General features: G+C 43.2%; 9 protein-coding genes and 2 pseudogenes across 41 annotated transcripts; 5 read left to right on the top strand and 6 right to left on the bottom strand.

Moving 5' to 3' along the window:
* Positions 1-9,899: 9,899 nt before the first annotated feature.
* Positions 9,900-10,844, bottom strand: LOC138916863 (olfactory receptor 5A1-like). The gene has a single exon (XM_070230466.1). The coding sequence runs from the start codon at positions 10,842-10,844 to the stop codon at positions 9,900-9,902; it is 945 nt and encodes a 314-aa protein (XP_070086567.1).
* Positions 10,845-21,665: 10,821 nt separating this feature from the next.
* On the bottom strand, positions 21,666-24,498 carry LOC138916507 (olfactory receptor 5A1-like). The gene is made up of 2 exons (XM_070229144.1): positions 24,448-24,498; positions 21,666-22,631 (listed from the first exon to the last, which is right to left on the bottom strand). The coding sequence occupies exons 1-2, from the start codon at positions 24,496-24,498 to the stop codon at positions 21,666-21,668; spliced, it is 1,017 nt and encodes a 338-aa protein (XP_070085245.1).
* Positions 24,499-53,558: 29,060 nt separating this feature from the next.
* On the bottom strand, positions 53,559-54,518 carry LOC138916506 (olfactory receptor 5A2-like). Its single transcript, XM_070229143.1, has one exon. The coding sequence runs from the start codon at positions 54,516-54,518 to the stop codon at positions 53,559-53,561; it is 960 nt and encodes a 319-aa protein (XP_070085244.1).
* Positions 54,519-74,977: 20,459 nt separating this feature from the next.
* LOC138916505 (olfactory receptor 5A1-like) lies at positions 74,978-75,934 on the top strand. The gene has a single exon (XM_070229142.1). The coding sequence runs from the start codon at positions 74,978-74,980 to the stop codon at positions 75,932-75,934; it is 957 nt and encodes a 318-aa protein (XP_070085243.1).
* A 31,782-nt stretch (positions 75,935-107,716) lies between these two features.
* LOC138916678 (olfactory receptor 4D6-like) lies at positions 107,717-108,659 on the top strand (annotated as a pseudogene).
* Positions 108,660-114,568: 5,909 nt separating this feature from the next.
* On the top strand, positions 114,569-115,504 carry LOC138916862 (olfactory receptor 4D11-like). Its single transcript, XM_070230465.1, has one exon. It carries the CDS (start codon positions 114,569-114,571, stop codon positions 115,502-115,504), a length of 936 nt encoding a protein of 311 aa, XP_070086566.1.
* Positions 115,505-135,026: 19,522 nt separating this feature from the next.
* On the top strand, positions 135,027-136,436 carry LOC138916504 (olfactory receptor 4D10-like). The gene has a single exon (XM_070229141.1). It carries the CDS (start codon positions 135,501-135,503, stop codon positions 136,434-136,436), a length of 936 nt encoding a protein of 311 aa, XP_070085242.1. The 5' UTR covers positions 135,027-135,500.
* A 7,797-nt stretch (positions 136,437-144,233) lies between these two features.
* Positions 144,234-145,169, top strand: LOC138916679 (olfactory receptor 4D11-like). Its single transcript, XM_070229818.1, has one exon. The coding sequence runs from the start codon at positions 144,234-144,236 to the stop codon at positions 145,167-145,169; it is 936 nt and encodes a 311-aa protein (XP_070085919.1).
* A 6,018-nt stretch (positions 145,170-151,187) lies between these two features.
* Positions 151,188-257,128, bottom strand: LOC138916677 (liprin-alpha-1-like). 33 transcript variants are annotated; one of them, XR_011423999.1, is made up of 30 exons: positions 253,219-253,503; positions 252,816-252,885; positions 212,218-212,319; positions 211,712-211,876; positions 210,993-211,067; positions 210,531-210,632; positions 210,082-210,306; positions 208,260-208,406; positions 206,734-206,868; positions 205,490-205,564; positions 205,027-205,110; positions 202,941-203,072; positions 201,571-201,633; positions 200,435-200,514; positions 196,305-196,440; positions 192,951-193,174; positions 190,051-190,282; positions 184,712-184,863; positions 183,552-183,724; positions 183,065-183,158; positions 176,938-177,019; positions 176,630-176,830; positions 173,754-173,908; positions 169,361-169,536; positions 169,179-169,276; positions 158,103-158,278; positions 157,068-157,136; positions 156,012-156,177; positions 153,485-153,552; positions 151,188-152,569 (listed from the first exon to the last, which is right to left on the bottom strand). XR_011423999.1 is itself a non-coding variant. In XM_070229806.1 (29 exons), exons 1-28 carry the CDS (start codon positions 253,383-253,385, stop codon positions 153,494-153,496), a joined length of 3,660 nt encoding a protein of 1,219 aa, XP_070085907.1. In that variant the 5' UTR covers positions 253,386-253,496; the 3' UTR covers positions 151,188-152,569; positions 153,485-153,493. The 33 variants fall into 33 exon arrangements, 12 of the variants coding, with proteins under 12 accessions (XP_070085907.1, XP_070085908.1, XP_070085909.1 ...); XR_011423995.1 differs by lacking the exon at positions 173,754-173,908 and adding an exon at positions 159,059-159,160 and having other exon boundaries at positions 253,219-253,500; XR_011423996.1 differs by lacking the exons at positions 153,485-153,552; positions 173,754-173,908 and adding an exon at positions 159,059-159,160 and having other exon boundaries at positions 158,103-158,885; positions 253,219-253,500.
* A 22-nt stretch (positions 257,129-257,150) lies between these two features.
* On the bottom strand, positions 257,151-263,895 carry LOC138916684 (src substrate cortactin-like). The gene is made up of 5 exons (XM_070229822.1): positions 263,622-263,895; positions 261,679-261,789; positions 260,045-260,155; positions 259,401-259,511; positions 257,151-258,510 (listed from the first exon to the last, which is right to left on the bottom strand). Exons 1-5 carry the CDS (start codon positions 263,755-263,757, stop codon positions 258,344-258,346), a joined length of 636 nt encoding a protein of 211 aa, XP_070085923.1. The 5' UTR covers positions 263,758-263,895; the 3' UTR covers positions 257,151-258,343.
* A 5,140-nt stretch (positions 263,896-269,035) lies between these two features.
* On the bottom strand, positions 269,036-270,228 carry LOC138916680 (olfactory receptor 5A1-like; annotated as a pseudogene).
* Between the last annotated feature and the right edge of the window lie 18,130 nt (positions 270,229-288,358).

The raw sequence follows: 288,358 nt of genomic DNA, 5'->3' as shown, positions 1-288,358 counted from the left end.
TCTGTCAATTATCTCTCCTTTAAGGTCAGAAGCTTGCAATTGGACAGAGCTTAATCTCAGAAGCAAGAAGAAGCAAAACGTTTCTAAACCCTGATGTTTCACAAATACTTGCAGATAGATTAATAAATGATAAGGCCACTCCTCATGTAGAGTGAAAGTAATGAACCTCCAGGACTTAAAGATATTGTGTCTGTGTGGCATTGAGTAAGCTATTGGCTCATTTTGGCATATTATCTGGGTCAAACAAGCCTTCTTTGTCCAAAGATAGTATGAATTTTGTTATAGTGTATTAGTGTGCATATTGCTGTGGGTGAAAGTGATTCTGACAAGACAAATTGTCTTGTGACCTCATAATCTGTGACCTCAGCAATACTCTAACTTAAATGCAACATCTTCAAGGCACCTTTGATTTCCTTGTTCCTCAGACTGTAAATCAAGGGATTCAACATGGGAATCACCACAGTGTAGAAGACTGATGTGAAACTGTCAAAGCTGGAGGAACCACCACAACTGGAACTCAAGTAGACAAATCTACCTGAGGTACACAAGAGGGTCACTGCTGTCAAGTGAGAAGCACAGGGGTTGAAACCTTTGAACTTGCCTTTAGCTAAAGTGATAATATAGCCATAGGATATCATAATAACTAAGACATTATCCCAAAGATCATTGTAAATATAGCAATCATGAGTTCTACAGAGAAAGTGTCAGAGCAGAACAGGACTAACAGTTGGGGCATGTCACAGAAGAAGTGGTTGATGACGTCAGGCCCACAGAAGTAGGACTGAAGCATGACACATAATTTGGATATAGAACCAGAGAGTCCAACCATATAGGACACAAGCACTATCTGAACACAGAGGGTTGGTGATATGATGGATGACTAGAGAAGTAGGTTACAAATGGCAACATATCAGTCATAAAACATGGCTGTCATGAGACAAGACTCACTCAGTCCCATGGTTGAGACAAAGTCCTAAATAATACAACCCACAAAGGTGATACCTTTCTGTTCCTGGAAGAAATTGGAGAGCATCTTGGGGACTGTGGAGGTCACATAGCAGATATCAATGAGAGAAAGATAACTGAGGAAGAAGTTCATGGATGTGTGGATGTGGGTAATCTATCCTTATTAAGATGAGGAGGCACGGGTTCCAAGTCAGAGTCATAATGTAGATCAACAGGAATACAGCAAAGAGCACTCCTATGATTCTGGAGAAATACGAGAATCTCAAGAGGATGAAATGGGTGATATCTGTAATATTTCCTCCCCAAACCATTGGCTTCGTGCTCCTAAAATCAGAAAAGAGACAAAAGAATGGATTGCAGACGCAGGCGAAACAATAGCATTACAATGCTCATAGATGCCATTTCTTTTCGTTCATTGAGCACTGAAAAAGGGAAAACACTTTCTTGTCCTGGTGGAAAGACCCCAGTTTTCTTCTCCAATTGTCAAGAAATACCTTCTCAGTGTTTCAGGTTCTCAATTACTTCATGAGGTCTCAAGAAAATTACAAGAGATCTGGGGCTGGCCTGGTGGCATAGTGGTTAAGCTTTCACTCTCCACTTCACCGGCTCGGAGTTTCCTAGGTCAGATCTCAGGCAAGGACCTGTGCACTGCTTATTAAGCAATGCTGTGGCAGGTGTTCCACAGATAAAGTAGAGGAAGATGGCCACGGATGTTAGCACAAGGCCAATCTTTCTCAAAAATAAATAAATAAATAAATAATATTTTAAAAGTTGATAGAGAACTTTTTAAAAAGCAATAGAAATTCAGTGAATTATCTATGATAGACATCATTGACTAAAATCAATTTTTAAAAGACTTTTAATAATTAAAAATATAATTGTGGCTTTATAATAGTAAAGCATAAGTGGCATCATTCCAGAATAAACTTGTAATAGCTCTTCTTTCCCAGACAGTCATCTAGATAGATTTTTAAAAATTTCTTCTTTCACCTATAAGAAAAATTATCCTGTTTATAATAACTTCTCAAACCTTTTTACAAATATGTTTAATATAATATCTTCAAAATGGCCTGGATAATTGTATCATAATTTATAATCCTGATATTTTCTTGGTGTACAGCATGTATGCTAATAAAGTTATGAAATGTCTTCTTAGGGAAGTCTTCATAGGAGCCAGTCTTAAAAGGAGGCTAGTAAAACTCACAATTACAATCAAATATTGTCTCAAATGTAGGATATTTTTCAACTTAGGAAATAGCATAGTACTGTGGTTAGGGTTCAGACTTTAGAGTTTCTGTTCTGAGTGGCATCATCAAGATGGCAAAATAGGTCATTCCTGACTTTGGTAACCCTCATAAGAACAATTACCAACTATTCACAGACAGGACATCATTGCAAAAATCCTAAAACATGAGGATGAGGCTGAAGCACCTCCACTAACCACAGAGAACAAGAAGAACCACATTAAAAGGGTAAAGGAGAAGCCGTACTCTGACTCCATTGCCCCTCACCCTGCTGGCACAGTGCCACACCAAGAATACTCTCTTGTCCTATGGTTTCTTCAGCAAGCTAAACAACCTAGAAGACATAGATAAATTACAAGAAACATACAACCTAGAAAAACTGAATCAGGAAGAAACAGAAAATCTGAACAGACAAATAACAATTAAGGAGATTGAATTATTAATCAACAGCCTCCCAACAAAGAAAAACCCAGGACCAGATGGTTTTATGGTGAGTCTGTCAAATATTTAAAGAAGAATTAAGACCAGTCTTTCTCAAACTCTTCCAAAAAACTGAAGATGAAGAACCACTTCTAAATTCACTTATAAGACCAGCACTGACACCAAAGCCAGATAAGGACACTGCAAGAAAAGAAAACTACAGGCCAATATTCCTGATGAATACAGATTTCAAAATTCTCAAAAAATACTAAATGATAAAAACTCTCAATATCTTAGGTATACAAGGAACTAAATGCAACATAATTAAGGCCCTATCAACAAGCCAACATCTAACATCATACTAAATAGTGAATGATCAAAAGCATTTTTCTAAGATCAGGAAGAAGACAAAGTTGGCCATTCTCAAGATTCCTATTCAAGATAGTACTTGGTCAGAGCCAGTGCAAGTGGGTCAAAAAATAATAATAAAAGTCATCAGAATTGGAAATAAAGAATTGAAATTGTGTCTATAAGCAGATGACATGATTTTACCTACAGAAAATCATAAAAACTTCACCGAAAACCTGTTAGATCTAATCCATCAATTTAGTAAAGTTGCAGGATACAAACTAAGCATTCTAGATATTAACACAAACTGTCTGAAAAAGAAATAAATAAGATAATCTCATTCACGACAGCATCAAAAAACAAAATACTTAGCAATAAATTTAACCAAGAAGGTTAAAGTTCTCTTCACTGAACACTATAAGACATTGACAAAAGAAATTGAAAAAGACACAAGTAATGGAAAGGTATCCCATGTTCATGGATTTGAAGAATTAATATTATTAAAATATCCATACTACCCAAAGCCATCGATATATTCAATGCAGTCTCTACCAAGATTCCAGTGACATTTTTCACAGAAATAGAACATACAATCCTAAAATTTTTGTTGAAATACAAAAGGCCCTGAACAGACAAAGCAATCCTGAGAAAGAAGAATAAAGCTGTCAAAGAGGCATTACGCTTCCTGATTTCAAACTATATTACAAAGCCATAGTAATCAAAGCAGTATGGTACTAGCATGGAAACAGACACTTAGACCAATGGAACAGAATCAAGAGCCCGGAAATAAAACTGTGGGTATATGATCAACTAACATTTGAAAAGAGAGCGTGAAATACTCAATGGAAAAAATACAGTCTCTTCAATAAACGGGTTTGGGAAAATTGGATATTCACATGCACACAATGAAACTAGACGCCAATCTTACACCACTCACAAAAATAAACTCAAAAAGAATTAAAGACTTAAATGTCAGACCAGTAACCATAAAACTTCTAGAAGAAAACATAGAGAAAATTCTTCTGATCATGTATTGGAAAAGACTTTTTTCAATATTACGCCTAAAGCACAAGCAAAAAAATTAAAAATAATCAAGAAGGATTATATCAAAATAAAAAAACATCTGCACAGCAAAAGAAACGATAAGCTAATGAAAAGGTAATCTACAGAATGGGAGAAAATATTTGTAATCACGTATCTCATAAGGGGTTAATATCCACAATGCATAAGGAACTCATACAATTCAACAGCAAATAAATAATCCAATTAAAATTTTGGTATAGGACCTGAATAGATATTTTTATGAAGAAGACATCCAAACTAACAACAGATATGTGAAAATGTGTTCAGCATCACTAATCATCAAGGAATTGAAATCAAAACCACAATAAGATATCAACTCACATCTGTTAGAGTGGCTATCATCAAAAAAGACAAGAGATAAAACTACAGGTAAGAATGTGGAGAAAAAGGAACCGTATGAACTGCTGTGAGAATGTAAACTAGTATAGTTACTGTGGAAAATAATGTGGATTTTCCTCAAAAAATTAAAAATAAACCTATCATATGATCCAGCAATTCCATCCTGGGTATATATCCAACGGAAATGAAATCACTGTCCCAAAAAGATACCTGAACTCCCATGTTCAATGCAGTATTATCTATAATAGCCAGGACGTGGATACACTCTAAGTGTCCATCAACAGATGAATGGACAAAGAAATCATATAATAAATGTAAAAATAATATAAACAACATGTGTATGTATAATTATGTATAAGTAACATAAATAATATGTATAATAAGAGAATATTATTCAGGCATAAAAAAGAAGGAAATCCTGGCATTTGCAACAATCTGGATAGACATTGAAGGAATTGTGCTGAGATTAATCAGACAGAGAAAGACAAGTACCATATGATCTATTTGAATGTGGAGTATTAAAAAAAATAACCTCATAGAAGCAAAGATAAGATTTGTGGTTGCCAGACGCAGAGGGTAGAAAGTGGGGGAATTGAGTGAATGTGGCCTAAAGGTACATATCTCCAGTTATAAGACAAATAATTTCTGACAATATAACATACAGCAAGATGACTTGGTTAACAATATTGTATTGTATATTTGAAAGTGCTAAGAGAATAGATCACAAAAGTTCTCATCACAGGGAAGAATACTGTGACTATGTGGGGTGACGGGTGTTAACTAATCTTATTGTGGTAATCATTTTACGATATTTACATATATCAAATCATTGTGTTGTACACCTTAAACTTATGCAACGTTATATATCAATTACATCTCACTAAAACTGGAAAAAAATTTAGTTCTGATACTCTCTCACTCTATGAACTGGTCCTAGTCACTTAAACACACTAGGTATGATTTACTTTTAACAAAGTGAGGACGACAAGAGCCTCTAAACTATAAGGTTAATGGGAGGCTTTTATTAGGAAATTCGTGCCAATGTTCAGCACATAATCTGGTACACATTAATTTTTCAATAGATGTTGGCTGTTATTATCATTGACTGCTTACAGATAACCATGAATGATGGCTATATCCGTGAATAGGAATGCCAGGTGCGATAGAGTTGTACGGGTTAATTTGGGGAAATTTCTGAGACATCATCAGCTCTGTAGACAATCGGACATCATTACCTCTGGTCAGGTATAGATTCAGACCTAGTGCGCAGGCAAGCTAAACCACCTGGAGCCATGCAGACACAAACCACATAAATGATTTCTATTTAGTTTGCTTTGATTCATGTACACTTGAGTCAGTTGACAACTACCATCAAGCTATGATGAGCTTTGATGTCGAGAAAGATTTTTGTTTCATTTGCGCTATGGTTTTATGAGTGTCAAAATTTTTCTGTTTACTCTTAAATAGACTGTTGCTAATATAATTTATCAGCTATTTATCCCAGATGCATTACATTCAATGAAAACATTTTGAAAGTATAAACTCTCATGCACAACATCCCTGAAACAACAACATAATTGATCAATTTGGTGAAAATAAGTCAAACTTTTGATCAAATAATTGTACTAAAATTCTTCACTTTCTTACTAACATTCTGGTAACAAAGGCAGCCATGACTAAATGTATTCTATGTAGCTCATCATTCACAGAAAACTGTGAGGAGTTGTGGATTGTTTCACTTGTTCATGAGAAAATTGATCCTAACAGTGTATGATTTTATAATTTGGTAAGCTAGAGGAAAAGAAAAAAAACATTCTGAATATACTCACTCTCTCTGGTTAATTTTTTGCGTGTGTTCACCATCTGCCAAGGCAGTTTGTAGAAGAAAAAATGATTGATGTAAATTTTGGTTGGAGATATTACTGTGGGGATACAGCTAACCAAAACTCCTTCTAAATATGATCTACTAAGGACATGACAATTTGCAATTTTGTGCAGGATATAAAATCAGGTTAAGAAAGCCAGGAATGTTGCTGAGTGATGAACAACATAGTAAAGAAGGATAAAAGAAACAGTCCCACCAACACTACCTGTTCATCTGGTGGGTCATCTCTAATATCTGGGTCACCAGTGCTAGTGTCTCCAGACCCATAGGGTCTTCAAAGATGACAATGGATGGTTATTTGGAGTATTTCAAAAGACGAATAGAATTGTACGTGAAAACTTTGTCATATCATCATGAAATGACCAGCTTGGCTTTTGCTGCTACTCAGAAATTATGAATCAAAGTTATATACTGAAATAGAAACCAAATTAATAATTATGCAAAAGCACAATCCCCAAGGGAAAATTAAATTAAAAAGATTCATGGAATAGATAAAGTTGGGAAACAGACCAATATGTTTTACCTTAGTTAAGTCCCCTGTAATTCACAATTTAATATTTTGATTGAGTGCTCAATTATTAACTTCTGTAGTGTGTAGGCTTTATAGAGATTATCTCATTGGATTCTAGATGATTCTATTGTCCCCAATTTATAAGTAGCAAACAGAAATTAACAGATTTCAAGATCATATACTTAAGAATTTGAGAACTAGAACTGAACATCCACTCCTCACCAGAGTAATACCTAATATTTTTGTTTTGAAGTTATTATTTTGATTGAGGGTCAGGGAAATTGGGTAAGGAAAAAGAGAACCTGAGAAAGGGCCCGAAGTGGAGGGTGCATAAATGAGGGAGAGGGAAGAATTGGAGAATGAAAGAGACTGAGGACCATAACCCTTGCTCCACAAATGTCCTACTGGAATTATTACACGGCTATTGAAATAGCACAGAATTCACTGTTTTCTGTAAATCTTGTCCTCTCATCTTGACATAGATCCCCCAGGAAGACAGAGTTCTTGCCAAAGGGTGAAGTCACTTATTTATTATCCATAGGAATTTTCCAGGCGGACCAGATTGCATTCAAAGATGAGTGATTTGGGCCAAGAAATTGGCTGTCCACTCAGAGCCAAAGAGATGCCCACCACTGGGGTTCCTCTCAATGTGTTGTTAGGTGAGAGATGAAAGGAGAAGACAATTATAGGGAGAAAACCCTCCAGATACCTGCTCTCTGGAGTTATGGTTATCACGGAGTTTTTTCTGTGCTAATTTCATGCCCCACTTTGCCATGTCCCTTCAGATTCAATTCAGCACTTCCCCATGGTCCTCTTATGGTCTCAAGATTGATGTAGCTTTTTTTTTTTTTTTTTTTTTAACAACCTAGGAGTCATTTGAGTAGGAAAGGACATAGTGATAACATAGTCTAATATCATCAATTTCCAGGTGAGGATTTGAAGCCAATTTATCTAAAGGATTTGTCCAAGGTGACACAACTGGCTGGCAATAGAGCCTAATAATAAGTTAGGTATGTGGACACTTCCTTGTTTACAAAACTCTTTGATTTCAGATAGATACATACATACATATTCTCAAATATTTGACCTGAATCAATCATCTTAGCAGGTCCATGAGGCAGATATGGCATGATTTCCTATGCATAGGCAAGGAAATCAAGGCAATAAGGAATATGATAAAACTAATTCATATCAGAGTCATGACTTATTGTGATTAATGCCTTGGGCACTGTTATCAGCCAATCTGGGTGGAATTCCAGGTTTCCACTTACTGGTTGAGCAAATTAACCTCTCGAAGCCACAGCATTATCACCTATTAAATGGGGCTGATCATAGTTGCTACTTCACAGAGTAGCTTTTTATAGAATCAAATTAGATAATGCTTATAAATCACTTATCAGAATGTGAAGTACACAGCATGTCTTCTATTAAGAATAGGCTTAATTTATGTGTTCTGAATTGGAATTCCTTTCAACATATTATGCTGCATTATTAAGCATTCATTAAGAATATCTATTTAAGATCATTCCCACAAACTTGTTTGTCTTTTTTTGTTTAGATGGAACTCATCTACCTTGCCGTTACTAGGGATACAGAGATGTTTTTGGAATGTCTCATTCTTTGTTTCATCTACTTCAGCTATCATTAATTCTAGAGAGAGGAGTGGGTGGGGCAATGAGTTAATTATTTAACTCTTGCTAATAGGTTAGTAGTCATATATCCCCCTGGTAAGAACTGTAATAATTTAATCTTTTAAATTGAACAGGCCCTTAAGATGGTTTTAAAAATACAACCTCAAAGTGTAGAATTTGGGTGCCATGGATAAGCAATGGAGGACATCTTTATGTCACTAAGAACCATTTGTGCTCCACACATGACACTTCATGAGATTCAAGATGGATTGTGGCTACACTGAGAAGAATGTGGCAGACCACAATATGCCCAAAGGTTCTATCTGTAAAAGGGGAATAATTCCTCATCAACCAACTGCACGTGTTAATAGAAAAGAATCACTTCTATGCAATGTAACCGTATGAAGTTGAAAGTATTGTATAAATACTAATATAATACGTATGAAGATTAGTACTTAAACTCTTTCCTGAAAAAAATATTTCTTCTTAAATTTTCTTTAAGTTCTCTTGGTTGGACTCTGAGTTTCCACGGTACCCTCAAGTCTGGTGTCTCTGCTGCTCCCTGGTCAAACTTAAGGCCTGGGAATCTCTGAGAGGCTCAGAGCACTGGGACTTAGACCCTGTCGCCCACACTCACGATGAAAGCCTTCATTTCTGAGGTCTTATATGGTCTCTGGGAAGCTACCTTGGAGTATGCTCCAGGCCACCTATGCCCAGAAGTTGATGACTTTGACTTCTTTCTAGTCTCTGAGAATCTCCCCAACTCTTGACCTGAAAAGTGCCCCTTCTATCTACCATTCCTTTCTCCAATTTTTTTTTCATAATTCACTTCACAAGGACACTCAAGGAGTAGGATAGAGGGAATAAGATTATTTGAGAATAAAGCTAGATTATCTTTCTCCTTCTTCTCTCCTCTCATCTCCTCTCTCTCTTTCTCTCTCTGACTTTTTCTCTCTTTCCATTTCTCTTTTTTCTGTGTCCCTCCCTCTCACACCCTCTGCCTTTGGGATGAAATTATAAAAGTATTCATTTAAAAATTACTCTTAATTTTCACATCTATAATTTTATACATGATTTTGTTTTGTTGTAATCAAAACATAAATAAATACCTAGTTAAAAATAAATAAAAGACATTTTAAGAATTGTAGAGGAAAGACCTATTTGAGTGGCTTCCTAGGTCTTCTCATTTATCTACATATAATATCAATCAGAACTTCTAATCTCGAAACACTGTTTTACCTGCCTAGGTCTAATCATGGAAAAAGACCTTTTAAACTGAATTCAATGTTGCTGACACTGCATTAGGCAGATCACTTGGTGGTGGCAGCTAAACATAATGGCATTAAGACATGAGAAGCCAAGTTTTCACTTCTTCTCTCTACCTAGCTTTCTTGTAACCTATAAAAGGTCACTTGCATATTTTTACCCTTGTCTTCCTTATGGAGGAAATAATATTTGCTCAAATATTATTCTTACTGAGATAAATATGTTGCCTTCTTTACTACCCTCATCAAGGCCTCTTTGATCTCCTTGTTCCTCAGACTATAGATAAGAGGGTTTAACATTGGGATGAGGATAACATAGAACACTGACAGAACCTTGTTCTGCTTTTTGGAGTGGCTAGAGCTAGGATGCAGGTACACAGAGAAGCCCATGCCATAGAAGATTGTCACAACAGCCAGGTGGGAGGCACAGGTATTGAAGGCCTTGGCACTACCTTTTATGGAGGATATTTTCAGGATGGAAGTTGCAATAAAACCATAGGATAAGAGGATGACAAGGAAGGAAGTGAATCCAACAAAAATAGATTCCAGAAAAAGAATCATTTGGCTCATAAAGGGATTGGAGCAAGACAAGGAAATAATCTGGGTTATGTCACAGAAGAAATTTGGAATGATATTGTGCCCACAAAAGTAGAGATGAAAGCAAGAAACTGCTTGAATTAAGCTACCAAGGAAACCACTCCCATAGGCTCCAGCAACCATCTTCTGACAGAGGTCAGGATCCATGATGGCTGAGTACTGCAGAGGCCTACCAATAGCAATATGTCTGTCATAGGCCATTACGGCCAACAGGCAGCACTCAGCCTGAGCCATCCAGGACCCAACAAAATACCGGGTGGCACAAGCAATGAATGAAATTGTTTTTTCATCTTTTAAGAAGTCTGAAAGCATCCTTGGGCTGATGGAAGAAGAATAGCAGATGTCTATAAATGACAGGAAACTGAGAAAAAAGTACATAGGTGTGTGCAGGTGGGAGTCCATCCTGATAAGGAGGATGAGACCAAGGTTCCAGATTATGGTCAGAAGGTAGATCCCTAGGAAGATTGGAAAGAGGATAAGTTGCAGCTCTTTTTCATCTGACAGTCCCAGGAGAACAAACATGGCCACAGAAGTATGATTTCTATCCTCTTTCATGGACCTGCTCAGTACTATCTGCTGAGAAAAAGATGAGAGAAGGAAATGTTTTCATCCTCAAAAAACAAAAGAAGACACTATTTTTTTCCAGTGATGCTACTGACTGTGTATACATCTTCAATCATGAATGTCAAGTTAATCTGTGTTTCATGTATAATCATGAAACTTAACTAAAAACTTCTCTTAGTTAAATATTGTCATTCTCTTTGGGGACAAAAGACAGTAAACAGGCACCACTAGTACATTATCTACTAAAATGTCTTGATTTCATGTTTTTCTGTTCCAGATTTTAAAAATATAGGAGGGGTCAGCCCGGTGGTGCAGCGGTTAAGTTCGCACATTCAGCTTCAGCGGCCCAGGGTTCGCTGGTTCAGATCCCAGGTGTGGACACGGCAGCGTTTGGCAAAAGCCATGCTGTGGTAGGCGTCCCACGTATAAAGTGGAGGAAGATAGGCATGGTTGTTAGCTCAGGGCCAGTCTTCCTCAGCAAAAAAAGGAGGATTGGCAGTAGTTAGCTCAGGGCTAATCTTCCTCAAAAAAAATAGGAGACTTAGACATATAGTAAACCAGAAAAACACTGTCATCTCTCTATATGGTGAAACAGAACGATTCTGCCAAGGCATGGCTCTGACATTTATTCGGTGATTGAAGAAGCCACTGAATCCTGTGAGCCTCATACGTCAAATAAGGATGATGAAATACATGCTCTTTAAAATCTCCTTGAGAACTAATGTTCAATTAATCTGTAATCAGGGAGTGTGGACATTTCTATAGCTGTCTTTCTGCACTCATACAGCCTTGAAAGATATAAGAATAATGCAATGGGATGGTGGGACGAGTCACACACCAAGAAGCAGCTTGGAAATGGATGTGACTTACTCTCATTAACGATGCTAAGAAAGATACTGAGAAATTAGGTAAGAAAGATTGAAAGAGCCATTATGCTCCTTTCCTCAGAGGCGTATTTTTTCTTTCCTCAGTATAGAAATACTTATGAGTTAAATTATCTAGGACAGTGATTTCTGATCTTCTTTGAGTCAGTGATACTTTTGAAACTCTTTTGGAAATTCTGGACCATCTACCAAGCAAACTGCAGCTACTTACCGCCTTTGCACATGGTTTTGTTAGATTCTCAGTCACCCTCCATTCTATTCATGGTTCCTAGGTTAAAGACTTCTCCTACAAAATAAACTGACTTTAACTCATGTAAAGGTTAGGATGCTTAGGCAGTGGATATGGGGATTAGGAAACTGAGGCAGGATTTCTGGAAGTTCTTCCTCCTTTTCTCTTTGGAGCCAGTCCAGGGAAAGTAAGCACTAAGTCCTCAGGCCAAATGGTAAATAACCAAAATAATGTTTTTGCCTTAGGTACTGAATGCCCTCTTCAAGATGCTGTAGTTGTCATCTCTCCAGATGGTCATAGAACAACTACCAACACAAACACATTTTTATTTAGATGAACTCAAACTAGAAAGAAAATAATAGAAAGCTGCGAAAGGTAGAAAATAGATGCCAAATACAGCCTAAGAGTTGTATATGGTTAAAAGTAGAAGTCTTGGAGATTTCCCTGGAAGTAGGCTGTGACATGAATGGAATAAACTGCGTTTGTGAACTACAAATATTTGTCAGTATTAGCTACCCAGAGTGTCTTTCTTTTCCCCAACTATTTCTCAGCCTCCTAATTCCAAAAATGAATGAAAAGAGAAAATACCCATAGAAGCATAAGACTATAGCCTGAGAAGTAAGGTGGTCAGTTTCATTCCCCAAAATCAGACTAATCATTGCTTCATAGTCCCTTGAACATGTTTTGAAAACAGTTGATTTATGCACTGTTTTGAAAATAATTCTGAAGGAATGAAGTTATTAATTAGAGAAGAAATTTAAGATTAGTAGTCAATACGGAAGGAGAAATGGTAACAGACAGATATGTGTAATTCATCCCAGACTTAGATGTCGTTATGTCCACAGTAAGACTGAATGGGGAGAGAATTTTGCGAGAACAGAGGAGACAATCACATTCTTCATTATCGTTACCATCATCATCATGACCAATAATCATGACAACAAAAAGATTTATTGAGCAACTGCAATATATACTGTTTTTCTTGCAATCACAGAGACATTCACAGCTTCCTCTAATGTTCATTCAATCAATATGGTAGCCTAAGTCTGGTGTGCTCCTACTAAACAAAGCTAATACTCTTAACATTGTCTCTATATTTCTATTAATATTTCTATTATATGCCTCTGGAACCCCAGTTAGCTGTATCTTGAATCTTCTTGCTCTACTTTCCACATCACTGAAACATCCATTGTTTGGCTTCCTCTACTGTGCTCTGTTTAATTTTTAAAGATCTCTATTCCAGTAAATTAGTTCTCTCATAAATTGTGCTTGTGGGCTGTTTAACTCATCCATTGAATTTCAAATTTCAATCATAACATTTTGTTTTCTCTCTAAAGGTTTCACATTGTTCTTTATCCACATGGTCAGCTTGGAAAGTCTCATATTGTTTTATCTTACTTTCAATAATATCCTTTATTTAAACTTTTAAAACGTACTTATTGAAATAATTATTAGCTAATAATATAAATACATAGTTTTCCAAATTGCACTCCATAGTTTGATATTGTTTCTTACTCTTGCTCAAGTGCCTCGTTTAATTGTGTGGTGAGTAATTTTTTTATCTTAAACAATGTTCTCTTAAAATTTATCTGTGGGAAACATTGATGCTTCAGTTTAAAATGCGTTCCCTCAGAAATGATTTACATTACTTCTGTCAGATACCTTAGGGACAACACCAAGCCAGAATTCCTTTAAACAAAAATTTTGACTTGATGTTTTTTGATGTTATAATATTCACATCAAATAGACTGCATATCTACATAAGTAGATAGATAAGATTAAAAATTATCAGGGAAAGGAGTGATATCAGCATCTTAGCACTGAAAAGACATTCCTCCTTTTTCTCCTGCTTTAGTAACAATGAATTAGAAGTCATCCACAAACAAAAGTACCTTTGTGGGAGTTGTAGTATCCAGCACCAAATGCCAAGAGACCAGGAGGAATCTGCCCACCTGTGAACCAGTAACAGGCAAACAGACTTCAGTATGGGCTACAAAGCCAGCAGGATCAGTGTGAGCCTGCCCCAACCCATCTTGGTCAAGGTTGAGCAAAGGCTAGAGATGATTTGAGCAGCCACCCATGAATGAGAGAGACTTTGCAGAAGGTCGCACTTCCTGAGAGAGGATTCCAGCACACAATTGGAGCTGAAGAAAAATACGAATTTGTTTACAGTGAAGACAATGAAAGGAGATTTCTCAGCACCACCTTTCCCAAGGCAACACTGCAGAAGTTAAACAATTCGTCGTGGCAAACTCTCCTGCAGGGGAAAAAGAACAGTCACTGAGTACCCAGGAGATGCATTCAGAAACCTCTTTATCCCTAGAAGTACCTAGACTATTGAACAAGTAATCCATGACTGGAGAGAGAGAGGAGATCAGGAAAGGGATCAAAAAAACATATATCGAAGGTATTAATGAAGTATAGTTCCCTATTTCAGCAGGAAGTCCACCAATGAGCCACTAAGAGTACCACAACAGAAGATCTCCTGACCAGATGCACGAGAAACCCCAGCCTCCCAGTCTTAAACCCACACCTCTCCCCACCCTGCCACTAGCTTCTTGTGCATATTCTTGAGAGCAGCAGTGAGAGCAAATCTAGTAAACTGAGTTCTCTCAGAAAGAGAGATCAGGGTCTCTGGGCGAGGGAGAAACCACAAACAGGAGCTCTAGAGCCACATGCTTGAAAACTAAATAGAGGTTTCCAATAGCCAGACTGGTTAGGTGGTAAGAACGAGAGAAAATACAATAGCTTAAGAATTCTACAACAAGAGGGAACGAGAAGAGTGGAACATGTGTACCCATACAAAGGCAGAGGAAAACTCACCTATAAAATCACAAAAGATGGCATACCCCATCTGAGGCAATTAGTAAAGATTTAAGGAGATGCCTGCTACTTCAAATACTAAAGCAGCAATACAAACCTACAAGAAACATGAATTATCAAGAAAATATGTCATCACCTAAAGAGAACAATAATTCTCAAAGTACAAAGCTGAAAGGCACAGAATTTTGCAACCTGGCTGATAAAGATTTTTAAAACAGCTGTTTAAAACAACCACAAGAAAACTCGGAAAAACAATTGAATGACATAAGGGAGGAAAAATGAACAAAATGAGATACTCACCAAAGAGATAAAAATTATAAAAAGGAACCAAACAGGAATTCAGGATCTGAGGCGTTCAATGAATGAAATGAAAAATGCAATAGAGAGCATCTGCAGTAGAGTAGAGCAGATGAAAAATGAAAAAGTGAGCTACAGGGCAAGAGTTTGAAATAACCCAGTCAGTGCTGAGCAAAGAAAAAAGAATGAGAAATAACAAAGAAAGCCTACGTAATCTATGGGATTCCATCAAAACCAAATTAGAATAATAGACGTTAAAAATTAGAAAAGACAGAGAAGGTGGCAAAAATTTTATTTAAATAAATAATCCTGAGAACTTCCAAAACCTGGGAGAGATTTAAACATCTAAGTTCAGAAAGCTAACAGATAACTCCATTATCTCATGAAAAAAGAGCTTCTCCAAGACACATTATAATAATGCTATCAAAAATCAAAGATAAAGAGAGAATCCTTAAAAAAAAGAGAGAGAGATTATAACCTAAAAATGAATCTTCACTAAGCTATCAGCAGTTTTCAAGCACACATCCTACAGGCCAGGAGAGAGTAAAATGACACAGTCAGTACTGAAAGAAAAACTGAAAGCCAAGAATACTCTATCCCACAAAGTTACACTTCAGATACGAGTATGAATAAAGACTTTCCTAGAAACACAAAAGCTGAGGCTGTTCATCACCACTAGACCTGCCTTGGAAAAAATGCTGTAAGAAGTTTTTTCAGCTGAAACAAAAAGACATTAGTCAGTGACATTAAAACATCTGAAAGTATACAACACAGTAATAAAGGGAAATACACTATCAGGCTTAAAAAGATTCTTATTCTGTACTTGGGTGGTGTGTAAACCACTTAACTATACTTTAAAATGTTAAAAGTGAAGAGTGTTAAAATAATTGTAGCTACTATGATTTGTTAAACAATACATGTGAAAAGAAATAATGGCATACACAACATAAAAGGGGAGAATAGACAGGTACGGCTTTTGTAGACTAAGTAAGTTACTATAAGCTAAAAATGGACTGCCCTCCCTGTGAGATGTTTATATAAGACTTATGATAAGCACAAAGCAAAAACTTGGAGTAGATTCACAAAACACAAAGAAAGAGAAAATAGAGCATACGACCCAAGAAAATCACCAATGTACTATGGTACACAGAAACAGAGGGGAAAAGAAACAACTAAAATAAAAACCAACCAGAAAACTATGAATAAGATTGCATTAGTAAGTCCTCAAATATCAATAATCACTCCAAATGTAATGGATTGAATTCACCAATCAACAGGCAGAGTCCTGGATGGATTAAAAAGCAAGACCCAACTATATGCTGCCTACAAGAGACTCACTACAGCTTTAAGACACACATAGGCTCACAGTGAAGGGATGGAAAAGACACTTTATGCAAGGAGAAAGCAAAATGAAGCAGAAATAGCTACATTCATATCAGACAAAAACACTTTAAGCCAAACACAGAAACAAGAGACAAAAAAGATCATTATATAACAATACAGAGGGCAAGTCATCAAGATGATAAATGTAAATATATATGCATTCAAAATCAGAGCAATAAAGTATATTAATCAAATATGAACAGACCTGAAAAGAGATTTAGACACCATACAATAATTATAGGGATTTTAATACCCATCTTTTAGCAATGGGTAGTTCATCCAGACAGAAAATCAACAAAGGAAATGTTGGACTTAAAACACACATTAGATGAAATGGACCTAAGACATTTATAGAACATTCCATCCAATAGCAGCAGAATACATTCACTCCTCAAGTTCACACAGAATATTTCCAGAATACATCATATGATAGGATACAAAACATGTCTTACAAAATTTAAGATTGAAATCATACCAAGTATCTCTTCTGACAACATTGATATGAAACTAGAAATAAAGAAGAAGAAAGCTGCAAAATGTATACATATGTGTAAACTAAACAACACACTCCTGAACAACCATTGAGTCAAATGAGAAATCAAACAGGAAATCAAAAAACATCTTGAAACTAATTGAAATGGAAACATAATACACCACAACCAATGGGATGCTACAAAAGCATTTCTGAGAGGGAATTTTATAGTAATAAATGCATATATTAAGCATATAGAAGAATCTCTAACAACAACCTAACATTATGTCTCAGGGACTAAAAAAGAACAAACTAAGCCCAAAGTGAGTAGAAGGAAGGAAATAACAAAGGTCAGAGTGGAAGTAAATAAGTTACATACCAAAAAAACAATAGAATCAATCAATGAAGTTAAGAGCTAGTTTTCCATATGACAAAAAGAATTGACAAATCTTTAGACTAAGAAATAAAGTCAAAAGTCTCAAAATCAGAAATGAAATAGGAGACATTACAAGCAATACTGCAGAAATACGTAAGATTATAAGGAACTACTATGAACAATCATATGCCAACAAATTGAATAATCTAGAAGAAATGGAGAACTTCCTAGAAATATACAAGCTATCAAGAATGAATCAGGAAGACACAGAAAATTTGAATAGAACAAAGACAAATAAGGAGATTGAATCAGTAATCAAAAACCTCCTAACACAGAAACCCACAGAAGCAGATATCTTCCCTGGCAAATTATACCAAACATTTACAGAATAATTAGTGCCAATCCTTCTCAAACACTTTCAAAAACAGGAAGGAATACTTCTAATGGAATTTTAGGAGGTCAATATCACCCTGACACCAAAGCCAGATAAGGACACCACAGGAAAAAAAAAGAAAACTATAGGCCAATATCCATCCTAAATATAGATGCAAAAATAGTCAGGAAATATTAGCAAATCAAATTCAACCACACAGGAAAAGGATTATATACTATGACCAACTGGGATTTATCCATGGGATGGAAGGATAGTTCAACATGCACAAATCAATAAATGTGACACACCACATTACTAGAATGAAAGATAGAAATCACGTGGTCATCTCATAGATGCAGAAAAAGCATAGGATAAAATACAACATCCTTTCATGATTAAAACCCAAAAAAACTGGAAATAGAAAGACAATACCTTAACATAACAAATGCCATCAAAAACAAACCCACAGCTAATGTTATACTCAATGTGAAAAACAAACTTTTTCCTCTAACATCAGGAACAAGACAAGGATGCTCACTCTCACCACTCTCATTCAACATAGTACTGACAGTCTTAACCAGAACAAAAAGGCTAGATAAAGAAATATGAGAAGAGGTTAAGAATGAGAGATAACATAAACCTCATAAAACTTATGAGGACCATAAATCTTACTCCATGTTGGTCTTACTGGAAGAATCACATGGATATTGGGATAACACGGAATCCACTGTTTTCTATAAATCTTGCCCTCTCACCTTGACCTAGATCCCTCAGGATAACAAGAGTTCTTGACAAAGTTGAAATTCCTTATTCTTTTCAAAAGAATTATTCAGGTGTGCCCTATTGCACTCCAGGATGGGCGCTTTTGGCCATGACATTGGTTGTCCACTCACAGCCAAAGAGATGCCCACAACTGGAGATCCTCTTAAATGTATTATTAAGGCAGAAGTGAAAGGAGAAAAGACAATTATAGGGAGAAAACTCTCCAGGTACCTGCCTTCTGGTGTCATGGTTGTCATCAAGATGATTTCCCTGCTAATTTCACATCCCACTTTGCCATGTCCCTTCTGACTCAATTCCCCACTTCCCCGTGGTCCTATTATGACCTCGTAATTATAGCTTTTCTTTTAATGAACTTAGATTTCTTTGAGCTGGAAGGGACCGAGAGAGCACCTAGTTTAAGACCATCATTTTCAAGGTGAGGATTGAAGCCAGAGGTGCTAAGACATTTACCAAAGATGACACAACTGGCTGACAGTACAGCTTAAAAACAATAAATTAGATATTTGGACACTTCCCTGTTCACAAATTGATTCCATTTTAAATATGCACACTTTCTCAACTCCCTGACCTGAATCAATTATCACAGCAGCCCTGGGTGGCTGACACAGCATGATTTCCTATGCATAAGTGAGGATATAGGAGCAACAAGGAATACAATGAAACTAATTCATGACAGAGTCACAGATCATTGAGGTTAATACCATGGGCACTGGTATCAGCTAATTGGGTTGAATTCCAGCTTTCCACATCCTTGCTGTGTGTTCCTGAGCAAATTAACCTCTTCAAACCTCACTATTATCACCTTAAAAATGGGGCTTATAGTATGAGCTACTTGATGGAGCAGCTCTTCATAAAATCAAATTATGCAATGCTTATGAAGCACTTATCAGAGTGTGAAGTAAACAGCATGCCTTCCCTTTAAGTAGGTGCAATTTAGGGGCTGGCATGGTGCTGCAGTGGTTAAGTTCATGTGCTCCTCTTTGGCAACCTGGGTTTGCAGACCCAGAACCTGGGTGCAGACACACACACAGTTTATCAAGCCATGCTGTGGCAGGCATCCCACATATAAAATAGAGGAAGATGGACACAGATGTTAGCTCAGGGCCAATCCTCCTCAGGGAAAAAGAGGAAGATTAGAGGAGGATGTTAGCTCAGGGCTAATCTTCACCAAAAAAAAAAAAAAAGTAGGTGAAATTTACGTGTTCTGAATTGGAGTTCTTTCCAATATATTATGCTGCATTACTAATTCTTCATTAAAAATATCTACTGGGGCTGGCCCTGTTTTGCAGCGGTTAAGTTTGCACATTCCTCTTCGGCAGCCTGGGGTTCGCCGGTTCAGATCCCGGGTGTGGACATATGCACCACTTGGCAAGCCATGCTGTGGCAGGCATCCCACGTATAAAGTAGAGGAAGATGGGCATGAATTTAGTTCAGGGCCAGTCTTCCTCGGCAAAAAAGAGGAGGATTGGCAGCAGATGTTAGCTCAGGGCTAATCTTCCTCACAAAAGAAAAAAATATCTACTTAAGATCATTCCCACGAACTTTTGGTTTTAGTGTTTTGGTTTTTGGTTTTTTAATGGAGCTCATCTACCCTGCCATTACTAGGGATACAGAGATGTTTTAGAAAGGTCCCCATTCATGTTGGATCTACTTCAGCTAATCTTACTTCTAAGGAGAAAGGGATGGATGGGATAATGAGTTAATTATTTGATTTAACTCTTACCAATTGGTTAATAGTTATGTATTCACTCTGATAAAAACTGTGTTGTGAATATTTTCAACGAACAGATTCGTAAGATAGTTTTAAATATATAACACCTAAGGTATAGAAATTGGGCACCATGGCAAAGCAATAAATGACATGTTTCTGATCAGTAAAAACCATTTATGTTCCACATCTGATACTTAGTGAGCTTCAAGACGGATTCTTGCTACCCTGGGAAGAACAAGGCAGACCACAATATACCCAAAAGTTCTATCTGTAAAATGGGGATAATTTCCCACTTGCCAAGTGCACATAATAATAGAACAAAAATCACATCTATGCAATGTAACTAGTGAAGTGTAGTATGTTGTGTATACACTACTGTAGTATGTATGAAGCTTAGTCTATAAACTCTTATCTGAAAAATATCTCTTTTTAAAATTTTCTTTAAATTCTCTTGGTTAGACTTTGAGTCTCCATGGTACCCTCATACAGACTGTCTCTACTGCTCGCTGATCATACTTAAGGACTTGGAATTCCTAGGGGGCTCACATCTCTGGGACTCAGACTGTGAGTCCCTAGACATAACATGACAGCCTTCGTTTCTGAGTCTTTCGCTGTCCCTGGGAAGCTACCATGGAGCATGCTTCAGGCCACCTGTGCCCAGAAATTGATGACTTTGACTTCTTTCTAGCCTCTGAGAATCTCCCCAACTCTTAACCTGAAAAGTGCCCCTCCTTTCTACTATTCCTTTCTCCCATCTGTTTTTCACAACTCACTTCATAAGGAGTTTCAAGGAGTAAGATGGAGGGAACAAAGTTATTTTGAAATAAAGACAGATCAATCTTTTCCCCTCTCCTCTTCTTTTGTCTCCTCTCCTCCCTTCCCCTTCTCTTCTCTCTGTTCACTTTTTCACTCTCTCTTTCTTTTCCCTCTGTGTGTGTGTCTCTCTCTCTATTTCTCTTTCTACCTATCTCTTTCTGTGTTCCTCTTTCTCACACTGACTTTCTCGCTCTGTGTTTGGAACTCAGATGATAAGGTATTCTTTTTTAAATTATTGTTAACTTATACATATGTGATTTTATAAGTAATTTTATTTCTATTTAAATATAAAAAGTGCTTAACAACCAAAAATAAATAAAGGACATTTTAAAAATTGTAGAGGGAAGAACCATGCATGACTTCCTAGGTCTTGTCATTTATCTACATATAATATCTATCAGAACCTCTGTTGTCCAAACATCAGATTTTATCTACCTGAGCCTAGTTATGTAAACAAGCCTTTTAAATGCAGTTCAATGCTGATGACACTGCCTCAGACAGATCACTTGGTGGTGGCAGCTAAACATAATGGCACCAGGAACCCAGAAGCCAGGTTGTCACATCTTCTCTCTACTTAGCTATTCTTGCGACATACAAAATGTTATTTACATATTCTTATCCCTCTTTTCCTTATAGGGAAAATAACACCTGCACAAATATTGTTCTTACTGAAGTAAATGTGTGGTCCTCTTTATCACCCTCTGGAAGGCCTCTTTGATCTCCTTGTTCCTCAGACTATAGATAAGAGGGTTTAACATGGGGATAAAGATAACATAGAACACTGACAGCACCTTGTTCTGCTTCTTGGAGTGAGTAGAACTAGGATGCATGTACACCGAGAGGCCTGTGCCATAGAAGATTGTTACTACTAACAGGTGAGAGGCACAGGTATTGAAGGCCTTGGCACTACCTTTGATAGAGGATATTTTCAGGATGGAAGCTGCAATGAAACCATAGGATAAGAGTATAACAAGGAAAGAACCAAATCCAACAAAAAAAGTTATGAGAAAAAGAATCATTTGACTGATGAAGGGATTGGAACAAGACAAGGATATGATGTGGGTTATGTCACAGAAGAAATTTGGAATGATATTGGGCCCACAGTAGTAGAGATGAAAGCAAGGGATTATTTCAGCTAAGCTACTAAGGAAACCACTCCCATAGGCCCCAGCAATCATCTTCTGACAGAGGCCAGGAGCCATGATGGCTGAGTACTGCAGAGGCCTACCAATAGCAACATATCTGTCAAAGGCCATGGCAGCCAAGAGACAGCATTCTGTCAGACACATCCAGCACCCAACAAAATACTGGGTGGCACAAGCAATGAATGAAATCATTTTTTCTTCTTTTAAGAAGTCTGAAAGCATCCTTGGGCTGGTGGAAGAAGAATAGCAGATGTCTATAAATGACAGGAAACTGAGAAAAAAGTACATAGGTGTGCGCAGGTGGGAGTCCATCCTGATTAGGATGATAAGACCCATGTTCCAGATGAGAGTCACAAGGTAGATCCCTAGGAAGATTGGAAAGAGGATAGGCTGCACACCTTTTTCATCTGAGAGTCCCAGGAGAGCAAACATGTCCACAGAGGTACGATTTCTATCCCCTTCCATGGACCTGCTCGGTGACAGCTGCTGAGAAAACGATGAGAGAAGGAAATGGTTTTATTCTCAAAAAACACAAAGAAATACTCTTCATTTCTTTCCAGTCATGCAGCTGACTAGATATACATCTTAAATCATCAATGTTGGGTTAATCTTTTTGTTCCATGTATAATCACCAAACTTAACTGAAAAATTTTCTTTCATAAGTACAGTCATTCTCTTTGGGGCAAAAGACAGTAATGAACATCATTGGTACATTATCTCCTAAAATGTCTTAATTTCATGTTTTATCATTTCAGATTTTACAAATATATGAGAAGTAGAAATAGCTTAAATTAGGAAAATACTGTCCTCCCTCTATATGGTAAAACAGAATGATTCTGATCAGTCATGCCTGTGAAATTAATTCAGTGCTTGAAAAAGCCCCTGAATCATGCTGGACCCCATAGTCACTTGAGGATAGTAAAATAGATACTCTTTAAAATCCCTTTGGGAACTAATATTCAATTAATCTGCAGTCAGAAAGGGTAGACAATTCTATAACTGCATTTCTGGTTTCATAGAGCCTGGAGAGAAATAAGAATAATGCAATGGGATGGTAGGAAGAGTCACGCACCAAGAAATAGCTTGGAGCTCGACGTGACTTAAACTTAATGGCTCTATGAAGTCTCCTAAGAAGTTAGACAAGACCAGGTTGTAAAAGCCTAGTCATTATATGCCCATCCTTGCCAGTGCAGATTTTTATTACCTCAGATCAGAGATACTTATGAGTTAAACTGTCTAGAGCAATGATTCTGGATCATCTTTGAGTCAGTGATACTTTAAAAATCTGTTGGAAACTCTGGAACCTTTACACAGCAAATTACAACCACTTAACACCTTGCATATGGTTTTGTTGGATTCTCAATCATCCTGGATTTTATTATTGATTCCTAGGTTCGAGTCTTCTCCTATGAAGTAGAGTAACTTGAACTCATGTAAGGGTTAGAACGCTTAGGCAATGGGCATGGGGACTAAGAAACAGAGGCAGGATTCTGGAAGTTCTTTCTCTTTTTCTCTTTGGAGCCAGTTCAAGGAAGGCAAGAACTAAGTCTTCAGGCCAAATGGTAAATAAGCAAAACAATATTTTTGCACTAGGCTCTGTATGCCCTCTTCAAGATGAAATAGCTGTCTTCTCTCTAGATGGTCGTTAGGACATGCCCCAATGCAAACACATTTTTTATTCAGATGAACTACACTAGAAATAAAATCATGGGGGCTGTGAAAGGTAGAAAATAGATGTTAAATGTGGCCTGGATTTTCCATATACAGGTAAAAGTAGAAGTCTTGGAGACCTCTCTGGAGAAAGGCTATGATATTAACGGAATAAGCTATGTGTATGAACTACAAATAAATACAGCATTAGCCATCCAGAATGTCTTCCTCCCTCCCAGCCATTTACCAGCCTCCTAGTTGCAAAAGTGAATGGAAAGACAAAATCACCATGGAAGCACAAGGTATAGCCTTAGAAACAATGTAAAACTGTTCATTTCCCAAAATCAGATCAATCATTGATTCTGGGGGCACCGTTTTGAGAAGAAATCTGAAGCAATGAAGACATTAATTAGAAAAGAAAGTCAAGATGTCTGCCATCAGTACAGAAGGAGAAATGGTAGCAGACAAGCTATGCATTTACCGTCTCAGACTTAGGTGTGATTCTGTCCACATGGAAACTGAACGGAAGGAGAATTTTGTGAGAACAGAGCAGAAAATTGCATTCTTCATCATCAACGTAACCAATAATCATGACAACCAAATTAATTTATTGAGCAGCTACAGCATGTACCGTTCTTCTCTTTCTACTCACAGACGTATTCACAGCTTCCTCTAATGTCCATTCATTCAACACGGTAACCATGACTCTCGTTTGCTATCTACTAAACACAGATACTCCTCTGAAAATTGCCTCTACATTTCTATTATATGTCTCTGGAACCCCAATTAGATGTACATCATTGGATCTACTTGCTCTGCCCCCTACATCACTGAAACATTCATTATTTGTATTGCTCTACTGTGTTCTGTTTAATTTTTACAAATCTCTCTTCCAGTAAATTCATTCCACCATAAGTTGTGCTGATTGGCTATTTAACTCACTCATTAATTTCAAATTTCAATCATATTTTTTTTCTCTTGAGATGTTCCATTTCGTTCTTCCCAAATGGTCAGTTTTGATAGTCTCTTATTGTTTCTTCATACTTTCCATAGCACCCTTTATTTAAATGTATTCAACATACTTATTGAAGTTATTATCTAATAATTTAAATACATATATTTGCAAATCTGATTCCATGGTTTAAGGATATTTCTGACTCTTACCAAAGGCGCCCTGTTTATTAGTAGGCTTAGTGAATTTTTTATCTTAAGTTCATATTTCTTTAAAATTTATCTGTAGGAATCATTGATGCTTGTGTTTAAAATTTGTTTCTTCAGAAATGGTTTATATCACTTCTGTCAGATTCCAGGGGTAAAATATCAACCAAGAATCCCTTTAAACAAAAATTGTGACTTGGCGTTTTTTTGACAACACAATAGTGATAATATTTAGGCTGCAATCTACATAATTAGATGGATGAGAGTAAAAATTATCAAGACAAGGGCTGATATCAGCATTACAGTGACTAAAGACGTCCCCCATTATTGTCCTGCTTTAGTAATAAAGAATTGGACATCCAACCATGAACAAAAAAGCCTGTGTGGAAGTTGTAGTAACCAGCACCAAATGCAAAGGGATCCAGGAGGAATCTCACCCACCTGTGCATCCAGTAATAAGCAGACAGACTTTGGTATGGGCTAGAGAGCCAGCAGGAGCCCACAAACCTGCCCCAAACCATCTTGGCCGTGGTCAGGTAAGCCTGGAGAGTGCACACTTGGGCAGACAACTGTGAATGAGAGAGATTTTGTGTAAGATAAGTCTTCTGGAGATGTGATTCCAGCACATTACTGAAGCAGAAAAAAGGTGTGAGTTTGGTCACAGTAAAGATAGGCAAAGGAGATTTCCCGGCACCACCACCTTCAAGGCAACACTGCAGAAGATGAACTACTCAGCAGTGGCAAACTGTCCTGCCAGAGGAAAGCAGCAGTGAGTTAGTGCCCAGGCTACTCCAGCAGGGCTGGACACAGCTGGAGAACCCGGTTCTCTCTAGAGGTATGTCGACTACAGGGGTGGATAGACCACGAGTGGAGGGAGAAGGGAGATCAGGTAAGAGGAAGATACTAATATCAAAGGGAATTAGAGGGGCACAGGAGCTCAGAATTTCAGCAGGAAGTCTACCCATGAGCCTCAAGGGGTACCTCAGCAAAGGATCTCCCCTCCAGATCCACTGGAACCCTCAACCACCCAGTGCTAAACCCATATCCCCCTCACTCTGCAACTAGCTCTTTGTGCACATTCCTGTGAGAGCAAATCTGGTAAATTGAGTCATCTCAAAAAAACAGATCTGTTTTGTGGACAAGGGAGAAACCACAAACATGAGCTGGAGTGCCACCTTCTGGAAAACAAAAAAAAGTTTCCAGTACCACCTAGTAAATGGCAACAACTAAAAACACAGTATCTTAAGAATTTGGCCACAAGAGGGAGGAAGAAGAGTGGAGCAGATGACCCCATACAAAGGCAGAGAAGACTGGAGACCCCTTACTTACACTACTCAGAAAACTTAACTTGAAATGAATTAAAGATTTAAACATCTAAAACCATAAAACACTTAGAAGAAGAAATATAGGAAAAGCTCCTTCACATCGATCTTGCAATGATTTTTTTTGGATTTGACACCAAAAGGACAAGCAACACAAGCGAAAATCACCAAGTGGGACTACATCAAAGTAAAAAGTTTCTACAAAGCAAAAGAAACAACCCAAAAACTGAAAGGCAACCTAGAGAATGGGAGAAAACAGCTGCAATCCATATATCAGATATGAGGTTATTATTTAACACATTTAGAGAACTTTTTCAACTCAGTAACAAATATCAAGCAACCTGATTAAAAAATAAGCAGTGGAACTAAATTGACATCTTTTCTAAAGAAGACGTTCAAAAGGAACATATAAAGATGCTCAATATCATTAATCATCATGGAAATACAAATCAAAACCATGATGAGATATCAACTCACACCTGTTAGAATGGCTATCATCAAGAAGACAAGAGTGAACAAGTGTAGGCAAGGATGTGGAGATAAGGGAACCATCACACATTGTTGTGGGAATGTAAATTGGTTCAGCCACTGTGGAATAAAATGTGGAGTTTTCTCAAAAAAATAGCAATAGAACTACCATATGATCCAGCAATTGCACTGCTGGGTTTATATAAATGAAATAAACAACAGGTATCCCATGTTTATTGCAGCATTATTCAGAAAAGCCAAGATATGCAAACACCCTAAGTGTCCGTCAATGCATGAATGGATAAAGAAGATGTTACACACACACACACACACACACACACACACACAATGTAATATTACTGATCCATGAGAAAGAAGGCAACCCTGCCATTTGCAGGAACATGGAAGGAACATAAAGGCATTATCCTAAGTGAGATCAGTCAGATAGAGTAAGAGAAAACTGTATGATATCACTTATGTGCGGATTTTAAAAGAGCTGAACTTGTAAAAACAGCAAATAGAATGGTGGTTACCAGATACTAGGGGTGGGGGAATTGGAGATACATTCTGTAAGGGTACAAACTTGTAACTACCAAATACATCCTAGAGATACAATGCACAGCCTAGTGATTATAGACAACAATATGCTGTCATAAACTTCACAGTTCCTAAGAGACTACATCTTTGTTCATTGAGGTAACATTGGCTTCTAACATATAATTTTCAGATGTACACCATTACATCTCAAAATCTGTATAAGCTAGACTCTTATTGTTCCCACCTCAAAAGAAGAAACGTACTTGTGTAATGTGGTAGAGGTGTTAGCTAGTGCTAGGATGGTAAGAATATTGCAATATCAAATGTAAGAAATCAATCTGTTCAACAATTTAAACTTACACAATGTTATAAGTCAATTTTATCTCAAAAAATAAATTTAAAAAAAAAGAACCAGGGAAGACGTTTTTACATTTTCTCTCTCTCTCAAACTAAAGCTGAGAAAGGTGAGCATATCACTGTCTCATTTTGTGTAGTTTTTTTCTAGTTTGCCCTTGAGAATATCACCCTTTGAGAGTCCCTATTTTAAGTGGCATTATGGAGAAGGAATGTTGTCTCTGGGCCATTCTCACACCTTGTCTTTTTCTCCTACCCTTCATACTTTGCTCATTAAAACTCAGGCCTGGGGATGCCAGCCATTAGTAGATCCCTCCTGGGAAAATACTGGTCTCAACCCACCACCCTGTGAGGTGTGTGCTTTTCTTTTCTTTTCTGTACCTTGATAAATTTATTAAGGTACTGATAAAGTACTGGCTTAGCCATGAAATAAAGTGTTTCAGATTGTATCTCGCATTATTGGTTTTCTTGAACATATCATCCACCATATTACCAGAAACACCTTTACAAATAATATTTCTATGAAAAGAATTGGTTAATCCAAATTATCACTTTTTTTCTAAAACCCCAAACTACTAGATTTGATTAATTTTTTCTTTGTTTCTAATATGATTGAATTTTCCTGAAAATCAAGGCATGATATATTTATTGAGTGTGTTCTGTGTTCCAGGTGCTATTCTGAATATACTTTTATGTTTTACCTTATTTTAATTTTCAACAAATTTATAAGACATTTATTATTCCAATTTTACAGTTGAGGACACCCTGGGTCAGAGCATTAAATAGCTCAAGGTCACACAACCCATGATGGGCAGAACTGGGATTCAAATTCAGGCAGTATAGCTCCAGAGCCACATCTTAAATATCTCCACTGAATTGCTCACCAAAATGTGTTAATTGTTACATTAATCTTATTTCTAAACAGCTATAGAGTACAGAGCAATATAGTTGGTGTTTGGATGATGTAAATGACTCAATAAGGAGCCTACGACCAGAAAGAGAGGTGAGAAAGCCCATAGAGACATAATACAAAACAAGATATGATGTATGGCGTGAGAAAGACAGAGATAAATTCTTGTGGGTGACCACCAGCTGGATGTCGGCAAGAAGTTTCAGAGTGGGAAAGACCCCTTAATATGCTTTGCAAGAAGTTCTCACAAAAGATCTCTAGAATGGCAGAGACCACTTAAGACACATTATTGTACAGGTGGACATAGTAATGACAATGTAATTGAAGATGCTGTCGATAACATGATCACCACATCTTTCCACATAGATTCTCTTTCAGGAAATGAACAGAAAGGCTGTAATGCTGACTGCTTGCCAAATAAGTGAGACAAATAGGAGGAGAATTTATCTTCTTTCAAGAGGAAGAAATAAGGAGAAATGAAGATGTTTTGCAATACATGCTGATGTAACTGAGGGAAAGGGAAATCGTAGCCTTTAGATGGTGACCGCTGCAAAGCTTTTGCCCACAGATGCCTGAGAGACAAAATTACCACAGCAAACTCTACTGTACACAGAGACTTTGTTAAATTTGTGATGCTGTTGTTAGTCCCAGAGCACCTTTTAATTGCCACCTTGTTTCCCTCAAGCACCCCAGATCCTATCATTTCTAATCAACCTTATTTTCAGTTGTCTCTTCCGTATCAAGGACTCCTAAGCTTTCTTCTCTTGTTTTGTATAAAGTTTATCTTGGGATAAAGTTTATCTTGGCTCTCTTCCTTCAGTATTTTTTGCATTATTCTTGGCATCAGATATTCCCCTATCCCCTGCTAACCTCCATTTGACCCTGCTTAGCAAATGGAAAAAAGAAGAAAAATGAAAGAGAACATGAAAAAGTTGCCCTTTTGGGTGCTGGGGTAGTGGTTAAGTATACATGCTCCAGTTTGGCAGGTTCACAGGTTCCAGTCATCAGCATGGACCTACACACCACTCATCAGGTCATGCTGTGGCAGTGTCCCATATACAAAGTAGAGGAAGATTGGCACAGATGTTAGCTCAGGGCCAATCTTCCTTACACACACACCAAAAGAGTGCCCCTTGACAAGCCTCTCTTCTTTAAGATATTTCATCAATCATCATTCCTAATAATTATTTACTTGCCGTTGGATAAATTCAACATATTTGAAAGGTAGGAAACAAAATCTGAAGAGCTTTGTTTATCAGGAACAGTGTGGACAGGATTATTCTCAGAAGACCAAGTATTACTTTTATGTTTTCACCTCCTCAAGACCCAACATGTTCATCAAAGATGCTTTGGATACACTCAATTTGGGAGTCTTCTGTAGACTGGTCAAATTTCACTTTTTAAATGGGACAAATCAGGTAGTATAAGCCCCTCAAAAATTACCCACAATTTTTCCTCTGGGTCTGTGTTTTCTGCTTTTAAACACTAATCAAAGGTCTCGGAGGTTTTCCAGCTCCTCATTTTATGCCAAAGTATATTGACACAGCCTATATATTTAGCTGATCCTTCCATAGATTTGCTTTTCAGGATACATCAGCTGCCATGGATAAGGACCCTTATAACTTAGACTTCAAGTACAATGATATTGAGCTATCTATAAATCTTTGAAATTCTTCCTGGGTCTTAGGCCTTCACATTCCCTAGAGCAGAGCTCCTAACGACTCACCCAAGAGTTCTATAAAGCTTTAGTCCCCTGTGTTCCAACTCTTTTTTCTTCGTGGTGTACCCAGGTATTCAGCAATAGCCAACAAATATTTCAACTTCCAGATTTTGAGATTATCCCACTCCATCAGTGCTCTGAGACGAACTCATGGTCTTTTGTTAGTAATGTTTGGCTCACTCAGCCTGCCTTAAAAATGATCCAGCTGTGGGAGAAGAGGAGCTTAAAAGCTTATGAGCCTTCTCTCATAAATAAGAAAGGTCTTCAGAGCACAACTCCCCACAAAGAGGGAACAATTAAAATAGTGCAAGAGGTGAATAACTTCTCTCCTGGGTGATGGAAGGGAGACTAACTCTGTTAATTGGTCCCTTGTTTGGGGTGTTCATCTTTTGAGACACTTTTACATCAACAACCCTACATTCAGCCTGGAAAAATCATGGGGCCGATTTAACAAACAATTTCAACCTTTTTCTCTATAAAATAAATTATGTCACCAAAGCAGAGGAATAATCATCATGACCTCTGTCTGGGAAACACACCAGGAAGTAGTGAGCATTCAACAATGCTGAGTCAGACTCTTGACAGTAGAGGGAATCTTGACTCTCTAACTTCTTATTTTTGACTTTTTTTTTTTTTTTTTGCTTTTATGTGGGACTCCATGGATTGTTCATATTTGGAAAGACTTTCCAGACATTTGGAGCAGGGAAGAAGAAACAGGAATAGATCTCTTCTTCTCTCTCATGGTTCCAGCTGCTTTGTTTCAAGGAAAAGATTAGTAGAGGAGGGAGAAAAAGAGAAGGATAAAATGATTGCATGAAGAAGGGCAGAGATGGGAATAAAAAGGGGGAAGACTGAGCAAGGTGTGTAATAAAATTTGAAAAGATAAATAATATTCAGAATTCTCAAAACACACACCAAGAAGGAATCCTTCCGCCTCCCTCCACCCCACTTTGATTTCTTCTCTCTCCAAATGTACAGGAGAAGCAATTCTTCATCTTTTTGGTGTTTTCTTAAAATTTACTTTACTGAGGTCACACTGTTTATAATGTTATATAAATTTCACGTGTACATCATTGCATTTCAACTTCTGTATAGGCTGCATCGAGTTTACCACCAGAAATCTAGCTCACTATACATATGTGCTCCTTCACCTCTTTTGCCCTTTCCTTCTGTTAACTACCAATCTGTTATATGCATCTATGTGTTTGTTTATGAGTAAGGTTATACAGTAATTTTCTTTCTCCATCTGACCTATTTTGCTTAGCATAATACCCTCAAGGTCGATCCTCGTTGTTGCAGGAAATGATTTCATCTTTTTATGGCTGAGTAGTATTTCATTGTATATATGTGTGCTACATCTTCTTTATCTTCTTATCCATTGAAAGAATCCATTCTTATATTGCATCCCAAGACACTAAGTCCTTGTCCTTTGGTCCATAAGGTCTGGTTTTCTTTCTCTAGACACTCCATGGAAAGGACATCTTAGAGAGAATAGAAGAGATCAGGCTATGGAGAAAGCTAAACAGTAAATTGCCATATATTAAAAAATGATGTCTGCTCATGCTTCTAAAACATCTTTATTATCTTCTTTTAGCCCCAACCAAAATTCCATTTAAATTTTTGACTTAGCAGTGTGGAACAACTTATGGATAATATTTTTGAAATATTATCTAGCTTTTTACCTAATATTTATGTCTCCACATCTCTGACCGTTCCCTTCTTTCAGGCAGGTAAGCTGTTAGGTTTTCAAGCCTCAGAGAAGGGATGTGATAGCTAAAAGAAGTTGAAGCAGAGGTGATGTGGCCAAAAACATGAGTGAGCCTTCAGAATGACTTACAGACAGCACAACTATCAACTAAGTTTAGAGATACCAAGAACAGAGGGGCCCTAACCAAAAGATGGATAGGGCCTGAGTTTGCAAGCAGAAACTTAAGAAACTGTCGTCATAGGGGTCCAGGTAGACAGCCACTGGACACTGAGGGCTTGAGCTCTACAGAATTTCCTGCGCCCTATTGAGGATGAGAACAACAGAACAATCCACATTTAAGCAAGATTGGCTATAAGAAGTCTACAGAGAACTTACCTGACACGTGCATTATTCATTTTAATTTTTGTTAAACACTTTCAGGAAATTTACTGTAGGTAAGTTCCTAACTTACAGTGCTGAAAAATAATTTTGACTTAGTAAGAACCAAAATATTAAGATTTGTATTAAATGCTAATGTTCATTCATTTGGCAAATATTGATTAAGTGCTTACAGTGTGCCAGACAATATTCACATACTGGAACACTGAGAGTCCCATTAATGTAAGTGACAGAAGCCAAGATAACTGAGAGTGTGGTGTGAAACAATCTTCCCTCTTTCTTCAGAATCAAAGATGAACAGTAGATAATGTAACCAAAAGTTTTTCTGAACTGATACTCCTCCTCATCCTACTCTGAACCCTGCTATCAACTCCTATTAGAGGCAAATTACCCTTTGAGGGTGGAGAAAAGATACTGTCAAACAGCTTTACGGAAACATGCTGAAGACATCCAAATGGCCAGCAGACACCTGAAAAGATGTTCAACATGACTAGTCATTTGGGAAATGCAAAGCAAAAGCAGGATCCCAGTCCTGAGATCTTGTCAAGATGGTGGTGTAAGCAGACTCTGAACTCATCTCCTCCCACAAACACAAACATGTTAAAACTATTTTTGGGAAAATCACCCTGGATAGAAAACTGAAAACTGGATAAAAAGAACCCTCACAACAAGGGACAGTCCTGAATAAGGCAGAAGAGCCAGAAATTCCTGATGGAGAGGAAAAGAGCCACCTTTGGGAGCAGCAGAGCTTCTTAGCTGGCCAGGCGGGAGACATCATAAGGTACACAGCCCTTGCTGGAGGAATGAGGTCTGGAGCAAGGCCAATACTGGAGCATCCTTCAGACTCAGCACAACTGAGATGAGCGTCTTACGGTCTGGCTTCGCTGGCTATTAACTGCAATGAAGATACCCCTAGAAAAGCTATCAGCTGAAAGCCGAAAAGACCCGGGTCTTAAAGGGCTTATGCACAAACTCGCTCATTGCAGCAACCTAAAATCACCAGAGAGAAGGCTGACAGTCCTTTGGTGAAACAAGACTCTAGTGTTGGACTCTTGGGGCATCTTGGTGAGAGGAGGGACCTCACTGGAGACTGAGACATTGGTGGGGGCCATTGTTCTGACCTGGTCCAGGCATGCTGACACAGACCTTGGTGGGAGCCATTGAGGTTCTTCCCTTGGCCTGTTAGCCCAGGGGTCTGCCATGCCCACTAGCGTACAGATTTAATTCAGTTCAGCCAGGGCAGGTAGCCTGCCCTAGGGACTGGCCCCACCCCACAGCAAGCCCCCAGGCTACTTTTAAGCATTCACTGGGTGCCTGGATCCTCTACAGGCACGCAAGTGTGTCTACCTCTGTGCGGCAGGGCCTGTGTGAGGACCAGATGAACTGTGGGGGGCATTGGTGGAGAGGTGGGGACCTCTGCAGTGTGGCATTTGGGTACACTCCAGGGGGTTGGGAAATGTGCATGGACCAGGACTGTGTTGATGGTGTTTGTGGTCCTGTGAAGGGTGAGGCTTATCAGTGGCAGAAGACCTGTGTTTCACAAATAGCCATAAAAAGGATCAGCCCCACCTTCCAAGGTCTGAAACAATTGGGTGCTCCCATGCCTAGGGTCAGCCCCACTCAGCTGCACTCCTAAGAGAACTGACAACAGCTTTGCAGGCCTGAAGCCTATGGCAACTGTATGTCCCTGAGCCTAGCAACCAGCTACACTGGGTACCAACCCAATTAAGAGGAAAACTGCAATAGGAGTGTACTGATAGACTATGTAGCCAATGATGCTGAGGCTCCCCAAACCGGATTTACAAACAGCTGGCCAGGGAAGGAAAGACTAGACTCCCTGGGTACCTGCAGTAAGAGCAACTCTGCCACAGTAGAAAGACACAAGTAGCCCACAAAGGGGTCACTCCTGGATCATTTGGACTGCTGATGAGAGGGAAGCACAGTGCTGGGCTTCATAAGGCATCTCATATATAAGGCCACTTTTCCAAGATCAGGAGACATAGTGGACTCACCTAATACATAGAAATAAGCACAGAGAAAGAGGCATAATGAGGAGACAAAGGAACGCTTTCTGAGCAAGGGAACAGGACAAAACCCCAGAAAAAGGACTAAATGAAACAGAAACAAGTGACCTACTTGACAAAGAGTTCAAACAAAATCTCATAATGATGCTCACAGATGTTGGGAGAAGACTGGATGAACACAGTGAGCTCATCAGCAAAGAACTGGAAACTATAAAAAAGAACCAATCAGAAATGAAGAATACAATACTGGAAATGAAAAATTCACTAGAGGGACTCAGTAGCAGAATAGAGGATGCAGAAGAATGGATCAGAGAGCTAGGTGGAAGACTAGAGGAAATCACCCAAGCTAAACAGAAAAAAGAAAAAAGAATTAGACAGAATGAGAACAGTCTAAGGGAACTCTGGGACAATATCAAGCATGCCAACATTCGGATTATAGGTGTCCCAGAAGGAGAAGAGAGAGACAAAGGGGCAGAAATTTTATTTGAAGAAATAATAGAGGAAAATTTTCCTAACCTAAGGAAGGAAACAGACATCCAAGTACAGGAAGCACAGAGAGATCCAAACAAGAGAAGCCCAAAGAGGTCCACACCAAGACATATTATAATTAAAATGTCCAAAATTAAAGAGAAGATCCTAAAAGCAGCAAGAGAAAGGCCACAAGTGACATACAAAGGAAAGCCCATAAGGCTGTCAGGGGACTTCTCAGCCACAACCCTACAGGCAAGAAGAGAATGGCACAACGTATTTATAACGTGCTAGAAGGAAAAAACCTATAGCCAAGAATACTCTATCCATCAAGGTTTTCATTCAGAATGAAAGGAGAGATGAAGAGCTTCCCAGAAAAGCAAAAATTAAAAGAGTTTATCACCAAGAAACCAGTTCTAGAAGAAATGCTGAAGGGGCTTATTTAAGTGGGAAAGCGATGACCACAAATAGAGATACTCCTCTGAAAATTGCCTCTATATTTCTATTATACGCCTCTGGAACCCCAATTAGAATTAGGCATATGTTGAATCTTCTTGTTTTACCTTCTACACCACTGAAGCATTAATTATTTCTTTCTCTCTACTGTGTTCTGTTTAACTTTTACAGATCTCTCTCCCAGTAAATTCATTCTACCATGTTGTGCTAATTCGCTGTTTAACTCATCCATTAATTTCAAATTTCAATCATAATATTTTGTTTTCTCTCTTTAAGTTTCACTTGGTTTTTTGATCAAATGGTCAGCTTTGACAGTCTCTTATTGTTTCATCATATTTTCAATAGTATCCTTATTTAACATATTAAACATACTTACTGAAATTACTGCTATCTAATAATTTCAATACACGGTTTGTAAGTCTGATTTCATAGTTTAATGATATGGCTGACTCTTATTCAAAGTGCCCTCTTTATTTATGTGCTTAGGTTTTTTTTAATCTTAAGTTCATGTTTCTTTAAAATTTGTGGAAATCATTGATGCTTGTATTTAAAATTTGTTTCTTCAAGGTATTCTGTCAGATATCTTGTGGATAACACCAAACCAGAATCTCTTTTAAAAAAATATATGACTTGCTGTGTTTTGGTGTCACAATAGTGATAATATTTAGGCTGCATATCCACATAAGTAGATGGATGAGACTAAAACTTATAGGAGGAAGGAGTGACATCAGCATCATAATGCGAAAAGGCGTTCTCCTTTTTCTTCCACTTTCGTAACAATGAAGTGACATCCATGAACATAAGAGCCTTTGTGGGAGTTGCAGTATACAGCACTAACTTCCAAGGGACCCAGGAGGAATCTCACCCACCTGTGCATCCAGTAATAGGCAGACAGACTTTTGGTATGGGCTGCAGAACCAACAGGAGCTAAGTACTTGCCTCAATCTATCTCGGCCATGGTCAGGTAAAGCCTGGAGAGTGCTAACTAGAGCAGAAAATAGTGAATGAGACAGACTTTGTGGAAGCCCAGGTTCCTGAGAGTTGATTCCAGTGCACAACTGAAGCAGAAAAAAAGGTGTGATTTGGTTGCAGTGGAAACAGTGAAAGGAGCTTCCCCATTACCACCCATTTGAAGACAACACTGCACAGGTGGAACCACTCAGTAGTGGCTAACCCTCCTGTGAAGGAAAAAGAGCAGTGAGCAAGCTCCCAGCTACCGCAGCAGTGCTGGACTCAGTTGGGGAGCTCCTTTCTCTAAAGAGATATGTAGACTACTGAGGTGAATAGATTGCAAGTGGAGGGTGAAGGGAAATCAAGTAAAAGACAGACAGGAATATCAAGGGGAGTTAAAGGAGGACAGGGGCTCGGGATTTCACAGGAAGTCCACCTGTGAGGCTCTAGGAGTACCTCATCAGAGGATCTCCCCTCAAGATCCACAGGAAATCTCAACCTCCCAGTGCTAAACCCACACTTCTCCTCACTCTGCAATTGGCTCTTTGTGCACATTCCTGAGTGTAGCAGTGAGAGCAACTCCAGTAAACGGACTGCTCTCAGAAAAACAGGACCAGTCTGTGGACACGGGAGAAACCACAAACCACACTGGAATGTCACCTTCTGGAAAACAAAAAAGAGATTTCCAGTAGCCAGCCTGGTGAGAGGTAACAACTAGAGAAGAAACAGTAGCTTAAGAATTCAGCCAGAAGAGGGAGTAATAAGAGGGGAGCAGGTGGCTGAGTAGTATTCCATTGCATATATATATATATATATATATTTATACCCTATCTTCTTTATGCAATTATCAGGTGATGGGCACTTAGGTTGCTTCCATGTCTTGGCTATTGTAAATAATGCTGCAATGAACATAGGGGTGCATGGGACTTTTGGAATTGCTGACTTCAAAATCTTTGGAGAGATTCCCAACAGTGGGATGTCTGGGTCATATGGTATCTCTATTTTTAATTTTTTGAGAAATCTCCATACTGTTTTCCATAGTGGCTGTACCAGTTTGCATTCCCACCAGCAGTGTATGAGGGTTTCTTTTTCTCCACAACCTCTCCAACATTTTTTACTGTTTGTTTTAGTTATTTTTGCCATTCTAATGGATGTAAGGTGATATCTCAGTGTAGTTTTGATTTGCACTTCCCTGATGATCAGTGATGATGAGCATCATTTTTTGTGCCTATTGGCCATCTGTATATCTTCTTTGGAGAAATGTCTGGATCTTCAGGGAATTATGTTAAGTGAAATAAGCCAGATAGACAAAGAGAATCTCTGTATGACTCCACTTACATGTGGAAGTTAAACATGTAGACAAAGAGAACAGATTAGCGGCTATCAGGGCAAAGGGGGCGGTGGGGGTGGGCACAAAGGGTGAAGTGGTCACCTACAACATGACTGACAAACAATAATGTACAACTGAAATTTCACAAGGTTGTAAACTATCATAATCTCAATAAATTTTTTTTTAAAAAAAAGCACCGAAAAAAAAGTGGAGCAGGTGTACCGACAAAAGCAAAGAAAACTCCAGATCCCTTACTTACACTACTCACAAAACTTAACTTGAAATGACTTAAAGATTTAAACATCAGACCTAAAACTGTGGAACTCTTAGAAGAAAATTATAGGAAAAGCTCCTTGACTTTGATCTTGGGAATGATTTTTTTGGACATGACACCAAAAGCACAAGCAGGATGAGCAAAACTCAACAAGTGAGACTACATCAAACTAAAAAGCCTCTACACAGCAAAAGAAATGATCAAAAGAATGAAAGGCAACCTGCAGAATGAAAAAAATATTTGTCATCTGTATATCGGATGAGGGGTTATTATCCAATATAGTTAAAGAACTCATACAACTCATACAATGATGAATATAAAACTATCTGATTTAAAAATGAGCAATGGGGTGCTGGCCCCGTGGCCGAGTGGTTAAGTTCGAGTGCTCTGCTGCAGGTGGCCCAGTGTTTTGTTGGTTCGAATCCTGGGCGCGGACATGGCACTGCTCATCAAACCACGCTGAGGCAGTGTCCCACATACCACAACTAGAAGAACCCACAACGAAGAATATATAACTATGTACTGGGGGGCTTTGGGGAGAAAAAGGAAAAAAATAAAATCTTTAAAAATGAGCAATGGAACTAAATAGACATTTTCCAAAGAAGGCATTCAATGGCCAACAGGTACATAAAAAGATGCTCAATAGCACTAATCATTAGGGGAATGAAAATCAAAACCACAATGAGGTATCATCTCACACCTGTTAGAATTGCTGTCATCAAGAAGACATAAGACAACAAGTGGTTGGAGAGGATGTAGAGATAAGGGAATCCTCATACATTGTCATGGGAATGTAAACTGGTTTAGCTACTGTGGAAAAAAGTATGGAGTTTCCTGAAAAAAATTAGGAATAGAACTACCATATGATCTAGCAATTCCATCTCTGGGTATATATCCAAATGAAATGAAAAAAGGATATCAAAAAGAAATCTGTACTCCCATGTTTATTGCAGCATTATTCACAATAACCAAGATATGGAAATAACCTAAGTGTCCATCAATGCATGAATGGATAAAGAAGGTGGTATACATATTTATACACACACACACACGCGCGTGCACACACACACAGCAGAGTATTAGTCAAGAGAAAGAAGGAAATCCTGCCATTTGCAGCAACATGGATGGACGTTGAGGGAATTACACTACGTGGGATAAATCAGACACAGTAAGACAAAACTGTGTTACATCACTTATATGTGGATTCTAAAGAAGCCAAATGTAAAAACAGCAAACAGAATGGTAGTTACCAGATGCTGCAGGGTGGGGGAATTGAAAATATGTTGTTAAAAGGTACAAACTTGTAACTACCAGATAAATCCTAGACATCTAATGTGCAGCATAGTGATTATAGACAACAATGCTGCATTATAAACTTCAAAGTTCCTAAGAGACTAGATCTTTTAATTTTTTTATTGAGGTAACATTGGTTTATAACATTATATAAATTTCAGATGTACACCATTATATTTCAAATTCTATATAAGCTAGATCTCAATCTTTCCCACCACAAAAAAAGAAATCTGCTTATGTGACATGATAGAGGTGTTAGCTAATGCTAGGACAGTAAGCGTATTGCAATATGTAAATGTATCAAATCAACACATCAAACACCTTAAACTTACACAGTGTTATATGTTAATTTTACCTCAATAAAATTAAACTTCAGAAAAAGTGTTATCAGGGAAGGCATTTTTGCTTTCTCTCTTTCTCTCAAACTAAAACTCAGAGAGGTGTGCATATCACTGTCTCATTTTGTGAAGAAGGTTTTTTTCTAGTTTGTCTTCTAAGAATGTCACTCCTTGAGAGTCACCATTTTCAGTGGCATTGGGCGGAAGGGGTGTTATCTGTAAGGCAATCTCACACATTGTCTTTTTCTCCTGCCCCTCATACATTTGCCCACTAAAACCCAGGGTGAGGCTACCAGAGATTAGTAGATCCTCCTGGGAAAATGCTGGCCGCAGCCCACTACCCTCTGAGGTTTGTGCTTTTTCTTGTCATTTCTGAACCTTGATAAACTTATTTGCTTTCTCACTGGCTCAGCCATGAAAAAAATGTGTTTTAGGTTTTATCTAGCATTCTTGGTTTCTTGGTATATAACAGCCACCATAGTACTATAAACACCTTTATAAATAATATTTCCATGAAGGTCTTGGTTACTCCAGCTTATCGCTGGCCATTTTTTCTCTAAAATGCCTAGCTACTGGATCTGCTTATTTATTTATTTTTGCTTCTAATATGACTAAATTTTCCTGAAAACTCAAGGCATGGTATTAAGTAGCTAATATTTATTGAGTGTGTGCTATGTTCCAGGTGCTATTCTGAGTACTTTTATGTTTTACCTTATTTTCATTTTCAGCAGTTTTATGAGATATGTACTCTTATTATGCCTATTTTACAAATGAGGAGACTGTGTGTCAGAGCAGTAAACAGCTCAAGGTTGCACAAGTAGGTCAGAAGGACCTACTGATATTTGAATCCAGGTAGTCTAGTTCCAGAGTCACATCTTAAATATCTGAATTGAATCGTTCACTAAAATATGTTAATTTCTGCATTAGTCTTGTTTCTGAACACTATAGAGTGCAAAGCATTATACCTGGTGTTTGGATGATGTAAATGATCCAATAAAGGCCTATAGCTCAGAAAGGGAGATGAATAATGTGCCCATAGAGACATAATACAAAGCAAGAGATGATGTGTGGCATGGGAAAGAGAGATAAATTCTAGTGGGTGATCACCAGCTGGATGTGAGCAAGAAGTTAGAGATTGGGGAAGGCCTCTGCATATTCTTTGCAAGAATTTCTCATAGAAGATCTCTAGAATGGCAGAGATCATCTCAATGCATTATTGTACAACTGAAAAGGGCAATGACAGCATAATTGAAGATGCTGTCAATAACATGATCACCACATCTTTTCACATAGATGCTCTTTCAGGAAATGAACAGAAAAGCTGTAATGCTGACTGCTTGCTAAGTAAGTGAGACTAACTCGCGGAGAATTTATCTTCTTTCAGGAGTAAGAAACAAGGATATATTAAAATGTTTTGCAATACATGCTGATGTAACTCAGGGAAAGGGAAATCTCAGCCTTTAGATGGGAACCACTGCAAAGCTTTTACCCATAGGTGCCTAAGAGACAAAATTAACCCTAATGCACAGCAAACCCTACTGTACACAGAGAACTGTTAGGCCACTGATGTTATTCTTAATCCCAGAGCACTGTCTAATTCCCACGTTATTTTTCTCCCCCGCCCAGATTCTATCATTTCTAATTCAACTTTATTTTTACTTGACTCTTATTTATCAAGGACTCCTAAGCTTTATTTTTTTCTTTTGGATAAAGTTTATCTTGAAATAAGGTTTATATGGGCTCCCTGCCTTCAGTTTCTCTCACACCATTCTTGGCATCAGATATTCCCCATCCCCATACTTACCTCCATTTGACCCTGCTTAGCAAATGAAAAAAAGAAGGAAATGGAAAGAGAACATGAAAAAGCGGCCCCTTGGACACGCCTCTTTTTTAAAAGATATTTTATCAATTATCCTTCCTAATGTTTACTTAGTTGACCTTGGAAAAGTTCAGCATATTTGTAGGGCAGGAAACAAAATCTGAAGAGCTTTGTTTATCAGAAACAATGTGGACAGGATCACTCTCAGAAGATCAGGTGTTACCTTTATTCTCAACTAGTGGTCCCTCACTTCCTCGAGAACTGTCATGTTCATCAAAGTTGCATTATATCCACTCCATTTTGGAGTCTTCCATAGAATGCTGACATTTGACTTTTTAAACACAACAAATCAAGTAGTATAGGCTCCTCAAAATTCACTCACAACTTTTCCTCTGGGCCTGTGTTTTCTCCTTTTTAACACTAATCAAAGGTCTCAGAGGTTTTCCAGATCCCCATTTTATGCCAAAGTGTATTGACACAGCCTATATATTTAGATCATCCCTCTACAGATTTGTTTTTCACACTAAATGAGCTGCCATGGAAGATGACCCTCTATAAAACTTAGACCTCAAGTACAATGATATTGAGCTATTTTCAAATCTTTAAAATTCTTCCTGGGTCCTAGGCCCTTATATTCCTTAGAGCAGAGCTCCTAAGGATTCACCCAAGAGTTTTGTAAAGCTTTACTCTGCTATGCTCTAACTCTTTTTTCTTCATGGTGTACCCAGGTATTCAATGATAGCCAACAGATATTTCAATTTCCAGCTTCTGAGAGTATCCTACTCCATCAGCACTCTGAGATGAGCTCATGGTCTTTTGTTAGTAATGTTTGGTTCACTCAGCCTCCCTCAGAAATGATCCACCTGTGGGAGAAAAGGACCTTGAAAGCTTATGAGCCTTCTCTCACATCTAGAGAGAACTTGGGAGCACAACTCCCAACAAAGAAGGAGCAATTAAAACACTGCAAAATGTAAATAACCTCCCTCCTGGGTCATAGAAGGGAGACCAACTCTGTTAATTGGTCCTTTGTTTAGACTCCCGATTCTCCCTTCAGGGTGTTCATCTTTTGAGATATTTTTATATGAAGGTCCTTTCATTCACCCTGGAAGAATCATGGGGCTGATTTAGAGATCACTTCCATCATTATTATCCAAAAAATAAATTATGGCACAAAAGCATAGCAACAATCATCAGAGATCTCCATCTGGGAAACACACCAGGAAATAGTGAACCTCCAGCAATGCTGAGTCAGGTTCTCTGTGGTATAGGGAATCTCAACTCTCTATCTTCTTATTTTTGTCTAGTTTTTTGTTTTTGTTTTTGTTTTTTTGCTTTTATATCGGACTGAATGGATGGGTCATGTTCATAAAGACCTTATAGAGATTTGAAGTCGAGAAGAAGAAACATAAATAGCTCTCTGCTTATGCCCCATGGCTCCAGCTTCTTGGATTAAAGGAAAAAATAGGTAGAAGAGAAAGAATGAGAGTAGGAGAGAAGAACTGTTTGAAGAAGGGCAGAGACAGGGAGGAAAAGAGGGACAACTGGGCACAGTGTGTAAGAAACTTTGAAAAGATAAATAATGTTCAGTCTTCCCAAAACATACACCAAGATGGAACCCTTTCCCCTCCCTCCACTCCAGTTTGCTATCCTCTCTCTCCAAGTGTACAAAAAGAGAAGCAATTCTTTGTTTTTAAATTTATTTTGTTGAGATCACTTTGGTTTATAACATTATATAAATTTCAAGTATACATCACTGCATTTCAACTTCTGTATAGACTGCATCACATTCACCACCAGAAGTCTAGCTCACCAGACATATGTGCCTTTTTTCCACTTTCGATCTTCCCCTCTGGTAACCGCCAATCTATCCTCCATATCTGTGTGTGTGTTTGTTTGTTCATCTTCCACATATGAGTGAAGTCAATCAGTAATTGTCTTTCTCCATTTTGCTGAGCGTAATTCCCTCAAGGTCCATCCATGTTGTTGCATATGACACAATTTTGTCTTTTTTATGGTTGAGTAGTATTGTATTATATATATGTGTGTGTGTGTGTATCACTTCTTCTTTATCCATTCATATGTTGATAGAAGCAATTCTTGTTTTGCAGTCCCAGACACTAAGTCCTTGTGTTTGGTCCTCAAGGTCTGGCTTTTCTTTCTCTAAACACTACATGAGAAGGACATCTTAGACGGGAAAGAAGAGGCCAGGTTATGCAGAAGGCCAAACAGACAGTTACCATATATTAGAAAGTAAAGTCTGCTCATTCTTCTAACATGTCTTTAATGTCTTCTTTTATCCCCATCCAACCCTCCTTTTAAATTTTTCACTTAGCTGTATGGAACAGCTAATAGAAAATATTTCAAAATGTTATCCAGCCTTTTACATAATATTTCCTTCCTCTCATCTCTGACCATTCTCTTCTTTCAAGCAGGTAAGTTGCTAGGTTCTCAAGCCTCAAAGAAGGGATATAACAGCTAAAAGAAGTTGAAACAGAGGTGATGTGGCCAAAAACATAAGTGAGTCTTCAGAATGTCTCAGAGACAGCACAACTATCAAATAAGTTTAGAGACACCAAGAACAGAGGGGCCCTAACCAAAAGATAGTTAGGGCCTGGATTGGTAGGCAGAAACTTAAGAAAACGTGGTCATAGGGGTCCAGGGAGACAGCCACTGGGCACTGAAAGCTTGAGCTCTAGAGAATTTCCTGTGCCGTAGTCGAGTTTGAGAGCAACAGACCAATTCCCATTTAACCAAGAATGGCTGTCAATAGCAGAGTCATCAGACCTAGCAGGTCTTGAGCATGGGGATAAATGAAATTCAGCAGCAATTCATTTGCCATCTGACAGATGGGGATCTGTTGAGGCAATAGATATTTCAGGAGATGCTGCTATAGAGAGAGGACAAGCACCAGATGCCCCCATTGTCATGGCATTATTCAGCCCTCTAGAACTTAGACACAAACCTAGGGAAAAGAGGAAAGGACTCTTGAATTGACTAAGTATTTTCCTCAGTGGAGAAATAAGGAGAGTACAAAGTAGAAACAGCATTATGGAAAGATAGTGAAAATTGTGTTTCTTGAATACCTGAATTTGTAGATTGATTGTCAAAACCTCATGTGTGCATTATAAGTACTATTTTCCTTCAAGTGTATTATAATAGACCAATTGGCTACATCTTAATGTGTTTAACCATTTTCTCCATGTAGCATATAGGTTGTTTCCAAATTTTTGATGAATGTTTTGAATATATTTACTCTGAAGCATTTTTTACATTTGAGTGTGATAGGCAGCCTCCAAGATGGTCTCTAATGACCCTGGCTTCCTGGTATCCATGGGCTTGTGTAGAACTCTCCTATGTTTAATATGGCTAACCCATGTAACCAAGGATATTGGCCTCCTGCTCTCAGCCAGCACCACCGTGACAGCTGCATGAGAGATCTATTTTGGAAGTGGACCCTTTAGTCTTGGTCTAGCTTCAGAGGACTCAAGCATTGACCAACTACTTGAGTGCAACCTCATGAGAACCCCCTGAGCCAGAACCACGCAGCCAAGTTACTCCTGAATAACTGACCCACAGAAGCTGTACAAGGTAATAAATGTCTATTTTTGTTTGAAGCCACAAAGTTTTGTAGTAATTTCTTGCTCAACAATAGCTAATTAATATACTATGAATAGATACCACTTACTCAAGAAGAGTCAAATTTTTGTGATTCTTGGTATATATTACAAAATTATTTTCAGAATTAGGGATCTTTCATCTTTAATGACAGAAGAAAAGAACTGAAACTGGCTGAAACAATCAAGTGAATTTACTAGCTCATAAAACTGAAGTAGTCAGAGAAAATTTGATCCAGTGGCTCAAATAATGTTATAAATGTCTAGTTTCTTCCACAATATCTTCTTTAACTGAGGGTATTAATTTTGGAAGTTTGGGTTTTTATTTATTTTACATATTCTAATGCTTCCTGCCTTATCTTTTTATCACCTTATTGTTGTCTTTTCTTTTTCCTCTTTGTTTATTTTAGAGCCTCTGTCTGGTGATTTTTGGCTGTCTTTTCCTTTTGCAAAGTGAGGCACTGAAAAGCAAGATTTGAAGCTTGGTGTTTATGGCCAGATATTGTCTCCTTGTGGGCTTTCTGCTAGGTCATCTGGGGAGGACTTCACAGTTGTTCTGATGAACCCTTTCTGAAAGCATCAGAAGGTGTTTTCTCTTGAGCAGGTTTTTCTCCACACAGGAATTCTCCAGTCTCCTGCCCAGGAGATGCCAACCCAGCTGGGAGTGTTCTGAGAGTTGAATGAATGAATGGAGTAGGTGTGTGGTGGAGGGAGAATCTCCCTTTTCACTATGTTGATATTATCTTAATTCCTCTATGTTTAGCATTTCCCCTTAGATATGTCTGATGAGACTGAGCCGATACTTCTTGGGCCAGTTCTCCAGAGAATAAACCTCCAGTCTTCTATTAGAGTGAGGAAGGGATAATGGGGGAAGAGGAGGAGTTTCCACGATGCTAGAGGAGGGGAGGGGCTGGTCTAGGAGTCCAGTTGTTCTTAATATATTTTTCAACAAAATCTAAAGTTTTAAGCCCACCCACTATACAAGTGCCTTGTGCCTTCAATTCTGATCCTTTTTGGGGTCTTGCAATGGGAATCAACTTGCTTTCTCTTGGTTTTTCTTCATCGCTTTACTCAGGACCCATAACTTCCTGATTTCTTGAGTCTGTTGATTATTCTTCAAACCTCTGCTGTCCAGGGTGCAACTATTGTTGTCATTTCTTTTGTTATCCATATCTTGGTGATTTTATAATTTGTTTGGTTTTTTTTTAAATTGTTATTGTCATTTTAGTTGGGCTTCAGGAAGGAATAAAGACAAATGTGTGGATTCAGCCCATGATGTCTAACAAAATATCATAACTATATTTTCAAATTCCTTAAACCGTTTTATATCTTCACCAGAAATAAGCAATTATATAACATTGTTCATTGTATTTTCCCCAACATTGAGAAAATATAATTTTTTTTGAGGAAGATTAGCCCTAAGCTAACTACTACCAGTCCTCCTCTTTTTGCTGAGGACGCCTGGTCCTGAGCTAACATCATGCCCATCTTCCTCTACTTTATATGTGGGACGCCTACCACAGCATGGGGTGCCAAGAGGTGCCATGTCCGCACCCGGGATCTGAACTGGCGAGCCCCCGGCCGCCAAGAAGCGGAACGTGCGAACTTAACTGCTGCATCACCAGGCCGGCCCATGAAAATATAATGTTTTAATTATTTTAACTTTTTAAGTTTTTGGTAAGGAAGATTGCCCTGAGCTAATATCTGTGCCAATCTTCCTCTACTTTTTGTATGTGGGATGCTGCCACAGCATGGCTTAATAAGTGATGTGTGGGTCTGTTCCAGGGATCCAAACCCACAAACCCTGGGCCACTGAAGCACAGCACACAGACTTAATCATTACACTACCCGGCTGGCCCATCATTTCTTTTTTTACTGATATTTCCTTAGGTAGAGAAATTGTTTGAATTTTCCTTTATTACCGTTCAAATGAAATGTTTTGTTTGTATGTTTATATATTTTCAATCAATTTCATCCAAATGTTTCACCTCTACTCATAAAAATGTAATTAGCTTACACTGTTATCTTACTAATATCTATAACCTACTGATTACTCACAACCACATTTTTTAATGTTCCCAAAGTCTTATATCTGAGTAACAAATACATACACATACATAAATGTACATATAGTTAAGACAGAATAAAACCACATTTTTCTTTTGTTCCAAAACTATAATTAGCCTATAGTTTAAAAATTTAAATTGCAGTATATCGGAGTTGACTGAAAAGCTGAGAAATTCTGTATCCCATGAACAAAATCCAAAATAATTTTAATTATACATTTTAATTGATCTGAAAAACAATTTTGTTGAAACACAATTTGATTAATTTTACCCTAAAAGGCCAATTCTTTTTAAAACAAAAAAAGTAATGTATATTATTACAACGTAATAGAGCCCAGAAGTTAAATATTCATGATGACCATATTTACCTCAGAAGAACTCTACTGAGAACTTACCTGTCCCATGAATTATATAATTTTTTGTTAAACACTTTCAGGAACTTTCCTGAAGCTAAGTTCCTGAATTACAGTGCTGAATAATAATTTTTTTAGTGGTTTTTTTTTTTGAGGAAGATTAGCCCTGAGCTAACTGCTGTCAATCCTCCTCTTTTTGCTGAGGAAGGCTGGCCCTGAGCTAACATCCATGCCCATCTTCCTCTACTTTATATGTGCAACATCAACCACAGCATGGCTTGACAAGTGGTGCCATGTCCGCACCCGGGATCCAAACCAGTGAACCCCAGGCTGCCGAAGTAGAACGTGCACACTTAACTGCTGCACCACTTGGCTGGCCCCATGAATAATAATTTTGACTTAGTAAGAACCAAATATGAAGATTTTTACTAAAATACAAAAGTTAATTCATTCCACAAATATTGATTAAGCACATACAATGTGCCAGGCGTTATTCAGATAGTAGATCATTGAAGGTCCTGTTAACGTAAGTGATAGAAATCAAGATAACTAAGAGTATGCTGTAAAACAATCTTCCCCTCTCTCTGTGGAACCCAAAATAGACAGGCAGATAATGTCACAGAAAGATTTACTGAATTGAGACTCCTCCCCATCCTACTCTGAATCCTGCTAAAACTCTTATAAGAGGCAGGTTACCCTCTGAGGGTGGAGGAAAGATACTATCAAACTCAGCTTTATGGAAACAGGCTGAAGACATCCAACTGGTCAACAGGTACATGAAGAGATGTTAAACATCACTAATCATCAGAGAAATGCAAATCAAAACCACAATGAGATATCACCACACCTATTAGAATGGCTATCATCAAGACAAGAAGAGATAACAAGTGTTGGCATGGATGTGGAGAAAAAGGTATCCTTACATACTGTTGATGGGATTGTAAATTGGTTCAGCCACTAAGGAAAACAATATGGAGGTTCCTCAAAAATTAAAAATAGATCTACAATATGATCCACCAATCCCAATTCTGGGTATACACTAAAAGGAAATTCAAGCAGGACATCAAAGAGATATCTGCATACCCATGTTCACTGCAGCATTATTCACAATAGCCAAGATATAGAAACAATCTAAGTGTTCATCAATGCATGAATGAATAAAGAAGAAGTGGTATATATATATACACAATGGATATATATATGTATATACATATGTATGTATACGATGGAATATTATTCTGCCATGAGAAAGAGGGAAATCATGCTATTTGAGACAACATGAGTGAATCTTGAGGGCATTCTGATAAGTGAGATAAGACAGGTAGAGAAAGGCAAATACTGTATAATATCAATTATATGTGGAATCTGAAAAACCCAAACTCATAAAAACAGAGAGTAAAATGATGATTGCCACAGCATGAGGGTGGAGGAATAAGGGAGATGTTTAAGGGTACAAACTTGCAACTAGAAGTAAATAAGTCCTAGAGATCTAAAGTAAATTATAATGACTGTAGACAACGATATTATATTATAATATTCAAACTTGCTGAAAGATAGATCTTAATTATTCCCACCACAAATAAGAAATGATAATTATGTGATGTGATAGAGGTGTTAACTATTGCTAAAAAGGCAATCATGTCACAATATATAAAGGTATCAAATCAATATGTTGTACACATTAACACAATGTTATACATCAAACATATTTCACTTAAAAATATTTTCAAATTTTTTTAAAGGACACATGCTGAACACCAAAAGGAAAAAAAACAATGAGAAATTAATGATGAATTACACCTAATTATAATTTTAAAGTAAAAGTAAATCAAATTAATAAAGGAGGCTAGAGCCTTCATTAAAGGTGTTTAACTTGTTAAAACAGGAACATCTCATGCATGGTCTTCCATTGAAAAGCTACCCCCAGGGATGACATGTGTGATGAAAAGTAATTCCAGAGCCTTCAGAGATCTGAAAGCCACAGATACCAAAATTGTTAGAGAAGGTATACCTGCTTGCCTTTTGGTAAAAATAGGGACCTCAAGAGAAAAAGGGACATCTAGAAACTAATACAGACAATACAGCAAATTGTAAATAGCATCTGGATAGTCAGGATACTGGACTGGTAGGTGTGTTGAGATGCAGGACTTCTCAGAACCCACTACTTCCTCTTTAGGCTCAAGGACACCTCCCCTCTGTATCTCAGCCCCAGATAGAGTCTTATTTCCAATTGTGTCCTAGACTGAGGCTCAAGTTGAGGGGTGAGACAATCCATGCTAGGCTACTTCCTTAGCTTATAGCTGCTAGAAAATGAACTGTGAGCTTCAGTGTATGTCTTATATAGGGACTTCCTCCATCTGATCCATGTGGATCAATTTTGCTCCTTAAGGATTTCTTAAGATGAAAACAACCCCGTCTCTCTTTGCATAAGCAAGAGGTTTTATTAGAACAACAAGAATATAACATACAAAATCAACATGATACTTTACTCATGCTAGTTTTTCTATTTATGTTGACATTTAAGTCCAATTTGATATCATAGTTCTGTTTCAGAAGAACTTTGTTTTGAGAAAGACATGAAATTGCTCTTCTTCTATGAGATCTACTTGGGTCCCAGTTGCCTATTTATTTATAGTCTTGTCCCACCAAAGTGTGTGATTGTCAGTCTTGCAACTATATGGTGCCAGCCATCTAGTCTGGCAACACTAAAGGGAGTTGCTACCATATCCAGTTTATAACAGTTCCAAGCCATGACTGCAACAGCCTGCTATGGCCATCTCTTTACTTGTAGGAGAGAGAGGAACCTTATCCCTGACCAGATCCATGGTCAGCATTGCACCTAGGAGGGCTTGACCAGCATTAGAAGAGGAAAGGAAAACATGAGAAGAGTGAGGATGGAATAAAAGCCACAAAGGCAAGATATAAGCAGTTGGTTTATGTTCCCCAGTTGTTTAAGAGATGTTATAGACAATGAGACACACAAGAATTCAGGGAAGGTAGTCATGGATCAAGCTTATGGGAGAATGCTGGTATACATGGTGTATCTGCTTATTTGCAAGTCAGTCAGGCTCTCCCCACTCAACTGTAGGTCAGCAAGATCCAGGTCAGTTGTCTGGACACAGGGAAGTGTAATGCAAGTGTTTCCTTATTTGTGTGGATGTTCACAGAATAGGCAATCTCTAGGTTTGTCTGGGTTTAAGACTAGAAACATGAGATGATTAATCTTTAGAAAAAAGTTTAAAATCTCATCAGAGCCCACTTAATACATCAGTCACTAATTTATGAGTATTTGAGTGAATGAGTGAGTGTGTGTGTTTCTAATCATACATATCTAGCAAAAAAATTAGGGGAATGTATGTATTAGATATGGCCAATAACCAGGTTTCTGAAAACTCTAAAAATTAAACAACAAAATCAGATCATAATAAACAAATATGTAAAAAAGGCATTTCAGGGACAAAATATTTCTTAGACCAAAAGAAGTAAGACCTGTTAATTAATCAATCTGTAAATAATATATTGATTAGAAATGAAGATAGTCACTTAGAAGAGAAAAAAATGAATGGTTGGGGAGAAACATTGGTAGCACCTCAGCCAGTCAGGACCCTATAGCTGGACACATCAGGCACTGATACACATTATCCACTTTGCTTTGATTCCTTTCTCTCCAAATAGACTTTTGATTGTAATTTGTTCTTCCATGTGGTTTCCTCAAAAGCACAGAGAATTGTGCTATGGGCACAAGTACAAGCATGGCTGCTTTTTTCTTCACTGAAAACTAAAAATAGTATTGGGGCTTATGCAGAATTGTGAGTTTGATTAACTTCAATCCACTTGGAAAAGATTTTTGGAGGTTGCAAAGATGAGTGCCACACCCTGGATTGTGGTAATTTTACTAAACTGATTTCATCTGCAGCTGGCTAGCTCCCTTGGAGACAGATGTACCTTGTCCTGCTTCAAACAGTTATAAAATGCTGGATTCTTTCAGTGCCAAATATATTCTGTTTAATGTATGTCTGTTTGTAGTCACATAATAAATGCTCTTATTTGGGAAGTATTATTTAACATGCAGCTTATTGTAAAATGCAGATAATTTTTGGTTTATTCAAGCCTTGTGACCAATCCCCATCTTATGCACTGGATTTAATAATTATTAATGAATGAGCATTACTTTCTCCTTGGTAGTTGGACAAACTGCAAAAGTACTTTATATCTTCTCAATGCAAATAAAAAGTTTCCATTACTGGCGAACATATATGTGGCCAAACAAGAAAGATTTTTATAATACCTTAATATCCAGAGTCTTTGTTCAGCAAAAGAAAATTAGATACAACAGATCAGTGACAGCTCCATGTAAATCCAAAGCATGAGGTATTTTTTCCTTTGTTTATTTATTTACTTATTTATTGTTCCACTGAATTTGGTATTAGGAGAATTTAAGCTTAGCTACCAAAGGCAAATTGAGGGATAGGAGCTCAGTGAAGTGGAATACAGATAAACGTAGATGAAAAACTGGTCATAAGGATAAGAGCAGGGTGCCCAGGAAGCTGAGAGAGTCGGTACAATGGTAACATTTCCATATGTCATCACCTATATGAACTTGAGTTCTTTCTACTTCCCTAAGGACTGCTTCCTATATGCAAAAGAGGTACCAGAGGTGAGAGGTATGGGCTTGCCTTTTACTGAGACAATTATGTCCCAATTTGAGTAGACATTTCAAAGCTACTTAATTAGTCTCTTTTTAGCACATTAACCTGGATTTCTCCTGATTTATATAAAATTGACTAATTAACTAGTACTATGAGCTAACAGTTATGAAGTATTGCCATATATCAAACAATAGGCTAAGCCCTTTCATGCATATTCTCATTTAATTGTTATATCTGCTCTATGTGGTAGATGCAATTATTCTTCTCATTTTACAGATGAAGAAGATAGGGTTTGTAAGTAACTTGCATAAGGCCACATATCTGCAAAATGGCAGAGATGAGATTAATAATCACAGGTTTGATGATTTAAGAATACTTAACAAACACCCTTTAGTCTCTGTAGACCCACTTTCTAACACATCAAAGCCATTACAAAGATCACATTTCCTACCAAACTAAGGAAACATCTTCTACTTCTTTAGCTCAGATGGTGATAAATCATTATAGTATAATAGTAATAACAATATCACTTCATGAGCATTTTCTATACACCAGGCACTATTCTAAGTGTTTGCATATACTGATCCATCTAATTCCTCACAATAAGCCTATGAGATAATTACTATTAATATTCCTATTTTACAGATGAAGAACTAAGGCACACACGGCCCAAGTATCTTATCCAAGGATATACAGGTAGATACTCATTTACTCACTTATTTATGGCCTGACCAAGAGAGGCCACAGCTGAATAAATTTATTCTAGTTTTTACGGCTGGTTAAAGGACACTTAACAAGTTCTTAGAAAATGTGGAGGAGAAAAATCACTCTCTTCAATTCCTTGGCTAAATTCTTCACAAATTTATCACAAAATTGATGAAAACAGAGAACCTTTCTCACCAAATGAAAGTGTGCTCCTCTTCTGTAGATTCCTAAGAAACTTTGAGTGTTGCTTAGAAAGGTGTTACTTTAGACTGAAGTGACAATTCCCTGGTTTTCTTCAAATCATTTCAGTGACCAATTTTTGTATCATTGATTGAATTAGCCATGAGGTCAGCCCATTTGTTCAGTCATTAAGGCCCTAAACAAAAGTTTTCAATCTCTTTCCTGCCTTACTACATCTAAAGAGTCAGGACTATACCCCCACCAGTCACAGTGGCTCACGATAGTCATGATTCTCAATAGGGAAGGGTGTCTGACTTGCAGTGCTCATCTGCCCTAAAGGAAACATGTTAGAACCTCGTAAGATGGAAAGGCAATTGTTTTTAGAAAAAATGTCCCTGTCCTCAGGTTATTATGCTATATATTCCTATCCTACCTTTAGAATCGTCACCCTGAATGCTGGACTAACATTTTTTTAGTTTTCCTCCTACAGACAACAACTCTATTTTGATGTTTCAGATTGCTCAGTCTTTGTCATGGTGAAGCTTTTTCCTAAATTGAGCGTTTATAAGCTGAATCTACATAAATCCTGGTAAACAAAAATCATTGTGTCAATCATCTAGTCCAGAACTACATGAAAGTCAGCACAATTGACCCAACTCACAGCTTTATTGTAAACATTACCTCGGGGTCAGAAAAATGAGTGCTCATGAGAAAGAACATGTTTCCTTTCCATAGATTTCCTTACAGCACTTTTAATCTCCTTATTTCTAAGACTGTAGATGATGGGATTCACCATAGGGATCACCAGAGCATAGAACACTGACACCACCTTGTCCCGGTTTAAGGAGTAGCTGGAACTAGGTCTCATGTACATGAAGAGACCAGAACCATAGAAGAGGGTCACAGCAGTCAGGTGAGAGCCACAGGTGCTGAAGGCCTTGGTCCTACCTCTTGCTGAACTGATCTTCACGACAGCAGTAACGATGTAACCATAAGAGATGAGGATCACAAGGACAGATACCATTCCAACAACAACACCCACAATGAAGTTCACCACTTGGCTGGTGAAGGTATCAGAGCATGACAGAACCAGGACTGGAGGAAGGTCACAAAAGAAGTGGTTGATTAGGTTGGGCCCACAGAAATCATGCTGATAGACAGAGTATGTTTCAATCAAAGAACTAAGGAATCCACCCACATAGGCCCCAGCCACCATCTTTAAACAAAGTGTATGGGATATGACAGCTGTGTAGAGCAACGGGTTGCAGATTGCAGCATACCGATCATATGCCATGGCTGCCGAAAGAAAGCATTCAGTCAGCCCCATTCCACAGAAGACAAAGTACTGCGTGGCACACCCAATGAAAGAAATGGTTTTCTTCTCTGTGATGATGCCAGAGAGCATCTTGGGAGTTGTGGAGGATACATAGCAGATATCTAAGAAGGACAGGTTACTGAGAAAGAAGTACATGGGTGTGTGCAGGTGGGAGTCCATCCTGATAAGGATGATGAGGCTCATGTTCCAGGCTAGGGTCAGGAGGTAAATCCCCAGGAACAACACAAAATAGAAAATTTTCATTTGAGGATGGTCTGAAAATCCCAGGAGGATGAATTTTGTCACAATTGTGTTGTTCCTTCCTACAGCCATAGAACTGCATCCTTCATAAAGGAAAGAAGCAATCTTGTGATCAGTTAGATTTTGTTTGTCATTATTTGAATGGATGTTTTCTAGAAGGTCATATAAACAGTTAATACCAATAACGTCCTAGCCACCTGCTGGGCAAAGTCTTCTCGGAGGAAGTCAGCCTATGGTAATCTCTTGGCACTATTTAAAATCTGTATGTTATATACTTCGTTGACCAGAAAAGAATCCATCTAATAGAGCAGAGAGCAACTGGGAGTCAGTAATTTGAGTTTTGTCTGGAGCTCCATTCCTAACTCCTTGGAAACTGTGGAAAATTCACTTCCTCTCTGCAGATCCTCATTGTCTCAACTGAAAATGGGAAGATTGAATCTAATGAGTCTCAATGTTCCTCTGGACTTGGGTTTCATATGGCTTTTTAGAATTCTGACTTCAAAATATAAACCCAAATTAACAATAAAGTTAGGAATTTCTTATATTTTATAAATCTTTAGTATAAGAGTCCCAAAAGGCACTAAACACAACAGGCTATAAGATTTCACATATTCCATTTTGAGGGAAGCAATTCAACCCATAACAAAACATTCTATTCTTTTAAAGTAAAACTAAGAGAAATGTGTGTATATATATATATATACACATATACATGCATGTTTAGAACTAGAATTTTTTTCTAATTATATAATTTTTTTATACAAGTCACTCAATAAAATGCATGAAAAGATCAAAAGTTGGACTAACTCATCAGTACCATTATGAGATAGAAGTGCTATGGACATATCTCCATGGGGGGAGAGGGGAAGCAACACCAAAGTTGACTGAAATTGGGTGAGCCATGTGGTCAAAAACAAGCAAAAACCAGTATCTCCTGAAGAAGAAAAGCTGAACATGGTTCATTAGATATTTAAGGATAATAATTTCAGTATAAGCAAAGGACAACTTTGATGTCATCAGGCCAACCAGATTATCATTCTGAAGACATGAAGTAAGCCCATGAACATTTTGCATTAAGAAAGACAGGTCATTGCATTAATAAAGACCTCACTAGTGTAAGATCAAATGAGGAAATATAAATGGGTGTAAAAAGGTAGAAGTGCCCTAGAGAAGACCCGATGGTAAAATTAAAGTTGCTGATATTTTATCATTTTATAGAATTTGATTACACAGCACATTTACATCAAATTGCAATTATCTGATTGTGTTATTCATTCATCATATTAAACACTGTTCTACATGAAGAGGTGTTCAACATCACTAATCATCAGGGGAATGCTAATCAAAACCACAATGAGATACCACCTCACATCCTTTAGAATGGCTGTTAAAAAGACAAAAGATAGCAAGTGTTGGCAAGGATGTAGAGAAAATGGAGCGCTTGCATGTTGGTGGGATTGCAAATTGGTACAGGCGCTATGGAAAACAGTATGGAGGTTCTTCAGAAAATTAAAAATAGAACTACCATATCATCCAGCAACTCCACTCCTGGGTATATATCCAAAGGAAATGAAATCAGTATCTCAAAGAGCTATCTGCACTTCCATGTTCATTGCAACATTATTCACAATAGCCAAGATATGGAAACAACCTAAATGTCCATCGATGGGTAAATGGATAAACAAAATATGAGATACATAGATGATGATACATGATAGGTAGATAGATAGATAGATAATGAAATATTGTTCCACCCTAAAAAATAAGACTGTCTTGTCATTTACAACAATGTAGATAAACCTGGAGGACATCATTCTAGTAAAATGTGCCAGACACAGAAAGACAAATTCTCCACGATCTAAAAAAAATCAAAATTCATAAAAGTAGAGAGTAGAATGGTAGTTTCCAGGGGAAGAGATCAGTAGGGGCAGGTGTGGGGAGAAGACAATGAGGAGATGTTGGTCAAAGAATACAAAGTTCCAGTTATTCAAGATAATTAAGTTCTGGGGATCTAATGAACAGCATAGTGACAATAGTTAACATTACTGCATTGTATACTTGAAGTTTCCTAAGAGGACAGATCTTAAATTAAATTTTATCACCACACACACAAGGGTAACTATCTAGAGGTGATGGGTAAGTCATTTAGCTTGACTGCAGTGATCTTTTCACAATGTGTGCATATATACAAAATCATCAAGTTATACACCTTAAATATAAACAATTTCTATATGTTAAAGGGATCTCAATAAAACTGTTAAAATAAATAAATAGTGCTTCTAGCTTTGTGTTTTCTAAAATTTTAAATCTTCTCATAATCAGTCACTGATTGAGCACCCAAAACCAAGACCACTCTTCACTATGACATCAATCTGGTAATCCTACGGAAGAGGAAATGATGAGTTTGGTGTTTCTTATCTTAATAAAATCTTCCCTACCAGAATGTAAGCTACTCAAAGACAGGCAGAGAATTTTCTCTGTTGTATCTATCCTGAGTCCCTAGAACAGTGTATAGGACCCAGGTACAAAAAATATTTATATAAAAAAATGAATTTTTTTCACTGCTTATCCTGAGAGCTTAGCAGAGTGGCTTATAGTGAGTACTCAATTATAATAATATAATATAATTATATTATATATATAAGGCTTATTGAGTACCAAGTACTTATTGAGGGCTTATTGAGTACCAAGTACTGTTCTAGGGACTTGATTTATATTAACTCATTTATTCATTTCTGAAGGTGGGTAGAGTTACTCTGCCCTTTTACAGATAAAATGTGGAATAGGCTGTAAATTTATAACTGTCATGTGTTGGATGAATGAGATAGGAGGGAAGGAGCTGGACTTACTGAATTACTTTAGGAAGAAGTGTCCTGAGATCTCATGCTACAAGAGAAGAATTATTGATTGCTTTGATCCAATAACATCTTTTGCAAACTTCAGTTCATCTGCATTTCCACTGCTCTATGCGTGGTTTCTGATTCAGTCATTTTTTTATACTTTGACTTCATTCAAGTAGTAATATCTGTTTCTTGAATTCCTGCTCCTTTATTATGAAGTCTTCAACATGGCCTTTGGGAGCTCATTATTTTAATGGGCAGGTGTAGCCACACTCTTTCACCATGTGGCTGCCTGTCATTCACTCCTGCAGCATCCAAAGTAAAAGCCCAGTGATCATTAGAGCTAAACATTTCTGGTTGATAATTGTTCTCTGAGGTGACAAGGAAAGAGGCCAACCACCCATCACCAGAGTCTTATTTACAGTCCCCTGTCTTATTCTCCTCTGAGCTTTCCCTGATCTGGGTCCGGGAAGATTTCCTTTTGCTTTGATGGACAGCTTACCCTTCATTGGAAGTAAACTGCACACAAATAGATCAAGCCTTGTACTGACGTATAGTGTTTAAAAACACAAATTTCCAACTGAAAGGGTTGAGTTCAAATTCTAGCTTTGTCCTTTTATCTACATAAACATGTATGAAGTTTTAAAATCTCTCAAATGTCAATTTCTTCACCTGAAAAACTGAGCAGAGAGCTTGTTCAAAGAAATAATATCTGAGAACTTCCCAAATCTGGGTAAGAAACTGGAATTACAAATAAATGAATCCTATAGAACCCCTAATTTCATCAATTCAAAAAGACCTTTTCCAAGGCATATAATATTAAAACTGGAAAAAGTCAATAACAAAGAAAAAATATTAAGAGCAGCAAGGCAGAGGAAAATAACCTACAAAGGAATCCCTATCAGGCTTTCAGCAGATTTCTCAACAGAAACATTGCAGGCTAGGAGAGAATAGAATGATATATTCAAAACACTGAAAGACAAAAATTTTCAGGCAAGAATACTCTATCCAGTGAAACTATCCCTCAGATACAATGGAGAAATAAAAGCTTTCCTAAATAAACAAAAGCTAAGGGAGTTCATTGCCACTAGGCCTTCCTTACAAGAAATGTTGAAAGGAGACCTCTCATCTAAAACTAAAAAGCAAAGGTTTACAAAATGTTGAGCAAGGAGAAAAATAGACAAGTAGAATCAGAAAACTGCAGCTCAATATCAAGATAGGTTAGTAAAAACTTAATTAAAACATAAAAGATAAAGGTAAGGAAAGCATCAAAAATATCTATAAACACTTCAATTTAGTCACAAATCCACAGCACAAAAAAGAATAATTTGTGACAACAATGACCAGAGGGGAAGAGGAAAGGGATGTAACCTACTTAGGCTAATGGAAACAAAAGGCTATCAGAAAATAGACTATCACATCTATGAGATCTTTAATCCTCATGGTAACCCCTAAACAAAAATCAGAGCAGACCCACATCATAAATAAAGTGAAAACCTTCACAGGAAACCATAAAACTGAAATGGCAGTCAGAAATACAAGGAAAAAGAAACAATGGAAATATAGAACAACCAGAAAACAAGCATCAAAATGGCAAAATTAAGCCCTCATATATCGATAATCACTCTAAGAGTAAATGGATTGAGTTCACCATTCAAAAGACACAAAGTGGCTGGATGGATTAAAATAGAAGACCCAACATTACACTGCCTCCAGGAAACACATCTCAGCTCTAAAGACAAACACAGCCTCAGAGAGAAGGGATGGAATATGATACTCCAAGCAAATGGCAAACAAAAGAAAGTAGATGTTGCCATACTTATATCAGACAAATCAAACTTCAAGATAAAAAAGACAGTGAGAGACAAAGAGGAGCAGTATATAATGATAAAAGAAACATTCCATCAAGAGGACATAACACTTATGAATATGTATGCACTTAACACAGGAGCACCAAAGTAAATAAAGCTACTATTAATAGACATAAAGGGAGAAATGGGCTATAACACAATAATAGTAGGGGACCTCAAACCTCACTTACGTGAATGGATAAATCATCAAGGCAGAAAGTCAACAATGAAACAGTGGCCTTAAATGAGACACTAGACCAGATGGCCTTAATAGATATATAAAGAAAATGACATTGAAAAACAGCAGAATACATATTCTTCTCAAGTGCACATGGAATATTCTCAAGGATAGACCATATGTTGGGAAACAGGGGAAACTTCAATAAATTTAAGAATATTGAAATCATAGCATGCTGATCACAATGCTATGAAATGAGAAATCAAGTACAAGAAACAGACTGGGAAATTCACATTATGTGGAGTCTAAGCAACATGCTACTGAACAACCATTGCATCAACGAAGAAATCGAAGGACAAATTTTTTAAAAAGTACCTGGAAAATGAAAACACAACATACAAGCTCTTATGAGATGCAGTAAAAGGGGTCCTAAGAGCATCCTAGGAGATAGCAATACAAGCCTATCCCAACAAATGAGAAAAATCTCAAACAAGTAATCTTAAACTACATCTAACAGAACTTGGAAAACAAGAACATACAAAGCCAAAAGTCAGCAGAATGATGGCAATAATAAAAATTAGACTAGAAATAAATGAAATAAAGACTAAAAGAAAAAAGATCAACGAAACTAAGAGTGGATCTTTGAGTAGATAAATAAAATTGACAAACTCTTAGCCAGACTCACTAAGAAAAAGAGAGAAGTCTTAAATAAATAAAATTAAAATTGAATGAGGAGATATTTTAGTGAAAACCACAGAAATACAAAGGACTATAAAAGAACACTATAAAAAAACTATATGCCAAAAGATTGGAAAACCTAGAAGTAATGGATGCATACTTAGACTCATACAACCTCCCAAAACTGAATCAAAAATAAATAGAGAATCTGAATAGACCAATCACAAGGAAAAACATCAAAATAGGAATCAAACACTTCTTAAAAAACTAAGGCCATGATCAGATGGCATCTCTGAAGAATTCTACCAAACATTCAAAGAAGATTTAATACATATCCTTCTCAAACTATTCCAAAAAACTGAAGAAGATGCAGCACTTTCTGATTCATTCTATGAGGCTAACATTACCCTGATACCAAAAACCAGATAAGGACAACACAAAGAAGGAAAATTACAGGCCAATATCACCGATGAACGCACATGTAACATTCCTCAACAAAATATTGGAAATAAAATAGAGCAATATATTAAAAGGAGCATACACCATGATCAAGTGGGATTTATACCAGGGATGCAAGGATGGTTCAACATCTGCAAATCAATCAATGTGATATACCACATTAATAAAATGGGGAAGAAAAATCACATGATCATCTACATAGATGCTGAGAAAGCATTTGGTAAGATCCAACATCCATTTGCCATAAAAACTCAGTAAAATGGGTTTAAAAAGAAACTCCCTCAACATAATAAAGGCCATATAGGACAAACCCACAGCCAACATCAAACTTAATGGTGAAAAACTGAAAGCCATTCCTCTGAGAACAGGAACAAGACACGGGTGCCCACTCTTACCACTCCTATTCAACATAGTACTGGAGGTTTTTGCCAGAGCAATTAGGCAAGAAAAATAAATAAAATGGAGTAAAATTAAAAAGGAAGAAGCCAAATTCTAGGTGTTTGTGATCAATGTGATTCTATATATAGAAAACCCTAAAAAATCTACCAGAAAGGTATTAGACATAATCCAAAGCTACAGCAAAGTTGCAGGTACAAAATCAACTTATAAAAATCAGTTGCATGGGGGCTGGCCCCATGGCCGAGTGGTTAAGTTCGCGCGCTCCACTGCAGGCGGCCCAGTGTTTCATTGGTTCGAATCCTGGGTGCAGACGTGGCACTGCTCATCAAACCACGCTGAGGCAGCGTCCCACATGCCACAACTAGAAGGACCCACAACGAAGAATATACAACTATGTACCGGGGGGCTTTGGGGAGAAAAAGGAAAAAATAAAATCTTAAAAAAAAAAAATCAGTTGCATGTCTATACACTAATAGTGAACTAGCAGAAATAGAACTCAAGAATACAATCACATTTACAATTGCACCAGAAGAATAAAACCTCTAAGAATAAATTTACTCAAGGAGATGAAAGACCTATAAGCTGAAAACTATAAGACATTAGTGAAAGAAACTGGAGAGAGATAAAGAAATGGAAAGATATTCCATGCTCATGGATTGGAAGAATAAACATAGTTAAAATGTCCATATTACCTAAAGCAATCTACACATTCAATGAAATCCCAATCAGAATCTCAATGACACACTTCATGAAAGTAGAACAAAGAATCCTAAAATTTATATGGAACAACAAAAGACCACAAACAACCATAGCAATTCTGAGAAAAAAGAATCAAACTGAAGGCATCACAATCCCTGACTTCAAAATATACTACAGAGCTATAGTACTCAAAACAGCATGGTACTGATACAGAAACACACACACACACACAGATGAATGGAACTGAATTGAGAGCACAGAAATAAAACCACACATCAACAGACAGCAAATCTTCAGCAAAGGAAGCAAGAACATACAATGGAGAAAGGAATGTATCTTCAAAAAATGGTGTTGGGGAAACTGGACAGCCACTTTCAAAAGTATGAAACTAAACCATTATCTTACACCATCCACAAAAATTAACTTTACATGGACTAAAAATTCTAATGTAACACTTGAAACCATAAAACTCCTAGAAGAAAATGTAGGTAGTACACTCTTCGACATTGGTCTTAGCAGCATGTTTTCAAATATCATGTCTACTCAGGCAAGGGAAACAAAAGGAAAAATAAACAAACGTCATTATATCAGACTAAAAAGCTTCTGCAAGGCAAAGGAAACCATTAATGAAATGAAAAGACAACCCACCAACTGGAAGAAAATATTTGCAAATCATATATCTGACAACGGGTTAATTCCCAAAATATATAAAGAACTGATACAACTCAACAACAAAAACACAAACAACCTGATCAAGAAATGGGCAGAAGATTTTTTTTTTTTGAGGCAGATTAGCCCTGAGTTAATTACTACCAGTCCTCCTCTTTTTTGCTGAGGAAGCCTGGCCCTGAGCTAACATCGTGCCCATCTTCCTCTACTTTATATGTGGGACACCTACCACAGCATGGGGTGCCAAGCGGTGCCATGTCTGCACCCGGGATCCAAACCAGGGAACCCCGGGCCACCGAGAAGCAGAAGGTGCGAACCTAACCGCTGCGCCACTGGGCCGGCCCAAGAAATGGGCAGAAGATATGAACAGATATTTTTCCAAAGAAGATATACAGATGGGCAGCAGGCACATGATAATATATTCAACATCACTAGTTAATAGGGAAATACAAATAAAAATTACAGTGAGATATCACCTTATACCAATCACAATGGCTATAATTACCAAGACAAAAAATAACAAAGTTTGGAGAGGATGTAGGGAAAAGTGAACCCTCATATACTGCTATTGGGAATGCAAACTCCTGCAGGCACTATGGAAAACAGTAAGGAGATTTCTCAAAAAATTAAAAATAGAAATACCATGTGATCAAGTTGTCCCACTACTGGGTATTTATCCAAATAATATGAAATAAACAGTCCAAAGAGATTTATGCACCCCTATGTTCATTGCAGCATTATTCACAATAGCCAAGATTTAGAAGCAACCCAAGTGCCCATTGACTTATGAATGAATAAAGAACATGTGATGTATACATCACATTGAATACTACTCAGCCATAAAAAAGATAAAATTGTCCCATTTTCAAGAACAAGTATGGATCTTGAGGCTATTATGTTAAGCAAAATAAACCAGACAGAGTGAGACAAATACTGTATGATTTCACTCATATATGGAAGATAAACAAACACATGGATGAAGAGAACAGGTTAGTGGTTACACAGAGGGGAAGGGGGTCGGAGGTGGGTGAAAGGGGTAGAGGGGCACATATGTGGTGAAGTAAAAACTAGACTATTGGTGGTGAGCATGATGCAGTCTATACAGAAATTTATATAAAATAATGTACTTCTGAAATTATACAATGTAATAAACCAGTATGACGTCAACAGAATGAAAAAAATAAATAAATGAAAAATAACAGTAATAACTGGGAAGCAGTTAAGAGGAGAAGTGGGAGAAAGTACTAATTCATTTTTTATTTCAAAGAGTCAATTCCGGCTGATTAAATTGAAATACGTAGTTTTTCAATAATTACTCCAAGTACTCAAAGTGAAAGATAAGATCGTCAGACTAGTTAAAAACAACAAACCCAACTATACGTTACTAATGGAACATGATTTAAATATAAGAACACAGAAAGATTGAAAACAAAAGGACAGAGGTATCACACAATTAACCCAAAAAATCTGCTGTAGCTTTCCCAATGTTACAGAGCAAACTTTAAGATAAGAAACATTACTAGAAATAAAAAGGTTATCTCAAACAGGAAGCTATAATCTCAAATTTGTATGCACTCAATAGCAGAGTTTCGAAATACAAGCAAAACTGTTAAAAAAGAATAATTAGGAAATTATAAGTACTGATTCCTAAATAAAATGAAAATATCCTTAACCATTGATATAGTGAAAATTGCAGGAAATTTTTCAAATAATTGTTTATGCAAAAAAAGCACAAAATTTTCCCTGCTTATCAAGGTATTTGAAGATACATATGAATCAACACCATCTTGAGTATGAATTTTCCAAGAAGCCTTTGAATGTTGCTCTGACTACATGTCCATTCATCTGAATGTCTCTTGGGAACTCTCAAAGGGAGAATCTCAAAGGAAAAGAATCAAATTGTACTCGTCTGGTTTCAGAACAATGATGCCGTCTCAGAAGAGAGAGGTGATTCTGGAAAGAGCCATTTTTCTATCACTCAAATCATCCTTCAGCCCAGCCCAAAATTCATTCCTGAGTTCTGGCACAAGAGGCCTCGAAAAAGAATAGTGGAAAGAAAAAGAAATGGAAAAAGAGTGTTGACTAATACTTAATGGGGCATTGAAAGTGAAAGTAGTTTGGGTGGCATCAGGTGATGATCCTCTCAGAGCAGATATCTGTGTCTTCAACGCCAGCATTTCAGCTTTGACGCTAATGTTGGTTTACATCATAGTTAGTGGTGTGGCAGGTATCCGCAGGAAACACCACCATGATACAGACCAGGAAGGAAAGAAAATAGTAGGTAACACAATGATAGATTGTTGTACAAACGCATGTGAGACTCTCTGCTGAAGAGTCACAGGCATAGGAATGTGAATGAATCTAGATGAGAAGAAACTCTGGAAAATTTGTTTGTTCATTGTTTTCTGATCATGTTTTAATCCCCCAGCTGATTTTAGCAGGAGCACTGGTTTTGTATAGCATTATTGATTTAAACTCTGAGAGAAGTGGAAATGGCATAAACAAAATGTGTAGAGGGTGAAAAACAGAGGACCAGTGAGAGTGTGGGGAAGGAAAAATCCTTGAAGAAAACAATTACCTTGTCATTCTTTGCGTTCATTCTGTTCCCCCAACACACACAAACACACACACACACACACACGAGTGTGCATGGGCAAATCAAAACCACACTAAGATATCACTTCACATCTCTAAGGATGGCTATTACTAAAAAGACAAAAGATGAAAAGCGTTGGCGAGAATGTAGAAAAAAGAGACCCCTGTGTACTGTTGCTGTGAATGTAAATTAGTGCAGCCAACATGGAAAACATTATGGAGGTTTCTCAAAAATTAAAAATAGAACTTCCGTATGATCTAGCAATCTCACTTCTTGTTATATATCCAAGGAAAATGAAATCAGTGTGTTCAAGAGGTATCTGTACTTCCAAGTTCATTTCAGCATTGTTCACAATAGCCAAGATGTGAAAACAACCTAAACATCCATTGACAGATGGACAGATAAGAAAATATGGTATATAGAGATATAAAGAAATATTATTCAGTCTTAAAAAGAAAAAAATCTTTTCATTTGCAAGAACGTAGATGAACCTGGAGGAGGTTATGCTAAGTGAAATAAGTCAGACACAGAAAGACAAATATTCCATGGCCTCATTCAAATGTGGAATCCAAGATAGTCAGATTCATGGAAGTTGAGAGTAGAATGGTGGTTACTAGATGCGAGGTGGAGTGAAAATGGGGAGATACCAGTCAAAGGGTAGAAAGTTTCAGTCACACAAGATGAATAAGTTCTAAAGATCTAATGCACAACATAGTGACTACAGTTAACAATACTGTATTGTATACTTGACATTTGGTAGGAGGGTAGCCCTTAAGCATTCTTATAACAAAGAAGAAAGGAAGAGAGGAAGGAGGAAAGGAAGGAAAGAAGGAAGGAAACTAACTATGTGAGGTAATGGATATGTTAATTAGCTTGATTGTGATCATTTCACAATGTATATCAAAATATTGCATTGTATACCTTAAATATGTAAAATTTCTATTTGTCCATTATACCTCAATAAAGTTGAAAAAAGAATAAGTTAAGCAATGCCACAAAACAAAAGATTAATATCTAAAAAGTAAATGTATTTCTGCATACTCATAACGAACAATTGGTAATTGAAACTTTTAAATGTATCATTTACATTCTCACCAAAAAACGACATGAAATACTTAGGTATAAATCTAACAAAATCTGTACAAAAAAGACTACAAAACACTCATGAAAGAAATCAAATATCTAAGTATATTGAGGCATATATCATGTTTATTTATTAGAATACTCAATGTAGGAAGATATTAATTCCCGCAAATTGGTCTCTAGACTCAATGCATTTCAAACCAAAATCTCAGCAGCATTTTCTGTAGACATTTTCAAGCTGATTCCAAAATTTACATGGAAAGACAAAGGAACTAGAAGAGCCAAAATAATGTTTATACAGAAGAGCAAAGTTGGATGACTCACATTAGCTGTTTTTAAGATTTATTCTAAAGCAAAGGCAATCGAGAAAGTATTGTATTGGAGAAAGGATAAATATAGTATAGATCAATGGGACAGAATAGAGAGTACAGAAATAGACTCACATGTTTATGATCAATTGGTTTCCAACAAAGATGCAAAAAACAATTCAATATAGAAAAGATATTCTTTTCCACAATGCTGGACAGTTGGATATCCATGTGTCAAAATGTGAAACACAATCCATTTCTCACACCATAACTCAAAACGGATCTTACAACTAAATGTAAAATCTAAACTACAAATTTCCAGAAGAAACACAGGAGAAAGTCTTTATGACTTTGGGTTAGGCAAAAATTTCCAAGATACAATACCAAAAGCACAATCCCATCAAAGAAAAAAGTGACAAATCAGCTATCAAAAGTAATTTCTTCTGCTCTTGAACGGCATTATTAAAAGAAAGAAAGACAAGCTATGGACTGTAAGAAAATATTTGTAAATCATATATTTGGTAAAGTACTTGTCCAGAAAAAAGAATCCTCAAAACTCAATATTTCCTTTAAAAAATAACCAAATAAAAAATGGACAAAACATTTGAACATGTAGTTCAGCAAAACACATGTGTAAATGAACATATGATACTCAACATCACGATTTGTCAGGAAAATGCAAGTTAAAACTGAAATGAGGGGCTGGCCCCGTGGCCGAGTGGTTAAGTTCGCGCCCTCCGCTGCAGGCGGCCCAGTGCTTCGTTGGTTCGAATCCTGGGCGCGGACATGGCACTGCTCGTCAGACCACGCTGAAGCAGCGTCCCACATGTCACAACTAGAGGAACCCACAGCGAAGAATACACAACTATGTACCGGGGGGCTTTGGGGAGAAAAAGGAAAAAATAAAATCTTTAAAAAAAAAAAAAAAAACTGAAATGAAATCCCACATAGACCTAGTAGAACAGCAAAATAAAAAACAAAAAATTCTGGGTCTGGCCCGGTGGCACAGCCAGTGGCACAGCAGTTAAGTGCGCCCATTCCACTTCGGCAGCCGGGGGTTCGCCGGTTCGGATCCCGGGTGTGGACATGGCACCACTTGGCAAGTCATGCTGTGGTAGGCGTCCCACATATAAAGTAGAGGAAGATGGGCATGCATGATAGCTCAGGTCCAGTCTTCCTCACATAAGAGGAGGATTGCCAGTAGATGTTAGCTCAAGGCTAATCTTCCTCAAAGATAAATAATAAATAAATAAATAAATAAATAATTCTGACAATGCTGAAAGGTGGAAAGGATACAGAACAACTGATTCTCTCATGCATTTCTAATAAAAATGAAAAATGAGGCATCCACTTTGGAAAACATTTTGGTAGTTTCTCATCAAATTAAGCATGAAGTTACTATATGACCCAGCAATTTCACTTCTAGATATATACCCAAGTGAAATGAAAACCTGTGTTCCCAAGAAAATCTGTATCAAAATGTTAATAGCAGCTTTATTCACCATGGCCCATAAGTGAAAACCATCCAAATGTCCTTCCACTGCAGAATAATTAAACAAATTGTCTTACATTCGCACAATGGAATGCTACTTAGCAATAAAAAGGAATGGGATACTGATACACACAACAATACGAGTGAATCACGAATGCAAGATGCTAGATGAAAAAAGCCAGACTCAGACTGTATAAGTCCTGCTGCCCAATATATTAACTTTGTCCACCTTGTCTCTGGAGGTTCAGCACCACCATTTGCTTGTACAAAAAAATCAAGACATCTTCTCAATGACAGCATCGTTCACTGTCATTCTACATGCTAATTTTCACAGATGCTGGTTCTCCCCCTTCTGTTGCTCCTCCATGCCTGAATGACGGGACTTCCCTCTCAACCCTCTAGATAGACGTGGTTGGGGAGGGATTAGCATGTAGATCACACGTGATAAACCTACTTTAAAATTTCTATCTCCCTAAAACATTGGATTCTTTCCTTTGTACTGAGCCACAGTCCAGAGTATGTGAATACATTTTACCCAACCTAATGCTATAGTCTGTCTTTCTTGCTAACATATTTAGAATCCATTCTACATAAGTTCCCCCAGGATTTTTCCAAAATAACTCAATACCTTTCAAGCTTGGGAAAAATAATCTCTTCTCAAAAGTCATACTTTTTACTTGTCCTCCTGGAGCATGCTGATATTTGAATCTAATTATGATCTGGCAGCAATGAAGGCTGGTTTGGTGGGGCTTAATGTGGACAGGCATCCCCTTGCAAGGCAATGCTTCACACGAGGCTAATAAATACTTATTGCAAAAAGGAAGGATAGTCTCTTCAGACAGATTAAAAGGGACTATTCTCATGGCTAGAAAGGCTCGGGATAATTTAGGAGTTCAAGATTATCAACTTCCTTAGAGCCTACTGAAGTATCCCCAATCCAAATTTCAGGGTCTTCCTCTTTTTCAAACATGTCATAACTTTAATTTAAGAGGCTTTGCGATCTGCACAATTAAGTTTGCATCTGATTTTAAGTCTTATCGACCTTGAATCTACAAGAAATAAAATATTTATTTTAGAGCCTTTATAGAGGCTTTCTGGTTGTCTTGGAGGTGAGCTGAGAGTTTAAAACCCCAAGCTTGTCACTTTCTTTATGAAAACTCTTCAGTGGAGTCAGAAACATCATCCCATCTAGCCATCATATTAGTCGTTATGAAAAACATAATGGTCAAGGCAGCAGTAGCTTGGTTTTCCAAAGCTTGCCTTCAGTGACAACTTCATCGTAAGTAGCTCCATTATTATGTAAGCACCATACAGGCAAAATTCTTATCTCATCTTCCATTCTGTGTGTCTCTGATGAGTTACACAGGGTCTGGCACAGAAGAGGCATTAATAAAGACTTATAAAATGGACGAATAAATAATATCTCTCTTATCCATGTTTTCACTGGAATTCTATTCCTTAGTCTCTCCTGGATGTCTCCCCCTGTATTTCTTTCTTTGTCTGGTTAGAAAAACTTTCTCTCTCTTAGTTGGCCATGAGCTGGAATCAATTTTCCACTATTTATTCTCGTTATTTTTAAAAGATGACAGTTCAATATTCTCAGATTAAGAAACAAGTGAATCAAACCTTTTATTTTTCTCCCCTCATCTTCAAATACATGAATTAAAGCCTTGATTTTTATTGAATGCCTGGACCCAAATTATTTTTTGTTGTATGTAGCCCTCCATAGAATAAAAATCCTACATCTTTATACTCTATCATGCTAAGTCAGAGGAAGTTTCTAAAAATTTTAGAGGAAAACTTCTGTATCTAATGTCTTTCTCCTGGAGGAAGGTAGTAGGTTTCTGTGAAAAGAGAAAGGATTATGAGTTGAGAGATACGATTGACCATATATACACATTTATGTGCAATTGAGTTCCAAAATAAATGCATGTACCATACATGCAAATGCAGGATTTCTTGTCACATAGTCCTTGGTTCAAATAGTGGCTCAATCCCTTATTAGCTGTAAAATTTTGAACAGCTTACTCTTTCTCAGAATTTCAGTTTCCTCCTTGCAAGGGAGGGTTTGGAGGATTTAGTGAGTTATCACACATAAGACACCTAGTACAGTGTTTAGCACATAGTAGAAGCTCAATAAGTTTGAATTCCCATCCGCTTAAAATACTTCACGCCAAAAAGGTTCTATGAAGGAGTGGAAAAGAGTTTGTTTGTTTGTGTGTTTGTTTGTTTGTTTACAATCTTTCTTTCTTCTGCAGAATAGGCGTCTATCTTGCCCTATGTGTCCCAATGTTATCTTGAGCTTGTTCTTTATGTACTACCAGAAGAGATCTTGAGAATCCTCGGAGGATGAGAAAGCCATTGGGATGGAGTTTAATAAGCATCTTCTTCAGAGCACTTATATGAGCATACCACCCCAGAGATCAATTAACTACAAATCTGTGAAGTTTGGATAATACATTTCTTTCTTTTTCAAAAAGACTCTCAAGGGAAAATGTAATGAAACACCTCCAAGGAGAGAGAAAAAAAAACCTCTCTCAAATTCCCCTGCAGCCCCAGCTTTGAAACACTTCAAAAATGACCCCAAATGCAGATGTTAGCAGACAGCAGAAGAATTTCTTAAGATTACATCTTTCCTCTTCTGTGTATCTTTTCCCTCCACTTTTCTGCCCACACATTCTATTCACCAAGTGGATATTTTGACCTCTGCTAAATAAATCAGCCTCAAGCTTGCTCTCCAACTCATTAGCACTTTGGGGATTGGAAGCAGTTACCAAAGCCTGATTAGACTCCTTCCAAAGCAGAACTCAAGACCAGTATCAGCTAAGGGTCAGACAGAACAAGAGGGAGAAGGTGGGTGCAGCCATTCATATTTTACTTTTTGTCTTCATGCTCATATTAATCTCACTTATAAAGCACCCTAGATCTACAAGCCCATATAGATGGCTAAGAAGTTCTTTGGATTTTAGTTTACCTCCATATACCTTTCAATTCTATCTGTCTTTCCTCAAATTCAGCCCAAATCTTACCTTTCTGCTCCTTTGATGGTCCTCCTGGACCATGTTTGAGCACTTGCAGCTAGAAAGAGATTTAAGAGGGAATGAAGTTTTGGAAGGGATTGCTATGTCCTTTAACACAGCCCCAATTATTAGTAAGTAGTCTGAAAAGTAATTTGGAAGGGGTGTGATTGGGACAGACTTGACATAGCAGATTTTCCAAACACTGAAGAGATCTCTAATCTCTAAAACCCGGTTTCTCTTTTCTGACTGATGGCTTGAATTTTACCATCTGAATCTTAATTCTTGAATTAATCTCTTGGTGCCTTTTTAATTCTCACCTCACATTGAGAGAGTCTCTTTCAGTTACATCAACCATTTGTGCATTTAGATGATAGACAGAGCTAGAAGAGCAAGACATTGTGGACACCAGGTTCCTGGAGGAGTGAGAGGAGGAGGCATCATGAAGTGAAGGACACAGCCCAGATCATGAATGATGGAGAAACCATAGAAAACCCACATCACCTCCACAGTTTAGCTCAGGTTCTCTGCGTCATTATTCCATTTTCCTCTTCCATCACCAACTGCACCTGTTAAGATCCGATTAGGAAGATTTGGCTATAAAACTTAACACTTTCTTGCCATTTTTGTCAAAAGATGACCTGAGTTGTAAATCCACCCTACCAGTTCTCATCAATCTCTAAGTGTCTTCTATGTGCAAGGTACTGTGCTAGATGCTTAATTTTGCTGTATTATTTTATCTTCACTATGGTCTTGAAGGCTAGTGTTATTCACAAACATTCACCTCCAGCATCTATGAATCCAATTAGGTCCTGAGCCTCTCAAACTATCCTTCTTCAGCTCTGTAAAAGAGGCCTGGTGTTGATTATAACTGTATTATAGGATCAAAGGGAGTCCAGACTCAGACCAAACTGAGCCTCCCTGAGTTTGCAGTAAGAGTGAAGGAGATTTCCTTTCTCAAGGGAAGAAGCACTACTTCATGAGTAGAGTTTGGTGACATAAAGTGCTCCATACAACTCTTAATATACCTTTCACTTAATGTTTTAGAGTAAGATTCAGAGAATCTATATGTGGGAATAAAACCTGGGATATTCTTTTCTTTTTGTTTCAATTTGTCCAGCTTCACTTTCTGTTCCTTTCAAATGTGGAAGTTCTCTGCCCTAATGGCAACACTCTAAACAGACTTTCAGTTGACCCATCAAGTCCAGATGATTAAATTCTTCAATCTCACTCCTAAACACTTTTTACAAAGCTACATGGTCTATCAGTGAACTCATTATGTCTGTAAGATAAGCACACTTCAACCTGCCACATGAGAAGGAAGCGTTTCCAAAATAAGGCTAATTTCCATAAATAATTCTTTATGGAATATTCACTGCTGATAGCAATAACATTCCCAATTTATTAAGCAAACGTCCTATCTCAAGACCCATGAGGCTTTCACATATTATCTTAAACAACCCTCAAACAACTCTTAAGTAGCCACTGTTATCCCCATTTTACAAATGGAGAAATAGAAGATCAGAAAGACTAAATGAGTTGCCCAACATCCCACGGCTGGCAAGTGGTAGAAACAGGATTAGAACCAGGCTTATCCTGAAGCCTACCCAGAATCATCACCACCAACTCATCCCCCTTCCCTTTGTGCTAACCTGAGTAGGTGCCCAAATGACCTTTAATAACATCACAGACCTCAGGTCTCTACCTTGCTAAATGGCAGACCCTACACAGAATGGGTGAGGGTTCCGGTAGAGCTGTTTTTGTTTAGCTCCCAATTTCTCTGTGTGGCACTACATCTGCACTGGGTTATGTCAAACTTTGCTGGAGGCCCTTTTATTTTCTTCAAAAGGAAAGAATCCCCTCCTGATCCTGGAAATTCTACACACCTTTCACAAACAGTTGCAGAGCCTCTAAACATAATACAAATCTTAAAGCCATATTTGACAAGATTGAGATTAGTGTAAGAGATCTCTGAAACTCTGCACAAATGATGGCATGGTGATGGCTAAAAGGAGCTTCACATTCTCTCATTACCCAAATTTTAAGGTTTAGAACTGGAAAATCTGTAACAGGAGCTATTGAGTGCAAGAAGAGAGGGAGTCTATACCAAGGGCATATCTCTGTGCAATTTCCAAGAGGAAAGTAAAGATCAATGATAGCTTGACTGACTGGCAATAGGTAGATGTAGATTGACTTATGAAAAATTGGAGATAATAAAATGGCATGGCTTTCCTAAACTGAGCCAGAAAAATTTATAGCAAATAGAGAAAGCATTACTTCCCAAAGTGTGAAGTTATTGACTTGGAATAATTTCTATAATATATGTAAATTGTAGAGGGTCTTTGATACAAACAGCCATATGCATATACATATACTTGAACATGAAAGGCATACACCTAAATGTTAAGAGCTCTAATTTCAGGAGATAGATTGTCATAATTTCCAGTTTTAAGAGGAATTTTTTTGCATTGATCGGGAAGTACCCATGATTTTTAGGTTTATTATTTCACCGTTGTTTATTGATCTAATTATCTTCCAGTTCTCACATATTGCTTTAAAATTCATAAAATAACATTTCCATTTTGAAAAACAAAAGGAAATTTGTGAGATTCATCATATTTAAAGAGATAGGTAGAACAGAATGAAAATATTGTTTAAAAGATAGGTAATTTTGATGATTTCTAAATTGTTTGGGTTAAAACCTGAAGAAGGATCAAGATATATCCCACACCTATAAGGGTCATTCACCATGAGCCACCAGGCCCTCTGACCACACTTTTCCTAGTGCCTTCTGCTGAGTTAGGAACTCAGGTTCAAAGACCCGCTGATGGTAAGTGTTCTTTTCTGATTTATGTGGATTGAGACTTAGTGTGGATGTGGAGGGGGTGATGGAAATTCTTATAGATGTGGATTGGGTGGAATCAAGTCCCTGATCTTGAAAGATACTTCATATACTGAAAGTTATAAGAATTTGATTGAGATTACATTATAATTTAGATTTTAAAATAACAATAGCAATAAAAAACTCTTGTAGAGCACTTACTATGGGCCATGCATGTCTTAAAAGAGATTTAAGAAGAGAAGGAAGGAAAGAAAGAAAGAGAGAGAGAGAAGGAATTCTAATAACAAAGTACTATTATTATCCCTAATTTTACAGAGTCATAGAGAGTTCAACTAACCTGCCCAAGATCACACATATATTATATGGTAAAGCTGGGAATTAAATCCAGGCAGGCTATAGCCAGAATCCACATTCTTAACAATTAAATAGCTTAGAGAGCTCAGACTGAAGACAAATTTGAAAGTGGAACTATGTTAGTATATTCAGATCTAATATTTGACAGCTAAGAGCATTTCTATACACATCTGGCCTAATCTTTTTGATGAAATAAGCCAGATAGAGAAAGATGAACTCTGTATGACTCCACTCATAGGTGGAAGTTAAACATGTAGACAAAGAGAACTGATTGGTGGTTACCAGGGGAAAAGCGGGATGGGGGAGTGGGCACAGAGGGTGAAGTGGGGCACCTGCAACAAGACTGACAATAATGTACAACTGAAATTTCACAAGGTTGTAAACTATCATAATCTTAATAAAAGTAAAAAAAAATTTCATTTTACTTAGAGTCTACATAAAATGTCAAAATGGAACATAGCTGAGACTTTAAGTTTAAAAAAAATATTCTAAATGTCTGATTGGTTGTTTCACAGTTATGTAGCTGAACCTGGTCTCTCCCTTGGTTTCTCCATTCTAATACTGAAACTTAAATAAGTTAGATGAATAGTTATTTTCAGGGCATGAGGTAACTCATCTGGGACATACAAAAAACTGTCCAAATAATAACTTTCATCGGGGATTTACTATGTATCAGGCACTTTACAAACTTTGCCTTATTTTAATTCTTAAAATAAATGTATGACATTGATGCTGTCATCTGTCTTAAAGAAAAAGAAATTGAAGCCTAGAGATGATATACATATCACCCAAAGTAACACAGCTGCTAATTGGTAGAGGCAGGACTTGATCACAGGAAGTCTGAATCCAAAGTTTAAGCTCATATCAACCATGCTATATTAAAAAGCAAATATTTAAGACAATGACTATAATTGCCTTCTGAGAGAAAGAGAGAGAATCTTTGCATAAAGTTGTAATCCTCTGTAATACTTTGCCCTCCCTCTCACATATTTTTTAATTATTTCTTGATACCACTGTAATGCAGATTGTCATTATTATCCCAGATCTGCATCTTGTCATTGTGGTCCATGGGAAACACGTCCACAACTAAGGCCTGGAACAGCTCATCAGTGACCACATTCATCTTCGTGGGATTTGCAGACCATCCAGAACTCCAGGTCCTGCTCTTTGTGACCTTCCTGGGTATCTATCTTGTGACCCTCTCCTGGAACCTGGCCCTCATCTTTCTAATCAGAAGTGACACCCGTCTGCAAACACCCATGTATTTCTTCCTCAGCAACTTGTCCTTCATTGACATCTGTTACTCCTCCACAGTGGCTCCCAAGATGCTCACTGACTTCTTCCAGGAGCAGAAGACCATATCATTCTTGGGTTGTGCTGCTCAGTTCTTTTTTTTTGATGGCATAGGTCTAACTGAGTGCTTTCTCCTGACTGCTATGGCATACGATCGATACACAGCCATCTCCAGTCCCCTGCTCTACACTGCCATCATGTCCCAGGGTCTCTGTACACGCATGGTGATTGGGGCATATTTCAGTGGCTTCCTGAGCTCCCTGATCCAGGCCTGCTCTATATTTCAGCTCCACTTCTGTGGACCCAACATCATCAACCATTTCTTCTGTGACCTCCCACCAGTCTTAGCGCTTTCTTGCTCTGACACGTTCCTCAGTCAAGTGGTGAATTTTCTTGTAGTGGTCACTATTGGGGGAACATCATTCCTCATCCTCGTCATCTCCTACAGTTACATAGTTGCTGCTGTCTTGAAGATCCATTCAGTGGAAGGCCAAAGGAAAGCCTTTAACACATGTGCCTCACACCTGATGGTGGTGACTCTGCTGTTTGGGACAGCCCTTTTCATGTACCTGCGACCCAGCTCCAGCTACTCTCTTGGCAGGGACAAGGTGGTGTCTGTGTTCTATTCACTGGTGATCCCCATGCTGAACCCTCTAATCTACAGTTTAAGGAACAAAGAGATCAAAGATGCCCTGTGGAAGTTGTTGGAGAATAAGAAAGTGTTTTCCTAGTTTATGATTGAAAACATATTTCTCCAAACTGACAGAGACTTATATGACACATGACATCTACCTCCACCTCTGGCTTAGGCAAGAGGTACATTTTGTGTGCATATTTGGAAATGGAGGCTCCTCCTGCCAAATTTTTCTCACTGTTCCCCCTGGTGTACTGTCCACTGACCCCACTATGGATAGCCAAAAAGGGGAAATGATTATTGCACAAAAATAATCTCCCTGGGATTCTCACAATTAGTATTACAGCAACCACATTTTATTGGGTACTTAACATATATGAGGCACAAAAGCTATTTAATAAAATATTCATTGCGGTGCTATGATGCAAATAGTACTATCCCTATGTTACAAATGAAGAAATGAGGTCCTAGGAAGAAAAAATGACTTGCCCAGCATTATACAGAAAGTAAGGGTCAGGAATCCCATTCAGACCTAGGTCTTCCTGACTCCAGAGCCCATACTCTGCCCAAATGCTGCCTTCCGTGTTCAACAACAAACAGCCCTGAAGTTGTACATGTGTATAACTCTTATTACTAGCATATGGTAGGATCCAAAAAGATACACTATGTATAGTTGAGGTACATTACAAAACAAGATGCCTTTTTACTCCGTTAAACATTCTCTCCAAGATATCCCTGTTGGATTCCCATTATGGCTACTGAATAATTTTCTAAACAAAATGTACTGAAGTACATTACCCTTTTCCGCCATTTCTATCTGAGCTGTGTAGGGGCCTGGAAAATTTGTGTCCCATGATATCACATCCATACTCTTCTCTTCCCAGTCTTTGTCACCTAAAGTGCCTACTAGGTCTGTATTTCCTTGATTTCAACCATGTCATTCCTTTACCAGTTCAGCACCTGACTCCACTTCACAGCTTAGTCTCCCTTTTGATCACCACACTCTGAGTTCCTCTTGCTCTCTTCTATCCAAACCCATTGCTCCCATAAAATCTTTGTTTCTTAACCTGAATGGATTAGCCCACATTCAGTACTATTTGCCACTATCTCTGGAAGGTATGTCTCAGGCCATCACCTCCAGGTCGTTAGTCCTTCTTAAAGGATATGGACAGTGGAGTTGTCCAGCACAACCATTTCTGCTGGTAAATCCCTCCATCATTCCTTTATGGCCCTGTCCTCTTCTCAACACATTCATTTTTCCATTAATAGAGGTCTATTGGATATGCAAAAAGTCTTCATTTGATTTCATTGTTCATGTAAGTGGATTAACTACTTCATATTTGGAAGAGCATAAACAACGCACAGGGGAGGTGAGATCTCTGTTCCTGGTCTCCTGGATTCTTGAGTCTCCTAAATTCATTCCCATTCAAGGTCAAGCAAACTTAAAGTGATTCATACAAATAATATCCAATGATATTACCCAATGGGTAACTTTTCCTGAAATTTTTTTATCAGTTACCTTTATGAATATTAGGACTTATATGGCACTGTATTGGAAATTCTGGGAATCACCTTTATTGATGGATGTTATACCCAGGATACTTCTAGTTTTCTGCTTCCTTAGCAGGCTGAGTACAATGTGAGGAAGTCTTTAGGATTATTTCAGATGTAAGATCTAATGAAGGGGCCAGTCAGGCCAAGCGGAGCAGATTTCGATACATGTGAATAGATGATTTCTTTGAAGTTTAGAATTGACATTCTTGAATTCTGATATATTTCCATTCAAATTAATAGCTATGATTAAGTAGAATTATTTTTTCTTCCTAAAGGAAGTGATTCAATTTATGAAAAATATGGAAAAGGTTTACCTTAAAGGAAAAGTACAAATTATTTAATATCAAATCATTTTACCTTCTTCTCCTTCTTTAAAACACACACACATTCCTCATCTGCTTTATTTTCCAACTCATCTCAGTTCATATAACATAAACCCTCCACCTGGCCTCTTGAGAGAACTTTACATATAAGCAAAATACAATGTGGCCTCTACACAGTTCACTCTGAGGAATCTGAGTGTATTGGTTTACTATCACTAATGTAACTAATTACCACAAAGTAAGTGGCTTAAAACAGCATAATGTTATTATCTCACAGTTCTGTAGGTTAGACGTTTGAGAGAGGTCTCACTGGGCTGAAATCAAATTAGTAGCAGAGCTGTGTCCCTTTCTGGAGGCTCTATGATAGAATCCATTTCCTTGCCCTTTGCAGCTTTTAGAGACCACCCACATTCCTTGGCTCATGGTTCCCTTCCACCATCTTCAAAGCCCACAATGTCACATCTACCCTCACTGGGAAAGGTTCTCTGCTTTTAAAGACTCTCGTGATTAGAGTCATGCGCCACATAACTAGGGTTCAGTCAAAAACAGGCTGCCTATATGACGGTGGTCTCATAAGATTAGTATCATATAGCATAGATGTGTTGTAGTATACACCATCTAGATTTGTGTAGATACACTCTGTGATGTTTGCACAATGACAAAATCGCCTAACAATGCATATCTCAGAATGTGACACTTGAGTGTAGGTTGGGCCTGCTCAGATAATCCAGGATAATCTCCCCATTTCAATGTCTATAATTCAATCACATCTTAAAACTCTCTTTTTCCTGAAAGATAATCTATTCACAGGCTCATAGGATTAAGATTTTGTCACGTTTGGGGACCACTATTCTCCCTACTTAGCTCTTTTAACATTTGATGTCACTTTACTGATTTGAGTTTATGAGGCCAGCTCTCAAGAACATTCATGAGCTCCCCATTGCCCTCAGGTTAAAGCCCTTAACATGCATTACAAAGTCCTCTTTGCTTCATGCTGCAGCTCTGCTTACTTCAACTCTTCACCCCCTACTACATCTCCCCTAGTACTTTGGGGAGAGCATGCTGTCCCAAGGCATCTATTTCTTTTTCTTCCCCTCAAGCTCTTTGTACAAGGAGTTTCCTCTTTCCTCCATAATCTTTTTAACTGACTGATGGTTGTTCAACCTTCAGGTCTCTACTCAGAGCACTTCCTCCATGAAGATCTTCCCACTCATTTCCCAAACCCAGAACATCATGGTTTACCCAGTTGTTGCACTAACATTACTGTTTGTAATCATTTGTTCTATTGCACGTACCTTATACTAAACTGTAACTTCCTTGAGGATAGAGATAGACCCTTGTTCACTTTCATTCATCCATCTAACACAGTGTTTGGCACATAGTAGACATATAATGAATATTTCTTTAATAAATGAACAATTCATTGTTTATAGTAACTTTGGCTTTTGCTGCATATAGTGATTGTATTATTGTCTTGTAATAAATATTTCTTTAATAAATGAACAATTCATTGTTTATAGTAACTTTGGCTTTTGCTGCATATAGTGATTGTATTATTGTCTTGTGGTATGGCTAACAAGGTTTCTTATAGATATATTTCAACAAAAGAGAGACTGAACAAAATTAGACCACTTTTCTCATCTATTATCCTTCTATAAAATTTTAGGAGCGCTTTTAATTAAACTGCTAATCATAACGATTCAAATAAATTAGCAGTACTGATTACTGTAAATATAATACACAACTAGAGACAGTTAAAAAGAAAAACAGATACCAGAGAATCCTCACAAATAAAACACTGCATACAGCAGTACTTAATTTCTTTCTATCTTTGCCATCTCTAGGCATAATTTATTTAAACTCACACAGAATTACTTAATTAAAATTAAAGCCATGTTACCATATTTCTGGCTTTAGTGGACTCCCATCTTCACCAGAAATCAAGGCACTCATTTCCCTAATCTGAGAAATCTAACCCAGTTTGTGCCTGAAGACAAGTGAAAACCTCCCCTGAGACTTTTTCAACCTCTTCTGCTTCCTTCCTTTCTAACTATAAAGGGAAATAGAGACCATTATTCTATCACCCATGAATCCACTGTGTCCAGAACAAAATACTCTGTGAAGATTAGCTTTCTCCCTCTCCTTCAGAAATCTTCCATCTCTCAAATTTAGCTCTTTCCCCTTAGAAATTAGAAGCTACCTTAACTTGGTTAAAGTACAAAATGACTTGATAAATATTTACAAACTCAATTTTACCAGAAACATGTTCTGGGATATATTTAAATAAAGTTTTTAAGCAGAGATAAAAGGTCTCCACTTATTTACTTTTGCTCTTTGTAGTTTCAAAATATTTTAGGATGACTTGAAATATTCATGCAATGAACAAAATAAAGCAAGTTGCAAATAAGTCAACAGCTATATGCTTTTTAAAAAGTTAAAATGCTGAGGCTGAATCCAAGATGGCGCCGTGAGTAGTCCTCTTTGTCTCTCCCTCTTCGAGTCTACAATTATTTGGACACTTATTGCTTAACAAAGGATATCCAGACAGCATCTCAGGACGTCTGAGAGACCCATGTGACTATACATTGGAAGGCGGACGGACTTTCCTCTGGGAGGATGTGGAAATAGGTGAAAACTCTCCGACCCCGACCGAACAGCCTAGTACCCGCAAGCAGCTTTCTTCCAATGGACACCCCCAGAAGATCAACACACATCTAGGGCAGGAGCGAGCACACAACAGAGGAGCGACGGTGGAAACAGGTGACCAGAACCCTACCTAAACCCCCCGCAATTACTCCTAAACACAGAGGGAAACTTTGGAGCTGCACACCTGGGCCCGCGGGGAGAGTCTCTCCCCACCATTGGCGGGGAGATCCCGCCTGGTGTTTGCGGCACCCGGAGGGTCCCAGAGAGAGTCGCTGAGGGTACGGAGGTCCCCCAGCTGCCACTGCCTGCACGGTGGGGCTAGGGATTGCCAGAGATCTCCGAGCAGACTGGGGCTGGGGGAAGCTCCAGAGGCCGGCTCTGCACCCCGGAGGGGAAGCTCCAGAGTTCTGCCCAGGCAGCAGAGAAAACTCTCTGTCTGCCATTAGCGGAGGGGCCACGCCCAGCATTCACGGCTGCGGGAAAGTCCCAGAGAGAATCCCAGAGGGTGGGGTGACCCCCAGCTGCTGTTGCCCGCCCTGTGGGACTAAGGATTGCCGGAGATCTCAGAGCGGACTGGGGCTGGGTGAAGCTCCAGGGGCCAGATCTGAGCCCCAGAGGGGAAGCTCTGGAGTTCCGCCCGGGCAGCAGACAGGGCTCTCTGTCTGACATTAGCAGAGGGGCCACGCCCAGCATTCAACTCTGGGAAAGTCCCGGAGAGAATCCCAGAGGGCGGGGCGACCTCCAGCTGCCATTGCCCGCCCCGTGGGGCTAGGGATTGCCAGAGATCTTGGAGAGGACTGGGACAAGGTGAAGCTCCAGAGGCCCGCTCTGCACTCCAGAGGGGAAGCTCCAGAGTTCTGCCCGGGCAGCAGACAAAACTCTCTGTCTGCCATTAGTGGAGGGGCCACGCCCAGCATCCACAATACCGGGAGGGTCCCCAAGAGGAGAATATCAGGCAGGGCAGCAGCTGACCAGCTACCACTGAAATCAGGATCTCCAGCTATCCCCCAAGACAGGGCAAAGGGCTCCCCGAGTTCCTGGGGAACAGGACTGGGGCTGGGGGGAGTTCCAGCGACCCAGCTCTGTAGCCTAGGGGGAAACCCTACAGGCTCACAGCAGCCTCAGGGAAAGCCTCTGCACAGCACTAGTAGAAAGCACCCATCCGGCAGCCACAAGGCTGGAAGACCCCAGGACAAAAGTAGCATAGCTAGGTGAACTAACCACAGACTGTAGAAGATGCCAATAGCTCTCCTGCGACCCACAGTGGACAAGTGAGATTTTGTGGGTGCCGACAGCGACAGAGTGAGAAATATAAGTGATCCCAGCCCTGGCCACTGGAAAAGCCCATAACACCGTTGCAGACCCCAAGGAGGGAGCACGTGTAGGTGGGCTGCAACAGTAGGCACCAGCAGCCTGAAGACCCCCTGTGACAGCCCCCACGGCAGAGGAGGGAATCCAAAGGACCACTGTGACTACGAGGAGGGGCCCAGGCCCAGCTAGCAACTGCCGACAGGGTTCCTGGTTGGTGCAGTATAAACAGCGGCTCCCCCACTGCAGCAGCTGAAACAAGTGAAAGGAGCAACTAAACTCTATCTCTATGTGGAGGCACAAATCAACAACATCAAGCAATATGAAAAAATACATTAAATCTCCAGAACAGAAAGAAAATAACAAATACACAGAAAACAATCCCAAAGAAAATGAGATATATAACCTAAATGATGATGACTTCAAAACAGCCGTCATTAAAATACTCAATGAGTTAAGAGAGAATTCTGACCGACAACTCAACGAGTTCAGGAGCTATGTCACAAAAGAGTTTGATACGATAAAGAAGAAACAAACAGTAATATTGGAAATGAAGAAAACAATAGAGGAGATTAAAAAAAATCTAGATGCTCTGAACAGTAGGGCCGATAATATGGAGGAAAGAATTAGCAATTTGGAAGATGGCAATATAGAATTGCTGCAGGCAGAGGAGGAGAGAGAACCAAGACTAAAAAGAAATGAAGAAACTCTCTGAGAATTATCAGACACAATTAGGAGATGCAACGTAAGGATTATAGGTATACCAGAGGGAGAAGAGGAGAAAGGGGCAGAAAGCCTATTCAAAGAAATAATGGCTGAGAACTTCCCAAATCTGGTGAGAGAGATGGATCTTCAGGTGACAGAAGCCAATAGATCTCCAAACTTTATCAATGCAAGAAGACCAACTCCACGGCATATAGTAGTGAAGCTAGCAAAAGTCAACGACAAGGAGAAAATACTAAGGACAGCCAGGCAAAAGAAACTAACCTACAAAGGAACCCCCATCAGGCTATCAGCAGATTTCTCAGCAGAAACTTTACAGGCTAGAAGAGAGTGGAATGATATATTCAAAAATCTGAAGGACAAAAATCTACAGCCGAGATTTCTCTACCCAGCGAAAATATCCTTCAAATACAATGGAGAAATAAAAACTTTCCCAGATAAACAAAAATTAAGGGAGTTCATTGCCACAAAACCTCCACTTCAGGAAATCCTCAGGAAAACCCTCATTCCTGAAAAATCCAAAAAAGGAAAGGGGCTACAAAACCAAGAGCAGAGGAGATAAGTAGAAGGACAACAACAGAGAGTAGCAGCTCTTCATCAGAGCAGATTAAACCATGGGACGAGAAACAAAGGAAATTGAAGAAAACCAGAAAACAAGACACAAAATGGTAGTGGTAGGCCCCCACATCTCAATAATCACTCTAAATGTAAATGGATTGAACTCCCCAATCCAAAGACACAGAGTGGCAGGATGGATCAAAGAACAAGATCCAACAATATGCTGCCTCCAGGAAACACACCTCAGCCCCAAAGACAAACACAGACTCAGACTGAAGGGATGGAGAACAATACTCCAAGCTAATAATGAACAAAAGAAAGCAGATGTCGCTATACTAATATCAGACAAGGTAGATTGCAAAGCAAAACAGATAAAGAAAGACAAAGAGGGACAGTATATAATGATGAAAGGGACTCTCCACCAAGAAGACATAACACTTATAAATATATACGCACCCAACACAGGAGCACCAAAATTTGTAAAGCAACTCTTAATAGAACTAAAAGAAGACATCAACAACAATACAATAATAGTAGGGGACCTCAACACACCATTAACACCAATGGACAGAACATCCAGACAGAAAATCAACAAGGAAATAATAGAAGTAAATGAAAAATTAGACCAGATGGACTTAATAGATATATATAGAACACTTCATCCAAAAACAGCAGGTTGCACATTCTTCTCAAGTGCACATGGAACATTCTCAAGGATTGACCATATTTTGGGAAACAAAGCAAACATCAATAAATACAAGAGAGTTGAAATAATATCAAGCATCTTTTCTGATCATAATGCTATTAAACTAGAAACCAACTACAAGAAAAAAGCAGAGAAAGGTGCAAAAATGTGGAGACTAAACAACAGGCTTCTGAACAAACAATGGATCATTGAAGAAATTAAAGAAGAAATCAAATTTTATCTGGAGACAAATGAAAATGAGAACACGACATACCAAACCATTTGGGATGCAGCAAAAGCAGTCCTAAGAGGGAAATTCATCGCAATACAGGCTCACCTCACTAAACAAGAAAAAGCTCACATAAGCAACCTCAAACGACGCCTAACAGAACTAGAAAAAGAAGAACGAACAAAGCCCAGAGTCAGTAGAAGGAGGGAAATAAAAATAAGAGCAGAAATAAACAATATTGAAACAAAAAAGACAATAGAAAGGATCAATGAAACAAAGAGTTGGTTCTTCGAAAGAATTAACAAAATTGACAAACCCTTAGCCAGACTCACCAAGAAAAGAAGAGAGAAATCGCAAATAAATAAAATTAGGAATGAGAGAGGAGAAATCACAACAGATAACAATGAAATACAAGAGATCATAAGAGAATACTATGAAAAACTATATGCCAACAAATTGAACAACCTGGAAGAAATGGACAAATTCCTAGACTCCTACAATCTCCCCAAACTGAATCAGGAAGAAATGGAGAATCTGAACAGGCCAATCACAAGGAAGGAAATAGAAACGGTAATCAAAAACCTCCCCAAAAATAAGAGTCCAGGACCAGATGGCTTCTGTGGAGAATTCTACCAAACATTCAAAGAAGACTTAATACCTATTCTTCTTAAACTGTTCCAGAAAATTGAGAAAGATGGAGTACTCCCTAACACATTCTATGAAGCCAACATCACTCTGATCCCCAAACCTGACAAGGACAACACAAAGAAGGAGAACTACTGGCCGATATCACTGATGAACATAGATGCAAAAATCCTCAACAAAATTTTGGCAAACCGAATACAGCAATACATCAAAAAGATTATACACCATGATCAAGTGGGATTTATACCAGGGACACAGGGATGGTTCAACATCCACAAGTCAATCAATGTGATACACTACATCAACAAAATGAAAAACAAAAACCACATGATCATCTCAATAGATGCAGAGAAAGCATTCGACAAGATCCAACACCCATTTATGATAAAAACCCTCAATAAAATGGGTATAGAAGGAAAGTACCTCAACATAATAAAGGCCATATATGACAGACCCACAGCCAAGATCATACTCAATGGACAAAAACTGAAAGCCATCCTTCTGAGGACCGGAACAAGACAAGGGTGCCCACTTTCACCACTCCTATTCAACATAGTACTGGAGGTGCTGGCCAGAGCAATTCGGCAGGAAAAAGAAATAAAAGGAATCCAAATAGGTAACAAAGAAGTAAAACTGTCGCTGTTTGCAGACGACATGATCTCATATATAGAAAACCCCAAAGAATCCATAGAAAAACTGTTAGAAATAATCAACAACTACAGCAAAGTAGCAGGGTATAAAATTAACGTGCATAAATCAGTAGCATTTCTATACACTAACAATGAACTAACAGAAAAAGAACTCAAGAACTCAATCCCATTCACAATCGCAACGAAAAGAATAAAATACCTTGGGATAAACTTAACCAAGGAAGTGAAGGATCTATACAATGAAAACTACAAGACTTTCTTGAAAGAAATTGACGATGACATAAAGAGATGGAAAGACATTCCATGCACATGGATTGGAAGAATAAACATAGTTAAAATGTCTATACTACCTAAAGCAATCTACAGATTCAATGCTATCCCAATCAGAATCCCAAGAATATTCTTCACAGAAATTGAACAAACAATCCTAAAATTCATATGGGGCAACAAAAGACCGCGAATTGCTAAAGCAATCCTGAGCAAGAAAAACAAAGCCGGCGGAATCACAATCCCCGATTTCAAAACATACTGCAAAGCTACGGTAATCAAAAGAGCATGGTACTGGTACAAATACAGGTGCACAGATCAATGGAACAGAACTGAAAGCCCAGAGATAAAACCACACATCTATGGACAGCTAATCTTCGACAAAAGAGCAGAGGGCCTACAATGGAGAAAAGAATGTCTCTTCAACAAATGGTGCTGGGAAAACTGGACAGCCACATGCAAAAGATTGAAAATTGACCAGTCTTTTTCACCACACACCAAAAAAACTCAAAATGGATCAAAGGCCTAAAGATTAGGCCTGAGACAATAAGTCTTTTGGAAGAGAATATAGGCAGTACACTCTTTGACATGAGTTTCAAAAGAATCTTTTTGGACACTCTAACTCCTCAGTTGAGGGAAACAATAGAAAGAATAAACAAATGGGACTTCATCAGACTAAAGAGCTTCTTCAAGGCAAGGGAAAACAGGATTGAAACAAAAAACAGCTTACTAATTGGGAAAAAATATTTACAAGACACTTATCCGACAAAGGGTTAATCTCCATAATATACAAAGAACTCACACTGCTTAACAACAAAAAAACAAACAACCCGATCAAAAAATGGGCAGAGGACATGAACAGACATTTCTCAAAAGAAGATATGAATATGGCCAATAGACACATGAAAAGATGTTCATCATCGCTAATCATCAGGGAAATGCAAATCAAAACTACACTAAGATATCACCTTACACCTGTTAGATTGGCAAAAACATCCAAAACCAAGAGCGACAAATGTTGGAGAGGTTGTGGAGAAAAAGGAACCCTCATACACTGTTGGTGGGAATGCAAACTGGTACAGCCACTATGGAAAACAGTATGGAGATTTCTCAAAAAGTTAAAAATAGAAATACCCTATGACCCAGCCATCCCATTACTGGGTATCTCTCCTAAGAACCTGAAATCAGAAATCTCAAGAGTCAGTTGCACCCCTATGTTCATCGCAGCATTATTTACAATAGCCAAGACGTGGAACCAACCTACATGCCCAGAAACTAATGATTGGATAAAGAAGATGTGGTATATATACACAATGGAATACTACTCAGCCATAAAAAAAGACAAAATTGGCCCATTCACAACAACGTGGATGGACCTCGAGGGTATTATGTTAAGCGAAATAAGCAGTCAGAGAAAGACGATCTCTCTATGACTCCACTCATAGGTGGAAGTTAGTATATTGATAAGGAGATCTGATCGGTGGTTACCAGGGAAAAGGGGGGGTGGGGGGAGGGCACAAAGGGGGAGGTGGTGTACCCACAACATGACTAACAAAAATGTACAACTGAACTCTCACAAGGTTGTAATCTATCATAACATTAATAAAAAAAAAGTTAAAATGCTGCATGGCAATTAGAAAAACATAGATAAATATATATGTAATCTTGGAATAGAAAAGATCTTTCTAAACTTAATGCTAAAAGCAAAACCATAAAGAAACAAAGGATAGGTTAGACTACAATAGTGTTAAAATCTATATGGCAAAAAAACAAAATAAAGAAAGTCAAAGGACAGAAGTCTAACGAGGAAAAATATGTGCACTACTTATGGTAGACAGTAGTTTATATAAGTTTCTCTTACAAACAAAATTAGAACAAGATAAACCAGTAGAAAAATGGGCACAATTCTGTCTTTAGGTCAGAAGTGTGTCTCTTGTATGCAGCATAGACATGTATCTTGTTTATTCATCCACTTAGCCACCCTATGCCTTTTGATTGGAGCATTTAGTCCACTGACATTTAAAGTAGCTATTGATAAGTATGTACTTATTGCCATTTTGTTCCTTCTTTCTTGGTGTTTTAGTAGTTCTTCTCTGTTACTTTCTTGTCTTGCTCTCTTCCTTTGTGGTTTGATGACTTTCCTTAGTATTATGTTTGGGTTTCTTTCTCTTAAGTTTTTATGTATTTATCATAGATTTCTGACTTATGATTGCCATGAGCTTCATATATAATAACCTATGTCCATAGCAATCTATATTAACTTGGTGGTCTCTTTAGTTTGACCTCTTTCTAAAAGTTCTACTCTTATTCTCTCCTTCTCCCACAGTTTCTGTTTTTGATATCAAATCTAACCTTTTTTTGTGTGTGTGTATTGTTACCCTCTTATTATGGAAATTTTAGTACTTTTGTTTTTTGGCCTTCATGTTATCTTCATAGGTGTTTGATCTGATACCTTTACTGTATTTTTGCCTTTACCGGTGATTTTAGAGCCTTTTATTTTATAGAGGGGAGGGAGGAGGGAGAAAGGGGTGATGAGGCACATGTGTGTGGTGTTGGATTGTAATTAGTCTGTGGGTGGTGAAGGTGATGCAGTCTTCACAGGAATCAAAATATAATCATGTACACCTGAAATTTACATAATGTTAAAAACCAATGTTACCTCAGTAAAAAAAAAGGGGGGGCACAGTTATGAGCAAGCAATTCATAAAAAAGAAATACAAATGGTTAATAATTTGATGAGAAAATACTCTAGAGTACTAATATTCAAAGAAATGAAAATGTAACAGTGAGAATTCTTTTCTATTAAAAAGGCAGATGTTAAAAGTAACAATAATACCAAATGCTAACAAAGTTACAGAAAAATAGGCCCTCTCATATATAATTGGTAAAACATAAATTGCATCATCTTTCTGAAGGTCAGTTTGACTACATGTACCAAAAGTAATTAAATGTACATGCTTTTACACAATGTTAAAAACTACTACAACCTCAATAAAATAATTGATAAAACAATGTACATGCTTTTGCCTCAGCTATTGTCCTTCTTGGAATGTATTCTAAGGTGTGCATATATGTCCAAGGATGCTCATCACAGTGCTACATAATGGTGAAAATTGAAGCAACCTTTTTTTTTTAATTAAGATTATGATAGATTACAACCTTGTGAAATTTCAGTTGCACATTATGTTAGTCATGTTGTAGGTACACCACTTCACCCTTTATGACCTCCACCCATGCCCCCTTTCCCCTGGTAACCACCAATCAGTTCTCTTTGTCTATATGTTAACTTCCACCTATGAGTGGAGTGATACAGAGTTCGTCTTTCTCTATCTGGCTTATTTCACTTAACATAATACCCTCAAGGTCCATCCATGTTGTTGTGAATCGGACAATTTTGTCCTTTTTATGGCTGAGTAGTATTCCATTGTATATATATACACCATATCTTCTTTATCCAATCATCAGTTGCTGGGCACTTAGGTTGCTTCCATGTCTTGGCTATTGTAAATAATGCTGCGATGAACATAGGGGTGCATGGGACTTTTGGAATTGCTGATTTCAGGTTCTTAGGATAGATACCCAGTAGTGGGATGGCTGGGTCATAAGGTATTTCTATTTTTAATTTTTTGAGAAATCTCCATACTGTCTTCCATAGTGGCTGCACCACTATCCTTCCCACCAACAGTGTATGAGGGTTCCTTTTTCTCCACAACCTCTCCAACATTTGTCACTTTTGGTTTTGGATATTTTTGCCATGCTAACAGGTGTAAGATGATATATTAGTGTAGTTTTGATTTGCATTTCCCTGATGATTAGTGATGATGAGCATCTTTTCATGTGTCTATTGGCCATCCTTATATCTTCTTTGGAGAAATCTCTGTTCATGTCCCCTGACCATTTTTTGATCGGGTTGTTTGATTTTTTGTTGTTGAGCTGTATGAGCTCTTTATATATTATGGAGATTAACCTTTTGTCGGATAGATAACTTGTAAATATTTTTTCCCAATTAGTAGGTCGTTTTTTTGTTTCAATCCTGTTTTCCCTTGCCTTGAAGAAGCTCTTTAGTCTGATGAAGTCCCATTTGTTTATTCTTTCTGTTGTTTCCCTCACCCAAGGAGTTATGGTGTCAGAAAAGATTCTTTTGAAACTGATGTTAAAGAGTGTACTGCCTATATTCTCTTCTAGAAGACTTCTTGTTTCAGGCCTAATCTTTAGTTCTTTGATCCATTTTGAGTTTATTTTTGTGAATGGTGAAAAAGAATGGTCAATTTTCGTTCATTTACATGTGGCTGTCCGCTTTTCCCAGCACCATTTATTGAAGAGACATTCTTTTCTCCATTGTAGGCCCTCAGCTCCTTTGTCGAAGATTAGCTGTCCATAGATGTGTGGTTTTATTTCTGGGCTTTTGATTCTGTTCCATTGATCTGTGCACCTGTATTTGTACCAGTACCATGCTCTTTTGATTACCGTAGCTTTGCAGTATGTTTTGAAGTCAGGGATTGTGATGCCTCCAGCTTTATTCTTTTTTCTTAGGATTGCTTTAGCAATTTGGGGTCTTTTGTTGCCCCGCATGAATTTTAGGATTGTTTGTTCAATTTCTGTAAAGAATGTCATTGGGATTCTGATTGGGATAGCATTGAATCTGTAGATTGCTTTAGGTAGTATGGACATTTTAACTATGTTTATTCTTCCAATCCATGTGCATGGAATGTCTTTCCATCTCTTTATGTCGTCATCAATTTCTTTCAGGAAAGTCTTGTAGTTTTTGTTGTATAGATTTTTCACTTCCTTGGTTAAGTTTATCCCAAGGTATTTTATTCTTTTTCCTGCGATTGTGAATGGGATTGAGTTCTTGAGTTCTTTTTCTGTTAGCTCATTTTTAGCATATAAAAATGCTACGGATTTATGTATGTTGATTTTATACCCTGGAATATTGCTGTAGCTGTTGATTATTTCTAATAGTTTCCCAATGGATTCTTTGGGGTTTTCTATATATAAGATCATGTCGTCTGCAAACAGCGAGAGTTTTACTTCTTCGTTGCCTATTTGTATTCCTTTTATTTCTTTTTCCTGCCGAATTGCTCTGGCCAACACCTCCAGTACTATGTTGAATAAGAGTGGTGAAACTGGGCACCCTTGTCTTGTTCCTGTTCTCAGAGGAGTGGCTTTCAGTTTTTGTCCCTTGAGTCTGATGTTGGTTGTGGGTTTGTCATATATGGCCTTGATTATGTTGAGGTACTTTCCTTCTATACCCATTTTATTGAGGGTTTTTAAGTAAATGGATGTTAGATCTTGTCGAATGCTTTCCCTGCATCTATTGAGATGATCATGTGGTTTTTGCTTCTCATTTTGTTAATGCAGTGTATCACATTGATTGATTTGTGGATGTTGAACCATCCCTGTGTCCCTGGTATAAATCCCACTTGATCATGGTGTATAATCTTTTTGATGTAATGCTGTATTCGGTTTGCCAAAATTTTGTTGAGGATTTCTGCATCTGTGTTCCTCAGTGATATTGGCCTGTTGTTTCCCTTCTTTGTGTTGTCCTTGTCAGGTTTGGGGATCAGGGTGATGTTGGCTTCATAGAATGTGTTAGGGAGTGCTCCATCTTCCTCAATTTTCTGAAATAGTTTGAGAAGAATAGGCATTAAATCTTCTTTGAATGTTTGGTAGAACTCTCCAGAGAAGCCTGGACTTTTATTTTTGGGGAGGTTTTTGATTACTGTTTCTATTTCTTTACTTGTGATTGGTCTATTCAGATTCTCTATTTCTTCCTGCTTCAGTTTGGGGAGGTTGTAAGAGTCTAGGAATTTACCCATTTCTTCTAGGTTGTTCAATTTGTTGGCATATAGTTTTTCATAGTATTCTCTTACGATCCCTTGTATTTCTTTGGTATCCGTTGTGATTTCTCCTCTCTCATTTCTAATTTTATTTGAGTCTTCTCTCTTTTTCTCTTAGTGAGTCTGGCTAAGGGTTTGTCGATTTTGTTAATTTTTTCAAAGAACCAACTCTTTGTTTCATTGATCCTTTCTACTATCTTTTTTGTTTCAATATCATTTATTTCTGCTCTAATTTTTATTATTTCCCTCCTTCTACTGACTTTGGGCTTTGTTTGTTCTTCTTTTTCTAATTGTGTTAGGTGTTGTTTGAGGTTGTTTATGTGAGATTTTTCTTGTTTTTTGAGGTGAGCCTGTCTTGCAATGAATTTCCCTCTTAGGAGTGCTTTTGCTGTGTCCCAAATGAGTTGGTATGGCATGTTTTCATTTTCATTTGTCTCCATATAATATTTGATTTCTTCTTTAATTTCTTCAATAATCCGTTGTTTGTTCAGTAGTATGCTGTCTAGTCTCCACATTTTTGCTCCTTTCCCAGCTTTATTCTTGTAGTTGATTTCTAGGTTCATAGCATTATGATCCAAAAAGATGCTCGATATTATTTCAACCCTCTTGAATTTATTGATGCTTGCTTTGTTTCCCAAGATATGGTCTATCCTTGAGAATGTTCCATGTGCACTTGAGAAGAATGTGTAACCTGCTGTTTTGGGATGAAGTGTTCTATATATATCTATTAAGTCCATCTGGTCTAATTTTTCATTTAATTCTTTAATTTCCTTGTTGATTTTCTGTCTGGATGGTCTACCCATTGGTGTTAATGGGGTGTTGAGGTTCCCTACTATTATTGTATTGTTGTTGATGTCTCCTTTTAGTTTTGTTAAGAGTTGCTTTACAAATTTTGGTGCTCCTGTGTGGGTGCATGTATATTTATAAATGTTATGTCATCTTGGTGGCATGTCCCTTTTTGTCATTATAAACTGCCCCTCTTTGTCTTTCTTTATCTGTTTTGCTTTCAAGTCTACTTTGTCTGATATAAGCATGGTGACACCTGCTTTCTTTTGTTCATTATTAGCTTGGAGTATTGTCTCCATCCCTTCAGTCTGAGTCTGTGTTTGTCTTTGGGGCTGAGGTGTGTTTCCTGAAGGCAGCATATTGTTGGGTCTTGTTCTTTGATCCATCCTGCCACTCTGTGTCTTTTGATTGGAGAGTTCAATCCATTTACATTTAGAGTGATTATTGAAATGTGGGGGCCTACCGCTGCCATTTTTTCACTTGTTTTCTGGTTCTCTTGCATTTCCTTTGTTTCTTGCCCCATGATTTTTGGACTAATAATTCAGGTAGGTAAATTTCTGTATTGGCTTTCTTCTTATTTGCAATTTGTGTCTTTATTCTTGTTATTTATTTAGTGGTTACCAGGTGGTTTTTATAAAACATCTCATAGATGAGATAGTTCATTTTCTGATAGCCTCTAATTTCCTTAAATTAAAACATTCCATCCCTTTCCTCTTCCCCTTCCAGGTTGTTATTGTCAGATTTTTTTCCCTTCCTTCTTGTGTTGTGGATTTGAGGTTAAAATGACAGGATTATATTTTTTCTTGGTGTTTCCCTTCCTTTTATCTTTAATGTTTTATTTAACTTTTGCTAACCTGTTCTGATAGAGAGTTGCTACTTTCTGTTATTGTCCTTCTACTTATCTCCTCTGCTCTGGGTTTTGTAACCCCTTTCCTTTTTTTGATTTTTCAGGTATGAGGGTCTTCCTGAGCATTTCTTGAAGAGGAGGTCTTGTGACAATGAACTCCCTTAACTTTTGTTTATCTGGAAAAGTTTTTATTTCTCCATCGTATTTGAAGGATATTTTCGCTGGGTAGAGTATTCTTGGCTGCAAGTTTTTGTCTTTCAGAGTTTTGAATATACATTCCACTCTCTTCTAGCCTGTAAGGTATCTGCTGAGAAATCTTCTGATAGCCTTATGGGGGTTCCTTTGCAGGTTATTTTCTTCTGCCTGGCTGCCCTTAGTATTTTCTCTTTGTCATTGACTTTTGCTAGCTTCACTATTATATGCCTTAGGGTGGTCTTCTTACATTGATAAAGTTTGGAGATCTATTGGCTTCTGTCACATGGAGTTCCATCTCTCTCCCCAGGTTTGGAAAGTTCTCAGCCATTATTTCTTTGAACAGGCATTCTGCCCCCTTCTCCTTCTCTTCTCCCTCTGGTATACCTATAATCCTTATGTTTTGACTCCTAATTGAGTCTAATAATTCTCGGAGAGTTTCTTCATTTCTTTTTGTCGGTGTCGCAGTCCAATGTACACATCAAGATAGATGCGGAGACGGCTGATGGCCACTCTGAGTTTATTATAACCAGCGTTTCAATATATACATAGCTTACATCTGTTAAACATACACAGGTGTTCTGGACAATGTAATTAGCAAATGCCAAGAATTCTTTGTGATTTCTCAAGGAACCCTCCCTTGGCCTCTGTTTTGATATTATCATGTTATTGCTGTGCTCGTATATTTTTATCTCGGAGCATGCTAGGCCTCCTAGGCAATGGCCCCTCCTGCTCCCTATATCATGTCTCCATCTGTGCCCCCGGGTGACCATGCCTGGCTTAGGTTGCCTCCCCCTGGAGGTCTTACCTCTCATTGGCTAACTGGCCTTCTCACCTCTGGGTCACAGTTTGTTGGCAAGCATTTTCCAATGATTATCAACACTTGCTGCATCAGGGGTGGCTACACGTTTTAGTCTTAGTTCTCTCTCCTCCTCTGTCTGCAGCATTTCTATATTCCTATCCTCCAAATTGCTAATTCTCTCCTCTGTATTATCGACCCTACTGTTCAGAGAGTCCAGATCTTTCTTAATCTCTTCCATTGTGTTCTTCATCTCCAGTATTTCTGATTGGTTCTTCTTTATAGTGTCAAGCTCTTTTGTGACATAGCTCCTGAACTCATTGAGTTGTCTATCTGTATTCTCTTTTAACTTGTTGAGTTTTTAAATAATGGCTGTTTTGAATCCATCATCATTTAGGTTATAGATTTCATTGTCTTTGGGATTGTTTTCTGGGTACTTGTCATTTTCCTTCTGTGCTGGAGATTTAATATATTTTTTTCATACTGCTTGATGGCGTGGATTTGTGCCTCTGCATAGAGATATAGTTTAGTTACTGCCTCCACTTGTTTCTACTGGTGTAGGGGGGAGCAGCTGTTTAGGCTGCACCAACCAGGAACCCTGTCAGGTGTTGGTGACTGGACCTGGGCCCCTCCTCATAGTCACAGTGGTCCTGTGGGGTCTCTCATCATCTGTGGGGGCAATCACAAGGGGGCCTCAGGCTGCTGGTGCCTACTGTTGCAGACCACCTAGACGCGCTCCCTCCTTAGGGTCTGCAGTGGTGTTATGGGCTTTCCCAGCGTCCGGGAGCAGGATCACCTATATTCGCAGCTCTGTCACTTTCTTGGCCCACAAGATCTCACTTGTCCACTAAAGGCCACGGCAGAGCTATGGGTATATTCTGCAGTCTGTGGTTAGCTTACCTAGCTGTGCTACTTTTGCCCCAGGGCCTTCCAGCCTTGTGATTGCCAGTTGGGGCCTCTCCACTAGTGCTGTGCAGAGGCTTTCACTGTGGCTACTGTGGGACTGTGAGTTTTCCCCCGGGCCATGGAGTCAGGCAGCTGGAGCTCCACCCATCCCCTGGACACTCCCACAGGATCAGTGGGTGTCTCTTGCCCCCTCTGGGACACAGCCAGAGTCCGTGAGTCAGAGACAGCTCACGGGCTGCTGCTCTGCCTGGGATCCTCCTCTCCCAGAGCCTCCCAGTGTTCTGAATGCTGAGCAGGGCTTCTCCACTAACACCAGTAGAGGCTTTCCCGCCTGCTGTTGTGGGACCATAGAGTTTCCCCTTGGGCCATGGAGCCAGGCCACTGGAGCTCCACCTAGCACCCAGCCACTCCAATGGGATCTCTGGCTGTCCCTTGCCCCCTCTTGGACACAGCCAGAGTCTGTGAGTCAGCAGCAGCTGGCGGGCTGCTGCCCTGCCTGGGATCCTCCTCTTCAGGAGCCTCCTGGTGTTCTGAATGCTGGGAGGGGCCTCTCCACTAATGGCAAGTAGAGGCTTTCCCTGCTGGTGCAGGTTCATGGAGTTTCCCCCTGGGCTTAGGGGTAATCACGGGGGGATTAGGTAGGGCTGTAGTCACCTGTTTCCACCGTGGCTCCCCTGGTGCATGCTCATGCCTGCCCTTGGTGCATGGCAATGCTATGGGGGAGTCCGCTGGAAGAAAGCTGCTTGCAGGTACTAGGCTGTCTGGGGGCCGGGGGTCGGAGAGTTTTCACCTATCTCCATCTCCTCCTGGGGGAAGTCTGTCCACCTTCTGATGTATAGCAGCACGGGTCTCTCAGGTGTCCTGAGATGCTATATGGGTATCCTTTGTTAACTGATGAACGTCCAATTAGTTGTAGATTCGAAGGGGGAGAGACAAAGAAGACTACTCACTCTGCCATCTTGGTGAAGTCATCAAGATCTGAAGCAACCTTTTTGCCCTTGAAAGTCATACCCTGTTTTCTAAATCAAATGCCTTTCTTTCCTTTAATTGGCCATAACATGAGTCAAGATGCAACTTCTCTCTACCTTTTCACTGTTTTAGCTATTTAATTTTAAAAGTCCAATTCTATGTTCTGTGGTGAAGCAAATGAATTAAAATGTTTATATTTATGTTAAATTACCATTTATATTAAATTAAAATTAAATAGTTTATTAATATGATGAAAATTTATAATAAAATTTTAATTTAACATATTAAAAATAAAATCATATTTTCACTTAATTTTATGTTTATATATAAAAATTTTAATGTTATATTTAACTGGTAAGTTGCTTTTTTATGAGTCTGTCATCTTCTATTGCTGTTATTTCTTTCTGTTTTATTGAGATATATTGATATATGACACTGTACACATTTAAGGTGTACAGTACCATGACTTGACTTATGTGTGTTGTGGAATGATTACCACAATAAGTTTGGTTAACATCCATCATCTCCTATAGGTGAAAGAAAAAATAGTTTTTTCCTTGTGATGAGAACTTTTAAGATCTACTTTCTTAGCAACTTTCAAATATACCATATAGCAGTGTTAACTATAGTGACCATGTTGTATGTTGCATCCTCAGGACTTATTTATCTTATAACTGGAAGTCTATGCTTTTAACCATGTTCTGCCAATTTCCCCTCTATTGATTTTTTATATGCATGTGATTCCTCCATAGAAAAGATATTCTCCACTGCCACCCTAAATAGTGCTACATTTTTAATAAAACAAAACCAAAATTTTCCAGGAAAAGTCTGTGCATTTTGCCCTCCCTCACCTGAGGGAAAGGTCGCAACGTCTGAGGTGAAGAGAGTATGAGTTCATGATGCGAGGGTGTGGTGCACAGTGTCCTTCTAATTATGAGTGTCAGTGCCCATCAAATCATCTGTAAATGGATTTAATATGTTAATATATGCAAAATTCCCAGCATAACATTGGGTAGACAATAGAAACTCAATAATTATGAGATTCTCTATGATAACAAGTTATTTGGAAGTATAGAAGGCAGAATTTAAGTGTTTATCTTTGCTCTCTCTTCCAGACCTTCCTGTGTTTTTTCTTCATGGACCACAAAGGAAAATTCTGAGTTAGATCAACCCTGGGGAATCTCAGGGTCTGACCACTGGGATGGAAATTAATTATCTCTGCTTTCAGAAAATTTAAATGAGGATATGTTTTTTACACCCCAGAGAGTGATTAATTTATGCAGCCATGAATTTTGAATTCTGAAAATCCTTCCTTTGTAGAGACAGCCAAGTTGTAAATGTGGTGATTCATCTGCAAGGATAGAGAGAGCCATCTCCTCAAATGCACCCCAACCACGAACTTTGAAAACCACTTCTCTACTGTCCAAAGCTACAGATGATAATAGGCACTAGAAAAGAATGTCTTAGAGGTTGCAATCTCTCTCCAATCTCCTTTTATCTTCTTGCTTCAAGTATCTTCCCACAAACACACATTTCTGGCACCAGTTTCAAGTTCTCTCAGTCTCATTAGAGAGCAACTTGGAGATGGGAAGGAGCTGGATGCGCCTGATTAGACTGCATTGAAAGCAGAATAAATCAAAATATAAAGTAGTTATAGAATAGATTGGCAAGAGGGAGAGGCAGGAGAGAGGGGAAGGGAGAGGTGATGACATCCAGTCTGCATTCTTTCTGTGTGTATGTACCATGGAGTCTTATTTACAAGTCTCCTGGAACTGTAAGACTTTGTGAAATGACAAGAACTTCTTTAGTATTTCTTCTCCATAAATTACTCCAATCTTTCTGTCTTCCCATAAACTCAACTCAGATTCTTCCCTTTTCTCTTCTGCTCTTCTGATGACATCTTCTGATGGGCATCCTCACCCATGTTTGAAGTTCTGCTCCTAGGAAGAGAAATTTTAAAAAAGTTCCTGTGGAGGTTGCTTGCTCCAGACCCCTACCCAAATAATTGGGAAGTGACATATATCTTAAGCACAAAGGAGGTGCCTCACTTCCAAACGTCCCCTTATTTGCATGCTGATGCCTGGAATTATACCATCTGAAACTCATTTGTTAGTTTAAGGCTTGTCCTCTTTTAAAAGTGCCAAATTTTCTCTTTTAAAAGAAGTTATTCTTTAAGTTTCATAGTCATTTGTCCAGTAAGGATCTGAGAGAGAAAGCTAAAAGCTTTCTAAGCTTCCTGAGAAGTTAAAAGAAATACTGAGTGAGGAAAAGTTTCAGACCAGAAGAAGGCGCACTCACAGACAAACTTCAAACTCAGGTTGACAGTTCTGGTTACATAATGCTGATAGCAATTTATGCCATTTCACTTTCACAGCCAGGACACCTGTCAAATCAAAACTGCAGTACAGATGCTCAAGCTCAAACTTAGTCACAAATTTTAAGACAGTTGAGAATGGCAAGAGATAATTAAATGAGCTAGATGCAAAACATCTGGGTCTTGCACACTAGTAAAATCTTATCTGTTTTTTTGGTTTTAGTATTATCATCTAATTGAAGAAGGATCAGCTCCCAAGATGCCTGCCACCATTTCCCTACATATACATAAAGAAATTAATATTTACTGAGTGTCTACTATTCATGGAGCATTGTACCAGACACTTCACAGTTTCTGTTTGATGTGATCAGGTCAGTAACCTGCAAGGTGGATATTTCTCAGATGATCAAGGTTCTAATCCTAGATCCAAACGTTGACGGCTTTGACAATTTATAGATGTTACTTATGCTCTCGTATCCTTATTCTCTAAAATCTACCAAGGAAGTAATTCTAGTTTAAAATTGATTAACATCTAATTTTCACATCTATTTTGCAAAATAGGTGTGTGAATTAAATTATATACACATATGTAATCTGTGCAATTTATGTTAGGTTTCCATCTCTCCATGTGGTTCTGTGTGCAGAGTGAATTTTCTGTTTTATGGTGAGAGGAGGGGCTTTCCCCTCTGTCTCAAGGAAAGAATCACCTCTTCCAAGTTCAAGGTGTTTCTACATCTTTCACTATAAGAGTCCAGGGATCGAAATTATGTTAAAAACCCCTAACAATCATAAATAATTCTAATTTGTTTCTAAAGTAACATTCAGGGTAGGATATCCCTACTCCTCTTCTTCTGATGTCAACTTGTCTAATAGAAAATAAAAGTTATGGTGCTGAGACATCTTACCCTTAAACTTTGAATGATCTTCCTCAAGGCTACTCCCTAAACTGAATTTTTAAGGACAAAATAAAATAATGGTTAAAAAGAGCCGCTTGATGGAGTTTTCAATCTCAAGAAGACCAAACTCCCAACATCACCTGTAACACCATATTCCTTTGAACTTGCATTATCTCTCAGAATGGACTCACTTCTTCTGTATTTAGCATATGTCAACATGGAGTCTCATGATATATAATCCATCCATGCCCAAGAGCCACTGTTCTTAAAATGCCCCTTTAGATAAGCACTCACTTTGTGCCTATCTTATATCATAAACTTTATATACACCCTCTGAACCAGGAGTCTCAGCAGCCTCATGAGATAGGCAATATCATTCCTATCAAGAAAAGAAACTGAGCCTCAAAAATAACCTGTTGGCATAATTGTAGCCCAAAGTCACACAACTTGTTAATTACAGTTAGAATTAGAAACAAGTACTGTCTTATCTCTAAAGCCCACTCAATATTAAACCACTACACTCTCTTACCATCCCTTTCTGCCAGCACAAGGGTCAAAACTAAACTTGGCTTCCACCCAAATATTTCTTCCCTCTCTCCTTCACTTAGGATCAGGCTCACATCATAGTCTGACATCAACCCCAGTCTTTCCTGGCTCCCTTCACATTTCCTCTCACAGGAATTTCCTTTACTAAAACCCTCTATGTTCAATTCTGCTTGGTTTCTGCTTCTTGGAAGACCTGGACTAACACAATGCATTGTTCATAAAAGCTCCAAATACTCAACTATCTAAATGTCCATAAAGATGTGGTCGAATAATGGAGCTATATTATCCAATGGAATATCATATAGTGATAAGTGTAAACAAATTATAGCTACATGCAACAACATGGATTGACCTCACAAGCATACTGTTAAGCAGAAGATGCCAGGCACAAAATAATACCTAAAATGTTACCTAATGCATATAAAGTTCAAAAACAGACAAAATTAATTTTATAGTTTATGGGTGCATAAGTGGCTAAAATAATAAAAGACAAGCAAATGGTTACCATAAAAGTCAGGATTGGCATTAGATCTAGTGGTAAGGAAATGGACGGGGTGTAACATTCTAAGGCTTCTGAAGTGTTAGCAATGTTTCATTTCCCAATCTGGGTGATGGTTATAGAACAAACACGTAGTTTGTTCTATAGCTGTGCTTTACTTTGCTGAAAGTGAGCTGTCATTTACAATAGGAAGTTTTCTTAAGCCACCTGCTGATGCAAACAGTCTGAATACATCAATTAAATGACAGAGAGTGCAAGGTAGATTTTTTTTTTGAGGAAGATTAGCCCTGAGCTAACATCTGCCACTAATCCTCCTCTTTTTGCTGAGGAAGACTGGCCCTAAGCTAACATCCGTGCCCATCTTCCTCTACTTTCTATGTGGGACGCCTATCACAGCATGGTTTGCCAAGCGGTGCCATCTCTGCACTCAGGATCCAACCCATGAACCCCATACCGCCAAAGCAGAACGTGCAAACTTAACCATTGTGCCACAGGGCCAGCCCCACTTCTGCTACTGTATATCTGTGGGACGCCAGCCACAGCATGGCTTGACAAGCGGTGCATAGGTCCGCACCCGGGATCTGAACTGGCGAACCCCGAGCCGGCAAAGTGGAACATGCAAACTTAATTGTTGCACCACTGGGCTAGCCCCCAAAGTGGATTTTTTTTAAAAAGACCCAACTATATGTTTTCTACAAGAAACTCACTTTAAATATAGAGACACAGATTAAAAATAATTCAGTCGAGAAAGATATACCAGAAGAAAACTGGAGAAGATACAGTGATGTGTCAATTAATGGGAGATAGTTCTGAGAAAAGAGTCTTTAGGTGATTTCGTCGTTGTGAAAACATCATAGAGTGTACTTACACAACCCTAGGTGGTAAAGCCTACTACACATGTAGGCTGTATGGTATTAATCTTGTGGGACCACCACATCCATCGTTGATCAAAATGTCATTCAGTGCATGACTGTATAGTAATTTGAGATAAGGCAGACTTTAGAACAAGGAAAATTATCAGTGATAAGGAGAGGGTTTTTTTCTTTTTGACGAAGCTTAACCCTGAGCTAACATCTGCTGCCAATCCTCCTCTTTTTGCTGAGGAAGACTGGCCCTGAGCTAACATCCATGCCCATCTTAGGAGAGGGTTTTTATAATGAAAATGATAAAGGGGTTAATTCTCCTAGTACACAACAAGCCTTGATGTGTATGCACTTAGAGTGTCAAAATAGATATGGTAAAAACTGATAGAAATACAAAGAGAAATAGACCAATCCACTATTATATTTGGAGACTTCAATACCTTCTGTCGGTAATTTATAGATCCAGTAGGCATAAATTCAGTATGCAGAATACAGTTGAATTAAAAAGCAACATTAATCAATTGGATCTAATTGATATTTATAAAATATTTCATCCCAAAACAGCAGAATACACATTCTTCTCGAGCTCACATGGAACATTCACCGAGATAGACCACATTCTGGGCTATAAAACAGACCGTCACAAATCACACAAAGTATGCTCTCATACCACAATGGAATTAAACTAGAAATCAATAACAGAAAGTTAGTTGGAAAAATCCCAATATATATATACATGTTGCCTAGTGACCTTTTAATAACTCCCATTGCATCTGCAACTGCTAGCTTCTCCATTGAAAATTATGTTTCTTACAAATATCTGACACTGTTCCCTATGCTGATTATTATATTAGACTTCCAATTCAGTGTCTAAGGGAAGAATGTGGACTGTGCATGTGTTTGGGTAAAGACGAACAGAGCAGTGAAGATGGGGAACCTGACAGGCTCACCTTTTTAATGCAAAGGTAGGTGCAGGCAACCTCAGCTTAGCACACATATAATTTTTTTATTTGATAGTGTTCAGTCTTCAGTCCCTGAAAGGTAAAATATTCATGTGCAATTCTTGAAGTGTACATCATTTAGAACTGAAAGCCTTAGGCTGATTAAAATCTCCTGCCTCTCATATAAAATATTAGGCGTCTCAAGACACCTTCTGATTAGAAGGTGATTTCCTTTATATTGAAACAAATTTCATAAACATTTATGGAGCACTTACAATATATGGGAAAATAACTGGCCCAGTTCCTTTATGAAAAAGAGATTCAAAGATAGCTGGGAACAGGGTGAGAAACACAATTATATAATACCATTAGCATTATGATGATATTAACACCCTATGTTTGTATAATGCTTTGAAGTGTACAACGTGCTCTCATGTGAATTGTCATTTCATTGAATTTACAGCAACAAAAGTGAATGAGGGACAGAAGTGGGATGAGACTGGAGATAAAGGAGAACAAGGACTTGTTAAGTAGCTACTGCATGTTAGTCACTGGCCAGCCATTCGTTCATCATCTATTCAAAAAGAATTATAGAATAATTGCTATGTGCCAGTAGGAGCTGGGGAAACAATGATGACAAAACTAAGTCCCTGCCTTCAAGGAGTTTACATTTGGAGCAAGAGGCAGAAATAAATAGATACATAATGACAGGCAGTAAAAAGTGCTAGATTATCTCAAGTAAACCCCACTGCAAAGCAAGGCATATGCTCCCCATTCTATGGAAGAAGATGCTGAGATGCATAAAAGTTAAATTGCTCAGGCCCATCCAGCCAAAATTTAAAATACTTGAATCTCAGTTCAAAGACTATTGTCTTTTGAACAAGCCGCCTCTAAGTTTCATAATGCAACCCTGAGGTTACAAAATAGACAATCCACCATTCCATCCTGACCTGACATCGCACCTGATAGTCTAGAACCTTCTAAAGTAATTGACCAGAAGAGCAAGTGGAACTGTATTAATTCAAAAGAGAAGCCAGCAGTAAGTAGCTTCGATCTCAGTTTCTAGAGACCTGACTTGGCTGGTCCGAGGCTCTCTATATGATGCCTCCAGCCAATGTCTCATGGAACCGTAACACACTGAGAGAATAATTAGAATTCTTTTCCCCACACATCTCTTTCCTTAATAAGTTACCTTTCTTAGGACAATTTTATGGAAATGGAAAAGAAAAACACAAGAGGCATAACATCAGAGCTCAAATTAATGAGGAAAAGCTTTTACTTCAAAGTGTATGTTAATACGCTTTTTCTAATTTTCAAAATCAGAAGCCATTTAAAATCTATTTTAAAAATTAGATTACCAAAATCCAAATACCCACAGATAATAGCTGCTACTATTGAGGTAGACATCTTTCCAGACTTCTTTTAAACATATAGATTTTGGGGCCTGCCCAGTAGCGTAGAGGTTAAGTTTACATGTTCTGCTTCAGTGGCCCAGGGTTCGCCAGTTCAGATCCCGGGTGCAGACATGGCACCACCTCTTAAGCCATGCTGTGGTAGGTGTCCCACATATACAGTAGAGGAATATGGGCATGGATGTTAGCTCAGGGCCAGTCTTCCTCAGCAAAAAGAGGAGGATTGGTAACAGATGTTAGCTCAGGGTTAATCTTCCTCACAAAAAAAATAGATTTATTTGCAAAAGTAACAGTATGTGATACAGTCAGCACTTCAACCTATCACTAAAAAGGACTCTTACCACATCTAAGAGTAAAGTTCTACATTATCAATTTTGTTGGCTGAAAATACTGAATTATTCTATTGTGCAGTAACTTATTGAACAAGTTTTATATATCAGATATTAATCTAAATTCTTATTTCTTATAATCTGTACTGTCACAAACTTTCTTTGCACTTATGGCATTAAGCACTTGATTTATTAACTGTTTAGCATAAATTCCTAAGATAGAATTCCTGAGTCAAAGGACTTGCACATTTTAAGTTTTGGCACATATTTCAAGAATGACCCCAGAAAGTTTGTCCCTCTGTACACTCCTACCAACCATATATCTCCTTCCCCATATCCATGCAAATAATGGGTCGTTTAAACATTGACCAATACTTCAGGTGAAAATTGATATCTCATTGCAATTTTAATTTTCATTTCTTTGCTTAATAGTGTAATTGAACATCAATTCATATATGAGCTGACCAACTATATTTCTCTGTGAATCATGACCCACTTTTGTTTTAAAGTATACATTTCTCACTGAATGATAAAAGCTCTATTTATAGCAAAAGTAGTAAACTTATTTTGTATTATTTTTTACATACATTTTCCCAAGTTTTTCATTCATTTTTAGTTTTTAACTTATTTTTAATGCTTTTGAAACATGGAAGTTTCATATTTTTATTCAACCAAATCTAATAGTCTTTGGTAATCTTTGGTGTAATGCTTACAAAGTTCTTCTCAACCCCAAAATTATAAAAAACAATTACTTAAATTTTATTCGAATATTATAATAAATTTGTTTTTTTGGCATTTGTATCATCAAGATGACAAACTCTTCAGTCTTCCATTTCAAGTTAAAATGTGTTGTAATTTATTTTGGCTTATAACATCCATCTATAAAAAGAAATCAAACATCCAACCACAATTAGAATTAGGCTGTTTCTTTACAATACCTTAATCATTAGTTAAAATTAGAAAACTAAAGTAATTTTTGACTAGACCTAGACCCAGTAAAGTTCATGTCTGGACTTACAGATGTACACAAAAACGCATTTCCAAAATGCTGAGTGCAGCATTATTTGAAAATAGTAATGAGGGCCCAACTAGGCAAACTGAAGGTGGCAATGTATGATTTTTGTGGCCCCTCACCTCCTGTAGATTCTACAAGCCTGACTCCCAATGCTACACACCCATCCTTAGTTTCCGTATTACCTTTTCAACCCCTGTCGGCCAAGACTGCTATGATTTCCTGCCTAGCGCCCATTCCAATCTTGCCTTCATAACCAATGCTTGTTCTGGACATGGCTGATTGCCTTATACCTATGAAAATAAGTCTCTACCTTAGTAACCAATGTATTTACCCATCACATCTACAAAGGATTAGGGAGATCTTACAGCAACAACAGCAAAACACGTAACAGAACAACAAAATATAAGTAGGAAACTGTTAAGAGATTACAATTGAGAAAGTATGGAGTAGGAAATTAACCCATATATAGGTTTTTGAGTGTATGGAAGACAAAAGAGAAATGGCCCAGTACGTAGTCTTCATTGTCTAAGAGGAAGATCTTACTGGTCTCCTAGGGGAGCTGTCCCTGACACTTGGGTCTAGGACAAATGTTTCCCTTGGAGTTTCAAGTTGGGAAGCTAATATATCTTGCCCTCAATACAATCCTAAGGTGGGCTCTTCTTTGTAGACACCTTTTATAAAGGGAAATAACATAATTTGAGTAGCTTTCTGTTGTTTGCTAGGTGGCAGTAAAAAATTCCAGAATACCACCTCCAGGTACTGTGTTATGATGGGATATTAAAGTAGGATTCTTATTGTATCATATTAAAAGAACCCTTAGAGAGGAAATTCACTTTTCCACAGGAATTAAATGGTTCTAATGGTGAAATCAGAAATCTAGGAAAATCAACAGAGAAGATTTTTATTTAAGAAGCTTTCTGCATGTCTGAACTCCTCAAATTAAACCATAAAATACCCTCAACTGTAACAGAACTGAAAAAAAGAAATGCCACTAAACAGGTCATTTGCAGGGTGCTTTATTATGTTTTTATTTCAGGGATTGTGCTCTGTTCTTTTTTTATCTAGTCTACTCTCTTTTTTATCCTATTTTCTTCAGATATGCTTCCATTGCTTTGAATGCCAAAACTGTTTACTTTCTACTGTTGAACTGGCTTTGGGTCATCTCAACTATTTGAATTTTTAAAAATTATCTGCAATATGAGAGTCCTTGGACATACAAATATTCATATTTAAGAGAGTTTTGTCCTCTGATGGCCAGATATCTGATTTGAAAAAACCTTACTTGCCAACATAGCAACAGAAGAAAATCCCTGGAATTTGAGGTTATATTTAATCCCAGGTTAAAATTCTCTATCTTTGCAAGAGTTTAACTGTTTTAGATTCTACCTATAGGTGAGATCATGCAGTGTTTGTCTTTCTGTGGCTGGCTTATTTCGCTTAGCATAATGTCTTCCACTCAGAGAAGCAGAGAGTAGGATGGTGATCACCAGAGGCTTGGGGTAGAGAGAAATGGGAAGACGCTAGTCAAGGGATATGAGCGGTACAAAGTTTCAGTTATGCAGGGTGAATAAGTCCTGGAAATGTAATGCACTATAGTTAACAATACTTTATTGTATGCTTGAAATTTGTTTAAAGGGTAGATATTAAGTATTCTCATGGCAAAAATTCAAAGAGGACTCGGAAAATTTTTATTAAAGTTATGTATCTTTCACCAATCCATAGACTGATTCTAGAAAAATAAATACCCTTCTCCATTCACCCCTAAAGTAAGGAGGATCAGATTAAGTCACCACTGAGGTCTGGAAGTTTTAATGATGAGTTTGTTTGTGATGATTTCATGTGCTCTGAATGATGATTGCAGCTCTACACTCAACCAAGAGCCTTGTGGACCAAGTGAGATCCAAGTGTCTCAGAGCGCATGGAGGAGTACTTATGAGGGCCTGATTCTTCTCTCCTGTATGAAAGGAGATGAGGATTAACTAGTCAGGCTACTTAATTAACTGTAAAGTTAACCTACCCACTATAATTCTGATATAGCAAAGTAAGCCCCACACTCTCTGATCTGGCAGAATGCTACAGTGGAAAAACCTCTGGAGACTGTTAAATAAAAATTATTCACCAGACACTTGTTAAAAATGGCAAGACAGATTTTATTCAAGACTGTTGCAGTAGAGGTCAAGACTATTGCAATAGAGGGGAGAGATTAAGCTCAACTGCAAATACAATGAGGAGAAGTTGGGATTTATAGCCAATGAACAGAGGGAGAGGGTCAGTGGATAGAGAATTACTAAAGGGAGAATGCAAGGATAGGGGGATTCTTGCTAAATTGGCTTAACAGGATTCTTGCTAAAGACAAGCCAAGAACTTTGATACAAGGAGTTAGATGTCTAGGGTGGGGGTTGAGAAATTTGATCAGATATCAAGGGTAGGGGCTTCTTGCTAAACTGATTTAGCAGGATTCTTGCTAAAACTGAGTTTATCCAGGAAAAATGTGTAAGGTCGAGGTTGACACCTAGTTGAGAAGAGGGCTCAGAAGGGCCTAACTAAAATCTCGTCAAGAAGGGAGTCTCTGTCAAGTCAGAAAAATTATTTGGGTTCAAATCCTTGATTTGCCACTTATTAACTTTGTGATTTTGCAAATGTGGGAAAGTCATTAACTGCTCTAAGCTCCAGTTTCTCCTATGTAAAATGCAGATAATCATAACTACTCTACAGAGCCCACAGAGACACCACAAGAATCAAAATCAAGATGAAATGTTGCAGGTGAAAGCTTTTAGTAAATTATAAAGCTTGCATACATGTAAAGAAGTTATTCCTGCAGGATAGAAAATAAGCCATGGTCAAATGACCATAGCCTTTCCATCTCCCTCTAGTCAGAGTAAGGACATAGGAGTGTGATGGTTCTTCTTGTCAACCTAGGGTTTTACAACAAGAAAGGAAAATCACCAGGATAAAGAGTTTCCACACAATGAAAAGGGAGACTCTAGCACAGTTTTTCTGAGTAGTCGTTATGATCTGGATACTTGCAAGAGCCTTATAACAATATATGATAAATGATATTGCCGCCTCATGACTGCATACTCCTAATCCTGACATATCTTCTCCTAAGGTAGAGCTAGCAGAGGGTAGTCCCCATCATGGGCCAGAGCAACCACACCACCGTGAAGGAATTTGTCTTCCTGGAACTCACTCGCTTCCGGGAGCTAGAGTTTTGCTTGTTTGTGGTCTTCCTTTCTGTGTACGTAACAACTGTGCTGGGTAACGCACTCATTGTGCTGACCATCACCTGTGAGTCCCACCTCCACACTCCCATGTACTTTCTCCTGAGGAACAAATCAGTCCTGGACATTGTTTTTTCAGCTGTCACTGTTCCCAAGTTCCTGGTGGATCTTTTATCAGAGAGGAAAGCCATCTCTTACCATGGCTGCATGGTACAGATCTTCTTCTTCCACTTTGCTGGGGGGGCAGATTTTTTTCCTCTCTGTGATGGCCTATGACAGATACCTTGCAATTGCCAAACCTCTGCATTATGTGACCATTATGAGGAGATCGATGTGGGTGGGTTTGGTGGTCACCTCTTGGATGGGTGGTGGTTTGCACTCAATTGTCCAGATAATTCTCTTACTTCCACTCCCCTTCTGTGGTCCCAATGTCCTAGATGCCTTCTACTGTGATGTGCCCCAAGTGGTTAAACTGGCCTGCACTGACACCTTTGCTCTGGAACTCCTTATGATCTCTAACAATGGGCTGGTGACACTCCTGTGGTTCCTCGGGCTCCTGGGGTCCTACACTATTATTCTGGTGATGCTGAGATCTCACTCTGGGGAGGGCCGGCACAAGGCCCTCACCACCTGCACCTCCCACATCCTGGTGGTGACTCTTCACTTTGTGCCTTGCATTTACATCTACTGCCGGCCCTTCACTACACTGCCCATGGACATAGCTGTGTCTATCAATAACACGGTCATCACCCCCATGGTGAACCCCATCATCTACACTCTGAGGAGCCAAGAGATGAAATCAGCCATGAAGAGACTTCAGAGAAGGATTGGGTTTTCTGAGAGCAGTAAACTGGGGTGAGCAGTCAGATTGAGATGGAAATCTAACTCTGATTAATTTCTCAAACCACTATCCTGGGAGTAAGAGACAGCTATCTCTTTTCTCCATGGTCATTTCTCTACATCCTCATAGACGCTTAACTCTATTAGAGGGAATATAGAAACAAAAAGAAGAGATGAGGTTGAACAACATGAGATATTGGGCTTGCAGACTGGGGAGAGGAATGAGGTATAAGACTAAAATCAATAACCTAATGCTATTTTGTTGTAATCTGTGACTCTCATGCCAACATACTTTACCTCACTTTTACCACCTGTAATATGGAAATAACATTGTCTCCTCACAAGGTTGCCAAGAGAGTGAAGAATTACAAATGTTGAGAGGATGATAGCTGCAAAAATTAGTATTGCTCCTGGAATTAATCAGGCATACAAACGATTTCCCTGTTATAATATTCCTAAATGTGCATATATACAGAATATGGATGTATTTCTTTCTCACATGCTTTCTCTAGTGTCTCTGAGATTTCTCTGCCTTCTCTGATTATTCCCAGTTGATTATTAAAATCACTTCTTGATTTAATATTTTGAGTACAGAATCTTCAACATATTTCAATATATTTCACTATTCTCAGATCCATTCTACTGATTTTCTCACTCAAATTAATCTCAAAAGTACTTGTACAAATTGGGGCTATATCTGCACAAAATCCACAAAGATAATTTATTTTTTGTTAACTTAAACTTCTTTATTCCCTCTATCTTCTCTCCACTTCACTCCCAGGGCTTTTATAGCTGGAGCAAAACTATAGTTTTGTCTATATATGCACAGACAATTCAAGATAAATCACTGGTAAAAAAAAAAAAATACCTTTTCACACACTCAAGATCCATTTTTTGTAGCAGGAGAGAAAAGAAACACATTGTAGACAGGGCCACTTAAGAATAGCCGCTGGGTCTTCTTTGTAATCCACCTGTCTCCCAAGAGGACGATTCTAAAAATGTAATTATGTAGAGAGACAATAAATCTCCCTTCTCTCTTTATTCCTGCTTCAAATTCTACCCTTCAGCCTCCAAAAGTCATTAAAAAATTGGCCAAGAGGAATAAGAAATCTCAGGAAATTTCAACATATAGACCATTCTTTTGAAATTGTTATGATGCATTAATACTTGCAAAATGGTCCTAGTAGATGACATACATTTGTGATTTTCTCTGAGTCCTACAAGACAGAGACATTGGGCCAAGACTCTTAACCACATGGCAGTGCTTCTCAAACTTTTTAAAATTATTGCCACCCCCCCCAAGGAGCTTTATTAGGTATTTTTACTAATTGCTTTCCCACAAGAAAATGTAATACCAAAGATATACTGTATATCTTTTTACACACCAAAGATCTTTGAAGGACCACACATCATTGCAATATCTAAGATTTTTTGGCTACCAATAACCAATTTTTGCCCTCTTGGTCACATTGCCCACACTGAGAATGAATGATAACATGGCATTAGATATTTCTATTAACATGTTTCCCCGAAATTCAAAGAATCACAGAATAAATAGCATATGTCTTCTGGGGCCTTGCAAGAATTTGGAAAGCATAGAAATGTGGGCATCTTTGTTTGTGTGTGTCTGTAAGTGCATGCATATGTATGTGTGTGCACATATGCGTGGATTTGTGTCCAATAATGACTTGGAAAATATTTAATAACTCCCACTGGAACTCCAACACTGTCATAAGAATGTCCATTCTATTTCCACACTCAGATATAATAAAATTCCCTTTGCTAATTCTCATATTAGGCTTGAGCCTAAGGGACTACTGTATGTGATAGGGATGCTTTGGGACCAGATGAAGAGCCATGATGATGTAACTCCCTGAGTCTGCCCTGTCCAATGTGAAGTTTTAAGAGAAGATACCGAAGTCTAATGTAACTAACCTGCAGAAGGACTTCAACTTCTAACATGATATTTCCCCAGAACCATACACACTGAGGCCCAGCTATCCAGTCTCAGATGGCATAAATTCCAGCTTGGATACTGAAGGATTTGGGTAAGAACATTGAACTGTCAGAGTGTGAGACATTGTGGATTATACATGGATAGGATGTGCATGAAAATGTACCTAGTGTATAAGATATTGCAAAAATAGCTGACAATTTTAGTAACGGAAAACAAAGAAGTAGATTTTAAATACTGGAAAAGGAGGAATGTCTCCTTAAGAAGAAGGAGCCACAGAGATGGAGTCAGCATGGTAAAAGAGAAAGCAGCTCGTATTTGATGGAACAATTGAGTTGCATATAAGGAGCAGATTTTATTCTAGCTTAGGGTTTGTCCATGGGATCATGGAGCCTCTTTCCACAACATTGGTGCTTCCTTAAAAAACATAATCTTAACCTCAAATTATCTTAAAAACTGTGGAGGTTTCAAAGGCAACCCTATTTCCATACACTGCCCATGACTCACTGGGTCTCTTTAGCCTTTGATCCAGAGCCTGTCTTATTCCTGAACCCAATGACCCAGAGCTGAAGGCTCAAGTCCACTTGGTTAATTCATGCAAGTTTATGGAAACAAAAATAGTTAAGTTGGTTCAAAGAGAAGTTGCACTTCTATTGAATCGCATTTTATTGCTATTCAATAGAATATTCTACATATGTCTTCATAAATAACCCTCATGATAGGCAGGTCGGATTCTGTTTTCAGGAAAAAGGGAAATGAATCAAGTTAATTGAATGTCCACTCTGATCTTGGTACTTTACAAACATGATCATAGTTACTCCTTATGCCACCCATTGAAGTAAGTGGTATGCTTCCCAGTTTGCAGAGGAATAAATTGAAGGAAAATAAAGAACTTGCTCCATGTAACAAATGAGGAAGAGGCAAAATTCCAACCCAAATTTGCCCTACCTGAAAACTCTTAACATTGCCCTACACCACATCACATTAGATTGCCCTCACATTTTACAACTGAGGATCCAAGGAACAGAGAGGCAATGGGACTTTCTCAAGGTCACAAAGGTGTTTTATAGCCTGGATCAGAAAACAAATCTCTATCTGGCATCCCTCAGGCCATGTCAAAGATGTTAACAAAAGAGTTTCTTAGCCTGTGTTCGTCAAGATCCTTCTCCCTCACTCACATTCCAATGCCAATGCTTATAAGTAATGATGTGCACTTACCAGCTAGATTTATAAATTTAAGAAACATTTATTGAGGGCGTGGCCCTGTGGCCGAGTGGTTAAGTTCATGCAATCTGCTTGGGCAGTCCAGGGTTTTGCTGGTTCAGAGCCAGGGCATGGACATGGCACCCCTCAGGCCACGGTGAGGCAGCATCCCACACAGCACAACCAGAGGCACTCACAACTGAAATATACAACTATGTACTTGGGGGCTTTGGGGAAAAGAAGGGAAAAAAAGAAAATTGGCAACAGATGTTAGCTCAGGTGTCAATCTTTAAAAAAGAAACAAAACATTTATTGAGCACCTAACGCATGCCCCATACTAAGTGAAGATTTGATGATATTAGGATGGATGAAATACTGAGCAGACAGGATGAACTTGAGGTATAATAGGGAAATTATAGCGTGCTAAGGGAAAAGAGACATATAATTAGAAGAAACTGTTAAAAATACCAGAAGAGAAGTCAGTGCAGGGAATGAGTCACAAAGGGGTGTCAGGGAAGTTTTCACAGAAGAGGAGTCTCTGGACCCGAGCGTCGAAAGGTCAGTGTTTGTGAAGACGGATAGATGGGAGATTCTGAGAGTAGGGAGGATACAGTAGGTAGAGGGAGCAACAGGATCACAGATCCAAAGGCATAAGAATGTGTATAACATTTAAACACCTGAAACAGAATCAAAGGAAACAGGGCACTAGATAATATCGAAGATGGAGGGAAGTCTTAGATGCTATAAGAAAAGTTTAATCTTTATTCTATAAGCAATAGGGAACTACTAGAAATTTTCCAGCAAGGGAATAAATGGTCCCATTTATGACTTGTGAAGATATTTCTGCAAACAACAGAGAGGATGAATTAGAGAAAACTACACCGAAGAAAAGGAGACCAGTTACAGAACTCCTGCAACAATCTGAGGAGAAGCGATAAAGGTTTAAGTGAGGATGAGGAGAATGGGACAAATTGAGAGAAGTGAAAAAAGTAGTACCCTCAGGAGAGTTTTAACAGTGCCCAGGTCTCTTGCATGTGGGTGGCTCAATATAAGTCTTTTGGATAAAACATACTGCCTATCAGTACATGCTGTGGAGGTAAGTGTGCCCTCAGAGACTGAATAAACTGGGAAAACAAGACAAGTCATCAAATTCTCCAGAGCAAATGAGAGGCAACATGTGTTTTGGGCTTATTTATCCACATAGTTTTTCAAGACTCTTACCTTCCCAAAGTTTGTTTTTACACAGACCAATCATGATGCTTCCCAGTTGGGCACTGATCTGGACAGTGACCATCTATCAATAAGGTAATGCCAGGTGATTCAGGCAGATGCTTAGGCTGAGGATGGCTTTTACCTATAACTCTGAGTTAACTTTGTGACCACTGCCACCATCATAAATCTTCTTATAAATTATTGAAATGACATGGGCTGAATGTCAAAGTCTAACTCCATCACTAGCTTCCTGCGTGATCTTATACTTGTCACTTGGGCCTCTTAAGAACTTTATTTTTCCTTAATTGATCTTCAAACAACCAAAGGTTGCTTACTCCTGACTCATACAGGAAAAATACAAGGAAATAAAAATCCTCTAAGTTGGATCTTCCCCTTCCTCCTCAGCCACGACTCTATGGTAAGAGAACATACCAACCCTCAGGGATGGGGAACAACCATTGCTTCCATCTTGTGTTTATCTTACTCCATCAGAAAGTGAAAATCCCAAGCTCACTAGAAACTGTTTATCTTTTATAGGAAGGGCACAGGAGGAAATTCACATTTACCTGTACTGCCTACATTTCTGTGGTAACCTTGAATTTCATGCTCGTTCTCTATGTATGCATGTCTGGACCTTTGTGAACATAATCATCTCCATCACCATCTTTGTCAACTTCTTTGTGTTAAATTCATCATTTACCCTTGACCTCTTAGTATCTATGAAATGAAATAAAACATTGAAGAGAAGATGTCATTTCTGAAAGGTCTAAAATTCCATTGATGGAAAGAGGAAATTGAGGAGCTAATAAAACTCACCACTGAAAGTTCTGTAGAGTGTTCCTTACACAAATTATTCATGGATTTATATATTTTGAAACTGGCAGGCAGTGTGGTATAATGGAAAGATCCTAGAACTAAGAGACAGAAGAAAACTGTGTTACTTTTTCTCTGCCACTGGTTTTCTGAATTACTTTGGAAAATTGGCTTATAGTTATTGATTTCAGTTTTGGTATTATTAAAGTGGGAATAACAGCTTTCTCCCTAAACTCAGAGGGATATTAGGAAATTTTATTGTAATTAAGTGTGCAGTAGCTTTTAAAACAATAATATGCTGTTCAAATTGACCCATATCATCTTGTTACTGAAAGGCATTTGAGGGTTGATTTATTCCAATGGCTTTTAAGCCATAGAAACAAAGTGAAACTTGAATAAAATCAGAGCTGCTCTGATTCACGAAGATGTAGGGAACCCATAATTCCTTCCATAAAGCCTTCCTTAGATCTCTTCCTCAGCAACTTCTAGGGGTGAACTTTAAAAGATCACAAAGTCCCCAATCAAGTACGGTAGGAAAGCAAATGATCTAGCTCAAAACTCAACTTGTACTAATGAGGGAACTGAAGCAAGTAGAACTGAGTGATTTCCCTGGTAACACAGCTAGTTCATGAAGAATAAGATATATTTATGTATGTTCATTTTCTGTATGAGGTAAAACTTTGATTTCATTACCTAAGTAATATTATTTCTTTCCAAGCTGTACTTGGAGGAGGAAATATCATCCAATGGCCCTGAGAAATCATACCAGGGTGTCTGAATTCATTTTTTGTGGCCTTACCCAGTCTCAAGAGTTAAGCTTGCTCTTATTTTTATTTTTAGCTGTGATTTATGTAACAACTGTGTTAGCAAATGTTGCCATCATGGTCACTGTGACCTGTGAGCCTCGCCTTCACACCCCCATGTACTTCCTGCTCCGCAATCTCTCTGTCTTGGACATCTGCTTCTCCTCCATCACTGCTCCGAAGGTCCTAGCTGACCTTCTTTCAAGGAGAAAGACCATCTCCTTCAACAGTTGCATCACACAGATGTTTTTCTTCCACCTCCTCGGTGGAGCAGACATTTTTTCTCTCTCTGTGATGGCCTTTGATCGCTACATGGCCATCTCCAAGCCCCTGCACTATGTGACCATCATGAGTAGGGGGAGATGCACTGCCCTCATTGTGGCTTCCTGGATGGGGGGCTTTGTCCACTCCATTGTGCAGATCTCCCTTTTGCCACCCCTCCCCTTCTGTGGACCTAATGTTGTTGATGGCTTCTATTGTGATGTCCCGCAGGTGCTCAAACTCGCCTGCACTGACACCTTTGTCATTGAGCTTTTAATGATTTCCAACAATGGCCTGGTCACTACCCTGTGGTTTGTCCTTCTTCTTGTGTCATACACAGTGATCTTGATGATGCTGAGAACTCAAACTGGAGAAGGCAGGAAGAAAGCCATCTCTACCTGCACAGCCCACATCACTGTGGTGACACTGCACTTTGTGCCCTGCATCTATGTCTATGCCCGGCCCTTCACTGCCCTCCCCATGGACAGAGCTGTCTCCATCACCTTCACTGTCATCATCCCTGTTCTGAACCCCATGATTTACACCCTGAGGAACCAAGAGATGAAGTCATCCATGAGAAGACTGAAGAGAAGAATCATGCTTTCTGAAAGGGGATAGCCTGATTACAGATTGTGGATCAAGCTGCAAGAATATAATTGAGATATTTTCTTAAAATATTAGCTGTCACATATTGTCATGCCTCAACCATAAATAGACGAGTATAGCAAGATGGCACAGGCACAAAGGATCAGCTACCTGGCACAACGATATTGAGAAGGAACACCAGCAAGAAATTAAGCAGATAGAACATAGTCCTTAAAGAGCAATTGACAGCAAGCAGGGCACAAACGTGAAATACTGTAGAAGTTCTTGGTGTCCAGGCAATGGGATGAAAGATAGGACTGTGGTGTCCAGACATGCAGTAGGCAACAGGGACACAACCATTCAGTATGCGTAGAGACTTAGTTTTAAGGATCTTCATTGTCTTTCACTCCCTGTGACTTCCTAACAGTTGGATGTGACCTAGAACTTATACAGTCTTATTTTTAAAGCTCCAATATATGCCTACAGCAAGGGTAAGAATCTGGAACTACCTGTCTAACTGTTCATACTATTGCCTCAGACATAAGTTAGTTTGACTAGTTGAAAAAGGAAAAGCTGTATCTAAGCCAATAAATATTTTTTTCCTACGTGCACTTCTTTGTCATTTCCCTTACCACAGTGCATTAAAGAGCTCCAGAGAACTTAGCAGATCTAATTCTCCATTATATTCGCAGTGTCTAGAAAAGTGCCTGACCTGTAAGAAGCTATTAGTGTTTGTTCATTGAATTTGTGGCATGGAAGGAAAGGAATTTATATAAGAGTATGACATCAGTTCTACTTAATCATGGTTTTTAGAATTTATTTATTTATTTTTATTGAAGTAACATTGGATTATAACATTATAAAACTTTCAGGTGTACATTAAAATATATTTCAAATTCTGTGTAGATTACATCATGTTCACCACCCAAAGACTAATTACGATCCGTCACCACACATGTGTGCCTAATCACCCCTTTTGACCTCCTCCCTTCCCACTTCCCCTCTGGTAACCAGCAATCCAGTCTCTGTTGTTATCTTTTTGTTTGTCCTTTCTTTTAATCTTCTACTTAAGAGTGAGATCATAGAGTATTTGACTTTCTCTGTCTGACTTATTTCACTTAGCGTAATACCTTCAAGGTCCATCCATGTTGTCACAAATGGCCAGATTTCAACATTTCTTATGACTGAGTAGTATTCCATTGTGTATATATACTACATCTTCTTTATCCATTTGTCCCTTGATCAGGACCTAGGTTGCTTCCAAGTCTTGGCTGTTGTGAATCGTGCTGCAATGAACATAGGGGTGCATGTATCTTTATGAATTTGTGTTTTCAAGTTCTCTGGATAAAGACTCAGCAGTGGAATAGCTGGATCATATGGTAGATCCATTCTTAATTTTCTGATTTCATAATTTTCTGAAACTCCATACTGTTTTCCATGGCAGCTGCACCAGTTTACACTTCCACCAGGAGTGTACAAGGGTTCCCTTCTCTCCGCATCCTCCCCAACATTTGCTGTTTCTTGTCTTGTTAATTATAGTCATTCTGACCAGAGTGAGGTCATATCTCATTGCAATTTGATTTATTTTTCTCTGATAGTTAATAATGTTGAACATCTTTGCCTGTGCCTGTTGGCCATTCATATGTTTTCTTTGGAGAAATCTCTGTTCAGATCTTTTGTCCATTTTTTAATTGGGTTGTTAGTTTTTTTATTGTTGAGATATATGAGTTCCTTCTATATTTTGGGTATTAACACCTTATCTGATATATGGTTTGCAAATATCTTCTCCCAATTTCTAGGTTGTCTTTTCATTTTATTGATGGTTTCTGTTGCTGCGCAGAAGCTTTTTAGTTTGATGTCATCCTGTAGGTTTATTGTTTTACTATTGTTTATCTTGCCTGGTCAGACATGGTATTTGAAAGACTGCTGGAAAGACCGATGTCAAAGAGGGTACTGAGTATATTTTCTTCTAGAAGTTTCATGTTTTCAGTTCTCACATTCAAGGATTTAATCCATTTTGAGTTGATTTTTGTGCATGGTGTAAGATAATAGTCTGCTTCCATTCTTTTGCATGTGACTGTCCAGTTTTCACATGATTTATTGAAGAGACTCTCCTCTATCCATTATATGCTCTTGGCTCCCTTGTGAAAAATTAGTTGTCCATAAATCTGTGGGTTTATTTCTGGGCTCTTGATTCTGTTCCATTGATCTGTGTGTCTCTTTTTGTGCTATTACCACGCTTGTTTTTTTACTAAAGCTTTGTAGTGTATTTTGAAATCTGGGGTTGTGGTACCTCCAGCTTTATTCTTTTTCCTCAGCATTGCTTTGGCTATTCGGGGTCTTTTGTTGTTCCATATAAATTGTAGGATTCTTTGCTCTATTTCTGTGAAAGAATGATGTTGGAAGTTTGATAGGAATTGCATTGAATCTATAGATTGCTTTAGGAAGGATGGATATTTTAACTATGGTAATTCTTCCAATCCAAGAGCATGGAATATCTTTCCATTTCTTTGTATCTTCTTCAATTTCTTTCAACAATGTTTTATAGTTGTTGGTATACAGATCTTTCACCTCCTTGGTTAAGGATATTCCTAGGTATTTTATTGTTTTTGTTGCACTGTAAATGGTATTGTATTCTTAATTTCTCTTTCTGCTACTTCGTTGTTAGTGTATAGAAACGGGACCGATTTTTGTATGTTGGCGTTGCATCCTGCAACTTGACTGTATTCATTTATTATTTCTAAAAGATTTTTTAGTGGATTCCTTATGGTTTTCTACATATAAAATCATGTTGTCTGCAAAGAGTGACAGTTTTACTTCTTTTCCTATTTGGATCCCTTTTATTTCTTTTTCTTGCCTGATTGCTCTAGCTGAGACTTCCAATACTATGTAAAATAAGTGGTGACAGTGGGCATCCTTTTCTGGTTCCAGTTCTTACACGGATAGCTTTCCGTTTTTCTCCATTGAGAATAATATTAGCTGTGGGTTTGTCATATATGGCCTTTATTATTTTGAGGTATTTTCCTTCTATACCCATTTTATTTAGAGTTCTTATCATAAATGGATACTGTATCTTGTCAAATGCTTTCTCTGCATCTATTGAGATGATCATGTGATTTTTATTCTTCATTTTGTTAATGTGGTATATCACATTGATAGATTTGCACATGTTGAACCATCCTTGCGTCCCTGGAATGAAACCCACTAGATCATGATGTATGATCTTTTTAAGGTACTGTTGTATTAGATTTTCTAGTATTTTGTTGAGTTTTATTTTCATCGATGTTCATCAGTGATATTGGCCTGTAATTTTCATTTTTTGTATTGTCCTTGTCTGGTTTAGATATCAGGATAATGTTGGCTTCATAGAAAGATTTAGGAAGCCTTGCCTCCTCTATAAATTTGTGTAACAGTTTGAGAAGGATAGGTATTATGTATTCTTTGAATGTTTTGTAGAATTCACCAGGGAAGCCGTCTGGCTTTTGATTTTTGGTAGGCAATGATTACTGTTTTGATCTCCATACTGGTGATTGGTCTATTCAAATACTCTATTTCTTCTTGATCCAGTTTTGGGAGGTTGTATGATTCTAACAATTTATCTATTTCTTCAAGATTATCCAATTTGTTGGCATATAGCTTTTCATAATATTCTCTTATAATCTTTTGTAATTCTGAGATGTCCATTGTAATTTCTCCTCTTTCATTTCTGATTTTGTTTATTTGAGGCTTCTCTCTTTTTTTCTCGGTGCTTCTAGCTAAAGATTTGCTAATTTGGTTTATCTTTTCAAAGAACGAGCTCTTGCTTTCATTAATTTTTTCTATTTTTTTCAGTCTCTATTTCCTTTATTTCTGCTCTGATTTTTATTATTTCCTTCCTTCTACTGATTTGGGGCTTTGTCTTCTTCTTCTTTTTCCACTTCCTTTAGGTGCACTGTTAGTTTATTTGGGGTATTTCTTGTTTGTTGAGGCAGGCCAGAATTGTTATACACTTCCCTCTTAGAAGCACTTTTGCTGTACCTCATAGATTTTATCATGTTGTATTTTCATTTTCTTTTGTCTGCCAGTATTTTTTTATTTCTCCTTTGATTTCACTGACCCAATCGTTGCTCAGTAGCATTTTGTTTATTCATCACATTTTTGTGGCTTTTCTGATTTTCTTCCTGTAGCTGATTTCTAGTTTCTTACCTTTGTAGTCTGAAAAGATGCTTGGTATTATTTCAGTTTTCTTAAATTTATTGTGACTTGTTTTGTAGCCTAATATGTGATCAGTCCTGGAGAATGTCCCATGTGCATTTGAAAACGATATGCATTTTGTGGTTTGGGGATGGAATGTTCTATATATATATATATATATATATATATATCTCTACTAAGTCAATCTGGTCTAATGTGTCATTTAAGGCCAATGTTTCCTCATTGATCTTCTGTTTGGGTAAACTATCCATTGGTGTAAGTGGAATGTTAAAGTCCTCTATTATTATTGTGTTACTGCATATTTCTCCTTTTATGTCTGTTAATGATTACTTTATATATTTAGGGGCTCCTATATTGGCTTCATAGATATTTACAAGTGTTGTATCTTCTTGTTGCTTTGTTCCCTTTATCATTATGTAGTGCCCTTCTTTGTCTCTTGTTATAGTTTTTGTTTTAAAATCTATTTTGTCTGATATAAGTATTGCTACCCCTGCTTTGTTTTCTTTGCCATTTGCATGGAATATCTTTTTCCATCCTTTCACTTTCAGTTTGTGAGTGCCTTTAGGTCTGAAGTGTGTCTTTTATATGCAGCATATATATGAGTCTTGTTTTTTTTATCCAGTTGGCCATCCTATGCCTTTTGATTGGAGCCTTTAGTCCACTGACATTTAAAGTAGGTATTGATAAGTATGTATTTAGTGCCATTTTGCTACTTTTCGTTTTCTAGATGTTTTAGTAGTTCTCTGTTCATTCTCCTTCTCTTGCTCTCTTCCCTTGTGGTTTTATGGCCTTCTTTAGTAATGTGTTTGATTTCTTTCCTCTCACTTATTTGTTCACTTATTATAGGTTTCTGATTTGTGATTACCATGAGCTTCCCATATACTATTCTACATATACGGCAATCTATATTGAGTTGATAGTCTCTTTAGCTTGAGCTCTTGTAAAATCTCTAATCTCTTACTCCCCTCCTCCCACATTTTATGTTTTTGAAATAATATCTAATTTCTTATTTTGTGTGTGTCTATTCATTACCCTCTTATTGTTGAAATAGGTAATTTTAGTACTTTTGTCTTTTAACCCTCATATTATCTTCAGAGGTGGTTGATCTGCTGTCTTTACTGTATTTTTGCCTTTACCAGAGATTTTTATTATCTGTTTGGTTTTTTGATAATTTTCTTATCCCTATTTGTGATCTTCTCTTTCCCACTTAAATAAGTCCCTTCAGCCTTTCTTTTAGAACTTGTTTCATAGTAGTAAACTCCTTTAATTTTTGCATGTCTGGGAAGCTCTTTATCTCTCCTTCCATTCTGAATGATAATCTTGCTGAAGAGAGTATTCTTGGCTGTAGCATTTTTTCCTTTCAGCACTTTAAATATGTCATGCCACTCTCTTCTAGCCTTTAGGGTTTTGGCTGAGAAGAGCACCAATAGCCTTATGGGCTTTCCTTTGTATGTCATTTATGGCCCTTCTTTGCTGCTTTTAAGATTCTCTCTTTATCTTTAATTGCGGACATTTTAACTATAATGTGTCTTGGTGTGGGTCTCTGTGGGATTATCTTGTTTGGTGTTCTCTGTGTTTCCTGTACTTGGGTGTCTGTTTCCTTCCTTAGGTTAGGAAAGTTTTCATCTATTATTTCTTCAAATAGATTATCTGCCCTTTTGTCTCTATCTTCTCCTTCTGGGACACACATAATACGAATGTTAGTGTGCTTGATATGGTCCCAAAGTTCTCTTAGACTGTCCTCATTCTTTTAAATTCTTTTTTCTTTTATGTGTTCAGCTTGGGTGATTTCCTCTAGTCTTTCATCCAGCTTGCTGATCCTTTCTGTATCATCTACTCGGCTATTAAGTCCCTCTAGTGAATTTTTCATTTCCAGTATTGTATTCTTCATTTCTGACTGCTTCTTTTTTATATTTTCTAATTTTTTGTTGATGTTCTCAGTGTGTTCATCCAGTCTTCTCCCAATATCTATGAGAATCCCTATGAGTTTTTGCTTGAAATCTTTGTCAGGTAGATTGCTTATTTCTGTTTCATTTAATTCTTTTTGGGAGGGGGGTTGTCCTGTTCCTTTGCATGGAATGTATTCCTTTGCCTACTGATTATGCCTCTTTCTCTGCACTTATTTCTATGTTTTAGGTGAGTCAGCCATGTCAACTGATCTTGGAGAAGTGGCTTTATGTAAGAAAAGCCTTTAGAGGCCCAGTAGTGTGCTTCCCTCTCATCGGCAATCCAAATGACCCATGAGTGACCCCTGTGTGTGCTATTTATGTCCTTCTGCTGTCAGGGTTGCTCTTACTGCAGATACTCAAGGAGTCTAGTCTTTCACTCCCTGGCCAGCTGTTTGTAAATTGGGTTTGGGGAGCCCCAGCAGCATTGGCAACAAGATCTAATAGCACGCTCTTGTTGCAGTTTTCCTGTTACTTGAGTAGGTACCCAATGTAGTTGGTTGCTAGGCTCAGGGGATAACAGTTGCTGTAGGCCTCAGGCTTGCAAGGCTATTGTCAGCTCTCTTAGAATCACAGTTCTGTGGGGCAGGCCCTAGGCATGGGGAGCACTCAACTGTTTCAGGCTTCAGAAGGTGGGGCAAATCTTGTTTGTGGGTTTTTGTGAAGCACAAGTCTTCTGCCACTGATAAGCCCCCCCCCGCCCCCAGTCCACACACACCATAAACACAGTCCTGGCTCATGAATACTTCCTGATCTCCTGAAGGGTACTCTGTAACCCCACTGTAGATGCCCCCACCCCTCCACCAATGCTCCCCACAGTTCATCTGGTCCTCACACAGGCCCTGCTCCACAGAGGTGGACACACCAGCCTGTCTGTAGAGGATTAAGGTACCCAGTCTACGCAGGCTGACAAGTAGCATGAGGGCTTGTTGTTACGTGGTTCCAGTCCCTAGAGTGGGCTGCCTGCCTGGGATGAACTGAATTAAATCCATTCTTTATTGGGTGCGGGGGTGTGGCAGACCCTTGAACTAACAAGCCAGGGGAAGAACTCCAATGGCATCTGCCAGCATCTATGTCAGCTCTCCTGTACTTGGTCACAACAATGGCTGCCACTAATGTCTCAGTCTCTGGAGAGGTCTCATCACTCACTGAGATGCACCCAGAGCCTGCCAGGTGAGTCTCTTTTCACCAAAGGACTGTGGAGCTTTCTTTTTGGTGATTTTAGGTTGCTGTCTGAGATGGGTGAATCTATGTATGGGCCTTTTAAGAGCTGGATATTTCCAGCTTTCTTCTGATAGCTTTTCTGGGGTTATTCCCCATTGCAGTTAATAGCCAGTGGAGCCAGATAGTAGGAAACTTATCTCAGTTGTGCTGAGTCTGAAGGATGCTTATAGCGGTACAGTGCCCTTACTAAGGGCTCTACTTCTCCAAGGGAGGCTGCATACCTTAGGATGGCTCCCATCTGGCTGGCTGTGAAGCTCCACCACTCACAAAGGGGGCTTCATTTTCTCTCCATAAGGAATTTCTCCCTCTTCTGCCTCAGTCAGGACAGTTTCTTGTTGTGGGTGTTCTTTTAATCCACATTTCAGTTGTCTGTCTGGGATAATTTTTCCAAGAATAGTTGTGATCTGGCTGTGTTTGTGGGAGGAGGTGAGTTCAGAGTCTGCCTATGCTGCCATCTTGACGAGATCCTCCTTGGTTTTTAGTATTTAAAATTGTCTCTGTTTCTTGAACAGATACTTCATCATGGAAGTCAAAGGAAATGGAAGTATTTGAATCACAGTATCTGCAATCTTATACTCAAGATCTGGGCATCTGTGTGTGTCTTTATGAGAACACCAAATCAAATGTTAGATTCAATAACATTTGTTGAGACCCATGTACACCATAGAATAGAAACATCCCAGGAAAAATGAGTGTTTTGCAATATTCATGGAAAATGAATGTACAAATTCATTCAATCGGAGTTTCAATAAACCAGTGCTTTGAGTATGTCCAGACAGACACTTGAAATACCTGACAATCATATATGGGAGGATGGAATTTTTTTACTCTCTCTTTCTTCTGGAGCACAAATCCTAGTAAGATTGAGTAAGTAAACAGATTCATTGAAATGTAGCAGTAGGCTAATTATTATGATAATAATAATGATAATGTAAGACTGCATTCCTTCATTTTCATTTATTGGAAACAGCTGGATTTTTTAATTTATAATTTCTTATATTTTAGAAACATAATACAGTGCATGTATTATGTATTACGTAATTTCTCCCATGGGAAGCATCTGATACACAAACACTTTAATATTTCTGCAGGCAAATGTATGAATATTTCCACAAACACGCAATAAATAAAAACTGTGCATGGTGTCACATAAATTCAGATCAAATTTTGCAACAAAATTAATTCATGTCAGATCAGAGTTTACTGCCAAATGTATTCCTAAAAATTTTCCAGCATTCAGAGTTTTGAGATTTCAGAATGACTTGCAAAAAATGCAGAAGCTGAGTAAGAGGGAGTTGTAGTAGGAAGAGTAATCCCCCCACAAAGATATTCACATCCTAATCTTCAGAATCTGTGAGTATGCTATTTAGATAGTAAAGGAAATTAAGGTTGCAGGTGGAATTAAGGTTGCTAATGAGCTGACCTGGAAGAGGGAGATTACCCTGGATTATCTGGGAGAGGGCCAATAAAATCACAAGGGCCTTCAAAAGTGGAAGAGGTAGACAGAAGAGGAGGTCAGAGTAAGCAACGTGAGGAGTACTTGAGTTGACATGGTTGGCTTTAAAGACGGAAGTATCCACAAGTCAAGGAATGCAGCTAGACTCTAGAAGCTAGAAAAAGAGAAGAATGGGTTCTGCCTTAGAACCTCCAGAAAAGAATGCATCCTGCCAACACCTTGATTTTAGCTTTGTGAGGCCCATGTCAGATTTCTGACCTACAGAATTTTAGGACAATAAATTTGTGTTGTTTTAAACATCTAACTCTTTGTAATTTTGTAACAGGAGTAGTAGGAAACTAATATAAGAGAAATGCTTCAATTGGAGATGAAGGGGCTGTATGGACTGAAAAGGGAGAGAAAGAGAAAAATGAATAAAAAGGGTCAGAGGTGGGACAGGGCTCAATCAAGGGAAGGTGCCCACATATTTCTCCCAAAAGCCTAAGAATGAGCAACACACCATGCGCAAATCTCAAGTACAAGGGCAATGGGCTAGAGAAGCCAGTCCCAAGCTGTCACCACTTTAAAACTCTGTATAGGATGAAATCGACCTTCAAATCTGAAGTAAAGGTCTAATTTAACACTGTCATAAATTCCACATGTAATTGGCTAATAGTGAGATGACTTGATATCAATTGAAGTGCCCCTAGACTTTATGAAAAGAGACTCAGAGATGGAGTCTCAAGCATTTTGTATATTGACTATACTTACCATATTAGAATTTAAAATGTCATCCACTGTAAACTGTATTTGCCACTTTAATGACAGCTAAGTAGTAAAAATGAAGCATTTGCATATCACATGTACTCATTGATTGTAAGACAAATCTTAATTTCATGGATGTTAAAATATGAAAGAAAAGTTCATCTTAGAACTCAAGAAATTGAATATTTAAAAATACAGTCATGTGTCACATAATGGCATTTTGGTCAATTCAGACCACATTAATGACTGTAATCCTACAAGATTAATACCATATAACCTAGGTGTATAGAAGTCTGTATTATCTAGATTTGTGTGAGTACACTCTATGATGTTCACACAATGACGAAATCACCTAAAAATGAATTTCTCAGAATGCATCCTCACCATAAAGCAACACATGACTGTATGAGGTAATCAGTCCCTGTCACACACACATACACATGCAAACACACACAGTCACACACAAAGACTTTTCCAAAGAGAGACAGGTAAAAAGTAAACAAGCTTTATTTTGTCAGCCATGTATTTTAGGAACACAGAAGACTGTCGTCAACTCACTAGTACAAAGCAGATTTTTATAATCAAATTCTGATCGTCAATAACACATTACATTATTTATGTGCAGTTCATCATTTTCTTGGTATTAAAATAAAGTGTGAAACTTCTATTCTTGCTCACTTTAGGGGACCAAAGATGCTACAGCTACAGTTCCTCATTTTGGAAGACATGAAGATACTTATCTTATGGGAACCTGATAAGATATTCTCTTCTAGACACCCTGCTTTTGTCTCCCAAAGATCCAGGCACATTCAGGAGTTACACTTTTCTCATTGAACATATAAACAAATGCACTCTATGGACTTGCAGCCTTTCAAGAGAAAGAAGTAAAGACTCAGTGCGTTGAAATGCAATTTTTAAAATTTCCAGGATATACTAAAGTATATAATTTTCATGGGAATTATAGGTTACCAAAATGGACTAAAAGAAAGTAGAAAAATCTTAACAGAAAGTGCCCCTCCTCCTGCCCAGCACTCCAGCTCTGCCATCAGACAGACCACCGCACAGAGAGAAAAGTAGCCAGCAGCTGAGGGGATCACACAGGTGAAAGAAAGTGCCCCTCCCCCTGCCCAGTGATCTAGCTCAGCAACTGGCCAGAGTGCCACACAAACAGAAAAGGAGTCTGTTTTGAGCTAGGGAGCTGCAGATTGTGGCAAGCTCAGAATAACAAGTGCCTGACCCCATTCAGTGGTGGCAGTTGGAAACTGTGAACAGATAATAGCATGAGGGGCCGGCCCAGTGGCACAGCAGTTAAGTGTGCATGTTCCACTTTGGCAGCCCTGGGTTCACCAGTTCGGATACTGGGTGTGAACATGGCATTGCTTGGCATGCCATGCTGTGGTAAGCGTCCCACATATAACATGGAGGAAGCTGGGCACGGATGTTAGCTCAGGGCCAGTCTTCCTCAGAATAAAGAGGAGGATTGGCAGCAGTTAGCTCAGGGTTAATCTTCCTAAAAAAAATAAAAGATAATATCACGAGATGGAGACAAAAATCCAGGCCATCAAGCTGTATGAAGATATTAAATCTCAAGAACAGAAGGAAAATGACAAGTACCCAGCAATCAGCCCCAACAGCATGGAAATTCACAACCTAAATGACAGAGAATTCAAAATAACTATCATTAAAAAAATACTCAACGAGTAACTAGAAAATGCAGAAAGGCAGTTCAATGAATTGAGGAACTTCTTCATAAAAGAGATTGAAACTATAAAAAGAACCAATCAGAACTGTGTGGAGATGAAAAACACAATGAATGAGATGAAGAAAAATCTGGATTCCCTAAACAATAGAGCTGATATGATGGAGGGTTGAATTACCAACTTAGAGAACAGAAATATAGAAATGTTTCAGATGGAGGAGGAGAGAGAACTGAGATTAAAAAGAAATGAAGAAATTATCTGAGAAATATCAGACTCAATTAGGAAATGCAACATAAGGATTATAGGTATTCCAGAGGGATAAGAGAAGCAGAATGGAGCAGAAAGCTTGTTCAAAGAAATAATAGCAGAGAACTTCCCAAACATGAGGAAGGAGTTGGAAATGCAAGTGAAATAAGCCAATATATTTACTAACTGTATCAATGTAAAAAGACCTTCTCCAAGGCATATATTAGTAAAGCTGGCAAAAGTCAATGACAAAGAGAAAATATTAAGGGAAGCAAGGCAAAAGAAAACAACTAACAAAGAAACCCCTAACAGGCTTTCAGAGGATTTCTCAGCAGAAACCTTACAGGCTAGGAGAAAGTGGAATGATATATTCAAAATTTTGAAAAACAAAAACTTTAAGCCAAGAATAGTCTATCAATCAAAAATATCCTTTAGATATGACAGAGAAATAAAAAGTTTCCCAGATAAACAAAAGCTAAGGGAGTTCATCACCACATGACATTCCTACAAGAAATCCTCAGTAAGGCCCTCATAGTGGAAAAATAAAAGGAAAGGGGCTACAAAGCCCTGAGCCAGGAGATAAATAGGTAGGCAATAATCAGGAAAATGCAGCTGTCTATTAGAACAGATTAGTAAACACTTAACTATAACATTAAAGATAAAGGGAAGGAAAACACCAAAATAAATATAATCTTGTCACTTTAACACAAACTCACAACGCAAGATGGAAAAAGATATGACAATGATAACCTAAAAGGGGAGGAGGAAAGAGATGGAATTGGTTTAGTCTAATGAAATAAAAGGCTATCAAAAATGCACTAGCTCATCTATAAGATATTTCTATAAACCTAATGGTAATCAGTAAACAAATAATTAAAACAGAGACATAAGGAGAAAATCATCATAGAAAACTACTTAACCCAATTGGTAATCCAAAATACATGGGACGAGAAAAAAGGGAAATGCAGAAAATAAGCAATGAGAGGGGAGCATTAAGCCCTCATATATCAATAATCACTCTAAATGTAAATGGATTGAATTCTCCAATCAAAAGACAGAGTGGTAGGATGGATTAAAAAACAAGACCCAACAATATGCTGCCTCCAGGAAACACATCTCAGCCCCAAAGACAAACACAGTCTCAGAGTGAAGCAATGGAAGAAGATATCCCATGCTAATGACAAATAAATGACAGCAGATGTTGCCATACTTGTATCAGACAAAGTAGATGTCAAGATAAAATAGGTAAAGAGACACAAAGAGGGGCAGTATATAATGATTAAAGGGACACTCCACCAAGAAGAATTAACATTTATAAATATTTATGCACCCAGCACAGGAGTACCAAAGTACATAAAGCAACTGTTAACAAACTTAAAAGGAGATATTACCAACAACACAATAACAGTATGGACCTGAACACTCCTTTTAAATCAATGGATAGATCATCCAGACAAAAATTCAACAAGGAAATAGTGGAATTAAATGAAAAGACCAGATGGACTTTAGAGATATATATAGAACACTCCATGCCAAAACAGCAGAATACACATTCTTCTCTAGTGCGCATGTAACATTCTCAAGGGTAGACCATATATTGGGAAATAAGGCAAGCCTCAATAAATTTAAGTAGATTGAAATAATATCTAGCATCTTTTCTGACCATAATGCTATGAAACTAGAAATCCACTAGGAGAAAAAAGCTGGGAAAGGGACAAAAATGTGGAAACTAAACAATATGCTACTGAACAACAAATGGATGATTAAAGAAATTAAAGGAGAAATCAAAAAATACTATAGACAAAGGAAAATGAAAATGCATCAGAGCAGCTTATACGGGATGCAGCAAAAGTGATCCTAAGATGGAAATTTATAGCAATACAGGCCCATGTTAACAAACAATAAAAATCTCCAATAAGCAACCTTAAACTTCTCCTAACAGAATTAGAAAAAGAAGAACAAATAAAGCCCATACTCAGTGGGTGGAGGGAAAAAAGAAAAAGTAGAGCAGAAACAAATGATATTGAAACAAAAAAGACAGTAGAAAGGATCGATGAATCAAAGAGCTGGTTCTTTGGGAGGATAAACAAAATTGACAAACCTTTAGGGAGACTCACTAAGAAAAAAAGAGAGAAGTCTCAAATAGATAAAATTAGAAATGAAAAAGGAAAAATTACAATGGCTACCACAGAAATACAAAAGATTATAAAAGAATACTTTGGAAACCTATACGCCTACAAATTGGACAGTTTAGAAGAAACGAATAAATTCTTAGACTCTTACAACTTCCCAAAACTGAATCAAGAAGAAATAGAGAATCTGAATAGACAAATCACAAGTAGAGAAGTTGAAATAGTAATCAAAAACCTCCCCCAAAATAAAAGCACAGGAACAGATGGCTTCTATGGAGAATTCTACCAAACATTCAGAGAAGATTTATTAACTAACCTCAAACTATTCCAAAAAATTGAGGAAGCCAGAACACTTCCTAACACATTCTATGAGGCCAACATCACCCAGATACCAAAAGAAGACAAGGATAACACAAACAAGGAAAATTGCATGCCAATATCACTGATGAGCATAGACGCAAAAATCTTCAACAAAATATTGGCAAACTGAAAACAGCAATACATTAAAAAAATCACACACCATGATCAAGTGGGATTCATACCAGAGACACAGGGATGGTTCAACATCTGTAAATCAATCAAGGTGATACACCACATTAACGAAATGAGGAATAAAAACCACACAATAATCTCAACAAACACAGAGAAAGCATTAGACAAGATATAACACCCATTCATGATAAAAACTCTCAATAAAATATATATAGGGGCAGGCCCCATAGCACAGCGGTTAAGTAAACATGTTCAGCTTCAGCAGCCCAGGGTTTGCCTGTTCAGATCCCAGGTGCAGACATGGCACTGCTTGGCAAGCCATGCTGTGGTAGGCGTCCCATGTATCAAGTAGAGGAAGATGGGCATGGATGTTAGCTCAGGGCCAGCCTTCCTCAGCAAAAAGAGGAGGATTGGCAGCAGTTAGCTCAGGGCTAATGTTTATAGAAGGAGAGTAACTCAACATATTAAAGGCCATATATGACAAACCCACAGCCAACATCATACTCAATGGAGAAAAAATGAAAGCCATCCCTCTGAAAACAGGAACAAGACAAGTGTGGTCACTCTCACCACTCTTCTTCAACATAGTATTGGAGGTTTGGGCCAGAGCAATTAGGCAAGAAAAAGAAATAAAAGGAATCCAAATAGGCAATGAAGAAGTGGAACTCTCACTATTTGCAGATTAGATGATTTTATATGTAGAAAACCCTAAAGAATCCATTGGAAAATTATGATAAATAATCAACAACTACATCAAAGTTGCAGGGTGCAAAGTCACCTTACAAAAATCAGTAGTATTTCTATATTCTGATAATGAACTAACAGAAGAGAACTCAAAGATACAATCCCATTTAGAATTGAATCAAAAGGATAACACGCTAAGGAAGAAATTTAACCAAGGAAGTGAAAGATCTGTTCACTGAATCATAAGCCATTGATGAAAGAAATTGAAGAAGATATATATAAATACAAAGATATTCTATGCTCATGGATTGTAAGAATTAATATTGTAAAATGTACATACTACCCAAAGAGATCTACAGATTCAATGCAATCCCTATCCAAATTCCAATCACATCTTTCACAGAATTAGAAAAAGCAATTGAGAGAAAGAAAAATAAATTCGGAGGCATCATACTTATGATTTCAACCTTTATACTACAAAGCTTTAATAATCAAAACAGTATAGTCTGGCATAAAAACAGACATACAGATAAATGGAACATAATCAAGAGCTCATAAATAAATAAATAAATAAATCCATGCATATACAGGCAATTAATTTACAACAAAGAAGCCAAGAATGTACAATGGGAAAGGGATACTCTCTTCAATAAATGATACTGGAAAAACTAGATAACTAGATGCATAATAATGAAATCAGACCCCTGTCTTACACAGCTCAGAAAAATTATTTGAAATGGATTAAATATTTAAATATTTAAATATTAAAGACCTGAAACAATAAAACTCCTAGGAGAAAAAGTCATGGAAAATCTCCTCAACATTGGCCTTGTCAATAATTTTTTGGATATGACACCAAAAGGACAAGCAACAAAAGAAAAACTTAATAAATGAAACTACATCAAACTGAAAGCTTCTGCACAGCAAAAGAGACAATCAAAACATGAGAAGACAACCTACAGAATGGGAGAAATTATTTGCAAATTATGTATCTGATAAGCTGTTAGTATCCAAAACACATAAAGAACTGATAAACTCAATACCAAAAACACACAATCCGATTTAAAAATGGGCATAGGAACTGAATAGATATTTTTTTAAACAAGGCATTCAAATGGCCAATAGGTACATGAAAATGTGCTCAACATCACTAAGCATGAGAGAAATGCAATTCAAAACCACAGTGAGATATCACTTCACACCTGTTAGAATGGCTATCATCAAAAAGACAAAAGATAAGTGTTGGTGAGGATGTGGAGGAAAGAAAATCCTTGTGCACTGCTGCTGGAAATATACATTGGTACAACCACTGTGGAAAACAGTAGAGAGGTTCCTCAAAAGATTTAAAATAAGACTACCATATGAACCAGCAATACCATCTCTGGATATATACCAAAAGGAAATGAAATTAAGGTCTTGAAGAAGTATCAGCACTTCTATGTTCATTGCAGCATTATTCACAACATTCAAGATATGAAAGCAATCTCAGTGTCCATCAACGGATGGATGGATAAAGAAGGTGTGGTCAGTCACAAAAAATAGAAAGTCCTGCCATTTGCAACAACACAGATGGACCTTGAGGGCATTATGCTAAGTGAACTAAGTCAAACAAAGACAAATATTCTATGATCTCATATTTATATGGAACCTAAAAATCTGATCTCATAGAAACAGAGTAGAATGAAGGTAGGTTACCAGGTGTTGGGGATGGGGAGAAGTAAGGAGATGTTGGTTAAACTGTACAAATTCCCAGCTATAAGATGAATAAGTTTTGGATCTAATGTAAAGATGGTGATTATAGTTAACAATATGGTAACAATACTTGAAAGTTTAAAAGAGAGTATGTCTTAAATGATCTCACTACCAAAAAGAACGAGTAATTATGTGAGGTGATGAAAGTGTTCGCTAACACTAAGATGATAAGCATTTTGCAATTATAAAGGTATCAAATCAACACATTATATGCCTTAAACACACTCAATGATATATGTCAATTAAATCTCAGTAAAGCTGGGTTGGGGGAGGAATTACCCATCTCAAACACATAACCTGCATCATGCACTTTTTAATCTGTGTAGGCTAGTTTACAGTACTAAAACAAAATGGAAAAGCAAGTAAATCCAAACCCATCAGCATTCTGCAAACAGTGGAAGTTCATTTTATATAAGATCACATCATTCAATAAATTCAGGTAATCTTAAGTAACTATTATGATTTTGTAGACAGCTTTACTAACATACTTATCTAGATGTATCCAAATTGAGAGTTTCCATTTGAGTAGAGTGTTGGAAAAAAGGAAAAACGTGCATTCCCCAAACGTCATCTAAGTCTTGTTTCTCTACATGCAGAGACTTAGAGCAACATCATGAGACTATAATCATTCTGCATATAATTAGAAACTAGACTGGTAGCAAAGGATTTGAGGTGCAGTTTTTTTTGAGATTTTTGACAATCAAAATGAAACTGATTTGTCTATACTGTCCTCTGAGCCTTACAAGCAATGAAAACTGGACCCTTTTTCTCTCTCAGGTGCAGTATTTGGCATGTTTTAACAAAGTTCTTATTGAGCTATGGATAAACAGATAGATTTCCTCTACTGCCTCTAAAGAATTTGGATATCAATCAAAATGTGTCCGTCTGTGTATGCGTGAATGTGTGTTTACACATGTGAATGTTTCAGTAACTTCTTAATAACTCCCTTTGAAACTTCATCACCAACAACAGAATCAGGCACTGAATTCCACTTCCTTGTCCAATATTATTCCCTTTGCAATTCTCACATTAAGCCTGAGGCTGAGGGATTTGCACGTAAGATAGGGACACAGAGGAAGTTCTTGAAGATGTGATTCTTTGAATCTGCCCTTTCTTTCCTGAAAGGAGAATAAAGACACTAAGATATTTAGTCTTCCAAGAGGCTCTGCCTTCAGAAACAATATTTTCAAGAATTAACGTCACTAGTGTCACTAGTGTTCTATTCTGGTCTGTACCTGATGACATACAATTTGTAGTTGGAGTTTCAGGATCAAAGGTATTAGGTAAAGATGTTAAGATTTAGCTAAGGTTAAAGTTATCGATAGTGACATTGAGATGTTGTTATTGATTATACAAACTATGTATGAATAGTTTGACTTTGATATTTTCCAGGTATACTAAATGCTTCAGAGCCAAGATGATCTTCTCAGTGACAGAAACAACAAAGGTGGGTGTTAACTATTGGAAGAGAGGTGATATGTTAAGAGGGATTCAGAAATGTGGTCCACTCAGTGTGAGAGAAGGCATCATTCGTTTGCTGTGATCATTTGAGTTGCTTCTTGATGAGATAGTCTCAGACTAAGCTCCACATAAATTGGGTTTCCAGAACCCCTTTCTGAAAAATTCTTATCTTCAGACAGACTTTACCAAATTTTCTTTTCTTTGTTTTGTTTCTCTGAGAAAGATTATCACTGAGCTAACATCTGCTGCCAATCCTCCTCTCTTATGCTGAGGAAGATTGGCCCTGAGCTACTATCTGTGCCCGTCTTTCTCTATTTTTCCTATGTGGGACGCCTGCCACAGCATAGCTTGATGAGCAGGGCGTAGGTCCGTGTCCAGGATCCGAACCAGTGAACCTGGGGCCACCAAAGCAGTGCATGCAAACTTAACCACACGGCTATCAGGCGCACCCCAAAATATTCTTGTTATACAAAATGAGACCCTATATACATAAGGTTGAAGAGGCAAACAAAACAATGTTTTTTCCATCCTATTTCTATCTTTTCCTTAACTTCAAACATAGATTCACACTATATTCCATCTGAAAAACAGGAATAACATTAATACTTTCTAAAGGATAGTGGTGAAAATTCAATGTCAACATTTCATAACTCTTCACACACAGTAAACACTCAAAAAGTAGCAGCTTTTATTACTGCTAGAAATCATTATATCTCTTAGCATAGTTCCTATCCCAACCAAATCAATCTCTACTTTTCTCTTGACATTTTACATTTTATCATGCATTATGTTCATCAATTTATACAAATCATTCACTTTCGCTAAGCTGCAAACACTTTGACAATGTGGTCCCATTTGTTCATATACATTTGAACATTGCAATAAATGTTGACTTGCTAAGTATAAGGTGGAATAAGTAATAATTATAAAATTTCCTAAGAATGGCCAATAACAGCTTATAAAAAATAGGTATTATTCTAAACATATCTACATCTCTCCCTCCTGTGTGAACCCTCCACTCTCTTAGCTTTGATCCACACAGAGATAGAGGCAGAAGAGAGTGTGGTTGATAGAGTATGGATGACCTTTCAAAAGTGGGTCACTATCTTTATTCTCTCCCCCACACTCAAGCAAGGATCACAACAGTTACGTGAGATGAATAAGTTCTAGAGAATTGCTGTGCAGCACTGTGGCTATACTGTATTGGAACCCAAAAATTTGTTAAGAGGGCAGCTCTCATGTTCAAGTGTTATCACAATAAAAGAAACTAAAGATATTCTTTGATATTTGTATTTATATATTGTTTCAATGCGTTTCTTAAAAATAAATTTTGAATATTTTAAAATAATTAATAAAAAATCTGATTCGTATAAGGTAATGACAAAGAAAAGCTACATATATGGAATAACAGGTGACAATTTTAAGAAATTCAACATAAAACAGCCAACAGTAAGGAAACTGACTCATGCCACAGCAACATTGCAGTAAGAAACAGAATGATACTCTTTTTTTCTTTTTAGCAAGACAAGACCCTGTGGAAGTCAACAGAAAGTTTGCTAATATGAATATTAAACTTTCATACTATGAGTCTACAGTGGCTGGAACCTCATTGTACTTATCTTTCTGTTTATGATTCAGACATTTTGGACATTCGATATATTTGGATGGAAGAAAACAATAACAAAATTTGAAAACTAAAATAAATTAATTAAATAAAATGTTATGTAAACATCACTGCTGAACATAAAGTTTGTTCTTTTCAAAAATAGTTTTATAAGAACAGAATTATTGAATGACTTTACATGGGATAATTTGATTTGATCACCAAACTGACTGCAATCTTAAAAATTTAGACAAAACAACAAATCACAAACAGTGCAACCACGCGAGGAACATTCTGAATTGTATTCTTAGTGCTTGAGAAGAAAACAAAATAAAGAGCCAAGTCTTTTCAAATGAAGAAGCTTGAAACAAGAGAGAGAGAAAGAAGTTGACTCAATGGAGCTAAAAAACTGCACGAGGGTCAAAGAATTTATTTTCCTTGGCCTAACCCAGAATCAAGAACTGAACTGGGTCTTATTCCTTTTCCTGCTTTGGGTGTATGTGACAACTCTGCTGGGAAACCTCCTCATCACGGTCACGGTGACCTGTGAATCTCGCCTTCACACCCCCATGTATTTTTTGCTCCGTAATTTGTCTGTTGCCGACATCTGCTTTTCCTCCATCACAGCTCCCAAGGTTCTGGTGGACCTTCTGTCAGAGAGAAAGACCATCTCCTTCAATGGCTGCTCCACCCAGATGTTTTTCTTCCACCTTGTTGGAGGGGTGGATGTATGTTCTTTGTCGGTGATGGCATTTGATCGCTATGTGGCCATCTCCAAGCCCCTGCACTACGTGACCATCATGAGCAGAGGGCGATGCACTGCCCTCATTGTAGCCTGCTGGCTGGGGGGCTTTGTCCACTCCATCGTGCAGATTTCCCTGTTGCTGCCCCTCCCCTTCTGTGGACCCAATGTTCTTGACACATTCTACTGTGATGTCCCCCAGGTCCTCAAACTCGCCCATACTGACATTTTTGTGCTTGAGCTACTGATGATTTCCAATAGTGGGCTGCTCACCACACTGTGGTTTATCTTCCTGCTTGTGTCCTACACAGTCATCCTAATGATGCTGAGGTCTCAGGCAGGGGAGGGCAGGAGGAAAGCCATCTCCATCTGCACCTCACACATCACTGTGGTAACCTTGCACTGTGTGCCCTGTATCTATGTCTATGCCCGGCCCTTCAATGCCCTCCCCACAGATAAGGCCATCTCCGTCACCTTCACTGTCATCTCCCCTCTGCTGAATCCCTTGATCTACACTCTGAGGAACCAGGAGATGAAGTCAGCCATCAGGAAACTGAGAAGAAGATGTGTACCTTCTGAGAGGATATAGACTGGTCGCTCACTCCTTCTCACCACCTTTGAAAATGTCCATCAAATAAACCGCATTGACTAAAGGATTTCTAAATAATTTTGAATTTGAATTTCTACTGAGATGCACACGACTTTCAAAGATTCTGTTTGGCATGCAATAATAATGTAAAAAGATACGTTTCATGTTGCAAAAGGAAGCAGAGAAATCAAACTGTTAGCTGAAGAGTTATTGCATAATGCTTATGCAATAAAGCCTTGGAAGAAATAAAGAAAAGAGAATATGTATGCACTCAGAAATTTTATCACATTGGAATTGTTGTGGGGGTTTCGTTCAGCTCTATTGCATATAATTGAGAAATACAAATGTTGTTTATTTCAGATGTACAACTTGATGTTTTGATATACATATAGATTGTGAAATGATCATTGGGGGAAAATGGATTAAGGTGGGACCTCTCTTGGTTATTACTTACAACAACATGGAAATCTCCGATTGTATAAATAAAATTAACAATAAGAAAAAGCAAATATATATATACTCAGACATTCCCACTATATTCTTGTTACCAGGAAGGGAGCTGAGAAACATAATGCAGCTTGGGCATTGGATTGCTAAGGTCTTTCATGAAGTAATCACATTTTAATGAAGTAAGCACACTCAAATTAAGTTCCTCCTCTGACTTTCTGATATGAGTAAATTAAATAACTACTACCTGAAGATTTTTCCGTCTGAAGCCCACACTCCAGTGGTTGAGTGCAGGCGCTTTGAAGCCAGCACAGCTTGAGTTAGAATGTGGACCCCAGTAACTATGGGTTCTATGACCTCATGTAGGTCCTTACCCTGACCTTCCTCTGAACCCCACACCTACTGACCACACTTCCATGACATTGCCTCAGCGACCGGGGCTCAGCTCAAGCACCACACTCAGGACCTTGTTTCCAATTCCCTGTCCTCCTTCTTCCTATTCCCCCAGTAGGGCTATGATTTATTTATTGTATCCCCAGCACCTGGCACAGCAAGTAGAACATAGAAAACTGTCCAAAAAATGGTTGAGTTAAAGAACTCAGTGAATGAATATCACCTCTCACTCCTTTCTGTTTCTCAAATCATTGGAGAATAGGAGTAAGAAAACAATGGATTTGTTATTATTTTCTGTTAACATGACTCCCTAAAAATGACAGAAACCTATGAAGCTGCTTCAGACTACGCATATACATTCAAAAAGGTTGGCATGAACGGAAAAACATTATTCAATACATGAACTTGGTTTTTATTTGTTTTCTTGTTCTGCAATTTACAGCATTTGGGAGTTTTTCTTTTTTGCCCTTCATTTCTGCAGGTAGATCCTAGATCTTAAAATTTTTGAAATTAGACAAATGTTCATGTCACAGTACAAATGTCAGTTCAAAAATCAGACATGCAAAGGTCCTCAGGTGGGGCTGTGCCCAGGCCTTCATAAGAAGATGAGAGGAAGCAAGGAGGAGCCAGGTAATGATTGAAGTCAGAGAGATAATGAGGCCATGGGACCAGGTCCTTAGGACCTTTTAGACATTGTGAGGATTATGACTTTCACTCTAAATAACATGAGAGCATCTGAAGGGCTTTGAAGAGCAGAATAGTGATGCATGTTTTAACAGAATTGCAGGGGCTCCTGTTACAAATAGAATGAAGAGAGGTGAGGACAAAAACAGGGAGACCAATTAAGAGGCTACAACAATAGTCCCATGAAAGAAATAATGAAGACATAACTTAGGGTAGTAACAGTGGAGGTGGTGAGAATGGTGAAAAACTCTGAAAGTCGAGCAAGTAGGAGTTGCTGATGGATCCAGCGTGGATTTCCTGGTGACATGTGTGTCCTGTGAGAACTCCATCACCCACTTTCTTCATCTGCCCATTGAGAGCTCCTTCACTCTCGTCTACATAATCCTTTCAGGTCCAATGGCTCCTTCCAATACTTGTGTGTCACACTTCAGGAATTACCCTACGTGGGTGAAACTGCTAAGGAAGTTGTGCAGAATCCCTAAGAATAGGCATTTATGTCCCAATAGAAAATCTACTAAGAGGTAAGGTAGAATTCTGGTAAGCCGACCTAACAGGATTCTTGCTGAAGGCAGGCCACGGTGATCAAATATCACTTGGGGGATGGAGAATGGTGAGGAACCTGATAAGATACTGAGGGTGATCAACATGGAGGTTGGGGGATTTTGGCTAAACTGAATTAGCAGAATTCTTGCTAAAATTGGACAATGCAGAGACAAGCATGGAGGTCTCAAAGTGGAGGCCTAGTTGAAAAGTTCAGGGGAGTCTGAGTAGAGTTTGGTCAAGGGGAGAATCTTTGTCACTGCTAAAAACTTTTAGATCCTACACAAAAAGTGTGTTCCTAAGGACATGTGCCTGAGTCACATCTTGATTACTCCCACTGAAACCACCTCTCCATCAGTAGAATTTTTCCACAGCCACATCCAATTATATGCCCTCTGATAATTCTCACACTAGTTCTGGGATTGACAAATTGGTACATACGATGGAACACTGTGAATCAGTGTGGAAGAGCCAAGGAAATATTATTCCCTGAGTCTGCCCTTTTCCACGTAAAGATAGACAGGAAGCCACTGAAATCACTGGCCTTCAGAGGCGTATTTAACAAAATTTCCTGAAGCTGAATGACTCCCAAGGTTCGTGTGAACATTATTCAAGATGTTTGAGAAGGAGGTTGGAAATTTTAGGTAAGACACATAACTCTACATGAGTGTGAATGACTATGGTGTCTGGGTGTCGATGAATAAGTGTGAGAAGAGAAGAGTGAGAAAAACTGAAATCTAGATGGAATTGTAAGATTCATAAATACACTTTGACTAAAAATAATGAAATATATACACAAGATGCTGCATTCCAGGGTGAACTGTCAGTGGCAGACAGCACAGCTAAGAAATATGAACAAAGAAGATATTGTGAAAGGAGAGTCATAGAAATGAGTTTAGTTTGGAAGTAGGCAGAGGAAGCTCTTTTTTTCCAGGATCCTTTGAATTGCACAAACAAGAGATTTTTCTCAGAAAAAAACAATGAGATTTTCTCATCCTATAGATGGATCTCTTGAAACTGAAATCTACAGAGGTTTTTCTTATGCTAAATTCAAAACTAGAAAGAAAATAAAATATTTCAAAAAAGTTGAAAGAATAATACAGTGAACACCTACATACCCTCCCTTAGATTTATCAAAAAATAAAAATTTTGTAACAACGATTTTCTTTTGCTTGTCTTTCCGTGCCTACATATTTGGATCCTTTCTTTCCAGCCAAACTTCCCACTCATCAGCAACTGTTATATATTCAACTGGTCCCCTAAAGCCAGATCTCCCATTCTCTCCACTCCCATGTGCCCCAAACAGAAATGTCACCTCCTCCATGCAGCTTCCTCTGAGCCTCTTGGAGAGAAATCACCCTTTTCTCACACACACCTCATCTGTCTTTAGACGGTCCCCATCAATGTCATATTATTAAATTTCAGTTCTTTCTCCACTGGTTTTGGATTATATTCATTTCTCTCAAATAACCTAGAACTCTGCCAACTTTCTATCAATATTTGTTAAATAAATGGAGTAAAAATAGCAGAAACATGGAGCAGAAGGCAGAGGATGTTGTCTGAATTACCAAAAGTATCTTGTGAACGTAGGACCTATTCCTCTCTGACAAACAGTACTGACTCGGGGTCTGAGGTACTGTACCTTCTACCCTTCTGTGTAGACCATAGTCTACTATTTACAATTCCATAGTCCCTGTGGAAGGATATCATAAGTAGGTAAGACCTCCTCAATATCTTTAGTAACTATATTGAGTTGGTGTTTTCTGGTGATTATTTCCCCACTTTAACTAGTCAGAATTGATAGCTCAGCTACTATTTGGTTCAACACACTCCATTTCCTGATGAGCCTCCCATGTTAAGGTTACCCAACATAGTACTAATCATAAGAGATAACCAGTCATGTATGTTGAGACTCTATGTATGTTAATTCACCTAATCCTGATAACTTCCCTGTGAGGTGGGTATTACTATAATCCCCATTCCACAGATGAAGTGGAGACTCCATGAGGTCTCTCACTTACCCAAGTCACACAGGGACAAAGCCAGGACTTGAGCCCAGATGGCTCTCACTGCAGAGACCAGCACTTGACTTCTCTGGTCTGCTAAGATGTTGTCAGATAAGAAACCAAACCAAGCAAGTGCTCTCCTTACTACCAAACGCTGTCACCACCCTCTGGGCCACTCTCATTGACAGTAAAAGAAAAGTACCTCCTATTTTCCCCAAAAAAAGTATGTTCTGATGAAGCTGTTTTAGAATACAGATTCTGGAAAACATACAACTCTTCTAAAAGATTGTCAGTACATTTAAGAAGCTGTGTGCCTGAGACAGTTACTAACCCAGCGTTTTACTTTAAGGTAACACACGTATGAGCATACTTATTATTGCTTAGGCAATGCTCTAAGTATTGATGTTTTTGCATATATTAATTCATTTAATCCTCACAAAAATCGCATGAGGGAGATGCTATTGTTTCCAGATACTGATGCAGAGCCTGAGGCCAAAGGGGTAAACTAACTTCTCCTGTAGCGTAAGCAGTAAGTACCCAGCTGGGATTGCAACAGGCTGTGCTATGCCAGAGGCCCCCAGGTATCTGCCTGCATGCTCTGATAACTCTTGGTAGCTTTTTTAGCTTTCCATATTAAGTAGACTTTCGACAAAATTGTATACAGAAGAAAGACAACTTGAATGGAAAGTGAGCTAGGTGAAAAGAAATATCTTCATTTGAACTGGAAAACACCCCAAAAAAGTGAGAGAAGTGACTTTCACCTTTCTTTTCTTTCTGATCATGGTAAGAAAAAGGAGATAAACTGCAAAGAAAGAAATTAAGTCCATTTCAAGGATTCGCAAAATAAAAAAAGGAAGGAATTCAAGAGCAAAATGATTATATTGTAAGCACATGCCTAACATTTTAAGAAAGTGACAAATTGTTTTCAAAAGTGGTTGCATCATAACATGGATGGACCTTGAGAGAATTATGTTAAGTGAAATAAGCCAGCGAGAGAAAGATAATCTGTGTATGACTCCACTCATATGAGGAATTTAAAACTATGGACCAAGAACAGTTTAGTGGATACCAGGGGAAAGGTGGGGTGGGGGGTGGGCACAAAGGGTGAAGTGGTGCACCTACAACATGACTGACAAACATTAATGTACAATTGAAATTTCACAAGATTGTAACCTATCAATGACTCAATAAAAAATAATAATAATAATAAAAAGTGGTTGCATCATTGCGCATTCCCACCAGAGTTACAGTTCCTCTACATTTTTGTCAACTCTGATATGTCAATCTTCTTTTTTTATTGCAGTAACACTGGATCACAACATTATATAGCTTTCAGACGTACATCGTAACATATTTCGAAGACTGTGTAGATTACATCATGTTCACCACCCAAAAACTAATCATAATCCATCACCACACATGTGAGCCTAAATCATCCCTTTTACCCTCCCCTCTCCCCTCTTCCTCTGTGGTAACCACCAATCCAATCTCTGTTGCTATGTGTTTGTTTGTCGTTGTTTTTATCTTCTACTTATGAGTGAGATCATACAGTATCTGACTTTCTCCCTCTGACTTATTCCACTCAGCATAATAACCTCAAGCTTCATCCATGTTGTCACAAATGGCTGGATTGCATCATTTCTTATGGCTGAGTAGTATTCCATTATGAATATATACCACATCTTCTTTATCCATTCTTCCCTTGATGGGCACCTAGGTTGCTTGCAAGTCTTGGCTATTGTGAATAATGCTGCAATGAACACAGGGGTGCATGTATCTTTATGCATTTGTGTTTTCAAGATCTTTGGATAAATACCCAGCAGTGGGATAGCTGGATCATACGGTAGATCTATTCTTAATTTTCTGAGGATGCTCCATGTTGCTTTCCATAGTGGCTGCACCAGTTTGCACTCCCACCAGCAGTGTACGAGGGTTCCCTTCTCTCCACATCCTCTCCAACACTTGTTTCCTGTCTTGTTAATTATAGCCATTCTGATGGGAGAGAGGTGATATCTCATTGTAATTTTAATTTGCATTTCCCTGATAGCTAATGATGTTGAACATCCTTTCACGCACCTGTTGGCCATCTGTATGTCTTCTTTGGAGAAATCTCTGTTCAGATCTTTTGCCCATTTTTAAATTGGGTTGTTGATTTTATGTTGTTGAGATGTATGAGTTCTTTGTATATTTTGGATATTAACCCCTTCTCTCTTATTTTAGCCATTTTAATAAATGTGCACTGTTATCTCACTATAGCTTTCATTTACATTTCCCCACTGATAAATGACATTGAGCATCTTTTCATATGCTTAATTGCTAAACCTATATCTTCTCGTTGAAGTATCTGTTCAAACCATTTGTCCCTTTTTTTTTAATTGGGTGGTTGGTTTTCTTATTGAATTTTAAGAGTTACAGCCATTCCATTCCTAGGTACTTACCTAAGAGAAATGGAAACATATATCTACATGAAGACCTCTACAAGAATATTCATAGCAGCTTTATGTGTAATAGCCAAAAACTAGAAACAACCCAAATGTTCATCAACAAGTGAATTGATAAACAAAATGTGGCACATCCGTACAATAAAAGGGAACAAAATATTGGTACACACAAAACGTGGATGTATTTTGTAAGTGAAACAAGCCAGACAAAAAGAGAACGTACACCTTTTAGGATTCCATTTATAGAAAATTTTAGAGAATGCAAACTAATGGATAGTGACAGAATGCAGATCAGTGCTTGCCTGAAGAAAGGGGGCAGAGGGGACATATTAGAGTCACAAGGACACTTTTGGAGTGATACATATATTAATTAACTTATATCTTATTATATCTTACTATATATTAAGACATATTAATTAACTATCTTAAACATATTGATGATTGCATGGGTATATGCGTACGTCAGAACTTATCAAAGTGTACACATCAAACACATGAGTCTATCGTATGTCAATGAAAGCGCAATAAAAAAAAATAGCTTTTAGGAAAGAAATTTGACCAGTGAACAGAAGAGAAGCTCTGAGTTACCACTTTTCTTTCATAGCTGAGGAGTTATTCAACATCCAGGGGTTTTGGTACCTAAAGTATATTAAAGAAAGAAACAAATAAATCCCCTTAAGGAAAAATAGAACGATAAAGAAGAATTTTACAGCTTTAAAATTATCTGATTTTTCATAGCATTAAATCTGTGACCTAAAAAAGGGAGGAGTGCTTCTGTGAAATTCAGTCCAAAGACAATCATTTTGCAGATAGGAGTTCTTAAAGCATTTAAATGGAGCACCCAGTCTGGAAAAAACCCCACATTTGTGTAAAACCTCAAAGGACCCCAGTTGTACCAAATAGGCATTGTCTTATTTACACACCAAACTGCATCCATTTTTGTATCCCTTGTGCCAAAATATTCCCTTTCTGATTATTTACTATTCACCTTTTTATCTTGGATACTTACAACTTCTATTCTGAGAACATTACTTTTATGCATTTTCTAAAATACATATAATTTACAGAAGAAAACAATAATTAACTGCATGCTTACGGAATAAGATGGCATGTAGGATGTGTTAACAATAACCTTGGAAAGAGTCTTCATGTGGTGATAATGCCTCACTAGTCTTCCGACCTAATACCCAACTGTAAACCTGAATCTATTAAGGGGGAGTAAACCCTTTCTGAAATAACACTTTTAACTTTTTCCAAGCTACACAAAGAAGAAGAAACATGATTCAATGGAGTTGGGAAATGGCACCAGGGTAAAAGAATTTATATTTCTAGGACTTACTCAGTCCCAAGATCTCAGTTTGGTCTTATTTCTTTTTCTGTGTTTTGTGTACATGACAACTCTGCTGGGAAACCTCCTCATCATGGTCACTGTGACCTGTGAGCCTTGCCTTCACACCCCCATGTACTTCCTGCTCCGCAATCTAGCCATCCTTGACATCTGCTTCTCCTCCATCACCGCTCCAAAGGTCCTGGCAGACCTTCTGTCAAAGATAAAGACCATATCCTATACTAGCTGCATGACACAAACGTTCTTCTTCCATCTCCTCGGTGGAGCAGATATTTTCTCTCTCTCTGTGATGGCATTTGATCGCTACATAGCCATCTCCAAGCCCCTGCATTATGTCACCATCATGAGTAGGGGGCGATGCACTGCCCTCATTTTGGCTTCCTGGGTGGGGGGCTTTGTCCACTCCATCATGCAAATTTCCCTATTGCTGCCCCTCCCTTTCTGTGGACCCAATGTTCTTGACAGCTTCTACTGTGATGTCCCCCATGTCCTCAAACTCGCCTGTACAGACACCTCTGCACTTGAGCTCCTGATGATTTCCAACAATGGCTTAGTGAGTACCCTGTGGTTTATCTTCCTGCTTGTGTCCTACACAGTCATCCTAATGATGCTGAGGTCTCAGGCAGGGGAGGGCAGGAGGAAAGCCATCTCCACCTGCACCTCACACATCACGGTGGTGACTCTGCACTTTGTGCCCTGCATCTATGTCTATGCCCGGCCCTTCACTGCCCTCCCCACAGGTAAAGCCATCTCTGTCACCTTCACTGTCATCTCCCCTCTGCTGAACCCCTTGATCTACACTCTGAGGAACCAAGAAATGAAGTCAGCCATGAAGAGACTGAAGAGAAGACTCATGCCTTCTGTGGTGGAATAGAATAAGAGTTTCCAATCTCTTCATCACCAAGGACTCCTTTCATCATTTTTCCCACAGAGTCCTATTTATATACTCAAATATATTATCAATAAACCAACTACACGTACTAGGTAACAATTTATTTTTCTAGTAAATTAATAGGTTGCTGGTAACCCTAGCTTCTGGTAAGCATAAAGTAACTAGTGCTACAGGATTGAGCTGATTGATGTATTTCCATTCAAAGAACAAAGTAACAATGTGTCAGGACAACTATATCGCAGGTGAAGAGATTGATTAAATCCAACTCCTTTTCCAGAGGTAAGTACACAGAAGCCTAGAGTTAGAGTGATTTGCTCAAGAACTCATATCCACTTAATCACAGAGATAAGTCTTCAGATACCCAATTGATTGCTCTTAAACCATTTGGATGTAATGTATTACATTACTGGACCTGTCTATGCCAAACTGTAATCCTGTTCTAGAAAGATTTCATGATCACTGCAAATGCAGCACCCGTATATGGGGACAAATGGCCCATCACAGATTAAGACTTTTTTTGCTTAGTTGAACACCACATGGGCTTGTGACCTCTTGAGAACCTCAAAGGCACACAATTGTTGTCCTCCTGGATTCCTATAAGGAACGAAGAAGCTTTGAAAGACTTCCCATAATGGCCTACAGGGATTTATCTTATGCAGAACTGCACGTGCCAGATTCACATTCTTGTGATAAGTTTAGACAAAGGCAGAACCTCAGAAATCCTACACAACAAGCAAGCCATTCTCATTATTCAAGAACTGATCTTCTAGTCCAGCCTTACCAGGGCCAATCTCAGACTGGGTTCTCCATTGAGAATTTACACTCTTTTCACTTCCCACTTCCTGAGAGAGAGAGAGGAAGGGTTAAAGAAGATAAAACTCTAAACAATCCAGTCTTCAATTTGTTGGTGTTTGTGAAGAAGTAAAAGGTAGTGTTTTTGTCTGGGAAAGCATGGTAAAAGTAAACCATTATAGCTGAATGCTCTAACCTCAGAGTCATACGGCCTTGGGTCCAAATCCTATCTCTGCCATCCCTCAACTGTGTGATCTTGAGCAAATTATTTCATGTCTTCACAGGTCATATGTCACTTATAAAAAGGTACTTATAATATCCATCTCATGGAGTTGTTGTCAGGGTTAAAATGAGATGGTATATGTGAAACATACAATGCCTGGCAGATAGCAAATTCTCAGTGAAAGGCAAATATCATTATTAATACCATCCAAATTGCTCTACATTATGCACATTCTGACCTGAACCCTAACCCCAACCCCCAATGATCTGTTACACTCTCCTACTACAGGGCCACTACTCCTCATTATTGGAAAAAACTGATGGGGTAGCAAAACATAGGAATATACATTGAATTCAAAGCATTTTTCATCCAGCTTTCTTGGGCCAGCGCCATGGCCAAGTGGTTAAGTTCGTGTGCTCTGCTTCAGCAGCCCAGGGATTAACTGGTTCAGATCCTGGATGCAGACGTGGCATCACTCGTCAGGCCACGGTGAGGCGGAGTCCCACATTTCACAACCAGAGGCACTCACAACTAGAACCTACAACTGTGTACTGGGGGGCTTTGGGGAGAAGAACAAAAAAAAGATGGCAACAGTTTTAGCTCAGGTGTCAATCTAGGAAAAAAACAAATTTCTAGCTTTCTGTCATTAAAACATGACTATAGCTTTGCTGGTTATTTTTATAGCTTAAAAAGTTATCCTGAAGCTGTTGACATAATGCATTGGATAGTTTCATATTAAAAGAAAGTAATGGATCAAATATAAACCCTTGGCTTTTCTGGCAGGGATAAGGGATCAGAACAAGAAGTCAGATCACCCAGGACAGAGAAGAGCCCAAGTAGAGTTAGCCAAAGGATACTGAGCGTTGAGGACAAACTTTACTTATGTCCCACTTTGGATCTGGAATGGCACCATAAGCACTGATTAACTAACTGGTTCATTGCCATTTCTTGTCACCTGGTCTATAAATTCTAAATGTTTACCATATTGACCTACTTCCCCTAACATGAAAATTCTAAGAATAATTCACATTTGTCAAGTCACCGTTCATAAGGTCCTGCTACCTTTGCTCAGGTAGCACTGGTCACGAGTCTCTAAGCTTTTCTATGTGAAATTGCCTATGAAAAATGCATGCCACAAACCACCTTGCAGTCTATTTCATGCCAATTTGTCCTTTTCTGTCCTTCCTATCTCTTGTGAATCACTCAAATCAGAGTTTTATCACTATGTCAGAATTGGATGGCACCAAAGATCTATGGGGACTGAATCACTGATTGTATCTCAGAGGCATAATCCCAGGAGACCAAGGACCAAAGAACTCCTGCCACATCACTGTCCCTGAGACTTTCTCAAGCCATGTTTAAACACACAACACAATCTGATTCAATATTTCAGGAGAAGGAGAAAGAATTACATCTGATTACATAAACATTATCATTACTCTGGATGACATAAAATCTAAAGCTGGGTTGCATTTGTTCCAATTAAATCAGCTTTTATTATTTTTAAGCTCTGTTCCTAATAGCCATGGAAAGGTTGACTGGCTCTGGACACACACACATAGCTTTCAAACTACCCTTTCTTACATTGTTCCCTGAATCGAATATTTCAATGACCAACATCTCTGGGTACCCATGAACCCAATAACATAAAATTATTCTGAAGTAATTAACCTGATGAATATCAACAGCTGTCACTGTGCTACCTTCCTAGATTCTAAGGGAGCTGTGGATCTTAGAGATGTAGATTAAGATAATTGTATAGCCTCAATGAATATATTGCATTCAACAGAAATTGGACATATAAATCTACACCATTCAGTCTCTAACAGCGGCCCTGGCAGTAGCCACAAAGATTTGATTTTTCCCTCACTACCCTTTTATTTAAGCTTTATTTCCCAGCCCCCTAAGCAAAGCAATTTTGGTTAGAAGGAAGACAGCACAGTCCTTGGTGTGGTTTAACACACTTTCTTTAACACACATCTGCCACATTCATTTGGTCAACCAAGTCACTGAGGCTGGCCAGGCTGCAGGGGATGAGACCCCACCTGTCAGTGGGAGGAGCAGCAGAGAAGCTGCAGCCCACGTGAAGTTTTGTCGTACGCCATAGTTCATCAAGTCTAAGATGCCATCGTTTGTAAGACACATCCTGACTTCAAAGACACCAAAATGTCACAAAGGAGTCACGACAGAATGGATGAAACGTAGTGCGTGCATGCTGAGTTGTGGTGTAAAATGGGTGGGCTGCAGTTAATGTTCAAAACTTGGGTAACTTACATTCCAAAGTGAGGACCAAGAAGCAATTTTTCCAGACATCTAAAGACTGAGGGTTTAAAACACAGAGGGTCTCCCTAAAATAACTATTAAAATATTATTATAGAAAATGTCACACAAATGCAAAAAGAGAATACTATGATAAACCCTCATGAATCCATCACCCACCTTCAACAACTATCAACCCACACGGTCAATTTGGTTTGACCCATATCCTGACCTACCCCTCCGCCAAGATTATTGTCAAGCAAATCCCAGACACGGTCATTTCATCTGTAAATACTGGGCACACAACACGTGCCCTCCGTTGTAATCATAGTAACCCACTTGGCCCAGCAATGAATAACACCTCCAGCCTTCCTCACGGCAACAGTGAACATGGATTCAGCTCTGCTGGGAGCTGGGGAGGAGAAAGGGAGGTGCGGGAAAGCTGAAATTCTCATCCCCCAGAAGGAGATGCCAAGAGGCAAAGTCCACACTGGAGGAATCGAGAGGCCACATTAAGCACGTGTTATGTAGGAGCCCGGGCGTCACGGCTCCCTCTCTCGGCTCACCATGTTCCCACTGGGGGGTGGGTCCCTTGGGGTAGAGCCAGGTCTATCCATCCGGGTATCTCCCGGGCAGGGCAGCTCTTCTCCAGAATGTCGAAAGGTGGAATGGGGTGAACGGGGGCCCCACAAGCATGTGTCTGTGTGCAAATCGCAGGATCCTGTGAACGTGAGTTTATTTGGGAAAGGGGTCTTTGTAGGTGTAACTAAGTGAAGCATCTTGAGGTGAGACCATCCCAGATGACCTAGGTGGGCCAGTGACAAGTGTCCTCGTAAGAGACAGAAGATAAGACACAGGGTGGGGCCACGTGAAGACAGAGGCAGAGACGGGAGACCCGGCTCACAGCCCAGGAGGCCAACAAGCACTGAAAGCGGGAAGAGGCGAAGGATAGATCCTCCACGCCAGCCCTGCTCCTCCCTGCACTGGGTGTGCCCTCGGCGTGTGCCAGGTGGAGGGGGCGCACGCAGTGCTGGCCTCAAACAACAGGACTCCAAAAGGTGCCCCACTGAGTCAAGGACACGCGGATGCAAAACCACTGGCTACTACTCCTCACCGAGGAGTTAAGCTAAGGAAATGTCAGAAACAGAAGCCTCTGAGCTATTTGGGAATGCACTCGATGACATGTCGGTGGTTAGGACAGCAGCCACAGCACCCGGACGGCCACCTCGCTATCCACCTGCCGGAGATACAGGGGAGACACGCTCCTCCCCAGACCCTGGGGAGCCCATCCCCATGAGCACAGGACTTAGCCAGCAAAAGAGCAAAGAAAACCCCAAACCCACAATTACCTTAAAGTGCATGATGTGAGACTTGAAAAGAGAAACTTAAGGGCAGCAATTATGAGGCTAAAGGAGGCTCGACAGAGTTCTAGCGGTGGGAAGGGTCCAGAGAGTCTTCAGTGTGGCCACACCTGGCTTGCGAATGGCTCCCATCCCCGCCGACTGCGGGCGAGCCCTGGGACACTGCGTGTGGGGCGAGCAGACCCGGGAGGCGTGGCTGAGAGTGCGCCTAGCACAGCAGAGTGCGCCTAGCACAGCAGAGCTACTGCAACACCGGCCTGTGCTCTCTGCGTCGTTCTGAGCTGACCTTTTGTTAAAGGCGTAAACGGAACCACCGAATGAAGTTTTAATCAAACACCTGCAACTTAAAGAGTCAATGATGACCTGGTCTGCTTCCAGAAGCTTCAGGCTACCCAAGGCTTGCCCGGCTTTGGTCAGGCAAACGGACTGGTGGGTGAAAAAGCAGGGAAGCGCTATGTGCTTTTGAGTCTCACGCTTAAGTGAACCCAAGAACGAGGAAATGCCAAGAAAAGGCTGCCCCCAACAAAACTGGAAAACCAGCCAGCACAGGCTCTCAAGAGAACACCAAACCACCGGATCGCTGTGCCCTGACGGACACCAGCTGGAATGTATTCACCCGAATAAAGAAAACACGTCACTCAGGAGAGGCGGCCGTCAGCCCTGGAAGGACAGCAGAACAGGAAAAGGAAAACCGAGGCGACAGTCAGCAGCGCCCACCCAACACAGCGCGAGGCATGGGGTCGGCCTGGGCATCGTGCACCCCCAGACCTGATGACAATACTGCGGTGGGGGGAGGGCGGGCGACAGCACGTAGGGGCTGAGGCATCGGGTGCCCTGGGCCTGGCGCTGCCAGCCACGAGCGCCGCGCCTTGCCGCCCTGCAGCCGGGCGCGTCCTGCCTGCCTGCCTGCCCGGGGCCCGTCGGCGCGTCCCTCCCCTCTCGCGCCGGACTGCTTCATGACTCAGGACTCCGTCTGAGCGCTCCGAGACCAGGCTCCCTGGGAACCGGAAGGACACAGCCCAGGGCGGGAGCAGCAGGAGAGCAGGGCCCCAGTGCGCGCATGGACTGACGCGCCTCCGCGCCTCCCTGTGGCCTGCGGTGCCTCTGAGCGCCAGGCTGCCCGGGCCTGGTCCCCCAGGTCTCAGCGAGAGAGGGTCTGGGCCTCGGGGGCCGAGGCGGGAAGCCCCTGGGCTTCCTGGCGGGGACGCCCCCATCCTGTGCTTCCACCCCCAGCTTTTTCATTCTGTCAACTGATTTCTACCCAAGAAAGTCCACTCGACCACGCTGCCGCCACTGAATCAGCCTGGAGCCGGAGATGAGCCAGCTGCGGCCGATTTGTCACAGAATGACAGCTTATTCTCAGTATCCTTTATTGGCAGTGGAAAACGCCTCAGTACTTTATTGAAAGAAAGCAATAAATAATACTGTGATAAAAATAGTTCAAAAGGAGACTGTACATACTTTGTTACATAATCAGGAGGTTCACACAAGATTAACAGAAAACAGAATGTAACAACGAATGAATCGTACAAGGAAGTTAAAAGCAGAAACCGAATGTAAACCGTCCACCGACAAAATGAGCTGTATAATAAATAATGCACCGTGGTGGGAACACATTTCCTGCTGGCTCTTTAATGTGCCATTTAAAAAGGAAAAGTTACATCTGCTACTTAGACAGTCCAAAACGGCTATATCGTCAAAAGCTAAAAATGTACCAATAGGTCCCTCCTTTCAACATGTTTACAAACAAATGTAAAAAGATGATTTACATAAGAAAAAATAAGGCCTTTAGTAGAGTCGCACTGCGTGGTTTCCTGGTTTCAGGGAGCCCGCGCCTTCCTCTTCCGGCACGGGCGTCCCTGTGGAGCGCGGTGCTTCCTGCTTGGTCCTCAAAGAGCAGCGGGGCGGGGGCCCGAGTCCGCCCATCGGGGCAGAGCCCAGAGAGCCCCCCAGCCCTTCCTGCGGCCGAGAGAAGTGCTCCCGGCTGGGGCTCGTGCCGGGCGCTGAGGACAAGCCGTGCGGGTCTCCAGGGACGAGCTCTTCAAGCTACTGAGAGCCACCAGAGATGCTCACAGTTCTGACGGCCCCTTCAGCCCAAATTTTATCAGAAGCTCATATTTAACACCAGGTACTTTCAGTCTGTTCACGCTGCAGAATAAAGCATTTCTTGCTAGAAAAAGTAGAGTAAGGTCAGTCATTAAAACACAATTGCTTGAAATTAAGTCTGCTTGTTTCAAAATGATTGTTGTAGAGCTGGTTACATTTGTCAGGATAACGCGCACCATGTCATGATGATCTTACAAATGCAAATGCAGTAAAATCCTCTTCTCTCTCGCCGATTATTATTAAAAAATTAATGATAATTACAATAAATGCATAATTTACAAAAGCCCTGTATCTTTTCATAGGATTTATGCATACAAGCATTACAGTACATTCGTTTGAAAGACTAAAATTAGATAGAAGAACAGAATCGATTTGAAAGGATATTTATAGCCTGGATATACATGAAAAAGTAACTAACTATATAAATGAAGTCATGTTTACATAAATATAAGAAACATTAAATTCTAAAATATTTTCTCTATGGTATTCGTGAATTTTTCACTAATTAAAAACTCTGTAATAAAATATCTTAGGGTCCATGTAACAAGTATCAACAGATTGCAGATCCACTGAATTCTGAAAGGCCGTCTTCGCCGGGTCCCGAGCGCTGCACGGTCATCTGTAGAAGTAGTGTGGGTAAACTGGAAAGGAAGCACAAACAGGACAATCAGCCTCAGGACGGGCCGCCCGGCGCGCACCTGCGTCCTGAGGCCCAGCCCTGCCTCCCTGCCCCTTGCGCTGTAGCTGCTTGAGAACTGAGATGAAACGTCAAGGAGTACGCGTATCAATGAGAAAATTCCTTGCTGACTTCCTTTTGGCGTATGTCTAAAAGTTACCAATTAAAAAGATTAGGAAACCAATCAAACCTTCTGGCGGAGACGTGAAAAGTGGAGAGCGGAACAGAGCCCCCGGCCCTGGCGCCACGAGCAGGGGCTGGGCTCCCAGCCCCACGTCACCCCTTCAGCGCGAGCGGGCTGCTCGTAACTGCACCCCTGCGATGGCAACGCAGCTGTGTGTTTAAAACCACCCGCCAGGCCCTCAGGGTCGCACGACAGCGTGGCCCCAGGAAACCTGGCCGTGCGGGGTGCGGCTCATTCAAGACCGTGTATTTCGAAGAAAGCCAGTGGGCGCCGCTGACCTGGGAGCGACACCAGCGCGGATGCCAGGGTCAAGGCGGAGAGCCGCCGTGCCGGGCGCTCTCAACCACGGGTGGTCGCCAGCCAAGAGCTGAGCCGGTGAGCTCCTGCCACGCGCTGCTCTCCTGCCTCCCCACCCCCAAAAGACATTAGCAGATACTGAAAAGAGTCCAGCACTTTCAGTTTTAAGGAAAAAATGCAAATACACTTTTTTCCTTAACAAATGAGGATACACGAACCCCTCTGTGACCAACTGTGAGCATACAGAACACCAGAACCACGTAACGGGTGCAGCCGGGCTTGCATGCGTGTTCCTAAAGGCCTGCAGGAACGGAAACGGGCTCTCCAGGCCAGGCAGCGCCCCCGTGCGGTCACCCGGCCGCCTCTGCGGCCTCCGGGCACGCGGAGCCCTCTACTCACCACGGGGCTTCAGCAGGAGTAAGTCCTGACCGTGGCGGCGTCCAGCCTCTGCGCTCCCGACACGCTGCCTGCTCCGACACCGGGGAGGAAGCGTGCAAACACAGCGTGCGGTTAGTCTTCAGACGTCACACGGGGCACACGTACACACACATCTGCACACCTACAACACCACCTACTGAGGGCTCCCAGGGAAACTGCTAGATGGGAGCGGACGAGCCAGGGAAAGAGAACCTAAGTGTCGCCAGGAGGGGGTTCTCTTCAGCCCCCAGCAGCCCTGGGAGCCACTGGCAGCTAATCTCACGACAGCAAGGACGCCTCAGATGATACACACTTCGTGATGTCCTCTGTGTAAGTGACAACTACTTCACCTGGTAACTTTGTTTCTCCTGAAACTCTCTAGATTTGCAGAGCAACTAGACTTTTCTTCGGGGCCTAAACGTGATATCCCCAAGGCCGGTGTGAGGTAGATAACCCGGGGCAGCGCTAGACACCACGGGGTGCAGGTGACCGGAGTCAAACGCAGGCCTGGCCTGACGGGAGACGCGCCCTCGGGCCACCTGCCCTCCGCGCCTGTCTGAGGGAGCATCCAGGGCACTCCTCCCCAGGGCCTGGCTGCAGGGGGTGGGTAGAGGACAATGACTCATCTAAGAACACTAAAACCCAGTCTCAGTTTCTGCCGGAAGTGATGTGTACCACTGAGGCCTTGTTCCTGTCGAGAAACACACGGCACGGCCAAAGAGGTGAGCCCCGCCTCTCCCTTGCAACCTGGACAGAAAATGTGCAAACACCTGGAGCAGATATTCCCGACTGCCAGTTACACAGTTTGTGTTCCCACGGGTCCAGCAGGAACACGTTTTATCAAGAATGTGCCGTGGTTCCAGAAGAGATGGCACGACAGCCGGCACTGTCGGTGAGCATGGGTCATCTTTCCAAACCCTGACCCTGAGGTCCCAGGAGGCCAGCTGCAGCTTCCCCGATGCCCCTTATTTAAGAAGGCATTGAGCAGTCCACTCTCCCGGGGTTGGGCCTCAGTTTTCCTACAAGGGTCAACAGCCGTCTTCCATGTAATATATTCCCTACACCTCTCTCTAGGCTTATTTTTAATTTATCTGAACTCTAATCTCAATGTCGCCGTCAATACTGAACACGGGAAGTGTGACTGAGTCTGAGGAAACTGGGCACGAAGCTGTGAAGAAAATCAGAAGGCGCTCCGTCAGCCTATTCAATAAGTGGAGGGCCGAGTTACCGTTAGAGTTATACAAATTACCTCATGCTCCTTAGAATAAGAATGCTACTGAAGACACTGCTACTCTTGCCCCATTAACCAGATCACTGAGCTCTGCAGAGAGATGCAGGCTTCCAGCAGCAGTGCTGCCCTGGGGGCCATCTCACCAAGCGTCCGGCTGAGCGAAGGCTTTACACACACGCGCTTTTCTCTCATTTTGATATAAGCAAGTGAGAGCCAAACTCACAAACCTACATACGGGAAGGGCTAAGAACAGGGAAACTTGTAAAAGCCAACTCAGGACAATTTTTAAAAGCGCTTCCTTTCCCATAGCCGATCCATGGGCCACAGAGAGGAGAACGAAGTCCTTCGTAACGGGAGTGTGGCTACAATGGCCCCAGCGGCCAGCACCACACGGGACCAGGACCCGCAGACGCCTCCTACGAGCCTGACGAGGAGCAGCCGTTTCACTGCCACAGCCGCTGAAGAGGACACGGCTGTACGACGACGGCCCTACAGACGGGGAGACTGAGGCACAGTGCTCGAGGCTGTGCCCCTCCTCAGTGGCAGAGCCAGGGTCCACCGAGGCCATCTGCCCTTGATCCTGTCATCGTGGGGGCCGCGGTCAGAGCTGAGAGGTCTGTCAGTAAAGCGCGACCAACTTGTCATCAGCCGTGTCCTCCAAGCGGAGCGGCGGTCAAAGGGAAAACCGCAAGCTCCATCTGGAACCCTGACTGCAAGGCTCGTGCGCTCCCACGGCCCACTGCGCTCCAGTGACGACCTGCCCAGGCTCACCTTCTTCCTCCTCTCCGTCCTTATGGTGCGCAGTGACAGGGACCAACGCCAGCAGGGGTGGAGAGAGGAAAGGGAAGGCTCACAGAGGGGGAAACTGTGTTCTCTAAGATGGACTCAGTCACCTCTCCAGGTGGAGAGACGTCCCGGGAGCACCCGGCGTGGCCCGAGAGCTGCTGCACCACCTTCCGGCGGAGCCTTCCAGGGCTGCCTGCCACACACACAGGCTACAGGACGTCCACTCAGCACGCCGAGAACACACGCGACGCTCAGCTTTATTAGTTGGAAGGATATGCTAAGATTCAACCAGACAAGACTCTAAAAAACCTACATTATTGTTAAACTGTTATGCACAGATGTTAGGATTCATTTTAAAACACTTAACCTGGGCATGCACCAGTACTCAATGCCTTGTAACACAATCAAGAGGCCATTCTGGATCACGGTTAACATTCCAGCCACAAAGCTGCTCATGCCGCCCACAGCGGCTGGCCGCCCCTGCACACCTACCGTCCAGCTGCGTCTTCTTCGGCTGCATGGAGGGTGAGGACAGAGAGGACGTGACCCGGAAGTTGGCGGGGAGAGTCTCTGCGGACCCAGCAGCTAAGCCACGAACATCCTTTGGTCTAAATTTTTTTCTCCAAGAAGGTGCTCTCCTAAAGCTTTTATCATGGTCCTGGGAAATTAAAGGACAGAAAACAAGACTGATTTTAAAATAAAGGACAAAAATAGACAGTCAAGTTACCAGCCTTGACCTGACTGCTGAACTCGTCACTGCATGTTTGTTCACACCTATTTAACCCGTTCCTGATAACCACAGGATCTACTGTCCCCACCGGGAACTTCTGAGAGTGACGGGCCCAGTAACACTATGTGGGGCCCTCACTGGGCATCGATGAGGACGGCCCTGGGCCGGCCAGGTGCATGTGCCTCCTGTTCATCACCCCGTTTCCTTTCTTATCTTGGAGAAATCATCTTCTTGCCGTATAAGATAATACATTTCTATTTGTCTTAAAATAGTTTCCAAGCTGTAAGCAGTTCTGCCTTAGAGCCGGGGAAGAGCCAGCAAGCACTCCTTTAGCTGTCCTCCTAGTCACCAGGCAAACTCACGTTTTCTTAAGGGGCAACGAAGGAAAGAATAAAAACAGTGTGGGAACAAACGAGTCACGACTGTGTGAGGGGAAATTAACATGTTGCGTTTCTCTAATCTCCTTCTAACAGGTTTCTCCAAAGCACAGGGACTCTGGATTGGGGTCAGACATCCAGCGGTCCCCAAACATAGCCCATGGACGCCATGCCTCGGCTGCCACCAATGTTGATGGGAACAACATTTTTGAGGGCTATCAAAACTTAAATAGCAAATATTTTAAAAACAGAAAACCTCAGACTGAAAATACGAGTTTCTTACTATCTCATTTAACACATTTTTGAGAGCAAAGCTTAGCTCAGGAGGTAAAATCATCTCCACACTTAGAAGAGAGACTGCCGACGGGGCTCACGTGCATATGAACAAATAATTCACACTGAATGCAAATTTAAATAAAATTCATTAGGCTGAAAACTCACTTCATCAAAACTTCTGTCCGTCCCCATGACCAAAAGGTTGTTAAATTCTCGTTCCAAGACAGCGCGAGCCTGAAATCATAACAAAACAACAATACCGCAAAGCTTCATCAATCTAATCTGAAGGACGTTAGCATATCACAACTGTTTTTCAAATCAAGACTTTTAAAAAGCTCAGGCTATAAACACCTTGAGCCATGACAGCATTTAATTTAATTGAATTAATTAATTTATTTGAGGAAGATTAGCACTGAGCTAACACCAGCTGCCAATCCTCCTCTTTTTTGCTGAGGAAGACTGGCCCTGAGCTAGAATCCATGCCCATCTTCCTCTATTTTATATGTGGGACGCTGCCACAGCATGGCTTGCCAAGTGCTTCCACGTCTGCACCCGGGCTCCGAACCGGCGAACCCCGGGCTGCCGAGAAGCAGAACGTGCGCACTTAACCACTGCAACACCGGGCTGGCCCCCACAACCACATTTTAAATTAGGGGATTCCTGCGGAGCCCATGGATGGGCTTTCAGGGAAAGGGACCCATGACCGCTGGCAGACTATCTACGAAAGTGTGCTCTGTGGGTTGGTGCTGGTGGGGGGATGGGGGGTATCGGCAAAAGACATACAATCTTCTGTAGAAGAAGAATAAATTTCCTGATTCTCAGGTGAGCCCGTGTGTCAAAAAGAATCACACAGGGCAATAGAAACAAAATTAACAGAATCTCCATCGGTGTACCTATGAGCATTTCTCTTTCCACGTAAGAACTAAATACACGTCGTCACTCCTACGAGCATATGGACTTGAACGAAGTTTCCCCTTTTTTTTTAATCGCAAGACTCTCATGCTGACAACAGAAAATGGAAGGACAGGCAAAACTAATGAAGAATTAAGCATTGCTGGTTTGGAACCAGTATTTTGTGGATTAGGGATAGTTGTCTGAGGTACTGTGAAGTTTTGTGTCCACTCAGTTAACCAGCTAGACGTCTCCATCAGGAGACCTGACTGAACGCTGAGTGGGAGCCGGGCCGGCTCTGCAGCATACCTGTGTGTTCTGCTTAGGGATCCGTAACAAGAGCGCCAGTGCACTGAAATCGAAGGTTTCATCTAAGGCCACAAGTGCACCGTGAACGCCACTCTCCACCAGATTGTTTGCATATTCTTTAAGACCAATTGAGACGATCCAGCGAATCACTCGATCGTTGCTCCACACAAGCACGTCTACAGGTGAACAGAAACAATTAGAACGGCGTCTGCACAAAGCTGTCTTCATCATGCACACCTGTAACAGCACACAGAAGGTGGGCAGGCAACCGCTGCTGCATTTAGAGGTCACGCCTCGGCCCTCCTCCATCGAAGGGAAACTGTCCCACTAGAACTCATGCTGCCAAAGAACCCAAGAGCAATGAAGTTCTTACGGACATTTATTTTCCAGAGAACAGAAAATGAGGAGGATCCAGGGTCAGAAACCAGAAGGACAGAGAAGAAGCTGAATGCCCACCAGGCACGAGCGCGCTTCCTCTACAGCCTTCAGAGTTTCTGAAACACTTTCTTTTCGTCAGAGAAGGAGTTGGCGCCCTGCTCGATTCAACACAAATGTCTCATTTGTAATCTTGAAGCTTGTTTCCTTGAAGCCTTTTTTGTTGTCTCATTTTAAAAAGAGAGAAACTTAAAGATGCTCTCCAGCATATCAGAGACTGGGGGGAAGATCTTACACCACACGAAGTGATCCATTATTAAATTCGCTCTAGTAGAGATCTAAAAATAGCCACTCCATGAAAATATCTCCGGATGCTCACCAATCACTTCCAAAGACAACTTTTGTCAACTATAAAAAGATTTAAAACAGATACAGAAAACAGACAAAACTGATTTACCCATTTTATTTCCAATGCCCTTTTATACTATACACACACAAACACTATATATATAGTATAAAATATATGCACTACATATATAGTATAAAGTGTGTATATATATATAGTATAAAAGCTGGCTTACGGTTTTTCTTGTGATTCACGTTAGCTCAATCATGACCAGACTATCCTTTAAACGGGCTGTGTCCTCAACCAGTTTTGTCTTCAGTTTCTTTCTTTGTAAAACCTGGGGAAGAAGACAGCACTCACACGCACGGGGTTGTGGGAAGGATTAAACAATTAACCTCTGAAAGTGCTTCGAGTTCTTAAGTCTTACCTATTATTATGACTGTTGTTAGTGATTTCTTTATTCTGAAAATTCTGGGAGATTTTACTTTGAGCTTAATCGTTAACGTCTTACTTAAAAGCAGACTATTGTAGTCGATGCTTTCGAGGCATGCCGGGTGAGAGGCTCCCATTGCATCTCCCCACCTGCGCTCTCACTGAGCCGCCTCTGCCATCGTCCCCTGCTAAGGAGCTCCTCCTCCACCTCCAAGGCCCAGCTGAACCAGCGCCTCTGTGCTGCCCCCTGAGCCCTGGAGGCAGAGCCACAGGGCTCCATCTGTGCTCCTGAAGCCCTCTGATAAGTGGCTAGAGCAGAATCGCCACACTGGAGTCCAGTGAGCCGACAGCAGAGCCCTGCCCATCTGTGCCCTGCTGTTACCCAGCAGTGTGGCACGGGGTGGCATTTCTGAGTGAAGGAGTACACACGTCAGAACAAGTCACAGGAGGAGTGTTCCCCTTGAGACGGTTCGCGCAGACTGACGTAAGCACAAGAAAGCAGGCACAGGTGCTGTGCCTCAGAGGAGGACCGTGCTTCCTCCCAGAGCTGCAGGGCGTGGTGGCGCACCCTGGTGGTAAGTCACGAGCTGCCCCACAGCACAGCCACACACACACAGGTGCTGTGGTGCTGCGGCCAGGGAGCGAACCTGGGCCGCTGAGTGCTGGGGGCCAGACTTGAACCACCAGGCCATGAGAGGAGGGTCTTCAAAGCACTCATCTCCAACCCTCCCTCCTCTGTAAGGATGCCAGACTAGTTTTCTCCACTTAACAAATTTCCTAATATTTTTAAAAATGGGAAATCACTAACCCACAGCCAGCATCATACTCAATGGGGAAAAACTGAGCGCCATCCCCCTGAGAACAGGAACAAGACAAGGGAGCCCACTCCCACCACTCTTACTGAACATAGTACTGCAGGTTTGGGCCAGAGCAATTAGGCAAGAAAAAGAAAGAAAAGGAATCCAAATTGGCAGTGAAGAAGTGTAACTCTCACTGTTTGCAGACGACATGATTTTATATAGAGAAAACCCTAAAGAAGCCATGGTGGGGCCGGCTCGGTGGCTGAGTGGCTAAGTTCACATGCTCCGCTGAGGCAGCCCAGGGTTCAGATCCTGGGCACGGACATGGCACCGCTCATCAGGCCACATTGAGACGGCGTCCCACATCCCACAACTAGAAAGACATGCAACTAAGATATGCAACTATGTACCAGGGGGGTTTGGGAAATAAAGCAGGAAAGAAAAAAAAAAAAAAGATTGGCAACTGTTAGCCTAGGTGCCAATCTTTAAAAAAGAAAAAAACAAGCCATGGGAAAACTATTAGAAATAAACATCTACAGCAAAGTTGCAGGATACAAAGTCTACTTACAAAAATCAGTTGCATTTCTCTACTCTAATAACAAACTAACAGAACGAGAACTCAAGAATAGAATACCATTTACAATCGCAACAAAGAGAATAAAATATCTAGAAATAGGGGTGACGTCAGCAACATGGCAGCGTGAGCTCACCCAGGACTCTCTCCCCTCCAAATTACAACTAAAAAGAGCAACTGCTTTCCAACCAAAAAAAAAAAAAATCCCAATAACAGAAATCCTCACAGACCCACAGCAGCCAAACGACGGAAGGCGGAGAGGCTGGAGCCGCCCTCGGAGGAGCTGGAACGGGGTCTTCGCTCCCTCCCCTAGAGACTGGGATCGCTGCCGTGGGTGTGAGAAGGAGCAGGGGAGGGGCCGTGCATTGGGAGATCGTGCAGGACTCCCACCGCTGGAGCAGCAGAAACCCTCTAACAGGGGACAGCTTTCGCGTGGGGGAACCCCAGCAAGCCAGGGCCCTGGGAGACCAGAGAGCGAGAGCTGTGCCAATCCAGGTCGGCATGAGAGAAAGCGTCCCTCCTCCCTCCACCCATGCTGGGCGCCACCATCGTGGCTGAAGGCGCAGGGCTCAGAACCAAGGCTCTCGACCCCCATCTAGTGGCGACAGGCTGTACCTGCAACCAAATAACAGCATCATGCGCAAAAACCTCTCCTCTACCATCCAGCAATTTATAAAAGTTCCAGTCCAAAAGGAAAACAATAAAAACACAGAATTATGTCCCGAGGGCTTGGAAATGGGTAAAGAAAGTGAAGAGGAGTTCAAAATAGCTATCCTCAAAATACTCAATGAGGTAAAGGGAAATATAGAGAAACAAGTCAACAAGTTCTGGAGTTACTTCACAAAAGAGATTGAAATTATAAAGAAGAATCAATTAGAAACACTAGAGACGAAAAACACAATGGACCAGATAAAACAGAATACAGATTCCCTGAATGCCCGTGTAGACACCCTAGAGGAGTAAACTAGCATAATCAAAGACAGGCTGAATGGCTCCAGACAGAGGAAGAAAGACAACTAAGAATTAAAAAAACTGAAGAAAAGCTCAGAGAAATAGCTGACTCAATGAGAAAATGCAACTTAAGAATCATCGGAATTCCTGAGGGCGTGGAAAAGGAAAATGGAGCAGAAAGTGTGCTCAACGAAATCAGAGAAGAGAACTTCCCAAATCTAGGGATTGAGAGAGAAATGTGTGTGGAGGAAGCTTTCAGATCTCCTACATTTGTCAATGTAAAAAGACCTACTGCAAGGTACATAGTAGTAAAAATGGCAAAAATGAAGGACAGAGAAAGAATACTCAGGGCAGCAAGGCAGAAGAAAAGAACCTACAAAGGAACCCCTATCAGACCTTCAGCGGATTTCTCGACAGAAACCTTACAAGCTAGGAGAGACTGGAGTGACATATTCAAAACTTTAAAGGATAAAAATCTTCAGCCAAGAATACTCTATCCAGGAAAAATATCCTTCAGATAGGAGGGAGAAATTAAATCTTTTCCAGACAAACAAAAGCTAAGGGACTTCGTAGTCACAGGACCTTCACTACAAGAAATCCTCAAGAAGGCTCTCATACCTGAAAAAAGAAAAAAAGGGAGTAAGGGGTCACAAAACACAGAGTAGGGAGACAAATAGACAGAAGCTAAATAGGATAGCAAATATTCAACTATAGCATTAGGATAAAGGGAAGGAAATCACCAAAGCAAAGATAATCTTATCACTCTAACCACAAACTCACAACACAAGTTGGAATAAGAGATGAAAATAATAATTTCGGAGGGGAGGAGGAAAGGGACTGAAACAATCTAGGCTAAGGAAGTAAGAGACCACCAGAAAATGGACTATGTTATACACGAGATTCTGAATACAAACTTCAGGGTAGCCACTAAACTGAAAAACACAACAGAAACATAAAACATAAATAAGGAAAAATCTAAGAAACCCAGCCTAAGAAACTGCAGAAGTCAATGGGTAGGCTAAAACACACAGGACAAGAAACAAAGGAAACACAGGAAAACCGGAAAACGAGCAACAGAATGACAGCATTCAGCCCTCATGCATCAATACTCACCCTCAACGTAAACGGATTGAACTCGCCAATAAAAAGACACAGAGTGGCAAAATAGATTAAAGAACGAGATCCAACAATTTGTTGCCTCCAGGAAACACACCTCAGCTCCAAGGACAAACACAGGCTCAGAGTGAAGGGGTGGAAGACAACACTCCAAGCCAATAGCAAACAAAAGAAAGCAGGGGTCGCAATGCTTATATCAGACAAAACAGACTTCAAGATAAGGCAGGTAAAGAGAGACATAGAGGGCCAATATATAATGATCAGAGGGACACTTCATCAAGAAGAAATAACGCTTATAAATATCTATGCCCCCAACACAGGAGCACCAAAGTTCATAAAGTAACTATTAACAAACCTAAAAGAAGATATCAAAAATAACACAAAAATAGTAGGGGACCTCAACACCACACTCACATCAATGGATAGATCATCCAGACAGGAAATCAACAGAGAAACAGTGGAGCTAAACGAAAAGCTAAAACAGTGGGACTTCATAGATACATATAGAATGCTTCATCCAAAAACAGCAGAATACACATTCTTCTCAAGCGTGCATGGAACATTCTCAAGGATAGACCATAGGTTGGGAAACAAGGCAAGCCTCTACAAATTTAAAAAAATTGAAATAATAACGAGCATCTTCTCTGATCATAATGTTATAAGGCTAGAAATTAATTACAAGGAAGAAGCTGAGAAAGGCACAAGGATGTGGAGACTAAACAATACGCTATTGAACAAGCAATGGATCATGGAAGAAATTAAAGAAGAAATCCAAAAATACCTGGAGACAAATGAAAATGATAGCATGCTATACCAACTCATATGGGATGCAGCAAAAGCTCTATTAAGAGGAAAATTCATGGCCATTCAGGGACATCTTAACAAACCAGAAAATCAGCAATCTTAAACTACACCTAACTGAATTAGAGAAAGAAGAACAAACAAAGCCAAAAGTCAGCAGAAGGAGAGAAATAATAAAAATCAGAGCAGAAATAAATGGTATTGAAACAAAAAAGGCAGTAGAAAGGATTAATGAAACAAAGAGCTTGTTCTTTGAGAAGGTAAATAAAATTGACAAACTCCTAGCCAGACTTACAAAGAAAAAAAGAGAGAAAGCTCAAATAAACAAAATCAGAAATGAAAGAGGAGAAATAACAACAGACTCCACAGAAATACAATGGATTATAAGAGAATACTATGCAAAAACTATATGCCAGCAAAATGGATAACCTACAGGAAATGGATAAATTCTTGGACTCCTACAATCTCCCAAAGCTCACTCAAGAAGGAGGAGACAATCTGAACAGACCAGTCACAAGCAAAGAGACTGAAACAGCCATCAAAAGCACCCAAAGAATAAACCCCCAGGACCAGATGGCTTTCCTGGGGAATTTTACCAAACTTTCAGAGAGGATTTAATACCTATCCTTTTCAAGCTATTCCAAAAAATTAGGGAGGATGGAACACTTCCTAACACATTCTACGAGGCCAACATCATGCTGATACCAAAGCCTGACAAGGACAGCACGAAAAAGAACTACAGGCCAATATCGCTGATGAACACAGATGCAAAAATTCTCAACAAAATTTTGGCAACCAGAATACAGTAATTCATCAAAAGGATCCTACATCATGATCAGGTGGGATTCATACCAGGGACACAGGGATGGTTCAGCATCCGCAAATCAATCAATGTGATACACCACATCAACAAACTGAGGAATAAAAACCACATGATCATCTCAATAGATGCAGAGAAAGCATTTGACAAGATCCAACAGCCATTTATGACAAAAACTCAACAAAATGGGGATAGACGGGAACTACCTCAACACAATAAAGGCCATAGATGACAAACCCACAGCCAACATCGTACTCAATGGGCAAAAACTGAGCACCATCCCCCTGAGAACCGGAACGAGACAAGGATGCCCTCTATCACCACTCTTATTCAGCATAGTACTGGAGGTCCTGGCCAGAGCAATCAGGCAAGAAAAAGGAATAAAAGGAATCCAAATAGGGGCGGAAGAAGTGAAACTCTCGCTATTTGCAGACGACGTGATCTTATACATAGAAAACCCCAAAGAATCCATTGGAAAACTTTTAGAAGTAATCAACAACTACAGCAAAGTAGCAGGATATAAAATCAATTTACATAAATCAGTAGCATTTCTATACTCTAATAACAAACTAACAGAAAAAGAACTCAAGAACACAATACCATTCATAATCGCAACAAAAAGAAGAACATACCTCAGGGTGAATTTAACTAAGGAAGTGAAAGACCTATACAATGAAAATTACAAGGCTTTTCTGAAAGAAATGGATGACGACATAAAGAGATGGAAAGACATTCCATGCACATGGATTGGAAGAATAAACACAGTTAAAATATCCACTCTACCTAAAGCAATCTACAGATTCAACGCCATCCCAATCAGAATCCCAATGACATCTTTACAGAAATAGAACAAAGAATCCTAAAATTCATATGGGACAACAAAAGACCCCGAATTGCTAAAGCAATCCTGAGAAAGAAGAACAAAGCTGGAGGCATCACAATCCCTGACTTCAAAACATACCACAAAGCTACAGTAATCAAAACAGCGTGGTACTGGTACAAAAACAGGTACACAGATCCATGGAACAGAACTGAAAGCGCAGAAATAAAACCACACATCTATGGACAGCTAATCTTCGACAAAGGAGCTGAGGGCCTACAATGGAGAAAAGAAAGTCTCTTCAACAAACGGCGCTGTGAAAACTGGAAAGCCACATGTAAAAGAATGAAAATTAGACCATTCTTTTTCACCATTCACCAAAATAAACTCAAAATGGATCAAAGACCTAAAGGTAAGACCTGAAACCATAAAGCTTCTAGAAGAAAATATAGGAAGTACACTCTTTGACATCAGTATTAAAGGGATCTTTTCGGACACCATGTCTTCTCAGAGAAGGGAAACAATAGAAAGAATAAACAAATGGGACTTCATCAGACGAAAGCGCTTCTTCAAGGCAAGGGAAAACAGGAGTGAAACAAAAAAACAACCCACTAACTGGGAAAAAACATTTCCAAGTAATACATCTGACAAAGGCTTAATATCCATAACAGATGAAGAACTCACACAACTCAACAACAAAAAATTAAACAACCCGATCAAAAAATGGACAGGAGACATGAACAGACATTTCTCCCAAGAAGATATACGGATGGCCAATAGGCACATGAAAAGACGCTCATCATCGCTGATCATCAGGGAAGTGCAAATCAAAACTACACTAAGATATTACCTTACACCCATTAGAGTGACAAAAATAACTGAAACAAATAGTAATAAATGTTGGAGAGGTTGTGGAGAAAAAGGAACCCTCATACACTGCTGGCGGGAATGCAAACTGGTGCAGCCACTATGGAAAACAGTATGGAGATTCCTCAAAAAATTAAAAATAGAACTACCATACGATCCAGCCATCCCACTACTGGGTATCTATCCAAAGAGCTTGAAGTCAGCAATTCCAAAAGTCCTATGCACCCCAATGTTCACTGCAGCATTATTTACAATAGCCAAGACATGGAAGCAACCTAAGTGCCCATCAACAGATGACTGGATAAAGAAGATGTGGTACATATATACAATGGAATACTACTCAGCCGTAAAAAAGAACAAAATCGTCCCATTTGCAACAACATGGATGGACCTTGAGGGAATTATGTTAAGTGAAATAAGCCAGATAGACAAGACAATCTCTGTGTGACTCCACTCCTATGAGGAATTTAAACCTGTGGGCAAAGAGAACAGATTAGTGGCTACCAGGGGAAGGGGGGGTGGGGGGTGGGCACAAAGGGTGAAGGGTTGCACCTACAACACGACTGACAGACGATAATACATAACTGAAATTTCACAAGATTGTAACCTATCATTAACTCAATAAAAATTGTTTTAAAAAATAAAATAAAGTAAAAAATCTCACAACATGAAAAAAAAATACCCAGGAATAAATTTAATAGGGGGAGGGTGAAAGGGGTGATTAAGCACACGTGTGTGGTGATGGCTTGTAATTAGTCTTTGGGTGGTGAACATGATGGAATCTACATAGAATTTGAAACATGCTATGATGTACATCTGAAAGTTATATAATGTTACAATCAAATGTTACTGCGATAAAAAAATAAAAAATAAAAAGATCTATACAAGGAAAACTATAAGACATCACTGAAAGAAATCAATAATGACAAAAGAAATGGGAAGATATTCCATGCACATGGATTTGGAAGAATAAGCATAGTTAAAATGTCCATTCTAGGGGCCGGCCCGGTGGTGCAGCGGTTAAGTGCGCACGTTCTGCTTCTCAGCAGCCCGGGGTCCACCAGTTCGGATCCTGGGTGCGGACGGGGCACTGCTTGGCAAAAGCCATGCTGTGGAAGGCGTCCCACATACAAAGTAGAGGAAGATGGGCATGGATGTTAGCTCAGGGCCAGTCTTTCTCAGCAAAAAGAAGAGGATTGGCAGTAGTTAGCTCAGGGCTGATCTTCCTAAAAGAAAAAAAAAAAGTCCATTCTACCTAAAGCAATCTATAGATTCAATGGAATCCCAATCAGAATCCCAATGACATTCTTCATAGAACAAAGAATCTTAAAATTCACATGGGTCAACAAAAGACCCTGAATAGCCAAAGCAATCCTGAGAAAGAACAACAAAGCTGGAGCATCACAGTGCCTGACTTCAAAACGTACTACAGACCCATAGTGATCAAAACAGCATGGTACTGGTACAAAAACAGGCACACAGATCAATGGAAGAGAACCGAAAGCCCAGAAATAAAACCACACATCTACAGACAGCTAATCTTCGGCAAAGGAGCTAAGAATATACAATGGAGAAAGGAAAGCCTCTTCAATAAATGGTGCTGGGAAAACTGGACAGCCACATGCAAAACAACAAAAGTAGACCACTACCTTTCTCCATACACAAAAATAGACTCAAAATGGACCAGAGACTTGAAGGTAAGAGCTGAAACCATAAAACTTCTGGAAGAAAATACAGGCAGTCCACTCTTTGACATCACACTTAAAAGGATCTTACTGAATACCATGTCTACCCAGACAAGGAAAACAAAAGAAAAAAAGAAACAAGTGGGACTTCATCAGACTAAAGAGCTTCTGGAAGTCAAAGGAAATCAAGATTAAAATGAAAAAACAACCCACCAAATGGGAGAAAATATTTGCAAATCATATATCCGACAAGGAGTTAATCTCCATAATATAGAAACAACTCACACAAATGAACAACAAAAAAAACAAACAACCCAATCAAAAAGTAGGCAGAGGATGCGAACAGACATTTTTCCAAAGAAGATAGATGGATGGCCAATAGGCACATGAAAAGATGCTCAACATCACTAATCATCAGGGAAATGCAAATCAAAACTACATTTAGGGGCCAGGGCCGTGGCCGAGTGGTTAAGTTCGCATGCCCCGCTTTAGAGGCCCAGGGTTTTGCTGGTTCAGATCCTGGGTGGAGATATGGCACCGCTCATCAAGCCATGCTGAGGTGGCACCCCACATAGCACAGACAGAAGGACGTGCAACTGGAGGATACAACTACGTACTGGCAGGCTTTGGGGAGAAGAAGAAGGGGAAAAAAGAAAAAAAAGATTGGCAACAGATGTTAGCTCAGGTGCCCGTCTTTAAAAAAAAACCCAAAGAGCAAAAAACTACACTTAGATATCTTACACCCATTAGAATGGCTATAATCACCAAGACAAAAAACAACAAGCGTTGGAGAGGTTGTAGAGAAAAGGGAACCCTCATCCACTGCTGGTGGGAATGCAAACCGGTGCAGCCACTGCAGAAAACAGTACGGAGATTTCTCAAAAAGTTAAAAATAGAAATTCCATACAACCCAGCTAACCCACTACTGGGTATTTATCAAAAAAAAACTGAAATCCACAATTCAAAGAGACTTAGGTACCCCATGTTCATGGCAGCATTATTCACAATAGCCAAGATGTGGAAGCAGCCCAAGTGCCCATCGACGGATGATTGGATAAAGAGTATGGGGTATATAAATACACAATGGAATACTACTCAGCCATAAAAAAATAGATGTAATCGTCCCATTCGCAACCACATGGATGGACCTTGAGGGCATCCTGTGAAGCGAAATAAGCCAAATGGAGAAAGACAAACACTGGATGATTTCACTCCTATGTAGAAGATAATCAAACTTACGGACAAAGAGAACAATTTAGTGGTTACAAGGGGCAAGGGGTGTGGAAGGTGGCCACAAGGGGCGAAGCGGCACACTCACATGGTGTCTGACAAATATTAATGTACAACTGAAATTTCACAATGCTATAAACTATTATGACCACAATAAAAAAAATACTTTTTTTAATTTAAAGAAACTAGGAAATCACTTAGGCTGCTAATACACTGGGAAGCAGAAATACGCTAAATCAATTAAACATAATGTACTAGCCTTTTATTTCATTCTGGCTTTCTTCTCTTTTTCTTTCCAGTTCTTTCCGGTCATAATTCAGCCTTCGCAGGCACATAATTCCACACTGGAAGCTCTTTCTATTTACAAAAGAAACAAAATTACAGATGGAAACAGTCAAAAGCCTCCTAGCCAACGAGCAGGAACTGTGTGCAACGACTGACCTGTGGAAGCTGTCCGCCATCTTCAGCTGCCCGCGCAGGTCCTTCTTGGTGAGATAGGCCAGCATGCGCGCGTCCACCAGGCACTCCATGAAGTAGCTGCGGTATTGCGGGAGGCCCAGGCTGGGCAGCCACTCGTTCCCGATCCAATCATGGTTCATGTCCCCGTAGGCGAGTGTCTGCTTTCAACAAGCAAGTACGATCAGTTCAGGAAAAAGAACACCCAAGAGGTCACAAGGGCAGTTTAAATAATCTTTAAACTGGATTTTTAACCTATTACATATCCTTAAAGCTTAAATGAATGACAACACTGTTCTTTATCATTTCAAAATAATTTGATCTCCTATGTACTACCTTTTAAATTTGTCAGTAGAATTTTAACAGAAGGTATTATACCACTGAAAACCTATGACTCATTCGTGTTTATAAATTTAACCTATTTCCCCAACCACAATAAAAATGTAGCTGATAACACATGATCTTTCTGAAGTAATTTTTGTGTATAATACTATAACAACAAAGAATGATCATGACTCATGAACAAGTTTGAAGGATCAATCCACTGTACACAAAAATATCTGTGGCTGGTTTTAATTTTAACACTTTGTTTTCCAAATTTCCTCAACAAAAAATCTGTTAATTTCAAAATCCGTGTAAAAAGTGAACTGAAGGGGCCGGCCCCGTGGCTGAGTGGTTACGTTGGCGCACTCCGCTTCAGCAGCCCAGGGTTTCACCGGTTTGCATCCTGGGCCTGGATATGACACTGCTCATCAAGCCATGTTGAGGTGGCGTCCCACATGCCCCAACTAGAAGGACCCACAACTAAAAGCATACAATTACATACCAGGGGACTTTGGGGAGAAAAAGGAAAAATAAAATCTTAAAAAAAAAGTGAACCGAAAAATAGTTTTAAAAGAAGAGAGAAGCAAGACAACAACTGACAGAACTGAAAGGAGAAACAGAAAAATCCACAATTACAGTCACAAGACCTCAACCCTCCTCTGACTCAGTCACTGATTGAACAAAGAAGCCAAAACAGGCAGACAGACCCCCTCAGTAAGGATCCAGAAGCCTTAAACAACACTATTGACCAGCTTGACCTAAGTGACGTTTCGTGGAACACCCCACCCAATAATAGCAGAATACGTTCATTTCAAGTGCGTATGGGATTCTCCAAGACAAATCTCAACAGATCTAAAGGGACTGAAATCATACAAACTATGTTCTCTGACCTCAACAGAATTAAATTAGAAATCAATAATAAAAAGATATCTAGAAAATTCTCAAGTATTTGGAAATTAGCATACGGCTAAATAACCCACGTGCCAAAGAAGAAAACAAGAGAAATGGGAAAATATTTCTAACTGAATGAAAGTGAAACACAATCTATTCAAAAATTGTAGGACATGGCTAAAGCAGTGTCTTGAGGGAAATTTATAGTATTAAACACTTATGTCGTAAATGAAGGAAGGTCTCAAAACAACAGTGTAAGATTCTACCTTAAAAAACTTGAAAAAGAAGAACAAATGAAATCCACAGCAAGCAGAAGGAAGAAAATAAAAGAGCAGAAATCAATGAAACAGAAACAAGAAAAATAAAACTATGAAACTAAAATCTGGTTCTTCATAAAGATCAGTAAAATTGACTAAGCCCTAGACAGAGTGACTAAGAAAAAAGAAAAGACGTACATTACCAATATCAAGAATGAAAGAGGGGACACACTATAGGACATAGACACTGAAAGGGAAAACTGTGAACAACTGTAAGCAACTTAGATAAAATGGGCAAAAGACATCATCTATGAGAGCAACTCATAAGAAAGAGATAAGTTGTATCTTATCAGGACTCAAATTTGCAGTTATAAACTTTCTCTCACATACACATAAAATCTTTACCTTAAATGTCTTCACTGGTGAATCTTACCAAATATTTATGGAAAAAATAACAATTCTACACTATTATTCCAAAAAAATGGAGAAGAAATGCCTAACTCATCCTATGAAGCCAGCACTATCCTGATACCAAAACCAGACAAACACATTACAAGAAAACTACAGACCAGTATCTCTCATAGACACAGATGCAAAATTCCTCGACAAAATATGAGCAAATTAAATCAATAATAAATTAAAAGAATAAGCTATCACGACAAGTGAGGTTCATCCTACGAACATAAGGTTGGGTCAACACTTGAAAAATCAATGACATTCAGCCTATCAATGGATTCAAAAGAAATACCACTATATCATCTCAAAAGATGCAGAAAAGGCATTTGACAAAATTCATCATTCATTTATGGAAATCTCAGCAATCTAGCAATGGAAGAAAACGGCCTCAACCTGATAAGGGGCATCTACAGCAAACACAGGGCTGACATCACACTTAACGGTGAAAGACAATGTATTCTTCCTGAGATCAGGAACAAAGGGTCTGCTCTCACTAATTTTATTCAGCGCTGCGGTGGAACTCCTAGCCACGGTAACAAGGCAAGAAAAAGAAATCAAAAGCATAGGAATTGGAAAAAAAAAACCTGTCTTTATTTGCAGATGACCTGATTAGCAACATAGAAAATGCACCTACAAACTGGCTGTGAGAACTACAGCGAGCTTAGCAAAGCGGCAGGACACAAGGCCAGGACACAAACACGAGCTGTGCTTCTAAATACTAGAAGTGAACTGGAAACTGAAATTTACAAAATGCCATTCACAATGTCATCAAAGTCATGAAATCCTTAGGGATAAATCTAACAGAACACAGCCAAGCTTTGTACAATGAGAAATAAGCACACACATTATATGTATCTACAGACATATCCAAAAAAGGCACTCGCTGCCCCTCTGTCCGAGACCAGCTGCGCCCGCAGGCCTTCTGCAGTCCCATCACGGAATCCCTGGACACAGTCCCTCTCAACTACCACCGTGCTCTGCCTTGAAAACACGGCCTCTGGTCTAATTTATCACTTACACCAACCAAGCTGGAAGAAATGACTCACACTCCAACAAGAATGCTCAAATTCGAACAGAAAAAAACATTTTCACTATTTTCTCTAAGCAACCATGAGTGGGAAAAACATCAAACATTTTCGGGAAATCATCACACTGTCATGTTTTTCACTCTTTCAAACCTTACTCTCATCTCATATGCCTGAGACTTACGCATGAGCATCTGGTCTCATTTCCTTGCCTGTGATTACGTATTCTTAAATGGGCACACAACGCAAAGATTTCTAAATAAGAGAATTCCATGGAAGCGGAACCCTCCTCCTTTTTGTTTCCTCATCATACACTCTAGTCACACTTCTTAAGTGGTCAGCGTCAGATAACGTAGGTCAGCGACTGAGGATCAGGCCCAGTCCAGGGAGCCCTCCATCTCCCGGGCCGCCATCAGAGCCTTCTGAAAAAGCCCTTGACACGGATCTCCATCATCGGACAACACCTGGGCCAGAAGAGGCAGCCACTGCCCAGGGCCTGCTAATCCACCACTGAAATGATCACAAACACACTTCTGTGATCTCTGTAAACTGTGAGGGCCGGCGGCAGGGACTGTGGCTGTCCCGCTCACTCCTGTGTCTGCAGCAAGCAGCACAGCCTCCCACAGACAGCCCACATGTGCCACTTGCTAAATGAAGGCACCCACGGCTCTCACCACACCTTGATGCTTTCTTCCCGAGGGCCCGAGGAAACCTTGAACCTCCCCTCGGCTTCAGAGCTGGCCACGAGGTAAGGGCACAGGAGAGGAACACTGTGTGACCGCGGCCCTCAGCAGACCGGGCGGCCTCACAGAGCCCAGGAAGCCTCTTCACTCCTCTCATCTGGGGGAGGCGACAGCGAGAGCAGCTCTTGCTTACTAGGAACACTGAGTGTTGGCTAACTCTGCTGCCGCGGGCACAGCTCACCCGTGTTTGCATTTCTACTGCAGAGAGCAAACATTCCGCTTATTTAATTTACACCTCGTGCCCCTGACACAGGGAATTTCCTACTCAAGTGCTGACAAAGTTCTGCTTCCTAGTGTGAAATACACCGACATTTAAGTAATTACGAAATGCACCCTTTTTAATTCACTGATGGTCATCAGTGGCCTTGTAAAGAGGTAGCTGACCAGGTTAAATCATTAATGAGGATATTTATCTGGCGTAGCAGCACAGAAGGCCCAAATCAGGGGCAGAGGGCTCACACCATCATATTATAGCTTCTCTCTTCTTTTGTTACAAAGAGAGAGAGAATTGGCTTTATGTTGGGAATACAAACAGAGGGAAACTGGCATTTCAACCAACAACTTCTACTCAGGAAAATTCTGATTTGAAACTATCCTGATTCTTTTCAGACATACAACGATCCCGTGAGGACCCTGAGCGCTCCGCCCTCAGCAAGAGCCTCGGGAGACGCCGCCTGCTTACACCGCGCGGCTGTGCGGGTCCCTCTAAAGTGCGGCATGTCACACAGCAACGCTGGTGGGGTCACAGGCAGGGACACGGCTGTGTTAGTCGAGCTGTCTCAGAGGAAGGCTGCAAGACACGTGTGGCAGCTTTTTGTGAGCTGAAGAGCTGGGGAGCTGAAAACGGAAAAGTACATTAAGCAAGAAGAGGCTTAATTTCTGAGAATTCCATTAGTAAGAAAGCCTTTTGATCAGCACTTAGTAAAACACCAACACGAAGACCCGGACGTGACGTCTCCACAGCAACTCCTGTGCTGGAAAGTTCTCAGAATTCAGTTTTCCCACCGGCAGACCTTGCGGTTAAGTTACCCAAGCGGGTACTTAAATCCGCAATGTCAGGAGCCGCCGAAGCCCCAGGACCGCATCCAGAAGCCGGTCCGCTACACAGAGCCGTCTACGCTAACCAGAACTGACACCACGGCCCCACGGAAGAGAGGTTCAAAATTGTCCATGAGACGTGCTCTTTACGCTCTGCTTCCGACTAATGCTTTCAAATCGTTAACAATATTCTGAAAAAGTTAAGATGTTAAAAATGTCAAGAAAAGTAAATTACGAGTTTTCATACGCCAATTCTTTTTGTTGCTGTACATATAGTGAAGAATATAGTATAGAAAGTCTCCAACCTGAGCCCAGCTTCCCTCCTCATCCTCCTGATGTTACGTGGTTAGGAATGAAAAGAACACAGCTGTTAGTATCGGTGAGCTTAGTAAGGCAAGCAGATCAACTTCAGAAGGTGCAGCGAGACGGAGGGGAAAGTTCGAGAAATCAAGGTATCATGCAAAACGCATGCAAAACAACAATCCCAGCTTCTCAGGCAGGAGCCGAGGCCCCCCCGGCAAGCACACTCAGTGAGGGAGAAAATGGGCCAGACCCTCAAAATGGAGTGTTCGGCCGAGGCCTCTCCCTAAAGGAGGTGTGAATTCAACCTACTCTAAAGAGAGAGGGCCTACCAATGTAAAGTTCCTGGAAAAATCGAAAATAAGACAAAATACGGATCCTATTTTATACATTTGACTAATACCTAGCGGAAATACTTATCAGGAACAACTGAGTGTAAAATGACCTTTCTGTTTCCCACAAAAAGGCCGGGAATGGTGCCGCTTGTAAGTGGGGTGCCCTGGGAGGAGGACAGGCTCGGGGCGGGACTGACCGTTTGTGGCGAGGCCGCGAGTGTTTCCATCTCCTCATGCGTTAACCAGACATTTCCTGTGGTCTACGGTGACCCAGGGACCACCACATCCAGGGCGAGGGAAGCAGTGACAGAGAGGAAGGTGGCAGACACGTGAGCCACGGGCACACAGGAGGAGCAGGGGAGGCGAGGCCCGTCTCCCCCTCTTCTCATTTGAGATGCCCACGTAGAAAAGGAGAGAACATCGACCAGCTCGCCCTTCTTAAAGAGTGACCACACCTAATTAATGCTGTGTGGTCAGCCACACGAGAAGAGCCCATGATTCCTAGAGCTGGATCTGCCCTGCTCACCCCCTGAGGTATGTGAAATATAAGGAGAAGAAAACACATTTTGCGCCTCTCAAAGTGTGAGTAATTCTCCAGTGCCCATCAACCCGCCCCATGGGAAAGGGCCTCAGCCCAGGAAGCCCACGCAGCCGAGCTCCGGACTGGGGGAGACGGCTCGGGGCAGGCGCTCCCAGGATGGGGCCTCTCGGCCTGCACAACCTCGCCAGGGGGCTCAAGAGGCAGGGAGCAGGACTGAGTGTGTCCAAAAGAAGGCCCAATCGCAACTGTACCGGAACACCGGCCCCACGTCCCGTCCCCGTCACTGCAGCCGCGGACAGCCAGGCCCCGCGGCTCTCAACGCAGAGCTTCCCGGGGGACGGGCTCTTCACCACTGGCCGTTAACCTCAGCTCGCAGGACGCGAGCTTTCTCAAGACAGTTGATAAAAACTTGGGGAAAACCACCCCAGCGCCTTCACTTGCAGAAAGGCCACGCTCATGTGAAATGATGGGGGAACAGGGACCAGATCGGATACTGGGACAAAACTCCACTGGGAGAAGAGCTGTCTGTGCGACAGGTGAGAACACAGGCTGACTGTCGCTACCACAACTCTTTACTAAGAGACAAAATCAAACAAACAAACAAAAAAGGCTCTTAACACTTTTTGTGCAAAGGAACCGAGGCCTGAATCGGGCCCTGACCTGCTACTCAGAGAAGCATGCCTGTGAGGCTCTTGGTTTCTTAATCAGGGTTTTTCTCTCGAGAGTAAACCAAAAGCTAAAAGCAGAGAGTGGGCACTGGGCCAATGAAAAGAGTCTGCACTTTAGAAATGAGGCGTTGGCCTGCCCTTATCTCCCAGTAACCGCTAATGTTTTCATTAGATTAGTTTTTAACGTTTCAAACAGGAGGACCCTCTTTAAGGACGTTCGAGGTCTCCCCACGGGGAGCAAACCGGATGAGCACAGGTAATGCCTGGTGCGTGAGCACACGCAGGCTAATGGACTGCTCAGAACCCTGAGCTCCCAGGGCCCTCAGTGCCAAAAATGGAAGCACCGAGGGGCCCAACGTCACATTAGAGTAAAACACTGCTTATAGCGCAACTGGGGATCGAGGCTTTTTTCCCTTCACTTTTGATGAATTTATGTTTAAATTTGTGATCGCTACTGTTGTTTTCAGAAACTCCTACTTCTATGTTACAATGCAGCCACTGAAGCCAGGCTGTTAAAAAAAGCATTCAATAAAGTATTTTTAACCACTCAGTTTTCACCCGTTAGAAGCTGTGACGTTTCTGCAGGCTGAAATTTTAAACCGGAGCCCTGGGTGTGTTTACGAAGACTTGGAGAAGCAACGTCAGGAGGGGATAAACTGCTTTCAGGGAGACGCACCGTTCTTGACGTAGGAGGGGCTGACGGACTCGTGAGGGACGTGATCGCCTGAATGGCCAGCCTCAGCTTCAGCCTGTGCAGAGGGTTGCTGATGCCGATCTTGCGCTGGATCTCCGTGTCTGACAGGGTGGACATGATAGCCCCACTTTTCACGTTGGCTCGGCAGGCGGCCACATACCAGGCTGGCAACCCAACCCAGAGCTAGAGACAGGAAATGTTAAGGCCAGAAGGTTATGCACAGTGTGTGAAATGGATTAACACGTTCACATGAGTCACATACTTGATCCAGGATCGAAAGACGACTATACCTCCAGCCAGACGCCAACAGTTGGCCCATCCCATTGTGCAAAAGGTAAACCTTGTCTCCGGGCTTCCTCGAGCAACTCATGCCTACAAATAACCAGACAGTCACAGTGAAAGACTCGATCACACGCATACAGGAAGCAAGTTAGCAGAGTACTCGCTCTATACACTTTCACAAGCATAGTAGCACATATCTCATTATTTTCCTTTAATCTTCTAAACCATCCACTTAACGGTAGTTTGGTACATGTCAGGAAGAACTCCTGAACAATGAAATGCTGACGGACTCGACAAGGTTCTCTGTAGAATCATCTCCTCGCAGAATTAAAGAGTTATTACCCACTTTAAAAAAACCCAGCAGAGCCTTTGTATCCAAGGTAGGACATTCAAGCGAAAACATACTCGCTCTTCTCTTTCTAAACGATGAGGGAAAATATGGAGAAAGAGGAAACTAGACCGGGTCTGAACAGAGAAGCCTGCCTCTGTGGGAGCTTCACAAACGTTCCGCGTTCACACCACCAACACCGAGAACAATGTGGATTTTTAACACTAGGAATGGTCTACTGTAGCAAGCAAGTAGTGGACTGGATTTTGGCTGTTTCTCTTCCACGTTGCTAGTTAGCTAACTAGGTACTTGCTAAATTCAGACATTGGGTCATTCTGTGGTTTAACCCACAGGCTTCAAATCCAGAAAATTTCAACCCGGACAGTTTCTACCAGGACCCCAGACGGAGTGTGAGCCTAAGATGCCCTGCGCTGACAGCTACCGTGGGGCAGGAGGCAGGGAGGAGTCCCAGGGCCCTCGTGAGATCAGAAATATTCTGTAGGCCTGATTTTCAAATAGGCGAACTGGAACTTTACCACATTACCATCTTTGCAAATGATTCTGTCTACTGGGAACATGGCTATGTAAGAGAGAACAAAGAAGCTTCACGAATCTTATCTTGCTGCTTTGTGCTGTTTACCTCCAAGCCTTTCTAAGACACCCTATCACTTTGACAGGGAGAGCCTCGGAGAGGAGACGGGGCTGCTCACCGCACGCACCCCGACACCCCAAGTCATTTTCCATAATCATTTCTACAGAACACGTCGTCGAATCTTTTACTTCTAAAGATACATAACAGCTCTTCAACATATTGAAATACTATTAGACTTTTCTTAAGACTATGAAGTCTACGGACAATTAAAGCTCAAAACGTTTCACACAGGATCTCAAGTAAGTGTTCCTTAAGTCACCCTTAGGCTTCTGGGGAATAACAGATATTGTAACTATCCAGGATAATTCGACCAGAGGATGCAACAAATATCTTAATAGCTCAAGTAGAGTTAACAAGGGGCAAACTTCTCTAGTTCAAATAAGCAAAGCTACTCATAAATAAAAAAGCAGCCAAGTCCACTGGAACTGCCATCCCCCTGACACAGGAGGCCAATGCTGGACGGAGGGGGGAGGAGGGCCTCGCTGGGCGGGACCGACCGCCAGTGTGCTGAATTAAGTGCCACTTTGTGTTTCCTGGGGACAAGTTCTCCTCAAGGACAGTGGCTCTATCTTATGTTAACATGTCTGTGAGCCATAGGAGCCATATGAGCAAGACAAACACCTCCTCGGCAGACAGAGCAGGGAAAGACCTGAACCCTGACAGCACGGTCAAGGCCCAAGTCCTGCCCGCCTGGCCCGGCGGAGGGGCGGGGATGGCACTGGTGCCGGGCCAACAGGGCTTTCCGATCCCCACACTCTGAAGTGAACTAAACAGGTACTGAGTCCGGGGCACTTGGCAGAGAGTTCGTTTTTCATATGAAACAGACACTCATTGTACACAGGAACATAGGGTTAAAAATAGTCTGGTAATTCCATCATCTGGGGACTGGTGCACACCCTTCTGACTTCACCTGCAATGGTCGTTGGCTTTTATCAACAGCTTTCTCTAGTATGGATTACTTCTGGGTTTCACAGTGCAGGCCCAGCGCCCTGCTGAAAGGGCGATAAGGCAATGGAGGGAGAACGATGCATCTCTTAGATGCCGCCGAGAGACGCGAGAAGTGAGCGCGAGGACAGAGGAGACCCCAGCTGGGCGGCCGGCCCAGGTCTCTGTCTGCTTCCAGCTCCCTCCCCTATCAGGCTAGTTGGTGACCTTGAAGACCCCACACGGAGCCAGATCCCTGCGTTATCACCCCAGGCAGGAACACCAGCACCCCCTTCTTCTCTGGGGGTGACTGTTCTGTCACGTGAAGAAGGCCCCTGCCCGTGGGAGAGGAGAGGGCAGCGCCCCTGGAAGCTGTGCAGGGTAGGGTGAGCACAGGATGCGGAGACCAGACTGGAGACGCCGGGGCCAGCGCCACTCCTGCCCTCTCTGGAGCTCGGTTTCTCGAACAAATACGCTCCCTTCTTGCTCGGTCTAGGAACTGCCTTTCCCTGCTGGCCACTGAGAACGGCCTCAGGCAGACGGCCGCTCTCCTTCGTTTGTGACTACTCATCAGAGCACTTTCTAAGAATCAACAGAACCACCCGTGTGGTTCGACTTCACCGCAACCAGAGATCACCACGATAGCTGCTGAGTCCTCGTGACAGCTAACCGCCAGGGCACGAGGTCGTCTTCTACAGGCCCTTCGCTCCAAGGCCTGAAACCCGAGAGATCGAAGGCGGCAGGCCTCTCAAGTGCCGTGCGTTTCTCTGCATCCTAAGTCTACCCGAGGCACCCACCTCTGTTCTGCAGAGGCTGAGGCAGAAGCTGATATCCTGGGGCAATGAGGTGTATTCTGTGTGCCCAGATTCTATGGCCCCAAACCACTGCCCAGAAGCAAACACAAGACTCGTCTGCTTTCTGTTGTTACGTATTTCCCTCCTCTGCTTGGAGATACTGCAATCTCTGTCATCGCTTTGTCCACCTTTAGGATCTGCGATCTCCGTTTACAGAGAGCTACTCGAGAAACAAGGGCGGGGCTGCCGTCCCTGCAGAGTAAAGGGACGAGCGCTGGGCCCGCGATAGTCAGCCAGCAACTCGCGGCTGCTTGGCTGGGACTTGACCTCCTCCCTCGAAGATCATTCTAGACCCCAAGGGCGATTTTTTAAATACCTCTATACCAGGAAACTGATGTGCCATGCTTCCCAGCCTTAACATTAGGGTCAGAGGAGAAAGACATTCAGAAATATGCTAAATCCCCTGGGGAACAGGCACACGGATGAGACAAAGGTCATGTAACCCGTGAGTGACGGCGTGTGTTTTATAACTAGGACAGGACACGATGATGAAGTTATCTTTCATAACGAGAAGCGGTGTGGGCTTTGCTGACCAGACCCCAGATAAGGTGTACCATCCAAGCGACACACGCACCTCGTTTCTCTGAGGCTGACACTTTCAGTACCATGGCACCTTGCACCAACACCTGCTGGGCTCACGTCACAAACACGGCTCTACGGCCCACGCAAAGCACTACTCCCGCCATGGGGTGCAGCTCGCTGTCAGAGGCTGGGGGTGGGGGGCGGCCAGGGTGAGGGGACCCGGCACAGCTCTCAGCAAAGCAGCACGACTCTCCCGGAACCTCAGTTCAGAGCCTGAGGCTGGTGACCGCCAACGCCACAGGCTGTAACACACGCTCAGCACAGCACACCCTCCGCCTCAACTTACCCTGTGACCACACTAGAGTCAACCAGGGAGAAACGGGAAAGAGAGCATTAGAACACCAGGTTACTTAAGGCGACGGAGTTCAGACAGCACCAGGGACGCCCGGCAACGCTGTGGGAGCACCGCCAAGCGGACGAACACAGTGATGCTGATTTCACGCCAGCGGTACCCTCCATGGATTCATTAAGCATGTCCAGCACCGAACGCGCCCACCACTCTCTTTTATGTAACTTTGACAAAACCTGAAAGTGAGCTCTCCACCGAAGTCACCAGGTTCTTGAAAACTCTCTAAAAGTGGATGTGTTTGGCTGTGTGACTTTGGCAGCTAAAGGCACACTTTTGAGGTAATAAAAAGAAATATTTCTGAGGACCGTATTTTGATTCTTACCTCTATAATGCCATAAACGTAAAACTGTATTCCAATAATACTTTTTCCGGATAACTCAAACATTTTCCCACAATTATAAATAAAGCATTTTTCCTAAAGTCAATTTTATTTCTGGTTAACTGACAGAACTAAAATTACCCACTGTAGTCAGACAAATAACCTCCATACTTTGAATTTTTCCCTAGTAACTTACTAGTACATCCTAGAACTTGCCGTGCACGACCACAGAGTTCAGAGAACGGCCTGCCCCTGGACAGTTACAGCTATGGTGACACAGAAGTGCAGAGCCAATGCCATCACGGGGAACCCGGAGCTCCAGAGAAACCTGCCTACCACCCACCACCACACACGCTCCCCATGCAGCGGGAAACGGAGTCACGTGCCGGGACAAACAATAAAGGCTGTCTCCACACAGCCAAGTGCTCAAGCATACCTCCTGCGAATTACAAAATAAATTTAGAAAACAAGGGTGACCCAAACTTGGGCCAATTTGAATAGTTTGTGACCCTACAGGAACCATGAACTTCCGGGGACGAGGACCGAGGCGCACTGCCACAAACCTTACGGATTTTATTCCAGCATGTGCAAGCGTGTGCACTAGAACACGTCAGCAAAATCTAACGGACACATTTTTCCTGGCATGGCTCCAGGAGGCAAAAGGCCTGGCTGGGATACGTTTCACAAAGGCAAATGGCAATTACCCAAGTTACTTTAAAACATTTTTATACAGTTCAAAGACAGCAACGTTCAAAGCACGTTTTGCTGTTCAATGGTGTCTGCGGATTTCCATTCACGGGGACCTGAAAGACTGAGTATTCCTAGGGCATGGTGAGCAATAACAGAAACAACGGCACTTCGCCTGAAATAAGACCAGCAGTGGGCCAGTCAAGAAGATTAGTACGATTCTGAGAAGAGAACGAAAACGAGACAGGGTTCACAAAAGGGAACCCAACCGGCAACTCTACAGCTAAAGGCACGTGGCCTCTAGGGGAGAGGGTCCCCGGGCCCCAGCGTGGTCCTCGGGGCGCACTGTAGGCCCAGGTGCCACACCAATGAGGCTGTCTCAGGGTACTTGAGTGGCCAGACGACCTTTCCTATCGTCAGACTGACCACAGAACCTACCAATCGTCAGCCTGTCACAACGCCCAGCTTTGCCATCTGACCACTGGCTCTTGCCCGTCTTGCCCATTCTCAAGGTCAGCGCTTCCCTCTGGGACTGCTAACTGCCCCTTCTGTCGTAGAGGGTGGTTCAGTTTCAGTTTTCAGTCGCCAGTTCACTGGGATACTGTCTCTCCCTACCTCGTTCATCTACTTAATTCTGGTTGACATACGGTCAACCAACACACAACCTGCTCCTGATCAGAACGAAGCCAGAGAAACACGCACACACTATTCCTCCATGCCCCTACCCCGGGGCATCGCAGCGTCTCAGCACCTTTGCAGAAAATGATCACCCTGCTATCACCTATTTTCAGAGTCAAGACAAATCGGAATCAAAATTTAATAAACAGACCACAAAATCACGAGTCTATTGAAGATAAAAATACAAAATCTACCGGAGGAGGAAAAAAGGGGCAACACAGCGAATATTTCCTGACAGATCATAGCCCGCACGGCAAACTCTGAATGCTGGTGATCAAGTCGGAGCGGTGGCTGCAATTACACACTCAGTTCTCCCTATTTTAGGATGGCTGGCACTGGTGCCAGTGCTTTACGTGTGTTTATGTAGCGACAGATGCGTGTCTAACACTCACAAAGCCGTGTGAGGCGCGTACCGCTGCACTCCCATCTTAGAGGAGGAAACCGGGAGTGCAGCAAGGCTAAGCGGCCCCTCCCCCCAGAGCTGACGCACCGGAGCCGGACTCGGGGCCCCACGCCTGGCGGGGAGCCCTCCTCATCAGACAGCTCTCCGGGGGACGGGAGCCTCCCCTGAGTCCTCTCCCCCTTCCTGAGCAGAGGCTCTCAGCCCCCCAGGAAGCACAGTCTCTTAAAAGCTTTAGGTTAACCTTTCAGAAGGTAATATAGACACATAAATAGATACTACATTTATTAAATAAACGTTAGTTAAAAATCAGGCACAACTGAGAAGTGTTCAGTGAGATGGACGAATAACGAAAAGCTTACTTTTTTTGAAGTTTCCGGTTTTTCTCCGCCTGTCCTCCCAGTTTGCTGAGTCCCAAGGCATCCTGAGCTGAGTTTTCGGTCTCCGAAACGCCAGCTGTGAGGGCCCAGTGGTTGAAACAGCGAGAGAAATCAACACGGCCGCATTAGGTGAGTTCAGAAACAGGTGGAAGAGCACTTGCAGGCAAAGAACACCTCTAAAGGCTAAGTTTCTGACTAGGCAACCAAGGCACGAGAATGCTCGAGAGACAGTGAGCCCTTTCTGTCTGGGACGCCAGGTTGTTCAGGGCCAAAGAACGTCCACCGTGGCTCTCTGGGTCGCATGTGTCCCAGAGAAAACATACGCCTCCTGAGCTTTCACTCCCTGAGAACGCCCAGCGTCTTCGACAGACCGCCCGTGGGAACAACTGGGGGCACACAGTAGGCACACACACGGCAGGCCCCCCGCCTCCATCCTAAGGGTTAAGAATGTTTGCTGGAAGCCACCCACCTTGTCCTAATGACTCCTTGCCGGCATGTCCAGGTCGGCCCTTTTCTTTCTTGCCAAACAGGCGGCCGATGGAGGACTTGATGCCCTTCTTCTTGGGGGCTTTGTGGAGCGAGTCCTGGCTACTATTACTACTGCTGGGGTTGCTCACGGGGCCGTCCTGTGAGCCTGTGGAGCTTTGGGGATAGAAAACAATCTTTAATGAGCGCCCTCGTCCCAACACAACGTTCCATTCACAGGCACTAGAACACTCCACGCTTTTAATACTTGCTCTTCCAACTACACGAGCATTCCAAGTCTCCTCCAGGCATGTCTCCTTCGCAAAATGCATCGCGTGTAGAAACGAAGGCTCCCAGCCATCCCACCACGGAGAACCGTTTCTGAGGAGCTGAGGCTCTGAGCCGGAGCTCTCCTTCTGAGAAGGCTTCCAGTCCGAACCATGGAAGGCAGAGAGCACCATGAGCCCACCTGAGGGCCGCCCCTCGGCTGTGAAGATGCTCTCCCAACTGGAGGCCTGACCCCAGCGCCCCAGCAACCTCCCCAGTGCCACCGTCCCTGCCGCGAAACAAGAGCCACAGGGCCTACTGCAGAGGCGGCGAGGATGGACACCTGCACCCGCCACCGAGGGCTGCCAGGGCGGGACAAAAGCACAGCCCGTGGTAGTTTGACATAGGAGCACACTAGTCACCCACTGGCTCTCATGGTCCCTGTGGGGAGGCGCTTGGAGCGCTGGGGACGAGGTGGGGCTCTCCACAGCTCAGAGGCAGAGAGCGCATCCGAGCGGCGGGACACGGACGGTCCTGCAGAGCAACGCTCAGAACACGCCACATGCTTAGCAAATGCTCCACAAGAAGAGAAAGTTCTCACAAGAGTCAATTTGCAGACTCTGAAGAAATGAAGGCTTTCTAAGATTGCTGCTATCACTGAACTCTCTTTCTAAACTCACGTCGCCCAAACAGACAGCATCTTCTGCTGGGCTCACCTGAGCTCCCAGGGCAGCCCGAGGGCATCATCTAAATCAACTCAACTCAATTAACCAGTATTTCTTTAAAGTCATCATTCTGACTTTTTTCCCCAAGAAGAGAGCAATGGATTTCTGAAAGCTGAGCATGAGAAGGCGGTCTGTTTGGAGCCGGGCTAGGGTGGGACGCTGCCCTCCTTACTTCCGTAAGTCCCTGAGGTCCTCGTGGCCGACCGTGTGCAGTGCCCCTTTGTGCAGCCTGTCCAGCCGAAGGGACCGCGGGGAGGGCGGGGGCGAGGTTTCACATTTTATTGTCGTCTTGTCGTCTCGTACCTCTTCTAGGGAGGCTGGCAACTGAGGGGTTGAGACCAGTGTAAAATTAGTGAACAACACACTGTGACCAAAAAAACCCCACAACACATAGGCTTTAAATTATAACCATAAACTTATGTGGAAATCCACGAGCTATGCTTTCTGCTGAGTACAACCAGCCTCGTTCTAGCCCAACGCCACGTTAAAGGACCGTCTTACTTATCAGGAGCAGGAGCACAGAGCAGAGCCCGACTCCTGGCCTACGAGCACCAGAACGAGCGCAGAGACCCGGGCAGGACACACGGGCACTCCTCCTCCTGAGCCTCCTCGCAGCCCGAGGGCCCGCCCGCCCTAGGATCCTAGGCCACCACGAGGACAGCCACTGAAGGGCACCGAGATCTGAACCACGCCCAAAACCTCGTCCTCACACAGCACGCACGGCACTCACTGTCCCTGATGAGGAGCTGAAGACGAACGTGTTTATCTCCTGATGCATTCAGAAGAAACACCAGAGAGGGCAGAAACCTCTTGGGTAAACTGTCCAGAACTTTTTGTTTTGGGAGAAAAAGAGAAATAGCTTGTACCATGATCCACTATCATTTTGAGTAGTGATGCACCTTCCTGGACTCTGTAACAAGTGGAAAAGCAAAAAGGGATCTAACTCCTGCATCCCAGACACGCCTGTCTGTCTCATACGTCTCAGCGTGCAGAACAGATGCTATAAACTGAGGTCTTTCTACGCGGTTTAAAAGCAATTTGTTTAAGCCGGCTCAAAGCAGTCCTGGCCTTCCACTGGAAGATCCTCTCCTTCAGACTGCCAGTTTTCCCGTGTCGGGGAACGTGAGGACAGGAAGGAGGCGGTGGGGAAAACGTTAACTCCGGCAGGTCTTACTGATCCATGTGGCTCCGTGGTGAAGGCAGGGCTGGAGTCCTCAAAACGTGCGTGGCAGGCGTTTGTACAAACAGCAAGACCTGAGCAGCCAACTTGGGCTTTTTTAATGCGACTGTGTAGAGTGTCGCTCCACTGCAGCCCCACAGCGGCTCAGTGACAACCAAGGGGCTTAGTGCAAAACGGAGTCGAACTCATTTAAGATAGAACCTTAAGCCGTAGCTGGATAGATTCCGCATGCTCTCCTGATTTCAAATTACAATCTGCAGACAACCAAAGGCTACGACGGCTAGAAACTATCAATACGAAACTGAAACAGGGAGAGATTTCAAACTGAGGTTAAAACAATCACCTATAAAAAACAAAAAAGAACAGGACAGGGAGCAGTCCACGGGACTGAGTTCACTGTCCTCAGCGGAGACAGAGCTCAGGAGGAGCGGCCCGCCCTGGCCGGTGGCTGCTCCCGTTGCGCCCCCGTGGTGAGGGGCCCTGCCCAGCCCGGGGCCCGCCAGGCTGGGGCCTGCACGCTCTTTCAGAGCTGACTGGAACGAAGCTCCCCGACAGCTGGGGGGTCACGGCGGCGTAGGCCAGGGACGCTGAGGAGGAGGACAGTGCGTGGCCCACGCCGCCCGTGTCTGCACCATGCCTGCACTCCTGCCTTTCATCCTCACCACAGCCCCACAGCAAGGCCCTCGAAGGAGCCAGCCAGCCAGCCCACAGTGCCGTGAGCAACAGGGTCAGGCTGTCCTGCCTGGACGTCAATCAACACGCTCCTTCCTTCCCTGAGAAAGCCTTCCCACCGAGGGAAACACGGATGCGAGTCGGTGGGACTGAGGGCGTGCTGTGCGCCGCGGGGCCGGTTATAAGCTCTCAGCTCCTTGCAGATCGTGCACGGACGGGCACCGTCTGCGGCCACCCCGAGGAGCGCGCTTCTGTCGTTGTCTTCACTTAAACAGGAGGGCAAACCAAGGCGCAGAGAGGGCGAGCAGCACACCCGGGTCACAAATCATCACTGACAGCGGGGACTTGAGCCTGCGTTTCGCTGAATCGCCACGGTGCTCTGCGCAGCGGAGGGCTCCCACGGCTGCTGCCCAGCTCATGTGCTCTAAGCGCTGCGGTCAGAGGACAGCTGCCCGAGCATCCGAAGGGCGGCCTACGAGCGCAGGATCAGGCAGCTTCTGGGTCGGGGTGCAGGCTAGGCACATGGCGTGAAGGTTAGGAGGAAGGCATTCTGGTCAACAGATCTGCTCCCCAGTGCGTGCACGTCCTCCAAGAACAGGGAGGCCCGATTCACGACTATCTATAAGGAGAAGAGGCCCGCTGGCCCCCGCTGTCAGGGACGAGTGAGGAGGTGAGAGAATCTGCAGAGAAGTCAGGCCGTGGGGGAAGCGACTCAGTGTCCTGGTTTTGAAATCAGACCAGTCCACACTGCAGCGTTCCCTAACTGTGTGCCCCTAGGCACAGCACGTGGCCTCTCTGAGCCTCCGTTCCACATCTGTCCATGGGGATAACGACAGTAACCTGCATCTCACGGGAAGTCCATGAGGACGAGAGAGCAGACTCGTAGAGCACTCAGCACAGGGCCTGGCATACAGTAAGAGCTCATGACAGCTAGCTATGTTTTTTTTTTTTTTTGAGGAAGATTAGCCCTGAGCTAACTACTGCCAATCTTCCTATTTTTGCTGAGGAAGACTGGCCCTGAGCTCACATCCGTGCCCATCTTGCTCTACTTTATATGTGGGACACCTCCCACAGTATGACTTTCGCAAAGGGGTGCCAGGTCCACACCCGGGATCCGAACCGGCGAACCCCGGGCTGCCGAGGAGCAGAACATGCGAACTTAAGTGCCGCGCCACCAGGCCGGCCCTTCTAGCTATGCTTATTAAAATTAGTTTTTCCCCAAACTAAAATCTGTGGCTCTGCTTCAGTAATTTCTCATTGAAAAAATACTATAGCCATTATAAATAAGCATGCAACGATGAGAAGGCAAATGAGTGGAAGAAAGGCACACCCTTACGCCTGTCCCAGCATTCTATGCAAACCACCAGTGACCTGTCTCCAACAGGACAATCGTCATTTGTGACATGCCAGGTGAGTGTCAACATGTCCATTTAAATGTCAGTGATTCACAGGGCTCATTCATGCCAAATGATAGGTGCCCGTCAATACTTCAGAGAAACAAAGGTATGTTAAATTACTAAACACTTGACCTTTCTATGATGTTTCCTTAAATCACTAGGCTGACGGACGCATGCAAAGAAATGAAGAGAAACCAGATTTACTGCATACTCTGAAGTTAAAAATTCAAGGATCAGTACAGGTAAATATATTAAAAAGAGAATGACAAGACAGATATAAGCAAGCTGAGATTCAGAGAAAACGTAACTGGAAATGGAACATCTTTTTCACCATGAAATTTAAACAGTAAGTTACTCAAGATTTACTAGAGAAACACTATAAATCGTTACTCAGGGAGATAAAATTCTATTACAACATATACAATTTATTAAAATACGGCATTTTATAGAACAAAGGGCCCTAAAAGTTGTCTATTCTAAGCCAAACTTCTCTAGAACTTAGTTTGCCCTAATGAAAAACATGTCTCTAAACATCAATTTAGTTGACGAGGAAGTTATTGCAAGACTTACTATAAAACTGAACAAACCTACTTTTAGTTATTAATCACCTATTGGTCATTCATATAAAATTCTTACCTAGAAATTGATTTAAAATTTCTCAAACATAAATTTTTTGATTAAAGCAGGGTACCCTGTGAAAATACGTAAGGATAAAAGCTAGCAGAATAGCAGGTGGAATCTTCACATTCTATGATTCCTATGAGATATGTGAATTTAAAAAATAGTCTATTAAAGGCATTAATTGTTTATGTCCAACAAGTTGATGAAATTTACAGTCTTGACTATAAGCATCAAAACCAAAAGGTATACTGTTTGTGTCAAGTTTCCGTTAATTCTATACTTGGCGGATTATCTCTGTATATATAAAAGATTTCATTTCTGAATTACACAAACCCTACACAGTTTGAATAAAAGCACTCTGATCCAGCGATATCATGCCTGTATCCACATCTGTTGTACAGTGACACAGCAGTAAAAACGTATCACTACTGAGGGAAAAAGACACTATTTCATGAGAAACGAAGATAACGCAGAAACCCCACTAATGAGCCCCAGTGGCCCCCACACACACACCATGGCCCCCACTGTGGCGGTTCCCTGAGCACCCCGTGGAGGGGGTGTCACAGCGCGGGCTGAGGCCTGGACTAACAGTGACAAAATAAACAGAAGGATGACACAGGAAATCAAAACTAAACACGGAAGCAGACACAGCGTCAGCCGGCACACACAACTACAAAAACAAGGAAAAAGAAAAACAGAACTGTTTTTACAAATTCTCTGAAAGGAAATAAGCATGAAATTGTCAAAGAGCTTAAAATATCAGCTAATGAGCTAACGATGTAAATTATAAAAATACTATGTCAAAACACGCGAAATGGACTAGTTACCACTTCGGACGCTACTAAAGCGATTCACGGTTCATTTAATTACACGCAGGCTAACAACGCAACTAAAAACGAAAATGGGTGGTAGCAGAAGAAATGAGAACGGAAGCGCAGTGAGAAAGCAGAACGCTGTCAACATGATTTCATGCATTCACAAAACCCAGACTAAACACGTGAGAAAGCTAGGCACTATTCTTTAGAGCAGCACGCTGTCGCGGTCCCTGCACTTCCAGAGGCTGCGCACGAACGCAGCCCCGCGCTTCCCGGGGAGGCCAAGCGGCAGCGCGCTCTCACTCACGCCACCCTGGATTCACCTGCAGAACCGGTGCCAAGCATGCCACCGAGGGCATTATTAAGAGGACCGATTTAGCTTTTTCTTCAGTTTTGTTTTTGAGGGCATATTCTGTACCCTCCAGTCAGGCATCCCGAACGTAAAGACAGATAGCACTGACTCTCTCTGCACATTTTCCTATATGTTACGATGGCTGCTGTATTTACTTTTGTTACACTGTCTATTGCTGGAAAACAAAAATATCCCCCTAGCTGCCGAACCCTGCAGAGCTGACCACGCTCAGAGCTGAACAAGTGAAAACTTCTCTGGAGTTCAGGCATCACCCCAATATTAAAATTAATTTGTCACCATGCTATTGTTGAATGATTAAATATGAGTTGGTTTTAAAAATCTCAAACCTCTGAGCATAACAAATGCACCTGATTTTCTTCCGGGTTAAAAATAAAGCATATTCTTGGTGTCCAAGACTTAAATCAGGTGTGTCGGGGGCGAGGGGAGACAGCACAAGAAAAGACAAATCCTTACCAGAGTCATGATACCTAGTCTGTCCACCTCCCGAGCTGGGCTGTGCGGAATCCTTCGCGGGGTGGACCGGCCACTGTTCGGAGGAGAGGAGCCGGCGAGCGAGGAGGCAGGGTAGAGGGGAATGGAGCTCACTGATCTAAAACGACGAAGATTGCCAAAACTCCCACTGCCAACTCGACTCTCAATCTCCTCCGCCCGCTGCTCTGTGTTTTCCTTTTCTTCCTGTATCAACCTAAAGTAAAAACAAAACAGTCATCCTTCCTTCATTAGCAGACAGATTAACGGGTTCAGATGAAAAAATCGGTGCTTGCATTACTGTAAGGAAACTCCAATGACGGTTGCTCCAACAATTAACACTTCAGCAAAAACGTTCTACTTTTTCTCTCTTTAACACACTCGGCTTCGGAACAGCACAAAGTACACCTTCCACTGAGTCTTACCAACTATCTCTGATCACTCGCGTTTGATTTTATTTACGTACCCCACAAGTCTGGAGGGGCTAGTTGGCAACTCTCTTACTACACAACGAGATGTTTGAATTTTACAGCTCCGACATTCCCACTTCTCAGGGCACAGCTGCACATTTACCTATCGGTTTTTTTGACTGGAAACTGGGAACTCTGATATAATCAAAAAATCAATTTACAAAGCAATCAGGAGTTTCCAAACACTTAAGTCTCTAGACTAGACGAAAACATTGATTTTTTTTTTTTAAAGGTTGAGTTCGAACAAAAGTATTTTGTTTGTATTATTTGACAGAATTCTCCACCAGCCTCATCTGAATGAATTCACGTCAACCATGCTGCATTAATTTGGAAATTCATAATTAAAGCTCTTCTCTCCTAATGTATAGTGGATGCTTAAACAGCAGTTTTAATATTTGACTATGCAAATCATTACTCTAATATTAAATTAGTAGTAACCTTGCAGTAACCTGTCCAATTAAAGTTCTACTTATATATTCTGAAAGTACTTTCTGTTACTGATACCAAGGCAGTGGACAGAATTTACCATTTATATCAGGTCAACTTGCTACATAAAGAAGAACCCATTTTACTTAGCAATACACTGTGAAAAATAAAAGCTGACGTTTATAATCCTTTCGCGTTTCCCACAGCGATGGGGAAAGGCAGTCTTCCGGGCTCTGCGGGGTTGAACACAGCACACGAACCGTGGTTTACGGAGGCAGACTGCAGGCCGCACACCCCTTCCTTGCAGAGCCTACAGCTCTCCCTGGAGTTAGTTCTGCCCCTCCTTCCCTCCCGCAGGCTCTGCGCAGGAACCGGCACTTGGCATCTGTGTCAGCTTGACAAGAACAAAATGTTGGCAGCAACTCTGCCCGGACCTCCCGCAGGGTCACCGGCACACGGCTGGTCTCTGTGTGCATGCAGGACCGGACCACGGCTGCCTCAGGCCTGACAGGGCAGATCTTGGGCTCCCTGTCACCCTGCACCCCAGACCTAAGGCCTCTTAATCCCCCCTCGGACGGGCAAGTCTTTGGCTTGATGAGCAGTGCCATGTCTGCGCCCAGGATCCGAACCAACGAAACACCGGGCCGCCTGCAGCGGAGCTCAGGAACTTAACCACTCGGCCACGGGGACAGCCCCCCCTCGGATGGGCAAGTCTTTGGATTGCACCCCACAGTCGGCCCTTTGTCGTGTAAATTTACTGTTATAACTGCTAAGAGGCTTTCGAAAGAAAACACCTCTGAAACACTGACGAGGTTAAGATTCAAACCATTCTTTGACCACTGTCTTTTTTTTTTTTTAAAGATTGGCGCCTGAGCTAACAACTGTTGCCAATCGTCGCCTTCTTTCTTCTTCTTCTTCTCCCCAAAGCCCCCAGTACATAGTGCTGGATTCTAGTTGTGAGTGCCTCTGGTTGTGCTATGTGGGATGCCGCCTCAACATGGCCTGAAGAGCGGTGCTGTGTCAGCACCCAGGATCCAAATTGGTGAAATCCAGGGCCGCCAAAGCGGAGCGCGTGAACTTAACCACTCGGCCATGGGGCCTGCCCCTGACCACTGTCTTGTAATGAACCAATTTTCACATTCTATTAGTTTAATAGAGGAAAACGCAAGTAGGAGTGGGAATTTGCCAATCTGAAAACCTCGGCTTTCTGTTCCAGGTGGTTGGGTGACACACCTGAAAACGTGAGGCTCTGAAAGACACACAAGAGGGCCCTCCTCAGCGCTGGAGGAGGCACAAGCGGCAGGTGGACGCTGCCCCAGCTCCCTGCCCCCCGCAGGGTTCAGAGTTGGGGGACACTCAGGCTGGAGGGGGGCAGGAAACTCTCCCTCCCGCTTCCTACTGCATGTTTCACCTTCGCTTGCCAGTGGACTGAACTCTGGCGTTTCTCCTTGTAAGTCACCCGCCACCTGGCACTGCCCGTGAAAAGAGTCCTGCTTCTTACCCACAAGGGCGCCAGGCCAGTCCACCTCCTCCTGGCTCTCCATGGTGCCCTGCCCCACACCACAGCTCCCCTCTGCACTTCGGAGCAGGGAGGCCTCCTCCGATGTGCGCTCAGCTCTCTGCACCCCGCCCGTCTCTGGAACCCGGCCTGGGATCCAGAGTGGCACAGGTGGACACTGAGCTCCCCGGCAACGCTCTCCAGCTGTGTCATCGGCTCGTGGGGGAACAGACCGAACCCCTTTCACCCTTCTGCAAGATCTTACACAAGTGTACCCACACCACAACTGTGGCGAGAACGCCCGGTCAACTGAACTTTCCAATCAAGGGCAACCTCAGAACTTAAAACTATTCAAACAGGATTGAACTAAGTTTTACTATCATGGGACGTGTAGAATACGTCCACAGTATTTCTTCCAGACTGTCCTAGGTAGCATACAATTCTTTAGAGACATGCATGGTGTCTGTGGTGCTATGCACAAGCCCACGTACCTGATCTCCTTGTTGATGGCGTCCAGCTGCTCCTGAAGCATCATGGCCAGCGTCTGGGCATCGGCCTGCCCACTGGGGGACAAGAGGCCAGCTGGGCTGAAGATGGTGTCCCTGTCGTCTTCGCCGTCGGACGCGTCCACATCACTCTCGAAGGCCTGCGCCACGTTGGCCAGGACACTCGCTTGTTGGGCACGTTCCCAATCCTGTTCATTAAGAGTCTGTACCTAGAAACAAGAAAATCAAATCTCAGCAAAGATGGAAAATAACAACCAAGTTACAGCAACTTACAGTAAACCTAGCAGAAACTTAAATATCTTTTAAATAGAAGCCCAAAAGATTTTGGAAAAATAGGCCATGCTTGTAAGTTGCTGACACGTATTAAGCAGGCAGTATTGCAGGGGCAGGACAGTCGATTACTTAGACTGCCTGGTAACAGTCACATCTCACTGTGGACACAAGGCATTTCCATGACGTTATTCACAATGGTGACAAGACCGAGTGCAAACAAAAACTGAAAATTAGAAAAATACACCATGGGGGGGCCGGCCCTGTGGCATAGTGGTTAAGTTCGGTGCACTCTGCCTCGGTGGCCTGAATCCACGGGTTTGGACCTACACTGCTAGTTGGCCACGCTGTAGCAGCGAACCACATATAAAACAGAGGAAGACCGGCACAGACGTTAGCTCAGGGCTAATCTTCCTCAGCAAAAACAAAAACAAAAACCACACACACAAAAACATGGCACGATCAGCCACGCTAATGGGAAGTAAAAAGTTCACTAGATCCACGGCAGCTGTGTTCACTGCAGTTGCCACACCACTGTACTAGTGTTATCGAGTAACACACCTCACTGGAGTTCCCCAATCCTCCCTCTTCTGAGCCCGGTGTGGACGAGCACAGACAGCAGCAGGCAGGGGCAGAAGGAGACAGCAGGGCAGCCGTTGGACGCACTCGTCTCAACACCCAGGGAAGAGCGAGCTGGCGGACCACAGTCTCTAGAGAACTGAGGCTCTCGGAGAAAAGGCTCCTCTGTGCCGAGCCAACTCCTGTCTCGCGTGATGGAGGGGTACCGTGTGCAATCAGAACGCGCACAGAGAAGGCATGCGCGCCGGGGCCACGTGACCCATCCCGTGCGGCTGTCTCAGCCCCTCTCTCGAAGCCTCCATCTCTTCCTCTCCCGTCCTCACTGAGCCCAGGGCCCTGCCTCCCACTTCACTGACACGACATTAGAGCAACCACAAGACTTGAGATGCCCTGCTGGCTTATCTCCCCGTCCCCCGGGCCTTTACCCATGCACTCCACCTCCCCTCCCAAGATCTGAGGTCGCGGCCAGGTACCTGGGCCCCCACCCAGGCCAGCCCCACCTCTGGGCACGAGGCGCACCCCCTCTGGCTGACTCCAGGCTCGCCTGCTGTGCTCCCTCCCTCTCTCGGGGTAATCGATTCTCTACTGGCCCACACCCATCAGCCTGAGAAGGTTTGCGCCCTTCTCCCTCCTTCAGATAACACACCAGAACCACGGAACCTGGATGCCACGTCTCTTTCCAGCCACCACTGCACTTCGTCCCGATGCGTAAAAGGTCTCCAGAGCCGCCTCGACTCCGCCTCCACCTCCTCTCCTCCTGCTCCCCTCCCCTCCCACAGAGCTGCTCCAGGATCAAAGCGCCCACCTTAAGAAGTCCGCCACTGACCTCCACCGCCCTCTCGTCTGGCCCATCGGCAGGCCCAGGCCTGCTGCTCTTCCCTCTTCCCTGAGCATCTCGCTCACTCGGCTGCAGGCCCCGTTGTCCAGGGTTTCTGCCTACCTCCTTGTCACTCTTTAGTCTCCTGCCGGTCCTTTCTCAGTCTCCCCAACCTCTCAATTTTGGAGGGGCCCACGGCTCTATCCTGGAAGCTCCTCTCTATCAACAGGCACCCACTTTGGACTTGATCTCATCTTACACCTTTAAACACCATCTGTATGGTCATGACCCCCACATCTTTATCTCTAGTCCAGACTTCTCTCTTGGGTTCCAGGCCAGAATATCCAACTGCCTACCTGACACGTCCACCTGGACAGCAGATAGGGCTGTCGACCTGATCAGGGCCAGGCTCCACTCGTCTCCCCTGCCCCGCAGTCTTCCTCATCGCAGGAGACAGCCTCCAGCCTCCAGCTGCTCAAGCACGGGCCCTCGGGGGCCTCACTCGCCTCTTTGTCTCATACTCTATATTCAACCCATCAGCACATCGTGTTGGCATGACCTTCTAATATCTCCAAATGGGTCCTTCCCTTCCTTGGCTCAAATGTCACCGTCCCTGTGAGACCTCGCTGGCTACCCTACTTAAAACTATCATTCCCCTCCTACAGCTCAGGGTACCCCGGGTTTCCTTTCCCTGCTTATGACCATCGGAAACCCTGTGGTGGTTTAAATATACGTCCACACTTCTCTAACACTCCTCCCTTGGCCCACAGTGAGGGCAGGACTCGCTAACTCACTCTAACGCGCCCAGGTGAAGGCGTGCTGCCTCCAGACCAGGGCCTCAGAGGCTCTGGGGCTTTCTCCTGGCTCTCTCTCAGAATGAGCCCGGAGCAAAGCTGGCGGGCACCTTTCCAGGACACTCAAGCAGCCCCCAGAGAGGGGCCAGGCAGAGCCAGGCGAGTGAGCCTGGAAGTGCACTCTTCAGCCCCAGGTGAGAATCCGGACGGCTGCAACCTCAGGAGAACTGAGCCCGAACTGTCCTGCTCACAGCCCCGAGCCCACGGAACCTGTGAACTCTAAGTGCTCCTTGCTTTAGGCCACTGAGCTCGCAGCAGCCTGTGACCGCAGTGAGAGGAAACTGACACACGGCCCGTACTGTACTTCTCACGCACGCTGGCTCCTCACTAGAACGTGCGCCCTGGCGGTGCAGGCATCTTCTCTGCCTGTATTCACTGCTGGAGCCCTAGTCTATAATGACGCCTGGCCCAAACCAGGTGTGCACTGAATACGGGTGCTGTAAATAAAAATACGCAGAAGTAGATAAAGACGTGCTGTTAAACAGACACAAGTAGGAAGGTATTTAAACTTCCCGATGTGAATTCTTCTCACTAAAAGATGACGGATACACGCATTCATTCACGCTTTATCGCTGCTTCCAAACCGTACTAATTACATTACGTTGCACTTAAGAGTAGGTCATATTCTATCAGAACTTGTTCTTCAGAAAAAAGCATGCCTAAAACGAAACTCTTAGCCAGAAAAAGGAAAATGGGGGGAGGGGAAGAGAGAAGGCGACCTATGACCATTGGAATCCCCAAAGTCTCAAAGTCACGGGACGAGCAGGAGACACGCCCGAGGGCCGGCAGCTCGCGGGCGGCGAGGACGGAGGCCCTTGCCTTGGACGGCTCATCCCGCAGGGCTGCCACGCGGCCTTTCTGGGGGCGCCGCAACACCGCGCTGCTGCTGGAGGCGTCTGCGGGACCGTCTGCCACAGGGAACCTGAAATCCGAGACACTGCCCAAGTGGGGTCGGCTGAAATATGGAAAACAAAAGGTCATTATTAGATAAGAAAAGCGAACTAAGTTTGTTAGTCAAGCCAGAAGCTGTCAATTTGGAAAACACGTAATTTCACAGAAAAAGGACTCCAAGGAGGGCACCTCTGTCCTCGCTCCCGCCAGCACTGAGCCTTTCAGCCCCGCCAGTGGGGACACTCCATACCTAGGAAAGCCAATGCTGCCACTGCAGACCTGGAGATGAGAGGATGGGGTCCAGCTGTCTGGGCCGTGGAAGAGGCATCCGTCACCCATGTCAGGGCCCGCAGAGGGGTGTTCAGCCCTGCCTCTGCTCGACCTTCTCCTCGACCCACCAGGAAGCACCCGCACCCCGACCTGCGGCCTTCTACGGTCACTCTCCCATTTGTACCAGGCTCCGCAGTGTGAGGCTGGTGGACACCGACACTCCTCTCTCTGCGTGGCACTGTCTGAAGCGCTCCCACAGGCCCCTCGGAGGGAGCGGCTGCAGAAGCCCTTCTGACCACAGCTCGGGCTGGTATGAACCGGGCTGGGCAGGACGCTTTGAGGATTCCGAACCAAAAGCAGAGACTGCGTGCAATCAGACTGACAGACAATCAACACTCCCGGCTAAAACAGTCCCCTGAACCAGTGACTGGGGCCCTGAGCACCCGCGAGGGAGACGCTCAAGAGAGTCACTAGGAGAGGCCCTGGGGAGGAACTGGTGAGCAGAGGCGAGGAGGGCGCAGCCCAGCCCAGCGCTCAGCCCTGACCGTGGGCACCCCAGCCACACCTCAGTCCTGGCCCGCCACCGAGGGCCTCCCTGTTCTCCGGAAAGAAGGCTGGCTGCCTTCATTTTCAGGAGGCCTTACGATCTGAGAAGACAGAGTCCATTCATCTGATTAAAGCCAGTTAGACAGGGGACCCCTCGAGCCTCCCCACCCGATCGTGGACAGGGCCAGGGTGACATGCCAACTCATCTACTTTTGGTACACACCTCTCGACATCTTTTTAAAGAAATACCTTCTTGTAGCGTTACACGAGATTTACTGCCTGTTCGAAGATCTCCAAGTCTGGAATTCCCCTTGGAGCACACCCAGCCCTACTTCCTCTACCCCTTACTCCTCACGACACTCTCACTCTCCCTCAGGGTGACTTCCAGCCCAACTGCTCTGGGGCCGTGAGACGGTTCAACGGCAGATGAAAGCGATGCACCTGAAATCCTGCGTGTACCTCTGGATGGTTCGGGAAGCACAAATGCTTCCCGATTCTGACACCCCTTCCCAGGCTTACCTGCCTCCCGACCCGCCACCACCCTGCAGCTGATCACTTGCTGAAGCCTCTCTTCTATATGGCCAATCTGTTTATGGAAGGCCACCCATCACCGTGCTTTTCCACTCCTCAAGCTAGACTACCTTTTCTCATGGAGAAGATCACAAAAACAAGATGACCGATCTCACCGTGGAGTCACACCAAATGAGCTGAGCCTGCCCTGCCTGCCAGACCCCTTCTCCTCAGTCCACCCAAGGCCCTTCCACGCCTACTGTGATTGGTCTTCCCCCGTTTCTACAGCTCCCAACCACCTCTCTTCTAGGCCACTTGACATGCAGCCTCTAGCCTTGCCTCCCTGAAACAAAGCCCTTCCCTCCGCATGCAGCCTCTCCTGCCCACTGTCTTCAGACCACTCCGCCCCAGGTGACCTTGGCCATCCCCTCCTGCCACCTCTGCACTACCAGAGCAAAGAGCTCCTTTCTCTCCTTGTCTTTCACCTCTAACATCACACCTGGGACCGGCAAACATGTCAAGACGTCTCCATCGGAAAAGCTGCCCCCAGCTCTGCCACCCCCTCAAGCTCCTACACCGGCTCCCTTCCCTTCAGGACTCGACTTCCACAAGAGTCACACACGCGTGTCCACTTCCTCTTCACCCACGTGCCTGTGAGAGCCTCCTCGCACACACGCCTGCAATCCCGAGCAGCGGGTCCGCCTGCAGCGCTCTAACGACACGAGCCTTCCACCAGCAAGGACCTGAAGCAGAAAGCAAGTGCCTGTTCCCTGCACTGGTCCTCCTCTGCACCTCGCTCTCTGAAGCGCACACTCTCCTCCTCGAAACTCCACCTTCCAGTGGGTTCGGCGTCAGGGGAAGCTTCTGGCTCTGCCCCTCTGTCCTCACTGATTTCTCCTCTAGTTTCTAGGAGTGGGTTAGGCAGGGACAGCCGCAAGATACCCTTCAGGATGTCCTAACTTGGCAAATGCCGGAACACCTGCAGAGGTTCAGAGCTTCCTCCTGAGTCGTGTTGGAGGCAGGGGCCCATCTCCTGTGTTTCAGTCACTGCCACCAGGTAAGCGCTTCGATAACTTTTGCTAAAGCGTAACTCTCACTTGATGACCATTTTCTACAAAGAAGTAAATCACCTAAATGAGAATTACCGCCTCTACCACGATGAGGAAGAAAAACTCAGGATGCCGGGCAACTTGGTAGATTCACGCCGAGCCAGGGGGCTCACTCCCGCAGCAGCCGGCCCGGTCACGCCTCGAAAGATCTGCGAGCGCCACGCCGTTAACTCTCAGCCTCTTCAAAACATACAGACTCCAAGCGCCGCACCAGACACGCGAACGTCAGGGCATCCTCCCGCTCCAGCAGCGCAGGCTCTCCGCGGCCTTCTCTTTCACCTCGAGGATGCGACCGTCACTCCCAGGTGGACGGGGCTTCCTCTGGCACCCTGGGCTCTGTCCTCCGATCCCGACACCATCACGCCCACACTCTGTCGGGTGCCTCAGACTCATATGCCCGACACTAATCAATCGTCCCCAGCCCCACCTCCTCCTGCGGTTCTGAGTTGAGTCAAGGACGTGACGGGAACCTCCAAGGTACCAGAACCTAACCTTCAAGATGATGCTGTCCTCTGCCCTCCGGCCTGCTCCGAAGCTCCAGGCTCCCTGAGCTCAGGCCAGGCAGTGTGTTCAGTTGGCTGCCCCTGTGGCCTGCATGTGTTCCTGTACACACACGGCAGGGGCTGGAGCGTGTCTGTGAGTGCATGAGCTCCCCGTACACACACAGCAGGTGCTGGAGCGTGTCTGTGAGCACGTGAGCACCCTGTACACATATGGCACGTGCCAGAGTGCGCCTGTGAGCATGTGAGCGCCCTGTACACACACGGCAGGTGCTGGAGTGCGTCTGTGAGGGTGTGAGCGCCCTATACACATACGACAGGCGCTTGAACATGTCTGAGCACCCCGTACACAGACAGCAGGTGCCAGAGCACGTCTGTGAGCACGTGAGCACCCTGCACACACATGGCAGGTGCTGGAGTGTGTCTGTGAGCGCGTGAGCACCCTGTACACACATGGCACGTGCCAGAGTGCGCCTGTGAGCATGTGAGCGCCCTGTACACACACGGCAGGTGCTGGAGTGCGTCTGTGAGCATGTGAGCGCCCTGTACATACATGGCAGGTGCCGGAGCATGTCTGTGAGCACGTGAGTGCCCTGTACACACACGGCAGGTGCTGGAGCATGTCTGTGAGCACCCTGTACACACACAGCAGGTGCTGGAATGTGTCTGTGAGTGTGCGAGCACCCTGTACACACAGGGCAGGTGCTGGAGCGTGTCTGTGAGCGCATGAGTGCCCTGTACACACATGGCAGGTGCCGGAGCATGTCTGTGAGCACGTGAATCCCCTGGACACACATGGCAGATGCCGGAGCATGTCTGTGAGCGCCCCGGACACACACAGCAGGTGCTGGAGATTGTCTGTGAGGGTGTGAGCGCCCTGTACACACACAGCAGGTGCTGGAGTGCGTCTGTGAGTGTGCGAGCACCCTGTACACACACGGCAGGTGCTGGAGAGTGTCTGTGAGCACATGCGTGGCCCGTACACACACGGCAGGTGCCAGAGCACGTCTGTGAGCACGTGAGTGGCCTGTACACACACGGCAGATGCCGGAGCACGTCTGTGAGCGCCCCGTACACACACAGCAGGTGCTGGAGAGTGTCTGTGAACGCGTGAGTGCCGTACCCGTGGTGAAGGGACACCCCTCTCAGCCTCGCTTGGTCCAGCTCAGCCCTCAAGGCTTCGATGTCCAGTACGAGCTGATCCTACAAAACAGCAAATGACACATACTGCAGCTGTCTCCTTCAGGATTTAAAATTATTTGCATCAAATGTTGAACATAACCATAATAGGTTAAATTAGCAGTTATAAATATCAAGTATTTTAGTTCTGAGAACGTTTTCTCCGAGAGTCCTATAGTAAACATAAACACTCAGACCACCAAATTAGCTTTATAAACCCTGATGCATAAAAAGTCATGTCTTAGTCAAAGAGAAGGTTTTAGAGGCGAAACACCGAGTCATTAACAATTATTAATTCTGTAGAGAGATTTGGGGTGGGAGAGGCGAACAATACTCACCTTCTACTGCACAGACTTCCCTGTGTTGTCTTTTTCCTTTCTGTATTGTCTTTGTCTCACATCGAGCACACATTCATTCATTCATGAATCATTTGTTCATTTGTACGTCCAATCTCATTTTTGTACACGTCAAAACAGTAAGGAAAACTGACAAAAAACTTTTTAAGTCACCTATAACCTTCTAGATCTATGCTGTCCCATACAGCAGCCACTCGCCACACGTGGCCATTGAGCACCTGAATGGGGCTGGTCCAAACTGAGATGTCCTGTAACTATAAAGCACACAGCGGGTTTCAAAGACCCACTATGAAAAAATGAATGTAAAGCAGCTCATTAGATTTTATATTAATGACATGATAAAATAACATTTGACTCTATCAGGTTAAGTAAAACTAATTTCACCTGTTTCATATTACACTTTTAAATGTGGCTACTAGAAAACTTTAGATTATACATGTGGCTCCCATTACATTTCTGTTGCACAGCACAGTTCTAGACGACAGGTTTGTGCTAAGGTTTTAGCTTCCAAATGAACCCAGAAAGGACTCAGAACTCTGATCCCTACCCGCTGCCAGACTTAACATCCACCGCCAACACAAACGCATTCACGCACAACTCTAGGAGTGCCATAAATCTTACAGCAGGGAAGTTTGACCCCACTTCACCCAACGTCTGTAGTAGTTATAGCAACAGTGAACTCGCTCAATTCACGGATTTCTCAATGATTTAGAGATTTAAGTACCTTATCATGTTGCGTTTCTTCTAACTGCTTTTTTGCATTTTCAACTTCTCGTAATAGAGAATTCTGCAAAAGATGAAGAGTCCTTTAGTGTTGATTCTTGAAAACGTTCCACATAATAGTATGGCTACATTTCTGTCTAAGACAATAAAGTACCACGGAAAAGGGGCCACGTGAACGTACTCATGAGCAGTATTAGAGTGAAATGCAACAGTGAGACCATCGCAACTTCTCATGATAATTTTTAAATACAGAACCTACTACCTCCGTGATGGATTTTTCTAAGTAAGCATGTCAAGCCCATAGTGTAGGCCTATCTGCATCCGTTAAACTGGTTTATAGTAGCTTTTAGATTTTACAATTCATCGGTCACTTGGGAAACCTGACATAAGTTTCAAATGTACAGTTTAAATCTAAGGTAAAAGTATTCTGCCCTTAAGGTTGGCCCACTGATCAAGGAGGAAAGGGGGAAGCGCCCTGTGTGGTCTCTGATAACGCCTTTCCTGACGGGCTCTGTGCAACAGGAACATCACGTCATTAGTAATGACCACTGGTCTCTCTCGAATGAGCGTGACCACGGTGCCCACCTCAGGGCAGGCTCTGGCCATTATCTTTAGGGACACCCGTGCAGTCGGGACAGGTCGTGCCAAGGCCCAATGCAACTGTCGCCCATGAGAGCTTCTCTGACAAATTCTAGGGCTCTCCTTCACCCTGGGGATGGCTGAAGTGTCCCCATGATGAGAGGAGCATGAGTCCTGCTCAGACGTTTTCCAAACTGAATGGAGGGAGAGAGGGAGGAGCTGGAACACTTTCAGTTGATCCAAGCCTTTATTTTACACCATTCTCCTACACCGTTATGTTTATAAATGAGACAGAAATTAACTTCCGACGCAGGAGCAACGAAGGGGTGAGGGCTGGGCCCAGCAAAAGATTCCAGTGCAGGGGCTGGCAAGCGAGGGCCTGTCCCTGTCAACAAAGTTCTACTGGAACACAGTCACTCACTCACATGTCACCAACGGCTGCTTTCATGCTCATTATTAGTAGGCATGAAATTATTTTGCTCAATCACTCATAATTCGTAAAAGCCTAAAATTTTTACTATCTGGCCCTTTATAGAAACAGTTTGCCAACTCCTGCTCTAGAGAATAAGAATGGTAAACAAGCTTCCATACACACAAATTGGGCAAGAACATAACAAACGAGAAGTTAATTCAGCGAGCGGTTAACAGTTGGCACTTTTTCCTCCTTACGGAGTCATTTCTACTTCCTGTAATGGCTGTTAACCACCATTATGCAGCATTCCTGGGGAGCAGAACATGGGCGATCTCTCTGTAAAGGATGGGAAACCTTCGGCGAGGTGTGTGACATCCCACCTTGTCTTCCAGGGCAGCCATCCTCTCTTTGGGATGAAGCTGGAGCCTCTCATCAGACTCTGACAGAAGCTTGTCGACGGTGTCGGACAGGCGTTTGTTATGCTCCTCGTTCATCTTCTCTCTCTGCCTTGCCTGGAACAGGAGAAACAAAAACCTGGCCACTGCGAGCAAAGGCAGGATCGTTTCCCCCACCGTGGAGTCACCCGTGCCGCCATCCCTGGGCTGTTCCGGCCCTCCGCCATCAGTGGACGTCTACACGATGACCAGGACTGCCTCACAGGCGCAGAGAAAGGCAGGGCCAAGTCTGCGAGAGCGTTAATGAGAACGTCCACTGCTCCTTAAACGAGGCCCTCACGGGGCCTCAGCAATGTCACCCATCCCTGACTGTCGGGTGGGCTCCAGGAGCAGATTTACACCCAGACACAGCAGAGTTTCAAGGGGATCAGCTTATCCACACACCAGTGGAGGAATCTGCCCATGTAAACAGAAGCTTGCGTGTGGATTCAGGAGAAAAAATGAACTCAACTCACAAAGCAAAACGTAAAGAAATTCATCTGGGGCAAAAACAGTGGAGACAGAGACTTTCACCTGTTCTTTATACTCCTACATCACTTGAATTTTTCGTAATGAACGTTTATGTTGAAAAATTACAAATAATCACGAGTAATTTTAAAACTTAAAAATAAAGTCGCTAAGTCTGTGTTTTATAAAACTATCATCAATTTCATGGCTTAAAAAGCTTGCTTTCACCCCTTATTCTGAACAAAGACAAAGGGCACGTGGAGGGGACAGGAAGGGCTAACAGGCGGCACCTGTCAGGGTGAGTCCCCCGGGCCGGTGGGCAGCTCCCGGGCAGAGGGCAGCATGGCTCGGGGGCTGAGACCTGCGCTCAAGCCACGCTGCCTGGAGGAGCAGCCCACAGGGAATCGCCAACACAGTCAAGCCCTCCGTGCTTCAGCGTCCTCAGCTGACCACCACGGGTGCCAGCATCTCCCTTTTCTCATGGGTCACGGTCAAATCAAACAGAAGGCTCTCAGAATCATGCCCAACACACAGCAGCTACCACCATCTGGAGAGACCCAGCACACCACACAATAAGGCACCGGTGTTCAAATATTTTTAAAGCAAAGCAACTTAAACGTTTACTTGGAATTGCCTTACTTATTAATGGCACCCCTATCTCAACACTGGTCCTTCCAAATTCTATCAACAGTTCTGAAAGTAAGGAAGTGCATCCCCAAACGGATAAAAATCTCTGCCTAAGAGCTACGCGTGTGCGTATGGGGGGCAGGCAGAGGACTAAGATACAATCTTCTGAAGGGAGTCAGAATGTTTGAAAGTCTGCGGTCCACGCCCAAGAATACGGGCTTCTGGTGAAAATAAAATCTGACGGCCTTGAATTGGTGTCGTAAGGTTGGGTGCCAGCCGGACGCAGGACGGCCACTCGCTCCATTGCCTGGATGCTCCACACTGACACCTGACCAACTCCTCAGGGAAAACTCTCTCAGGATTCAACTGACACGAGCCTCCACTGCACACTCTCTTCACAGCTCACAGCTCAGTCACAGTCTCCTCTTCCTCGCCAATACCCACCTCTGCACACACCTGTGTGTCTGCAGTCATACTTTGGTACTTTGGGAGACAGTCAGGCCCGTGACCTGAATTTGGGCTTTCAGTGCCATATCCTAAGCAAGTGGACCTGTCATCTAGGACAACACGCCTCACTCTAAGTTTCACGGGGACCCCAGGCCAGCACCTCAGGTTTCAGGGGCGCCTGGAGCAGGTCCCCTGACGGGCTGGTCAGAGAAGCAAGCGGCCTCCTCGGGCTGGGGACCCACCTCCCTGCAGGGCCTACGGGCACCAAGCTCTTCCCCTGCTGCAGTGCTGGCATGACTGTCCCCGGGGTGGATGCACCTGTCAGCAGACGACTCGTACATGAGGCCACAAACGAAACACACATGACAGGATGGAGAAGGGACCGGTGTCCGCGTCGGGACAAGTGGAATCACGAGGTGTCGCTTTCCCCTGCCTGAGCGCGTCCCCCCCGCACCGGGCTCGGCGCTCGGCCTTGTGCCTGGACACGTACCCGCTGCAGCTCTTGATTCTTCTCCTCCAACTGTGCCTCCATCTGGCGCAGCCTCTCCTCAATGTTGCCGTGTCTCTCCTCGGCCTGTCAGCAAACACAGTGTAAGTTCAACCAGGGTCTCCGCTTCCCTGGCAGCATGCTGTACGCCACTGCGGCGGCAGCCAGCGGAACATGCTCTGCGTGCACCACTGTCAACCACGTGAGACGGAAAGCGTCTCCTTACATCTCCCGACACAGCCTACGTGGCTTCACGTGCTCATCTGGGAAGCGGTTAATCCTCTCACGTTGGTGACGCTGAGGCAGGACTGGTGTTGGTGACAAATGTGGTGAGAGAAATGTGCTTCCCCGACCCCGTGCCCAATTTCAGTGGATCGTATGCTCCCCACCCTCACACCGCGTTTGGTTAGTCAGCAGGGAAAGCAGGAAGCAGCAAGCGCGAGTGAGAGCAATGCACACGTTCTACCTTCCTGAGCTGGGAAGTAAGTTCGAACAGTTTAGCTTCCTTAGCAGCAGACATTCCAGAAGACAAAGGGTCAGACTATAAGGCCAACCAGGGACAGGAGAGACGACAGGGGAGAGAAGAAACCGACACTTTAAACACAGATCACGAAGGAAGAGAAGCGGTTCTGCGACAGCTGTTAGCAGTGAACTTGGTCTGAGGGAGGCCTGTGCGCACTCGACAGCATCTGACCCACCCAAGGCGAGTTTTCACCAGCAGCAGCCTGTGCCTGTCCTGCCCTTTTCCCACGGGTGCCCTCCCCAGCAGCTCACTAAGCTCGAACCAGGCGACATGAAACCACTGACGGAGGCGCCCACACAGGCCTCTGCCAGGAGGCCCCCTGGCCCGGGGCCGCTTCTCTGCCTGGCTGACTCCCACGGGCACTGGAGGCTAAGCCTTCCCTAGGCCCAGGGAGGCTGGGCTCTCTGTCATCACGTGCTTCCTCCTCCCGTACGGGCCACCTGCTTCTAGTACCTACAACATCATTCTGAAGGTGCCTAGTCACCTGTGGATAGAGAGGGCAGGGCGCGTGTCTTGCATACGCCTAGTCAACATTTGTTGAACAGATGAATGAATAAATTGCTTAAAAATTTGTTTATTACAAATTTATTTTCATTGTCTTTAAAAGAAAATGGCAGGGCTAGCCCTGGTGGCCTGGTGGTTAAGTTCGCTGTGCTCCGCTTTGGCAGCCCGAGTTCAATTCCAAGGAGCAAACCTATACCACTCATCTGCCAGTGGCCATGCTGTGACAGCAGCTCACATACAAAAAAGGGGAAGACTGGCAACAGACGTTAGCTCAGGGTGACTCTTGCTTAGCAAAAAAAAAAGAAAAAGTAAAACAAATGAGAATGGTGTTTTCCGATTTCTGGGACCAAGTCTATCCTTCTACACAAAGCTTCCATCCTACACTTTGAGTTGCTGACTAACTCTAAGCAGCAGTGACTCTTAGATCAAGCAGCCTGGGGATGAACAGCACACACCTGACAAAACTGGAGAGAAATTAGTTCAGGGATAACAAAAGAGGAGGCTCACACTGGACATTTAAAAAGCGGTCCAACCTCAGACAACGCAAGACTAAGAACCAATCTGAGCTCTTTCGTGGGCGGAGGTGCACCGACATAAGAACAAAAGGTAAACAAGGCACACAGGGAAATCATCTCAAGATCAAAATCCCGACATTGGCCCCAGAAGGGAACCCAAGGCGGCACCTTGGAGAGCGCGGCCACCCTCTGGGCCAGCTCCGCTTCCACCTCGGGGAGCGTCTCCGCTTTCCGCAAGGTCTGCTGCAGCTTCTGCTCCGCCAACTCCAGGCGCTCTTGTAACCGGCGGTTCTTATCCTCAGTCTACGAAACGAGAGCAGAGCATCAAAATGGACCAAATCTTCTGGCCCTCTCCATATTGACAAACTGAGGAAAACTCTAAACGCAGACATCTCCTAAACCAGCTCTGACAGAAGCAGCACTGTGCTGGCAGGCACTTCAGAGTGAACCTCGTCTTCCACTGTTTGGGCTTGATTTCAATGTGCAAAGCGCCTCTGCCAAAGTATTTGCTTTACCTAAATATCTTTGAAGAAGTCTTTTTTCTTAAAAAAAAAACAAAAAACAAAAAACAAAGTTCCTATACATGAAAGAAAACCCATTTTCTGTGGAAGCTTGCTCATTCTTAGTGACAAGTTAAGGAAGAAGAGTCATCATTAACCCTTTTTAAAAAATAACCAGACCCATGATTTGAAGGTAACACTACTTCCAGCCAACTGCCAGGGGCAGGTAAGCCAAAAGATGGCCTTCTCCTTTGAAACAGAGACCTTCGAAGAGTCGGCCTAAGGAAAAGCTAGTCAAGCTATTTTTGTAAATGTATCATTGTTCTTTTAAAAAGTCCTCCTACTCTAAAAAAAAACTTCAATGTGGGAAATTTAGACAAGAACTTCTTAAAAAAAGAAAATTTTAAAAATCATCTGTAAGTTCAGGTTCCTGAGAGGTGGACATTTGCTCCTAAGCAGCTTTCTCCTCTTCCTGTGTGCACGTATCTCCGTAGACATACAGACAATATATTACGCTTGAAAACCTTTGGAAAACGCGTCACACTGTCCACAGTATTTTGTGGTCTGCCCTTTAAAGTCATCCCTGTGAACAACTCCCAAGCTCTCAAACAGTATTCCACAATAAAATTGTTAATGGCTTCCTAGTATTTTATGTTTTATTTTTATTTTGGGTTTAATGATATACTTTATGATATACCAGATGAACTCACTTTATTTTCAAGAAGCTGGATTGGGGTTTTCTGGTTAACTCGATTCTCTGGGGCTACAGAGAAACAGGAGCAAGCGTGGCTCAGCAAACCGCAGGAGGGGCAGACTCTCCCTGCTGGCTGCATTTCTAAACGCGCCATGTATTACACTGACCCAGCTGTTAACAAGCAGCCACTGCCTTGCAGCTCTCTGCCACTCTGCTCCTTTGGTAAAAACGCTAACAAGCAACAGATTAACATTCACTTAAAACAAAACAAAACAGGAGAAAGAAGCAAGGAGTGCAGTTCCATAAAATGGTTAAATCAAATCCTAAGTAATTAAAACTGGCCAGTTGAAGTCATTCACCCTTTTGAACACAGTAGTCTAAGATTACAAAAACTTTACATTGGGCCTTGGTTTCCAACATGGAAGTCACAGGAAAAAGGCCTTTAACTGCCTTAGTAATTATTCAGCGAAAGCCAGACAGAGCTCTGTAAGATCCCCTACCTGGCAATGCACGGAGTCTTTGTGCGCGATTTCGTTTTCGAGTTTGTCGTTGAGGTTGTGCACAGAGGTGGCCTCCCACTGCGCCGCGAGATAGCGCTTCTCCAGAGCAGTGATTCTCTCTTCCATGTCTTCCTTTTGGGCCATGGCCTACATTAGGTGTTTCAGACGGAAAAAAGGTGAATGCTAAAGAGAGAAAAAACTGGACTAAACTCTAATTTTGAAATCAAATATAAAATTAGTGTCCTCAGAATTCAGTTGATAGAGATGCCAGTTTCCTTCAAGGTGAATGGCAATGTACCTATCTCAAATATCATAAATATTCATAAATATTCACCTACTATGTTTGGCCACTCAGTTTACGAAGCTTATCCTTTTCTACATAAGATTACCCAGAAAAATGGATAATAAAATAGCCCAATCTTGCAAGAATCCCAGGAGGTGAAGGTCTTGACAATGAAGACACGACCTCTGTGTGCCTCACGATGCAAGTGCGCTCCTGCAGGACGGGGCGAAGCCCCTCAAGGACACGATGCTGAGACACTAGGCTCATTTTCTTGGCTAGAAGTTGGATGAAATCTCATGCAATTACCACAAAATTAAAGCAATAACATTAACAAATGGGAACAGAAGTCAAAGTTCAATTTAATTGGATGCAACCTTCTGATGCCTCATTCAGCAGCAAAATTCTATTACACAGTATCGAACACTGAAACCAGGACCAGAACTTTCTGATAGCGCCATTCCTGTCCCCCAACCTAAAAGTCCATTTCAGGTCCCTCTTTGTTTACTAAGGAACTCACGTTAGCCACGTCTTAATATTCAAAGTGACGGGTCTTAAAGAAGTTCGAAATCCTCTGCATATTAAACTCCGCCACATAAATAATCTCCTCCTGCTGCCAAAGAATAATATAACTAAACAAGTTCTGTAATAAATGCAGTCTTTTCCTTTGTTTTGAATTCCTACAGAAAACTGCTCGCACCGAGTTGCTGAAGGGGCAGTGCGGCTGCTCCGCACCCACGTGAAAAGGTCTGAAGGGTCTTTCCGACAGGCTCTCTGAGATGGTCTCGCAGGGGTGCGCGTGCGTGTGTTCTGTTTGTTTACAAAGGACGGGCTGCAGTGACAGGAGGAAGCACCAGAGAAAGTATCCAGCCCTCATTTGCTCTTATAATGATGGTTAGACAGATTCTCGTAAATAATTCTACGTGCAGAAACATGTGCCGGAAACGAGTCTATTTCTGCATATTGTTCCAGCACGCTCCTCACGGCACAGTGTGAGCCAATTCCACTCTCGCTGTGGTCCGACCTCTGACATTCAATACCGTCACCCATCCCTTCGCAGAGCAGAAGGTCAGAGCGCCGGAAGACTGCCAGGAACGCGCCCTTAACGCTCAGCAGATCACGCTCACATCACTTTCAGGGAACAAGCAGACAACCGAAACCAACATTCCCCTTAAGCAAGAAGGAAACCTGAGCATAACGAAGAATAAATTCAGACAGCCTGGAAGCCGTGGACGTGAGGGACCCACAGACCAGGGCACTACAGCCACACCGCAGCACGGCGGGGAGCCGCGGCCACCAGGCTAACAGACCAGCTGGACCGGGGGTCCTCCAGCTCCGAAGACCTCAGGGAAAGGAGGCCTCACCACCGAGATGGGGAGGCGCCTACCACAGCCTCACAGTGCTGTTCTGTTTGGCCGTCACTTATACAGTAACCCAAAGGCTGGAGGGAGCTGGGAGCGTGAGGGACAAGATGAGCGAGGATCAAACCCAAACCGCCCAGCCCTGGGACTCCAGGGCAGCGCCGTCTCCACCACCACTCACTTCGCGGACGTCCCGCTGCAACTTGGTGTTCATTTCCTCAGATTTGATGAGAGCTTTCCTAGCGGTGTCCAGGTCTTCCTCCAGCTCCGTGACGTGACTGGAAAGGGCGGCCAGACGCTCCTTCATCTGCCTCTGCTCTCTCGACTGCTTATCTATGACTTCCTGGAGCTCGATGACTTTAGCAAGGTCCTCCTCGTGGCTTAAGGAACCATTGGAAGATCGCTGCTGGGGGAAAAAATCCTTAAATAGGCTTGTTTGGTGAGCTAGGAAGTAAAGGACTTCCAGGAGGAAGGTAAAACCAAAGCTGATTTACGAGACCTGCTGGATGGCACAGCGCTCACGACACTCAAGCTCGAAGCGGGGCTCGACAACAGTTGTGAAACAGTGCTGCACGCACACTGCGGGCAGATGGAACTAGGAGACGACAAAGAGAAAGCCCACGGACTTGCCTTTCCATTAGTGCTCCGTGTATTTTCTTGTTTGCGGTTTACGTCAAGCACCCCATCTTTGAGTGTTTTTTTCTGATTATTCTGTTCCTTAAGAATCATTAGCTAAAACCAAAAAAACTTGGATAAGAGCAAAGAAATAAGGAAAGATAGCAAACTTCTTTTGGAAAAACAGAACTATAAACTGTAACCATAACACAAAAAGAAAACACATGGTGGTGTCACCCACCCTGAGGGGAACCAGGTTATCAAAACAGAGTTTATTATCTCCCGGCCAACCGGGTGCTTAAGAGACTTTTGCAACTTGGAAATAAAAGTCTAGTTTACGAGTCATTCAAATGACCCAGATTCAGAAAGATAAAGAACATCCGATATCCACCACTAAGGCATCATACTTTTTTCAAAATTAAGAAGTAAAAATTAACAGCCCTCAATTCCAAGCACACAATGATTTAGCAAGCTTACCTCCTCGTGTGTGGCTCCTAATTCTTCTTCCAACAAACTACATCTTTCAAGTGCTACTCGTAACCGCTCTCTCACCTGAAAACAGCAGGGGTGGAGTGTGTGGGTGCACACTTCTCCAAGCCTTCGCGGACAGTGACCCTATCACTAGCAGAATATAACACAGAACACCTGGAACGTCTCTCATTGATGTTACCGTCATGGAAACTTGCTTTTAACAGCTTTAAATTTTAAGTTTGAGAAAAATCTTCTCCCTAAATAAATTACATTACCCAATTCTTAACAGCAAATCTATAAACAGGATATAATAAATTTTAAAACATTTATGTCAGGGGCTGGCCCCGTGGCCGAGTGGTTAAGTTCGCGCGCTCCGCTGCAGGCGGCCCAGTGTTTCGTCGGTTCGAATCCTGGGCACGGACATGGCACTGCTCATCAGACCACGCTGAGGCAGCGTCCCACATGCCACAACTAGAAGGACCCACAACGAAGAATACACAACTGTGTACCGGGGGCTTTGGGGAGAAAAAGGAAAAAACAACAAACAAAAATCTAAAACATTTCTGCCAACTAATACTTTTTAACCATATAGAACTGTCTTCTTATAGAAGAACTTTGTTGAGAAGAATTCCAGAAGCTACTAAGAGTAAACTGAAGCTGCACACGCACAACGCCCGCCGGGCGCACAGCGCGCAGCCCAAGGCTGGCCCCGGGGCCGCCGGTACCTTCTCATCCAGAGCTTTGTGGTGCTCGAACAAAAATTTCAGCGCCTTCAGCACTTCCACCTCACTGGACACGCCGGCGGGGGACTGCGCCTGCCTCTTCACCACCGTCATCCTCAGGGACGGCTCGTGCCTGGAGACGAGGTACTCTAAGTGCTCCAACAGCAGCTGGGAGAAAAGGCCAACACAGACGCAAGTTTAAACAACACCTTCAATTGCACATTGGGATTCGGGGCAAATCAATCCTTTCCATCTCATGCTGAACCAGTGTGAATGCCTTCAATCCAGTAGAAAGTTAGAGAAATTCCTCCTCAAATGGATCAAAATACTAATTCTTAACTATGAATTTCAAGAAAAGTATGAGAACGCTGAACTGATCGATCACAGTTAAGTCGTGGGAAAATGTCGAAAATGTGTTTGAAACCAGGTAGAGTGGACGTCTTTCGAGTTTAAAGCCAGCCAGAGTGACTGATAGTGGCCCAGAGGCTCAAGTTCCGGCACCTACTGACCCTGGTGTTGTTTCTTTCGGCCTTCATTTCGGCAACTTCTTCCTCCCTCTCAAGGAGCTGTTCCCTGCACGCACTGAGGTCTTTAATGAGTGCTGCATACTCCTAGAAAATAAGGGGGGAAAGAGATCTTTTAAGGACAGACTCCCAGCAAGCCACCCCAGTCCTCACACAGGCAACCCCAGCCGGAGGCTCTAAGGGACCTCCGTGGGGGGTCGAGCCACCAGCCCAAGACCGCGCAGACTCCGTAACTCAGACGCCACCCTCCCTCCACCCCTGCACCTGGGCACACGCACAGCGGAGGAAGAAGGGACTCCAAGCCCACCTCCTCAGACCCAGAGAAGCCCTCGACACGTTCCTGAGCAGGAATCCTGACACCAAGTGGACACAGACATCTTTAAACGACTCGCACCCCGGTGACCTGGAGCCACCGGAGAGTAAAGAGGCCCCGAAGGCCGCCGCCCTGTGCCCAGCCTCCTGCTCTACGCGGATTCTCCCCTGGGGAAGAGCATCCCCAGGAAAAGGCTGATGGCACTCCAACGCTAACGGATTGGCCAAGTAATTACTCAAAGCCAACTCCCTAATGTGGACTTTTCACAAATGCCGGTAAGCCTTTGGTAGGAAGGGGAAGTTTAAGAAGACTTATTTCTGGGGCCGGCCCCGCGGCCAAGCGGTTAAGTTCGCGCACTCCGCTGTGGCGGCCCAGGGTTTCACTGGTTCGGATCCTGGGCGCGGACATGGTACCGCTCATCGGGCCACGCTGAGGCGGCGGCCCACGTGCCACCACTAGAAGGACCTGCAACTAAGACATACAACTATGTACGGGGTCGGGGGGGATTTGGGGAGATAAAGCAGAAAGAAAAAAAAAAAGAAGACATTTCGTTAGCTAAGGGGAAAAAGTTCCTTGACGACATCACTGAGAGGAGAGGTGCCAGGCGCTCCCCTTGTCAACCGTGGGTCACTTCTAACTGCAACACTGAGCACCCTCACACAAACACGATGTCATTAAGCTGGGGAGAAAGGAAAGCACTCACATTCTCCTGTCAGTTTTTCAATGGAGCAAAACTCCTCTGAAATAATTAAAATTATCTGCCAACTGCCAACGTTTCTCAACATTTTAAGAGTTTTCTCTTTACTGGACAAAGGAACGGATAAAGGTTCACCTAACAAATAATCCAGCTGCCAGTCAAAATACGAAAAGAGGCTGATTGAGGTAATTCTAGAAAATCAATTGACAAACAGGTGGTGTAAAGCTCACTCCTAAATTAATCATTTGCAACTCAAAGTCAGCATTACCATCTGTGGTCAATTAGAATTTGACTTTATAAGGCTAGCCCACAAAAGCCTATTTGAGCCATGATGCAGAACTGAAATACTTACCCCTGGGGGATGAAAGGAAGCAAGCCATATTGTTACATTCCACAATGGAAAAGAGTAAAGTGAAAACATTTATTTTTTTCTCGAATGCTGTTATCTCAAGGGTAACAAATAGAAGGGGATGGGGATGGAGACAGTTTACAGAGATCTTGAAGGACACGTGAACATTTTTGTGGATATAGTCAGCTAACGCCCATTTTATCTAATTTCTTCTTCAAGAGTCTATGACTGTGGGTGATCAACTTCCAGCCTGACAGCATGAGGAGCTGTGCTGACCTGCTCCCCAGTGAAACTCGTGAGATTAATAGATAAAAACAACTATTCGTGGGGCCGGCCCGGTGGCACAGCAGTTAAGTTCACACGTTCCGCTTCAGCAGCCCGGGGTTCGCCGGTTCAGATCCCGGGTGCGGCCATGGCACCGCCTGGCATGCCATGCTGTGGTAGGTGTCCCACATATAAAGCAGAGGAAGATGGGCATGGATGTTAGCTCAGGGCCAGGCTTCCTCAGCGAAAAAGAGGAGGACTGGCAGTAGTTAGCCTAGGGCTAATCTTCCCCCAAAACCAAAAAAACAACTATTCAAAGCCTCTGACCTGGTCCTAAGGGCAAATAACAAATGAAGAAACATCTATTCAAGAAAATCTATGAAGATTCCGTGGAAAGGGAAGAGTCTGCGGCTTCTGCACCAAGACTGCTCCCTCCCCCACCCCAGCTCCAGGAGGTAGAGACTCCAATCTAGAGGCTGCAGCCAAGAACACAGGCTTCCCGTCCCCTCGCCCCCATCAGAAGGACTTCTTCCTGGGAGGGGCAGGACAGCAGCATTTCCCACCTGGGCCCCCAGCTACCTGGCACAGAGGGAAGCATGGTGGAGATGTGCGGGCTCCCAGGTTCTGCCCAACTTCCACTCAAGGAATAGAGGCTCACGCCACACCTTGGGTGGCGCGTGCTGAGAATCCTGGCCCTGATCATCCCCGCCCTCGCTCTCTGAGGCAGTGGTTCCAAGGCTGCAGAGACCCCAGGCTGCTGCCCACCCCTGCCAGTGCTCAGCTCCTAGAGCACAGGTGTCACTCAGAGGAGCCTGCCATTGTCCGCACCAGGCTCCAGAGCCCTAGTTCAGAGATTTTCCGGTGGGGGGGCGGGGGGAGGCAGTAAGAGAGCTCCTAATCTCGTCCAAAAGGAGCTGACTCCACGGGTGAAGTTTAAGCCTAAGGGCGCTCTCAAGAACAGTGGGGGTCAGGTGACAGGCAGCTGGGCAGCTGGGAGGAGATGACCGGCTTTCCCAAGACACAGCCCAGATGGTACCCCGCTGGTGTGCAGGAGGGAACTGGAGCTTCGGGGAGCTGGGAGGAACCCTCCTGGGGTCAGGGCAAATACCAAACTCTGACCTGGAGACAACTCCTAGAAAGGAGGCAGGATTTGACTGGGTTCGTGTGTAGGGGAATTTATGCCCCAGGGCACTGCTGGAACTAGAGCAATTGGCTGGCAATTAGTGGAGTTAACAGCTGGGTGGGTCAGGGACAGAGGGGAAGAGGGCCCCTACCACTGCCACTACCGCCCAGGGCGACTGGGGGCCTGTCCAGAGCCGCACCTCCCCGCCCCCCCCAGGAGCACAGCCGGGGGCCACAGACACAGGCTTCACTGAAATCATCCAGCTACTCAATAAACTGGTTAAAATGGTAGGTATATACGTTTTCACTGTACAAAATTAAGGTTTAACTTTATTTTAGTTCAAATGGATAGACAACAGTTTCAACACCAATAGTTACTCAAGTCATCCTTTCCCCTGCTGAAACGAATCGCTTTACTCCATATGGTCTGTATATTTTATCACAATTTACACACACACGGTGCCCTTGGAGAAAAGGCTGCTCCTGAGAGCACAAGACTGGCTAAAGAACACGGACGACTCTGTACTTCAGTATTCCACCGCAGGCCTGCAAACAGAAAGAAACTCCGGGAACACTAAAAGAAGTCATTCAATGTGCCTTGAAGCCTGACACACACTCCCTCAAGGGAGATGCTGTGTTCAGAAGAGCTGGTAAGAGGGTGAGGCCAGAAGTGGAGGGACCAGGCAGGTATTGCAATGACGCAGGCAAGACCAGGTGAGCGAGCGCACTGTAAGAGAAGTCGGAGGGCTCCGAAGATGCCCTGGAGGAGAGCCAACAGGATGTGCTGACAGACCCAACAGATCTGAGAGGAAGAAAGGCCCAAGACCATGCCAAGGATTCCGGCAGGAGCAAGGGAGGGACGGAGTCACTACGTTCCGAGAAGGGAACGAGCATGGGAAGAGCACGTTCTGAAGAGAGGGGCGGAAGTCCAGTGTGGACTGCTCCATTTGAGATAGCATCAGACACTCACACGGAGTGAGATACCCAGTGCAGAGCTGCAATTCCCTGTCTGGAGTTCTCGGGAACGTTGGCCAAGACGGGATAGCAATTGCATTCCACGCAAATGGACAAGGCACTGAGCGCAGACAAGAAGAGATGAGGTTCCAGCCCTGTGACAACCTAACATTGGACGGCTGGGAGATGAGGGGCATCAACAAAGCAGACTGGGAGCGGGCAGTGGGCAGGAGGACATGCCGGAATCCAGCGCTCCCAGCAGGAATCAGCCCTATCTCTGATGCTGGCTGACCGATCACTGATAGGTGGATCTGCTGAAAGGCAGGTCAGCGGTGACCGTGAGAACAGCAGTTCTGGCGCAGCGGCAGGGCCGAAAGCCTGACTGGGCTGAGGTCACTAGAGAGCAGGAGGAGAAGCGAAAACTCCTTTGAGGAACTGGGCGGTAGAGGGGGAAGAGAAACAGGGCAGGGGCTGCAGCAGACATGGGTTTAGAAAGACCTTCTGGAGGACGAGACAGTGTGCGTGCTGACTGGCAGGAAGCCAGGGGAGCGGTGGGACTGACAGAGTAACTCCCCTGAGTAAGCGCGAGCAGATCGGGCCAAGCGGCCAAGTGCAGAGGTGGCCTTTCCTGGGTGCACACAGTTCGCCCACAGTAAGAGGAAGGGCAGCCGAATACACGGGCACAGATCCAGGTAAATAGGTAGACATGTGGTGAGAGTTTACGCAAGACCTCTTCTGATTTCTTCCAATTTCACTGAGAAAACAGAGGACTTGGCGTTAAGTTTCAGGGTGGGTGAGGAGCGCTGGGGAGGGGAAAGGGGAAGGAAGAAAACAGCCACCTAGAAGAGAAGAGTCGCTGTTTGACAGTCACGTGACTGTGGCGGCATGCAGGTCCACTTCCGGTCACTGGTCACGACAGCGGACGGAGAACGCACTTACTGGGTGCAGGCTTCTGCCGGTGAGTACAGTGAAGTGAAAGAGGCGAGGGAGGGGCAGGGCGTGCAAGGCTGTGATGATAACGGACCATGGGATTTCAGGGGGGTGAGGAAGAAGGGAGAGGGGAGAAGGGCGAGGGACCATGACAAGTGGCAGGGGACCTGCAGTCCCAGGAGGGTTGAGTATCAGCGTTTTATTTTTAAGTCTTACTAGCTGTCATGGACAAATTTCGCCACCTTTAAATGAAACGCCTAGTCGAAGCACAACAAGGTGGACACTGGACGCTTCATGGGGTGCGTCGAAGCTCCCCTGCGCACCGGGACGAGGAGCTGGCTCCTACACGGACTCACACCGCCTGGAAAGAGGGAGCTCCGCCCCGGAGCCCACTTGCGCTCCCATCGAGCCCCTATGCTGGATGCCTGTCACCTCGCTTTCCCGTGACCTCCTCCCGCCCCCATCCCCGGGCAAGCCTCTGTCTCTTTCATGCAGTTCCCCTAAGTTCTTCCTAACAGCCCAGACTGTCTTCGTTCACCTGTAAAGAGAATATGCTTCATTCCTATCGCTGGGTTATATCTCAAAAGAAATCTGTGACACACTGCTTTGGCCATGGTAGAAAACACATTTACAGAACTTGACAATTATTTTTACTCCTTAAAGGAAAACCTTTTCCCTTGGCTCAAAAGAATTCGACAACTGAAAAAGCATCAAAGCAAATTTAAACTTAGGAGTTTAGATAAACATTAGACAGGAAATTCCAAAGTTTAAGATTCCAGAAGCACGTTCATATGTGCACTGTGTATCATTATTGCAGAAAAAACTAGCACAGGCTGAACAAACCCCAAATATGTGCAGTAAATGACCTCCTCTGTTACCATCACAGGAATCTAATTGTCAGCATCTACCTTTTTCCTCTTTAGAAAAAAAACGTTGCTCTAAAAAATACTGTAAGCCACATATACTACTAGTCTAAAGTGTCATTCTATTTACTATAATTAAAGTATCTCTGAAACTGAACAGATCCAATAATCACTGGGATACTTTCATTTAAAGTATAAGTCTGAGCAATACAGATTTGCATTTCCGTTTGACACTTTCTAGGATTGAGAACAGGGAAGGTAACAGCCATTAACACCAGCTCAAGAACTTGGTTTCACATAACGCTCAAAAATGCTGACATTTAGCATTTCTGGACAAAAGGTTCAGATCTGGATAACAGGTCCAGATTATGCAAACCAGACATTATTTATCAAAATCCGCCATGAGACCAATTTTAAGTTACGTCCTATGGATCAGATGCAACATTTAGCTCTGAAAGCAAAGAACATTCTTTCTTCCCAGTCATTCCAGTAGCTCCCAGCAACTGCAGGACTCTGGGCTGGAAGCAGCCGCCCTGCCCACTCCCCCAGCCCCACGTGAGTCCTGACCCCCCCCCCGCCCTCCCCCAAATTCTTCACTCGGCCATCCCATGCTGCGCTTCAGCATCTTTCACTCTCTAGCATCTCCATCAGTACTTTCGTTTTATGTTTTAGCTACTCTTCATTATTTTCGCTAACCTGCTGAAACAGGAGCGAAGCTTCAGTGGCGGCAAAAAGTACCCGTCCTCTTGGTGTGGGGACAGGGAGGGTAATAAACAAATAGAAACAGGGTCTAACTGTTAGCACACCAAACGAACCCCTGAAAAGCTGACTTGCAGAACTGACAGATTATCTTGTGCCAGCAGAAGCTACCCGCTTCAGCCTTAGGTTTTAAAGCATGTCAAATTGTGAAATAAGGGAAATTGGAAGTTTATTTACGAGTCAGCAAATCATATGTTTCAAAACTCCAGCATCTTGATTAAAAGTGTGCTTAGAAAGGTTATTATAACTATCTATTCCTGTTAACAGACTATGTCTAACTGTCTGCTGATGTCGCATCTAACGACGGGAGGAGAGGGACACTCAGAAGACAGCAAACTTTACGCCCTTGGAAAAGCTGACCATCAGCTCACTGGACTTGTGGAAAGCCACTTTTAAGGCAACAGCACGGGATTTTCAGTCACTGAACGTCATTTGCAAGCAACAGAGTAAAATGCATAAGCAGTTACAAAGTCCCAATACATCTAATTTCTTTTGTCGGTTTCTCTTTAAGAAACGGATACTGACACAACCTATGCTGCTGCTCAGCATTTAGGGATTCATAGCAGAGACTGTATAATCCGAACCGAAAAAGACAGTACAGCACAGTATTTCAGCGTCATCTCAACCTGGTTCACAGCAAACACACACCATGCGTATTTTTTACGTCTTTAAGGTAACACAGAGACGGACACCCAGCAAACAGCTAATGCAGGTTACCCACTGGGACTGGGAAAGGGGGCTGAAGCGAGACTTCGTTTTTAATTTATATTCATTTTTAAATTTTTAACTATGTCCTTGCCTTGTATTTAAAACAAAAAAAAAGACCAATCCTCCCTTCTCTTTTTGTCTCCCAAAACCATGCTAGAGCACAGGACGCGACCAGAATATGGACTGTCCACGTGGACACAGAACTTGTTCAGAAATACCTGGCCCCTCAGCCACCACACCCCAATCCTGAATCCTGTTCTTGCTCTCTGCAACCTGGCCTCAGGCCCCGCTGCTGCCCTGAAAGCGCTCTGGCTCAGACACAGCAATCCGCTCGCCTGCGCTAACCCCAGGCAGGCTTCGTGCTCGCTGACCTCGCCAACCACCGTCAGGGAGCATGCGATCCCACCTTCCCCTTCTCTTCCCCTCGTCCTTTTCCCTGCTCATCTCGTAACTGCTGAACAAAAGGTTCCTGGGTGCCCTGTTCACTCTCCACACCTGTGTCCTGTGTCCAAGGCTTTAAGCCCCCACCCCGGCAACTGTCCAACTGCCCGTCAGACATCTCTACTTGGACGCTTAAACCACCTTCCCCAAACGGAGTTCATCACCCTCCTCCCTGACCCAGCCCCCAACTCCTCCCAGGCCCTCACTCAACTCAGCAGAGGACCCACCCATGCAGTTGTCCAAGCCAGACTCCCGGACGTCACATCACCCACTTCCTCTCCCCCCACATTAACCAGCTGCTGGGTACTAATTCTGCCTCCTACCTGGATCTTCTGGAGGGTCCTCGCTGCCTCCTGCTCTGCCTAGGCCACCAGGTCTCCTTGGTCTGGAGGGTGGTTCCAGAAGTCAGCTCCCGCAGCTCTGACCCTGCCTCTCTCTCCAGCCTCCTCCCTCATCACTCTGTGTCTCCTACACGGCATGTCAGTCCCAACTCATCTACAGTTCCTAGAACACGTCTGTGCCTCGGCTGTGCCCTCTGCCTCAGGTCTGTGAATCAGCCGGTCTTCCCCTGGCCACCACTCGCCCTGCTCAGTTCACGGCCTAAGGGCCGTGTGCTGCAGAACAAAACACCCGTCCACCTCAGAGGTTTGCAGGCGGCACAGGGAACCGTGCTGTCCAGACCAGCTGCCTAAAAACCACCTGTGCAGCTGATGAAAATACAGACTCCTAGGCCTCAGCCTACTGAATCAACATTTCTGGGGTGGAACCTGGAATATGTATTTTTAAAGGCTTCCCAGGGGAATTCAGTAGCCATGCTGGGAAACAACTGACCTTTATGACCTTGGACTGGTCACTTAGTTCTCCATCTTGACCACTCATCTAAAAATATGGGGAGCAATATCTACGTTCTACCACGGCCACAAGTGTGACATCAAATGAGGACGCTGGAAATGAGCCACTCCGCTGAAAGGCCTCACCGTCAGCCCTCAAACACAGGCGACGGCCGCCACCTGGCCCCGCCGAGCTCCTTCCACAGCATCTCCGGGCGTTTCCACCAGGAGCAGGTGGCTAACAGGGTTCTGACGGGCTGATTTTTGCAATATTGCTAAAACGGATGTCACTTAAGTACCTTCAAACGTTAGCTCAGCTCTTAACAGAAGCATTCCCACCCATGATGGGGAAAACGATCACACGTACACTCACCTTCTTCCAACAGGGACCACTGGCTGGCTTTCCAGCCCGCCCTATCACCTCCCATTACCTTCGCCACCACACTTCAGAGGCGGTCTGCACGCTGCCCCGCGTACCCGTGCTCATGCCCGCCCAGGTTCTCGCTGTCCGCCCCCTCTCCCTGCCACTCACCGACCTACTGCTCTCCAAGATCAGCAAACCTGAGCGCCACCCAGCCCTCCGCTCTCCCTGCGCTGGACCCTTCGCCAGCTGTCGGCCCCGGGGTCTGCTCTCGTCTTCCAAAACTCGTCTCTGCTAAGTGCTGAGCAGCCACTGCTCCCAACAGCAGCTCAAACCTGTTCTGCCAAAAACCGAATGTGACTTCCATTTGGAGGAGAAAAAAACTACCTTAGTGTTTTTTTTTTTAATGTATGTATGGACCAGGTCAAAAATACACTGTGCCAGATGGTTACAGATTTACCCATAATGGCCAAAACCTGGAAGCAACCAAGAAGTCCCTCAGTGGGTGAGTGGATGAACTATGGTCCACCCAGACAATGGAGTACTATTCAGCACTAATAAAAAGGAGCTATTAAGCCGTGAAAAGATACCAAGGAATCTTAAATGCACATTCCTTGGTGAAAGAAGCTAATCTTGGTGAAAGAATCACATACTGTATGATTCCAACTATATGACATTCTGGAAAAGGGAAAACTATGGAGATGCTCGAAAGATCAGTGATGGCCAGGGCTGGGGGAAGGGAAGGATGCACAGGGGGAGCACGGGATTTCAGGGCAGTGAAACTACTCCGGATGACCTATAATGGTGGACACAGGTCCTTACACACGTGTTCAGCCCACAGCAGGTCCAGCACCAAGAGCGAACCCTGACGTCAACCGTGGACTCTGGGTGGTGACGATGCAGTAGGTTCAAGGACTGTAACCAATGTGCCACGCTGGTGGGGGGTGTGGACAGTAGGGGTGGCTGGGGGAGTGGGGGGCAGAAGGTATACGGGAAACCTCTGTATCTCCCCCTCAATTCTGCTGTACGCCCAAAATGGCTCTAAAAAATAAAGTTTATTGAAAGAAACCATCCTGTGCCTCTTTCCTAACTGTTGGCTTGGCAACTAGGGAGGATGCATTGTGTGGGAGTCTAATTCCAAACGAGCATCCTTTAGAGCCAAACCTGAGCATCTCTGTAGGATGCGGTCTGTCCACCGGCTGCAGGGGCACTGCCAGGCGGCAATAACACAAACACAACTCACAACTTGGTCTGCCCACTCTGACATTTGATCATTTTTGACATCTTAACTTTTTTTACTCTTGAGAGAACTGCATTACCTCACAGTAATTGAAACACTGATGTGAATTTCTTTTCCCCCCAAGACTGGCACCTGAGCTAACAACTGCTGCCAATCTTCTTCTTCCCTTTTTCCTTTCTGCTTTTTCTCCCCAAATCCCCCCAGTACATAGTTGTATCTCCTAGTTGTGGGTCCTTCTAGTTGTGGCATGTGGGACACTGCCTCGGTGTGGCCTGACAAGTGGTGCCATGTCCATGCCCAGGATCCGAACCAGTGAAGCCCCAGGCTGCCGCAGCAGAACCAGGGAACTTAACCACTTGGCCGTGGGCCGGCCCCTGATGTGACTATTTTATAACACTATTTTCAATCCACATCACTCAAATTCATAAAAAATGTGACCACACTGCTTTTCTTTTCTTTTTGAGATTTTTTACTACGACAAAAGTCACCAACATAAAATTCACCATCTTAACCATTTTCAAGAGTACAATTCAGTGATTTTCAGCATATTCACAATGTTGTGTTACCATCACCAGTAATTCCAGAACATTTTGGTCACGCCCCAAAAGCTGATCCATTAGCAGTCACTCCCCATTACCTCCCCCCCAGCCCCTGGCAGCCACAAATCCGCTGAGTCCACGGACTCGCCTGTTCTGGACGTTTCGTATAAATGAAATCACACAATATCTGTCCTTCCGTGTCTGGTGTCTTTCAGTCAGCATCACATATTTAAGGTTCATCCACATCGTAGCGTGTGTCAGGGCCTTGTTCACTTTTATGGCTGAATAACATTCGACCGCATGGATGGACCATGTTTTGTTTATCCCTTCATTCGCTGATGAACATGTGGGTTGCTTCCACTTCCTAGCGATCACGAATAATGCTGCTATGAACGTTCCTGCACAAGTTTTCATGTGGATTTATGCTATGTTTTCTCTCGGGTGTACACATGGGTAGACACATTTCTTTACAATGGCAATGAGTGAATTATTCCTTTCTTTTTTTTTTTTAAAGATTTTATTTTTTCCTTTTTCTCCCCAAAGCCCCCCAGTACATAGTTGTATATTCTTCGTTGTGGGTCCTTCTAGTTGTAGCACGTGGGACGCTGCCTCAGCGTGGTTTGATGAGCAGAGCTATGTCCGTGCCCAGGATTCGAACTGACGAAACACTGGGCCGCCTGCAGCAGAGCGCACAGACTTAACCACTCGGCCACGGGGCCAGCCCCGAATTGTTCCATTTTTGTTCCTCATTTCCAATTTAAATTTCTAGCTATGTTAGCCATCACTCCTTTCTTCTTTGGAAGGCATCTGCTTTTAAGCAAAAATGGGGATTTACTCATGGGCAGTGAGTATAAGATTTGCTTCACGTATTTTTACCTTTCTGCTAAATAGTAAACCAAAATGTTTTCGGTTGTTACAAGCATGTTGTATTTAAACACAAATAATGTCTCACAATTAGTCAAGACAATGTGAAATATGAATGCACACGTATATTTCAAAACAATCTGAAATATTAGTGTGAAAGTATATTTCAGAAGCATAACATTTCAGTGCATAATAACAGCGAAATACTCACAGGCAAAAACATTCTGATTAAATTTTTCAAACGGAGCCTGAGCGGCAGGGGAGAATCAAACCAATGAAATAAAAAATCAAGGGCAGAAATATTTATTCAAATAGGAATGAGTGCCTTCTGGAATCTTCTAGGTAGGTTTTTTTTTTTAAACATTACTTTTTTACAAAAGACGACTACCTTAAAGAGTTTCAGATAAATTAACAACACTAGATAATAATAAAATGAAAACACAATATGAAGCATATTAATGTCCAGTTTATATTCACACCATGTTTCAAACTTTCCAGTAAAGCAAGTATGTGATTTTTGGCGCTGCTCGTGCTTACTGGAGTATAAAATAGTTTTCATTTTCGAATACTTCCTTTCATAGATCTATGCACGTGCCAAAAAACCACTGAATCATAAAGAAACTGTCTTTAAAGTATGAGACCAGAAACTGCCTGCCTGACCTTGACAGCCTAAAGCCATCATTAGGAGCAGCGTAAAATCCACATTTCCACGGAGATGTTTTGGCCATCACAAACTTTTACAAAACAGGGATAGCAGCAGCAATGGAAGGATGCTCAGGACAGAGCTCTTTGTCACACCAACTTTTAAAACTTTGTTTTTTACAAATGGTAATAAAGGTATCCATGGAGGCCTCCCTTCCAGCCCTGGTGGCTCTTCAACTCGGCAGGCAGCTGAAGGCAGACGCTCCCCGTTTATCCCGAGGTTCGACGCGCGGAGAATCCAGTGAGACACGCATTCCCTCTAGTGCCTCTCCAGCAGGGACACGGCCTGAGGAGGGCCGGCCGGCTCGCAGCGTCCTCCTCCTCTCACAGCCGCACTGACACAAAAGCCGTAACGTATTTATTCTTCTCCTACCGATGGACACTTACGACTGTGCTTCCGATCTTTAGCTCTGACAAACAGCATGGCAACAAATAACCTTGTACATGTATCATTCTGCACGTGTGCCAAGTGCATCTGCAGGATAAAACCTTAGAACTTCTGAGTCAAAGGTCAGTTGCAATTTTAATAGCTACTGCTAAATTATTCCTCCTGGGCCAGCAGCTTATGAAACACCTGTTTCCTGTAGCTCTGCCACCCTGGTGTGTTATTAAACTTTAGGGCCCACTTTCTTTTTTGGATCCATCTTCCATTCCCTGTCGCCCATCAAATAGGGGGTCTCCAAAATCTTCTCATATGACAGGGACTGAACGCATGCCTGGGCATTTGGTGAGAGTTCCAGAGGCAATATGTTCTTCGTGACCCTCCGTCACTCCCCTGGCCCTCTCATGACCAAGGGAACTCTTCTGACATTTCACCTGCAAAGAAGGCTCAGCTCGTATGCGAGACTGTTGTACTTGCCCAGGTCTCTACTTGACAATCTGTGATACGAAAGGCACGTTGTCCTTATTTCAGTCACGGTTATTCATTTTTCTCGGATCAAATACAATTGAGATTGGTCTGTGTTTACTTATCCTAACACACTTTTATGGAGTGGCCACCTCTTCTTTCACATTTCTCTATTTTTCTATGGAATGGCTTCTGATCATCTTCTCTTAAACTCATTCATCAGCAGAAGGTACAAACATCTGACTTGCGTCTTCGGTGCAGTCGTGCCCAAACATTTACAGAATGAAATGTTTCACCGTAAACTAACTTTTTAAATTTACTTTATTTTATAATTAGGATATTGTACTGATTTTTTAAAATTATGTACAAAAAGGAGGTACTGGATTGCTCTGAGGGACAGACCCAGAAATGGACCTGCTGGCTCCAAGACCTATGGAATTGAATTCTCAACGTTTCTAATGTTATAAATTGCAGTGTACTAAATAAAGATTAGTTTTACTGTTTTTGTCATTTCCTCATACATTTATAATTTAAGAGAGTTTGCAATGTCTTGAAAAAAACGTAACAATCACAAACACAATCGTCTCCATCAATGATTAAGATTGCTTTGTAGCGGGCCAGCTGCATGGTCATTTTTATAGTCCCATGCAAAGTGAGGACTGTCTTACTACTTTTTAGAAGATAAAACATTATTTGCAAAAATAATGTTTTATTTCACTGCAATTTCTCTATGTAGAATCTTTGCCCTTTCTTTTTGGCCAGGAAGACTGCCCCCGAGCTAACATCTGTTGCCAATTTTCCTCTACTTGGCATGTGGGTTGCTGGCACAGCATGGCTGACGAGTGGAGTAGGTCTGTGCCCAGGAGCCAAACCCGAAACCCAGGCCACTGAAGTGCAGTGCACCGAACTTAACCACACCAGGGGGCTGGCCCCAAATCTTTGCCTTTTTTAACCTCCCATGGCAATAAAGGACAGATTAAAATATTACGCTATTACATAACAGTAGAAATAATCACAAACCTGTGATTATTCAGCTTGACACCCCAGTTATGAAGCTTATGTAAACATCACATACATAGTCTGTGTGCCTAAACACAAGGCGACTTCAAGGGGCCAGCCCCCCATTTCCCTACGAAGACGCTGCCCGAAAGCTTGGCCACGTTAACACACCCTTCCAGGAAAGTAGAGCACCAGCCGACTCTGACTCCGACTCAGCCCCACAAATTTATTACAGTAAACAGGCAGACAAAAGTGTTCGTGCCAGCTGCACGCTAAGTTACCACATCGAACATGCTTACTCTGCACTTACATCACCAGGCTTTAAAACATCTCCGCGAGACCCTTAAACTATGTTTCCTAGTCTTCCTTGCTTGACAACAGCAGCTCATCTTTTAGTGAGCCCTTGGAGACTCATCTGACAGCATCTACCACGAGGGAGTCCCTCCGTTAGGACGCTCCACCTGCGAGTCACTGCTCTGTCACTCACACTCCGCCACGTTCCAGAACCACTGGTGGTCCCACCTTAGCATGTGGTGGTATCCCTCCCGGCAATGATGGCTCCACCAAAACACGGAGCCAATAAAGGCATGGAAGTGATGGAGGGTGCCAGTGTTCCAGGCATCCTGAACCTGAGAGGGGAGGACAGTAACCTGATTAAGGCCCCCGCTCCTCTAGTAAAATGACGTCATACTGGTCTCCCCAGCCCCTCTCAGGAACAGCTTTAGAGTTCACAGGTTAGCAATTCTCCTGAAAAGTCCTAGGGTGTGAGCAAGGTTTCCCCGATTCAGTTACTATTTTAGCATTTTTCAGGCTTGTCAGTAGTTCACACTAGCACTTCAATTCTGCAAAGAAAGCCACAATCCACTCTTTTGCGTGTGATGAAGCACTCTGTGAAGTTATTTCATGACCTTTATTACATGAGGACGTCCGAGATGTGGAAGAGCGTTTGGACACCACCCCCTAGGCCTTCATAGGTACCACCGAGCACAACGGCACAGAAAGGGATCTAAGACAGGACCTGCTCTGTCACACTTTGAGACTCCACTACTGACGGGAACAGAAATGTCAAACAAGACCCCCGCGGGTACTATTCAACAGCCCCACTCTGACGGCAACTGGGTCCCCGCACACTGCACCTCACTGCCCTAGAGCCACCCGCAATTCCCAAGGCAGGCAGGGAACGAGCACGGAGAAGCTGGGCCAGCACTGCAACACATACGGGGAGACCACACCTCGAAGCTCCAGCTGAGCGCACAGGACACCGAGGACAAGCGAGCAGCCTGCTCTCCTTTCCGTCTCTGACGAGTGTTTTGGACACACGGGACAGAAGGGCATCTCGGGCTGAGGCAGGGGTCTCGACATCAGCCGTGCCTGAAAGTTCTCCATGCGGGATTCCTCCCGCGGCTCCATCACGCCGGGTCAGCAGAAACACAAGTTCAGAAGGAGCACCTACGGCTACCTGAGGCTACACTGACAGCAGCTCCTCCCCGCCTGCTAACAAGTCAAAGAAACACAGCAGCTGCGGCGTGCAAGGCCACGCAGCCTCGGCTGACAGTAGTGAGGACAGGTGAGCCCGAAGACGCTGTCGACCCCCTCTCCTGCAGTGTCCACAGCAGGAGTGACAACGGCCCCCGGAGCACACACAGCTGGCTGGCGGATCTCAGGTAAGGGTGCAGCGTCAACAAAGGCGGCCTCTCGGCACCTGCAGGGCCCCCATCACGCTGCCCCACCAGAGCGCTCTCGGAGAACTGACTCCAGCCCTCGGGGACCGCCCTGCCGTGAGCTCACACCCTCGGTGCCTTTCTGTTCCTCTGTCGACCCTTCTCCTCCCACCCGGCGTGCCTGGCACACCACACCCCTCCGCAGCAAACCACCCGACACGCAGCAGGCCCGCCCAGCCGGCCCAAACTGCGCCCTCTGCTCGTGCTCGCGGGCCCGTGGCAGCTCCTCCTTCCCAATGCCGCCCCAGCCCCGCGCCTCCCGCATGCCCAACACGACGTCGCAGCCGGAGCTCAACCCTGCCGCTCTGTACAGGCTCCGCCGGCCCCTGAGAAAGACAGCACCTGTCCCTTCCGTGCAGCACCACACTCACACGAGTCTGCTCGAGGGAAAGAACTGCTCCCCTCACTGTTTCAAAATCCCCAGCCCGGGCGAACAATGTAGTGTTCAAACAACAGGTCCCCGTGGATCTGAACCAGCAACGACTACGTCTGACTGTGAATATTACCGCGTTGTAACCTTCTTAAACTGTCATGGCTCCGTGTATTCACGTCTTGCAAACCAGTCTCACACGAGCCTTATATTATAACCAGTTTTACCTACCCTCTAACTTAACAAGAAGGGCGTCTCAGAAAGAACCAAAGGTCTAAGTACAAAACTGGAACGGAAGCTACTTTATTAGGGATTTCCTCTCGAGGCTCCAGCAAGCTCAGGAGACAGCAATACCAGCTGGAGAAGGAGCAGCCCTATTAATCTGGACAATTTACTGAACAAAAAAGTTGGGAGGCACGATGCTAAGTACTCCTAAGACACAAATATTCATTGTAATAACTTTATACGTGCTTAATGCTTGACTGGTTTTCAAAATATTTTCCAGTATTTATCACATAAAAGTAGATGTCACATACGACAGGAAGGCATACATAATTAGCTCACTTCACAGACTGGAAGACAGGCCCGGGCAGGTTAGTGACCTACAAAGGTCACTTGGCTGATAAGCAGCTCGGGACTCAGAGCTCAAGACGATGTCATCTTCAGGGGGAGATCCCACGGTGAGCACCCAAACCAAGCCCCCGCAGGCTGTACGCCCTCCCAGTCACCCGAGTCGGGGTTACGGGGTCTGCAGACAGACACCTCGCATCTAATGAAGGCCCATCTTCTGCAGGGTACAGCGGTGGATGCTTTATTTTAGTTCTCACTAAATCTGCCTATAATATTGGGAAATAAATAGTATCTCTACTTTACAGACGACAAAACGGTCTCAGAAGTGAAATATCTTGGCCAAGATCAGAAAGTTAGTAAGCAGAGGATCCAAGATTTGACACGGGTGTGGAGGGGGAGGTAGAGGAGGAGGGGAGGGTGGGAAAGAAGAGGAAGCCACTCAGCAGTCAGTGAAAAAGCAGACTGTTCCACGCTCACCCAGCAAGCCCACCGCCATCATCCCATGGGGAGAAAGAGGCTGGCCACACGCCCCACAGGAGATCTTTTTGTGATTTCTTTTGCCCCCTCAAGAATGACCTTGATCCTACTCTTTCATCTGCGTTTTTCTTAAAGCTGGTGGCATTTTGAAAAACTGGAGAAAAGATAAAAGGAATCACAGTAAAACCAGCCCCAAGCACCAAATCTGTCGTCTCCTAGAGATGGGAGCGACTCTGAATCCCAGTAGGAATCGGAGTTGGTCCGAGCAGACCTCACAGGGGTGACCTCGGCCTGGAGAGGCAGCTGGGGTCTGATGAAAGCGAGGAGAGGGAGAGGCAGTACCCGAGCAGGGAATCGCGCAGGACGAGGCGTCAGGGAAGGGGAGCAGAGTGAGCAGACTGGTTGGGCAGAGTGAAGGGGCATTTACAGAGGGAAAGATGTGGGAAAGGTGAATAAAGCCAGAACACGGAGCCATGAATGCCAAACTGCCAAACACCTGCTGCCATGGATAGGCCCTGCCAAAACCTTCTCATGCCAGAGGTCTGGGTTACCCTGGGAGCTAGGTGGCCTGGAAAGGAAGAAAGCACAAGCAAAGCCACCTCATGTAGACACCAAGGCCCCACGAACGGCCCAAGCTAGCGCACCAGAGCACAAAGGAAAACAGAAACGACGTGAGAGCAGAAAACACGGGACAGAGCTGCGGACTGGCCCAGCAGGATGAGCGAGGAAGGGCAGAGGAGGCGCGTGAAGTGGGGAGGGAGGCGGGGAGATTCGAGGCTGACCAAGGAGGAAGGCGGAGCAGGACCCTGGACTGAGACACAGCAGGACGTCTACGGGCCGTCTAAGGGATATGGCAAAACTCGGGGCTGGGCATGCAGGAGCATCCCAAATGTGGAGCTCCAGACAGAAACGTGGCGATCATCTTCAAAAAGGGGACGGGTGACCCCACAGAGACGAAGGAATCTCCAAGATGACGACTAGAGCAGAGGGAGCAGAGGGCTAGAATTTAACGTATTTCCTAGTCAGTGGCACAAAACTTTCGTTCAAATGAAAATAATTACCCAAGAATGTGTGGATAGCAAGTGCTTCCTTTCCCTCCGTCCTTCCCGCAGAGGTTTTCCAACTGGAACGAACCTAATGCCCGCCAGCGAGCGCAGCAAACAGAACCACGGAGACCCGAGCACAGGCGGTTCAGGAGCTCCCTGGAAATTAAATTACTGGCAATGCTTAAAGTTACTGCAAATTAGCACTACGTGTGTCACTATCTCTTTACACGGCATTACTATAAAACTTCCCACCAGAGGCTCTTCAGACGAATTTACAACTGAAGGAACACCGGCAGCGTTTCAAAGCACAGAGAAACCCGCATCCCGAGTCCCAGACACGGTGGGCAGCGACGCCCTGCCCTCCACAGCTCGTGGGTTTCCAGGCCAGGCGGGGGCACGGGCTCGCAGCCTGGAAGCCGCGGAAAGAGCGGCTACTGTATTAACGCTTCCAGGTCTGCTGGAAACAGCTCCCTTCCCGCAGCGCCCAGCCCTGTGGACACAGTTGGGGAACATGAAGGGGAACGAACTGGACGTTAAGGGTTTGTACAAACTACGCAGAACCTATAATCAGGAATCTGCTTCCACACAATCTCTTAGTTCATCGTCAAACTTCGTTAGGAACAACTATTTCTATGGTTTGCACAAGAAAACAACCTCGGAATGCACATTCTCTCCAACTTAAACCCTTTATTCTAACCACCTACTACTTTGTCCTGCATGGGACTTTCTCCCACTCTGGTGACTGTCAGGCACCCACCATACACACATCAAAAAGACACGCTGTCCAGTTTGTGAAACTGTCTCACAGAAATGGAGTCAAGATCATCAGGAAGGAGAATAAAAGTAACAAACGGGGGGTGGGGGGGGGCGGTATATAACTCCAAATCCCTAATCCCCGGGTTTATTTAACACGTGTTCTCTTCCCTTCTCGGGGAAGTCAGGGCAGGGGAGGGGGAGGCGGCAGTTGGCCCTGATAATCCCAGCCAGGAGGAGCGTTCCAGCTGCCATGTAAGTAACACTAAACTGCCTTCTCCAGCTGCAGAGGCACAGCTGCAGTGATTTCAGGCACGCTGTCACAATTTGTCACCTGTTTTGGCTGCCCGGCCTCTGAGCCCCTCCCCAGGCCTGGGAACAGCACCGGGCCAGAGGAGCTGAGAGCCCCAGGCACTTACTCTCCCGGCCTCTCCTGCATTTGGGGCAGCACAGGACGGCCCCAGGCCTGCCAATCTCAGACTTGAGACAAGAAGCGAGCAGTGTGCAGAGGCATCCTTTAATCGCGGGCCCCGCCGGGCAAGGATGCGGCAGGGGGGCAGCACTGGACCGAGGCACGCCTGGTGAGGATGCGGCAGGGGGGGCAGCACTGGACCGAGGCAAGCCTGGTGAGGATGCGGCGGGGGGCAGCACTGGACCGAGGTACGCCAGCTCAGGATGCGGCAGGGGGGCAGCACTGGACCAAGGCATGCCTGGTGAGGATGCGGGAGGGGGGCAGCACTGGACCGCAACACACCCGGGGGGCCCTGCAGAGCTCTTCTCCCACCCTCCCATCGACGCAGGGAACCAAAGGCCTTAGAACAATTTATTTCTCTGCACGGATCACCAGGCAGCTTGTCGCTAAGCCCCCTGACTCAGCAAGTTTATTTTACTCATTACTTGTATTCTCACAATGTAGAACTTCACCCATCTTTCTCTACGAAAAGTATGAACGCACAGTAAAAACACCACCGCCTTTCAGATAAAATACCCCACACTGTGGACATACAGGGTGGAGAGAGAGACTGTCACTCCGTCCACCACACATTTGCATACCGTTTGCACTTTTTCTTCGTCATTCTCCTTTTTTCCCTATTGGTCACGGTTAACTGTGGGAGTCAGAGGGAAGCACTCTTCACCATAACCAATCTCCACACTCATTCGCTACCGGCCTCTGAAGGGGCTCCCAAACCTCTCCGTGCCTCAATTCCTTCACTGTCAGACAGGCTGCGGAACAGTCCCCTGCCTTCCAGCACTATTTATAGTAGAAAGAATGCTCTACAGTACTGTTATGAGACTCAGGGAGATAACTCACAGAAAGAGGCTTAGAAGCAATAAATGCTGGCTATTATCTCATTTAATCCCCCAAACATCTGTCTACCCAGCCCTTGGACAGACAGTGCCTAACACACGGCAGACAATCAATATTTGCTGAAGCAAAACCGACAGTTACCGTCCCTAACTGACGGATGAGAACTCCGAAGGCTCAGAGACGAGGTAACTGACGCAGGGAACTCGGCGAGGATGGGGCGCGAGTCCGCCGACTGCCCACCAGGCTGCTTCCTCCGAGCCTTGCCCACCGGGACCGAGGGAGACCGGGGGTCTACCTACAGAGACGGACGGCAGCACAGGAGACAGGGCGGCACACACCCACACACCTGCTGCCACTGTCCTCTGCAGTCAGTCTGTCCGCCGGAGGAGGGACAGGCACTCAGCACGTTGCGTAAAGCGCCTTCAAACAGCACGAAGAAGGAGACGCCAGCTGGCTGACGGTCTCCCTTCCGTGTGTATCTCTGCGGGAGCTACAGGAGCTGAGCCACAAAACAGCCAAGTAAAATTCTATACGGGACTTCTTTAACTCTGTGCATCAACTGCATTTCACACTCAGTCAAAAATGAAGTCTTTCATATTTTCATTTGCATGAAAATAACACATCAGACTATCCTAGAATTCATACTCAAGACTCTTCAAAATACCCTTGCCCTGCCACAGCTGTTTCTATTGCAGGGCGCGCAGGCTATCGCGACCTCACCTGTCACTCACGTTTTCCCCATGAACTATTTTTAAGGCGGGAGCAAGAGTGTGTCCTAGCTTCTTAGCAGCACCCCGGGATTTCCAGAGATGTTAAGGGCTCAGCGACATTGATTAGTCTTCTTCAGCATGGCGCTACACGAAATCAATTTCCATATTACTACTGGCAAAGGTTTAAAAATACATAGGCAGGAGGGATAATTACCCATTTGCAAAGCAGAAAAACTTGGAAATGCAAGATATGCTTCAAGCTCCCAGATTATTTTCAGAGAAAGAGGAAATTTCCTCCTCAGAATAAGAACGAGCCTCTGGAAGCCACAAAGAACTCCCTCGGTGGACCTTCCCTGCCCAGCGAACCGCGATCCAAGTCAGCAGAGCTCGGCCAAGAGCTTCCTTCCAGCCACAGGGAAAAACCTACCAAGTGGAAACATTTTGTCCGCTCTCTCATGAGCATTAGCAAGCGCCGACAAGGCTTTCCCTATGCTTCATTTCTGAGAGTGAAAGGGGCACGGCTGCTAATTGCCTGAGGATAAGAGGCAAAACCCAGGCCTACCCTCAGGCAAACCGGACCGTGGTCCCCCACCTAGAAGGCGTGAGTGGGACAGGGACGGGAGGAGCAAGACTTCCGACTATGCCTTTTTCTATACTTCTCGTTTTTGAATCACGTAAAAGCTTTATGTATTTGAAGAAAAATTAACTCCAGAAGAACAATGTAAACCCTAAACTTAAGAAGCAGCAGAAACAAATGAACTTTGCAACTTCCAACAGAAGGCCCGATTTGGGCAGGAACACCAACGGGCACTCCAACTGTTTATCAAATGTTGTGCGGTTATGTTACTTCACATTGCTTTGAAACCCATTATTCTAGCTATGTATTCTTAAGATAGGTTTATTCTAAGATCCAAAAGAACTACAAAGAAACTCTAAAACTTCACTCAACAGGATGATTATAACAATACGATATTAAAAGGTTTAAACTATTTTATGTGTATCATAGGATAAAAAAATTAAGGCTAATATCATTAGAAATCAAAACTGTCAGTCTAAGACAAGAAGTACAAAATAAGGGCCGGCCCCGGGGTCGAGTGGTTAAGTTCATGCGCTCCGCTTCGGGGGCCCAGGGTTTCACGGGTTCGGATCCTGGGAGCAGACATGGCACTGCTCGTCAGGCCACGCTGAGGCGGCATCCCACGTGCCACAACTAGAAGGACCTGCAACTGAGATATACAACTATGTATCGGGGGGTTGGGGGAGATCAAGCAGAAAAAAGAAAAAAGAAAAAAAGAAAGAAAGAAATTAAGGGGAAAAAACTAGGTTTAATTTGTAAAGGAAATACCAATATGAAATCCAGGTTTTTCTTTTTGTCAAGATTTTTCTCCAGCTCTGTCCCGAAAAGAACCTAGATGTGAACCTCTGTGACAGTGAGCACACCGAGCCCCCAGATACTGATTTCTAAACAGCATTTCCCCACCAAAAGGAACCAGGGCTCCTCAGAGGAACGACTGCAGATCTGAGGCAGGAGAAACACAAAGTGGGTCTGCGACAAATTCTGTGTCAGGAAACAACGGAGCATTCAAAGACTAACAGGGCCCTGGAGAAAGGACACAGGAGCCCAGCTGAGGGGACAATCTGAGTATCCAAAGGAATAATGATGATAACTGACTGCGATACACTGAATAAATACAAATGCAAGGGGCCACAGCAACTGAGAGAGAGAAAGAGAACAGAAAGGGATGCTCCTTACTGAAGAGGAGCAGCTAACAAATGAAGGAGGATTGAGTCAGAAAAATCACCACTGCGCAACCTCCAGTACAGGACCCGGTTCGGGCAGGAACACCAATGGGCACTCCGACTACTAGAAGGCCCCAGCTGACCAGGAAGGTCGCTGGGAATGGGCTCCCTGTCTGTGGCCCTCCGCAGACGCCCGAGGAAGCTCCGGGAGAGTCCAGCGTGGTCTGCAGTCACAGCCAGGGCCCGCTGCCCCACCTCCAACCACAAGAACGGGCCCACAGGAACTCATGTCCCTCCCGAGGTGATGCCAAAACCAGGGGGAAGGAGGTGAGGCTGGGAGGCAAAAGCGAGAGATGTTAAACCCATGAAGTGGGAATTACACATTATTTATGCTTTAAATGGTTTCTAAAAATAAATAGATGCTGGCATCTATTACTTTTCTAACTTGCTCAGGAATAAAGGATGTAAACACGCTAAGATGTTACGGTGAACATCCTTATGCCGAAAGTCCCCTCCAGAAAGCAACCATTTCTGGAGCAGAAGTAAAACTGCTCGGGCAGAATACGAGCACTTTTGAAGATCTTTATTCACAGGGCGAAACTGGTTCTCCAAAAGAGTTAGTTATCAAATTACTTAGCAGTCGTTAGCACGAAGAATCAGCAAGCAGAACACAGGGTGAGTAAAAAAGACCGCCTTCTCTGAGAACAGCATATTTACAAAGAAGTTTCCAGAAAACAACACATCTGCATGTGAGGAACTGCCCACAGCTCAGCGCGGCGGGTGCCAGACCACAGGGGGCCGGGGCGGGAGAGGCCACGGGAGCCAACCGCTCCTCGAATCACCCTGATGGAAAAAACGGTCCAGCTCTCGCCAGTGCACCTCAGAGGCGGGCTCCGACAGGACAGGCACACGCCTCAGGACCTGCAGACTGCAGGCTGAGGAAGAGGCGAAGCGGGCTCCCCGGTTTCTGAGCCCCTGGCTGGGGGGAGGCCACACTGCTCACAGGAGGAGGGACAGACGAGGGCAAAGGATGGTTGTGGCCGATGTTGAACTGAAGGAACCCAAAGACCGCCCAAACGGAGGTAGAGAGCGTGGCGCTGAGGCAGGTCTCTGCGAGACAGAGCAGAGGGCGTGGCTGAAAGTACAGGGATCACGGCCTCCCCAAGTCCGCCTGCACAGACACCCAGGACAAAACAGCCACGGCTGCAGCCACCGCACCGTCCACACATTTCACCTGCTCCAGCTGAACCCACACAGCCCTTCCGTCCTCCAGCTCTCCTTGCACAACTGAAACATACCTGGGTTATGCGCCCCTTACTACATCCTGACTCTTCGGCACCTAGAACAGTGCCTGCCCCGTAACAGGCACTCGGGAAGTATCTGAACACAGTGCTGTGCACGTGACAGGCGTACACACACAGCCGTTACACACCCGCCACTGAAACATTCTCTAGCTCTGCAACATCATACACATGCACACTGCTCTGCGCTCTGTGGGGTGGGCGATGTGAAGGGGACTTTAGTGCTGGCCCAAAGCACTAACTTCACAGCTCAACCCAGGCATCAGGAGTGCCTTCTTGGACCAACGGTTCCTACTCCCCATCCGTTCTTGCCTCCAGCTCAACCCATTCTCCACACAGCACCAGCGTCATAAAAACCCACCCAAATCACCTCAACCCCTTCCTGAGAAGCCACAATACCCTGGGGCCCTCAGAAGTCCTTAAAAACAAAACAAAAATCCCAGCTCTGCTGGGGAAGGCTCCACCTGACTCCCAACTCCCTGGTCCCCCTCACCTTGTTCGTCTTTTCCCTCCGCCTCCGGTCCAGGAACCTCCGCAACAGCTTCATGGCCTGACGCGGCCAAGTTGTTCCTTGCCCCTGGCCTTGGCCCCAGCAGGCCCAGCACCGGGAAAGCGCTCAGGCTGGCTCCGCTCAGCTTCAGATCTTGGCTCAAACGTGAGCCCTCCGAAAGGCCTTTGCTGGACCACGGTGTGCACACAGGCGGCCTGCCCACACACCGGGTCGTGTCTTTCCTCTTAACTACTTCCTCCTGTCAGGGTGCGCTCACAACCTGTACTGATCGTGAGAAAGGATCCGCTCTGTCAGCTCTCTGAGGACTGCGATCCTGTGTGCCTCCACCACTGTCTCCCAGGAGCACGGAACCTGGAACCCGGAACCAGATATAGTCACAGAGGGGCTGGGGGTGGCGCTGGCTCCTGCAGACGATTAAAGGGACAGAAACAGGAAGACAAGAAGGCAGAGCTGGGGGCCGGCCCGGTGGCACAGTGGTTAAGTTCACACTCTTCACTTGGGCGGCGTGGGGTTTGCTGGTTCGGACCCCGAGGGCGGACCTGCACACCACTTGTCAGGCCAGGCTGCGGCAGGCATCCCACACATAAAGCAGAGGAATTATGGGCACGGATGTTAGCTCAGGGCCAGTCTTCCTCAGCAAAAAGAAGAGGATTCACAAAAAGAAAAAAAGAAGGCGGGGCCAGCCCCGTGGCACGGCACTTAGGTTTGCACGTTCCGCTTCTCTGCGGCCCAGGGTTCGCCAGTTCGGAACCCGGGTGCGGACATGGCACCGCTTGGCATGCCATGCTGTGGTAGGCATCCCACATATAAAGTAGAGGAAGATGGGCATGGATGTTAGCTCAGGGCCAGTCTTCCTCAGCAAAAACAGGAGGACTGGCAGTAGTTAGCTCAGGGCTAATCTTCCTCAAAAAAGAAAAGAAGGCAGGGCTGCTTTCAAAGAGATGGCAAGTTGAGTGTGTAGAAAAGAGAGAAGATGCAAATAGTCCAATACTACTTTGAAGGGATATATTTAACTGTTTCATAAACCAAACACAACAGAAATAAGCCTGATTTTCTGGGGGGTCTGCCACCTCCTCCTCCAAGAGCAGCAGTCAGTAACGGCCACCAGAGGGGCACTATCTAAACTGAAGGGGACGTCTAGAATGGACCCTCAGTCAGCAGTCACTGAGCTAGTCTCACCTCATGCGGACTACGAGGTCAATTCTCCCTCATTTACTCACCAGCTTAAGCCCAGCAAGGGCTTGAGGAAGCCTTGCTAAGAGCACTCAGGATGAAACGACAGGGGCGCGCCGCACCCCACTGGAGATTAGAGCAGTCCCCGGGAGAAGCCTGGGTTCCTCCACCAGAGCCTCTCCACTTGGCACCTGCTTCCTGAATAGTAGTAACTCCTCGTTGTGGGGGCCGCACTGCAGAATGTGTAGGAGCACCCCTGCCCCTAGCTGTGACAACCAGAACACCCCAGACACTGCCCAGTGTCTGCACCTTCCTCTGTCACCCCAACCACCCGAGCTGTCCCCTGCATCATCTTTCGTCCTTTCTCCTCCTGCCGACCGGGCTGCACCTGCACCTTCTTCCTTTCCAGCCCCCAGCACACCTCATACCGCTACCAGTTTAGCCTCGACCTGTGCTCTGACAACCAACACACCCGACACAGGTCGACTCAGGCGTCACGAGGTCGTGGCTTTAAGACCTTACTCCCGAGGGCGTTCTGAGTCCTACAGACACGCCCCGTCTCAGGCATTGGTGGACTCTGGGGGACCCACAACTGGGGTCCCACCCACAATTCAACCCAAATAGATTCTCTTTTCTCAGTCTTACATACTGGAGCTCTCTGAGTGAGACGTCTTATTAAAATCTCATTCGGTGCTTTCAAAAACACCGTAAAATCACTGCACTAGATTTCAAGAACAAAATCTGCATTTTCAACTTTAAAATGAAACCGGAGGGAAGCTTAAAAGCAGTAATTTGTTTAAACACTCAAAGTGAAGACTCACATGTGATCAATTCACAGAATGTCACTTAACCCCTTCCAACTCTTAAGCCTTCTCCTCTGCCACTGCCAGCCTGTCATCACAGAGCCTGCCCTGGGCTGGCTCAGGGCAAGGGGAAGAGGAGGGAGCAGTGCCAGGATGGAGCGTCCACGCAGCAGCTGAGAGAGGAGCCAGGAGTGGAGGTGCTGCCTGTGTGTCCTGGTGGGGTGGGCCACCTGCTCCGTCTTTCCCTGTGTATGTGGCTGGGCCAGGGCAAACGGGATGCTGAATAGAAAAAGAACAGGGGGTACTAAGCAAGGACTAGTGGGTTTAGGTTGCTCTCATAACAATAACGATCACTATACTTACTAGGACTCTGACATCTTGCTTCAGATGGAGAGGGAACACCGATTTGTTTGCCCACGTCCAGCTACATACACGAACAGCCTGCAGGAGATCCACTCACCAACAACTAGAAAAGCTGGATACACTTTTAAGACTGTTTGAAGGCATCAAGGAGATACTGAGGCAGCCAACTGGAGGGGCAAAGATTCCAAACAAGAGGGCAGCCCACTGAGGCCAGTCTAACATTCCGAGAGCCACTCTCTCCCTCAGGGCATGGGACGATCAGGTGTTCCTCAGGGATTTGGGGAAATGCACCAATAAGCTGGGAAGAAAACAGCAGAAAGCCAAGCAGAAAGTACTGGCTAACAGAGCTCTGGAGAGTTCCATGGGGCTGGGAAGACAGAAATTCAAATACAGGCCTGACAAATCAGACGGGACTTAAGGCGCCAAGATCTCTGAGAAAAGGGAGGCAGAGAAAATGAGCCCAGCACTGTGCAAAAACTGCCTGAGAGGCTGAGCCTTCAGGAATCTCACTGTCTTCAGGTGACAAAAATTGGGCTTCAGGACCTGCCAAGGAGGAGGGGCCCCGGGAAACACTTCAGGCTTTCAGATGGAGACCCGGGGGCTACACCCTGGGTGAGAGGGCAGATGAAGGCAGCTTATAAGGACTGAGGCTTACAAAGACCGAATCCAGCCTAGAGTCGCTCAGAAGCTGGCTGAACGGAGAGTGTCTGTCCTCTGGGTGTGTGTCAGAGGAAGCGCTGAGGGAAGACAGCATCACCTAGAGTCTCCACAGGTTTTCATCCATAACGCCCAAGGTTCACTTAGAAAAATAACAACAAACAGGACCAAGAGAAAAAAGGAAAACAGAAATAGAAACAGACCCTGAGGTGACCCATACAGTGTAGTTATCAGATGCAGACTTCAACTGGTCAAAAATAGACTTGACAAAATGAAAATTTTCACCAAAGAATCAAAACAGATTCTAGAACTGAAAAATAGGGTAAGTGAAATTAAGAACCCAATCTATGGGTTTAAGCTCAGGTTGAACACAACTGAAGAGAGGATCAGTGAACCAGAAGACAGGTCAGTAAAAAACAGCCAGATAGAAGTCACAAGAAAAAAGTCTGGAAAATACAGAAGGAGCCCAAAAGACATGTAGGACACGGTAAAAGGTCTAATGTCCATATAAATGGGGACTCCCAAAGTGAGGAAAGACAGAACAGGGAGTAAGAAACATCTACAGACAATGGTCAAAACTTGTCTGAAAGTGATGAAGGAATCAAGCCATTGACTCAACAAAGAAAACCACACATTGGTTTTCAGCAGTCCTTCGGAGTGTGCCTAAGGCAAGAACAAAGTGTCAAAAGGAGCCAGACGAAAAAAGGCACCACCTTCAGTGGGACAACAGGAACACTGAGAGCTGACTTTTTAAGGACAGGGAAGGAAGCCAGACGACAATGGATTGGCATCTATAAAATGCCGAAAGAAAATAACCACCAACCTGGAATCCTATACCCAATAGAAAGTCAAGACAAAATATAGACTTTTCACTTCAAAAGTGAAGACAAAATATAGACTTTTCAGGAAACAAGAATGAGACAACTCATTGCCCACAGGCGTGAACTAAAAGGATTATGAAAGCAGTTCTTCAGGGAAAAGTAGTCTCTGACAGAAATACGAAAAAACAAGAGTGAAGAGCAACAGAAAGGGTCACTACGAGAATAAACCTTCATAAGCACTAACTGTGCAAAACGAGGATAATGCCAAAAATGTATCTAAAATTCAAAAGTATGATAATGACACAGGAGGCGGGAGGGAGTTCAGTGCAGTTCAAGTGTCAAAGGAAACAGCAGTGTCAGGAGGTAGTAAAAGCAGTAAATAAGGCTCAAATGTAAAATGCACCCTGTATCTAGGAATGTACACAGCCAACAACCTAAGAGAGAAGTACCGAACTAAACACCACGATACGTCTAACAGAAGGCCAGAGAGAAACACAGCACAGCATAGGTGGAACAAACAGAGAACAGATAGTAACATGGTACCTACAAACCAAAATACCAGCAATTATATTTAAATGGAGCAAACGCTCTAATTAAAAGATAAAAATCGTCAAATTGATTAAAATCAAACTAGCTGTATACTCTCCACAGAGGCACGCTTAAAAATACAAGATCACAGACAGGTGAAAGCAAAACATCCCCAGGCCAACGCTACCTAAGAGAACACCGATGTGGCAAAGATCACTATCAAATAAAGCAGCCTCGACAGCAAGAAGCCTGACTAACGAGGAGCATTTCACAATGATAAAAGTGCAATCCACCAAGAAGATAAAAACGCTAAATCTGAATGCACCTCACAACACGATCTCAAAAGACAGAAAAATTGATAGAAATAGAAAAGGAGAAACAACCAAAGCCAACATCACAGTGGGAGGCTTTAAGACACATCTCTCAGTAACTGATAGAAAAAACAGACCCAAAAAAAGTACGGGTGTAGGGGTCGGCCCAGTGGCGCAGCAGTCAAGTTCCCACGTCCCACTTCGGCGGCCCGGGGTTCGGCGGTTCAGATCCTGGCTGCAGACCTACACACTGCTCATCAAGCCATGCTGTGGCAGGCGCCCCACGTATAAAGTAGAGGGAGACGGGCACAGGTGTTAGCTCAGGGCCAGCCTTCTTCAGCAAAAAGAGGAGGACTGACGGTAGATGTTAGCTCAGGGCTAATCTTCCTCAAAAAAAACAAAGTAAGAGTGTAGAACTGGGCTGCCCAGTAAACAGTCACATGCAGCTATTAAGTACCTGAAATGTGCCTACTTCAAATTGAGACGTGTTGCAAGAATGCACACCCGATTTTAAAGACTTATCACAACAAAAAGAAGGCAAAATATTTCAGTAGTCTTTTCATGTTGATTACACATTGAAATTATAATATTTTGGATATTTAGGTTAAATAAAATACATTATCAAAATTAATTTCACCTATTTCTTTTTACTTTATGTAATGTGGCTACTAGAATCTAAATTATATGATTAACAAACTTGATCTACCTGGTATACATACAACACTGCATTCTCACCGATAAATAACATTTTCAAGGGCCCAAGGAACGTTTAACAAAAATGAATGTACGCTGGGCCATTAGGAAAGCTCGACTCATCTCAAAACGTTGAAATAATGCAGGGTGTACGTAGAGATTACAACAGACTGACAGTTTACGTCCCCCTAAAATTCGTCAGCCCCAAGGTGATGGTATCAGGAGGCGGGGACTCTGGGAGGTGATTAGTCTGGAGTTGAGAGAGCTCGCTCGCCCCCTCCGCCATGTGAGGACAGTGAGAGGCTGGCCGTCTACGAACCAGGAAGCGGCCCCTCACCAGCCACGGAATCTGCCGGTGCCTTGATCCGGGACTTCACAGCCTCCAGAACGATGCGAAATAAACTTCTGTTGTTCATAAACCAGTTAGTCTATGCATCTGATTATAGCAGCCCCAAAAGACCAAGACAGGGATCTTCATGCAAGGAAGGTAGAAACCAACAAAAAGCTAACCAGAGAATCCCCACAAACGTTGGGAAGTCAAGTGACATAATTCTTTAAAAACTTTATGAGTAAAAAAAGATACCACGATGAACATCAGAACATGTTTTCACACAAGAGAGAACGAAAATCTGGCTTTCAAAACTTGCGGGATGCAGCTAAAGGTGCACTTACAGGGCCAGCTGGAGCCTCACATACATAGACTGGAAAAGACGAAAGAGCCAAAATCAGTTAAGCATCTATCTCAAGAAACTAGAAAAAAGAACAGCAAACAGAACACAAAGCAAATGGAAGGAAAAAAGCATAAATTAACAAAATAGAGAACAAATACTAAACAGAAAAAAATCAATAAAGCCAAAAGCTGTCCTTTGAAAGGGCTACTACAATTCATAAGACTAGCAAGACCGATGAAGAAAAAGAGAAAAGGACAAATTACCAATATCAAAAATTTTTAAAAGGGGATATTACAAGAGATCTTGCACAAAATAAGGATATTATGAACCATATTACACTTAATAATCGGAAAGTTTGGGTGGCCTGAACAAATTCCTAGGAAAAAAGAGCATCTTACCCAAACAGACACAAGAAGAAATATAAAATCAGAAAAATCCTATTTCCACGTGAATAACTGAATCTGAAACTAAAAGCCTTCTCACAAAGAAAACCTTACACCAGCTGGTTTTGCTGGTCAATTCTTCCAAAACTGCAAGGAAGAAAACACCAGTCTCACAGGGGCTCTTCTGGGAATCAACAAGGAACGCTTTCCACCTTGTGTTAGGAGACGAGCATGAGCCAAACCTAACAAGGACAACACAAGACAGCAAAGTTACAGACCAAGCTCTCACAAACACAGACGCAACAATCTTAAAATATTAACAAACAGAATCCGGGGAAAGCAGAATACATCAAGGTCAGGTTGGGATTCTTCTAGAATTGCAAACTAAAAGGTAAATCACCACATAAAAGGAAAAAAACTGGACTGTCTCAAAAGATGCAGAAAATGCACTTAAGAAAATTTAATAATTTAATTCATGATTTAAAAAAACATTCAGCAAACTAATAGAGGAGAATTTGGATATTTCGATAAAAATATTTATGGAAAAGCTACAGCCAACATCAGATATAACAGTGAGATACCGAAAGCCTTCCCTCTGACACTGGGAGGGAGACGAGGATCCCTACCCTCACCACTTCTACTCAGCACTGTGCTGGAGGTCCCAGCCAGGCCAGCGAGGCAAGAAAAAGAAAAACGAGTACAGCACTTGGAAACAAAAAAGAAAAGAAACTGTCTCTTGCAGACATACTTGTGAACACCTACAAAATACAAGAAGAATTACTATTAGAAATAAATGGATTTAGCAAGTGAATACGCAAAAATCAATTCTATCACTATATAACAGTAATAAACAATTACATAATATATTTATAATAAAATAAGAAATGTGAAATATCTATGAATAAATGCAATTAAACATGTAGACGATATATATACAGAAAACTGTATACTATTAAGACAAATTAAAGAAGAGCTAAATAAATAGAAGGCTATATTGTGTTCATGGATTTTAAAACCCATGTTTTTTCCCTCCGAGGAAGACTAGCCCTGAGCTAACATCTGCTGCCAATCCTCCTCTTTTGGCTGAGGAAGACTGGCCCTGAGCTAACGTCCATGCCCATCTTCCTCCACTTTATACGTGGGACGCCTGCCACAGCACGGCTTGATAAGTGGTGCGCAGGTCCACAGCCGGGATCCAAACCTGCAAACCCTGGGCCGCCAAAGCAGAGCGCAAACTTAACCGCCGCACACCGCGTGGGCCCCTGTAAGACCAATATTAAGAAGCTGTCATTTCTCCCCACGCTAGTCTACAGATGAAACGCAATCTCAGTGAAAATCAGAGCACGTTTTCCGGGGAGAGGCGGCCACGCAGACTCTACATTTTAACCGAGGATGTAAAGGGTGAAGATTAGCCCAGCTAGCCTTGCACAAGAACGAGGCTGGGGGACTCAAATTACCAGATGCCAGGACAGGCTAAATCTACAGCAATTTACACAGCGTGCTGCTTGTGCAAAGACGACAGAAAGACCAACGGGGCAGAGCGGAGTCTAGATCCAGGCCCGTATATTTACGGTCACTTGCCTGATGACACAGACGACACTGTCGTGCACTGGGGAGAGGAGGGTCTGTTTAATAAATTATTCTCGGTCAACTGTATAGCATACACTTAAGGAAAAAAAAGGAACCTTGGCCGTTATCTCACACCACAAACAAAAATCACTTTCAGATGGATTACAGGTCTAAATGTGAAAGATAAAATCATAAAGCTTTTACAGGATAGTATCTTCATGATCTTTGTGATACTATCTTCCAATGAACACAAAGAGCATTCAATATTACTGAAAAGACTGATCCATCGGGCTAGATTACAATTAAAACTTCTGCTTATCAACACACCACTGAGAGCCAAAGGGCAAACATACACAAGAATGTAAAATAACCTGCCACACACACATGTACTCAGAATATATAACTTGTACTCAGAACATATGAAAAGAACTCCTTCAACTCAGTAAGAAACAACACAGAAAACCCAATCGAAAAACGGGCAAAGGACAAGCACTCACAAGAGAGGATCTCGAAACCGCCAACAGACACACACAAAGAGTCTGCTTCTGCGCGTCCCCGGCCACCGGGCAGCGGCCAGCCCACAGCACACTGAGCCTCCTCCACTCGGTGCCCACCGGACAGCCGCAACGAACGAGCTGACGACACCAAGCGCTGGGGAACGGCGGACGGCTCACACACGGCTGGCGGCAGCACCGCCACTTTGGGCAGTGTCTACTCAGGTTGGACAGACGCAGACCCTGGCCCTCTGCAGTGCCACTCCTGTGAACACCAACAGAAACGCATACATACCTGCACCAAAGAAACAAGCACGAATATGCAGGGCGGCGTTCGTCTGAACTAGGAACATCCAGAATACCCAAGAATGGCAGAAAGAATAAATGATGGTAAATTCAGAGACTGGGTTCCTGGGCAGCAGACAAGAAAGAACAAAGCTACGAGACAACGCGAGTGGATCCCACAAAGGTACTACTGAATGAAAGAACCAAGAAACCAAATGTACGTATAACTTTATTTCACTTAGACAGTCAAGCACACGGGAAAGTCATCAATGGTGGAAAGCCAAGACCACTGCCGGCTTTGGGGGACAGTTCCTGGGAGTGGGGACGAGGGGGCTTCTGGGAAGCTTGGCCATGTTTCACTCCTTAATGTAGGCGGTATATTACGAGAGTGTGTTCACTTAGTGAAAAAGTCACTGAGGTGCACACTTACGCTTGGGGAAATTCTCTGATGTATGCTACAGCTAAATCTTTTATAAGTACAGCATTACGTGCCAACATAAAGTGCCAGGAAGACAAATGCATTTAGTTAAGCACATGCCTCTCTGGTCACACTATTAGCCACGAAACATGAGACAAACGCCAGGAATCGGAAGGGTCCTGAAAGTGTTCACTCAGTGGTTCCTGCGTTTCTGAAACGCTGGGCTCAGGGACCACTGACGTCACCGCCTTCTCCACCCGGCGAGGCATTTCCAGGCTACAACACTGAGCAGTGGCTGGAAACAAACCACTGAGCGACCGGCTCCTCCGCCGGTGCGATGGCCTCCGCCGCTCCACACTGGACTGCACACACTCCTGTCCCTTCCCTGCGAGGGCCCCTGAGACCATTCTCTCAAAAACCACCTTATCAAATACGCGGTATCTGACACACACTTCAGTGTAAGTGCCCCAAATTACATGAAAACAAACACAGCTACAAAACCAAACAAACAAAACTACTGAAAAGATAAATACATGAAAATCCCAGTAAAACATAATTTGACCAATCCTTCTAAGCTGTGGTAATAAAATTTGACCTAAACGAACTTCGTAATTTATAAGATTCAGAGGACAAAAAACTTAATGATTCTCTAACCCAACAGAGAAGGAGCATTATAGCCCTGCATAGCGCGAATTAGATGTTAAAAAGGAAACCCAGGGCCTGGCCCCGTGGCCGAGTGGTTAAGTTCGCACGCTCCGCTGCAGGTGGCCCAGTGTTTCGTTAGTTCGAATCCTGGGCGTGGACATGGCACTGCTCATCAGACCACGCTGAGGCAGCGTCCCACATGCCACAACTAGAAGAACCCACAACAAAGAATACACAACTATGTACCGGGGAGCTTTGGGGAGAAAAAGAAAAAAATAAAATATTTAAAAAAAAAAAAAAAAAAAAAGGAAACCCAAATGTTTGGCTAATCAATCTTTCAGAAGGACTGACTAAGCCAAGAAGCGCATTAAGCTTGTCATTACTCATCTCCTAAGTCAGTGCTGCAGACCCATCACGAGAGTGTAAGTGTGCACCCACTCGGTCCACCTGAAAGCACCACAGAGGCACCTGTTATGAGCAAGTAAAATGGCACCAAGACAGCACAGAGGCCCCCGGAACCCACGTACCCTCCACTTTCCTAGGTGCCGCTTTCCTCCTTCACCTGCCATGACACCTCACTCAGCTCCCGAAGGAAAGGCTCTGACACCCTGGTCCCAACGCCAACACACCGGGACTAACAAGTTCAGTGTGACTCTAAGCTTTGTAACTCTCATCCGCCAAGGACAAAGTTCCAAAGGGGTCAACCTCCAGTCTTCCACCCCCTAAAACAGATTGGATTTACAAAACACAGGTGTTCTAATAAAGGTGGTGTGTAAAAATATTTTCTCTGTGAAATCCATCCTATTTGTCCACTAAATTTCATTAGGATATTGGAAATATATGATGAAACCCATGGGAAATACACATTTAGCGAGAAATGGCTTAAGACGACAGGTCAGAAGGCACCACACAGCGGGGGGCAGATCAGTCATCGGAGAAGGCAACTTTCACAGGGCAACTTAACAGGGGCACCCTCTGCCCGGGGAACACCACAGGGGCCCCCCCCGTACCTGCAGGATAGTGGCCCTGGGCCTCCGTGCTTTCACAGACGGCCTCTGGGGCGAAGGCCAGACCCTGCTGGCTATCGGCGTCCTGGTAGTCGGCGGCCTCGGTGCTGTACACGGGTTCCGGCTCGCTCACGGGGCCTCTGTAGCTCGGCTCGGCCTTGAACGAAGCCGCATCCTGGGGAAGAGCCAGGGAGACAGTTCACATGGGCCAGGCGGGTCGCTGCCACGGCCAAGGGAAACACACGGACCACTTCTCGGTCCAGCTGAGACCGAGCAAATGGACACGGAGAAGAGGAGGCAACACCTGCCGACGTGTGCAGACGGCTTCGATTCTAACCGTGCTAAGTGTGTTCAGAGGGACCACGTGGCACTTCTTCCTGAATAACCCCCATCCTCACCGCCCCCCAGCGCCCGCAAATCCTGCAGGAACTGGAACCCGCACGGCTGTCACGAGCTGAGCGCTTCTCAGGCTGTCGCCTGAGGCAGGTCTGGCCTGTTTCTTTTTCAGGTCCCAGCCCTCCGACGGCCACCCAGCAGCTTCACAATGTCACCCCATCACACGGCCAGAGCTGGCAAGGCCGCGGACGGCCGGGTTCTGTCCTAACCAAGTCCTCTGGCGGAGGGGCGGGAGGGAGGGAGCACCAGGTCACGTGCAGGAGGAAATCACCAACTCCCTGGTCACAAGCACCGGGACTTCCAAGCTCGAACCCAAGTCCTGAACTCCTGATCATCAACGGTGGCTTTCACCAGTGTTTCCAACGAGGGTCCTCCTGAAGGCGCCCTCGGGAGCCAGAGGCGGCGGGGCATGGGGAGAAGCTCCAGGAAGGGCCGGTGCTCAGGCACCAGCTCTCGATGGAGGGTGAGCAGCACAGTGCATGCTGCCTGGGAGAGGTACTATGAAGGCCACAGAGAGGGCACTCCACCTCCAGGCCAGGTACCAGGAGTCACTCAAGGGTTAAAGAGGGAGGGACAGAGCCAGAGGCTCCTTTTGGCAAGGTCCCCCTGGATTCAAAGGGAACGGACTGGAGGATTAAAGGCCAGGCCATGGTGTGGGGGCACGAGCTGGCTGCCCGCACCCTCAGCTTAGTCATGTGGGGGCACCGTGAGCAGGTGGGCGCTACGGCGGGCATCCCACACTGGCAGCACCCTATTCTCCTATCTTCCAGCAACGCCACCTCTGCCCCACCCAGCACAGGGTTCCAGCAGGGCTGCTGATCTAGGACCCACCTCCCATCCCTGCCAGGGACAGCATGCCATCTTGGCCTTCTCAAGAACCAACTGCTCAGTGACGGGCCAGTAGTGGAACATGATGGGGGGGGTGGCTCAAGGTCCCCGTTTTCCATTGGATTACGAATTATAAGGCCACATCCAACACACCCGCCCAGAAGTCCAGAAGGACACGGCCGCCACACAGAGGGAACAGCAACACAAGGAGATGACCCTGGTGGTGATGAGACTGTGGACCTGAGGCCAGGCCTGCTGCCCCGGCCCACAGCTCTCCCCGCATCCTCGTCCCTTTATGCCTCAGCTGATATGAGTTAGTTCTCATCCCCTGCGACTCAATGATCTTTGAGGGCTAATGTCCAGGGAGAGAAGACGGGTGTGGGAACCAGGACAGTGGCCGCAGGGCCAGAGAAGGGATGGAATTCGGGGCTCAGCCGGGTATGGCCATGGACGGTGGTGGCAGGGGTGCTCCCGAGAGAGGGAGATGCGGAGACCCCGTGACGGAGCGAAGGAGAGCTGAGGCAGGCAGCTCAGTAACTCAGATCAGGAGAGAGCATGGGGATCCGTGTTAGCAGGCCCTGGGGACACAGGCAGGCACTAGGCACTGACGACACAACTGAGGAGAAAGGGCCAAGGACAGAGGCTCTGGAGCAGACACGTTCAAGAGGGGCTGAGGGAGGGGAGAGCTGCAGAGGGCTCCAGTGAAGCGAGGCCACGCGGGAGAGGCAGCTGGGTGCCGCAGGATGCGGATTCTAGAAGAGCGGGGTCAGCGCAAATGCAGCATGACCACGTGAGCTCCGGACCAGAAGCCATCCACTCGGTGTTCGGAGACCCCACTGGGGGGCTGCGGGCTGGCTGAGCAAGGGGGCCTCGTCCAGGAGCCCAGTGAGGACGGCCATTCTCGGTGAGAAGCAGGCCGTGTGCCCGGGAGCGTCCCCCAGCACCAGGAGGCTGCTCGCCAAGCCGCCCTCTGTGGATGGGCACCTGGCAGAGCTGAGGAGGGAGCCCACGCCGTCCGCGGTGGCGGCACTGCCCCAGGAGGGATGGCTTCAAGAAGCCAGAGACTCACTCACAAACAACGGAAGACCCACCTCATAGACGGGGCTCGAAGGCGGCCTCTCCTGTGCCGGCTGAGGAGCAGGGGACGCGGGCGGGGTCTGCTTCCCGGCTCTGGCCTGCTCCTGTGATCGACAGACACGCAGCACTCAGAACACGCCTAGGACACTCTGGGTCACCAGGCCGCCTCCGCGGCAACACGGCTCCGGCAGAAAGAGCAGAGAGGACCAAGCACGGAGACCGAACACCAGCAGGTCTTAAGGGAAGTTTGCTCTGAAGTGAAGGTCACGCAGTCAGTCAAGTATTCTCAAGAACTAGGACCTCGGTGGCCCGTAATACTCCTGCTGCTACCACATAAGGCACAGGATTTACTCACTGTGCAGTCGGCAAGGCAACAGTACCACTACCGAGCTACAACCCCCGGCCCACCCAAACCCAACTCAGACTTTTAAAATGGACAGAATGTATTCTGCACGTAGTACGGACATGAATCTTTGGGGCTCAGAGCGAGGACTGTCATGGACAGAATACGGCCCCTAAACAAGCTGACATCCCAGGCCCCAGATGCTGTGAACACGTGACCTCACAGGGCAGAAGGGACCGCAGATGCGACGAAGTTAGGCATCTGAGATGGGAGACAATCCGGGATTATCTGGGTTGGCCCATGTCATCACGGGGTCTTACAAGAGGGGGACAGCCATGTGAGAGAGAGAGCAAAGCAGAGGGTGCAACGCGGACGGCCCCAGAAACTGGAGAAGGCCAGGGAACGTCGTCCTCTCCAGCCTCCAGAACGGACGCGGCCCTGCTGACCTGTTAGGACTTCTGCCCTCCAGCACTATAGACAGGAAATGAGTGTTGTTTTAAGCCACTAAACTTGTGGTCATTTGATCCAGCAGCTACAGGAACGAGTTCTGCCAGCTGGAAGGCTGGATTTTTCTCCAGGTTTCAGACGAGGAGACTGAGCTCCCGGAGAGGGTAAGTCACACACCCAGGGACGCATGCCGGCGACGGGCAGAAGCGGAATCTGAGCCCTCTCCTCCCCACCCCCCAGGAGAGTCCCAGCACCACAAGTCACTTGGACGCACCCACAAGTACTTGAGGCAGCAGAGCACCTCCTCGAAGGGGCTGTGCCTGGGCTGCGCGGCCGGGCTGAAGGTGGGCTTGCAGAGAGACCGGGAACTGCAGAGGCACAGGGCCACGGATTCGTCTATGAATCACTTCTAGAAACATGTCTCCAGGCCACGGGCTCTAGGACAGCCCCTCTCAAAGGTGGCAGGGTATAGGCAGACTCCTTCCCAGAGGCGGGCTTCCAGGATCTGAGAGTCAGGCGTACGTGACCCAAGTCAAACTCTCCTCGCCTGCCAGGAGGGAGCACTCAGAAGACATGTGCTGTCGGGGAGCCGAGTGCTCCAGCGCCCTTCCACAGCCCAGGGGGTTCTGCTGGGAGCAGTACTGTGCCGACGGAGACTCGCTCTCACTGGGGAGGAGGAAGAGAGCAGACGGGTGGCAGGGGCTGGGGACAGAGAAGGACAACACACCCGAAGGGACAGCAGGAGAACCTCCAAAGGAGAGAGGTTAGGTGACGATGATCAAAAGTTTTCTTCTTCTCAAGCAGCCCATCCCTTCTGCATCTTGTGGATGCTGAGGCGACTTAGATGGCAGGGGTCAAACTTCTAAGGCAAAAAATGAGGAGGGCACTATTTGAAAAGAAGACCAAGATAGCAGGAAAAAATGCCTTGTAGTCTGTGAGCGTGTGTTCTGCAATGAAAGAAAGCTAACTTACAAGCAGCTTACTAAAAACTTGAAGGAGACATGTCTAAAAGTTTTCCAGCAATTAAGGAATAGTAAATGGTAACCGTAAAACTTGCTCTTATTCCGACTTCGCCGCATGTGGTAAGACAGCAGGGCTTATTTAACTCACGTCCTCCGTGTCGGCATTTTCTGTCTATTGCATGTTAATTTCCTCGACTATCCACGTTCTCAACATTCCCCCCCCATGATTTCGGGCAGAACGTCCACAGAGTTAAACACACCTTTACGGTTTATCAATGTTGCATGCATGACTTCAGACTCTACCTCGTCACTACCCCAAAAAGAGTCATGATGAGTGTCTCCACCCCCATTTCATGGACCAGAACATGAGGCACAGAACAGCGAGCTCATCTGTCACGGGTCGCCCAGTTGGTAGGCGAGAACGTAGGGACCTGAGCCTTCAGACACCAGCCCCCCTAGGACAGGTTGAGGAAGGAGGAGCCCACCCCTCCGGCTCACCTCCCAGGCTCCCGCTCCTACCTTCTCTGGTGGGAAACACTACAAACACTCACAGGAAAAGGCAGCAGACCCAGGCTGCAGACCCCTGGACTAGAAGAGGCCCTCACACGAGCAATCACCTGAAAGGACAGGCTGCGGCAGCCTGGACCAGGCCCAAGGAGGAGAAGGAGCGAAGGAGAGAGTGCCTACTCCAGCTCACTCACAGGCGCTACAACACATCCCTCGGGTCACAGCCAGGGCCGACCGCGTCCAGGGGCACCAGCGAGCGTGTCTGAGCAGCAGGTGCCACAGGACCCTCCCAGAACGCGGTTCCAGCAGCGAGAAGGGCCCTCGCACACGTGCAGTTAACCCAGCTCTACTTTGGGAGGCACCCACCAAAGCAGATCCCCACGGCCGGAGAGCACAACACGCAGTGTGGGAAAGCTGCCTCTGACCCTCTGCAGGAATAAAGAGGATCTTCCCTCAAAAGGCAAGTCAATTTCTTTCCTGAAAATACACAGGAACGACTCTGCTCCCCATTCAGCTCCATCTCTCCACTCATGCTCCATCTGCTCCTGGTGCACATTCTGCCAACTACCCTTTTTTTTGAGGAAGATTAGCCCTGAGCTAACATCGGCCACCAATCCTCCTCGTTTTGCTGAGGAAGACTGGCCCTGAGCGCACATCCGTGCCCATCTTCCTCCACTTTATATGTGGGACGCCTGCCACAGCATGGCTTGCCAAGTGGTGCCATGTCTGCACCCGGGATCTGAACCAGCAAACCCCGGGCTGCCGAAGCAGAACGTGCGAACTCAACTGCTGTGCTACTGGGCCAGCCCCCCAACTACCCTTTGCCCTGAGCATTTTCCTGGGACAACCAAAGAGCGTGGAATTTCCTCCTGGAAAAACCACAGTGCCGGTAGGGGGTCCGCCAGGACTCACCTGCTTCGACAGGGACAGTCTTCTGATACGTGGAGGCCACCTTGGCGACATCCTCAAGGGTTGAAGCATTCTACTGAGACAGGAAAGGAACATCAGGAAGGCACTGTTCTCTGCTCCTCACACCCCGTGACGGCTGCCACCTCACCCAGACGGCAAAGCCTGCCCTCGACCTTCCCAAAGAGCCCACCGGGGAGCCCAAAGCTTTCCTATCTCCTTCTCTGTTCTGCAAGTTAACTGAGGCATGAAAAGGGTTACGACACACACTTGCTGGTGACGACGTGGGTCAGCGTGAGAAGAAAAAGTACACGCGTGAGGAGGGATGGACAGGCGGAGCACAGAGGATTTCTAGGGCAGTGAAAATACTCTGTAGGGCAGTGCAAGAGGGACACATGTCCTTACGCACGTGTGCAAAGCCACAGAACGTCCAGCACCAAGAGTGGACGCTAAAGTCAACCGTGGACTCTGGTGACGACGACCTGTCAGCGCAGGCTCGCGGACTGTACCCAACGTCCCAGCTGGCGGAGGATGCTGATGGTGGCGGAGGTTGTGCGTGGTGGGGGTGGGGGGCATATGGGAAATCTCTGTACCATCCTCTCAAATTTGCTAAAACTGCTCCAAAAAAAAAAGAGTAGGAAAAAACCCAAAAGCATATCTACACCTGCGCAATCAGAAACCAGGTGCGGGTTCTGCACTAGCCCTCGCCCCGGGAGGGGACACAGTGCCACAAGCCTCGCCTGGCCTGACCGTCCACATCCCCCACAAGCGTGAGTACGGGGGCCCATTTCTGTCAGACGACACTTTGAGCGACAGCTGCTCCTTCAAGGCTGATGCTGACGCAGACACTGATGCAGACAGGCTCTGGGAACCACGGGCCATCCTCAGTTTCTTCGTGAGCAACCACTTCCCAGTGACACACCTGGGGCGTGCGACAGTCACTGCCTTCCTGACACAAATCAGGGGAGCAGGGCCCCGAGGACGTGGACCTGAAGTTAGCGGGCACTGTCTGAGGGTGACTGTGAGTGGCAGCTCCCTCCCGTCCAGGCACAGGCTGAGCCCTGCGCGGAGTGCCGCACTCACGGGCCAGGCCCCCACCCTCCCCCAGAGCCCCGTTCTCCCTCCACAGCCACCCCGCTCGGCCAGAGCACGGCTGTCCGCCCACCCGTCTGCCATGCCCAGCCACAGCCAGCCTGAGAGCCCGGCACCCCGGCCACCCTGGCCCCCCTGCCCCCCTCTCCGAGTGCGACCGCTCAGCTGCCCTGACCAAGCGCTCTCCCTTCCCAGACCACCCGCCCACCAGAACGGGCCTCTGCCACCTCTCTCCAGAACAATCTCTTCTCACACTCACTCCCTGCCCTGCCCCCCACCTCCGGATGTCCCATCAGGCTCCTGCCTGCCCTGTGGCTTCAGGGGTAGGGGCGTCAGCACCCTCCCCATGGGACCCTCCTGTCGCCCCCATCTGCCCAGCCCAGCCAGTTCTCCAGCACGCTGCCCAGAGCCAGTTCTCTGCCGTCACCTGGGGGCTTCCAGCAAACACGGCCCCCAACCTCTCATTTTGCAGCGTCCCCACCACACCGCGCCCGACCTCCTCCACAGCACGCCCCCATCACCAAGACCCGCTTGCCGACTAGAAGCTTCTCCCTCTCACCGCCCTCCTCTACGCGGCGCCTGCTCCTCCCTCCCCTCGGTCCAGCCTGGCAACTCAAGGTCACAACCTCTCCCAGGTCCCACCTGCTGGACACCCCTCAACCCGTTTCCATCCCCTATAGGGACTTCACACCCGAATCCCTCCACACGCAGCTCACTGGGACCCCGCGCAGCTCCCTCACCTTCCTAAGCCTCAGGCCGCCAACCGCACAACACGGACGCCGTCACACCACCAACAGGAACCACAGTCACCGTCAGACACAGGCTCACCCAACCTCTGCGCCAAGCCACCACGCTGCCTCGGTCGCAGGCCCCCTCGTCAGCCTCTACCGTCCACGGCTGCGTCTCAGTGACCCCACATTCTCCACCAGCACCACCTCACGGTCTCCCTCCACATGCCTGTCTACGGCCTGGGCTCCCCTACACGTTCTGGTCTCTTCCATCTTAAACAGAACCATCCCCTCGGCTGACCGCTGCCCAGCTCACAGGACCACAGTGGGCGGAGCGGGCCCAAGCTTGCCGACTCTACGACTGACCCTCCCCACACGGTGCGGGTCCCTGCAGGCCAGCTTCCCCCAACCTGCCCCCCAACACCCACAACAATGCCCTCACCAGGACTCCCGGGGCTACCACGTTGCTCGCCCAGACGTCGCCCCCACCAGCAGCACTGCTGGGCACAGGTGACCCCCCTGCCCCAAAGCTGTTTACCCTCAGACCAGCACCACCAGACCCTGTGGGCTCCCCCCACCTTGCTGGGTGCACTTCCCAGTCTCCTCTACCAGCCTGACTGCTGCCATCCCCAGGTGTGTCCCTGGGCCCGCTCACCACTCTGCAGGCTCTCCTCGCCTCCGACTTGACCCCGGCTCCGTCCACATCTGTGCAGTGGCCGTCTGCCTCTGGTCCAGCCGCACTCTCGTCCACCTGCCCTGCTGGGTAGCCCACCCCGGACACACCCACAGCCGACTCAGCTACCCACCCCTGCTCCTCCCAGGCGCCCCAGCTCAGCAGAGGCCCACCGCCCACCTGGGGCAGTCCTGCCTGCCCCTGCCAGCCCTTAAAGCCGGGGGCTTTACCTCCCGCCTCGCTGAGGTCAGTGCCGCTCTCCCTCTGCCACGAGCCCCTGCCCGAGCCAGCACCGCACCCTGCTCACACCGCTGAAGCCACCTCCTAACTAGGGCCACAGCCTCGCTGCTTCTCCGCAATCCACTTCCACACTGTGACCAGGGTCTTCTCAACACAGATCCCGTTTGTGTCACTTGCCTGCCAAACCCTTCGAGGGCCACTCAGGACTCATCTGATGAAGAACGAAACCTGACGTACGTAGTCTGCAGGGCTCCCCGAGATGGTCCCTCCCAGCTCCTCACCCCTCGGCCCTCCTCTGCAGTGAGACCCTAACAGTCTTTGCGGCGTCACCCCCACCCCCGCACACACGCTATGCCCCTGCTCTCCAGGCTCCTGGCCCATCTTCCCGGCATGCTCCACCCGTCAAAGCTGAGCCCAGCCTCTCACTTCCCCAGGACCCTTCTGGCCCCTCAGCCTGAGCCCTGGGCCTGCCACATGCTCCCAGGGCCCATGCGTGGTCACGTGGTGGAGCCCCTGGGTGACGGCCTCTGTGTGGTCAGCTGTGAGCCTGACAGCAGCAGAACTCCGTGAGGACTGGCCCTGCTCTCCTTGACCACAGGCCGGGCACAGGACCAGGCAGGACGGCCTCCGTCTTTGCTCAGGAGATACAAGCCACACGTGTCCTCGTGTGGACAACTCCACACCTGCTCTAAGTGTAGACTCTGCTATGGCTGGACCGTACGCTAGAAAAACGGCCGTCTGATACACTTAAGACTGACTCTCAGAGATCCGACACCGTGTGACAAAGTCCCCAGTGAGAAACAAGCGTGTTCCCCGGGACACCCGTGGGAGGCGGTGCTGTGGGCAGGACCTGCCTCTACACGGTCCCTGTCCCGTGGACCTTCCACCATGAACCATGATACAGATGTTCTAGACCCGCGCGCTCCCAGAGCCGCCGCCGCCACGCGTGCCTACTGAGCTCCTGACATGGGCAGTGTGACCAAGGAGCTCAATTTCCAGCCGGTTTACCGCTAACTACTTTGGATTCAAACAGCCACACGTCCTCAAGGGTCTCGTGTTGGCCCCAGAGTCTAATGCCTGGCTTCCAAAGGTGGCCCCGCCACTTGCTGCTATGCTGTGGCCAAGCACTGAGCCTGCCTGGCCAGGGACCCCCAAATGCAAAAGGGGACAGGGACAGTCTCTCCCCCACAGCACGACCATGTGGGGTACCGGAGAGGATGTCCGTGACCGGTAGACGAGGCCTGGCATACAGGTCAGCAATCGGCACCATCAGTGATGACACGTGCCCGACTTAAACGTTCGTGCTTCTGAAAACCTGAGCCACACCCCACCCCAGACCATCCACGGAGCCGTGCGCTGACACACCAAGAGCTCCACGAATTCCCGGACCTCCTAAATTCCCGAACACGGCAGCAGAAGACACTCAGGCCTGGATCTGGAATCCTTACCTTGTCCATCCGGTCCTTCTGGACCCCGTACTTTCCGCCGAATCCTTTGGAATAGTCTGCAAAGTGGCACAACACAACACTCACACTTAGGCTGAGGACCAGCGAGGTGCCCGGGGCAGAGGCATGCAAACAGATCCAGAAACAGCCCAAGAAGACGCACCCCGAGCAGAAAGAGACCAGAACCGCACCCCGCGCGGTCCTCACTTGCAAGTTGAGTTGGTTTCTACCCGTGGTGTTCAGCACACAGGCGGGGGAGAAGCAGAAAAGGGGTGTGCGCATGCGTCCCGTGCTCTCCTGAGGGACAGAGGGTGCCGTGTGGGCTGGCAGGCAGTGAGCCGAGGGCCCAGCACAGGCGCGGGGCAGCGTGCCACTCCAACAGCACAGTCCTCCACCTGGCACCGCTCCCTCCCTACTAGGACTAGGCAGAGGCTCGAGGCAGCTGTTTTCTTGCTTTTTAAAAGAAAAAAAAAAATTCCATGGGGAAATTCTACCAGCCAACTCTTAGGACGTAGCAACACAGATCTCCGTGACAGTCACACCGTCACACGGCCTTAAGGCCACGCAGAGCCAAGGCCGTCTCCGCGCAGGCTGCCGGATCAGCACCGGATCAGCTGCGTCCGCCGTCCCTCGCCTGAACACGGCCGTGTGTTCCCAACCAGGGGACGGAGCCTACGCTCTGCCCTGGCAAGGAGGACCGTCCTTGTCTTCCGCTCGTGTGTCCAGGTTCTAACGGCCAAGTCCGAATTTGGACAGCAATTAAATAACTGCTCTAAGGAGAAATGTTTTCACCGTGTGGACTCCCAACAGATACACCTAGAAATTTCCTGTGTCTTCTTAGCTTCCTGTACATACCGTTTAGCTCTGTGTGGGGAAGTTATACGTAGGTGGTGTCGTCAAAAAAACCAAAACAAACGAAAAACACCTCCCACCCCTGGTCAAAAAAACACCACCACGATGAAACAGAGACCACACAGAACACGGCTGCCCCTGCCCCTGCCCCCCGGTGACCCGCGCCTCTGGCTGAACTAAACATGGTTCTCCCCGTCTCAGAGGCAGTCAGGTGGCTTACTCAGTAGGTAAGTCACGGTCAACAGCAAGAGCTCCAGCAGAAGGCTGCTGGGAGACCAGGGACACCCCGCTCCAGGATGGAGCCACGTTATGGGTTTAGGGCAACACACCCTGCAAACTACGGCCATGTCTTGCCAAGCACAAACCCCATGGTGCCAGGGAACAAGTGAATGGGGGTGGGAGGAGTGCAGGCGACCATGGCTCCAGCATACACCTGGGTTTCAACGCCCGAGTGCCCCTCGAGGGCACAGAGGGTGCTGGCAAGGCTGAGGCTGGAAGTCTGTGCTAGAAGTGGCCGCACTGGAGGGGAGGCGGGGGCGGGGGGTGGTGAGCAACGGTGCCTTGCTGGGACTCGTGCTTGGCCAGCCTCTCCTTGTAATCAAACCCCACAGCACAGGAGTCCTGCCTCTCGGGCTGAACACCAAATCTGCCTCCGAAACCAGTCTTATAACCTGGAAATCCACAAGCAACAGTGAAGAAAACCGAGAGAGGAAACACAGTTCGGTTAGAATCGTGGGAGCATGGGCAAGAATCAAGTACATCGTTTAGAGAAAGGAAAAGCTCTGCCAGGCTCAGGGGCTGCAGAGCCAGCTCGCAGGCTCAGCAACAGTCAAAACTGGGCTCAAAGGTTAGAGGGCAAACTCAAACTCTTAACACTCCAGCCAAGATCAGAGACCGGGTTAGGAACTGTATTTCAAGTAATTCGGGAAAGCCACTCCATGCTTTGAGGTTTCTTTCTAGGTCCTACCCACGCTGCAGACAAGAGAACGCATCTCTGCGCATGTGAAGAAAGAGACACGTTATACACGAGGTTACTGCACGGCAACGCGTACCAGCCCCACCTCCATCTGTGCTGGCTGAAAGGACGGGGTGAGTCTGGGGCTCACTCAGAGGTCTCCCGTCCCCACGTGCTACTTTCCCAGGGACATGGTTCTGTCGTGGAAAGCACACACTCCCGGGCAGAGAGGAGGCATCCCCTTCCACAGCCTACAGCACGCTTTATCAGCACCAATTCATGGACTGGATCGCTGTCGGCCCTCTGGCCGCCCGCTGAGGGCAGAAAACAGCGTTCCCAGAGCTGCTGCAGGCAGTGACCGGCGCTCCAGAAGCCCAGTGACATGGGGCCTTCTCGCGGGAGCCCTCCCGTGGGAGGGGACGGGGGTTCCTCACTCCTCTAGCTGAAGGGCTGTCTCAAATCACGGGAGGGCTACGACAACCTCCCACACTGAAGACACAACACCACTGCTACAGAGACACGGCAAAAACACGGCACAGTGACGGACCTGGGAAGGGAAATAAACTCGGGAAACGATCCCAAGTAGGAGATTCAAAATGAAGGTACCTTTTTGGGATTCGTGCAGCTGCAATTTCTCCTGGTGATCCCGGCCAAGAGCACATTTGTCTTGTCTGTCTGTCTGCACACCAAATTTTCCGTCAAACCCTTTCACGTAGTCTAATGGATTAGAAAAAGGACACAAACTGGTATTAACGGATAGCCCGGGCAACAGAGAGAAAACATGTTTTTCAATGCACGTCAATACACACAATTCGCTCAATTCATCCCTTCTCTCTCAGATCTTCGGTAAAACTTTAGGTAACACTCATCAAGAGGCCCTCCTCATACAGCGTCTGGAAACTGACCCCATCTGTAATCCCAGCGTTCCGAATAAACGCAGACGGGACCCCACAGAAGCAGCGCCAAGCGATGCAGCTTAAGCAGCAACCGGAGCCCCACAGTCCCACCACTTACACACGCGACACTATTAGCACAAGCGGCACTGCTGGGGTGTCAGAGCCAAAACAACTGGCAAGAGTCGATCTCTCATGTAACAGCTGTGTTTCTGCTTTGCTGTTTTAAAGCTGGCTGCTTAACTGAGAGATGTCCGTATTAAGGGCTGCTGGTTACGCTCCGTCTCTGCCTGCTGCTCTGGTTACCACCCGTCCCGTTAACGGTCACCGGCTGGAGAGCTGGTAAGATGCAGGCACCTGTCTGGGACTCGTGCTTCTCCGTTTTGCCTTGATACTCAAAGCCGACGGCACTTTTATCCACCTTGTCCTTGTCGATACCGTACTTGCTACCGAAGCCTTCGGAGTAATCTAAAAACAAGGAAAGCAGTTTACAGGCCAGCAACACAACCAGCGAGCAAGCTGTGGATTCCAGCAGGCTTCAAGAAAGTACTTTTAACACTCAATTAAAAAAAATATAAACCAAAAATCTTTTAAGCTCACTATAAGATCACTGATACAGAAAATACCTAAAAGTCTTGCTCATATGTAATAACAGGACTAGGAAGAGTCCTATAAAGACAGCAGATTTATAACTGTAGCATCTTTCCTTCATTCCAAAAGACAGCATGGAGTAACAGTTTATTACAAAGCTTCTGGATCAGCACGAGCCGAGCAGCCGGCTTTTAATGGGTCCCTCTGCTTCATGGACCAGCACAAGGAGAGGCATGCAGGGGTGCCTGCAAAGACAGGATAAACCTGGAACGCCCTCCAGAAACACACGCCCTCCAGAAACGCCAGTGGAATGGTTCCCTCTGCACTAAAGGAGGACTCCATCGTGGGCACGTCAACGCACGAGCGCGCGGAGCAAACCCCTTCCGCAAAGGCCTGGGGCTGCCGAGGAGCCTGCCTGCCCAGGCACTTGGGGCTGTGCCCCCGACCTCCCAGAGTGGCATTTCCTCTGCCCCAGAGGCCTCTTGGGGAGAAAGTCAGTGCAGACTGCAAGGCATCCAGCAGCAGGTCCTGAGGAACTGGGTGCGCGTGGGGCAGAGGAGCACAGGTCTGCTCCAAGGAGGGAGGGAGAGAAGGCAGTGACAGCGACCCCGTGCCGCAGGCCACCTGCTGTAACGGAAGTGACGCCTGCGGCAAAGGGACACTGGGCTGGCCCACGGCCAGCTCCTCGCAGAAACGCCAAGCCAGTGGGGTTTCCAGTGCTGGGTTTTGGTTTTGTTCTTTAAAGAAACCTGGGATTTTTTTTAAATACGTGAGCTCTCAGTTTTTATATGTTGGCAATCGTTTTAAAAAATCTAAATGTACAGGCCAAACAAAACAATGAGGAGAACCAACCGTTCGTGGCCTCTGCAGGAGGGACTGAATCTAACACCCTCCACCTACAGCCCTCGCTGGGTGACGGCAGTAAGTGACCCACGAGGCCGCCACAGCAAAGGAAGCCAGCACGGCTTCTGAGGACAATCTGGCAATCTATCGAAATTTTAATTCAGTGTTCTCTGACCCAATTATATTTCTAGGAATTTACTCTTGAATAACCACTTACGTACATAAGACACAGGGAGAAGAATACTCATGCAGTCGACTTTTAACATCGAAAATTGAAAACAACCTAACTTGTACATTCCACAGAGGAATGGTTACGTAGACTACGGGATCTTCCCACCACAAGGACTGAGCAGTCACCAAAAACGCGACAGACCCCTACGCTGACCTGAACGGAACAACAACGGCCAAACGTTTGAGTTAAAAAACCGTGTAACTATAACGTGACCCGCCGTACACAGGGGAAACGCCCCAGTGCGCATGTCTGTAAGCGTGTGGGAAGCAGCGGCGAGGGGGCAGGCCGCGCGGTGGACGGGCTGCGGGGCGCCGCCCGGGCGGACCTTTCTGCGACTCGTGCTTCTCCGTCTTGCCCTGGTAGTCGAAGCCCACGGCGCTCTTGTCCACCCGGTCGGCCTGCACGCCATACTTGCCGCCGAAGCCGCTGGAGTAGTCTGTGGAGACACGCAGCAGTGGGCATGGGAGCAGATAGGAGCTAACCCGGCGCTTGGTTGAACCAGAACAGAAACGACTCGCGGTGTGACTCAGCAAGAGATCAAGCACACATTCTAAAACACACGAGCCACCCACTATCACCCACGCGTGACGCTCGACTCAGTCTACAGCGTCCCTTTCACCTGTTAGGGGCACTTCGTTCCTGATGGCAGACGTGAACTGCGTTCCCACCTCGGAAGTTCACCGTTCAGACACTTTCTGAGCACCGACTGCACGGCAGCGAGCAAAGGTCTGAATCACCACTTACATACACTCAAAAGTGTTTCAAGAATAAGTCTAACAAGATGCTTCCACTACAAGTCAGCTGTGGGGCGGGAACGGGGTGGGGGTAACTTCCAGTTCCTGGGGGGCAGAGGATCAAAACCAACTCTGCATCCCTTTGGCTCCTTCTTCCAGCGGGTCTGAAAGTTGCCTCTAGGACTCTGCCCGGCTCCCTGAGCATCTGGGAGCACTTTTCCAACCAGAGGAGAGTCAGGACTGCGCCAGGGGCTCAGCCGCGCTCAGCCAGGGGCAGGGGGGCCCACCGACCCACAGCCCTGGGATCTCAGCCCTCGCCAGCCGCCAGCCGGCGCCCGGCTGAATCCCGCGGTCAGGGCCTGGGGGATTAGCCAGGCAGAGCGCCGCGGGCCCAGGCAGCCCCGCGCCAAGCGGAGCGCCCGGGGAGGGCGCACTCAGTGGGGATGCCGCCAGCGCTGCGATCAGAGGGAAACGGAACCCCCCCCCCCATCCCACCCCCGCCCCCAGGCCCGACACGTCCACAGACCGCGGGCGGAGGAAGCCCCGCACCCGCTCCAGGGAGGCCGCCCGCGGAGATCGAGTTCCTGGTGCCACACTCAGGCGATTCCAACAGAGGAACCAAAAACCCAGAAGCACCTTTCTGCTGATTTCCAACACAGCCAGAAGAGGGATGGCTCCAAATTTAGAGCCTCTCGGCCGTCTGCAGCTGCGCGTGTCGCTGCATTTCCAGTGACCTGATTGCTAAACCTCCCTGTAGGTGCGGGCCGGGCCGCAGGAGCCGCGGCTGCGACGGCCCCGCCCGGGCGCCAGGGAGACCCCGGCCCCTCTCGGTCCTTCCCCGCAGGGCCCCACTCCTACCTCGCCCCGCTTGGACCCAAACCCCTCCCTGTCGGCCCTCCATCCCCTTCCCCTAAACCCCAGGGCCCTGATCCCGTCGCCCCCGATCCCGGACCCCTCCCCGCAGGGCCCCTCTCCTACCTCGCCCCGCTTGGACCCCAGCCCCTTCCCCTCGGCCCTCCACGCCCCTCCCCTAAACCCCTGGGCCCTGAGCCCCTCCCCCCGGATCACACCCCCTCCCAGCATGGCCTCTCTCGCACCTCGCCCCCCTCCGACCCTCGGCCCCTCCACTCTCTCTTCTCCTAGCCCCCGGGTCCCGGGCACCCTCTCAGACCCCAGACCCCCTCCCCGTCTGGCCCTCTCCTCCCCTTCCTCCCTGCAGCCCCGGCCCCTCTCCTTCGGACCCCTAAACCTCAGAACTGCCCCTTCCTCCCCGACACCAGGCCCTCCCCACCGCTCGGCGCCCCGCCCCTCACCCCGCGGCCCCCCGGCCCCCACCCCTCGGCCCCCGGCCCCGGCTCCCCCGCCTGGGGAAGCCTCGCCCGCGCTCCCCCCGCGGCCGACCCGAAACCGCGAGCGGAAGAGCGGCTAGACCGCTGCGGCCGCCGCTTCCTTCCCTTTTCGGGGCCCGGGGGCGCCCCAGGAGCGCCGCGGAGGGGCCGGCCCCCCCCGCCCGGCGGAAGCCGCGCTCGCTCACCGCCGCCTGGCTCCGTCCGGACCCACTCGACTCCGACTCCGGCTCCGGCCCCGGCCCCGGCCCCTGCAGCTGCGCGCCCGCCGCTCCCAGGCGCCCTGCTCCACTTCCGGTTCCTCGGGCGGGGGCGGGGCCTCATCCGGGTCCCGACGAGGCCCCGCCCCTCCCCGGCACGTCGCGCCCCTCGCCCGGCCGCCTCCCTCGCGCGCGTGCGCGGGCAGCGCGGGCCGAGCTCCGCCGGGGTGCGAGCCTGCAAAGCACGCGTGGAAACAGTCTGTTCCTACGCGCAGAGTCAATGTACGGAGCGAAGGCTCCAGAAGGAGGTTTCTTTTCTCTTTTTTGAGAAAGATTAGCCCTGAGCTAACATCTGCCACCAATCCTCCTCTTTTTGCTGAGGAAGACTGGCCCTGAGCTCACATCCGTGCCCGTCTTCCTCTACTTTATATGTGGGATGCTTGCCACAGCATGGCATGCCAAGCGGTGCCATGTCCGCACCCGGGATCCGAACCAGCAAACCCCAGGCCTCCGAAGCAGAACGTGCGAACTTTGCTGCGCCACCAGGCCGGCCCCCAGAAGGCGGTTTCTTGACTGAGTGACTGGGAAGAATGAGGGGTTTGTAGGCTTAATGAGGAAGTCAGAACTGGAAGGAGGGGAACTAACACTGGGGAGGCAGCCTGCGGGCCACGTGGCTTCTGCCCCTCAGGAGAGTGTGTGGCCCAGACCAGCTGGCCACATAGCGATTGTGGATACAAGGTAATCCTTTTAATACAGGATGGTTCATTTTTCCCTGGAAACAGCTTTATGAGTTGAAAATTATTTTTAAGAGCATCTTATTGAGATGTAATTTACATAAAATATAATACACTCGTGTACAATTCTGTGGTTTTTAATATAGTCACAGGGTGGTGTAACCATCACCATGACCTAATTTTAGAACATTTTCATCCCCCCCAAAGAAGCCCACCTTGTTAGCAGTCAACCCCTGTGCCCCGCTCCCCCCCCCCGCCCCCGCAAGCAGCCACTCATTACTTTCTCTCTGTGAGGTGGGTATTGTTGCTTCCGTTTCCCAGATGAGGACAGCCAGAGCTCACTGGGGCTTTCAGCGGGAGGGTGGCGTGAGCCGTTTGTGACACCCAGATCCATCCAGCCTCTCTATGGAGAACAGACTGCTTCAGAGTCACATCCGGCGAAAAGGCAAAAGGCGGCGCCCGTCTCCCCTTTGACACACCGTGTCAGGAGAGTGTGTGGCAGAGACTGGCTGGCCAAGTAGCATGACAGATACAACGTCAAATTTGGAAAGCGAAAAGGTTTAGCCGTGCTCAAAAACAAGTTGAATGTCTCTGTGGACCGGAAGTGAATAGAAATGTGACGCGGGGGGCTGAGGCTGTAGGCCTGCTGGGCCCGGGGCGCCCACCCTGGTCCAAGGAGCCGAAAAGGCAAATGCAGTGAGGACAACCTGCCCAGCCCACACAGGACCCCAGCGGGCCAGCCGCTGTGGCATCCACACCACCACGCAGGGCGGGATAACTCGGTGTGGCAGAGAGTGGATCCCCTGCCCTCCTTCTGGACTCACTGGGCCTCTGGCTGCCCAGCTCCACATCTCCCAGCTTCTCTAGGTGACGGGTGCGGCCACATAGCCAGGATCTCACAATGGAACATCAGAGAGGAGGATATGCACCGCTTTCTGGCCCGTAAAAACGCCCGCACGGCTTCCCCCTTACCATAGGTTGGGATGACGGCAAAGATGGATCCGTGCCCGTTGCTGCTGAGACAAATTACAACCAAGGTTGTGGCTGAAAAAATGCAGATACTTACAGTTCTGGAGGCCGGAAGTCTGAAATCAGTTTCGTTGGGCCAAAGTCAAGGCCAAAGAGAGACCCCAAGGAAGAGCCCGCTGCCCCTTCCAGCTTCTGAAGGCCACCTGTACCTGCATTCCGTGCCTCGGGGCCTCTTGCTCGAGTCACTGAGACTCAGGCTTGTGTTGTCACATCTACTTCCTCTCTGTGGTGGAATCTCTCACTGCCTCCCTGTTGTGGGGACCTTGTGATCACACTCAGGACCCAACCGGATAATCCAGGAGAATCTCCAGAGTCCCTTTTTCCATATAAGGTAATATTCACGTGTTCTGACGATTGCCGAATGGACATTCTCGGGGGCCGTTATTCAGCCAGCCACATTAAGGTGACAGGTAGACCTTGGAAGCCATGTGCTGGAGACGGCAGAGCCCCCACTAGCCTGGGTCCCTGCGAGACTGAACGGAACAGATCTTCCTTACCATCCCCTCCTCCTCCTCTGTCTGACCGGGAACATACACCCTGGCCTGTTGCATGAGATGGAAATGAAATCCTGTGTTTAAGACATGATCTGCGCAGTCAATTTGTTACAGGTGTCTGGCCCACCCCAATACAGAGAGCTTGGAGGCGAGTGCAGAACAGGAAGACGGGCAGGGCCCCACACCGAGGGAGGAAGAGAAAAAGCAAAACAAAACACTTCCCACTTGTTATAAACCAATGTTGCCGCAATTAAAAAAAATAAAGTAGGGGCTGGCCCCGTGGCCGAGTGGTTAAGTTCTCACGCTCCGCTGCAGGCGGCCCAGCGTTTCGTTGGTTCGAATCCTGGGTGCGGACATGGCACCGCTCATCAAACCACGCTGAGGCAGTGTCCCACATGCCACAACTAGAAGGACCCACAATGAAAAATATACAAATATGCACTGGGGGCGGTCTTTGGGGAGAAAAAGGAAAAAAAATTCTTTTTTAAAAAAATAAAGTAAAAAACATTTTAAGAAACACTTCCCACTTAAAAGGGAAAAGAGTTAGAGGGAGAAAACTCCCCAGGCTCTTGCTCTCTGGAGTCATGTTTACCATGGAATTATTCCCCTGCTAATTTTTCATGCCCCACTTTGCCATGTCCCTTCTAATTCAATTCCACACTTCCTCATGGTCCTACTATGATCTCATGATTATAGCTTTTCTTTTAATGAACTTGGAATCATTTGTGGTGGAAAGGACCTAGTGATCATCTGTTTCAATACCATTAATTTCCAGGTGGGGACTAGAAGCCAGTGGATCTAAGAGATTTGCCCAAGATGACACAGCTGGCTGGTAATATAACCTGACAACAGTAAATTAGATATGTGGACACTTTTACAAAGCACTTTCATTTTAGACAAATACATACATGCACTTTCTCAAATACCTAACCTGAATCAATCATCTCAGCAGTCCTATGAGGCATACATGGTGTGATTTACTATGCATAAGTGAGGAAATCACAGCAAAAAGGAATACAATAAAACTAATTCATGATAGAGCCATGACTTATTGTGGTTAATACCATGGGCATTGGTGTCAGCCAATCTGGGTGGAATTCCAGCTTTCCATTTATTGGTTGTGTGACCTTGAGCAAATTAACCTCTCCAAGCCTAAGTATATATCACCTATTAAATGGGGCTAATAATAGTAGCTACTTCATACAGCAGTTTTTCATAGAATCAAATCAGATAATGCTCATAAAGCACTTAGCCTGTGAGGTACACAGCATGCCTCCCATTAATAGCAGGTTTAATTTGTGTGTTCTGAATTGGAGTTCTTTACAACATATTATGCTGCATTACTAATCCTTCATTAAAAAATATCTGTTTAAGATCATTCTCACAAACGTTTCTTGTCTTTTTTTTTTTTTTTTTGGTGGAGATCATCTACCCTGCCATTACTAGGGAAACAGAGATGTTTTAGGAAGGTCTCATTCTTGGTTTGCTCTATTTCAGTTAATATTAATTCTAGAGAGAGAGTGGTGGGTGGGGCAATGAGTTAATTATTTAATTTAACTCTTCCTAATAGGTTAGTAGTCAGATATTCCCACAAGTAAGAACTGTAATAGATTAATCTTTTAAATTGAACAGATTCTTAAGATGTTTTTAAAAATATAACACCAAAAGTATAGAATTAGGGCACCCATTCAAACCATGGAGAGCATGTTTCTGGTCAATAAGAAGCATCTATGCTCCACAAATTAAATTTTGTGAGACTTAAGATGAATTGTGGCTACTCTGGGAAGAACATGGAAGACCTCAATATGCTCAAAGCTTCTATCTGTAAAATGTGGATAATTTCTCAACTGCCAACTTCATATGGTAATAGAAAAAAATCACATCCATGCAATTTAACTATATGAAGTGTAGAGTATTGTATAAATACTAATGTAATATATGTGAAGCTTACTATTTAAATTCTCCTCTAGGGGCCAGCCCTCTGGCCGAGTGGTTAAGTTTGTGCACTCCGATGTGGCAGCCCAGGCTTTTGCTGGTTTGGATCCTGGGCATGGACGTGGCACCACTCATCAGGCCACGTTGAGGTGGCGTCCCACGTGCCACAACTGGAAGGACCCACAACTGAAATATACAACTATGTACTGGGGGGATTTGGGGAAAAAAGCAGAAAGAATAAAATATAGATTGGCAACAGTTGTTAGCTTAGGTTCCAATCTTTAAAAAAGTAAAAAGTAAAAAAATTCTCCTCTATAAGTATATGTCCATTTAAATGTTCTTTAAATTCTCTTAGTTGGACTAGAGTCTACATCGTACCCCCAAGTAAACTGGCTTTGCTGCTCCCTGGTCAAACTTAAGGTCCAGGAATATTTGGGAGACTCAGATCTCTGGGACTCAGATCCTGTCTCCCTAGACACACCATGACAGCCTGCATTTCTGAGGTCTTGCATGGTCTCTGGTAAGCTACCATAGAGCAGGCTACAGGCCAACTATGACCAGAAGTTGATGACTTTGACTTCTTTCTAGCCTCTGAGAATCTCTCTAACTCTTGACCTTATTGTGCCCCTTCTTTCTACCATTCCTTTCACCCATACCTTTTTCAAAATTCGCTTCACAAGGAGGCTCAATGAGTAAGATGGAAGGAACAAGCTTATTTGGGAATAAAGCCAGATCAATCTTTCTTCTTCTCCTCTCCTGTCATATTTTATCTTTCTCTGTCTTTCCTTCAGTCTTTCTATCTCTCTCTTTCTGTGTCCCTCCCTCTCATGCTCACTCTCTCTCCCTCTTTGAGGTGGAGATTAAAAGTACTCATTTTAAAATAATTTTTAAGTTTCACAACTTGATTTTATACATTATTTTATTTTATTGAAATACATATAAAAGCTTAACAGTTGAAAATGAATAAAAGACATTTTAAAAATCATAGGAGAAAGACTGTGTGGATTCCTAGGTTCTTGTCTATCTCTGCATATAATGTCTATCAGAACCTCTGTTCTCAAAATATGGGGTTTACCTACGTGGGTATAATCCTGGGAACAAACCTTTTAAACTAGATTCAATGTTCATAACACTGCCTCAAACTGATCGCTTGGTAGTGTGAGCTAAATATGATGGCACCAGGAATCAAGAAGTGAGTTTTTCACTTCTCTCTATCTAGCTGTTGTATGACCTACAAAAAGTTCTTACATGTTCTTATCTCTATTTTCCTTATAGGGGAAATAACACCTGCCCAAATATTGTTTTTATGGAGATAAATGTGTTACTCTCTTTGTCATCCTCTTGAGGGCCTCTTTGATCTCCTTGTTCCTGAAACTATAGATAACGGGGTTTAACATGGGGATTAGGATAACATAGAACACTGACAGCACCTTGTTTTGCTTCTTGGAGTGGCTAGAGTTAGGATGCAGGTACATAAAGAGGCTTGTGCTATAGAAGATTGTCACAACTACTAGGTGGGAGGCACAGGTATTGAAGACCTTGGCACTACCTTTGATGGAAGATAGTTTCAGGATGGAAGCTACAGTGATTGCATGAGATAAGATGATTACCAAGAAGGAACCAAACCCAACAAGAATAGATTCGAGAGACAGAATCATTTGGCTGATGTAGGAATCAGAACAAGACAAAGAAATAATCTGGGTTACATCACAGTAGAAATTTGGAATGATATTGGGCCCACAGTAGTAGAGACGAAAGCAAGAAACTGTTTGAACTAAGCTACCAAGGAAACCACTCCCATAGGCCCCAGCAATCAACTTATGACAGAGGCCAGGAGCCATGATGCTCGAGTACTGCAGAGGCCTACCGATACCAACAAATCTGTCATAGGCCATGGTGGCCAAGATGCAGCATTCAGCCTGACCCATCCAGCACCCAATAAAATACTGGGTGGCACAGGCAATGAAGGAAATGTTTTTTTCATCTTTTAAGAAGTCTGAAAGCATTCTTGGGCTATTTGAAGAAGAATAACAGATGTCTAAAAATGATAGGAAACTGAGAAAAAAGTACATAGGCGTGTGCAGGTGGGAGTTCATCCTGATTACGATGATAAGACCCAGGTTCCAGATTAGAGTCATAAGGTAGATCCCTAGAAAGACTGGGAATAGTACACGCTGCACCTCTTTTTCATCTGAAAGTCCCAGGAGAACAAACGTGGACACAGAAGTCTCATTTCTATTCCTTTCCATGGACATGGTTAGTGTCATCTACTGACAAAAAGATGACAGATGGAAATTATTTCATTCTCAAAAAACAAAAACAAGTATTCTTCGTCTTTTTCCAGTCATGCAGCTGACTAAATATACAACTTAAATCATCATGTTGAGTTAATCTGTCTTCCACGCATGATTACTAAACTTAAATGAACAATTCCCTTCAATAAACATTCTCATTCTCTTTGGGGACAAAAGACAGTAAATTGGCATTATGAGTACATTATCCTCTGAAATGTCTTAATTTCATGTTTTAACTTCCTAGAATTCACAAATATCTGAGAATCAGAAATAGACAAAACTGGTGAAAACTGCTATCTCTCGATATGGTGAAACAAAAATTCTCCTCACACATGGCTCTGATGTTAATCAGTGCTTGAAGAAGTCCCTGAATCATGAGGCTTCATACACCAAATGAGGATGCTGGGGTACATGTCTTTTAAAATCTCCTTCGGGGGCAAGCCCTAGAGGCCTAGCGGTTACGTTCAGTGCCCTTCACTTAGGGTACCTGGGTTTGAATCCTAGACACTGACCTACACCATTCTTCTGTTAGAGGCCATGCTGTGGTACAGCCCACATAAAAAGAAAAAAAGGGGAAATATTGGAAATGGATGTTAGCTCAAGGCAAATCTTCCTCAGAAAATAAATAAATAAATAAATAGAATCTTTGGAACCAAGATTCCACTAAACTGTAATCAGGGAGGGTGGACTATCTTGTAACTGCCTTTCTGTTTTCATAAAACCATCTGAGATCTAAAAATAATGCCATAGAATAGTGGGAAGAGTCAGAGACAAGATATAGTTTGGAAATGGATGTGAGTTGAACAACTTAATGATTCTAGGAAAGCACCTGAGAAGTTAGATAAGATAAGTTTGAAAGAGCCATTATGCTCCTTTCTTTGCAGGTGCAGCTTTTTCTTTCTTCAAATCAGAGATACTTATAAGTTAAATTATCTAAGACAGCGACTCTTGATCTTCTTTGAGTCAGTGATACATTTGAAAATCTGTTACAAAGTCTGAACCCTGTACCCAGGAAACTGCAGCCACTTATCACCTCTGCATATGGTTTTATTGGATTCTCTGTCACCCTCAAGTCTATTCATGGTTCCTAGATTCAAGACTTCTGTAGAAGTAGAGTGATTTGAACTCATGTAAGGATGAGGATGCTTAGGCAAGGGATATGGGGATTAGAAAACTGAGGCAGGATTTCTGGAAGTCCTTTCTCTTTTTCTCCTTGGAGCCAGTCCAGAGAAGTTAAGCACTAAGTCTTCAGGCCAAACAGTAAATAACCAAAATAATATTTTTGCATAAGACACTGCATGCCCTCTTCAAGATGCAATAGCTGTCATCTCTTCAGGTGGTCATTAGAACATCTCCAGCACAAGTATATTTTTATTCAGATGAACTCAAACTAGAAAGAAAATCATGGGAAGCCATGAAACCTAGAAAATATATGTCACATGTAGCTGAGAGTTTTGTGTTTGCGTAAAGTAGAAGTCTTGGAGATTTCCCTGGAGAAAGACTGCAACATTAGTGGAATAAACTATGTCTATGAGCTACAAATACTTGTCAGTATTAGCCATCCAGAATGACTTTCTTTTCGCCAATCATTTCCCAGCCTTCTAGGACCAAAAATGAACAATATGAGAAAATCCCCATTGAAGCATAAGGCTGTAGTCTGAGAAGTGAGGCAGACGGGTTCATTTCCCAAAATTAGATCTGTCTTTGCTTCATGGTGAACTCTTTTGAAAAGTATTCTGAAGGAAGGAAGTTACTAATTAGAAAATAAATGCAAGATTTGAGATCAATGTGGAAGGAAAAATGGGAGCAGACAGAATATGTACAGTCATGTGCCACGTAACAACATTTCAGTCACCAACAGACCGCATAAATGATGGTGATCCTGTAAGACTAGTCCCATATAGCATAGGTGTGTAGTAGGTATACCAAGTAGGTTTGTGGAGGTACAGTCTATGATGTTCAGACAAAAACGAAATTGACTAATGATTCATTGCTCAATGTTTCCCCACAATTAAGTGATGCATGAGTGTATTGATCGTGCCAGACTTAGGTGTGGTTCTGTCCACAGTGAGACTGAATAGAAAGAGAATTTTGTGAGAACAGAGCAGAAAACTGCATTCTTCATCATCATCGCAGTCATCATCTTAACCAACAATCATGACAACAAAAAGACTGATTTTACATCTACGATATATTCTGTTCATCTTCTACTCACGGAGGTATTCACAGCTTCCTCTAATGTCCATTCATTCAATAAGGTAAACTTAAGCCTGATGTGCTATCTATCAAACACAGGTAATATTCTGAAATTGTCTTTATATTTCTAGTATATGCCTCTGGAACCACAATTAAATGTCTGTCATTGAATCTTCTTGCTCTACCCTCCACTTCACTCAAACATCCATTATTTGTATTTCTCTCCTGTGTTCTGTTTAATTTTTACAGATCTCTCTTCCAGATAATTTATTCTATCATAAGTTTTGCTAACTGGTTGTTTAATGCATCTGTTTAATTTCACATTTCAGTGATAATATTTTGTTTTCTCTCTAAAGGTTTCATTTTGTTCTTTTCCTGAGTGGTCATCTTTGATAGTCTCTTATTCTTTCATCATACTTTCCATAGCATCCATTATTTAAACATATTAAACATATTTATTTCTTATTAATATCTAATAATTTAACTACATAGTTTTGCAAATCTGATTTTATAGTTTGATGTTATAGCTGACTCTTAGCAAGGTATCTTGTATTTTTGTCTGCTTAGTGATTTTTTTTTAATCTTAATTTAGCATTTAAAAAAAATTTATCTGTGGGAATCACTGAGGCTTGAGTTTAAAATGTCTTCCTTCAGAAATGCTTTATATTATTTCTGTCAGATACCTTAGGGGCAACACCAACACAGAATCCCTTTAAACAAAAATTTTGACTTGGTGTCTTTTGGTGTCACAATAGTCAAAGATATAAGCTGCATATCTACATGAGTAAGTGTATGAGATTAAAAATTATCAGAGGAAGGAGGAATGTTAGCATCTTAGCAGTAAAAGACAGTCCTTCTTTTTGTCCCACTTTTGTAAGAATGAATTAGACATCCATTCTTGAGCAAAAACACCCTGTGGGAGTTGTGGTATCCAGGGCCATAGACCAAGGGACCCAGGAAAAATCTTGCCTACCTGTGTATCCCATAATCAAACAGACCTCAGAATGGGCTGCAGAGCCAGCAGGAGTCAGTGAACCTACCTAAGTCCATCTGGGTTATGATCAGGTAAAGTCTGGAGAGTGCTGTCTTTGGCAGACACCCATGAATGAGAGAGACTTTGTGGAACCCCAGCCTTCTTGAGAGTGGAGTACAGTGAACTATTGGAACAGAAAAGAAGCATGAGTTGGTCACAGTGGGGAAGGTGAGAGGAGCATTCCAAGGACCACTCATTCAAGGCAACAATGCACAGTCTGAAATATTCAACGGTGGTGAACTATGCCACAGGGGAAAAGAACAGTGAGTGAGTGCCCAGCCACTTCAGTAGTGTTGGACACAGCTGGAGAAATCTGTGTCTCTAAAAAGAACCTAGTGCACTGAGACAGGTAGTTGGTGATGGAGGGAGGGGGAAGATCAGGAAATAAACAAATGACAATATCAAAAGACATTAAATGAGCATAGTTCCTGCCTACTGCACTCAGGATTTCAGCTGAAATCCTCCGTGAGCCTCCAGGAGTACCTCACCCAAGAATCTCCCCCCCAGATCAGTGGGAACCACAAGGCCCCAGTGCCAAACCCACACCTCTCCCCACTCTGCAACTGGCTTCTTGTGAATATTTCTAAGGGAAGCAGTGACAACAAAGCTGGTAAACTGGGTGGTCTCAGAAAAATAAACCTGGGTCTATGGCAAGAGAGAACACACAAACATGAGCTATAGCACTAGCTTTGAGAAAACAAATAAGAGGTTTCCAGTAGCCATCCTCGTGAATTGTAACGAGGAAGACACAATAGCCTAAAAATTCTGCCAACCATGGTAGCAAGCAGAGTGGAGCACATTCACCCATATAAAGTCAGAGAAAATCTCAGATATAACACCACCAGTGACAGTAAACCCCATAGGAAGGCAATTAGTAAAGATTTTAGCAGGTCTTTTTTAATTCAAATGTAAAAGCAGCAACCAAAACCTACAAGAAATATGAAATATCAAGGAAATATGTTGTCACCTAAAGATGACCATAATCTCCAATTTCAGAAGTTTAAAGGTACATAATTTTGTGACCAAGCTAATAAAGAATTCAAAATAGCTTTTTGAAGAATCTCAATGAACTACAAGGTAACTAAAAAGACAATAATGAGGTTAGGAGAAAAAAATGAACAAAATGATATATACACACACACACACACACATATATATATATATGTACTAAATAAACCAAAACCATAAAAAAGAAACAATTTCTGGCACTGAAGAATTCAATGAATGAAATGAAAAATGCAATAAAGAGCATTTGCAGTAAAGAAAACTGAAGGCAAATAAGTGAGCTAGAAGACAAGAAGTTTGAAATAACCCAGTCAGAGCGAGGCAAAGAAAAAAAGAAAGACAATAGAGCAAAGAAAGCCTATACAATCTATGGGATTTCATCAAAACAAAATTAAAAGAATTGAAGTTTGAAAGGAAAAAAGAGGAAGAAGGCAGATGAAAATTTATTTAGGGAATAATACTACAGACTTCTCAAACCCGGAGACACTTGGACAGCCAAGCTCACAAAGCTTATAGACCACCCAATTATTTCATGCCAAAAGACTTTCTCCAAGACATATTATAATTAAACTTTTAAAAATCAAAGATAAACACAAAATCCCAAAGGCAACTACGGAAAAATGATGGTAACCTACAGAGGAACCCCCATTAAGTTACCAGGAGTTTTCTCAGCCACATCCCACAGACCAGGACAAAGTGAAATGACATACTTAGTGTTGAAAGAATAAACTGCCAGTCAAGAATACTCTATCAGGCAAAGTTATACTTCATATATGAAGGGAAAGTAAAGAGTTTCCCAGAAAAACAAAAGCTGAGATTGTTCATCACCACTACATCTTCCTTCTAAAAACTGCTGAAAGGAGTTTTTTGAGCTGAAATGAAAAGACACTAATCAGCAACATGAAAACATACAAAAGAATACAGCACAGTGATAAAGGTAAATATAAAGGCAGACTGAAAAGACTAATTCTGTAATAGGATGGTGTGCTAACCACTAAATTGTAGTATAAAGACTAAAAGTGAGGAGTATTATATAATTATAGCTACTATAATTTGTTAAAGAATACAGAATATAAAAAGAGGCAAAAATAACATAACAATGTAAAACAGAAGAGTAGAAGGGTCCAGTTTTTGTAGAAAATGGAAGTCAAGCTGCTATGAGCTTAAAATGGACTGTTTTCCTTATGAGATTTCTATACAACCCTCATTGTAATCACCTAGTGAAAATCTAGACTAGGTTCACGAAAGATAAGAAAGGGGAAACAGAGCCTACCACCATGGAAAAAAACACATGTGCAAAGGTAGGTGCACACAAGAAAAAAGGAAACAATGGAAATACAAACAACTGGATAGCAATGAATAAGATGGCATTAGTAAGTGCTTACATATCAATAATTACAATAGATGTAAATGAATTGAATTCACCAAAAAAAAGGGCAGAGTCCTAGATAGATGAAAAATCAAGACCCAACTATATGCTGCCTACAAGAGGCTCACTAAGCTTTCATGAGACCCATAGGCTCAAAGTGGAAGAATGGAAAAAGATATTTCATGCAAGTGGAAAACAAAAGAAGGCAGGAATAGCTATATTTATATCAGATAAAATAGACTTTAAGCCAAATATTGAAACAAGAGACAAAGAAGGTCATTACATAATAATAAAGGGGTCAATTCATCAGGAAGACATAATAAATGTAAATATATATGCACCCAAAATCAGAGCACCTAAATATATTAACCAAATATTAACAGATACAAAGGGTGAAATAGACAACAATACAACAATAGTAGGGGACTTTAATACTCCTTTTTCAGAAATGGATAGATGATCCAGAGAGGAAATTCCCACAAAAATGTTCAACTTGAATCACGTTAGACCAAATGGATATAACAGACATTTATAGAACATTCCATCCAATAGCAGCAGAGCACACATTCTCCTAAAGTGCACAGAAAACATTTCCAGGATAGATCACATGAGAGGACACAAAATGTGTTTTAGAAAATTTAAGATTTAAATCATACCAAGTATCATTTCTGACCACATTGGCATGAAACTAGAAATCCATTAGCAGAAAGCTGAGAAATGAACAAATATGTGAAAACTAAACAGCACACTACTGAAAAATCAATGCGCAGCTGAGAAATCAAAAAACATCTTGAAACATATAACAATGGAAATAGAATACACCAAAACCAATACTATGGTACAAAAGCAGTTCTGAGAAGGAAGTTTACAGCAATAAATGCATACATTAAGAATACAGAAGGATCTCAAATAACAACCTAACCTTACACTTCAAGGAATGAGAAAAGAAGAACAAAGACCAAAGTGAATAGAAGGAAGGAAATAACAAAGACCAGGCTAGAAATAAACTAAATAGAGACCAGAAAAACAATAGAAATAATAAATGACATTAAGGGCTAGTTTTCTAAAAGATAAACTATATTGACAAATCTTTAGCTACACTAACAATAAAAGACAGGAGACTCCAATAAATAAAATCAGAAATGGAAGGGGAGACATTACAAGTGATAGTAAAAAATACATAAGATTATAAGAGACTGCTATGAACAATTACAGCCCAGCAAATTGGATAATCTAGAAGAAATGAATAACTTCCGAGAAATATACAAACGGTCAAGATTGAATCAGGAAGAATCAGAAAATCTAAATAGAAAAAAATCAAGTAAGGAAATTGAATCAGTAATTGAAAACCTCCTAACACAGAAATCCCCAGAACCAGATGGCTTCTTTGGCAAATTCTACCAAAAGTTAAAAAAAGTATTAATGACAATCCTTCTCAAACATTTTCAAAAAATTGAACAGGAAGGAATACTTCCTATTGCATTTTGGAATTGAAAGTATTACTCTGACACCAAAGCCAGATAAACACACAAGAAAAGAAAACAAGAACAGCACACAGGAAAAGAAAACTACAGACCAATATCCATCTTGAAAGAGATGCAAAAATTCTCAACAAAATATTAGGAAACCAAATTCAACAACACAGTAAAAGGATTATACACCACGAACAAGTGGGATTTATCCTAGGAAAGGAAGAAAGTTCAATGAACAAATCAATAAATGTGATACACCACATTAGTAGAATGAAAGGTGAAAAACATGATCATCTCAATAGATGCAGAAAAAGCATTTGACAAAGTACAATATCCTTTCATGATTAAAACCCTGCAAAATTGGATCTAGAGGGAATGTTCCTCAACATAACAAAGAACATATAAAACAAACCCAGAGGTAATATTATAGTCAACGGTGAAAAACAAAGCTTTCCCTCTAACATTAGGAACAAGACAAGGGTTCTCACTCTCACCACTCTTATTCAATATAGCAACTGAAAATCTTAGCTAGAGCAAAAAGGCTAGATAAAGAGATATAAGACATACAAATGGGGAAATAAGAAATAAAATTAGTATTACTTGCAGATGTTATGAGCTTGTAGACAGAAAATCCTAAAGATTCAACCAAAACTGTGTTGAAAGTAATAAATGAATTTGATAAAGTTCCAGAACAAAAAGTCAACATTCAGAAATCAGTTGTGATCCATGAGCATGAAATATCATTTCATTTCTTTCTGTCTTCAGTTTCTTTCAACAATCCCTAACTGTTTTCAGTGTGCAGGTCTTTCATCTCCTTGGCGAAATTTATTTCTAGGCATTTTGTTGTTTTTATTGTGATTATAAATGGGATTTTATTTTTGATTGCTCTTTCTGCTGGTTCATTGTTAGTATATAGAAAAACAACTGGAGCTGGCCCCGTGGCTGTGTGGTTAAGTTTACGTGCTCTGCTTCAGCGGCCCAGGGTTTCTCCGGTTTGGATCCTGGATGCATACGTGGCAACACTCGTCAGACCATGCTGAGGTGGTGTCCCACATAGCACAACCAAAACGACCTACACTTAGAATATACAACTATACACTGTGGGCTTTAGGGACAAGAAGAAGAAAAGAAGATTGGCAACAGATGTTAGCTCAGGTGTCAATCTTTAAAAAAATAAATAAATGAAATGGGTATGATCTTTGCCTTTAAAAAAAAAACAACTGATTTTTGTATATTGACTTTGTACCCTGAAACTTTATTGTATTCGCTTATTATTTCTGATAGTTTTTTGATGGATTCTTTATGGCTTTCTAAGTATAAAATCATGTCAACTGCAGATAGTGACAGTTTTACTCCTTCTCTTCCAATTTTGTTACTTTTTATTTCTTTTTATTGCTTAATCTCTCTGCTTAGAACTTCCAGTACTGTGTTGAATAAGAGTGATGAGAGGGCCATACTTAGACAAAGATGTTTTGATATTAGTTAAATCCCCTGGAATTCAGCAAATTATTATTTTTCATTCAATGCTTTATTATTAATTTCTAGAGTGTGCTAGGCTTTATAGAAATTGTCTCATTAGATTCTAAATGTTTCTATTTCTCTCATTTTACAAGTGAAAAACACAAGTTAACTGAGTTAAAGACCACATCATTAAGAAATTGCAGAACTAGAACTCAACATCATCCACCCCTCACTCCATAGTAATATTGACATTTTAGATTAGAGATTATTCTTTTCACTGAAGGTGAGAGAATTTGGGTAGGGAGAAAGAGAACCCCAGGAAAAGCCCTAAGTGGAGGGTGTGGAAGTGAGGGAGAGGAAAGAGATAAAGAAGAGAAGAGAGCATAAACCTCATAAAATGTATGAGGACCACAAATCTTACTCCACATAGGTTTTACTGGAAGAATCACTTGGATATTGAGATAACACGGAATCCACTCTTTTCTATAAATCTTGCCCTCTCACCTTGACCTACATCCCCCAGGATAACAGAGCTCTTGCCAAACTTGAAATTGCTCATTTGCTTTCAAAAGATCTATTCAGGTGGGCCCTACTGCACTCCAAGATTGGTGCTTTAGGCCATGAAATTGGCTGTCCATTCACAGCCAAAGAAACACCCACAACTGGATGGGTATTTCTTAAATGTGTTATTAGGGCAGAGGTGAAAAGAGAAAAGACAATGAGGGAGAAAACACTCCAGGTGCTTATTCTCTTGGGTCATGGTTGTCATGGAATTTTACTCCATCTAATTTCATGCCCCACTTTGCCATGTCCCTTCTGATTCAATTCCCCACTTCCTCATGGTCCTATTATGGTCTTGTGATTATAACATTTCTTTTAACAACCTTGGAGGCATTTGACATGGAAAGGACCTGGACATCTTCTAGTCTAATACCATCATCATTTTCAAGGCGAGGAGCTAGAAGCCAGAGGAGCTAAGAGATTTGCCAAAGATGACACAGCTAACTGAGAATACTGCTTGATAACAATAAATTAGATATGTGGACACTTCCCTGTTTACAAAGCCTTCCATTTTAGATATATATTTTTTCTCACTCCGTGACCTGAGCTAATTATCACAGCAGCCCTATGAGACAGATATTGCATGGTTTCCTAGGGATAAGTAAGGATATTGAAGTAATAAGGAATACAGTAAAACTAATTCTTGACAGAGCCACAGATCATCATGGTTAATACCATGGACATTAGTATCAGCTAATCTGGTTTGAATTCCAGCTTTCCATTTCCTGGTTGTGTGACCTTGAGCAAGTTAACCTCTTCAAGCTCCATTAATATCACCCATAAAATGGGCTTATAGTATCAGCTACTTTATAGAGTAGTTCTTCGTAGAATCAATTAGATAATCCTTATAAAGCACTGAGAGTGTGAAGTACGTGGCATGCCTTCTATTAAAAGTAGGTTTAATTCATGTGTTCTGAATTGGAGTTCTTTACAACATATTATGCTGCATTGCTAATCCTTCATTAAAAATATCTGCTTAAGATGATTCCCACAAAATTTTGGTTTTGTTTTTTGGGTTTTGTTTTTCCTTTTTTTTAAGATGGAGCTCATCTACCCTGCCATTACTAGGGAAACACCTGATTTAGGAAGTTCTCATTCATGATTTGATCTGCTTCTGCTAATCCTACTTCTAGAGAGAAAAGGATGGATGGGATAAGGAGTTAATTACTCAGTTTAACACTTGCTAATTGGTCAGTAGTTATATAGTCACTCTGATAAGAACTGTAAAAAATTAATATTTTAAAAGGAACAGATTCTTAAGATAGTTTTAAAGCTATAACATCAAATGTACAGAAATTTGGCACCATGGACAAGTAGCAGTAGAAATGTTTCTGGTTAGTAAGAACCATTTTGTTCCATACATGACACTTTGTGAGCTTCAAGAAGAATTGTTGCTACCCTGGGAAGAATGTGGCAGACCTCAATATGACCAAAGGTTTTATCTGTAAATGGGTCTAATTTATCCCCTGCCAACTGAACATGGTAAGAGAAAAAAATCAAACCTATGCAATGTAACTATGTAAAGTGTAAAATACTGTGTAAATAGTAACATAATATATGTAAAGCTTAGTCCACAACTCATGCATGAGAAAACATCTCTTTTCAAAATTTTCTTTAAATTATACCAGTTGGACCCTGAGTCTCCATGGTACCCCACATCTGGTTGCTCTGCTGCTCTCTGGTCAACTTAAGGCCTTGAAATTCCATGCGCTTAGATCTCTGAGATTCAGACTCTGCCTTCCTAGACATACCATGACAGCCTTCATTTCTGAGTCTGGCATGGTCTCTGGGAGGCTACCACAGAACATGCTTCAGGCCACGTATGCCCGGAAATTGATGACTTTGACTTCTTTCTAGCCTGTGAGAATCTCCCCAACTCTTGACCTTAAAATTGCCCCTTCTTTCTACCATTCCTTTCTCCCATCTGTTTTTCACAATTCAATTCACAAGGAGTTTCAAGGAATAAGATAGAAGGAACAATGTTATTTGGGAATAAAGCCAGAACACTATTTTTTTCTCTTTTCCTTTAGTTTCCTCTCCTGCTTTCTCCTCCTTCCCCTCCCCTTCCCTCTGTACCCATTTTTTCTGCGCTCTCTCTCTCTCTGTTTTTCTCCCTCTTTCCAATTTTCTGATTCTGTGCCATCTCTCTCACACTAGATTTCTCTCACTCTCTTTGGAATTAATAAGATAAAGTATTCACTTTTAAATTATTTTTAACATTCACATATGCAATTTTATACATTCTTTTTAAAAATTTTCTTGAAGTACAAATAAATTCTCAACAATTGAAAATATATAAAAGAAAAAATCAATGAGGAAAGAACTGTCTGTGTGGCTTCCTAGATTCTCATCATTTCTCTACATTAAATATATTACAGAACTTCTATTCTCAAAGTGTAGGGTTTTATCGACCTGGGTCTAATCATGGATACACGCTTTATAAACTGAATTCAATGGTGGTGACACTGCCTCAAATAGATCACTTGATGGTGACAGCTAAACACAATGGCACCAGGAATCAAGGAGCCAGGTTTTCATTCCATCTCTCTACCTAGCTATTCTTGTGACCTACAAAGGGTCACACGTATTCTTACTCTTGTGTTCCTCATAGGGGAAATAACAGCTGCAAAAATATTGTTCTCACTGAGGTAAATGTATTAGCCTCTTTACCACCCTCTTCAGGGCCTCTTTGAAAGCCCTTTTCCTCAAACTATAGATAAGAGGATTTAACATGGGTATAAAGATAACATAGAACACTAACAGCACGTTGTCCTGCTTGTTGGAGTGGCTAGAGCTGGGAAGTAAGCACACAGAGAGGCTTGTGCCATAGAAGATTGTCACAACTACCAGGTGAGAGGCACAGGTATTGCAAGCTTTGGCACTACCTTTGACAGAAGATATTTTCAGAATGGAAGGTGAAACAAAAACATAGGATAAGCTGATAACTAAGAAAGAACTGAACCCAACAAAAATACATACGAGAAAAAGAATGGTATGGCTGATGAAGGGATTAGAACAAGACAAGAAAATAATTTGGATTATGTCAAGGAAGAAATTTGAACTGATGTTGGGCCCATGGTAACAGAGATGAAACCAAGTGGCATAGTAATAGCGATGACAGCAAGGAAACCACTCCCATAGGCCCCAGCAGCCATCTTCTGACAGAGGCTGGGAGCCATGATGGCTGAGTACTGCAGAGGCCTACCAATAGCAACATATCTGTCATAGGCCATGGCAGCCAAGAGGCAGCATTCAGTCAGACAAATCTAGGACTCAGCAAAATACTGGGTGGCACAGGAAACGAGCAAAATCATTTTTTGTATCTTTTAAGAAGTCCGAAAGCATCCTTGGGCTGGTGGAAGAAGAAGAACAGATGTCTGTAAAGGACAGGAAACTGAGAAAAATGTACGTGGGTGTGTGCAGATGGGAGTCCATCCTGATTAGGATGATGAGACCCAGTTTCCAAATTAGGATCGCAAGGTAGATCCCTAGGAAGAGTGGAGAGAGGATAAGCTTTACCTTTCTTCATCTAAGAGTCCCAGGAGAACAAACACGACTGCAGAGGTTGATTTCTATCTCCTTCCATGGACCTGGTTGGTACCATCTGGAGGGAAAAAGATGGGAGAAGGAAATTATTTCATTTTCAAAAGACAAAAAGAAATACTCTTAATTTCTTTCCACTCTGCAGCTGGCTACATATATATCTTAATCATCAACTTTGAGTTAATCAGTGTCTTCCATTTATAATTACCAAACTCAACTTAAAAAATTCTCTTGCGTAAATACTGTAATTCTCTTTGGGGACAAAGACAATAAACGGACATCATTAGTACATTATCTTCTAAAATGCCTTAATTTCATATTTTCCCAATCCATAGTTTACGAACGTATGAGGATTGGAAACAAAGTAATTAAGGAAAATACTCTCATCTCTTTATATGGTAAAAGAGAAAGAATCTGATCAGTCATGGCTCTGAAATTAATTAAGTGCTTGAAAAAGCCCCTGAATTATGCTGGACCATTAAATGAGGATGGTGAAGTAGGTGCTCTTTAAAATCCCCTTGGGAACTAATACTCAATTAATTTGTAATCAGGGAGGGTGGAAAGTTCTGTAACTGTCTTTCTGCTTTCACAAAGCCAAGAGAGATATAAGAAAAATATAATGAAATGGTAGAAAGAGTCACATGCCAAGACACAGCTTAGAAATGGATGTGACTTACCCAACTTAATGACTCCAAGAAGGCTCCTGAAGAGCTAGAAAAGATCAAGTTGTAAGAGCCGTTATCCACCCATCCTTGCAGGTACAGATTTTTATTTCCTCTAATCAGAGATACTTATGAATTAAACTGTCTAAGACAGTGATTCTTGATCTTCTTTGGTCAATGATACTTTCAAAAGTCTATTGGAAACTCTGGACCCTCTACCCAGCAAACTGCAACCTCTTATCACTTTTGCATATGGTTTTATTGGATTCTCAATCACCCTTGGTTCTATTCATTGTTCTTATGTTCAAGGTTTCTCCTACAAAGTAGAGTGACTTGAATCATGAAAAGGTTACGATGCTTAGGCAATGGACACAGGGATGGGAAACTTAGGCAGGGTTTCTGGAAGTTCTTTCTCTTTTTGTTCTTTGGAGCCAGTCCAGGGAAGGAAAGCACTAGGCCTTCAGGCCAAATGCTAAATAACCAAAGAATATTTTTCATCAGGCACGGTAAGCCTTCTTCAAGATGTTATAGCTGTCATCTTTCCAGATGGTCACAGAACATCTCCCATCAAAAACACATTTTTATTCAGATAATCTCAAAATAGAAAGCAAACCATGGGAAGCCATGAAAAGTAGAAAACAGATGTCAAATGTAGCCTGGCAGTCATGTATATGGGTAATAGTAGAAGTCATGGAGATTTCCCTGGAAAAGGGCTGTGTCTTTAATGGAATAAACTTTGTCTATGAGCTGCAATCATTGGTCAGCATTAGGCATCCCGAACTTCTTCCTACTTCCTCAACATTTCCCATTCTCCTTGTTCCAAAGATGAATGAAAAGAGAAAATCCTTATAGAAGCATAAGGTATAGCCTGATAAATAAGGTAAAAGGGTTCCTTTCCCCAAATATGGATGCAGCTAGGAATTCCTTGCTCTCTAGAGATACTTAGACTACTGAGGCAGATAGACCATGAGCAGAGGGAGAAGGGAGATCAGGTTAAAAGGCAGATAGGAATATCAGAGAGAATTAGAGGAATGCAAGGGCTCATGATTTCAGCAGGAAGTCCTCCCATGAGGCCCCAGGAGTACCTCACCAGAGGATTACCCCACCACATCCACAGGAATGCCCAAAACTCCAGTGCCAAACCCACACTTCTCTCCACTCTGCAACTGGCTCCTTGTGCACATTCCTGAATCTGGCAAACAGACTGCTCTCAGAAAAACAGAACTGGCCTTTGTACAAGGGAGAAACTGCAAACATGAGCTAGAGCACCACCTTCTGGAACAGAAAAGAGGTTTCCAGTAGCCAGCCTAGTGAGTGGTAACAACCAAAGACACAATAACTTAAGAATTCAGCCACAAGAGGGAACAAGAAGAGTGAACCAGGAGTACCCAAAGAACGGCAGAGCAAACTCTAGATCCCTTACTCACAAAACTCACAAAACTTAACTTGCAATGAACTAAAGATTTAAACATAAGACCTAAAACCATAAAATAGAAGAAAAAATAGAGGAAAACTCCTTGACGTTGATCTTGCAATGATTTTTTTCTGTATGACACCAAAAGCACAAGAAACACATGCAAAAATCAACAAGTGGGACTAGATCAAACTAAAAAGCTTCTACAGAGCAAAAGAAACAATCAAAAAAATTAAATGCAGCCAACAGAATGGAAGAAAATATTTGCAATCCATATATCAGATAAGGGCTTATTATATTCTATATTTAAAGAACTCATACAACTTAATAACAAATAATCTGATTAAAAATGACATTGAAAATAAATAGACATTCTTTCTATAGAAGACATTCAACTGCCAAAAGGAACATAAAAGATGGTTGATATCACTAATCATCAGAGAAATGAAAATGAAAACCATGAGATATGACGTCACACCTGTTAGAATGGTCGTCATCAAGAAGACAAGAGAGAACAAGTGTTGGCGAGAATGTGGAGATAAGGGAACTCGCATGTGTTGCCTTGGGAATGTAAACTGGCCCAGCCACTAAGGAAAAAAGTATGGAGATTCCTCAAAAAATTAAGAATATAACTATCATATGATCCAGTAATTCTACTTCTGGGTATATATCCAAAGGAAATGAAAAAAGGATATCAAAAAGATCTCTTCATTCTCATGTTTATTGCAACATTATTCACAATAGCCATGATATGGAAACAACCTAAGTGTCTGTCAATGCATTAATAGATAAAGAAGATGTTACACACACACACACACACACAGTGGAATATTACTCAGACAAGAGAAAGAAGGAAATTCTGCCATTTGCAGCAACATGGATGGACAGTGAGGGCATTACACTAAGTGAGATAAGTCAGACAGAGTAAGACAGAACTATATGATAGTAACATGTGGATTCTAAAAATGCCGAACTTGTAAAAACAAATGGAATGGAAGTTACTAGAGACTGGGGGCTAAGGGAATTGGAGATATGTTGTTTAATGGTACAAACTTTTAACTTTCAGATAAATCCTAGAGATCTAATGCACAGTATAGTGATTACAGACAGCAATATTCTATCTTAAACTTCAAAGTTCCTAAGACACTAGATATTTTATTTATTTATTGAGGTGACATTGGTTTATAACATTATATAAATTTCAGAGGTACATCAGTATATTTCAAAATCTGTATAGGCTAGATCTTAATTGTCCCCACCACAAAATAATAAATATAATTATGTGATATGATAGAGGTGTTAGCTAATGCTAGAGTGGTAAGTGCATTGCAATATGTAAATGTATCGACACATCAAACACCTTAAACTTACACAATGTCATATGTCAATATTATCTCAATAAAAATAAATTTTAAAAACAGAATTATCAAGGAAGACTCTTTTGCTTTTTCTCTTTCAAACTAAAGCTGAGGGAGGTGTGCTTATCACTGTCTCATTTTGTGCATAGTTTTTTCTTTTTTCTAATAGTTTGCCGTCTGAGAATGTCACTCCTGGAGAGTCCCTGTTTTCAGTGGCATTGAGGGGAAAGGGTGTTGTCTCTAAGTCCATCTCACACATTGTCTTTTTCTCCTAACTCTTAGATATTTGCTCATTGAAACCCATAACGAGGCGACCAGAGATTAGCAGATCCTCTGGGGAAAATACTGGCCCCAGCTCACTGCCTCTGAGGTTTGTGCTTTTTCTCCTCATTTCTGAATCTTTATAAGTTTATTTGCTTTCTCACTGACTCAGCCTTTAAAAAATTCTTTTAAATTTTATCTGGCATTACTAGTTTCCTTGAATATATAGTCCACAGTACTAAGAGTAACACCTTTACAAATAATATTTCTGTGAAAGAGTTGAATACTGCAGCTTACTCCTGGCCATTTTTTTTCTAAAACGCAAAGCTACTTGATTTGCTTCATTTTTTTCTGCTTCTAATAGGATTGAATTTGCCAGAAGATCAAGTATATTTTTAGGTAGCTAATATTTATTGGGTATGTACTATGTTCCAGGTGCTATTCTGAATACTTCTATGTTTTATCTTATTTTAGTTTTCAACTAAAATTTATGAGATATGTGCACTTGTTATTGCCATTTTACAAATGAGAAGACCTTGGGTCAGAGCAGCAAAGAACTTAAAGGACACACAACCCATGAAAGGCCAAACTGGGATTCAAATCCAGGCAGTCTAACTCCAGAGCCACGTTTTAAATATCTGCACTAAAACTGCACACTAAAATATGTTAATTGCTGCATTAATCTTGTTTCTAAACACTGGAGAGTGTAAAGGACTATACTTGGTGCGTTGGATGATGTAAACGAGCCAATACGGAGCTTATAGCCCAGGAAGAGAGATGAGAAATGTACCCATAGAGACATCGCACAAAACGAGAGATGATGTGTGGCATGGGAAAGACAGAGAGAAATTCTTGTAGGTGATCACTGACAGGATGTGGGCAAGAGATTAGAGATGGGGGAATGCCCCCGCATAGTCATTGCAAGAATTTCTCACAAAAGATCTCTAGAATGACAGACACCATTTCAGATGCATTATTATAAAAATGGACAGGGCAATGAAAACGTAATTGAGCATGCTTTCAATAACATGATCACCACATCTTTTCACATAGATGCACTTTCAGGAAATGAACAGAAAGGCTGTAATGGTGACTGCTTGCCAAGTCAGTGAGATAAACTGAAGGAGAATTTATCTTCTTTCAGGAAGAAGAAATAAGGGGATATTAAAATGTTTTGCAATACGTGCTGGTATAACTGCCAGAAAGGGAAATCTCAGGTTTAGATGGTGAACACTGCAAAGCTTGTACCCACAGATGTCTAAGATAAAATTACCGAGGCCAATTGTACCACACACAGAGAACTATGTCAGACTAGTGATGCTATTCTTTATCCCAGAGCACCTTTTAATTGCCACATTGCTTTTCTCAACCAGCCCAGATTCTACCATTTCTAATTAAACCTTATTTTTAGTTTCCTCTTCTTTATTAAGGACTCCTAAGCTTTCTACCTTTTGTTTTGGATAAAGTTTATCTTGGGATAAAGCTTATGTGGATTCTCTTCCTTCAATTTTTCTCAAGTCATTTCTGACATCAGATAGTCCCCCTCCACATACTGACCTCCATTTTACTCTGCTTAGTAAATTAAAAAAAAAACAAAGGAAATGGAAGGAGACTATTAAAAAGTGGCCCATTTGACAAGCTCTGCTTCTTTAAGATATTTCATCAATAATCCTTCCTAATATTTAGTTAGCTGACTTTGGAAAAGTTCACCATATTTGTAGAGCAGGAAACAAAATCTGAAGAGCTTTGTTTATCAGGAACAATATGGGCAGGATCACTGTCAGAAAACCAAGCATTGCATTTATTTTCAACTGGTGGTCCCTCACTTCCTCAAGAACTGACCTGTTCATCAAAGTTGAACTGAGTCCACTCAGTTAGGGAGACTTCTGTAGAATGCTCAAATT

Source organism: Equus caballus, chromosome 12 (genome assembly GCF_041296265.1).
Source record: "Equus caballus isolate H_3958 breed thoroughbred chromosome 12, TB-T2T, whole genome shotgun sequence".
Lineage (NCBI taxonomy): Eukaryota > Metazoa > Chordata > Mammalia > Perissodactyla > Equidae > Equus > Equus caballus.
Note: the sequence above shows the minus strand (reverse complement) of the source record. Positions and strands in the feature narration are given on the sequence as shown.

Excerpts from the sequence above, each read along its gene's own strand:
- LOC138916507 (XM_070229144.1), bottom strand. The coding sequence starts at position 24,498 with ATGGTTACCGTGTTGAATGAATGGACATTAGAGGAAGCTGTGAATACG. Across the intron at positions 22,632-24,447 it reads AGGAAGCTGTGAATACGTCT|CAGCTGTCACCGAGCAGGTC; the intron begins GTGAGTAGAAAG and ends TCGTTTTCTCAG.
- LOC138916506 (XM_070229143.1), bottom strand. The coding sequence starts at position 54,518 with ATGGCTGTAGGAAGGAACAACACAATTGTGACAAAATTCATCCTCCTG.
- LOC138916679 (XM_070229818.1), top strand. The coding sequence starts at position 144,234 with ATGGAGTTGGGAAATGGCACCAGGGTAAAAGAATTTATATTTCTAGGA.
- LOC138916863 (XM_070230466.1), bottom strand. The coding sequence starts at position 10,844 with ATGAAAGAGGATAGAAATCATACTTCTGTGGCCATGTTTGTTCTCCTG.
- LOC138916677 (XM_070229806.1), bottom strand. The coding sequence starts at position 253,385 with ATGCCCCCCACCCCCACCACGCACAACCTCCGCCACCATCAGCATCCT. Across the intron at positions 252,886-253,218 it reads CGTTCTGTGGCTTTGCACAC|AATGCTTCAACCCTTGAGGA; the intron begins GTGCGTAAGGAC and ends CTGTCTCAGTAG. Across the intron at positions 210,633-210,992 it reads TAGGAGCCACACACGAGGAG|CTAATGATTCTTAAGGAACA; the intron begins GTAAGCTTGCTA and ends TTTTGGTTTTAG.
- LOC138916505 (XM_070229142.1), top strand. The coding sequence starts at position 74,978 with ATGGGAAACACGTCCACAACTAAGGCCTGGAACAGCTCATCAGTGACC.
- LOC138916684 (XM_070229822.1), bottom strand. The coding sequence starts at position 263,757 with ATGAGGCCCCGCCCCCGCCCGAGGAACCGGAAGTGGAGCAGGGCGCCT. Across the intron at positions 260,156-261,678 it reads GAAGCACGAGTCGCAGAAAG|ATTACTCCGAAGGCTTCGGT; the intron begins GTCCGCCCGGGC and ends CCTTGTTTTTAG. Across the intron at positions 258,511-259,400 it reads GCTGCACGAATCCCAAAAAG|GTTATAAGACTGGTTTCGGA; the intron begins GTACCTTCATTT and ends GTGGATTTCCAG.
- LOC138916862 (XM_070230465.1), top strand. The coding sequence starts at position 114,569 with ATGGCCCTGAGAAATCATACCAGGGTGTCTGAATTCATTTTTTGTGGC.
- LOC138916504 (XM_070229141.1), top strand. The coding sequence starts at position 135,501 with ATGGAGCTAAAAAACTGCACGAGGGTCAAAGAATTTATTTTCCTTGGC.